The sequence below is a fragment of the Ailuropoda melanoleuca genome, chromosome 14 (assembly GCF_002007445.2).
Source record: "Ailuropoda melanoleuca isolate Jingjing chromosome 14, ASM200744v2, whole genome shotgun sequence".
Classification (NCBI taxonomy): Eukaryota; Metazoa; Chordata; class Mammalia; order Carnivora; family Ursidae; genus Ailuropoda; species Ailuropoda melanoleuca.
This window is the reverse complement of record NC_048231.1, coordinates 86,420,587-86,708,944: the sequence shown is the minus strand read 5'-3', so window position 1 is coordinate 86,708,944 and position 288,358 is coordinate 86,420,587. Positions and strand designations below refer to the sequence as shown.

Here is a 288,358-nt window from a genome sequence, read left to right as displayed (position 1 = left end):
AGACTAACCATCCTGAAAAAACAGCAAGCATTACTAAAAAAAAATAATAATAATACAATTAGGTGTTCAATTATGTGGTACAGATTCTGTGTGTTCTAAGAATTTGGTGCACAGTAATTTCTGAGGTTGGAGAAACAAGTCAAGGCTTCATGAAGAAGTGGTGGTTTCATCTGGGTCTTAGACATGACTTATTAGCATTGTAATTCCAAAATCCATTGGGGCAGTGGCTAATTTTCAGGGCAGGAACTGTGTCTTCCTAATTGTACTTTTCCTCCCTAGAGCTCCTTGTCTACACCATTGGATTTAGTTCCAAATCCAGTCTATCTTGTCCTGCTTACTGTGGGCTCATGCGTGCTAGTCCAACTAAGTTGTAAGTTCTTTGAGAGCCAGTCCTCTATGCTACCTTTCTGTATCCAGATTCATTGACTCAGTGGTTCAACACCGAAGTAAATCATACTCTTTATGTCGCAGTCCTTTTTAAACTCCTCTCATAGAACTGAAATCTATTTAAAGTATGTGATAAGGGCAGGTTTCAAAGGAAAAGAAATTATTGAGGAGAAACCCAAGGAAACTAGAAGGCGAGGGTAGCAATGGTGGATTTTACGTGGCCCACATATACCACCCTTTTGTCGTCATAGGCTGAAAAATATGAACCTCAAGGCTTTTGATTATTTTGTTTTAGCCTGATTGTGTTTAGCTCTACCACCTTCTGCCCTGCTTGCTGTCTTTTAAAATCCTTCTTCCACTCTTCATAATTTGCGTATCCCATGCTGAAGTCATTAGAGAATTATAACCTAGTGATGACTGTGTCTGCATCCCTCCCCCAGCCTCCAGTATGGATCTGGGCATAGAGTGGTGGTTTATAAAATTTCTGTTTCTTCATCTATTTATCCCTTAAATTTAATTTGCCTTAGGTAATCAAAATGTTAGTTGCTTCATTAAATTAGTGTAGTATCAAATTTCAGAGTACAGTTGATTCTGATGCGGCAATTGGCTAAGGCTATAGGCCCATTGAACCTAGACCTGCTTGAATAGTGTAGAGATTTGGGACATGATGGCTCAGGGACTTGGTCCCTGGAGCTTGAGTATGGCTTACGATCAGGTTCTGTGCAGAATATGGGCCAGCAAGCATGTCATAGATGCTGTTAGTGGCCCCAAATATGCTCCATCCCTTTCTGAACTTGTGCCCTTTGCCCAGGTTTTGTAGTTTTAGTAAAGAGGTGAACCCCACATCCCCCTCCTTAAGTTTGGGCTGATTGTGTGATTTGCTTTGGCCAATTGGAGACAGCAGAGGTCATGGTGTACCAGTTCCAAGTCTAGGCCTCAGGAGGCCTGGCGTGTTCCCATTTGCTCTACTCTTTCTCCTCTTGCCTGGGTGAGCCTGCTGAACTCTGAGATACAGGACCAGAGCTGAGTTGCCCTGTCGTCCCAACCAAAGCCAAACTAAACATATGACCCCAAATGCATGTTGTAAACTCAGCCAAGATCAGCCGAGACCAGTCCATGTTGACTGAACCCTGAGAACACATGAGTCCCCAAAATGCTCATTGTTTTATGTCCCTAAGGTTGAGGCTGTATGTTACGCGGCATTATTGTGGTGATAGGTCACAGATACAGAGGGTTCACTGCAGCTGTGGCAAGTGGGACTGGTGTTCAGCTGTAGCTCTTTAGAGTCCCCTCTGATACACCAGTACTGGCCATCAGGCTCGTATCCCTCAGACTTGCTGGTTCTCACTAGGAACCCTCTTGGTTACTGGGAAGCAGAACTGGCCTCTTTTGAACTGAGAAAATGAGAGGTTTTGGGGCAAGTTAAGATGGACAAAAGGTAGAGATTCTGTACTTCCTGCTCAAAAGCCAGGGCTTTTTCTCAGGAGGCGGGGATCAAAAGATCAATTAGAAAAAAACTAGAAGAGGCATGAGTATTTTTTGTAAGTGGACCATACCAACTATACTATACTTTCAGGTAACTTGGGGGAAATAAACCAAAACTAAATCAACTAAATGTAGAACAATTCCTATCTGAGATATGGTGACAGTGGTATCAATCACAATGTCTTGGAGAGATGGACAGATCTATTCATTTATGGGGCAAATACTTACTCAGCAACTCCTATACACCAGACCGTATTGTGGACATTGGAACAACATCTGTGAACAAAACATAAAAACTCCCTCTACTTGAGCTTCTGTCCTAGTGGAAGGGAGGGCGTGATAATCAACAAGCATAATGAGTGAGGAGTATGATGTGCTGAAAGGTGACACACACCATTGAAAAGGGGGAAAAAACAGAGGAAGGAAAGGGGCATTGGAAGTGCCACAGGGACGGTGGGGGGCAATTAGAGTTTAAAGGTGAGACTCCAAGGTGAGAAATAGGTGAGACGGGAGAATATTTAAGGAAGAGCGTCCAAGCAACTGCTACGGCAAAGGCCCTACGTGGGCTCCTGCCACGTGCGTAAAGAGCAGCAAGAGGCCCGTACGACTGAAGAGGGGGCTGGAGGCTGAGGAGCCGTAGGAAGAGGTCAGAGACGTAGAAGACGCAGCACTGTTACACTGTCTGAAGGCCACTGAGAACTTTGCTGTGTCCTTGGGGAACCAATGGTTCCCCACTTGGAGCGTGGTGAGCATGAAGTTACAATCAGACTCAGCCGTCAGCTAGGCGAGGCCAGAGGCTGTAGGGGGCACTGAAGACCAGCTAGCAGCCTACTGAAGGAATCCTAGTGACGGCTGGTGGCCTGGCACAGTGCCGGCAGACAGCGTGGGAAGAAGGGATATATTAAGGGTAGAGCCAGAAGGATTTGTTGGTGGCTGGGATGTAGCACGTGAGAAGAAGAGAAGTCAGGATGACTGCAAGGTTCTGGGCCTGAGAAACTGAAAGGACAGAGTTGCCCTTACTTCAATTGGGAAGACTGGGAGAAGGACAGAGTTTACCAGAAAGACGAGGAGTTAGTTCCATTTTGGAAAGCAGGGGTTGAGCCCTCTGCTAGCCCTTCAAGTAGAGATGTCCTGCTCCAGGTAAAACCAGATCTAGCTTTCTGGATACAGTGAAAAAACTGGATTCTCCTCTCAAACTATTTAAGCAAACCCAGAAACCCGTAGATTTTTGATGTTCTAGAAGGATGTCAATATCTGTTTACTTTTGTTTGTCTTTTAAATGACATCTCCGTTTTATTGACCCAAACTTCCACACACACAGTGTAATTGTCCCTTATCATGAAGGGCTCAGTTATTTATTTCCAAATTATGAATTTTGTTTTGTGACGCTAATGACCCATCAATACAAAATCTTTCAAAGCACCGCCTACATCATCGCAACTGCAAAGTCACAACAGAGTTGAAGAAACAAACTTATTGTCAAATTATACCTTTAGGGTTTTAATTTTAGATATACCTGAATTTATTTTATCTACCCAACAAACATTTACTGAGTAAATACTGTGAGCCTGAGGGTCCAGAGATTTTTTTTTTTTTAATGCCATTTCTTGCTTTTAGGAGCCTGTCTGAGGCAGTGGTGGGGGTGATGGAGGCAGGTAAGGGGTTAGTGAATAGACTCAGATATTGGATATAATATAACCAAATGCTATAAGTAAAAGTCTGGATGAGTTGTGTGGGGAGCGTTGGAGGGAAGACCTATCTCGCCTTTGTTCCATGTGCAAATTCCATCTCCAGTGTTTCAGACAATTCCTGGATTTACTGGGTCTGAGATTCAACACTTCCTCACTTCTAACCCAGCAAGAGGTGCTGGTTGGGCTCAGAAACAATGGGCAGAAATGGGTTAATTAGGGGCGCCTGGGTGGCACAGCGGTTGAGCCTCTGCCTTCCGCTCAGGGCGTGATCCCGGCGTTATGGGATCGAGCCCCACGTCAGGATCTTCCGCTATGAGCCTGCTTCTTCCTCTATGAGCCTGCTTCTTCCTCTCCCACTCCCCTGCTGTGTTCCCTCTCTCGCTGGCTGTCTCTATCTCTGTCGAATGAATAAATAAATAAAATCCTTAAAAAAAAAAAAAAAGAAATGGGTTAATTAAATCAAATATTCACAGCTTCTGGGTTACCCTCCCAGATAACAATGTTTTAGCCTTTAAAAAGTGAATTTGAATTCACTCAAATTTGAATTCCGGCAGTGGATGATTTGTCTGACAAAAGTAGGGAAGGAGTGGGCTTCCTCATTCCAGCACAGGGGACACGCAGCTTGGGGCCCTCTGGCTTTCCTTTTTGAAAGCCGAGCTACTTCAAGTATCATATACATTCAATAAAGAGTGTGAAATTAGCCCCCAAGATGCCATGTTTAATAAAATTAGGTCCAGTCACGATCATCCGCACGTGAGAAACAGAGAGTCACCGCTGTTCACACGTGACCTGGGCTTTGCATTCAAACCTCAGCTCCACAGCTTGAGACCAAGCGCCTTGGGTGAGTCACTTACTCTTATGCACCGATTTCTTAATCTGTAAAAGGAGGATTTGTAATAGTAACGGGGCTGCTGTGAAGATTATAAGAGTTAATCCAGGTAAATCTTTGCACAAAGAAGGTGCTCAATAAACATTAGTCATTTCTGTCTTCTGACTTTGATTCTTGACTCTACAATTCAAATTCTGATAAATCTAGAGTCGAAGCTGATGGTGTCAAGCAAGAGGGCTGTCTAGAATCGCGTCGAAGATCCCCCACAAACCCTACATTTTATGATCTTAAGTACATAGACTGTGTCAGGGAACGGGATGTCTAGAAATTTTATGAAATGTCCACTAGGTGGCAACATGTTGTCATATTTACCATCCTCACTGCATAAATTTGTAACAGGAATCCTGAGAGACCATAGTCACCTTATATATAATTAAGAATTTTGTTACAACAAACAAAAATGGGCTGGCTACAGTCATTATTTGAAGGAAAAAATGCTCCATTAGTGGCTTCTTGTTTTAAAAAGAACATATTTTTAATTCATGTTTGAATTGGTTATCCTTATATCATAAGAGCAATATAATGTTAAATATTACACTCTAGGACTTGCCTATTTCCTATTCTTAGGCTCTTATTTATTTGATTTTTAAGTGCTCTCACCTGTTGGTTGCCTGACAACGGATGAAAAATTTGGATCTTTATCTCCGTGATTCAACAATTTTCATTTGCACACCTTTCCGTTCATGTGCCATGACATTAACAACTCAGGGAGACAAAGGGAAAAAAGTTTCCCTTCTCAGGGATTTTATGTTCTTAGATCAAAGTATTGATGCAGACACAAAAAGTCAGCATTAGCACATGGGATTGACTGGCTGATAAGACAGGCTAGCATTTTTCACAAATATCAATGTAATCTCTCTAAAATGAACCTCCATTTTACTTTCTTTTGCTATTTCTTTGTAGTATAATTAGTTGGAGAAGGCATAGGAAAGGAAGGAGAGAGGAAGACGTTGGTGAATATGACCTCAATGAGGCTTTGGAAGCAGGCATCAATGAGAGAGGGAGGCGTGAACAGAAACAAGAGTTTGTGAATGAGGGAGAAAACGTTCCCAGTGATGGGAATCAGCATTAAAGAAGTCCATCCTGAGGAAGGACTTCGGGCTATATGTGAGACACAATTTAGGAATTCCATCATAAGGACACAATTTAGGAAATCTTTGTATGATGGAATGTTATATTACTTTCAGTAGTTCATATTTGAATATATTACCAGGTCTTTTGAGGGTACCATAAAATATTGGATTGCTTACTTACATTTACTGTAAAGCCTTCAATGGATGGGGAATAGTTGATATTAACCAATAAGATTCCCAAACGTCTGTGGGCATTGTTTCTGAAATCCCACTGCCTGGAATAAAATAATCATATATTCTTGATCCAAACATATGCCAACTCTTCTCTTTTTAATTGAAATAGTCATGAATTATCAGACTATTGCCTCAAGGAAATTAACCGCCAGCCTATTAACAAATGAGCATTCTCAAACTCAGATTTTTAAGCGAACTTTTAAAATTACTTTTGCTGTTGTTCGTGATGCTGCTGTGGTCCATGGTGGAGGTATATTGATTACAATACATACTATTGAGGAAAAGTCTCCACCACAACCCTCCAATTATATTGAAAGTCACTTGTGGTAATATATTAATATTTTCAAATGCTATATAGGAGGGTTTTATCTGTTTGCTTGGCAAAGAATACAGTGTCTGTTCATGAATGGCTTAGAAGTATTTAAGGTTGTAATTGCTGAGAGCTGGAAACTTAGCCTTAGCTAGAACAAAGCATATCATTGTTCATTAAACAAATATGGATTGACTTCCTGGTATAGGCCTTAGGAATTCAGTGGTGATCCAAACAGACATAGTCTCTGACCTCACAATCGCTCATAGATTCTAATAAGAAAACAGACAATGAGTAAACAATTGTAATACATGTAGCAACGATGGGAAAGCAGTCTAGTGGAAATTTGAAATAAAAGAAATTTACCCAGAGTACACATTGGAATTTTAGTCTACTAAATAAAAGACTTATACATATAAAATGAAACAAACAAAACCCACATTGTTTAATAACTAATTAATGACTGACCTTTCAAATAATCAGTAAACATGTACTACCAATTTGTTGATATCCTTGAAGTTAGCACAGAATCTACAAAGAAACTCTTTATCTGATCCCCACCTGAGTGACTCACAGAATTAAACCTTTAGGGTCCATTCCATTTATAAACTCTATGAGTAATGCTCACCGCCTCTGGATACTGGCAGCTGGTGAGGGAACTCTCTAGAACCTCCAGACACTTCCGCTCATGCTAGTGAATTACATGATTATTAAGTATCAATTACATTTATGCCAGTTCTATTCTACACATTGGTTTTGTAATTTATTTTATAAATTTATATTTTATAAACTGATGTAGTGCAAAAAAATGAGTAGTTGTTTTTATGAAAAATAAGCTGAATGCTTTGAAAAGACTCAGGTGAGTTGCTAAATAAAAGTGTAGTTAAGAAAACTTTTCCTCTCAAAAAATGTGTAAGAAAATTAATGCATTAGCAGCAACACTAAAAGTCTAGAAGGGTCCTACACTGAGATTATTTCACAAATGTATTTAAGTCCTTGCTTTTCTTTCAAAGATCTGAATTTGCACATTTTAGACCACGCCCATTTAAGGGTGTTTTTTAGAATTGAGATGCCCCAAATGATTCATCAGAGGTCAGCCCTTAATAAAGACTTGAGCCTTGCCTCAAAATATTGGTGAATAAACGTACACTTAACATTTTAAGTTAAAGTAAAATGCTTAGAAAATCTACATACTATTGTTTTATAATTATGCCACTTTAGCCAACTTGTTGGACCCCACTACAAATTTTTTCACCAAAACAATTTCTTTAAAAAGTAGTCAAACATTTCCTGCTTCCATTTCTTTACCTTCTTACTCCTGACTGCTTTGAGCCAAGACTTCAGTGATCTCTAATGGTTCCCCCAATGGCCAACCCCCACACTAAGTGGCACTCTTGCCTGTCTTCTATTCCCTCCCCAGTCCCTCCCCACTTCCTCCCCATCCCCTTTCCAGTCCAAGTTTAGGACCTTCCATTTTGCAGAAACCTCCCATCTAGCCCACTACCTCTAATCTGCTGGATACATTGATGCCAGATTAATCTTCCTAAAGCACAATCCTATTCAGGTTGTCCAGTTCATACTTGAAAGATCTGTGGGACCTGGCAGGAGTAGCTTTGATAAAGAGGGGTGAGCAAGGGGGAGGGTGATGGGAATGGGGATGCATGGAGAGGTTCCAGAGCCAAATTGAATGAACCCTGTAGACCTAATCAGCTGAGTTCACCCAAAAAATCCACACTGTTGTCAAGGGGGAGCCTGGAAAATTGTACCATATATGAGTGCTGAAGGGTGAGATTGAAGGGGAAAACCACAAAGGGAAATAGGATTAGAAGACAGAAAGATGGACTGCAGTATTGAAAATAGTCTCAGTAACAAGAAGGCTCTAAATGGCAAGAAGGAGTGTGGGGTTGGCTTTCTCCGAGCTGCTTGGCCTGCCATTTGGGATTGGGATTGAGTTGCAGAGCTCGGCACCTTCCCAAGTCTTCTGCCTATCATTGGGCTATGAGTCCCCACATTCTTGACTGGACTGCTGACCAAGAAGCTCTTCCCAACATTGGCCAAATGATGAGCTGCTGATATATAGAGATCATAGAGAGTAATCTCCCTCTTAGAAATTTGAATCTTGAGTGGAGAGAACCAAAACATCCGTAGATGACTTATTGTAACATCAGCGCCTTGGGAAGACTTCCACTGGGTCCTGCTCCTTGATCTCTAGTAGAGCTCTCTGGGCTTCTCTTCTTCCTGAGACCTGGTTGTCGAGCTCTTCCTTTGACTCTATGACCTTTTTCCAATTCATTAATCCCATCAGCTCTGTTTGGGGGCACAGTTCCTGTTTCGTGCTACCTGAGAGTACTGTCTGATTCTCCAGCTTAAAGAATTCTCCTGGCCCGAGACAATGGGGGCCTTGCTGTCCAAACATTCAGTGGTCACTTCTGATCTGGTGAATTAAGTGTATGTTCCTCACTGTGGAGTTTGAGGCCTCCCAAATTATGATAGCAATCTACTTCCCCAGTTTTAATTCTTACTGTTTCCCTACTGACATCCTGCTTTCCAGGCAATAAATTACCACCTGGGGTAAATCATTATAGTAAAAGTTGACAGTGAATCATGACTCTTGGTACCCATGCCTCTGTGGAGTCTCTCCTGAATTGACCCTGGGCTTGGTCTTGTGACTTCCTTTGGTGAAGAGGGCATCAGTAAATATGACAGATGCAGAGGCTTGAAAAGCACTTCTCCATTGGGCCCTGCCCCTCTTAGAACATTGCTGCCACCATGTGACGAAATCTGGTCTCGAATTTTGGAGGGTGAAAGACAACCAGGAGAGAGGCCCAGCTCTCCCAGCCCCCAGCAAGCTTCCAGCTGAAGCCTAATGAGCGACCCAAAGAATCGAATCATGAGAACTGTTATTTTAAGCTACTAAATGTTAGGGTAGTTTGTTGGACAACCGAGACAGAAATTGTTCCCATCTCCTTAATCAGAGCTGTAAGTTCATTAGACACATGTTTTATCCTCCAAGCTGTCTTCCAGGCACCGGTTTGCCCACCTGTTTAACGGCGACAAAACATGGGTCTAGGCAGCATCCTGCCAGCTTCCTACAGCTGTTTCCACACTGCTCTTCCAGACCCGACCAACAGCCTCCTTGCTGCTCCGCTAGCCCCAGCCTGCTGTCTGGGCACAAAGTCAATGCCGCATGTTTTTATTTTTTTGTTATGGCAACACCTGCATAACCAATCTCTGTCTCTTGCAAAATATCACAGTCATGTTTTTTAATGTAATACAACTTTTTTTAAAAGGTGACCCTAAATGACGCCTCCTCCATGAACATTTCTTCCTGTACCAAATGTCATTTCTCCTTTTTTGGAGATTTGCACAGTACTTTGAACCTCTCTCATGGTACTTGAGATTTGCGTCATATTCTTCTCTGCCTTGCCTCATGTGTGGCATTTTGACAGATGTTGGAGCACTCATCTCTGCAATCCCTCTCCTGTCCTCCCCAATATGTGATTTCCAGACCAGAAGCAATGATGTCACCTGGGAATTTGTTAAACATGCCAAACTTCAAGCCCCACCCCCAAAATACTGACTCAGAATCTGCATTTTTCCAGAACCTTCAGATGATTTGAATGCGTGTACAAGTTTGAAAAGCGTTACTTTAATGCAGTCTTATGCAGCTGCACGTTAAAATAATTTGGAGACTTTAAAATCTATATATCCCAATGCTTGGGTAGCACACCAGATGAATTAAATTCATTTACGGTCTAGATTGAGACCCATTGTTCTAATGTAGAATTGGCAGATGTAGCAAACAAAAAGGCAGAACACCCAGTGAAATTAGAATTTCAGATCAATAGGAAAGAATTTTTGTGTGTGTCTCAAATATTGCATGAGACATACTTATACGAAAAAGTTCTTTGCTTTTGATTTGAAATTCTAATTTCACTGTGCATCCTAGATTTTAGCTGGCAGCCCTACTCTAATGTTGGTCCAGAGCAGTGAGTGGGTTTCAAACATTTGACTCACTTGGAGGGATTCATCAACACAAAGTCCTAGGACTCAATGCTCAAAATTTAATTTCTGATTCAGCGGAGCTGGGATGAGGCACAAGAATTTGTATTTCTGTGAAGTTTTCTGGATGAAACTGATGATCTGGGAACCACATTTTGAACCATTGTCTAGCATCAGATTTGTCTGAATGCGTGTCTTAAATGTGCACAAAGAAGTGATTGAAGAAAACTTCTGAGTAGAGACCATGGCTATCTTCATCAGCAAGAGTGAACATGAAAAGAAACCTTATAATGGAGGTGGGGATTATAGGAAGGCCAGGTGCATGGGTAGGAAAATAAGTTCCTCACTGGACATAATGACCTTCATGGATCTACACGACCCCAGTGTGTAGCCCTTCCTCCAGGGGCAATTAGAAGCTTGGTTTATCTCTGTCTAGGAATATGGCTTTAAACCAAAGCTCTCCCAGAGAAACACAATGGGAGCCACAGACATAACTTTGAAAATTTTAGGAGTTATAGAAAATGACTTAAAGAAACAGATGAATTCATTTTAGTAATATACTTAACTCATCATGTCCAAAATCACATCATTTTCATTTATAATCATTACAATGAATCAATGAGATCATTTACATGATTTTTTCATACTAAGTCTTCAAAATCTGATGTATATTTTGTGCCTGTGTTACATTTCAGTTCAGGCTGGCCACATCCCAAATGTTTGGCAGACACATGTGGCTAGTGGCTGCCCTATTGGACAGCAGTGCTTGGAACTATTGCCTGACCCTGAGGTTGAGGACACGGCCCAACCTTAGAGTGATCACCTGGTCCAAACACCTCACTTTTCTCTGACCACAGGCTGGGGCTAGTTCTCAGGCCAATTGTACCCTGTGAGTTTTCCTTTTCCTGAATTCCTAGCCTTGCCCTTCCCCTCCTTACTCCTGAGCCCTTGCTCAAGGGGAAACCACATGAATGGAAATCTCAATGCCAAAAATAACAGCCAGGCTTAAAGAAACCTTGTTGCGCATCCAATGTAATGTTAAGTGGCTGAAATGTTGCACGAGTTCTTTGAACCTTGGCTTTGGACCGGTTTTTCCATCACACAGGGGGCTTAACCAAAGTCTCAGTCCAAGAGGCCCCATTGAGGCCTTGTTTAATCTAGTTTTAAAATCACAGGTGTTGGTGAGACTATTTTTCTAGGATAGCTTGAATCCTATGGCTTTCATTTTCAAGGAAACTGGCTTCGTATAAATAACACAAGTAAAAGTGAAGAAAAATCACCACAAAGCAATAGGCCCAAAGTCTTAAATTCTTGGGTAAAAAATAAACAGGGTATAATTGAAACCATCATTTATATTTTTACACAGGTCAGTGGTATATTTATCCCATATTTGAAACTCTTTGAGCTATAAAGTTGTCAAGGAGTTTAGTAATTTTACATTTAAAAGTCAAAAAGGAATTATTTATCAAACATCTTATTCAATGAGACAGAAGAAATATGTACAGATTGACTGTATATTATTTCTATTTTCATAACCAAGGTTCAGATAAGTCTCCACTGTAGGCCTGAGGCTTTGTGGGATCTGAAACTTGCCTACAAGTTAATAGAGAAACAAAGAGGCACATAGGGGATTCTAAAACCATGATCACTGCTGTGATCTGGAATTATGTTTGAGGTCCTGAGACATGGGTTAAATTTAACTTAGATCATTAACTAGATGAATTTTCGGCTAGGATTTCAGCTGTAAACAATCTGACAGGGTGATTGGCAGCCTCTCATTATAGAGGCGTAGTGATTAATTAACACAGAGCTTAATTAATTTTGTAAGGCAAGAAACAGTGTTTCTTTGCAGTGAAAATCAATATTTGAATATTTGGAGCCCCTTCTCTGAGTTAATTTCACTCAGATATTTAGCTCACTTTAAATTCTCAGTTCTTAGTTAATATTTTATACTCCTAACTATTAATTGGGAATATTTATGATATTCTACCCAAAGTTATTTTTGGAAGAAGGTGAGGTATAAATAAATACATTCTTTTATTCTTGCTTCAATTTCAAAAGTATATTTGTATTATTGTACTCACAAGGATGTTAAACTACATTGTTGAAGGCAAAGCTGAATATAGAGACTGTGGAAAAGTTTCTTTCCTCCTGCCTTGTTTTTAGTAGGAATTACCTGAATGTCATCCTCAATGCCCATTTAAATCATTTCGCCATTGTCAAAGCCTGGAGAAATATTTCCTTAAGTACTGGAGTGAATCATAGGGACTCCACAGAAAGGAGTCATTCCTTCGGTATGTGATTTAGCAGTAATCTCCATTCTGCAAAGAAACCAAGAATGGGGGATTGTCTTCAGCCTGGGAAAGTAATTTACTGGGAGGGTCTGAAAAGAGCTCAGATGTTGGAAACTAGAAGGGCTGGGATTCTCCCTCATGGCTGGGAAAGAGAGATATGCCCACCAAGAAGCTCAAGGTGAAGGCTGAGCTACATGGCAGTCTCGAGGACCATCCAAAGTCTGCGCTCTGAACAACAAATGAAGAGGCTTGCTTTCCTGAGGAGGACCGTGGTGTATGTGGCATTGACAAGCTGTAGAGCGCAAAGACACAGAGAGAGATGAGACAAGGTGGGAGGTGGGCCCCATGTGAAAAGGGACGCTAGGGCATTCCTGGAAAGAGGCCAGAAGCTTGCTACAAGGCCAGAAGCCCAGGGAAGACTCCGTGGTATCTTCTTTCTCCTTCTGCTACATCAAGAGCTGGAGCGAGCTTTGAGGGAACCTAGAAAGGCAGAGTGAAGTGAGCAGCAAGGCAATGACTCTGCTCTGAAAGGGCCAGAGAGGACCATGGGAGAAAATGATGAGCCAGCAGACCCCAGGACTCACAGAGCAACCTGTTATACCTCAAACCCATGATGTTGGAACTTCACATCGATAAGAACTATATTTTACTTCAGGCTGCAGAAAAATTTCTCTCCAAAGTAATTTAGTAGTTACTTGGTTAAGCTAAGTTTTTAAGTAAGTATCACTCCTTTAGAGTCTCTTTAAAGTCTTAGGGGTGCAGTGTCTCCTTAAGAGTCAAGTGTGGGCGTGCCAATGAACCCAAAAGCCAAGGGAGAATCAGAGATGTAGGACAGTAGGAGATGAGGTACCAGAGAGAGAATTTCAGAGTTGGCTGTGGACAGCTGAAGCCCCGACGCCTGCTGAAATGCTACCCCCCAGGCACCTGTGAGCGCTTAATACCATATGCACAAATCATGCGCGCACAGAGGGAGCACTTCTTTGCGAGTAAAGATAAGCTGTGACCTTTGGTCACTCTCTGTTTTTAGGAAAAAGACATGAATTAGATTTTTTTTTTCAGATTTTATCCTGATTCACATGTTTGAACTGTCCTAAAATATTTTTTAATTTTTAATTTTGTTTTATTTCTTATTTCACAGTTCAGTGTCATGAAAACATACCTGAAGCTTTAAATGGTTACGTACCAGTCATAGTGCTTAGTAGGTTAAGTCGACTTTTGATTGAATCCTTCCATTGTCATGGCATCGTGAAATTTACCAAAAAGCCGGCACTTTGAAGCTCTGTAAATCCAGTTCTTCTCCCAGTTGTGCTCTTTTTTTCTCAGTCTTTGCTACAAACTCCTCCTGCTCTGTAATCTCAATATTTCTTCTTTGGACTCTTTCCCTTGATACTTCATTCAGTTCTGTATTTTTCCTTTGCCTTTAATAATTCATATATATTCATTTTTCTGTGTTTATGGAAATATAGTCTTGAATTCTAGACTCATATATTCAACCACCTAATTGTCATCTCCCTCCATTGGGTATCTAACAGGCATGTTAGTTGTAGAAGTTTGAAAACAAAACACTCAGTTCTCTAAAACTCACTCTTTCTTCTTTTAACCCAATTCATAGTTTATTCAGCAAATATTATTGAGTACATCTTATCTGCCAGATATTGCTGAAGATCAATCTATGGACAAAAAAAGAGAGGAGGCAGAAACGAAGCAGCAAATAAAACACCCAAACAAACCCCCTGTGTGTTAGAGGGTAAGAAGTGCTTTGTAAAAATAAAAAAGGGAATTAGTTCAGGGAGCACTGGAAAGAGGCCGGCATCGTTACACCAGGTGGCCAGGGAGATGTCACCAAGAAGGTGGCATTTGAGCAAAGACTCAAAGTTGGTGAGGGCATTCAGCATCTAGAGCCTGTTTTTAAGAAAGAGTAAAAAAAAAAAGAGAAATTGGAGGTAATAACTCTTTTTTAAGTGAAATTATTTTTTTAAGATTTTATTTTTTAATTTGAGAGAGACAACACAGAGGCAGAGTGGGAGGGAGAAGCAGACTCCCCATGGAGCAAAGAGCCCGATGTGGGGCTCGACCCCAGGACTCTGAGACCGTGACCTGAGCCGAGAGCAGGTGCTCAACCTCCTGAGCCACCCAAGCACCTGGTAATAACTCTTTTTAGGAATTTTGTTATATGTTCGTACAAAGGAGTGGAGATATAATTACCAGAGGAAGGGGAATCAAGAGATGTTTTCCTTTGTTCTTATTAAAAGTCTTATTTGATGTACAACAAACATACAGAATGTGCAAAAATTCTAAGCGTAGACTGTGAAATGTTTTCATACCCAAGTCAGAAGATAGAATAGGACCCACACCCCAGAAGTTGCCCCTTGTGCCCCAGCCCTGGCACAAAGCACCCAAGGGGAAACTCTGTATCGACTTCTGATTCCCCAAAGTCATTTTCCGGTTTTTGAACTTTATATAAATGAATCATTTAGTGCATACACTTCTGTGATTGGCTTGTTTCTCTAAATTAAGTTTGTGAGATATATCCACACTGTTGCATGCAGGAGAAGCTCGTTTAGTCTCATTGCTGTACACCATTTACACTGTACAGTATAGCACTCTGTGATTTGCTTCTCACTCTTAATGATGTAATTTGATGAAAAGAATTTATCAATTTTCAGGTAGTTACATTTATTAATCTTGTCCTTCATAATGTGTGATTTGGTGTCCTGTTTAAGGAAGTTTTCTTATGTCAAAGTTATAAAGTCATTTTCTTATGTTGACTTCTAGAAGTCAACGTAGTTCATTTTTGTTCACGTTGTCTTGACTATTTTAGGACCTTGACATTTCCATATAAATTTTATAAATAACTTATCAACTTAGATTTTAAAATATGATTTTGATTGTGATTTCATGAAATTTAGAGAGATCAATATGAGGACAACTAACATCTTTATAGTCCGTCTTCAGCTTTACAAATTAGCCTTCCAACTTCTGAACACAGTAGAGCCCACGCCATCATCTACAAGCCTTCCTTAGTTGGGCTCGTCTGTTTTTTCGTTTTCTGTGTAGACGACTTGCATTTCTTTTGTTTGATTTATTCCTAGCATTTTATGTTCATTGGTGCTATGTACATGACATCTTTCTAAAAGTCGCTTTCTATCATTTGCTTTTTTTTTTTTTTTAAGATTTTATTTATTCACTTGACACAGAGAGAGAGAGACAGCCAGCGAGAGAGGGAACACAAGCAGGGGGAGTGGGAGAGGAAGAAGCAGGCTCCCATAGGAGGAGCCCGATGTGGGGATCGATCCCAGAACGCCAGGATCACGCCCTGAGCGGAAGGCAGATGCTTAACGACTGAGCCACCCAGGCACCCCTCTATCATTTGCTTTTATGTAGAAATAGAACTGATAGATTTTTTTTTTCATGTATTGAGAAACAACCTGGCCATCGCTTCTTGTATTTGACTCTAAAACAGGGGCCTAGATTATCATCTCAGAATATGAAAATATGTCCCAAAGGTTATCTGGCCTTTGCTAGAGACCTGGATGGTTTCCCATCCTTACAATACAGAAGGAAATGCCACTTAGTACTCTAGCTACTGCTAAGGCAGAATAAACCAAGCTCATCACAGAAAGGAAAGACACAACAATCGAAATTGATTGAGTCCAAAGGAATATACTCAACTGTGTGCTTTCAAGGGGAATTTTTAAAAGAAAATGAAAGAACATCTAGTTATACTAAGATAGCAATAATAGTTTTAAATAAAGATCTCCTTCAGCTGGTCACGTTGGTTCATCCATACCAGTTCGTTATGGCGGGCAGCTTTCCTGATTGGTCGGTGCCACGCCTCAATCAGGAGGCACATGTCTTGAACATTACCCTTTGTTATGTTGTGGTTTCTGTGTCCATTATGTGAAAGGAACCTTAGAAAAAGATCCGCCTGTTTAGACAGACTTGTATGTACAAGCAGACACTCATTCATCGTTCATAAATATCTGTGAAGTGTTTTACCAATGAACTCAGAACAACAACCAGGGTTTCATTTCCCATAGTGATTTTTCCTTCTTTTCTTAGAAGAGATGAACAAGAAAAATATATTATTACCTGAACCTTTTGTGTTTTATGCATGATTTGCTCCCACCTCTGCTTTGTTTTCTATGAATTTCTTGTGGTGCAGCTGGACTGGTCTACTTGGTAGCTTACAAACCTGCCTGAACATTGACTTTGTGCCTTTGCCCATGCCTGAGCTCAAAAAGCTCCCATGCTCTCCCATGTAACATGGCACCGGTGTGGGAAACAAAGGCAAAAGAAAAAATATATTTTCTTACTACCTACAGCTCACTGACAAGTCCTTAGAACAGGCAGAGTGACATTCCTCTAGGAACTCTGTTGCCTCCGCTGCCTCGATGTTAGTACTTTGCTAAGGGCAAAAGGCAATCTTAGCCCAACCCCTAGGATCCTGTAAGTCTGCTTTAACATATAAGAATTCCTTTGGAAACTTCCTTTGTCTCTAACCCCCAAGATATATGGTGGCAGTCATCCCCCAAGCATATGACCCACTGATATACATCTGAAGGGTCTCATGACTGAGGTGTTATTAGACAGTAACAAATGACCTTTCCCTAACAATAGCTAGCCCCCTCAAGGTCCTGGAAACCTGGCTTTCAAAATTCCTTAGAGACTCACGCAATTCCTAATCCCCTCCCAGTTTGAAAGTATATAATGGGCCACTCCTCATGACCCCGGTGCAGCTCTTTCTGCCCAGGGGCCTGTCCCCAAGCTTCAGTAAAATCACTTTTTGCACCTCAAGAATTCTTTGTTGGCCTTCGGCCCCGAACTCTAACATCTTTCCTATATCAGTACTTACATGTAAAACCCAGTTCCAATCTACTTCCTCTTGAGGATTTCCCTGGGGCACTGACTAAAGTCAGTACTGTCTCTCTTAGTCATCTAGTACTGGTTAGCTGTCCTACTAGTCAGTGATAGTAGGACTAGCTGTCCTACTAGTCAGTGATAGTTTGTTGTTTGGGAATATTTTAATTTACTACGTAATTGTATTTATTGTTATTTTCCATGTGCATAGATGACTTACCCATTTCAAGTGCAAGTCATTGAAATTTAAAATTATAACAACTGACCCCAATACCCAGCAAGGCAGCTGGCATACAGTAGATAGACTGTGGTCCCCAGCTGGTGAGAGACATTTAGGCGTGGTGCATTTTCTCTGGCTTAGAGTTCAATCTGCAAGACTTCAGGGGCCTATAGTGTTCAATTCTGTTAAGATCAAATGCCTTAACTTCTACAGTTGCATTCTCTTTGCCAATCAAATCCCAGAAAGCCCAGGAAGACTGTAGGTATGGGGAAGGAGAAAAAACTTGAGAAATCTTCCAACATCAGGTACACCTTCGGGTGGAGCTATGGGAATGCCTGGGAAGGGGAGAGAAAAGAGAAAGGAAGGCAGAGGCATCACTAAAAAAGAATGAGAGCATGCCTCCTTCATAATGATGCCAAGCCTTCTTGATTTTGTGGCATAAAAGATGGAATATTTAATAACAAAATTTAACATTTGGATCATAAAGTGATTTAGCAGCACAACTGTGGCAGGCAGAATAATGGCCCCTCAAAGATGTCCAGGTCCTAATCTCGGGGGATGTGTGCATATGTAATCTTCCACAGCACAACAGACTTTGCAGATGGAATTAAGATAAGGATCTTAAAATGGGGGAGATTATCCTGGATTATCCAGTTGAATGCAATGTAATCCCAAGAGTTTTTGCAAGTGAAACAGGGAGATTTGGAGTCGGAGAGTCAGAGAGAGATGTGTTGTTGGTTTTGAAGATAGAGAAAGGGGCCAAGAACCAAGAAATGCAGGCGGCCTCTAGAAAGGATGGAAGAGGCAAGAGAACAGATTCACTGGAACACAGCCTGCTGATGTATTGATTTTAGTTCCCTAAGCACCATATCTGACTTCTAACCCACAGAACTGTAGGATAATAAATATGTATGTTTCTAAGCAACCAAGTGCAAGGTAATTTGTTACAGTAGCTATCGGAAACTAAAGCAATAACAAATGCAATATATTGAGCATTTCATGGGAAGACCTAAGTGGGTTGCTCAAAGTCAGTGTGGGATCTCAAGGGAAAGTTTCCCTGTATATACTGAATAAAGTGAGCAGGAATTTCCAGGCAAAGAGGAGGGGAAAGGACATTCTAGTCTATGGGATGATGGTGCGCTTGTGCGGGGAACTAGGGCAAAAAGGAATATAAAGTGAGAAACAAGAGAGGGTTTGGAACAGTACAAGCCATTTCACCTTACTGGCAAATAAACAATGTGGTGATGTGGCTGGAGAGGAAGGAGGGGCACTTAGGCTTTAAACCCAAGGTCATGATGCGGCAGTGAAGTGTTTTAATAAATGGTGGTGGTGGTGGTGGTGGTGGTGGTGGTGGTGTGTGTGTGTGTGTGTGTGTGTATTGGGGGAGGGGGAGAGCTGAAATGACATGATAGGATTTGCATTTAAAAATATATATTACATACAATTTCCCTTTAGCAAATAACCCCCAAGCAGAAATAAACAACAGTGATTTCAAATATGAGTCCCAGTCTGAATGACACAAGACAGAGGCTCTGAATGTGGGTGCTTGATTTGCAGTCAGATCCACTTTTAACCCAAACAACAATGTGTAGTGTGCTCCAAGAGGCAAAACTGCATCTGTTGCTTTGTTTTTCCCCCCAAATTCTTTCTTTTTAGTGAACCTCTGACACAGGGTCAGAGTATTTATTCAGTGAGGCACTGAAGGTGGTCTGAGGTGCTCTAGTCCCTACAACCCAAGCCATTCCAAAAAATACATAATACTAAAATACCAATACTTTTTTTTAAAAGTGTGGATAACTATAGGTAAAATGTGAAGAAAAGCAGCTTTAGAAAATATGGCTATTTAAAATGATTTATGTATATTCTGACATAAAAATAGCAATCAAATGCTACAGTAGAAGAGAAATCCATAAACATTGATCCCCCTTTCCTCATTTCCCACCCCCTAAGACATACCACTGGAGTTGTAAATTTAGGGATGGTTTATGGATTTTCCTATGTAGGTTGCTAATATTTTATAGTTCCATATTCTCCTTAATCCTGAGTGGTTCCCTGCACTCCTCCCCGGAAAGTTATTAAAATTATTGAGGTAACAGTACATTTGCAGAACTATAAAATACAGTCAGTACTTGATACTGATTAGAATGTTTAGTTTCAGTTAAAGTCCTCTGTCTCCCTCCAGGAAAGTGCATAGAAGTCTCACCTTCACCTCTGATCTTGTCAGTTTCTCCAGGATATGGTGGGACTTAAATACAAAACAGAAAATATTTAGTGCTCCAAAATGGGAAAACACCTAAGTATTATTATTTTTAGTAACTTTGTCAAAAATGCTTAAAAAGTAGAAAATCTTTTCACTCCGTGGTGCTGGATTTACTCACTGGGCTACCCATCCTGTGTTTTACCTGGCAAAACTGGGACTAATGGAGTAGATTTCCTTCTCCGAGAAAGGTTAAGTCCAGAAAGAGAGGTGAGGGTCACAGAGCGCAAGGCAGCATCCCAGATTCCAGCTCAGAAGGAGGAAATGTAGTGTTTACAGGACCAGCTTGCAAATGCAAACAGGAGGAATCCAAAACAACATAACAAAGGATCCTCAACAGCTGGATTTCTTCAATGTTTAATGCAATTATAAACATCCATGGCTAACTTTGGAACATGATTTGTCTATAAATATACATATATCTATTAATAGAACCACAAGGATTAGTTAACCAAAATTTACCTAAAGAAACATCAACTTTCACTTCTCCAGTTGGGTCCCAATCTACAAATCCATCTGTGAGGAAAACAAACAAATAGACAAAACATTTCTTTTGCCTTTTTTTTTTTTTTTTTAACCAGGCTGGAAACCAGTAATCCTAGAATTCCCAGGAAGATTCAGAATAGCCCTCAGATATTAGGGGGCTGGGGTTTCAGTTTTCTGTATCTGTTAAATGTTAAATCTGTTAATTAGTGAGGTTTTTATCCCCAGCCCCTAAATGTTTATGAACTTTCAAAGGGACACAGGAGCCAACCTGAAAGAGCTCCCAAGAGTCAAACCTGGAACAATTTGAACAACATCATACGTAAGGTGGTATTGAATTATAAGTCAAAGTATAAAATGAATATATATGAGTCCATGCTGATATGATAAATGATCCAGTAGATGAATAAATGGGAGAGGAGGAATAAATCCCCCTAACAGACAAATTCCAATGATCTATGTAGATTGCCCCTCCCACGCCCAGGTGGAGTTTCATTCCCCCACTCTCCTCTCTTGATAGGGGTTGAACTTAGTGACTCCCATCCAAAGAAAAGAGAATAGAAAAAGAAAAATAGTAACAGTGCAGTGGAGAAAGCTGGCAGATACTACTTTAACCAAGCGATAAAGGTTAATATCACCAGCAGTGAGTCATGTTGCTATTATCATGTACCCTGATAGGATGCTGTGATGAGAAAGGCACTTTCCCACTGTGGTCTGCCTCCACCAAACCCATAACCACAGTGTGATCCTGAGGAAAGCAACAGACCAAATCAAATGAGTGATATCCACAAGATAGCTTAGCAGAATCCTATAAAACGATCAAGAAAAACAAGACTTAAACTGTTAACAGACCAGGAGAAATTAAGAGACAGGACGCTAAATGCAGTGTGGAACCCTGGATGGGATCCTGGTACAGAAAGATATCAGCGGAAAACTAGTGAAATCTGTATAAAGTTGAGTTTAGTTAATAGTAAGGGACCAATGCTAATTTCTTAGTTTTGACAAATGTACCATGCACACGTGTACGTGCACACAGACAGAAGTAGGATGCGAATATTAGGGCACCGGCTGAAGGGTTTAGGGAGCCCTGTACTAACTTTGCACCTTTTTCTTACATCTAAAATTACTCCAAAATAAAAAGTTTTATTATAAACAACAGAGACAAAAGTTCATGAACCGAGAGTGCGAACAGGACCTTCTTCAAAAACTTCCCCGTTTGTATCACTCCACCGACAGCTCAGTGTTCGGGACTGGGGTGCGTGGAGCAGGGCGTGTGCGTCCGGCGCGGCGGGAGCGCGGGCTCCTCCCCGGAGTCTCCCAGGCGCCGGACTCTGCCCCGGGCGCACCCTACGGGGCGGAGCCCGATCTGACGGCGGCGGAGGCACCCACGCCCCGCGGAGCCGAAGGTGGCGGGAGGCGGGAGCGCAAGGCCAGGACCCCGCACTCGCTCAGCGCGCTTTAAGGTAGGCGAGCCCGGGCGACCCGCGAGCTCAGCCCCTTGGCGCGGTCGCCCCCCACCCCGCCCCAGGGTGCGTGGACGTCCGGGGTCCTTGGGGCGGGTTCCCCCCCCTCCCCCCGCGCAGCTCAGCGCACCGACGGCAAAAACAGCCTCCTGGTGAGGAGCATATTCCTCCCTGTATTCCTGAGTTCTGGGCTAGAAGTTTCCGATTCCCCCGGCGAGAAGTTTCTGCTCCTCTCGGAAGAGAAAGCGTTGCCTCTCCCCGAGAAGGAATAACCTTCCTTTCGTCCGATACACCAGCTCTGGTTATTTATTTAGGTAACTGTTTTGCAGTCCCTTTGCCGGGCGTCTCCGAGTCGGAGAGGACCGGGAGACTTGCTGTCACCTTGTGGCAGCTTTGACAGGTCACTGGGCGCGCATTTTTTAAGAGCACAAATGAATGAATAAAGGTGGTTGTCTTACCCTTCATTTGTTCCCGCCGGCTTCTGTAGCTGCAGGTTCATGTCACAAAAGGAGAACAGCCCATTGGCTGACAGTTTTCTACTGTCCTGGTATTTCAGAGATGGAGGTTAACAGAGCTCTTGGCAGTTGTGCAAAGGAGCGTTATTATCCTACTGAAGAATATAGTACAGGACAGTGCAAGCATAGTTAGATTGAGTGAAGACATGGCTGTAAATTCATCACCCTTCTTCAAAAGGGGGGAAATATAGATATGTAATATATATAAATACATATAAATATATAATATATAAACATATATATGAAATATACAATATTTTATATATTATATATAAATATATACATATATATATAAAATAAGGATCAAAAGAAACAATTAGCCTCAAACATAACTGAGCTGTGTCTGTTTTTATACCATAGTCGTTTTTTTTTTTTTTTTTTTTAGGAATAAAAATTTTCTTTACTATCTTTGTATATATAGACTAGATGAAGCATCAAAGGGAATTATTCTGCGTTTGCAATAAGGAAAAGATAATCTGCCCTTTTGATTTTACCTAGTGCTATTAAATATTCAGTTCTGCAGAAGTCTGGTTTTTCAGAAATATGATCTGAGTCAGAGTCTCAGGTACCCTGGCAGACACAATTGGTGCTTTGTTTCCTGTTACTGGCCTGTCCCCCACCCTCTCCCCCCACACGGAGGGTTTTAGAGTGATGGTCCCTGACACAGGAATTTGCGCCTAAGGCAGGATATACCCTCTTGGCTCCTTCGCTCCTTACAGAAAGAATGAAAACAGCTTACACTTCCTGCAAATTTCTTAAGGTTCCTATCTTTGTGATTTGCTAAATAAATTTGGTAACTAAACCTGCACTGATGAAAAAGAGACTTTTGAAAGAAATACAGACACTATTTCAGTTATATCACCCCCTTCATGATTTTGTGAATTAATAACAGGCACGTTATTTGTTAGCTGATTGATTTACAATGTGCTGGACAGTGGGCTTGAGTTGTCATCCAAATTCTGGCTGAAGCTGAAAAATTAGGCGTTTTTTTATTTTTTGGGTATCTTGACTGAAAAAGGAAAGAACTGAAGGTTTTGAAGGGAATCTAAAAGTCTTTCAAAGTCTTCGTTTTGAATCTTTTGAACTGAGATATTTATATCAAAATTATAGGCCATTTATCAATAGAAAATAAATTCATAATGGCAAAATGTTACTATCAACTTCATAACATGTTTAAGTGAATTTGCATTTTACTAAGCATGAAAACAGCTAGCTACATGGGTTTGGAGAGCAAAAGCAAGAGTGTGTGCACATCAAGTTTTAGAAAATACATGGTGTGTGTGTGGATTTGTGGGCCCATTTATACACTGGTTGAGCATCTGTTAGGCAGGGCACTTGGTTCTGAGTTCGAATTGGAGGGAGGGATGGATACAGCTCTGTGTAAATAAGTCACAGTCCTGTCCTCATGGAACGTGCACAATGCTGGAGTCCTCCGGGACACCTCGAGATCATAGATAGGAACCACATCAGTGATCATCGATCAGTTGACAGTGACTGAAACTCGATTATCTTCAAATCAGTATCCACTTTCACCAATTTAAATAGTCAACTCTAACAATTGTAAAGGAACTTCTGTATTATTCAGGTCAGTGTTTTTATCTTTTGCTTCGATTGGAGAAGAATTTGGGAATTACATGGTCAGGGTTAAATATTACCAAAAATTGAGATGTGAAGCCTGAAATAGCGAAATATCAATTTCATGCAAATTAAATAAAAACTTAATTGGAGTAGTGGATGCCAAGAATTTAGCATATAAATCAATGAATGAAAAACTTCAAATTGAGAAAATTCTATCCATCACATGATTTTTTCCTGTAAATCAGAAAAATATGACTATGGTTATATTTTGCCCCAGAGGGAAAGACTTACTTTGTCCAAGGCATTCTTTCTTTTGTTGTTGTTGTTATTGTCGTTGTTGCTGTTTTTAAAAAGCAGCTTTATTGGAGGTATAATTTACACACCATAAAATATATCCAAGTGTACGATTCAATGATTTTTAGTAAATTTATGGGATTGTCCCATCACCACAGTTCAGTTCTAGAACCTTCTCAGCATCCCTCAAAGACCCCACTTTCCTATTTGTTACCCCAGACAACCACTAATCTACTTTTTCTCCCTTTAGATTTGCCTTTCTGGACATTTCACACAAATGGGATCATACAATAGATGGTCTTTCACATCAGGCTTCCTTCACCTAGAACAATGGTTCTGAGGTTCATTTGGGGTGTAGCTGGTTTCTTTTTATTGCTAACTACTATTCATTCCATTCTATGACTGGTCCACATTTTGTTCACTGGCTGGTGGATATTTCTGCATTCACATTGAAGTGGTAAGACAGATTCTTTGGTCCAACTTCCCCGGTAGCATAATTAGAAAAGAATTGGTAGGACCCAACCTCTTATTTATAGATATGAAAAATATAATCCTGGTATAATTACTGCTCTTCTCTGTGATCTTTCTGTGATACTCCCATGAAAATAGTAAATAGAAAACCCTGTGCAAGTAGCAGAAAGCATCAATCCTTTGGCATTCTAGGTTGGAGCGGAAGATGTTTCGCTCTTGACATTCATATTTGCCAAGGGAAGTCATATCTCCTTTGCTGCGTTTTCTTCACAAACGATGCATTTAGAATTTTGATGATTGTTTGACCTAACAGTGATAACTGAAGTACTCTCAAAAATCCGAGTGCTTCCTAATAACGTATTTAGTGGCATACTTAACCTAAAGCGTGAGTCATCTATAGCCTTAAGCCTTAAAAAGTTGAAGGGAGTACATGTGAATGTATATGCTTTTAGATTTATTAGTCTATGATTTCTAAGACTGTGCTAAAAAATGAACCAGATACAACTGTTTATTTACAAAATCAGGCACTAGTTTGAGCTCTTAGATCAGTGAAAATCTAAAACAGAAAAAAAAATGTCACTTCTTTTTTCTCTGGGACCTTTTTAAGGAGCTAGGGAGGACTTATAAAAACTCCAGGTTCCTATTAAGTAGTGGTGTTTTTCTGTGTGTCGTCCAGAGAACAGACCAAACCACAACTTTCTAGCACTGCAAAAGTATTGACCTTTGAATTACCTTTCTTAGGAATCAGGAACCTTGAACAGCAGTTCGGTTAGAGCTATTCCCTTGCACGCCCCCATTCACCCTGCTTTGTGCCAACTACTATAGCAAATGCATTCCTCGGAGGTTACGCTTGGCAACTGATGCTTAAAGATCCTCTTAGAAGGATTTCTCCAGTTGAGTAGAAACCCTTCTAGAAAAAGTTGGCAAACTCTGTGAAACTAAAGAGAAGACAATATGTCTCTTCATGCCTGCAAGTTACTGCTGAAATTACACTTTCCTACTGGGGAAAAAAGAGCATCAATATAACTTAAAGGTCTATTTTATTGACAACTTAGAATGCAAAGGATTTTATTTTTAAAACGCTAAAATTTGAAAACAAGATAGTCTAGATTAAATAATGTAGTTTTCCAAAGCTGAATGTGCTCATTTGGAACTCAGTTTTTTTCTGCTTGAAATACCAGAACAACTTGCTGAAATCCCTGGGTGGGAGCACTGTGCTTTTGATGCTCTGTGATTGGATGAATTAATCCATTTCTACTGGTAATGTCTTTTTTTTTAATTTTTTTTAATTTGGTAAGGGTTTAAAAATCTCTAGACAGGTGCCTTTTTCTAGACTTCCACTGTCAGTGTCATTCCAAATCTCTTAAGAGTCATATACCATTGACAGGAATCTGTCTCCATCCTTCCCACTTTCATATGCTCCGAAATTGGCAGGGACACGCTTCCCCCACTTGTGTCTGTTCACCTGCAGGAGGAAGGCTTGATCAGCATTGAGCTGTATGATCTGTTATAAGGAACTAGGTTTTACCCCAGAGCCAGAAGCTGCTCTCACCCTGGTATCCTTCTGTGAGCTCCCGGAATTGGGGAGGATGCTTCCCTGTGCACGTGCACATCAGTCTGACGTCATCCTGGTGCAGGATGTGAACCCACTGCTGCTGGTAGTGGCCATCTGGACAGACTTGGGAGTCACTGACCCAATAGTCTACGTGCAAATGGACCACGGCGAAGAGTGGAAACATGTTATATAGCTAGAAAATGACTAAGGAGGGGATGGGTAGATGAGATGAGGAATTCTATGTTCATGAATTAGATTTAAATCTTGTGGCAAATATTCTTATTTACTTCTTGTATACTTTCTATAGATTTCCTCCTACTTTTCCACTTTAGTGAATGCTAAGTATGGTTAACTTTTGTAAGATGTTTAGGATTTCCCTGGGCCTCCTCTGTCACCATATTGAATGTCCGGCTTCCCTGGCTACTCTTGTGGCAACAACGGTTCTACTTGACCTTTTAACAGTCCTGATTCCATCACTGTTTTGTTTTGTTTTGTTTGTCATTTACATTGTTTTGGGGGTCAATAATTTGAACAAAGGGAAACAAATCTAGCTAATTGTGACTTCCAGTTAGTTCTGATAAAATCAGTGAAGGCCCTTGGCTTTTGAAATCTCAGTTGTACTTTGCTTTGTCTAGGCTACTGTTGCATGATTATTATTTTTATTTTATTTTATTATTTTTTAAAGATTTTATTTATTTATTCGACAGAGATAGAGACAGCCAGCGAGAGAGGGAACGCAAGCAGGGGGAGTGGGAGAGGAAGAATCAGGCTCATAGCAGAGGAGCCTGATGTGGGGCTCGATCCCATAATGCTGGGATCACGCCCTGGGCCGAAGGCAGATGCTTAACCGCTGTGCCACCCAGGCGCCCCATGATTATTATTTTTAAAACAAAAGTATATAAGTTCACCTTTTTTAGCCCAGAGTTCTGTAAGTTTTGACAAATGGTTACAGTCATGGAACCACCATTACCATCAAGATATAGAACAGTTATGGGGCACCTGGGTGGCTGAGTCAGTTAAGCATCTGCCTTCAGCTTGGGTCATGATCTCAGGGTCATGATCTCAGGGTCCTGGGATCAAGCCTCACGTCAGGCTCCCTGTTCAATGGGGAGTCTGCTTCTCCCTCTCACTTTTCCCTCCGATCCCCTGCCCCTGCTCATGGGCTCGCTGTCTCTCTCAAATAAATAAACTCTTTAAAAAAAGACAAAGAACAGTTATGTTATCCCCTCCCTAAAAAAATCCCCCTGTGTCCCCTTTGTGGTTGATCCCTCCCCCACTCCCAGTCCCCAGGTAACCACTGATCTGTTTTCTGTGCCCATAATCTCGAATTTTCTAAATCTCATACAAGTAGAACTACAGTTTGTAGCCTTTGGGATTTGGCTGTTTTCGGTCAGGAAAAGCTTTGGAGGTTCACCCACAGTGCGTGGGTCAGTACTCCCTGCTTCTTGTTGCTGAGTAGGATTCACCTGTGGATGAATGTTTTGATTTTTTCCAGTGTTTGGCAATGAGAGACATTTGTGATGTGTGGAACATAGACCTTCATTTCACTTGGGTAAACACCTAGAAGTGGGATTGCTGGGCTGTACAGTGAGTGCTTAACTTTATAGGAAACTGCCTTAGAGTTGTCCAACGGGACTGCCCACTTTGCATTCCCATCAGCAGCAGACCGGAGATCCAGCTTCTCCAAATCCTCATTCACACTTGCTATCGTCTGTCTTTTACCTCCTTTACTGGATGAATTTTTTAAATGAAGTAAATCATGTTGGAGCTAACATATTCCAGGATGAGTTTAGGAAGCTAAAGATATTTTGTAGATTCCTGAACGTTTTATTCTTAAAATATTTTATAGGGGTGCCTGGGTGGCACAGCGGTTAAGCGTCTGCCTTTGGCTCAGGGCGTGATCCCGGCGTTATGGGATCGAGCCCCACATCAGGCTCCTCTGCTATGAGCCTGCTTCTTCCTCTCCCACTCCCCCTGCTTGTGTTCCCTCTCTCGCTGGCTGTCTCTATCTCTGTTGAATAAATAAATAAAATCTTTAAAAAATATATTTTATAAAGTCACAAGAGAAATTTTCCAAAAGGGTACCTTCCTCTTAAATGTTACAGATGACTAAGATATATGTCATTGACATAGGCTTCTTTTCATGTTCTCTTCACTGACAAATCCCAGGTGGTTTTTGAGTTGACTGTTAACTGAGTTCAAAACAGGAGGAATAGTTGACTGATGGGGTAGTGGCTGGGAGTGGGGATGGGGGTGGATAGTGAGGGGACAGCTGGGCTTAGGCTTTGACACTTCCCAATGATGCCCTGTAATCAAATGTTCTCAATGGGCTGTGGATGTCAATATGATTATTTAGAATTCCTTGTGCATGATGGGTCAGACACTTCAAGAAGCACTCCTTATGCACTGTCCCGTTTAATCCTCATGTAACTGTGACAAATTCAGCAGTTGCATATGAAATTTTCAGTTGGGGGAGCTGAAGCCTAGGAAGTTTGGAAACTGTTCCGCGGCCACCCAGCTAGTGGGAAGTAGAACAGTCTTGTGGGCAGTACCGGCCAAGTCCAGAGCCGCCATTTTTTTAAATGTTTTTTATTGTATTATGTTAGTCACCATACAGTACATCCCTGGTTTCTGATGTAAAGTTCGATGATTCATTAGTTGCGTATAACACCCAGTGCACCATGCAATACGTGCCCTCCCCACCATTTTTAAGCCATGAAGCCATACTGCCTCTGTCCGTGGAGTAAATGTATTGGGACGAAAACATCTGCTCATGCTCCTGAGGGACACACGGGGCGCTCGCAGCAGGAGTCACTTGACTGTTACCCAGTGACCTGGCTACAAAACTAGCTCGGGCCCAAGAGAGTAGGCTGAGAAGTCCACTCAGAGTGCAGCAGAAGGCGAGGTAACGAGCTGGAAAGAGCCAGCAGACTCAGGCTTGAGATTCACGGCCATCGTGAGCTAGCTGTTTGCTTCGTCTTGCTCAGCCACATTTCCTCATCTGTAAAGTGGGGATAATAACACCGACCTCAAGGGTGTATGTGAGGATTATTAAAGGAAGCAAACCCTAGACTGTATGCAGTAGGCGCTCAGCAGACTCTGTTCCCTTCTCCCCAGTGTTCCCCCAGATGGGAATGGAGTCATGTGATTTGTTCCTTTTTGCAGTTTAGTTGCTATACTGGGCACTGGGTGAAATCTTCAGCCGTTTTCAAAATTTCAAATTATGCCAATGAACAATGAAGATAGTTTCTTTCATTACAAGACACTTGGATCTAAGGTCAGTCTATCTGGGTTCAGGTGGAGAGGTCAGTTGATGACCTTGAAAAACTTGTATCAATGTTTTATGAGTTGGTTGCACTTTACATACATACATGGATGGATTTACATATAGCTGTAGATATATAGACAGGTATAGTGGTACGGTATGTTAAAATGATTAATTTTGACAATATATGGAAAATGATTTTTTAATAAATGGCACAGTGTTTGTCAATCCCATTTATTTGTATATTGTGTGTGTGCCAATATTTCAATCCTTTTTGCAAAATGAAATAGCTTTTACTTCCTAAGAGCTTTCTATAGCATTGGCTATGATGTAAATATCTGTATATAAATGAGTATTGACAATGAATAAAATTAATTCTACTTAAAAAATCTTAGATTATTACTTGAAAACAATGTCATTATTACTGGAGCTGAGGGTTAACGTGCATGTCTTCTGATACAGTGTGCGTCGTTTTCAGGTGAAATGCACAGTCACCTGAGGTTTAGCCAGCTGACACTGGATGTCACCATTGTGCTGTGTAATGTAGCTGCAGAACAGGTGTGCTATTTAATATTCAAGACACGGTCAGTCTCTTCAAGAGTTTGGAGATATGTTAGCGTTCTTTCCCTCATATAACCTAATTACCAAGTTTCACTTTTCTTGCAACTTACTTTTTCAGCTTCTAATATCTAAGCCTTCTAGAAGAGTGACCAAGAATGGTGATGAAACAGGATTCAATATTGTTAGCTCAGAACTCAGAAACAGTGCTACCACCAGTCAGGGTGCAAACCAGTCAGTTAAGTTCATTGACTCTGGAGAACTTCAGTTGAAAAGGAATTTCCTGGCTTGGAAATGGGAGAATCCAGTGTGCTGGTACCTCAGCAAAGATCAGGCTGTCATAAGAGTAGGAGAGAGTCCTGGCATTGCCACTGGTCACTAGATGCCACCACTGGTGTTCCTGCCATCTGGACACAAGTCACTGCTCTGTGCCAGACTCCTTCCCTTCCCAGAATTATCACCGGGTTTTCACTGCCTCCAGCTTCAGCGAGCCCCAGGGCCAATCCCTTACTGGCATTTCCAGATGGGAGCACCCAGTTGGCGGAGTCTAGGTGTGAGAACTGTGCCCTAGCCCCAGGCAATGAGGAAGAACAAGTAAGGGACTTTCCTGCAAAGACTCATCCTGGTGGGGATTCCTCATATCTGGGAAGGAGCCCACATGCCATGCATCCACCTTAGTGCTTTCTAGTTCACGGCCACAGAAGTGAGTTGAGAATACTGCTGTGCAGTCAGCTGAAATTATTGTCCCTTCTGTGCACTGACCTGGAGTTGCATATTCCTTGTGGCAGCTGACAGCATCCCCACTTTGCTACACCCTGCCTTCCCTTCAGCCTTGAGGGGGCCGTAGCAGCCAAGGCTAGACCTGTTCTAAGTAGACAAGGAGACATCTCCTTAGGCACCGGAAGTCTTAGCAAGTTTCGGTCTATTAAAAAAAAAAAATCCCTGGGACATTAAAAGAGAAAGAAAAAGAAATGGTAGGCTACACTGTGTACCTTATTGTTCTTAGAGCACTAGTCTAAGCAAATTCCACCCTCTTCTCTTGCCGTCCCCTTTGCCTAGAACCCTCTTCTCCCAGGTGGCCACATAGCATCACCTCCTTTCATTCCAGTCTTTTGCTTAAATGCCACCTCTTCAGATTGGCCTTCCCTCATCACCCATCCAGAACAGCACCTCGTTGTATTCTGTTACCCTTTCTACTTTTCTTCCTCATGCTTGTCCCCACCTCTCTTTACGTTCCCTGTGTATTCACTGTTTTGTGGAATGTCTGTCTCCCCTCTGAACTGAAAGTCCCACGAAGGCTGGGTATCTGGCACACCACTGTGGTCACAGCACTTCACACAGCTGTATTCAGTAAATATTTGATCTATGGATGAATCAATCAAAGGTTAAATAAAGGGAGAAAATACCTTCGTTGGAAGCTCTAGAATATAAACAGTGCCTGTATTCATTTCCTAGGATTGCTGAAACAAAGTACCACCGACTAAGTGGCTTAAACATAGTAATTGCTTGTCTTACAGTCTGTAGGCCGGAAGTCCAAGATCAAGGTGTTGGCAGGGTTGGGTTTTTCTGAGGCTGTGAGGAAGGGTCTCTTTCATGCTTCTCCTCCAGCTTCTGGTGGTTTGCTTGCCATTTTGGGTGTTCCTTGGCGGGTACAAATGTCACCTTGATCTCTACCTTCAGCTCTACATGGCATTCTCCTGTGTGCATCTGTGTCTGAATTTTTATAAAAACACCAATCATATTGGATTAGGGGACCAGCCTACTCCAGTGTGACTTCATCTTACCTAATTACATTTGCAATGGTCCTGTTTCCTAAGAAGATCACATTCGGAGATCCTGGGGCGGTTAGAACTTCAGCATATGAATGGGGAGGGAGCAAAATTCAACTCCGTAACAGTGCCTCATATGTGTTCATTGTATAATGGATAAGCCATTCCTATGTCATTAAACAGAGAAGTAGGTTTAGTTACATTATCCTGGGTGCCCAATGATGTGTAGAGTTATTGCACAGACTACAAATAATGTGTATGAATTGCTTTGTAAATTGGAAACTATTCATTAGACGTTAGCATAATCAGTTGAGGATGTTGATGAATTATTGATGTGTTATTGAGAAAGAACCAATACCGTAGATTTGCTAGTCTTAAAATACCAGAAGCAGATTTTCCTTTATAACCTAGCTGGGTCTGCAGACTTTTTAAAATATTACCTGGTTCTTCTCTACTACTCAGACTGCTTATCAGCAATAATTGTGGATAATGGATTCATATTTTATTTACTCATTTGACAAACACATACAAATCACTTATTATATGCTGTGCACTGTTTTAGGTGCTGCGAAAATGTTAACTTGCAAACAACCCCATGTTGTTTATTATTTCTATCATTATGAATTATTAATCTTATCTAAATTTTACTGATAAGGGAACTGAGGCCCAGAGAGGTTAAGAAACTTGCCCAAGGTCACACAGTTCCTGAGTGGCAGAGTCAGGCCATGAAACTAGGCAGTCTGCCTCCAAACCTTTTCACTGTAGAATGTTCTTTCTTCACAGAAAGTTGCATGGAAAAATTCAGTGTGTGACAGAACAAAGCAAAACTGCTTTGGTTTAAGTTAAGATGGCAAAGCCCTGTCTACTTAGCACCTCCCCTTCCCCTTGGGAGCCCTGTATGCAGAGCCCTGATCTAGGAAATAACACCTCTTGGCGTGATGCCACTTATAAGCTGTCTTCAGTCCACTCTAGCGTAAAACAAATACAATTCTTTTCTCACTTTAATTAACTGATTGTGTTTTATTTTGAAAATTTTATCTGCCTAATCTACTTCTGGCAGAAATAAAATGCTAAGATGGATTTTCCCCAGGAAGGTAATGCCATATGGCAATTTGGACTTTGCTGGCTTAAGCTCCCCTTGGGTTTCTTTGTACAAATCAAGGACTGTGATCACAAAAATTTTCTGAATCAAAGAGAAATGGAATTTGATTTCGTTTGAATAGAGTTGGATATAAACTTTGTAACCAGATTGGCATATACCACCCCCTCTGTTATAGGCTGTGTGTCTTCTGTGGTTATTAATAATATTAAATAATAAAAGCGACAATATTAACTGTTACTGTCCATTAAGTGCCTGCTATAACCAACGAACTAAAACCAAGAAACAAAAAACCTTCAATTTTACAACTCTAGGTGTTTTATCCCTATTTTACAGATATGGGTAAGTTGAGGCTAAACTTTTATGTGACTTGTTTAAGATGGCCCAACCAGTGAGAAGAGGTACGATGTTTTGAGAAATATTGGTGATTAAGGAGCAGAATTCCTGATACTAAGAATAAAAGGCTCAGGGGGCGCCTGGGTAGCGCAGTCGTTGGGCGTCTGCCTTCGGCTCAGGGCGTGATCCCGGCGTTTCGGGATCGAGTCCCACGTCAGGCTCCTCCGCTGGGAGCCTGCTTCTTCCTCTCCCACTCCCCTTGCTGAGTTCCCTCTCTCGCTGGCTGTCTCTCTGTCAAATAAATAAATAAAATCTTTAAAAAAAAAAAAAAGAATAAAAGGCTCAGAAGAGAATATGCTTAGGATATATAACGTGGGGCCCTAGGTGATTTTCAAATTATGAAAGACTGTGAGAATGCATTTGGGATCCATTCTGAAGAGTGCTTCATTCCTATGCTGAAACGCCTCTTATCATTTGTTAATGTACACGGTGTGTAACATACTAAAAAGAAAAAAAAAGGTATGCAAATCAATCAAATGAGACTATAGATCTGGGGGGATTGAACTGGAGAACAAAACAGAACTCAGACCATTTTGATTGTTCTCCTCACCTTTTTCCCCCACAGACTTTGCTCCCAACCTCTGCCACACCCTAACCCAGGGGTCAGCAAACGTCTTCTGTAAAGGACCAGATAGTAAATATTTGAGACATTGCTTGAGACATTGCTTGCCACATATTTTCTCTGCCGCAACCACACAACTCTGCTGTTATAAAGCAAAACCAGCATAGACAGTATGTACATGAATGGCTGTGGTTATGGTAGAGTAAACCTTCACATATGAACACTCAATTTGAACTTCATATAATTTTCATGTAGTACTTGTTTTGATTTTTGTTTTGTGTGTGTGTGCGCGCATTCATGTTGGACCATTAAAAAACGTTAGAACCCTTCTTAGTTCGTAGGCTGTGCAAATAGGTGGGAAGCCAGATTGGGCGACCGTGGTTTGCTGACCACCACTCAAGCTTGACCATCCCCTTCTGGTTTTCAAGCACATCGCTTATTGTCTCTACGGGTGTTTCTTTTATTTCATATTGCATTTAAATGCTGTTTTGGACCAGGTACTTCATCCTGGAAGAGACTTCAGAGGACCAAGTACCAGAGGTGATCGCACCCACATTCTGCAAAAGCAGCCTTGCTGACTTGCAGCTGCCAGATGGACTGCAGGAGAAACAAAGAGAAGCCATTGTGGCTGTCTAAGAGGATTTATAATAAAATGGAAAATTCTTGGCATACTCTGTCAATTTCATTGAAGATTAAAGGATAAATGCAGGGCTTAGACTTATCCCAGTAGCTATCTAGTTTTAAAGTGATGCTAGCAAATAATGAAAATTCTTTGTGTGTTTTTCCAGCATAGGTCATTGCTAAATTTTAATTATTTTTGTTGTTTTTATCTCACTAGGGAAGCCAGCCTTAATGTGAGAGAAACACCCTTGAACTTGTCATCCAAAAGACAAAGGCTTGAGGTTCAGCTCTGTTTGTTTTATGGTGACCTTGGGTAAGATCACCTACAGGAGTCTTGGCTTCCTTATCGGTAAGATGAGATGAATAATCCTACCTCACAGGGCTTTTCATTTTATTTATCTGATTTTTTTAGTTCTTTACTATTTATTAGGGAAATTGCAAACAGAAACAAAATAGAAGAGCCTAGTGAACCCCATGTGCCCTTGACCCGCTTCAACGATTTCCTGCATTTTGCCAAAATTCTTTCATTTTACCCCACCCCATTTTTTTTCTCTCTGCTAGAGCATTCTACAGCAATTCCAAAAGTAATATTTCAGTATGTGTGACTAACGGAAAAGATCTTTCTAAAGAATATCATAATTCTAATATCATACCTAGCGAAATTACAATGACTCTTTCATATCATTTGTTAGCCAGACAGACTTAAAGTTTCCCCGGCTGTCTCAACAATGTCTTTATATAACTGGTTTATTTGAATCAAGAGCCAAAGAAGATTCATATATTGCATTTGGTCATGTTTCTTAAGACTCCTCCTTTATGGCAATTTTTCCTTCTCTTCTTCCCGTCTTTCTTCCTGTAATTTGGGGAAGGAACTAGTTATTTGTCCCATAAGATGTCCCACAATTTGGGTCTGGCTGATTGCATCCTTCACCCTTGTAGACTCATTGAACATGTTTCCTCTTGTTCCAATACTTACTGTCCTTGGGTACGGAGGCTTGATGAGATTCAAGTTCACTTCTTTTTTTTTTTTAAAGCATACTCTGTGGGTGATGCTTTCTACTTGTGATTGTACCACATCTAGAGGACAAAATGTTTGGGTGTCTCTTTCCACTAATGTCAAGATTGATTAGTGAGGTTCCCCAGGTTAGTGCATTCTTCATCAACCGCTCACCTAGTGATTTTAGCACTGGTTGGTGTCTGTTGTTCAGATCCATTCTTCATTAAGAGGTTGCAAAATGTAGGTCTTCTAATTCTCTCAATCCACTTGGATTTATTAGCAGGAATTCTTTAGAACAAAAGAATCAACTGTTTGGTTACCATGAAATATAGTTCATACAAGGAAGGCAAGATAAATGCTTGTTGGTGACTCTTCACTCCCCCTTTTGAGCTGATGTTAGTGTAATGGCGGCCTCTCTCCATTGAGTTGGGTGATGATGGTTGCTGGTGGTGGTGGTTTTTCTCCTTCACCATGATTTCAGGAATTTCAGAATCCTTTATATTTTTCAATCCTTCACAGTCATTTCTCTATCAGGTTGGCTTTTGTATCTTATTTGAGTAGTATTTGATCACTTTATGCCTTCTGGTAGAACAAGGTATCTCGAGCTTACCTTGTACATTTTTTGTCCCAGGCTTAAATCACTCAAAAGGTCATGGTTTCTTTTTAGTAGAAAATGGTAATACTGAGACTGCAGTCTGGACACTAGGAGTGTTAATTGCTTATATTTCTAAATTTTTGAGTGGCTAGACCTAGAATATACATTTTTAAAGGAAGATAAATCATTATTTTCCACTCATCATTTCAGTTTGGATTGTAAGGTTTTTACAGAACATTTTTTACTCTAATTGTAGGGGCTCTTTTATGCTCAGAATCTTGGTTCTTAATGAGGTTAAGGCAACGACTTACAGTCGTTTCCACTAACAGTATTATTAGTGAGTATAGTTTAAAATTGTTTTGCAATTCTTTTTGCTCCTAGGGCATCGCACACCTGGGATAAATAGTCCCTGGCATGTGCTTTAAAGTCACTTCAAATAATTCATGTGGATATGTCACCAACTTGATATGCAGATATAGTCATTTTTTTATTTATTTCTTTTCTTGAAGGATTTCATTTTTTTCTTTTTAAGTTAGTTTTATTTTATAATTACACTATTCAGTGTCAAAACTTAGATCTCAGATTTTCTATTCACCTCTCCCATCTTTTAGAAATTATGATGGTATAGATGCTTTATATATCCTTTTCTGCACCATTTTTTTTTAATTGAATAATGCATCCTAGAGAAGTCCCCATAGGAGTAGACGATTCAACCAGTCCTCTTTTTGTGGGTGTTTTGGCTTTTCCCAAGATTTTCCTATTACAAATAATTCTCCAGTAGATGACCTTTATAAGCTATTGAGAGATAAAGTATACATGAATATATGTATAAGTGCATATAAGTGATATATACATATGATTTTGTTATAATATATTGTTTTTGTCCCATAGTCATTTATTAAGCACTTATGATGTGTTAGAATATAAACAGGAATAAGATGTGGTCAGTCTCTGGTCTTTAGGTTTTATAGTCCAATATGACGTGGAGTAAAAAAAAAACAAAACATTTTACATTTTTCCTTCTCAGATAATTTGATTTTTATGCTTCTAATCAATGAATGCTTCAGCTGGTGCTGTTTTTATATTAAATTAATTCCTGGATTTATGGATATATACACATAACAATAATTTATAAAATCTTCTACTGTATTTCATTACCGTGCTAATACAGAACTTCTTTCACTTAGTTTATGAGCGATATTACCATATCGTTAAAGACGTTAGTTTTGTCTAACCAATTTATGTTACCCTAGAGCCAGAATTCACAATGACAACAGTCACAGGGACCACGGACGTCCCCCCAAGGGATAAAAGGGAAGATAATTCTGCCTTGTATGAGTCCACATCAGCTCACGTTGTTGAAGAAACCGAATATGTGAGAAAGGTATGCAGGTGCTGGGAATCATATTAGCATGACATGATTTTTTGAAATGCAACCTAATATGGATTGTTGGGCTTTGTTTCTCCCTCCATAGAACCCGTGAGGACACATATGGCAAAGGACAATCCCAATAGCTGACATTTCAACACGTTTAGTCACCTCTCTTGAGGACATGAACCTCTGTTCCCTCACATGGAGTAAAACTGAATAATGGGCGAGAAGGGTTCAGAACACCTATCAGCACTTAATTTGCCCCACGCTATTCACCACTGCACTTCTTACCATTTTATATCATTTCTCGGTTGTTTCACGAGTGTTGATACTCTGTTCCCGAGTAGATGTTTTACGCGTCTCGCTCGCTGAGTTTCTGTCTTTCCTTATCTGCTTCCTTTTCACAGTTCTGGGTTGCTCTCCCCAGTGACACAGCTTGCATGTTACTTCATTAAAAATGTGAAATCTTATGAGAATCCAGGGATAATGGCTGACAAAAGTATATATTCTTAGGAACTGTTTCTTAGTGCAGATGGAAACATTTGGACAGAGATAGTTGTTAACTTATTCAGATCGATTAATTCATCTTTGAGTGTCTTGCAATTCCTTAGGTCACTAAGACATGGGGCTTATATTTCATGCATAAGTTTTTATGATCTCCTCTTAGTAATTATTCTGTAGTAATTACTAGCTAGTAATTATTCTCTAGTAATTACTAGCTAGTAATTATTCTCTAGTAATTACTAGCTAGTAATTATTTTGTAGTGATTACTAAATAGTAATTGTTTTATAGTAATTACTAAATAGTAAATTAGTACTAAATTACTACGTAGGAAAAATAGAATTAAATAGTACTAAATACTAATTACTAAACAGTAATTATTTTGTAGTATAATATTCATTTAGGTTATATTTTAGGTTTGACTGAGAAAGAATTATAAAGACATAATGTTCATTTTCTGTAATCTAAACAATATTAGCCTAAATGCAAGTCAGGTTGATGGCAGTTATTTAAATCTGAGATCAGTATTTATGTATTACTTTCTAGATAGATCAGGTATACTGTAGCTGTTAGTGGAAATATTGGTGTTGCTACTTGGAAACTAGCTGGTGTAAAGAAAAAAAGTATTTGACATTAAATGCCTTTGAAAAAAAATAAAATATTTTTTTCTTCTAGATCCGAACTACTCTGGAAAAGATCCGAAATCAAATTTTTAAAGATGAAGTAGGACGTAACAGTACAAATCACAAACTAGAAACAAAGGTAATAAATTGATCAAAATGTACCACTTTATTCCTTCAGTAAATAAACATGAAACAGTATAAACCTTATTTAAATAACTTTTTAAGATAATTATTAAATTATCCTTTGAAGCTTTGAATGATGAATGTTAAATATTTTGTCAGTATCTAAAGATGTTAATGGGCATATGTATGAAATATTTAACCACAGATGTTATTAGTAGGCTCAGATTGGAATGACTAGACCTTACTTAAATATTTTAAATGGGGCTTACTTATCTAAAGCATATGGGAAGACATCAGCCCAGCCAGGATATATGGCAGCAGCGTCTCCCAAAGATGGATGGGGGTACAACCTTTTAGGCTCACCAGGGTCACACCAATGGGCACAGAGTTGAAACTGTTAGGCTTTTAGGTCAAGTGATCAGACAATTGATAAAACTTGAATTTCCCTCTCCCCTTTGACTGGCCTTATATTCTTAACTTCAAGCAATCTACACTTAGCCTTGTCTGGATTATACCAGGTTAGAGCTCATTTGAGCCAAGTGGCCCTCATCAGTGTCCATGTTGTCCACTATATACAATGGCCCCAGAGAATGCAGAACATAGGATGTGAGGCATAAACTTTGTTCCCTTTATCATCCTCAGTCTCCCAAACTAAGACAACTAGCTCCAAATATTTTCTTATATTAAGTTCTCAGAAACTAGAAAAAAAGGTTAATGTTTGTGAATGGTGAGAAAGATAAAAAATTCCATTTTGGTTATATTGAGTTGTTTATTGAAGACCTCTAAGTGGAGGTTCCTAATGGGTACTACATGTCTGATTCTGGGGTTGAAGGTAGAGGTCTGGGCTCGAAGGTCCAGGCTACAGGGCAGAGATTTGGGAAATAAGGATAGCATTTAAAGTTCTGAAATTGGATTAGATCACCAAACATGTGAGTATGGATAGAAATGACAGGGGCACCTAGGTGGCTCAGTCAGTTGAGCATCTGACTCTTGGTTTTGGCTCAGGTCATGATCTCATGGGTCCTAAGACTGAGCCCCTCCCCTGGCTCCGCATTCAGAGGGGAGTCAGCTTGAGGATTCTCTCCCTCTGCCCCTCCCCCCAAGCTTGGGAATTCTCTCTCTCTCTCTCTCTCAAAAATAAATAAATCTTAAAAACCAAAAGAAACGACAGAAAATTTGAGCATTGAGTTCTGAGATATCCAACACTTAGGAAGAAGAAGAATCACCACCACAGGCTGGGAAAAGAAGCTAGCGAATTAGAAGGAAAACCAGGAGAGACTGGAGTCACTGAAGACAAGTGGAAAGGGGTTTCAGAAAGGGGGGAGGGGCTACTGTGTGAAATGGCGCCTATGGGCCAAGTAAATTGAGGAGTGAACGTTGACCACTGGCTGTACAATGGGGAGGTTGTTGGTGACCTTGGCAGGACCAGCTTCTTAGGAGTGGAGATGAATCGTGCTGCTAGTGTGTCTGCCTTGGTCATCTCAAACCTCCGATGGTCAGCAGACAGATAACCTCAAAGTCCCTGCCCCTTCCCCACAATATCTGAACAATGTCCATGTAGGAATTTCATCGTCATGATCTTGGGCTTTGCTGCTGTCCAAGTGTGGGCTGCAGTCCCAGCAGCAGCAGCAGGATTGGGGAGCTCTTTGGAAATGAAGTATCCAGGAAAAAATAGCATGAAGCAGATACTGTTTGGAGGGCAGGTGACATTTACTGGAAAAAATTGTATAATCACTTCTAATTCTACTATCTAGAGATAACCATTATTAACATTTGCTATGTACATCCTTCCATTTTTTTCCTATGCATTATTTTGTATGTATGGCTCTTTCTCTTTCCATAAAACGGTGTTACTGTATATACTGTTTTGTATCCTGCATATTTCACGTAGAAGTTATGTTGTTCACATTTTCCCATTTCAATAAATATTCTTCTATGGCTTTAAAAAAAAAAAGAAAGAAAGAAAGAAATGCAACATCTAGAGCCCCACCCCAGACCTCTTGAATCAGAATCTGCATTTTAACCAGATCTGTCATCAAGTGACTCATTAAAGTTCAAGATGCTCTAATCCATGACCTTTGTAGCTATCTTCTGCTACCAGCAACCTGCCTTCTACAAGAGTCTTTCCATCAACTATTTAACAAATTAAAAAACAAAATAATTTCTGTATACAGAGAGTGAAAGTATATAGTAGGGTCTGGAGTAGAATAAATAAAACCCTGACAGAATTATAGTGACTGTATTATTTATATGCACCATATTCTTTTTTGTTTTTGTTTTTTATTTCTGTGAATAAAACCCATATTTTGTACTGAAAAGAATATTGGCTTTGTCAAACAAACTTGGATTCTAATTCAGGTTCTGGTAGTTATTTTAGGTATAACCTCAGGCTTATTAGTGAAACACTCTCATCCTCAATTTTCTCCTCTGTATAATGGGCATAGTGCCTTCTAGTGTTTTAAGTATTCAGACAAAGGGGCATTTATAAAACATCTAAAATATTGCATGGCACATGATAAATGCTTACGAAATAAAAGTTATTATTTTAAAATTGTTTCATTGTAGGATATGTAGAATTTTGTAATTCCTTAGTCTGTCTTGAAATAATCTGGAGGAGCAGAAAGCACAGGATGGATCTCTCTCACTTACTGCCTAAACCTGGGCTCAGTACCTCACTTTTCATATCTGTAAAATTGATGTAGTTGAGTTAGATCATTTCAAATTTCCTTTCCACTTCTGCGTGTCCTTGATTCCAGATGACATTTATCTTACGCTCTAAGTGTATTTTCAGTGGGCTAGAGTTTACATTGTGTCACACTGGCAGTAACATTCAGTTCAGTTATCTCTGGAGATTTAATATGGGGTGATTACAGTGAAGCATCATTGAACACTAGATATTGTGTATTGTAACTATGAGGCCTGATTATATTAGTTTGTAATACAGTGTAACCAAAATGCATTTCTGTCTGCAACTTAAATAAAAAAGGGAAAAAATTGGCCTTGTAGATATATTATTTATCTCCTTAAAAGGACTTAATGGTATATTTTAAACTATAGGAAATAGAAAAAGTATAAAAGATGTACCTCTGCTTTTTTTTTAACATAAGAATCTAATCAAATTTGAGCAAATCCAGAGACCAGCTGCTTCATCGAGAATTCCCCATTGATATTTGAAATTCAAAAGATGTATTTTTTTTGTGCTGACCTGAATCTTTTTTTGGTATATGTAATAGGGAGTGATAATTATTGTTGTCAAAGTTTGTAGAAGAAAGGAATAGTCAGGTTGATGATTTTCATGTTTGTTCATTTCAGCACTGTCGAAACATTCAAAATAGCTCTGATTCTGAAACGGACCCCTCTTGTTGCAGTTTGGATCTACTCATGGAAAGGATGAAAGGAAAAGAACAGCAGCTCTTAGAAATGAACAAAGAAAATGAAGTATTGAAAATCAAGGTATGGCTATCAGGAGAAATTTCTTTTTTTTTTTTTTAAAAAGATTTAATTATCTATTTGTTGGGGGAGGGACAGAGGGAAAGGGAGAGACAGCATCTCAAGCAGACTTCCTGCTGAGCATGGAACCTGACATGTGGCTCAGTCTCATAACCCTGAGATCACGACCTGAGCTGAAACCAGGAGTCAGAGGCTTAACCGACTGAGCCACCCAAGTGCTTTTAGGAGAAATTTCTAATTTTGTATTTTTGAGCCAATAAGATAGTTTCATGGATGTGTAAAAGCAGACAGGCATCCACACGTATGCTCACCTGCATGGAAAAACACTTTTCCGTTTTATAAATTAAATCTCAGTGTTTTATTTTGGAGACTACTTTTACTATTGAAAAGATTTTACGAAAGTTCAACAGGTGTAAAGTTTCAGTTGTGCAAGACGAATCAGTTCTAGAGATCTGGTGTGTTGTGCCTGTAGTTAATACAGTGTCTTACACTTAAAAATGTGTTAAGAGGGTCGGTGTCATGTTAAGTGTTCTTGCTAAATAATTTTTAAAAGTCCGTCATGTTTAACACATATTAATTAGAGCACTCAGGGGTGCGTGGGTGGCTCAGTCAGTTGAGCATCTGCCTTCAGCGCAGATCATGATCCCAGGGTCCTGGGATCGAGCCCCACATCGTGGTCCTTGCTCAACAAGGAGCCTGCTTCTCCCTCTGCCTGCCACTCCCCCTGCTTGTGCTCACGCATGCTCTCTCTCTCTCTGAAAATAAATAAATTAAATTAAATAAAAGTAGGACACCTGGGTGGCTCAGTCAGTTGGGCCTCTGCCTTCAGCTCAGGTCATGATCCCAGGGTCCTAGGACTGAGTCCCACATCGTGCTCCCTGCTCAGTGGGGAGTCTGCTTCTCTTTCTCCCTCTGCCTCTTCCCCCCCAGCTTGTGCGTTTTTTCTCTCTCTCTCAAATAAATAAATAAAATCTTAAAAGAAAATAATTAGAGCACTCAAGGTCAAATGTCTCATTATTTTGTTTAATCTGTTGTTGGATGCTTTATTTATTTATTTATTTATTTTGGTTTATTATATATGCAGTCCTGCGATGATGATCTTCGTAGGTAAATCTTTGTGGCCATTCTTGATTATTTCTTTGGGTTAAATCCCTTGAGAGATTCATGACACTGGCCCTTAATCCTCATATCTTGTCCCACTGCTGCTTTAGGAAAACACATCTTTTAGTCCTGTTGAGGACATCAGTGATAAAAGGCAAATAAATGTGTAAGCTGATGAGGCACCGTGGAGCTCTTCGCAGGGTGCAGTTTATAAATGCAGGGCACTGATTTGGGAGCTTTGGATTGGCCCGGTCGGTGAAAATCCTTCTGCGTGACAGTTTCCCTAAATAGAGTGTTTCTCATTTTACATTTTCCTCTTGCAAGATATAGTGTCTTTTCTCCCATCCTCTGTCTAGGAGGTGGTGCAAATGGTACAGTTCTCAGTCGCCTGTCAAACTGTTCTGCCTTTAACCCTTTCTGCTGTAAATGTCAAAACATGACCTCTTTTCCTAGCTGGAAGCCTCCAGACAGGCAGGAGCGGCGGCTCTGAGAAATGTGGCCCAGAGATTATTTGAAATCTACCAAACACAGTCTGAAGAAGTTAGAAAGAAGCATGAGGATGGTAAACACTTACTCGAGGTACTGAGCTAGCAGCTTGTCTGTCTGTTGGAGAACTGACACTCCAGCGTGTGTGTACGTGTGTTGGTTCACACCTCTCTTTTTAAGATTAGATGTAAAATCAGCAATGGCCCCATGACTTGGGAAAACCTTGGACAGGGCAGGGTGCCCATCTTCTATGCTGATCTCTCCCCACCCCTGCTTAGCCTGGCATCCAGACATTGTCCAGCTGCTGTGTTGCCACTCTCACTCAGAGCCCTGGGGAGCACAGGTGGGAGGGGGCTGTGCCCCCCTGCCTAGAAATCAGGGCTTTCCCGGTGACACAGGCCAGTGACTCCTCTTCTGGTTCTGCTTTTGGCTAACGAGATGGCCTAGGCAGAGTCATTCTCCCTCTCTGGAGTTGGATTTCCTTGTCTCTACAATGAAAGAGTTGGGCTAGAGCAATGGTTTCAAAATGGTTTTGACCCTAGAATACGTTCCTCAAATTAAAAACAAACAAATGTATGTGTACCTTTATATTCTAAAATACATATTTCTTATTTAATGTATAACTATATAAAAGAAAATATTTTAAACACATAAATACATATATGTGTATATAAATGTGTGTATATATATCATAGACATACACACGCAGACACACACAGATACACGCATACTTCTTTTGTTTGTTTTTAAATCTGAAGTATACATTTTAGGACCAATAAACCTTTATCTGGAGAATGTACTAGGACTGGAAAAGGAAAAAAAAATGTGTGTGTGTATGTATGTGTGTGTTCACCAGGACTCAAAACAGGGAAGCTCCCTGATGCTGGGGTGGGGTGCCTAGGCTTCTGCCAGCTCAGGCCTTGCAGAGGTCCCCAGGGGAGCACAGCAGGAAATGCACTGTGCAGGTGACACACCTTCATGCTTCCGGATTGGTGATGATGGTCGGATACTCCCATGCAGGCAGGGTGCAGATAAAGAACCTTAGTGAATGACATGAGCCAACTTGTGTGGACCTGAGCGCTCTATGTGGATGAATGGTTAGCCTGTCAGGAAGGGAATGCACACATGTTCTGCAAAGGGACCTCAGCCCCAGCCTCGAATTGCCTTGCAGGAATGCCCACCTGGGCTTTCCAAGGGAAGGAAGCTAGACACTTTCTTCTACTGTAAAATCTCAAATTTTATGAAATATAAATGCTGATGTGTGTGTGCATGTTGGTTAGAAGTCAGTTGAGACACTCGCAAGTGTGACCTGTGGGCTGCCAGATGAAGACTTTGCTTCTGTGGTCTTTACCACAACTTCTGTGATAGGCCTGGGAAATAACCCCCAACACCGTGGGGATCATTATTGTGCTTTTATGACACTTTCTGATTAAAAATAAAATATTAAAAAAATGAAACTTTTTTACTTGAACATATAAGATTTTATTTTTGTTCTAATTAAGTTTTGTTGAGAAAAAGTCAAAAATGTCTCTATCTTTAATTAGCATGTCTCTTTCTTGTATCAGTAGGGGTAACATGTTTTATGGTAACAAATGTAAACATTCTAGGGATAACACTAATATATTATTAATTCTACATTGCTTTAGCGCTGTTGCAGCCCATCGGGTTTCTTTTGAAGGAAACACTAGATTCAAAATAGTAATTTGAATCAAGTGTGAATTATTAAGTTTTTTTGGCTACTCAGAATTATAGAGGGAGAGCGTGTCTGTATAATTTAATAAAAACAAGAGTTTGACAGTTGTTTTTCTGACAAAGGCTAACAAACTTGAAAAAGAACAGCAATTGAAACAACATGTTGAAAATCTGAATCAAGTTGCTGAAAAGCTTGAAGAAAAACATAATCAAATCACAGAGCTGGAGAACCTTGTACAGAGGATGGAAAAGGTGAGCCCCTGGAGACTTAAAGGGATTTCTTCCTGACAGTTAGGGCAAGAATGAAAGAAAATAACAAGAAAATAAATAAGATATAGATACATACAATTTATATATTTATATAAATGTATTATTCACATGTGTATAAATACAACTTATAAATTTATATAATTATATATGTTTACATAATAATATGTATATATTTTAGAGAGAGAGCATGCATGCTAGTGTGAGCAAGGGGAGGGGAGGAGCAGAGAGAGAGAGGGAGAGCATCTCAAGCAGACTCCCTGATGAGCGTGGAGCCTGACATGGGGCTTGATTTCACGACCCTGAGATCATGACCTGAGCCAAAATCAAGAGTAGGATGCCCAACCAGCTGAACCACCCAGGTGCCCCTGAAATAAATAAGATATTAATTGCAAGTAAGTGCTCTTTGTAACAACTAAGACTTTTGAAAGTACTCAATAATGTTAGTTCCTTCCCTTACACACTTAATATGATCTGTACGGTCGCTGATTGACCTTTCTACAAATATTGCAGTCATATCATTCCCTGTCACTTTCTCTCTCTAGTGTATGTATGGCTTAGAAAGGCAAAGCAGACGAGGCTGTGAGTGGAAACAATGGGAACGATCACCAAGTCCACCTATTAGTAATCACATTGTGGATCCCTGTAATCATAACATTTCCACGAATTAGTCAGTGAAGTATCCATTCTTTGGGTGGGGCCACCCGAGTTCACTTCAGGATTGTGAACACCAATGGCTACATTAGGACAGATATAATTCACATTAAGAAAAGACATCTTCTAGGAATTAGGACTTCTGTAAGAGACCATTTAGGGAAAAGTTGGGAAGGAACAAAAATTCTTAAGAATTTTATGCAGTGTGCCTTTGAGTGGCTGAAACTCCAAATATATGAAAAAGGTGAGCCCATAAATGTAATGATGCATCTCTTAAAATTTAGAATACTGACAAACCAAGGAATACAGGGTTTTTAGTGGCAAAACAGACTAATAGAAAATTGGGCTTTCTGAAGCTGAATTTGGGGTAGATAAGAATACAGGCTTTGGGGGTGCCTGGATGCCTGGCTCACTCAGTAGAGCGTGTGACTGTTGATCTCAGGGTTGTAAGTTCGAGCCTCACATTGGGTGTAGAGATTACTTAAAAATAAAATCTTAAAAAAAAAAAGAATAGTGGCTTTGGTGGCTGGTAAATATTGCCCAATAAATTTTTGTATTTATTATAATAATTCCCTGATCTGCCTCTTCCCTTCTCAGCCTTATTCTGTTGTATGTCTGCTTGAGTTGATGCCATTTTAGAAATGTCACTTCAAAAGCAGCACATTTCAATATTCAGGTTTCTTGCCAAAGGAAATTTGATTAATTTTTTTTACGTATTTCCCAGTGATTGAATTTATAACACTGAGTTTGGTTGAATTTTGTAGTGTCAATGAAGGTCCTATGAGAAAATCACAAAAATTAAATAAGCCCAAATTCAACTGAATCTAGTAATAATAATAATATATAGCTACATCTGTATTGCGCAGTGGGTCACTGAATGTGTACTGTCACCAGAATCATTGGGTTAGAATGTCCTCAAGCAGCTGGTTTGCTGCAGTGTGACAGTTTATAGTTAAGATATTTTGAACAAACTGTAAAATTTGGATAAATACTTTGTAGCATTAGAGCATTTATCCTGTAATAGTTTCGCAAACTAAGCACAAAGAATGTTTGCATTTAGGAAAGGAAGACAATTCTGGGATGCAAATGGGGTGGATTAACCAGCTTTCATTTAAATTTTGACTTGTGATCACCTCAAATCCAAACCCAGTCACCCTGGGTCTGGTTTAGTAGCCAGCTGTGGAATATAATTTCTATTTCCTAGAAATCCTGTGAAATCTGTACTGAATGTGAGTTATCTCAGAATTCTGGGTTACAGTCACTTGACTGTTTGTTCAACAAATACTTGAGCACTTACCTTGTACCAGTCAGAGCTAGAGGTTAGATATCTGTTTGGGAATGAACCAGATATAGTCCCTTTGTGGAGATTTCAATGTAGGATATCTGGGTTCTGTGGAACTCAAGGAACTTCTCTTATCTCTCTTCAATCATTCTCCTTGGGTCCCTAGGGAGGCAAATACCCATATTGAAGGTAGGGGAATGTACCCAAGATTAAAGTTGACTGGCTTAGATACTGGCAGACATTTTTGAGAAATGATACGCTAGCATTTATCTTTTTTGTTTTTGTTGGTTTTGGTTTTTTTGCATTTATCTTGATATTGACCCATAATGGTGGGCTGTCTGTAGGTGATCTGTGACAAAGTAAGTGGACAGGATGCCCATGGTTCATGGCCATCAGGAACCTTCCAGAATATTCTAGAGCAGTTATTACCTAGAGTGGAGCCTATTGGAATCTCAGGGAGGTGGAGGTGGAAGTAGGTGGGGATGGATGGAAGGGCACTGTGGAGGGGTTTTTTAAAAACATATTTCGTTTAAAGGGATGTTATATCTGTAAAATAAACAAGCAAATAAATAAAGCTGTAAGAAACAAAGCTTGACAACATCTTGTTTTAAGGTAAAACCGAGAATACTTTTAAGGCTATGATGAAGGGTTCCTCAGGTGGGGGGGTGCATATCAGAATGAGAAGAGGGGAAACTCTAGATTTTTGTGTTAGTAGGAGAAAAACATGAGTTCAGAAAGGAAATGAAAATTTAAAAAGAACACCCACACAGAGGTTGATAAATAATGCCGTGGTAGTGGGTGGCCCCTAGAGTAGGATTCATTTTCTACTCACTTGAACAAGCCACTGCTCCAGTAAATAGCCATTAGTGGTATGAGGTCTGGTAATGAACACATTACTTAAAACCTTCACCATCTGTCCCACTTTAATCAGGAATGCAGTGAGAATGAATTCCATAAACACAGTGATAAGCCAGCAAAAACGCCCAATAAGAGCATTTTAATATGGCATATGTTCCTTTTGCTAGCAGTGCAATTCCGTTGCATCATATTTGTTTTCCAGTGTCATTGATTTAGCTCTATTAGAATGTTAGAGCTCAAAGGTACTTTTGAGACCACCTAGTTCCTCATCACCATTTTATAAATGAGGACAGTGGGAACAAGGAACGATTCCACTGTCCTCCAGTTACCAGTTCAAAATGCTTTCCATTATGCCCCATTCTTCTCCGGTGTCAGATAAAAATGATATACTTGTTTCCTAAATCATTTAGATGTTAACATATGGCAATTATTTAAATTGGTGTCTACTCCACTTTGATCAGTAGGGCAAGGGAGTTCTTAAGCTCCCCAGAGGTACAGTTTGGGGAAGAGTGCATTGCCCACTGGGTGGTGCTGTGAACTCCTTTCCTTTTCCAGAAGACACTGTCCCTGAGAAAAAGTGCTAGCCAGTACAATGTGATTTTCCAGTGTGATTTTCCGTGTTGTCAGAGAGGAAGCGTCAAGAGCCCAGACTCCATGCTGGAAACTTGGCCAGGGCAGAATGTTTACTTGTCCAATTGTCCGGTCTGCTTGAACCCTGGTTATGAAGATCCATTAATGGAGAGTAAGTCCATGAGGAGGAATGTTAAATACCGTTTTCCTCCCTACAAAGTTAAAATGTATTATCAGTGATGTGTTTCTTTGATGATCCTAGTATCATAATAAGCTTACAAGGCATACCTGTGATCCCTCAAAAATAAGTCGAACACAGCTAGGAAACACAAGGGAAATTCCTATATGTGACAAGAATACTATAGGAAAAAATTGAAAAAGTTAATATAAACTTAAAAAATAATAGCACGTAAGATAGGAAGTGTTTGCCACCTTCAAATTATTATAAATTGAGGTCCTAATATGTACAAGAGAAACATGTGGGCCTTCATATATAATACTCCAACCATCCCAACATTTCAATATAGGTAGTATTATCCCCATTTTAGGGTGTTCGAAAAGTCATGACTTAAAAAACCATGACTCAAACAAATATAGAATGAATACATGTCAGGTGTTTTTCTTAACTCATTCATTAATAAGGGAACCAGTAAGATGGTAAAACTGGCTTAAATAGAAGATTTTGAGAAACTGGATATTTATAGACATTTTGAAAAAAGGAATATAGGATCAGATTACTAGGTTAGATACAAAGCTGGTTAATATTTTTGAAGGCAATCAAATCATAACCTGTGGGATTATCTTTTCTACCAGGCAGAAATCTACACATGAACAGACAACTTCCCAGAGTCAGGGCTCTAATCAAATCATAAACAATAAAGTCAAACACACAGAAATTCTCCATGAATTGGTTATTCAACAATGACCCAATATGACATTAAAATCATACATTGTTTTGATTTCCAAGTTTGGGCTATTTTTTCTCAACAAACATAAGGCCCAGAGAGGTAAAAGCCTTGGCAAAAGTTATTACAGTCACAGTTTCAAAACTAGGTGGGACCATGTCCAAAGAGATTCCCACATTTTTGCTCTACAACACGGCATTTTGTATTTTACCCATATAAATACTGCAGCAGGAATGGTTTTAAACAGCATTGTAAACAGTGTCAAAACATCTCTTACCATCAAATATTAAAAAAAAAAAAAACCCACAATCATCCCAGCTTGGTTTTTCATGGACTTACTATTTTTCTTTTGAATGCAAAGAATTTGGTTTAATAATAACATTCAGTTATTTCTTTACATTTTCTTTGTCCATGTCAAAATTTCTCTTATATTCTAACTAGGAAGTGACTGTATTACCTGTGGCCTTGATCCTTCACTAAAAAGGCATTTACGACTTTTCTACTTTCTGACCGATGCCATGTGAGCTGGTAGAGGTAGAAAGTCAATAGTGTCCTTGGAGACCAGCGACTCAGTCTAATGTAGGAGAAGCAGGTGGAATGGAGGGAGAGCCAATGCCTAGAGAGATGAGAGAGGCGGGAGTTTCAGCAGGGTATACTTCAGTTGTTGGCTGGAGAAGGAGCAAAACCTCTCCAGGCAGGTGAGGGGATTGAAGACAACTAGTCTTGACCTGTCACTGAGCTACTTGGAAACCACACAGGAGGACGCCTGGCCAGGTTTCACTGGGGTGGGTTGTCACAGCACCATCTGAAATGAGCTCTTTAGCTCAAAACATATTTTCTAATATTATAAGAAGCATCTTTTGTGAACAGTTTGCAAGAGTGACTTAGCAAACACACACACACACGCACAGAAATAAATAAAATTGTATTTTATTTTCTTCTAGGAAAAGAAAACTCTGCTAGAAAAGAAACTGTCTTTGGAAAGCAAGCTGCTGCAACTCAAATCCAATGCTACATATGCTAAAAGGTTTGCAAATCCTCCTCCTTACTAAAGCAGTTCCTAATACCTTTCCTCTCTGCTGGTCCACTGGCCAATAGCCAGAAGGCTAACACCCTCCAAGGAGACAGGAAGGCTGAAAGGGCAGGACAAAGGGAAATTTCTTAATATTAACAGCCACCAGGTGCCTCCCCTCCCTCCCACTGGGCAGAGTTCCCTGGAGATACTGGGAAACTGGGGCAGGGTTAATCCTCCCGGAGAATGAAGGAGCCTGTCCCTTCCTGTTGACCCTGGGTCCTAAAGAGGATGCTTCCTTCCCCCTGATGCTTCTGATTTTGTTAAAGGGTCTCCGCTATAACCTGCATCAAATTGGCTAGCCCACAAGTGGAACAGTAAGATCCTTTTATGGTGCTCCCCAACTTTGTAGAGAATGAAATACTCTGAATGCATTCTTAGTTCTTCGGACTTATGAATACTCATAATTCACAAGCTGTGACAGTCCTGAGTACGGGGGTGGCATGGATTACTGTTATCACCCAACTGCTGCATGACTTCGCTGCTGTTAGAAAAATTCTCTGGAACATCATGTAATAACTCTTAACACATAAAATTTCATCACTTTTTCCCCCCTTCCCTTCCCTTCTCTACTCATTCTAAGCCTGCCGCTGTTGTTACATGTTCTGTTACAATGTTCAAAGTCAAGCCTATTTTGAGGTCTTATTTTATCCATCTGGAACTATTGCTTCTTAGGATATCAAGCCCTGTTATGAGCCTCAGAATGTATAAATTCTTATTCTCATGTATTTAATAATATATACTCAAACATCCCTCTCTCTTGGTCTTTGATTTTTTTTTTTTCCTGTTTCTCTTTCCTTTCCAATTATCTGTTTTCTCTTCTCATCTCTCAAAAGCTTCTGCCTTCTGTCTGGCTCATATTCTTGTATTGGACCACATCCGCCAAAGTCTAGACCTGGGCTGATCCTGGCAATTGCACATACGTATTCAGAACACACTGGAATACTACTGATATTAATTTACCCATATTCTTCTTTGTGAACAAGCATATAGCCCCAGTAGGTGGCTTTCTAAGACAGTGCCGTGTAACACTGCACATCTCTGTGGAAAATTAAGGAAGTTCTGTGGAAGACACCCATAGGTCTTCAGAATTACTTGCATATACTCATAACTCTAAGTAAATCTTGGATTATGTTGTTGTTGTTGTTGTTATTGTTTCTTCTGAAAGAGACCCTGTCCCTGAGAACTGCTGGCTGGTATAATATGCTTTCCATCTAAAGTCCAGACAATCTGTGTGTGTTTGTTTGTTTTCTTTAAAAATGGTTTTTATTGATAATAGGGTTTTTTGTCAGCCTTTGAGCCCAAAATGTAACCATTTTCAAAACCGAACTGAACTATTCTTTCTGTTCTATTATATATGAGCAGTTGTTATAGGGAATTCTCAGAAAGCTCTTAGGGAGGATTTAGAAATGTCTTGAGGGAAATGGATGTTTTGTGTTTCTAGAAAGGTGTTTGAACATCCAGGCTTATGTAATTTTCATAGATTGTAGGCATCACAAATATTTATCTTGCTTATTATGTCTGTGTGTAGAGGTATTCACTCTGCTAAGTGACAAGAAAATGAAATCAGTAGGAGTCAGGCTCTTTTGGTTAAAGCAATAGAGACTTGGTTAAGCTACCGCAAATAAGAGGATTTCTGGTAGGTGAAGACTGCATAGATACGGCCATAAAGAAGATGCATCTCGTGGGAAGATGGGAGGACCACCCTTTAGCATCTAATGTGTTTTCAAAAACCAGATTATTTTGTGGCTCCTATTCAGTCATGTGTGTTCGTACAGTTTCACTCTTTCTTGCTCTTTGTTTTTCCTGTGTGATTTATGAACTGTTTTCAGTGGTCTTCTCCAGCTGGCTCAAATTCTTTACTTTCCTGTCAAATTGCAGAGGAAAGAGTCTACGGGCCTAATACTACTTCCTGTATTGCGTAGAACGCTCATGTTTGCCAGACCCCTACATTGTCATCTAACCAATGGCCTTTTGGCAGGCACCAACTCCCTCTCCTACAGGTGGCCTTCCCTTACCCCCAAAATAGCCTAGAACTGCTTTTCTGAGCAGGGGGCTCTGGGTGATCAGATTTCCCTCGGGCAGGATGGTGGGTTTGACAGGTGCCATGACTCCCTGCCATTTTGACGAAAAGATTCAGTATGTACTAACCTGGCATTTCTACTATTAAAAAGCATCTCTAAAGATGATGACTTTTAAGTATTTATAATTCAGGAGAAAATGACAGTTCTTTTGCATGTGGCTATGAATATATCATTATATTATGCTAATCCCCACAATTACTTTTAACGAGAGTTGAGAGATTTGGCAGAAGCATCTCATGAAAAACTCCATATCTCCACTACCATCACTATTAACCAACACATGTATTGTGATTTGCTGTTTGTAGAGTAACCCCAGCTACCTTATTTAATTTAGTCCTTTCATCAGCTTTTCAGGGAGGAAACTGAGCTTCTAATTGGTGAAGTGATTATACAGCCTCTCAGAAGTTGTAAGAGCTGGGAGTTTGGGCTCTAGAATTCTCACAGCAGTCCGTGCTCATTCCGCTATAGAAGAGATTTGACCTTTCATTTCTGGAGACCTCCGAGGCTTTCCCTCAGATTGGTTTCCTAATTCCCCTGTGTGTCTAGGAGCAGAAGGCAGTTTCCCAACGTGTCCCTCTGCCCTGTGACATCACAAACACAAAGGTCCATTTTAGAGTTATCCTTTGGAGAAACACAGATTTTCCCTCAGAAAAATCCCTTTTAAAAAAGGATAGCATGATGCCAGAAAACAATGAAATCAAAGCCATCATAACAGTGAGGAGCAGAGGGCCAATATGGCGTGGTTGAATAATGCCGTCCTCTGATGGTGTAAGTTAACCCAAAGATAGATTTGAAAGTATCCTGATGAATGGGTGGAGAGACAGTCCGCCCTTCATTCAATTTCCTTTGACTAAGTGTGTGGCAGACATTGGTCATCAGAGTGATTGAGGGTATGCTTCTTGCCGAGTACTTACGCTACGATCATCCCATATTACTAAAGTCTAAGCCATTTGTTTTCACATGTCTGCAAGTTAAAGACAGGGTGGACTCTCTCTCTTGAACATGAAGGAATCTAAGAGGAAGAATATCAGAAATGGTGCTCTGTTCACTCTCCCACAGTGCTGAATGGAGAGACGATCCTCAATTCCCTTCCCCAAAAGAATAGGGCCAAGATTTTCCTCTCTTGTTGGTGGGCCTTTCCTTGTTTGCTCTCTTTGGCATTTCCAGTACAGACTTTTTCAACTCCACGTCTGGGATATATGAGGCAAAAGAAAACCCAGGGAACTCACCCTTGTGTTGTGCCTTGGGTTGCCAGGTCCTGAGCGGGTCTGCCTTCTCTCCATCTTTCAGAGCCTTCTTGTGTTTGTTCATATATAATCTCTAGGTTTTTGGTTGTACGCGGTGGGAAGGACAGGAGAAACACATCTACGTCTTCCCAAAGTATAAGATTTGCAATTCTATTTTAATTTCAGCATTTACTTCACATTTATATTGAGGCATTGGGAGGCAGAGCAGGAATCAGACATCTGTTAGAAGGGCTTGGTGGCCTTTTCTAGACTTGGCCTTTGTAATGTTTTCTTCCTGCTGGTTTTGTTTTAGTACCTCTTTATTAAGACTGAGTCGCTTTAACAGAAAGATAAAAAGCAGAGATTAAAGGAAGCTCAGGTGGCAGTTTATTTCACTATAGTCTCACATTTAAAAGACCTTAAATGGGTGATTAATTTCATCTTTCTTGAACAATCCTAAGAGAGAATTTCTGCAACTTCTTTTAGTCCCCGTTCTAGTGTACTAATGCAGATAAGTCTGAAAACCCTGTGTTTTCAAGAGTGCTTCTAGAAATTATTTTCTTCCAGCTTGAGACCTATTTCAGATTTCTGTTTATCTACAGTGACTTCTATGGTAATACCATCACAGAATACGTGGGGAAATTTCCTGAGCTTTGTATTTTGAGGAATGTAACATCTACCCCACCCCATCTTTTTCCCTCTGGTCTGAGTTCTGGATCATCATAGGACACAACAAGACCATTATGAATACTCATCTTTAACATTTTTATGAATTTTTAAAGTAATGTTTAGTTTTCTTATGGGCTCCTGAACAGTTGATGAATATTCAAACCCAGCCTGCCTCTGTAAGCCATCCCAAGTTCTTTCTCCTTATTTCCCAGGGAAGTCCTGAGTCTGACTGCTCCCTCCCTACTTCTCTCCTGTTTCCCTCCTCACTGCAGCAGTCTTGAATCTTAGCATCACCAGCCGTGGGGAGGCTTCTGTTTGCTTTCTCTGCTGTTTTGATCTGTATGTCCTCAACTCATTTTGTGTGTGTGTTGTATCTCTAGTTCCTTTCTAATTTTTCTCCTGGGGTGTCCTATGTATTGGTTGGATGCATCCTTATATATTCTGGGTACAATGCCTTTATTAATCATTTGAGTTCCCTTCGTGATTAAAACTGTTTTGAGTTCTTTTGTAAAAAAATCTTTGTCTATTGCATATTCAAGAAAATGTTCTTCTGTTTTATCTTCTGAAAGTCTTTTGGGTCCCCAGTTTTATTTACAATTTACATGAAGTTTATTTTTCTTATGAGTGAGTTCAGGGTTCATTTTCATTTTCTTTTTTTATATGAATGTAGAATTGTCTCAGTACCATTTGTTGAAAGGATCATCCTTTTTATAACATTCTGCAGAATCATCTTTGATACACATCAACTCTGTTGGTCTGTACCTGTGATACATATGTATATGTACAATCAAAGTGGCACAGATATAGTGTAATTAGTTTAGTTAGTCTTCTATTGATGAACACTCAGAGTGTTCTAATTTTTATGCTATGAACAATAATGATCTACATTTTACCTATATTTTGTGTAATTGTACTGTATTTTTATAGCCCGAATTATCTAATTCCACAAGATAAATAAATAATGGCTATCAATATGCAATATTTGTATTTGTGCAAGATTTTCTATGATTTTGTAGAAATTCATTTTTTTCTACAGTAAAGCAAACTGTTTTTAACACTCTCATGCAAAACCAAAAGAGGGAAAAAATTAAAAGACTGTCTTAAATATTGCAAGTTGCCTGCAAATTACTTGGCTTTGAGAGAGAGTATTACATACATTATTGAGCCAACATCAGTGGTTCAGTGCTGGCTATTCAAAGCATGGGTAAGCGTACTCACTGGCAACAACCTGGAGCCTATTGGAAATGCAGGCTTTCAAGCCCTATCCCAGCCTCCTGGATCCGATGTGCATTTTAACAAGATCCCTCATGATTTCATAAGATCGTCCAATGCATATTAAGTTTGAGAAGCAATGTTTCAGTACATGATGTGAAACACAATGCGACTCTCTTTTTTTTCAATGAGAACACGTTCTATAATGTTATATGAGTGTCCACGACCTTTGTAATATTTGTAGAGGCTATAAAAATCAGAATTGCGATTGCATTGGATGTTGGCTACTAATTCTAAAACCGTAATAGCTAAAGAAATAATAATACACTGCTATGTAAAAAGCTCATTTTCCAAAAGCATATTCCCTTATCTCCTAAAATCCACAGTATATTCTTTAAAGTAATACAAGTAGGAATTACTCTATCTGTTACATGGAGGCTGAGAAAGCTGTGTGAGTCCTCTCACCATGCACCCAAGTTTGGTGACCTCACCGTAATGCATGCTGCCTCAAAACTCCAATAATATTGGCAAGAAGAAAATCGTGGCAAGTTAAAAGCTGTAGAATCAATTCCATTTACCTAAATGGAGTTTTGGGAAAGTATGAATAGTCTAAATTCAAACTTTCATCTATCTTTTTTTCACAGTAGTCGACGTGGACTCAAACTATTAGCTGGAATTTAATTTCCTTTTTTTTTTTAATGCCCTATTTACCGGTGGTAGAATTACCCAATGCAGGAATCCAAAATTATAATAGTAGTAGTACTGATAATAATAATAATGAAAGACAAACACAGGCAATCCACAACATACACTAACTCTGTACCATTGGAAATTGGTTTCCCATTTTATGTAAACCTCCATTCCTGGCCCCCCATGTCCTAGCCCCACTACCCTTATGTAATCATGTGGGCATTCTGATGAGGCTGGGTGTGTGGGTGCTTCTAGGCAAGACTGTTTAGTTATGTGAGTGCTTCGTCGGGCTCAATACAGTTTGACTCAACCCCCTCCTGCAGGGAGGGAAGTCACAGATGTCCAGGAGGGAGCTTTGGACGTGAAAGGATATACTCATTCCAGTTCCTGTCTGAGCTCATCAGAGGCTGCTCTGTGGCTGTGATCTTCCGTGTCTTGTGTGGCCTATGGGGCCCCCAGCATCTTTCCCACACGATGTCCAGTAATAGGGTCCCGTGTGAGGAGAGCCCGGCAGCCTAGCTGTAAAAAATGGCTGCACAATGCTTCAGCACATTTTATGTCTCCTTTTCCTTTTGCATTTGCAGTTGCCACAATCTTCGAATGGAGATTTCCGTTCTCCAGGAGCAGATCTCTCATCTGCAGTTTGTGATTCATTCCCAGCATCAGAACCTGCACAGTGTCATCCAGGAGGTCAGATTAATCAAGTGTGTTTCTCTGGTAGATGGTATGTTTACAGTGAGAAGACTGAATACAGGCAGCTTATCTGGACTTTATAAGCAATAAGATTTTTCTCCCCACTGACATTTCCTTTTTATTCCCACGCAACATGACTCTGTTTTCAATGCCTTTTTCGGTCTGTATGCCCACACCTGTAGTGCTCTCAATGAAGATATTTGGGAAATTGTGTTTAACTGTCTTTAGTTGTTTCAGTGATTTTTTTAAAAGGTGTTCTGAGCCAGGTAACATACGCTGTTCTTTAGAATATTTGGGAGATTTGAAGATTCAACCCTTTCTGCGGAAGCAATGATCTGTTTTTATAACCTCACACACAGTAAATTTACTTAGTAGGTGTGTGGGGACTGGGGTGTCTCCTGGCCATTCTTCTCTGGGAACATCCTGGCAGGTGAAAGAGAGGAGGGCATTGTGGTGGTGGCCAGATGGATGGTGGATTGTGAACTCACGTGATTTACTTCGAGAAATCTATTGATCTGGTTTGGGCCTGTGCTTTAGACCTGAAATCAGACCTTCCCTCATTTTTTACTACCTAATACTTGTTTTCCAAAGGAATTCTTTCAAATAATTCCATTGCCTCCCTGGTACAAATGTAATTTGGCTAGGACCTCACCAAAAGGCCAGAGAATTGAGTCATGGCACTTGGGAGCCAGGAAGGACTTAGGGGGCATCCCACATTCTCATTTGACAGATGAGAAAATGGAGGCTCGAAGTGGTTAAGCGACAGAGCTGGTAGAGGCAGAACCAGCCTTAGAATCCGTGGTTTTTCTCTTCCTACTTTGTTCTGGTCATCACCTCAGCCCCCCAGTTCCACGCTGCTTTTCCACAGATGATTTTCTTCCCAAGCAAAGTGGGCTCACCTCATTATGCTGCTGGTTGACCAGATCTCCGCCTTGGGGAGCTTCCTCATTCCAGGCAGTGGCCTTGTGCAATGGCCACCAGCCCCTGCAGCTGCAGTATGAAAGCACTGTGTGCCAGAAATGCAGAAGGATGGCCAGAGCTGCTTTCCACAGGAGGCATGCCCGCTGGATTTGGTTTAAACAGGTTTTCCAAAGATGACAATGTTTAATAGGACTGCCTGCATGCTCTCATCCCCAGGTGCCAATTTGCCCTGCTATTCTCTGTAACCTGCTGAATCCGCTAAGGCTTTGGGATTTAACTTTTGTATTTGATGAATGTCAGTGGACCACAGAAACCTGTGCAGTTCCTCACTTAAGTAACTTCCCTGTTGTCTGACAAGATTTTTCCAATTGTGTTTCCTAATTCTTAGATGGAAGGATTAAAAAATAATTTAAAAGAACAAGATAAAAGAATTGAAAATCTGAAGGAAAAAGTTAACATACTCGAAGCCCAGGTAAGGAGGGAATCTGTTGTATATTGCAGCACGAATGTGAGTGTATGTGAGTGCGTGTGTGTGTATGTGTGTGCTCAGTGTACCTGTGAATGTGTCTGCTGGTGTGCCAGTGTGACACAGTAAGTTTGTATGTGGGCAGGTGTGTGAGTGTGTCCGTGTGTGATTGTGCCTGAGTATCTATATGTGAGTGTACAGCATGTGCCTGTGTGTGTATATGAATGTATTTTTGTGAATGTGTGTGCATGGGCTGCTTCTATGCACAAGAAATTATAGATTTGTGGGAGAGGTACTCCTAATAATTATTGAAGTATTAAACATTACTTCTTAATACTTTATTTTTTTATTTTTTTTTTAAGATTTTATTTATTTATTTGACAGAGAGAGAGACAGCCAGTGAGAGAGGGAACACAGCAGGAGAGTGGGAGATGAAGATGCAGGCTCCCAGCAGAGGAGCCCGTTGTGGGACTTGATCCCGGAACACTGGGATCACGCCCTAAGCCGAAGGCAGACGCTTAACGACTGCGCTACCCAGGCGCCCCAATACTTTAAATATTATTAAATAACTGTTAAAAGTTCGTCCAGGGGCGCCTGGGTGGCACAGCGGTTAAGCGTCTGCCTTCAGCTCAGGGCGTGATCCCAGCGTTATGGGATCGAGCCCCACATCGGGCTCCTCTGCTGTGAGCCTGCTTCTTCCTCTCCCACTCCTCCTGCTTGTGTTCCCTCTCTCTCTGGCTGTCTCTATCTCTGTCGAATAAATAAATAAAATCTTTAAAAAAAAAAAAAGTTCGTCCAGATTTTCCAGAATGCTTGCTCTCCTGGGGGGTAGATAATAACATCTCTCCATGTGGACTTGAATTAGAAGCTCAGCCAAGACCATCTTGGGTGAATTCAGCTCTGGCCAGACAGCTGGGTTTGCTGTCTTAGGTCTTTGTTTCCTTCCCGCCCTGAGATGTCCTCTTTCCTCCTCTGTTATCACTCACACCCACGTGGCTTGCATGCTTTGCCTCAGGGCTCATCCACCTCAGGAAGCCTCTTGTAACTTTCTTATTTTTCCGTGTTTAGAAACACAATGTAACGCTTTATAACTTACTGTGATAAGATGTGCTTTTCTTCCAGCCCACGCCTTCCCCTCTATGCTAGGGAAGCCCTGTATAGGCTTCCAGCTGCGGGCCGGGGCTCGGCAGCGCCCTGCCTCCCGGGAAGAGCAGTGAGGCCACTGAGGCTGGAGCCCCTGACGAGGCCACTGCTGCCTCCCCCAGGGCTCGAGCTGGGGCTCAGTGCCGCCTTCTCTGCCTCTGTCGGGGGCTCATCTCTGACCGCCTGGACCCAGGTGCCTTTTCTACTTCATTCTGTAGTATTTTGACCTCCTGCTTGTCCCCCTGCCACGCTGTCCCGTCCTGTGGAATCAGAGGTGCTCTGATTGCCACCAGACACCTCATCATCCTTGGGGGCTTTTCCTGTCCCCAGGACAGACGAGAGAGATGGGGCACGACCACGCTGCCAGAACCCTGCCACACCTTTTCTCTCACCATTGTGTTCTCTCGGCTTTCCCCAAACAGAAGAAACAAATCATCATAACATGAAGAGGTTGTAAACAGTTTTCCATCTTAAATTTTGTAACCATGGCCCTAGTGTGCCATTTCTCTCTGCCCAGAGGACCCCTGTTCTCTCCACTCTGGAGGGTGAGCCCTTTGAGCCTCAGGCTTTCCTTTGATTTTCACCTTCTTTAGGTTACAAATGGCTGTTTGAGGAAGACAATGCTTGCAGCTCCTTGCAGCTGAAAAATGCAGGGATGGGGGAATAATTGGCTCAAAACTCCTGTCCACTCAAGTGCCCAGTAATGGCTGGTCAGTTTACATCAAGGGGCTCAGGTGATGGGATTCAGACCACATTAGAGCCTCTTCCTCCCAAGAAATGTCCCTACGGGGATTTCCTCACCGCTTTTTGTACTTAGTGGCTTTTTTGGCAAATGGTACTTGATAAAATATTTTTTCTAATGTTAGTTTTGTGTAACTAATATATATTCATTCATTCCATACAAATCAGGAAATATGGATAAGTACGTATAATAAGAAAATCATGCAAGCTTTCCATCTGTGGGTAATCACTCCTCACAGTTGGGTCCAACTGTATTTCTATGGGACTCCATGCGCCTGTTACATACCTGTGTGTATGTATTAAAGATACAGACTATACATGGCATAATATTATGCCTGTTTCATTGTATTTTTAAGCTTCATTCGTCTGTTCACATCATCAATCTTGTCGTTAATTCTGTAAGTACTTATTGAATGGCTACTGTGATGTAGTTTTGGAATTGGCTAAGTTGGGGAAGTGGCTAAGTTTGGGAAAACAATATTGGACAAATGAAACATGAGCTCCACACACTGGAATGGACTGTCTAGAGAGGGAAATGGACCCATAAATGAACATATAACTAGCAATGTTATGGAAGCATTCTGCAAGGAAAGAATAAGATGTTCTGACAGATAACACCTGGAGAGAGGGCTTAGCTTGGTGGGTGGGAAGAAGCTCTCTAAGAAAATGAATTTTAATCTGAGCCTAGTGAAAAATTGGGTGGTAGGGCTTGTCAGGAAGAGGGACAGGGAGCCATTGGGAGTGCTTCTAATCTAAGAGTTGGATGGAATAGCATGGGATGACATTGGAAAGGTAGGAAGGAACTAGATCATAGATCATGCCAAAGAGTTTTTTCTCTATATAACAATATAACAAGAAGTCTTTGCTTACCAATCAGATTACATTTACATTATCTTTCAAAGTAGCCACTACATTGATATATAATAAATTAATTAACTCATCCTTATTGTTGTACGTTAGATTATTTTTCAGTATTGCTTTTGTAAACAGCACTGAATTCAACATATTTATACAAACATCACTGATCATTTGTATATTTCCTTCCTTAAGATAAATTTTTAGAAGTAGAACTGGTAACTCAAAGCATACCCATTTTTCAGGTTTTTGATAGTGTGTTCCCTGGCTCCCAGGGTTCTCATAGATCAATCATCTCCCTCAGCAGCCACAGCCCCACCTGCAGCTGCCTTGGCTCTTGCAGTCAATTTTTTGCTCGCTTTCAGTCCTTTAGTCCTGATATTTCTGATCTTCTCATAGTCTTATTTTTTCCTCTTCACTACTAAGGGATTTTAATACTTAGGAATTCTTTGTTATTATTTTAATAATGTCTAAGAAGGGAGAAATGATAAATGCACATGGTCAGATTCCCTTTTTGGACTGGGAATCTCATTTAAGTCCAAGTTAACATGTAATTCAGGAAGTTTGGTGTGAGGTAGGGATCTAACTTTGTAGTTGTCTCACTTTATTGAGAAGTCTGGCCTTTCTTCATGAATTTGAAATGCCTATTATCCTAGACTGGGTTTTTATGTTGGAAATCTCTTCCAATGGTGTATCTGCCTCTTGGGGCTCCAATGCCCTACTGCTCTGCATATTGCACATTGGTCACACATTTTAATTGGACAGATTGTTATCTGTTTCTGAGCTCACTTCATAATGTTCTAGCCAGACATAGTGAAGTGCCAGCTGTCATCACAGGATGAAGGTATCAATGGTGCTGCTGCTTTTAATCCAATTTTATGTCCCTTAGTTGTATCTGTTTATTTATATCATCCCCAAAACAAATGTTACTGTCCTAAATAGGCTGGCAACTTAACTCTGATTGGTCAGGTAAAATATATTATCCAATTGGCCTTTTGGTCTAATAGTTAGACCAGAACAATGTATTTGTTTCCATTGTACTCTGTTTCTATATTTCCGAGTGCAGCAAATAATTGCTGATTAGCCACTCAGTGTTATATATGAGAAAGCAACAGATTTGTTCCCTTCATGGGAACTTCTAGGTTGGCTGCAGACACTCTGCCGTGATGTGAAAACACCTCTCAGTACTGTCTCAGATTATCTGTACATAGCTCGATTCAAGCCTCTTTTTTTTTTTAATGCTTTCTTTTATAAAAGAGTCTTCAAACAATAGCAGTATCTGATGAATATCTTTATAGTCCCAGAATTTCTTGTCTTCAGTAGATAAATCTTTTCCTTCACAGCAAGGAGTTTTACAATGACCATTGCAGCTTTAAAAAGTCCAAGCCACATCCATTTAATTGATTCATCAAATAGTTTTCTGTATTTAAGATGCACCAGGAAATATTTCAAGTGCTGGGTATATGGGTAATGCACAGAACAGACTGTCCCCAGTCACATCTCACTTATACTTCAATTGAAGATACAGACAATAAATACATAAAAGAGTAAATCAACAACTTAATTAGGGAGGGACAAGTGCTCTGAAAAGTGTAGAATGTGACAATGTGGTAGTTATAGAGTGACGGGAGTAAGGAAGGGCATCTCTAAACCTGTGATATTTGACCAGGTACTTGAATTCAGTGAGTGTTTGAGCCATGGTTAGCCTATTTCTGGTCCGGTCCTAGTCAGTGCTTTATTATGAAGTTCTTAAACTGGGACGATTTGTGCAGGGGTGTACTATCTTGCACTGCAAATTTAAGACCACTGCCTATTTTGGAATCCATTAAATCACAGGGTGAATTGATTCCATTTATGATAAATGGTCGCCCAAGCTTGAACAGCCCATTTAAACACATCACCTGTGTTTCTAAGCCACACAGACAGCATCTTCCACACCAAAAACATCCATCTCTTTTTATGCATGCTACAAGCTTCATTTTATTTAATCCTCAAAACTACTCTGGGAGAAAGTTATTATTTGTTACATTTTGTAAGTGATTAAACTGAGATCCAGAGAAGTTAAACTCGTTCAGAATCACTCGAGTCTTATTGTCTTGAAATCATATGCTCCCCTCCCCCCATCGCCACCAGAAAGTCTATTTATTGAAGTGATTAAATAAGTGTGTGTTGAGGGGGTAAGTGTGTATGTGCATGTGCATAAGTACAGAAATGAAGAGTTATTAAATTTGCCTGACCAGTTATATTGATTTTAGTCATTGTCACAGTTACTGTATTGCAGTGTTTTCCATTTTCCAGTGTTTTGCGTCATGGTAACAAATACTTTTTTTTGTGGATCTCTTTCTATCCTAGCAGGGTTTTTTCCCCTCTCCACAAGGGAGATATATTCACCCATATAACTCTATCCTTTAAAACAACAACAACAAGAACAGCTTCAAGGTTTTTAAGACTTTAAAAAATGTCACCGGAAAATTTCTGCTTGACTCTACCAAAATTATTTACTTTTCTTTCTACTTTTGCCATATCTTTGTCACCATCATTTTCATCTCTGACATTCCTCTCACATTTCATGCATTTCTGGTTTCCTCACTAATGACCTGATGATATAGAAATGCATCATCAGAAATTTCTCCATTTTCTAAACATTGAAGATTATCTTATTTTATATACTCACCGTGATCCCTAAAATTTAATTTAATTAGAATGTGTTGATAGAGGGGCGCCTGGGTGGCACAGCGGTTAAGCGTCTGCCTTCGGCTCAGGGCGTGATCCCGGCGTTATGGGATCGAGCCCCACATCAGGCTCCTTCTCTATGAGCCTGCTTCTTCCTCTCCCACTCCCCCTGCTTGTGTTCCCTCTCTCGCTGGCTGTCTCTATCTCTGTCTAATAAATAAATAAAATCTTTAAAAAAAAAAAAAAAGAATGTGTTGATAGAAAGGATGCAAAAATTAGGTTCTTTTGGAGAACGATGTCAATAAACTATCCTTGGATAGTCATCATAATGGTAGACATATTCTGGTCAGTGATTTGTAGTTTTGTAAAGTAATGATGCAATAAAACTCCTGGATATGGCTGTTCTAATTAAAGGAAAAACTGTGGAAGTCCATGAATCAAAAATAAATACCTAAATCTAGTAGCTGAAATAAATCAGTATGAAAGTTGAGATAAATGAACATAAAGACAGTCTAACATGTTAACCTCGTGCTTTTGTATTGTTTGAGGCTCAGCAACTTGAGAAACTAGGAGTTTCTTTTGGAAAAACTCCCAATAGCCTTTACGTAATTGTCCAGCCTGGATTATTTTTATTCCCATATTCATTGTCGTCGTGATGTTGTGATTCATATCGCTTCCCAACTTGTAGAGTATTGTATAGAGTGGAGTTTTTCTTAGCAACATACTTGGCCTGTGATATGTGCCTACACTTGTTTGGAGTGCATGTTAGCTTTATCTCCATTATACAAGGAACATGTTTATTATCAATTTATCAGATCTGAAGTACATTTCCTACATGAGACTTAAGTGCTTAACTCTTGAAACATCACAGCGAAATGATCATTGTGCTTGAAGACTTTTGCTCCATTTTTTAGTTATTATGCAGTACAGATGCGGAGGAATAAGAAGGGTCAAAAGCCACATCTTGTCTCTGCTTTCCGTACTCCAGTAGTTCATCTTTGCGGCACATTAAAATCACCTGTGGAGCCTTGAAAACTTTTTTTAAAAGATTCTATTTGTTTATGTTATTCTAGAAGGAGGGTGGGGGAGGGGCAGAGGTCTCAAGCAGATTCTCAGCTGAGCATGGAGCCAGATGCAGGGTTCAAGCCCACAACCCTGAGATTATGATCTGAGCTGAAACCAAGAGTTTAAACCGACTGAGCCACCCAGGTGCCCCCTGAGTCTTGAAAAGTTTTGAACCCAAACTACAACCAAGGTAAATAGAATCTCTGGGGTGAGACTCTAATATAAGCAGATTTTAAATCCCCCCAGATAGGGATGCCTAGGTGGCTCAGTCCTTTAAGTGTCTGCCTTCAGCTTAGGTCATGATCCCAGGGTCCTGGGATCGAGTCGTGCTCCTTGCTCACCAGGGAGCCTGCTCCTCTGTCTCCCTCTGTTGCTTCCCCTGCTTGAGCTCTCTCCTTCTCTCCCTCTTTCTCTCTCCCTCTCTCTCTAATAAATAAATAAAATCTTAAAAAAAGAAGTTTTAAATCTCCCCAGATAATTCCAATATGCAACCAACACAGAAAACCAGTCCAGTGGTTCTCAAACTTGAGCAGATGTTAGAATCAACTAGTGAGCTTCTTAAAACACATCCCTTGGCCACCCTGGGTTTCTCAGTAGGTCTTGCTGGAGACTGAGGATCTGTAGTTCTAGCAGATTCCTAGGTGATGCTGATATTGCTGATATCCCAAGATCACACCTTAAGAACTGTTGCCTTAGTCTTTTTCCCCCTTCTTTTCCACCTAGACCATTTCACTTTGTCTTCAGGGTCCAGGTGAAATCTTGTGTATGAAAATGTTACACGTTATTCTAGTCACACTGATTTCTGTTATACCTTTTATGTAGTAATTAATTACCTACTGCCTATGGCATCTCCTGAACTGCTTTTATTTGTTTTTATTTTTTTAATGTTCCATGTTTGTTTTATCACCTCCACTCTACTGTGCATCCTGTGCACTGGAGGGAAAGATCCAGGCTCTCTTGGGCTTCTTCACATTCACTGTGCTACTGGCTTAGTGCCGGAGACATGGCAGAGATTGACTAACTGGATGGATGGATGGATGGATGGATGGATGGATGGATGGATGGATGCAGTAGATTAATTGTTGGTTAATTTCCTGACAGTTCACTTTTCTCTGTTTCATATTTATCAGATCTGAAATCCCTTTAGAAATCATTGAATCTCTGTGTCCTCCTGGGGCTCACTATTTACTTATTTGTAATATAAGGAGGCTGAGCTAATTCCTCTGGTTATAGAAAAATAACATCTTGCAGGGCAAAGAACATGGGATTTGAAGTCAGGCCTGCATGAAGCCTGCACATTTAGACAGAATGGGTTATCAGAAACAAGTTACCTGAAGAATTTGAGCTTTGCCAGCCTTATTTCTTTAATATGCATAAGAGTAAAAGTGATCAAAGAAGAGATGTATGGAAAGCACCTGGCATTTGCTAGGCACTCATAATTATGAACTCTCTTGCTTCCATCAAAATTCTAACATCTATTTCCCTAAACCATGCATTTTGGTGTTGGTTTACTTCAAACCATCTGGTGGCCTTTTAGGAAATACCTTCAATTATATGACACCTTAACTCCTTAGTTTCCTACGAGGGATCAGAGCTGGAGTGTTACTGTTCTTTTAAAGCCACAGGTCCACCTGTCAGCCTCCCACCCAGCTACCTTTCAGTCCCAGCCCCTGCTATACTGGTGTATCCTTTAAACACCTCTGACCTGCCAGTGCGGCCCACTGACAACTCCACCTTGGGCATGATGCTTTGCTGTTTTAAGTCTCATGTTGCAAATTTGTGAAATGAATGTGCTTGGTGTGGCCGTGCTGTAGAGGAAGGATTGGCTCTGGGCTGGGAGGACCCGACTCTGAACCTGAGTTCTGCCATGAACAAAATGTTGGGCACTTAAGCTCTTTGGATCTCAGTTTTTAGCTATAAAAATGGTACTTGGACTAGAAAACCATAACCAACTGTCTGTAAGTCTTAAAATCTGTGCCGGACACTGAGCTGAGTACATATTAATATCTAATTTCAGAACCTATGAAGAAGAGACTATGATTCTTTCATTCTATCTATCATCTATCAGATGAGGAAATTGGGCTCAAAGAGGTTAGGTAACTAAGGGAGGTCACATAGATACTGAGTGGCTAGGATTTGTACTGAGAACTTAAACTCTTGCCTTCCTTATTATCAGCCATTGCATTATCTCCTAGAATTATGAGAGTGCTTCCAGATTTAAAATCTTATGATCATATGAGATTTGTTTCTTCCAACAACTAATAGACGATAGGCAAGATGTGTATCATTTATCACTAGCATAGAGATCAGGAAACTGAGGCTGCAGTGAGAAAATTGAGGCTAAAAATGCCATGAACTATATAGCAAAGAACAGATGGTACTTATTTTCAAGGAGTTTATAATCAAGAGATTGCACAAGAACGACAAACGTAATCGATATCGTGGGTGTCTTTAACAAGGTTCTTTAACAAAGTTATTTTATGAAGTTCTTTGCATCTGCCTATGAAAAACAAACTGCAAAACTGAACATAGTTCAGCTGTTAAATTTCAGAAGCTAATATAGACTACTCCATTTTAATCCCTTTGAAAATTATGCACTTTTCAAGGTGCGTTTGTAATTTCAGAGGTAGTAAGGACTCTCAACTGGCTACATTCTGTGTTCTAATAGATTGACTGAAACAACAAGCTTACTGCCAAGGAACGCTGTGGGTGGTGGGCCGATCAGAGGCATTGAGCGTGTGGCTAATGTGCTAGCTGTGTGATCTCTGCACATTTTTTTTTCAACTGTAGAATAAAGAACTAAAAACCAAGGTGGCACTTTGGTCTGAAATGCCTAGGACAACTGTATCTAAGGCTGTCTCTACAAGGTAAGGCTTTGACTACCCACCGCCATCTGCCTTCCCAGCTTCTGTTGGACATTCATTCATGAGTGTTGACATTTATCCCACTTGAGAGATGTTCCAGTCTATTAATACTTATGTAATAATGGGTTTACCATGTTTCCTAGTTCTTGAGAATAAGACCTGTGTTACTTGTTCATCATTGAACCCTCAAAGCCTAACATAGAAATACTTACTGAATAAGTGAGTGAATAAAGTCAGGTATCTTTTCTTGCTTTGTGCCATAAAACAAGCCTAGTCTTGGCTTCAACACTTTCTCCAAGCAGCACACATCATTTCTTCTCTATTCTCCTTGTTTCTCCATTAACTCCTGGTTCTGTAGCATTGATGAGCAAATTAATTATAAATCGTTTGTATTTATTTAAATGTCCACATCTGTATCTCAAACCAGGTAGATTGTCAATGTCAAGAAGGCAGGAATAGTTCCTTGTATTTCATTTCACTTCCTGCCTTGCTAAGGGCAAGTGTCTTCAGTAACTACCTAATAATGACTGAATCAAGCAATGATAATGGCCCACGACAGCAATCAAAATGGTGGTTGAAACCATCAAAGTCACTTTCTAATGGTGACAGAATCTGAAATGACAAGTTGTTAAAAAAAAAAAAAAACAACTTCTGGGCTCAACTCTTATTTCCATAATACTCTATGAAATTATCATTTAAAAGAAAACATAGTCTGTAATTACATGAATCATTTAAAAAGTGATTAAAAACTTCCTGTTCTAGCAGCTTTTGAATTTCCCAGTCTAGTCCCTCTAGGGCAAACCTGTTTTCTGAAACTCTCCTGGGCGCAGTGCCTGAGGTAGAAATCAGGCCTGCTTTCATCAGCATCAGTCCAGGAAATCAGGTAGGTCCATCTCCCTCTTCCGAATTCCCTGCAGCCCTGCTTCACTTTGCTAATGATACATGTAATTAGAGATGAGATGGAGCTATTCTCAATCGAGTCTTCTGGAATCGTTGGGCTCCTGGATGCTAAGTTATCAACTTTTTGGCCACTGGCTCTGCAACTTCCAATAAAGAAAAGAAATTAAGCCCCAGAAAGATTAAAGGAGGAAGTGAAATACCCACGTTTCAGAAGCAGTGAGAAAGTAGTCACTTCAGTGGAGGAAGAAATGAAGTGTCCAGAATAGAAGGGCAAGCATGACCTTCCAAGGGAAAGGAAGGTGACTGCTTTTTTATTGCCTCACCAGATACCAGTCCCCTTGGGTGGTGAAGCATGGTGGCCCTCCTCAGCTGTTCTGACCCTGTAGGGAGTGCAGCCAGAGTGGAGTAGAGGACGGACAAACTGGTTGTCTCTATATTGTAACCTCTCCAATATGGAATGTGGATACTCGGTACAGAGGGAAGGTGCTGGAAAGAATGTCTTCTACCGCTAATTCTTTAGCTGTACTAAATTAATTGTTAAAGTGTTTTAGTTTTAAAGGTTTTTTTTACTTCCTATGGCTTGGTAGATCTCATCCCTATAAAATGAAATATGGCCAATTGGCTGCTTTGAGAACGTAAGCGGTAGTATGATTTGGGAAGTCTGGGTTCGCCTATATGCAATGGAATTATAACTCAAGGGAGAGACTGGAGTAGAAAAGTAGCTGTTGGGGGGGGTCATGTAATTTAAAGATTAATCCAGGCAAATCTCTTTTAATCACCCATAAAATATCGTTCTGTCTCTCTCAGTAAGTACATAAAGCAAAGTGTTTCCCTTGAGCATTAGAGATATTTCTTGAACACCAGAAGAAGTGTTTGCTGGAGGTTCGGGGTCATGTCCTTCGACAACAACAACAGAGCACATACAGAAGCGTGTGTGTGTGTACACATATATATACATACACATATATTTTTTAAATACTAGAATCACACAGTGAGGAGAAAGTTCAGACTGAGAAGCCTACAGAACTAAAACGTCCTGGCAGAAGGGTTGATTTGCTTCCTGTCTCCAAGTCACAGCAGTGCAGTCTTCACTGTGGAACGGCAGATACAGGCTCTCATCCTCTCTTCCCTCCCCTCAGTCTTCCTCACTCTTGTCCTACTACAACTAGCTGAACTGACGTAAGTTCGAGGCTTCGGCATGTGATTCTAGTACGTCTCATGGGGAATTAGAATCAGCCAATTAACCATGATATCTCTTAGATTAAAGCAATTAGTTCAGATGTGGTAGTAGAGCGGTGGAGATGGTAATGGTGATGATACAGCAATTATATCACTGAAATTTAATGTGCTTGATTTCGATAACTGTATGGTCTTTTCTACAGTGAATTGAAGACAGTCGACACTACGCCCTATTTGATGTTGATTAGGCTCCGGAAATGAGCTGGCTGGCGAAGATCTGAATGAGAAAGATTGCTACGGGTCTTATTTATTCCTTGAAACACAGCCGAAACTTGCATGTTAAAATGGCTCGATGCCAGTATTCAATGGAACTTACTGTACACCAACAGCTTTGCAGGAAGATGACATTCCAGAAAATCAAACAAATATATATTCAAGGGAAGGAACTCTTTCTTCAAAATGTACTGAATGGGTGAAGAGACCAGGGGCTTTCAATGGAAGATAAATTTTGCTTTAAACTTAAAAAAAGATCTGAATCATTTTTGCAGATTTTTGCTGAAGGGAGGTCCTTAAAGTTGACCTTTTGAGAGTGGTTTTTATGTATATAAATGGAAGAGTGTGTGTGTATGAGTAAATGATATATTTTAAAGTTAACTTTGGATAATAAAAAATATCTTAACATGAATTTATAAATTCATCTCCTGACCCAGGGTTTGTGGGAGAGTTAGTCTCTACTGCATTATGGGCCGGAAAAGGAGTAGGTTCTTTTTAGCTAATTCCCCAACCCACATAACCCTCCAAAGCTGAGCATCATGGTGTCTCACCACACCTTAGCAAGCCATTGTTCTTCAGTTGGAATTGAAAATTGGTTGCTAGAGACAACCCACAAATAAGCACAAAGAAATGGAACTTGCGACTCTGGCTTTGTGACTAATTTTCTTTTCAAGATTCTTATATTATCTAGGAAAATATCTGGAGGGAAGAATAGAAACACAATGCTGTCAGCCCATACCTCCATAAAAATGTGTATATTATGGTTTAGAGGAACAGTGGCTGCTGTCTGCAGTCAGGAAGACTCTGAATTCATGAACTGGAATGAAATATCCAGTGCTTTTGTGAAACCATATTTACATTTTGATACGGGCATTCATCACAGGTGGAGTTTGTGATTGCTATGAGGAAAACCAGACTCTAATTTGTAGAAAGGCAAACAAGCTGACACTCAGAAGAGAACACACTTGAACTAAAGGAATAATGGGCAGCCTTAGCCCCACTGAAGGGTGAATTACTTGAAAGCCTTTTGATCATCCTGTCTGGTCTATGACTGTAAACATTTTCTCAGGGGAGATGCTGGAAGCCTTTTGATGTGGAATGTGAAATATCAGTATTATCTATGAAGTATTTAAAAATACAGATGAGATAATGTATTTATAAATTCACCAAAGTACTGTAATCCTTGAAATGTTGCATAGCTGTATGTGTGCATTTCATGCTTCACATTTTTATTGCTTGCTTATTTTTCAAATGTAGATATCTAATAACATTTATGGCACTGTTCCTATACCAGAAAAAATTCTAAGTACTTTACCTGTATTAATTACTTTAATCTTCCCAACAGGCCTCAAAAGCAAGTCATATTCTTACCCTATCTTCCAGGGGTGGATACTGTGAGGTCCAGGAATTTACCCTGCTGCTAACCATGGAGCAAGGATTTGGACCTCTGACCTGGACATCAATAGTCCTTCTATCTGTTCACTTGGTGGTCTGAGAGATTGCCACACTATAGAAATACCTTTCTTTTTCCTACTTTAACAAGCACACCTTCCTTGTTGGAAGTTATCCTTGTTGGCTTCCTTGTTGCATTATCCCATGAATGACAGTCAGAAACGACCCTGACTCATAAAGTAAATATTTTGCTGCAATTAAGTTGGCCTTTCACCTGTTGGATAACCCTCATGAGAACTTAGTTCAGAAAAACTTCCCTGCTAAAAATCTAATTCTACATTTATGATCATGACTTTATGCCACATGGAAGATTTTTCGGTAGTATATTTTCCGGCACATTTGTAGGGAGATTGGGATCATGAACTCTGTCAAGCGTTTGCAGTGTGGTAGGCGAATTCACCTTTCACCTGGAGATCACTCAGGGTTCCTTTTACACCCAATCACCATACTGGATGGTAATAAATATGAGAGTTTGGAATGGATCCATCTAACTGAGCTAACAACTAGAATGATTCCCATTTAGAATAATGTATCCTAGAGTCAAAAATGGGAAGACACTGTTGGGTTTCATTTAGGTTTAATGCTGCTCATTTTTGTGTTTGTTTTTTTTTAAAGATTTTATTTTATTTTATTTTTAAAGATTTTATTTATTTATTTGACAGAGAGAGAGACAGCCAGCGAGAGAGGGAACACAAGCAGGGGGAGCGGGAGAGGAAGAAGCAGGCTCCCAGTGGAGGAGCCCGATGTGGGGCTCGATCCCAGAATGCCGGGATCACGCCCTGAGCTGAAGGCAGACGCTTATCCGCTGTGCCACCCAGGCGCCCCAATGCTGCTCACTTTTGAACGTGGAAGTATCATTGGACGTTGACACAGATAGGACCTGCTCATATGTTCTCCACATTCACCCTGAAATGGTCTTTGGATTTCCTGAGAATAAGAACAAGCAGTTTCAGAAACTTAAAAAGGTCTGGACTCTTCAAATACAGAAGTATCTTTTAGTAGTATCAGCAATATCATTTATTTGTCATACGTGAATTATGTCCTATATCTTTATTGTTTCAGCTTTTATCATTTGGAATGTTCTTTGAATAAATATTTCTGAGTGATAAAACAAATGATCACAGTGGAGAATAAAAAGCATTAACCTAAAAGTACCACACGAGAAATACAGGAAAAGAAACACCAGTTCAGTTGTAGTCTAAATAATTGTACTTATTATTATTCTAATCAATATATTAAATAAGAAGCTCTGAGGTGGACCTTGAAGTGAATACACGAAGGTGGAAAATAAAAGGAAACTTAGTTTCTCTTTGATTATGTATTGTTACAAATTATCATTAATTAAACAGCAACAAAAAGAAATGTTAAAATGATTGGTATAATACATATATCCTTTGAATAATTGCTTATGGTATGCTTTGCAATAAATTGATATCACATTTTGTTTATTTTTTGTTCTTATTTGTTACATGAAAATTATTATGAATAAGTGAACTAAGTTATTTTTATTTGATTGTTCATGACAATATAACCCATAATAAATGGATTGTTTTTGCCAGTGAACGGATATTTAGATAGCTCCCTAAATTTTTCTGTTAGTTTCCCCAGGATCCAAATTAATGGAAAAAGTTATCTATTAAGTTTTTATTCTGAATTTGAAAAAATAGTAGCATTATTATAAAATTAACAAACACACTTCTCAAACATTTTCATATTTCTTTATTTTGAAAATCTTTGCCTCTCCTCTGAGCTGGGAATAATTACAGAATCTTCATCAAGCCTGAAGTAGGGACCCAATCCATGAAGAACTGAAAATTCCTTCAACTAATGTCATCATTATCATAGCACTTCCTCCCTTCGGTACTTCCTTCCTTCTTTAATTTTTTTAGTGGGAAATATTAACGATGCAATAAAGATTTAAATAATCATTGCTTTGTTATTATTAAAGTATATACTTATAAATGTTAAAAATTGAACTAGAATTACAGAAAATTGGGATTTATCCTACACATGCAAGGTTGGTTTATCATTTGAAAATCAATGTAATTAACCATATATACATCATAAAGAAGAAAAACCATATAATTGTTTTAATAAGTGAAGAAAAGTATTTAACAAAAGTCAGCACTCATTTATAATAAAAACTCAGCAATCTGGGAATAAGAAATTTTATCATTCTGATAAAGAGCTTTACAAAAAAGCCTTCAGTCAATATAACTAATGGTGAAAGACTATTGCTAAAATATTTGCTCTCACTACTTTTCTTAAACATTATATTGTAAGTCCTAGCCATTGAAATATGTCAAGAAAAAGAAAAAGGAAGAAACAGCATACAGATTGGAAAGGAAAACTATTGTTGCTCATATAATTGTTGATTTAGAAAACTTCAGTGAATCTACCAAACAGCTACTGGAGCTAATAAATAAAATCAACAAGGTCACAGATCACAAAGTTAAAATACAAAACCCAACATATTAACAGTTTGGTTTTGGTGAAAACGTAAGACAAATATATAAGTGAATGGAAAGGAGAATCCATAAATAGACCCATCTATGTGATTCATTTTCGACAGAGGCCATCGAAAGGAGGCAGGAAATTCGTCCAAATGGTGCTGAAAATAGTACAAGTTTTGTATGTGAAAAAAAATAGCATTAATTCTTTTCTCACACAATATATAATAATTAACCTGAAATGGACAATATACCTAAATGTAAAGCTAAAACGATAAAATTTCTAGAAGATAGTCAAGATACTTACATAGTCTACAAAGAGCACACCATAAAAGAAAAAAATTTATAATTGAACTTGATTAAAATTCAAATACTTTGCTCTTTGAAAGACACTACTAAACAAATTTTAAAAAGAATGGGTGAAAATATTCACATGTACAGGATTTGTATTCAGAATATATAAAGAAATTTTAAAACATAATAACGAGAAGACAAACCAATAAAAAATATTGGCAAAAATGTTTGGAGAGTCACTCCATAAAACAAGATAGACAAATTACAAATACACACATGAAAGGATGCTTAATTCATTAGTTATCAGGGAATGCAAATGAATACCCCTAAGAAATAAGCATCGAACATACCATTAGAACAGTGAAAATAAAAAGACTGGCCTTATTGAGTGTGTGGAGCAACCAAATTATGTGCTAAAAATGGTACAAGCACTTCAGGAAACAGGTTGTTTCTTTAAAAGTTAACTTTTAAACAGGTGATGACATCACATGTTTCATATAACATCGTTATATGAAAATAACAACGTTGTTGAACAACACCTGCCATATGACCTCCATTCTTCGTTTTTTTTACCCAAGAGAAACAACAGCTTCTGTCCACATTAACAAGGTGTATCTGAATTTTCATGGCACCTTTGTTTGTAATAGCCAAAAACTAAAAACAAAACAGATGTCCATTAACAGGTGAACAGGTAAACAAAATGCAGTACATCCATACTTCGGAATATAACGACAATAAAAAACAAAAAGCACAAACAAATGTATACAACAATGGATAAACTTCACATCATTATACTCAGTGAAAGAATCTAGAGGAATCTGCGGTGTGTTTCCACAGTGATAGAGAACAAATCAGTATTTCCCTGGGGACACGAGGAGAGAGAAAGAGTGCATGGGAGTACAGAGAAACACAGGGACAGAGTAGAAATGTCCGGTGTGTTGATATGGGTGATGTCATGGATGTGTTCCATGACAAAAATCAATACTTTGTACAATTTAAATATTTACTTCAATAAAGTAAAAAAAATTAACACTATGTTATCCTAAGCCACCTAATCAGGTTTTCACACAGGATTCAATCATTTTTTTCTTTCAACAAATATTGATTGAGTGCTATTTGCCAGGCACTGTTCTAGATGCCAGGGCTATGACAGTGGAGAGAGAAGAGGGCATGCGTGTGTCAGGGAAGAAAGAAAAAGGAAGTCTTTACCTTCACATAAATATATTCTAGGGACAAAAAACAGAAAATAAAGTCAGAGATGTCCCATGGACTATGAAGAAAAATAAAGCAGAACACAAGGGTCAGAAGTTACCAGGGCGGAAGGTTTGTGGTTGCAATTTAAAACTGGGTGATAATTTTTTTTTAAAGACTTTATTTATTTATTCGGCAGAGACAGAGACAGCCAGCGAGAGAGGGAACACAAGCAGGGGGAGTGGGAGAGGAAGAAGCAGGCTCATAGCAGAGAAGCCTGATGTGGGACTCGATCCCATAACGCCGGGATCACGCCCTGAGCGTGAAGGCAGACGCTTAACCGCTGTGCCACACAGGAGCCCCTGAAACTGGGTGATAATTTTAAATGTGTTAACTATGGATTGGTAATTTAAATACAATAGTCATTTTATTTTTTTTTTAAAGATTTTATTTATTTGTCAGAGAGAGAGCACAAGCAGGGGGAGCAGCAGGCAGAGGGAGAAGTAGGCTCCCTGCTGAGCAAGGAGCCTGATGGGAGACTCAGTCCCAGGACCCTGGGATCATGACCTGAGCCGAAGGCAGATGCTTAACAGACTGAAGCACCCAGGCGCCCCAGGACAGTTATTTTAAATAAGACCTCTCTCTTTAAAGAAAAATTTAAGCAAAGACAGGAAGAAGGCTAGGAAAGTGACCAAATGAGAATGTTATTTGGAGGAGGGGTGCAGGAAGAGGCAAGCACAAGTGCCCAGGCTCCAGAGGATAGGCAGACCAGGCATGCCCCAGAATAGCCAGGACATCAAGGAAGCTGGACTGGCAAGTGAAGAATAAGTCCCAATATTGTCTAAATCATTTTCCATGCAACATATTCTTTCACGTTTCCTTTGTAAAAAATCATTTCTTTTGTTCGAATAATAAATTATCCTTCTAGTTCTTTGAATTCTGAGCATGCTAAGCTAATCAATCTGTATCTCGGTTCTTGTTTGTCTATGTTTTCCTAACATACTGAGAAAGCCCACGTTTTCTGGAAGGCACAGTGAAGGGAAAACTGCTCTTAAAACGTTCAGCTGAGTGGTCTTATTTTGACCCTACGCTCTTTGCCTGGAGGACTCATGAGGAACTGCTGTTGGAAGTCAAGGGAGAAGAGGGTCCAGGAAGTTAGGTAATGTGTATTCATAATCCAATAATGAACTAGCACGACTCCAAATCACTCTTTCTGCTTCATTTTTTTCATCAGTGAATGAGTCATGATATAAAATTCTCTGGAGAATCAAGCAAACAGATTGAAGTTGCTATTAACCTTGCTGCTGCTTTTTTGTTTTTTTTTAATCTTTTTGGTAAAGAAGTCATTTTCTCAGAGACCTACAAAAATGATTTAAAGCTTTGATAATTTCAACAATCAGATTATTTTCACAAAATATTTCTAATACCTATATTATCACCTTAGTCAAATTATAATTTGTGTATTGGTTTTGTAAAGCATAACGTAAGTCACCTGAATGAGTTTTTAACAGAAAAGCAATGTTTGCATTCTTAGAATTTTATTTTATTTTTCAAGATTTATTTATTTGAGACAGAGAGCACAAGAAGGGGAAGTGGCAGAGGGAGAGGGATAGGGGAAGCAGACTCCCCACTGAGCACAGATCCTGAGCTCCTTCCCAGTACCCTGATCATGACCTGAGCCAAAACCAAGTGTGGGACGCTTAACCGACTGAGACACCCAGGTGCCCCTAGAATTAGAAGTTTATGTTAGAAATGAAAGTGTTCTTGGTATAGAGGGCAGTGAATAATCCAAATACCTTACATACAGTTTTTAAAAGATTTCTCTTTTCCTCATTAATGACAATGAATGTCAAGGTCGACTTTTCCCCCCCCTCAATATGGAGGCTGCTATGACTATTTAAGAATCCTGTAAAACCATTAGGAAAAGCAAGTCCTTAATGACTTGTCATAAATTATTTAAGACGAACCCAGGGAGTAAAAGATTCTGCGTATGTGAAACAGCATTATTGTTACCAGGGAGAAAAGTTGGAAGCATGGTGCCAAGCATTTATTTGCTTACAGTGGGAGAGCTGTTTATCTTTAAATTAAAAACTCATCATTATCTTGGCAAAGACTATCTAAGTAACATATGGAATGAGAGCGACTCTGGGAACACGGCAGCCTTTGCAAATGAACATTTAAAAGGAAGCTGTATGGTTGTGGTCTTGAATTGGCCTTGAACATCCATCCTTTCACCGGTCTGGGACTAAGGAAGTTACCATCCCTGCCTCAGCATTTCATTATGGGGAAGAAAAAGGTTATAATATACTGAGGTGCTTATGTATCATAAAATAGTTTAACACGTTAACTGTTAATTTTATACCTATACCCTTCGAAATTATTAGAACACTTTCCTTGCAAAGCCCAGTCTATAAACAAATAATAAATGAAAAATTTTAGAGAGATGGATACAAATCACTTGGCTAAATCCAAATACCTATTTCCTAGTTCCTCAAGGGTACCACTTTAAATGTAAAACAAGTTCCATGTTGAAACGGATTTAACATTCAACTTCAACACAGAAATAAGTTTGCTTTGAGTCCACAAAATAATTGATAAAAATGCATTTTTTATTGAAAAATGTGCAGAAACAATCACTGAATACAGTTCGCCACCGTAGTATTCAAACCCAGACACCACAAAATCATTAGATGCTATGATTTCTGAAGCCACTGGAACTTTGGTACAACAAAATAATGATCTAACAGTGTTTGTCGGGCACCACAGTATACTCAGGGGCACACAGAATAAAAACTCATGTTTAAGGTTTTAATTTACATTCATAGCACTAGACAAAACAGGTCTGTGGAGATGACAGAACAATCAAAAGTGCTTAGCCTAAAAATGAGCGGAGTATCACTTCAAGGTAGACTGTCGGAATACGGTGAAGCACTTCAGGGTTACGGTAGAACATTGTCTATTTTTAACACATTAAGCAGGATAACTTATTTCTCTTAGATAATTTCAGATGCAGTCAGATCTTTTACAAGGCGATGGACACAAAAGCCCTACTTGTACAAGGAGGATTTGACCAAGTTGTAAAACACTATCTAGAATGCAATTGGACTCCTTGGAAGAAATACCAGATGACATACAAAATGAAATAGAACTCATATTTTTCAATAACTTGAGATATATTAAACATTTTCAATCAAATACAATGACCTCAAGTTGCTAACCATTGATAGTTTCCAATTCCCCCTCCTAAAATTAGTGTTTTGCCCCTGCTATGTAATTTCTCCTCACAAGTGGTTTAAATTACTATAATTTTTTATTATGCTTAGCTTGTGATAATAGTGCCTGTTTATGAAATGGAACATAATTCACAAACCAATTTTTTAGATTCTCCTTTGAGCCTGACATGAACCCTATGGGGCACACAGGGTTTATAAACTCCATATGAGGAGAAGCCACTAAGATATTTAATGACACACTCACGGTCCCCAAATTGTTCTTTCTGGCCACTTTCCTTTCTATAATACTAAGCTTCCCCTCAAAGAGCATTTGGGAGAATAACCTGGAGAATAAAAGAGTAAATATAAGAATATGTTCATAGTTCACTAGGGACAGACACCATTTTGATGTTCCAGCAGACATAAGGACAAGAGCCATTGATTAAATAAGGGATCCATTAAGTTAAAGACAGACATGCCTGCTTCTACAAAATTTGCTAATGATGCTTAAAGACTAAGTCAGCTGAGGGATATTAGCCATGATTTCCACACCTGTTGGAAAGAAAAGGAACCAGGAAACAAATTCAAATGACTCGATCCAAAGATGATTCCTTTGTATATTTTTTTCTCCAAAAGCTGACACCCTTTTAAATAACCCCCCTATTTTGTTGCTAATATTTTTGCTTGTTTTTTGTTCTTTCTCTATATGAAGCTGGAAAATAACCACACGCTGTTGGTAAAAGGTGTGCAAAGAAGCATCTTTGTGATTCTACTCCTTGAAAAAGTAGTCAAAGTGCAATTTATGAGAAAATTAAATTCAGACAGAGCAAACAAAATGTTTCAAAGTTTCCCACATTTTGATGCCACTAATGAAATATTTGGTGTTTAAATATTTTTATTAGCTTAGTTCTATTTATTAGCATAAATTTCCACTTGATAGATAAAAATGATGGACAAATATTTGCCTTGGATCTTGTTACAAACACTCTTCTTGTTGGTAATTCTCTTCTTCATTTTCTACTTAAAAATCAGCCTCAAAGTACATGGTCTTCTCTGTGTTCTGCAATATTGAAGAACACTATTCAGACAATGTTGAACTCTAACCTCTCTTTATGGTTCTTCCTTAACAATGTCATCATGGTTGGGTCTCCACCTAAGAATTCTAAGGCAATAAATTCCTAAAATCCCCTAGATTTCTAACAATGATTTTTATCAGTCCTACTTTATGAGACAAATATCTTCATGGGTTTATAAAGCATTGAGACAACACTCATCTCAGATAACACTCTACTTGCCATGTTTAAGAGTTCAGCACTCTCCCCAGAAATAAATTTATATCATATTGGTCAAAGAGCAAGAAGAAAATAATAGTTTTTGGTGAATTCTCAGACATCTTTTTCAAGTATAGACAGCATCTTATCATCTTTAAAGATCATAAAGCTTTCCCGAAAATATTCACATACACTAGCCTTCTTTTAATGCTTTAAAGCTTGGTGGTACAGAGTGAAAGACAACTTTTCCATCCCTTTGGCTAACATTCGCTCTCAGATCTCTCTTTTAAAGAGTTAAGTATCTTAGGAAACCAGAAACTTCAATTTATCTCTTTACAGTTTGAGATTGTAACTCCAAGATTCCTTATGGATGAGAATTTTCCCTCAATGCTTTAGTATGGTACACATTGAGGGAAGCATATGTACCCTTTTTAAAAGTGAACAGAGATACAGAACAGTGAATAATTTTGTGTCATGGACACAGGTTCTGGGGTTCCACTCTACCTAGTTATTCACTATTACACATACTGTTCTCTTTCTAGTTGATCAGTGTGTACATGAGCTTCATCAAATATGGTGATTTCTAGTTGATTCAGTTTACAGTTTATAGAATATTTTGGCTGTTATTTATTTTTTTAATATAGTCATGTACTTCTCTATAGTCAAGCTTCTGTCTCTTACAAAGGAGAAAAGAAAGGTCTGATTGAAACTCTTGCCTGGTTCATTTAACCTATACAGTTTGGCAGAGAATAGCACACTCTAGAAGCATGACAAAGACACCAACTGATACACAGAATGGCCCACCTGGTGGAAAACAACAGATGAAATATTTACCTTAGAAAATGCTGGTTTTGAATTTTTTTGCAATGTATAGCTGATACTATGGAAATGATAGCAAATCAACTCGAGTGGTGACTTGCAAGAATTCTAACACTTATGTAGGACCCACAAGCTCAATTCCTAGCACTTAGCATTTTCTCTGCCAATTCATGACTTGTGACCCTCGTCATACCAAGACAAACACGCTTTCTCAGCCATTTTTGATACATTTTTCAAAGGATTTTTCTTTTCTTGTATCAAAAGGTAACCTTGTACCTACTCACAGTTAAGTCTCAAGCGATGCCCACCCCCACTCCGTGAGAAGCTTAGGAGACCAGGAGATGGTGGTAATCATTTCCAGATTCCAATAATATCCTGTCCCCTTGCTGAAGATGTCAGAACTCCTTTAGTGTCTCTGTGAGACCTTCCTCAAATATGATATAATAGGAAATGAGCTATGTGGTTGGAGACAAATTTGGTCATAGAGGTATTCGAGGCACTGTGTTAGAGCAATGTAAACATCAAACTAGTGTAAGCACTCCAGAATGATTTCTGTATCAGAAAGGAACTTCATGTACATTTTAAACATTTCCCCAAAATACAGTATGGTTTATCAAAGCATTTGGGAGATAACAAGTAACAGGATACATCTTGGCTAAAAATACATGCTGTTTTGGGTTAAAGGAGGTACGCAATTCTTTAAAGCAGTCTGTGTACTTCATGTTCTCAAATCAATTTGAAATTATAAAATGAATTATACATAATAATTAATTCTCTAATAAGAAGTGAAGTCATTTCCAGTAATGGTGACATAGAATTTGGGATCAGATGTCAAACTCGAGAGAGAAAATATTTTCTTAGGTCAAGTATTTATTTATAAGTAGGATACTATTTTAAATTAATTTTCCTGTCTTCTTTACATTTCATTCCTCTTGAGATTGTTGCCCAGTAATTGTTATTTTTATAGGCAGAGTTCTATAATTATAGGCATCGTCGCCCTCTGCTTCATGCTACAGCTATCAAATAATGATCTTAAAATAGACCCTGAATAAATGCTTGTCAACTGGCAATGACAGAATCTTGGCAAAAGTCAGTCAATCATATAACTGGAAAAAGAGTAGAAAACAAAAAACAAATCCAAAATAGAATACATTTAGGATTTCATAAAGGCTAAACATTCCCTATCACAGGAATGCCAGAGACATCACAATTTGAATCCAAAGGAGAGTTGATAAAATGACCACAGAAGTTTACCAAATTTTGCCACAACAATGATAATATTGTTTCTGCTCACTTTTCTTTCAGTCAAAGCATCTTGGGTGTTAGTGAATAGCTTTCTATCTTCATGGCTCAGGAACTGAGGTCATGAAGTGCATCGTAGAGAAAAACAGCATTGGAGGGAATACCCAAGCATGATGGATCCTAGAAGCTGGCATTATGCTTCCTAAGTCAGAGGAACTGAGCAGTTCACACTGAGAATCTTGCAAGAACGTTTTAGACCATCCCTTGGATCTGTGTTCCTAATAATGGATTCTATACCAGATGTAGACTCTGGAGAGAGGTTCAAGGGTGGGGGATATACTCATGATAAAAAGAGAAAACTTGAAGCATGATGCCTTTGTTACTGATAAAACTGAAATATTTAAATAATAGTTTAACAGGAGTTGCTTATGCTTATCAAAAACAATGATTGAAAAAAACAATGTAATATCAGTTTAGACACAACAATAAGAATAGGCCAACGGAAAATCTTTTTGTAATGATTTTTAAAAAGAAAAGGCAGTTTTATGTAAAAAAATAAAGTGATTAACCAAATTTTTAGAGAGAAAATACACAGCTCCATTCCTGCCCTACCCCCAACTATAGTTCAAATGTGAGTATTTTGCCTTGGGCAAACAAAAACATATGTATTTTTTTTCATACGTTGTAATATGGCATGAGGTATCGTCAATTTTCATGTGATGAATGACATGAAAACTCAAGAGTGACCATAAAATCAATCTATCATCCTGAAGTTGTTGATTTACAAAGGGACACACCTCTATTTTTGCAATTGATTCAAAGTCAGGGGTGGGTGTGGAGGGTAGAAGTGTGATTTAGAGTTTCCAGTGCTTTTGTAAGTTAAAAGAAACCCACAATTATTTGTCACTTTTTGTTTTCATATCACCAACATATTTTGTCTAAAAACAATTAAGGCTAGTTTTTCTTGACTGCATTTTTAAAGACATATTTAATAAATGACAATCTTTAATTTCTCCTTGTGACCATTTACTAAGAAAAATGAAATGTGAAACTGAACACTGAACCAATTTCCAAAATTTTGTTTGGAAAGGGAAACTTCTGGAGATTCTCTTAATCCCAGCTGATAATGTCAACTTCTAATTGGCTTGAGTGAAATTTGGCTAAATGATTCTTCCAGACATCTGTAACAGACACATTTAATATCATTTGTCCAAATGCCATGTTTTTATACTTCCATTTTTCTCCTAAGGCATTTCTCTTGTGCTTTGTCGTTCACAGTCCTGTTCTTATCTATCTGCCATTTATTAAGAATATAAAAATGACATTAATATACAGTCTCCCACATTTTAACAGAAGTCTGATTCACAATCTCATAACCTTACCAGTACTTGAGTCACCCTAGGACAGCTTATTGGGTGTACATAGTAATGTCATTATTAATGATCCATTTAGAATTCTTTATTGTATACCCATTTTTAGCTAATACGTTCCCCCAATGCAAAACTAAAAGTACAAATCAAATTCAATATAAGAAGTAAATCCAATCTTTGAAAAAAAAATCATCTTTCTATATTCTCCCTTTCGTGGCCTATTCCTTTCCCCCATGTGACATGGTCATTTTTGTTCTGATTTAAAACTCACTGATATCATCTTGAATACTTTCTTATATACTCATCTTCTTCATTAAAAAAAAAAATTGAGCATCCATGACCACGAGATCACATTAGGAAATCTCTGATCTTGTTTGGAGAGTGCGTCAGAGACAACTGGTCAATTCTTTTGAACACTGTTGACTATTCTGGTTTCTTAAAATAGATTTTTCTGGCAGAAAAAGAAAGACATGCCATTATGCATGGTCTACTCAACAACAATTTCGTGGTTTGTCGCTGTTTTTTGGAAGTAATATTTGGGTGGGGTTTTTGATGATCAGTTCCTACGTAGGGTCTAGCAGCCACATTTCTTCTCTGCTGGTTTTTCCCCATCTAGCTTTCCAGAGTCTCCATTGACAGTGTCGGGGACTTGTGTCTTCTCTACACACTGTTCCATTCGCTTCATGATTAAGTCCAGAAGGGTTTCCACAGCTTTCTCCACATTCTGGCCCGTCGCGGCACTTGTTTCAAAATATGGTATGCTTGCATCGAGGAGATGACACATATTTTTGAGAGGAAGAAATCAGAAAAGACACAGACATACAAATAAGTAACATAGGCAAAAACATGGCTGGCTGAGAGATGGTGAAATAATCAGGGTTTTGCCCACTGAGATGGAAAGCATCTTGCTTTTTCTCAGTGAGTAAAAATTGATGGGCTGCTTTCTCGTATGGGTATAACCGATTTTATGGACAAGGAAACGGATATGGGAGGTACATAGGAATTTGAAGCTAAGGCATTATCACTGTTTCACAAAAAAATTAAGAGGGTAGAAATACCTGAACTAGGGATAAATCTTACCATTAAAATATCACTTCCCTTCTAATCAATTATCTGGAAATTTGACTTAGAAATTAAGCAGGCACTGAATAAGAGATGCATGTAAAGAAATAGTTTATATGGAATCAAAAGTTACACATTTTTAAAGCTCTCATGGAAAATTCTTCAGTAAAAAATTGGCAGGTATGCTGAAACTGCTTTAAATTTAAAGTCTGTGTTGGAAGTCAACTTATCATTGTAGGGGAGTATTTAATTTTTTTTTTTAATCTGCCACTTAGGCTCAGCTAGGATAAGGATTGCAATATTATGTCCCAGTCAGGTGTTATTTCTTAGGGTTTTACAGCTATTAGTGGAAAGGCAGTAGACTATCATGTTGAAAATCATGAGCTCTGATCTCAGACTGCCTGGGTTGAATTCAAGCTCTGCTACTTACTAGCTACATGGCCTTCCATCAGTTACTTAACCCTCTATGCCTCAATTCTTCACATATAAAATGGGATAACTCTAGATCCCCTATGTATCATCATGAGGGGTTAAAAGAGTTAAAGTCTAGGGACAGTTGTTAGTACATAAGGAGTATTCAGCAAATGTTAGCTGCTATTACTATTAAGGACTTGATTTATTTATTTATTTATTTATTTATTTTTTTTTAAAGATTTTATTTATTTATTCGACAGAGATAGAGACAGCCAGAGAGAGAGGGAACACAAGCAGGGGGAGTGGGAGAGGAAGAAGCAGGCTCATCGCAGAGAAGCCTGATGTGGGGCTCGATCCCACAACGCCGGGATCACGCCCTGAGCCGAAGGCAGACGCTTTAACCGCTGTGCCACCCAGGTGCCCCAGGACTTGATTTAAAAGATCACATACATTCCCCTGAAAGATCCTTTTCATTCATGGGCCATTATTGACTCAAGGGGATTCCTCCCAGTATGAACCTCATGTCCCTGCTCCATCACTAAGCAGTAGTGTGCAAGGTCAGGTGACATCTCCGTGTCAAAGACTTACCCGTATTTGTCAGCCAGGTCCCGGGCTTGCCTTTCATTGACTTCCCTCTGGTCTGGCAGGTCTGCCTTGTTGCCAATTAATACTATATCTGGATTTTCACAATAAGCATTCGCTTGCAGTTGGCCTTAGGAAGAAAGCAGATGGACCCAGCACGTTAGTTATAAACAAGTAATGTCAAATGACTGCTCGTACTTTGAATTCCTTTTCTTTTTTTCATACTTCAAATTCCTAATTTAATTGTTCACTTCACTGCTTGCTAGTTACGTGATATAAACTTATATGATATAGTTACTTAACTTTACTCAACTGCAGCTTCCTCGTCTGAATGAAGATGATGCTTCAAAAATTGCAGATTGTGACTATGAATAATAATTGATATGAAGCACCTGTATGATCACCCATCAGTGCTGTACATCCGGGGAAATGTCCTCCAAGATGGACATACTGCTTCATACTATTTGTTCCTCAAATATAAGGAGAGATAATAGAACAGGAATTTTAAGTGTGTAAGTTTGCTCTTTCCTTTAAGAGGCTGCTACATTTTTTTTAAGTAGGTTCCATGCCCAATATGGAGCCCAATGCGGGGCTTGAACTCATGATCAGCTGAGATCAAGAGTCAGATGCTTAACTGACTGAACCACCCAGGTGCCCCAAGGCAAGTACATTTCTATCTCCTGAAGTCCAAGGTGATGGTCTATTAGAATAGAATGTTTCTGAACCACCACAAATTCATGTAGAAACAATTTTAAGACAGGTGACTTGTTTTTCTTTTTCTCTAGGATACACTGTGCAAAAGAGAGAAGAAAGAGGGAGGGAAGGGGGAAAGGAGGGAAGGAAAGAAGGAAGGAAATGATCAGAAATCTGTCAACCTACGTTTTTGAGTTATGGGGATTACTTTAATTTCTATCTCAAGGCATGCTGTATGCAACTTTGCCGAGGAGGAAGACAAGGCTTACCCTGTAACACTGATTACTTGGGTGTTAAAAAAATTAAAGTGTTAGGAGACATGCCAATTAATTATCTTAAATCCTTATAGTATCCTTCTGGATTTTTCTTTAAGTAAGGAAGAATTTTATCTGCCTTGAGAAAGGATGAACAAATCATTCTTTGAAAGAATCTAATAATCTTATTATCTCTTTATCTCCTCAGAATCTAATAATACCACCAAAATTTAGAGAAAGAAATACAGTAATAGAAGAAAATGGAGACAAATCCTAGGATAAACACTCAGATGGAGAAGTAATGAAGGAAGTCAGAATTTGTCGGGATTTGTCCCCATGGTGTCATCTGTATTATTGAATTCACATTTAAAGCAGTTATATGTATTAATTATAAATAATATATAATAAGAAGAAATACATTTTTTTGAGTATCTATTCTGTGCCAGACACTAATCCCAGCTTTGGGCTATTGTGATGGAACAAAGCCGACAAAGTCTGCACTTTCACAGAGCTCACATTATAGTGGCAGAGAGTCAAAAGGGCAAGTAAACAAAGAAATACATAAGATGATGTCAGGCGGTGGCAGTGACAAAAGAGAATATAAAGTGTACTGAGGAGATACAAAGTAATGAAGATTACTAGTTTATTTATTTTTTAAAGATTTTATTTATTTAAGAGAGAGCAAGAGAGAAAGAGCACGAGCAGGGGGGAGGGGCAGAGAGAGAGAGGGAGAAGCAGACTCCCCAATGAGCCTGATGCAGGACTTGATCCCAGGACCCTGGGATCATGACCTAAGCTGAAGGCCAATGCTTAACCGGCTGAGCCACCCAGGTGACCTGAAACACACTAGTTTAGATGGGTAGTCAGGGAAGGCTTCTTCCAAGAGATAAAGAAAGTTTGAAGAAACCCTTGAAGGAGACACGAGAACTGGCACACTCCATAAATGGGAGAAGAGAAACCAAGGCAGAGAAAATCGGAATGTATAAAAGCCACAACGTAGAGAATGTGCCTTTTGTCCTGGGAACAGCAGCAGAGATGTGTGGCTGGAGGCCAGTGAGCTGGGACAGAATAAGAGTAAATTACACAGGAATCTAAGGCCTGATCGCCAAGGCCTTACAGGTGAGTGAAGGATTCTAGATTTTATTCCAAGTGAATTGGGAGGTCCCAGAGGGACTTTGAGGAGGGGAATAACATGATCCAATGTTGTTTTTTTTTTTTTAAGATTTATTTATTTATTTGAGAAAAAGAGAGAGCAGGAGAGAGAGAGAAAGAATGGGGGTCGGGGCAGAAGGAGAGAGAATTTTAAGCAGATTCCCCACCGAGTGAGGAGGCTGACTCGGGGCCCATCCCAGGACCCTAAGATTATGGCCTGGGCCGAAATGAAGAGTCGGATGTCCAACCGACTGAGCCATCCAGGTGCCCCAATATGACCCGATTTAAAAAAATATATCACTCTGGCCATAGACAGCCCCAACAAATCTAGAAATGACAAGCCTATCACCAGTCCATAGGACTGCTTATATATCCCATCAGGATCAAAATTCTTATTTGTAATAAAAATGCAAATGAAATAGTCCCTTTAGTGCTACATCAATTTTTAGAAAAAGAAAATCAAATGCTACTTTCCTATGCTGACATATATCAATCTGTCTTCAACAACTCACTGGGCTACTTTTAACTTATGTCTAAATTGTATCGATTTTTCATTTTAAGTCTTCCTTACATTTGAACATTTTTTTCCAAAAATCTAAAATTTCAGTGTGAGCTGACTGACACACAGTACCTTATCTTCATGTGGCTGGTCTGCTCTGGGGCAGTTTCTCACCAAATTAACTGATTTGTGAATTCATCTGTTAGTTAACCCGTGCACAAGGGCATACATTTTTAGGTGCCAGTGAACCCTCTCAGAAAACACTGCTGCTTTTCTCTGTCTCTTTTCCAGATTAGATCTGGTAGCTCACACAGTTGTAAGAAGTCCTTTAAGACTTACTGGGTAAGTGGAATTAGTAGCCTTTCAATTGCAATAATAAAGACCTTGAATATTTTATAAATATATATGTGTGTTGTGAGAGCTACACAGCCTTCTTCTAAGAATGTCAAAGGAAGGTACGATTCCAAGCCACCTTCAGTGAGCCACATACAGCCCATCACTTTGAAGGTGACACAGGGAATGGTAAACTCATGGATCTCAAGGTTAATCTGTGGAACCTAATCTGGTTCCATGTTTGGAGGCAAAGAAGCAAATAGAGCTGTTGGGGCCCAAAGTAGCCAATGCAAGTGACTTCATCCCACTTACTCATCCAGTTTCTGACATTTAAGAAGCTCTGTTGACTGGTGAGGTCAAACATTAATAAGAAACCCATGGCATCTCTGAAAAATGCAGTGGTGAGGCTCCGGAATCTGCCAAGAAAGCACAGTGGATAGTTCTGGAAGTTAGCCCACAAACATATTATGATGACAGTACACACAACACTATTTCCCTCTGAAATGTGAAATCCCCATGGCATCCCTTAGGGATTCTCCTGCAGAATGAGAGATTGGGCAGAAAGATTGCTGAAGGATCAGGGAAGGGCATCTGGTTGTAGACATTTCTTAGGACCACATCGTGGCTTTACGGTCTATAGCAATTATGCACACAGAGTTTGTAACATTCAGTCACATGCTGGCTTACACAGCCCCTTGGACTCTTTCTCTTGTTGGCTCACAGATATCTTGTGGTCCACAATTAAACTGGATGCCAGTTTCAAATGGGGACTTTAACTTATACTTTTCAATCTCCCTTGTCTGTGTCTGGAAGAAAGCTTGGCACTCGGTAGCCTAAAAATGAGCCCGTGATTATGTGCAGAAAACCACAACTTCTTAGCAACTGAAACTAAGTTCTTCTGCAGGGAAAAAACAACACTGGTGAGAAGACTGTTTTATAAACACTGTGGGGGTAAAGCTGAATTTTAGTCTGGCATCCATGTTTCATGAGGAAGAGGGAAAAACACTGAAGAAAGAAGGAAGAAGATGATTAGGGGAAGCAAGACAAGGTCAAAGAGACGTACTAGTTGGAGACAGAAAGCAAGAATGCTTATCTCTAATGGAGGATTTTGAAGAATATACTCTGTCGTGTGCTATGTAAAGACTTCCTCTCCTCTGCTCTAACCTCCTCCACCCCAAACTCTTCAGTAGAATTGAAGGTGTGCTGAGATCCACTTCAAAGGCAGGACTGGGCAAACCAGAGACCACACAGAGGAGAAGGTTTGGGTTATACGGACACAGAAGTGAATTCGGAGATGGGTTTTTAGAAAGGCACATAACTTTGAAATACTATCACTTCCTCTCCTAAATGTCCTCCTAGGACATTTTAGCCTATTTGTGGATTCTTTGGTTTCCTTGGAGTTCTATTCTCAACACTTTCCCACTCGACATACATTCACTGAGTAATCTCATCTACTTCCCTGGGCCCAATTGTCAACTACAGGTTGAATCCCAGATGAATAGGTATAGATTTGTCCTGTCCTTCATGCTGTGTGCCCAACTACAGTGTGTTTCCAGCTGGAGGAAACTGGCGCACCTCTAACTTCAGGAGTCTAAACCCAACCTGGCCTCCCCTCCTGATCTCTTCTTCTATCAATGTATCACCATCTTTGGGGTGACCATGGCTTCTTTGTCCTTCACCTGCTGTATACAATCACCAACTATCTCCTGACCGTCTCATTTCTGTCCATCTACTCTAGTTTTGAGTCTATCCTCTTTCATCTGAATAACTTCAACAGTCTTCTTCATAGGCTTCCTGTCTCCAGTTTTGTTCAGGACCTCACCTTTCACGGATCCCTTCCTGCTGATTATATAAATCCTCTGCTAAAAACATCTAAATGATGATGCACTGCTCTTAAGATAATGACTGAACTCTTTAATACAGTCAGGCTCTGCATGAACTGATCCTTGCTCATCTACCTGGCTTCATCTCCTGACTATCCACAGGCATGCTGATCTTCTTTTAGTTCTTAGAAAGTTCACTCTCTCCCCTGGGCTCTCACACATGCTGCTCTTCCTGTGGGTAACCTGGCCCTAGTGCCTCCGTTACCTCCTACCTCTTGAGCCAGTCATACATTGTCTACGAGTATATATATATATATGTAAATATATAAAACAGTCTCAGAGGAGACAGCGCTTTCCCAAGTAGCCTTCCTAACACCCACATTTGGGTTACAGGCTCCTCCTGGTGCACCCGCCCATCATCTTTTGTTTTCCTGACACTGTCCTAAGGCTGTATTGCAATTGTTTGTTATCTGTTCAAATTCCACCCTAGACTTGTGAGCTCCAACAGGAAAGAAGTTATGTTTCTAATTTGTTATCCATTATATTTTCATGGTCCTGAACATAGTATCTGATCACAAAATGTTAAATTAAGAGAAAAAAAAATAAAAGAAAGAGAATAGCAGAGGATATACAATTATTAAAGATTTCAATGACTTCAGTAGAGAGCGATTCTTTTAATATCCAAGCAAAGAGAATAGATATTTTAATGACTATTCCCAAATTTGATTTCTTTGGTAAGACATTAATCATGATAATTATGAAATACCAAAAATTCTACTCAATTTTTTCTTGTGGAATTGTTCCTACCATTTGCTGGAAACTCGCAGAGATTATAAGTGCTTTTATCAAAGTTTTCTTTCTCTTTGGGGAGTAGCTATATTCACAAAATTGTCTCCTACTCAACTACAATAGTGTGGCTAAGACAACTGCTCTCTGTTCTCTCCCAAAAAGAGAGAGAGACAGAAAGAAAGAGAGTGTACGTGTGTCTATGTGTGTTGTGTGTGTGTCTCATTTAAGGACAAGACTGTAGCCATGGCCCCCTCTCATTGCCCATAGCACGTGGCAGAGTTATTTTTTTATGTTAATGGTCTTTTCATTGGGGGGGGGGAAGCTAGCATTTACAACTTGGAATGGATGTAAATTGTAATTTCTCGAACAACAATGCTCACGGTCGTGCTCAAGTCCACGGCCACAGCCTACTCTGGTGGCTCCAACTCATGGCTCAGAAGGTTTTAAAAACAGAGTCCAAAGATGTTCCCTTGGTAAAGGTTTCTTTTTAAAAATTTGTGTTAACGGTGACATCCTGACACCCATGTCACCGCAGTACAATGCACACAATGCTAAACCAACACACGCAGTCTGCCACCAGGACGAGTGTCATCGTCACCATGGGTGGGGGCACACGCAAGGACGAGAGGGCCATCCTGCTAGGTGGGGCTATGTTATTTTTTTTTTAAGACATGCTTGTGTGGATCTCACTGAGATAAACCTTTCTGCATCTCCAGCAACATGGATAGGACATTCTTGTTCTAGAACAGTCTCCTATCCTGGACCATCCTGCCCAGCACCCTTGTGATCCCCATTCTTCCCAAGGTGACTCCAGGGGAAAGGTAACTGATTTCTAGCTTTACTCAGCAATCTCATGCTGTCCAGTGAGTCAGCAGGGTGGGGAAAGCTGGGACCACATTAAAAAAAAAAACCAAAAAAAAAAAAAAAAAAAAAAACCCANCACAGTATTACTTTCCCCTCACTGGGAACTAAGGCTGTGCCCTGTATCCTTGAGGTTTATGTAAGGGGTATGATTTTTAGCTTGTTCCCATGATACCACTTTTATCAATAACCATAATCTTATACGGGTTATACGGCCAGATGTTTTTAAGCACCGGGCTGAGGTATGAGACACTGTTTACCTTGCTGCTGGCTACACCTTATATAAATACAGAACACAAAATTCTCAAGGGATGAATAACTGCCATATTACTACGACTGTCCCTAGTTTTCCCCACTTCCCTCAGAGAGCAGCCGTCTTAGGGGGGCAGAGGAGAGAAGCCTACCATCGTGCTAGGCTGACATATCATGTGTGAGGACATATGGGAACCACATTTTCTCATATTACTTCTTCAAAAATGAATTAAATTGGTCTATAAAACATACATCTTTGTGACAACAAAACTGACATATGAACAGAAATTCTTGTGAGGAATGACTTCAGAAGAACGAGCAGTGTTGAAGAATGTGTGTAAATGGAATTCACAGTCAAAAGAGCTAACAGAGAGGGCCCGGCACCTCTCCTGGCGTTTACACTCACTGAAAGCGAGAACACTTTGGATGCATTTCAAAAACTAAAGTGTTTACAAGCATAAACATTCTAAGACATGTGATGCAGAATTTGGAGGTATGTGCCTTCTAAACATCTCTGACGATCTCCTGCCAATTTTTACTTAATCTGATATTGAAAAGCTCCACTAGTTTGTGGTCTTTAGCGCTTTGAAGCCTTCAATCTCAAAGAAACATATTTTCATCAAATAATGGAACAGCACCTCCAGCTCTAAGCAAACAACACTCCTGTCGACTGACCTTCTCTTGCCTTGGACATTATGCCAGAGAAGATGTTAGAAAATCAAGCATGGCCTCCGCCCCTATAATGTTGACAATTTTGTTGGGGTAAGAAGGCCACAGGTGAATCAAAGGACCGCAGTTAGAGACAGAAAACAAAGATTTGCCTTCTTACAAGGTGGTATATAATCAATCGAGTAACTTAAGGGACGGTGGGAGAGGTGTAGGAGTTCACAGAAAGAGGGAGTTTGTTTCAGATGGGCATTTAGAAAGGCCCCACAGAAGGGGTGGTCCATGACCCAGGCTTGGTAAAAGGAGAGGATCAAGGAAGGTGGAAAGGGAGGAAAACATTCCAGCCAGAGAGCAATGGTATGCCCCAAATCTTAGAAAACTAAGCCTGTCAAGAGGCATAGGACAGACAGTGTGTGCAGAAGAATGGAAAGAAATGGGAAAGGTCTTACTACCCTTTCTTCAATTCCCTCTCCAGGTTGCACTTGTAATCATGTTAATTTCCTGCTTGAATTAAATTCTAGAGGTTTTTTTTTTTTCTTATTAGAAAGTACAAAGACGACATCAAAAACTAAGGATGTATGGTATGGTGACTAACATAACATAATGAAAAATTATTTAAAAAAAAAGAAAGGAAAAGAAAGTACAAAGACAACAGAGAACAAGGGTTTCCAGAGATCACTAAAGATCTGATTTTTGAAATCCGTACCAAATCCACAATGGTAGTTATGGTTCATTAACTATAAATAATTTATTTTTATTTCTTGATATAAATGTCTATTTTGGAACCAGGAAGAGAGTTGTACAACAGTTGCTTTTCAAGTCTACGTACAGCATTCACTTTAAAAGAAATTTTTCTCAGCTGTTTGTAGCTAGAAACAAAGTAATTTACTATTACCGCTCTTGGCCGGCGGTGTCCCAAAGCTGAAGATGCACTTTAAATGCTTTCCCTGATGATCCATTTGGTCCCTGGGTATTATAAACCTAAAAGATACAATTTTCATCAGTTGATATTACTTTGGATTTTGTCGACATTCAAATTCTCTGGGTTCCCTCAGCATGTTTTTTCTCAATTACTATAATCAAAGTTCATAGTGCAGAATAAATATTTGCTCTGTTTTTTCCAGAAGTATCACATATACTCTCACTTTTAAATGTCAAGTACAAGTATGATTTTCAACACAATTTAGGCATACTGCAAACTTAAATTAGACACCTTCTGTCATTTCCTCACGGAGACAGCAAACATTAGATTAGGACCCAAGTTCTAGGTTCAAGTATCAACCCTTCATTTCACTTCTTTGAATCTTATTTTCTTACAGCAAACTGAGACCCACGATCTCTTCTTACTTTACAGAATTACTGCAAACTTAAACGACATAACAGATGTGAACGCACTTTTAAAATGCTAAAATGCTTTCCTAATACCTGAATATCTTTTACTGCACCTTGGACTTCCAAAGTGACCTACCCACGAAATACGCACAGAATTTCTCAGTAAGTTTATACAAGATATTTCAAGACTTCCTTTACTTGCCATTTTTTCCAAAGGCTCTTTTTCTTAATGTTCAAATTTTCAAAACTATGGCTTTTCGGCTTCTTATTTAAGCAAAGCCTAACAACTTTAATACTTCATCGGCTCCCCTAAGTCTGGTTTAGTAGAGATGTTTAAAGTATGGTTTAGCATAAGTATGGTTTAGTAAAAATGTTTCAAGGGACAACTTCACAAGGACTTACCTACCTAAGTCACTGGAGGCATTTGGGAGGGGTGAAGTCACAGGAAAACCCTGGAGAGGTTGGAAGCCAGGTTGCTAAGACTACGCTAAAATGTTTTGACCTTCAGATAAGGTACAGGATGTATACGGAACCAGGATTGAACTTCTCAATCGCTATTTCCTTTTCTCCCCCCCCCCCAACAAGTCTTGAGCAAAGAGTAGATTTGTGACATCAACTGGAAGCCACAGCCATGTTGGCAATCAAGAATACCTTGGGTGGCAGGAAATCTGGCTCAGCTTATGTGTCTATGCTCCACGTCTCACATGTCACAATATCCTTATTCCTGTCATTAGCGTCTAGCATAGGAGAAGAAAGCAGTTGTAATTCTCACTTAAACTCCCTTATCTTGGAAAATAGCATGGACTGGTCTCACATTCTGTTCATAATAAGCTAGTGATTGATAGCTGAGTCTACACATAAATAAAAATGCAGCAAGCTCTTACAAAGCTCATGTTCCAGCTATTTGCCAATCATTCTTTTAACTTCTCTCTGAGGGGGTGAGAAATGAACACTAGTCCTTATTGAGAAACTTAACTCAGATCAAGAGTTAAGGGTTTTGCAACCCGGATCACTCAAGTTTTGAAAGATTCCTAGAGAATTCATAGAAAACACGCTATATAAACCTGTAAATTATTTCTTTGTCTAATATGCTTTTGGAGACAGTTGATAGTGCCTCTCGACGTTTTTCTTAGCAAAATATTATTTATAGTTGACAACGTTAAGAGTATTCTAAATTGAATTAAAGTGACAGGTTATGAATTTCCTATGATAAAAGACACCTTGCAATGCAATAGACATAGCTTCTTAATTCTATTTTATTTTGGGAGGGAAGGAGAAATCAGCAACAAGGTTAACATAACAGTATAGTTAAAAACTCACCACACGTTTTTCCCGAAAGTCTATTCCTACTGTTGTAATAAACTTGGGATTGAACTTATTGTCTGTGTATCGGTAAAGAAACGTCGTCTTCCCCACCCCCGAATCTCCAAGGGCCAGGAGTTTGATCAGATAATCATAGTCCCCATCGGTCATAGTGATGGTCTTGGTGGGCCTGTGTAGGAGAGGAAGATAGTAGGTTATGATAAAAATCGGTTTCCCTTTCCCTTCCTTCAAAACACAACATAAATTTACTTTTCAAGGTTAAAATAGTTGAATACTTCTATTCTGTCAAATTCTGAATTAACATGTTCAGGGCAGCTGCAAGAGTAAGGGCACCTCTATTATTTCACTCAGTACAAACCTTTTTACATCATGTCAGTTAATAGGGAAAAAAAGCTATCTGGTACCCACCACAGCCATCCTTAGCAGAACTTAAAGAACCACAGCCTTTGGTTTTAAAGCCAGTGCCCTTTGGGGACAGCAGTATGGTGCCAGGAAGAGAAGGAGGTCACAGAAAACAGAAAATCCTGCCCCAAAAGATGCAGGGAAGCTAGGGAGAGATTGCAATTACTTATGAGTAGTGGAAGAGAAAAGCCTAGGGAAACATTTTGCATCTAATCATGCACAGTGAGCTTTCTATTATGTGCATGCAAAATATTCCTTTTTAATTTAAAAAATTTAACAACTGAGATGACAACCTTTAAAAACATTGATTTGAAATCATTTCAAAAGCAGTGTCTAAAAATCTTCTGTTTTGAAATACCAAAGCCTCTGTTCTCCAATGGCAAATCTGTTGTATTTGGCAAACCTGCTGAATATTTTCCAGACCTTGAAAAAGGAGAAAAAGCTAGTAAGAGGCATGACTATGGTAATTCTGCTAGTATTTCTCCTGCCTGAAAGAATGCCATTTGCCATTTTTCCCATTGTCTGGACCTCCTTTGCCTCAGTCTTAATTTCTTCTGTTGTTACAATGACTATGTGTGATGCCATGGGCTAATGCCAAGAACACCAGCACTGGCGATACCTTTGAATTACACTATCACCTACTGAATACTTAATAAGGTTTCCACTCCTGAAGTCAGCAAAATGATTTGCCATTTGATAAAACTTTCTGATTCATGAGTTGTAGAAACAGGTTTACGATAGCCCCACGTAGAGGAAGGCCCATAAAGAAGTTCCTAGAAAAGTATCTCTCTTATTATATGAAAGGGCAGACTATCTTTCCACCTTTATAAATCCAGAAAACATCGTACTTCTCATTCTGGGGCGATTAAAATTAAATTTCAACAAGTCATCCCGTAGACATATCTAAAAATTGCTACACAATTCCAATCATGTTCTCCCTGTATGAAAATGATGCACATGTTCATCACTGCAAACAAAACTTTATTTTTTACATAGTCACTTTAGTTAGTGATCAAAACTAAATGCTTTCATGTCTTTAGATAAATAATGATGAAGATGATAATTGGGTACTTAGCAAATCAGTATCATTACATCATTTGGAAGATTGGCAAATTTTTTAATTAGAATTTTCTAAAATTTGAACCATCCTGCTGCTAAATCCAGTTAAGTACATTATGGATGTATGTTTCTTTAATTAATGAAGTGTTTTGAGTTAAAGTGTTTTGAGAGCTGCCAATACATACTTCTAGGCTAAAGCTCTCCTCCCCTGTAATAGGCTTTCTTCACTGAGTAGGACTCTCATGGTGAATGTTTGCAGACAATGTTCTCTCTTTTATTGCTGTTCCTTTTGTTTAGTAGCTATACATTGGTCAGGAAGAAGTGCTGAGCTTCCATCAACAACCAGACTTCCTCAATAAAAAGATGCAGATATTTCAAGCATTGACCTGAAATTCTTCTTGGAAAATGTCTTCAATGACCGACTACCTAGCAGTGACTAGTTCCAAGTTCAGAGGTTTTAAATATCTTACCAGGACATTATAGTTAAGATGTTGCTGTTCCTAGTCTTTGAGCCAAATGGATTGCTAGAGGAGATTGCTATCAAAGTAGTATCATTTCCCCCAACTTGGGTCTATCTGGGTTACCATCGCTCGACTTTCTTTTCTCTTTGTCTCCCAAACTTGCTCATGTGCAATTCCTCTGAAGGGTGATAAAGTCTATCATTTCACTAGTAGAATTGGATGAAACTGCTAAGTCTCTTGGGAAAGAAGGATTAAATTTATTCTGAGGTATAAGTGACCAAAGCTAAATCCTTCCCTGAGCACAAATCTTGATTGGGGGAGGAACTTAAAGGTACTAGCTGCCTAAATACAAGATAAAGTTGGAGGATAGTATGGCCCCCTAGACTAGAAAAATGAAAATACTAGAGTCAAGAGGATATATCAGCATACTTTAAATTTTTGCTTAAAGTTAACTATGTTTTTTTGCAATATTTTTTTGTGATGGAGTTAAGAAAAGCTAAGTCTTGAGCAAATCTACTTAAATATCTTCAATATATAGTATCAGGTCCAAAAATGAAAATTTTTAAAATGTAATTTATAATCTATTTTCTGATAAGGAATGCATACAGTTAAAACTTAAAGATGCAAAACAACAACAACATAGTTTTATAAGAGAGGGGAGCATGATTGACAGATGAGTCAAATAGTTGTGCTTTTAGTTCCAACAAAACAGTAATCTTCACAGGCTGCAGTGGTCTGAGAAGATTTTGTAGAGGAAGACGAATTTGTATTTAATCTTATAACAAAGGGAGGAATTACCTATGTGTAAAGAAGATACAGACCACTGCATGGGATATGACTTTGCACTTATAGAATGAGACTATCACCACTTGCCAGCCACATGACCTACCAGGTATTCCCGATCTGCAATTTGTTCTCTGTTGTTGGTACATAAACTTGCCTGGGGCAATACTGACTTGCCTCCCAGTCAGGCTCTAATCCAGAGTGAATAACTGGCTAGCCATGGATCAATTTCACTGTGGCCCACACTGGCTCTTTTCTATAAGTGAAGGGCTGTGGATACTTTGTGGCATTGAAATTCCACCCAAAATGAATGCAAAGCTTGGCACTATAGAAAACCTTTATTTAGTGTCTCCAGTAGACTAGTTAAAGAAATTGACAAAGTAAACTTGGCATGAGATCATTTGCCTTTAAAGTTTCTTTTGAAAATGAATTTTCTCATTTTTATATCACTACTCATATATAGTTACTTAGTTTGGTTCCGCTTTTATTACCACGTGATTTTCTGAGTCCTAAAATCATATGACCTTGATATTCTATCCTTGGCCCAGCAAATATGACACCACAAAGAAAAATAAAAGCCTTGGTTAAGTTTCCTTTTCCAAGAACTGAGCTAAAAAAAAATGATCTGGGAAGGATCAAAAAGCTGACAAGTTTAGCAGTATTTATTCCTGCACAATGATTGATGGCCTTGTCAGTTCTTCCTTCTATGGATCTAAAAGTAAAGAAAAAGCCAGAAGATTGCTGTACTTCAGGAAATATGTCTGACTCTCCCCCATTATCACTGTGTCACAAGCTAAACCACAAGAGCCAGGAGGTCTTTCAGATACCGAAACTGAGGCATTGTCCTCCGAACCCTTCATGGGAAGGTAAGGGACTGGGAAGAGTAGGAAAAAGAATTCAAAACACTTGTAGGCTCTGCTTAATGAACAGTCTCAAAGGTAGAAGGAAATCTAAATAACCCTGTGGTCTAGTCCTCAGTTTACAGATGAGAAGTCACATGCACAGAAGGTATGTGATTTGTGGGAATGACAGTTTCTAACAATGACAACAAAAAATCCAAGACTGTTGTTTGTTATAATTTGAAATGAAAAGTGGGCTAGATAGGTAGAAAGTAGAAATATTTTCATTCTATGGGAGAAGGGAATTTTCTCTGGTTATTGACAGGAATACGATTTTCATAGTTAGACTATCTCAAATGAGGCTGCCCATAGTTTCTTTCTCTCCCCCACTGCTATGCCTCATTCTTGTTCAACATAAATTCCATTTGCTCAGAAACTTAATATCCTTTGTCCAGTTCTGGACCCACAGAGTCCAGTACAGTGGTAGGCATGTGTTAGGGAATCAGTACGTATGTGTCAAGCATCAGAGCCATGCAAATGTCATAATTAATGAAATTAATCTTTGAGCAGCTAGTGGAAGTGGTGTCCCTCCAAGTTCAGGACTTATATTTGTCTTCCTTCCTCAATTGTGAAGTGAATATTTAGATTAAATGATCACTGAGGGACCTTTCGGCTCTGGCTTCCTGAGCTTCTTTTTCTATTTCTATAAAAACCTCAAAATAGACTATTTATATCTTCAGAGAAGCAGTTTTAAAGAACCTAGGAAAAGAGAAAGCACAGAGGGATTGTAATTTTTGGAAGTGAGATCTGTATTGGCAAAAAGCACATAAACTTGTCAGTTGAATAGATGAGGGCTCAGAGCTGGGCTTCTCCATGAAAGCACCCATTCACCCATCTAACACATACTCACTGGCACCTCATAAGCTGCATGATATGCTGTATGACTCTAAGGATACACTCTGTTTTCTTTAGAGGGGAGCTTAACAAATGCTACAGATATGTATGGATGAATACTATACAGGTGGACTTACCCATGTGAACTTAAGATGGTCTTTGCTAGTTCTCTAAGTAATAATCTTAAAAATGCCATGACAAGCTAGGACCCTGTGACTTGAACTTATTAAATTAATAAAAACAAAGTTAATATTATTTTTTAAAAAGATTTTATTTATTTATTTATTTAGTTCAGAGGGACAGCGAGATGGAGAGAAAGAGCATGAGTGGGGGAGGGACAGAGGGACAAGCAGACTCCCTGCTGAGCATGAAGCCAGACACAGGGCTTGATGCCAGGTCCCTGAGATCATGACCTGAGCCGAAGTCAGACGCTTAACCAACGGAGCCACCCAAAGGCCTCAAAACCAACTTAATATTCTTAAGGCACTTCGGAAAGCTTAAAATAGTAGACAAAGTATCAGTGATATTACTTTGTAGGTACTTTAAATAAAATAAAGTTGTCAAGCATAAAATGGACAGATGCTTAATATTTCTTCATTTATCCTTATTTGACTGGTGTGTATTGGGCCAGACATTGGGTACATCTTGAGATCTGGAGTTCTCACAGCAAACTGGCATTGAGTGATCGTTTGAGGGTGGTTCTCATGGACTGACCTGGGAATTCTGCTTCCCATAACCACATTCATGTCCTACAGGAAGCAGGGCACATGGGTGGCGTAGTTGGTTACGTGTCCGACTCTTGATTTTGGCTCAGGTCATGATCTCAGGGTTGTGAGACTGGGTCCTGCATCAGACTTCACACTCAACAGGGAGTCTGCTTGAGATTCTCTCTCTCTCCCTCCCGCTCTGCCCCTACCCCCCACTCTCTCTCTCTAAAAATAAATAAATCTTCTAAAAAATAAATAAATTATGGATGGTACTCCAGGGATTCTCTGTTAGGGAGGGAAGGTGGGAGGTAATTTTTTTTTAAAACTTTGTATTCGATAGCAGTTTGTTCTGTTAGGAAGGTTTTAATTTTCATTTTGATTCTTCTTAAAGGCTATTTATAATTAATGGATGTGAACCTATATGGAAAATTTAAACCCAATTATAAGTATAAATCACTATCAACTCAAACAACATTTACTTAAGCTGACAATGGTCAATGTGTCTCTTGCAACAATCAAATCTATTTTAAAAGATAAAAGTATCCATTTTGTTTCATTCTATGATCAAGGGATCTAATGGAATAGAGATAAACAAAGAAGTTATTGAACTCTGAAGTTCAGTTTACTTGCCCTGAAAATAAGGGGTAAAAACTCTAACACAAGCCATATTTAAACTGGTTTATCTCCATAGATATATTATTCTCACACATTTTTTTATTATTCTCACATATCAAATTCCTAAGCCAATGAATAATTTTGTCTAAATATTTTTTTCTCAAAAGTAACATTTTTTTCCATTGGCTTAATTTCTGGCAACTTTTGAAACAATGTGAGGGGTGTTTTTCCCCCTTTTTTTTTTCTTTATTACAAGACATTTCAAACATATACACAGTTTGAGGGAATAGTAGTACACGCCCATATATCAATCAGCCAGCTTCTAAATGAGCAACACTCCTAGGTCTATACCCAAAAGAAATGCAAACATATATCCACACAAAAACTTGTGCACAGATGCTCCTAACAGTCCCCAAAAAGGAAATAATGCAAATATCCATTAATGGATGAATGGGTAAGCGAAATGTGACACGGCCGTGCAATGGAATATTATTCAGCCATAAAAAGGATAAGGTAGGGTCATATGCTACAACATGGATGAACCTTGATGACAGGCTAAGTGGAAGAAGCCAGATGTAACAGGCCACAGATTTTATGATTCCATATACATGTAATGCCCACAATAGGCAAACTCATGGAGACAGACTATAAGTTAGCATTTGCCAGGGGAAGCAGAGAGGAGGAATGGGGAGTGACTGCTAATGGGGAAGACGCTTTTTGGGAGGGATGATGAAACTATCCTGGATTTAGATAATACTGGGGGCACATTTTTTGTGAATGTACTATAAACCACTGAACTGTATACTTTCAAAGGGTCGATTTTATGATAATATGAATTATGCTCAGTGGAGTTATTTTAAAAGTCCAAGCAAGTAAGAATAACATATTCTATTTTTAAAATATTTTTAAAAATATTTTTGAAAATTACCCAGCTCCACTAGCTGGGTATTAATTAATACTTTTTTACAATGAAGTCAATTACTAGTAGGAATCATGTGTGTTTGGATAATAATACCCTCCGGAACCCCCCTGGAAAGGACCTGTAGGATATATTCTATGAGCCTTATTCTCACATTTATAGTAATTTCTTTTTTATAAAAATATTTCATATGGGGTGCCTGGGTGGCTCAGTCAAAGCATCTGACTCTTGATTTTGGCTCAAGTCATGGAGATGGAGCCCCACGTCAGGCTCTGTGCTCAGCACGTGGAGTCTGCTTGAGATTCTCTCTCCCTCTCCCTCTGGTGTGCAACTCCCCCCCCCAAAATAAATAAATAAATAATCTTTTTAAAAAATTCCTTATTTGACAGGGTCCTGATCATTCTACTAAGCAAAAGTGCTCCCAAATCAGGAATAATTGAAAATCACTGAGAAACAGCAGGGCCAACTGGTCGCCAGGAGCCTGTGTAACAGCACTGGAACAGAACTGGGGCGTGCGTATCATCCAGTGGGTCCCAACACTGGCTGATCATCAGTATTCCCTGGGAAGTTTACAAGTATAAACTCTAAGACGTCTCCAGAAGGGCTGCATCGGGATCTCTGCAGGCAGGTCCTGGAACTTAGAGTTTATGATTCCGCTAAATTACGACAGTAGAGCCCCCAGATTTGGGAACTGCTTTTCCCCCTCCTTTTATCACCTTGAGGCATGTCTACAGGAAGCTCTTCCAGAAGGTTGAGACTCTTTCACCCCCTTCAGCAACTCGTTCTAGAGTAGAAAAAACCCACTGGTCAAGAAAAGAGTCAGTTTATCTGATTTGATCTTGTTACAGTTGAGAGCAATTTCCTCTTGCTGATTGCCATCAGCCAAGCTTGGCACACAGCTACCGGATTCCTTCTGCTGCTGACACGCGCTATTACAAGGCCCTTAACGTGCTTTCCCAGCTACGGATCGTTTTGTTCCCTCACATATTCTAAACTTTGTTTCTCTGAAAATTAAGAGTAGTCCTCAAAACATTAGTTACTCACTCGAAACACACATACCACGTGCACCAAAGACATCGCATAAATGTTTGCATTAAAGTAAGAGTTAAGAATTTTTTGAAAGATTTAGTATTTGACTTGGAAAGGTTTTGTGCTTGTCTTCATAAATGAGCCACATGATTTACTTTTCATTAGAGAGCCTACTTTAAAAAAAAAATGGTTTTGTAGGTCCTTCCACCCAGGACTTTAACTAGGGAGCAAGAAAAATAGGTGTAAATTCCTTGCAGCTCAGCAAAGCCTTATACGGAAAGACCTCTATCTTTTCCAGAACTGAAAACGCCTTTGAGGAGATACAACACATTAGAAAGTGTACACGCAGATGAGGACACCCTCCCTGAAGCCAGTCAGCAAGACCAGAAAATGGGTTTTCCTCACTTAGTGATTCTCAAACTTGGCTGTTTTTAAAACTCCCTAATGCCCAGGCCACACCCTAAATCACGTGAATCTGACTCCTGACAGCGAGACAAAAGCATTGAATATTCCAACCTACAGTCAAGTTTGAGAACAACCACGTTGATCTTTAAAGCTTTTATTCACTTGAGAGAGAGAGAGAGAGAAAGTGTGTGCACATGGGTGCCTATGAGTGGGGGATGGGGGAGGGGGAATGAAGGGGAGGGGCAGAGGGAGAGAGAAAAATCTTAAGCAGACTCCCTGTTGAGCGCCTGCCTGACTCCATCTCACAACCCTGAGATCACAGTCTGAGCCGAAACCAAGAGTCAGAAGCTTAATGGATGGTGCCACCCAGGCACCCCAAGAACCACCACACTACCTTTTAGCACAGACTCCTCACTGCTAGTGAACAGTTTCTAATTTCAACAGCAAAAGTAACTCCTAGCTTCATACCATAGCTAACAGGAGAGCAGAGTGGACCACATTCATGAAGACATATCGTTTCCTAAGACAGCGGCTGGCTGGGAAGATGGCTCATTTCCCCAGGTGCCTGCCCCAGTGGGCCCACCAGCATCAGCCACGGGAGTGCTTTCCCTCATCATGACAAGGGCATGTGTCCTCTATAATGCCAATCTAAATCTTTTTTTCTGTAGAGTTTTGTGACATATGGAAAACATTGAGTGTATATATGTAAATTGAAGCTTCAACTCTTAATGATTCCACATACAAGAATGATATGAGTTTAAGCTAAAGAGATGAGCATTTAATAAGACGTTTTCCTAAGTTTTCAGACATTGGCCTAATAATCTTGCAAAATCGTGATCATTTTCCAGCTGGCTGCTGCTTTGAGGAAGTCTTGCCAAACTTCTACTCTTTGCTTCGTTATCTGAGAAAGGGCATACTAATCAAAATATCTGCGCATAAATTCTGCATCTCTCAAATGTGAGGAAGCCAAGTTAGATAGCATCTATGGGTTCACATATCTATGGGGGGGAAATGAGTTCCATATTGTTACAATTTTCTCACTTAAACCTAATTCTAGGTAACTCATAGAGCCATATAATCCCCAAAATAAAAAAGATTAAAAAATCCATGACCTCTTTAGGAAAAAAATGTTGGCTGGTTGTTGTTTTAGCTGATATTTAATAGGAAGCATTTTATGAGCTTAATAACTGCTGAAAAAGAGAGATTATAACTACAAAGAATGGAATCAGTCCAAAGAATGTGCTTATTTATCTTAAAGCTTCTTTCTATATTATGTAGACACTTTTGTTAATTGATATTTCTAGATTAAAATTTTATTTCTGCAATATGTATAAGGCTGAGTAGAAAACACAGAATGCTATTCAAGTGGTTCTTAACCCTTAGGTGATTGGAGAGAAAATAAATAAATGTTGTTTCTTCATCTGATAAGTTATTTGAAATGAGCTCTATACCAGAAAATCTACGGCTCTAAATCTAAAAGGTATTCAGAGGAGAGTGAAAAACTCATAAAGCCCCAAAACATTTTCCAAAGAAGGCGTACAGACGGCTAACAGACACCTGAAAAGATGCTCAGCGTCACTCATCATCAGGGAAACACAAATCAAAACTACAATGAGATATCACCTCACACCTGTCAGAATGGCTAAAATCAACTACACAGGAAACAACAAGTGTTGGTGAGTATACGGAAAAAGGGGAGCCCTTACACTGTTGGTGGGAATGCAAACTGGTGCAGTCACTCAAGAAAACAATATGCAGTTTCCTCAAAAAGTTAAAAATAAAACTACCCTACGATCCAGTAATTGCACTACTAGGTATTTACCCAAAGTATACAAAAATACAGATTCGAAGGGATACATGCACCTCCATGTTTATAGCAGCATTATCAACAACATATATTATATATATATAATGAAATATTATATATATATTATATTCCATATATATATTCCATAAAAAAGAATGAAATCTTGCCATTTGCAACAAAGTGGATGGAGCTAGAGAGTATAATGCTAAGCAAAATAAGTGAGTCAAAGACAAATACCATATGATTTCACTCATATGTGGACTGTAAGAAACAAAACAAGGGAACATGGGGGTGGGGGGGAAGGAGAGGCAAACCAAGAAACAGACTCTTAACTCTAGAGAACAAACTGATGGTTACTGGAAGAGAGGTGGGCAGGGGAATGGATGAAATAGGTGATGGGGATTAAGGAGGGCACTTGTGATGAGCACTGGGTGTTATAGGTAAGTGATGAATCACTGAATTCTACACCTGAAAGTAACATTACACTGTCCAGCAACTAACCAGAATTTAAATAAAAATTTGGAGGGAAAAAAAAAGAAAAACTCAAAGTGATGCAGGAGTGGAGACAGAAATAATCAGGAGGGCTTTATGGAGGAGGTGAGATGAGAGCTAGAGTTTGATGTAGGAAGAGCAAAGGACTGGGGTGGGCAGAGCGCTCATGTTCTGGAAGCAGCAGATATACCCCGCGTTATCGACTACAGCAAATATGGCTTAGGTGGAAACAGAAGAAGGATGCCGGGGGGCCTCAGTTGATGAAGTTAGATCTGCAGGATCAAGTGTTGACTGTGGTGTGACAGAAGAGGCAGCTGTTGGAGTCCACAGCCCTGGGTTTAGAAGTTTAGTTTCAGCCATTTAGCTACTATGTGACCATGGGCAAATTATGTAACCCTTGATTCTTATGGTCTTTACCTGCAGTTGTAAGTATGTAAAGTACCTGGTTCAATGCATTCAATCATCATGTATTCCCTGTCCACTCTTAACTCGCCAAGAAATAGGGAACCACAAAACAAAAACACAAAACAAACAAACAAAAAACATTTTGATCAATGACAAAACAAAACCACAAAACAATTAATCAATTCCTACAGGTTACTTTGTAACTTAAAACAAAGTCACCAAACTTCTCAGAGCAAGGGTGGTATAGAAATCCCAAGGAAAAGGCATAGCTACATTTTAAAAAGCTGGTTTTACTTCCACTTGACAAAATACTAGATTATTTTAGCTACTTTATCCCCTGCTGGAGCCCTGATTAAAAATACAGAATGTCCACGATGCCTAATTATAGCTTTAATAAGCCTATTGTTTATTTCTTGGCAGGAACCTAATCGATTGACCATGTCTTAAACTCACCTAGCATTTTCCAATCTAAAACATTTATAATTTTGTCTGTGATGACTTTTACCCCCAGCTGTTACTGGTGAGAAAAGAAAAGTCCTCATTAGCACAAAGATATTTACAGCTATGCACTCCCGTCCCTGCTGTTTGGTGCATGTTCAAATCTAATCAGAGCAGAAGGTAGCTGGGTGCCTTGCTCAGAGCCCTCCCTGGCCAGGGTAGTGCTCCATTCTATAGTATTCATTAACTTTGGAGTTGGTGAACATTTTTTGGTTAATAACAATTTTGGGCAGAGAAAAGTCATGAAATATTCAAAAATGCAAGTGGTTTACTAAAATTACACTTCATAAAAAGGTTTCTACTCAGAATTTTGCATTATGCTTTTGTCCAATTTTTTTTAACTGAGAAAGAGAAATTAATGTGGGAACCTCCTCTGTTGACTGTTCATATCCATAGCGACTGTTCTCACTGATAAAGAATCATGACCTCAGCAAAGAAATGCCAAAGAGTTGGAGTTTTTCTACACTAAGATTTGTTATAAGACAGTTCTTATAAAATTAGCTTTGCTTCTATTTGCCAGATGGGTTCTCAGATATGAGGAAACTCTGTGGCATGGTGCAGGAACACAGATTGGGTCACGTTCTATCTCATCTCTGCAAAATCACCACCCTGAAGTCCCTTCCTGCCCAAGGAAAAACACGATCACATTTTCCATGAAAGATTTACTCTTACTTTCTGGTATTTTTTTTTAAATAAAAGGACAAGTATCATAATTTACTACATTAAATCAAAATATTGAAAGGGAAAGGTTAACATTTTAGTGGGAAAAATAATCACAGTAAGCTATCTGTCACAAAGAATATATTTGTTATATCTGACACTTTCCAGTTTATGGTGAGTCTGCGTCTCAAAGAAAGTTTGGGGAATCAATCTATTTCTCCAACATCAAAGAATGCTCTTCTTATATCATTTCTACTACTTTTTAAATTTTTTTCTTTTTTTAAAAGATTTTATTTATTTATTTGAGAGAGAGTGAGAGAGCACAAGTAGGGGGAGCCGCAGAGGGAGAGAGAGAAGCAGGCACTCTGCTGAGCAGGGAGCCCAATTCAGGGCTCGATTCCAGGACCCTGAGACCATGACCTGAGCTGAAGACAGACGCTTAATGGACTGTTAATGGCGCAGCCAGGTGCCCCTCCATTGCTTTTTTAAAAAGGAAAATCCAAATATCTTCCCTTACTGCTTTGCTTCCTAAGGTTCCAGTAATAAGCAAAGGGTTTCTTTTTAGCAAGCTGTATTATTATTATTGCTGAAGTAAAGGTTTTCCTGCTGAAATCGGAGCGCATTTGGATAGGTATCATGACAATAAGAGGAAAAACTATGAAAGCTAAATGCTTGTATATTAAATTTCGGAAGTAAAACTTCTAGTTACATTTAATAACAAAATAGAGAAGTTTCACATTTGTTCTATCTATATATTTCTGTTGAATACAGTAAGGTGAATATACCATTGTATGTGACTGTGAGGGGGGTTATATTTCAGAATAAAGCTAGCTCTGCTCTTCCCTGATAATGTGACGCAGCAACTAATCTTCTCACTCATATTTACACAATGACAATTGCAGACTCATGACCCCCCCCACCCCACCCCCATTGTCTTTCCCCTCATTAAGCTAAGGGTGGGACTATAATATTATTCACCTTAAAATCCTTCACAGCCTGTGAAAGAATAGACTAGGATCTAAAACAGAAACTAACTTTATAAACCCAGCTATAGGTGAGGTTTGCTTATTGAATAATCACAAATATTAGCAAATGATATACTATATCTCGTGGCAGATAGGTTTTCATCGTCTTAAGCAAAACAAGTAAGTAGGATAAAATATGGGGAAGGAGTATGAGAATGCAAGCTGGAAAATTTTTCTCCAGCCCAGCATCGACTGGGTTCCAGCAGCTGTGGATTCTAAGGGATCAGCAGGGTCATAATGAGCACATGAGTGCAGGCACACATGCACACACTTGTACACACACAGGCACACAGGCTCATCAAGCATGAAAAGATCACGAGGCCTGTGCACACCACTCCCTAAAAACCAGTCTTCTATTGAACCTGATTTTGCCAGAATGTTTTGCTTTGAATGTTTATAGAGTAAGCCAGAAATATGCACAATTTACAACACAAATTATATAAAATATACAAATTTGAACTCTCTTCTAGACCTACAGTTCAAAGTAGGAGTGTGAGATCATGTTTTTTTGTTGAGAATTTGGTGCCATCTATCCAACAGGCAGAAGCTAGTCTGCCTAGAAAGAGCATGCTGGGTCCTTTCGAAATGATTCCAAAGTCTCCTCACCTGGAAGTAAGGTGGTACGAATTTTCTGGATGAGCAGAGGACAGAGGAGGGAGTTCTTTGTCTAAGGGGCGAGTGGAACATTAAGGCACACCTATCATCAGCTTTGTTTCATCAACCCTGACAGATTGCCCAGGTGGAGGCCTCAGGGCACTTCAAAAGAAAGATCAAAAAGTTGCCTGGGGACCTGACACTGTCAATGGCCCGTCCCATTACTGCCTTTGATGAAAACTGGTACAGCAAACACATTTACAGAATCTCTGTCTGTAGAACAGCAACCCCAGGAAAGAGGAGGAAATGGAGGAGGAAAATGGAAATACATGCGAGATGATCTAGAAACACTTAGAAAGCAACAAGAAGGAGGCATTCGGTAAGAACCTGAGGAAAGAGGATGGGTTTTATAGTCAAAATTAGGCTTCACAATATACTTGTAGCACAGCTCCATTTATAAAGGATACTAATCTCCCCAAGATTCCCTCATTCGCTCACCCAACAAACATTTATTGGGCACCTATCATGTGCTGGACACACAGAGTTTATTGCAGGGATTAAATGAAACAGCAGAAAGACTCCACTACGTTACCAAGACAACTGTGATGGTCAAGCGACTGCGTGTTCCCATCACAGACCCAGTTGCCACTCCTACTCAGGTTAACAGTGGCCCCTTTCACTCTCAGAAGGGTCTCGTTTGAGCAAGGGGCACGGTCACTGCAGCTAGTAAGAGTCTCCTAACTTGTCTTCAAGTCTCTGGCTTTGCCTTTTCCCCCATCCTCCCCCACAGAACAAGCAGATTTTCCCCTCGAAATTTTAGTCAGGTAACATCACTGTCCTGCTTCACATTTTCTAGTGGCATTCATCAAACTGAAAATAAAACCCGGAGTCCTTTTTCCTGCCTTGCAAAATGCTGTATGACCTGGCTGACTGCTCTCTATTAATTCTCCATTCCTTCAAGGAGCCAGGTTTCATCCTGTGTTAGAATCTTTGCATGGGCTGTTCCCTCTGCCTATACCCTTCCCCTCCTGTCTCACAAACAGCCTTCTTACTATCATTCACTTCTCAATTTAAATGTTTCTTCATCAGAGGTCTTGTAGGGCCTCCAAATCTAACGAAGGCTCCCATTCACTTTCTATGGCATTAGTCTAGTTTCTGTGCGGCCCTTCTTCCCAGCTGGTATCTGCCTTCCTGCTTATTATCACTTGCTTTCCCATCTAGATTGCAAGCTCTAAGTGGGTTGAATCCTCACATGCTTTGTTCACTTCAGAGCCTAGCTAAAAATAGGTGTTCAACAAATATTTGGCAGAGACACTAATATATGCTCTGTTAGATCGAATTTGTGTGGTTCTGTAATGCAGACAGCTGGTCTCGGAGAATTCCAGGCTGTGCACTATAACCCCCGAACACTCTGCATAAGAAACAGTGTCTTCACCACCAAAGTTACCTTATATGTTGAATCGAAGAAGAAACTAACCTGAAACTCACAAGTTCACTATAAAGCTATAAAATTAAAGAACCCTGGTGGTTGAGTGTACAGTTTCCAACTCCATTCATAGCTGTTTTTAAGACAGTCAAGACCTTAATACCCGCCTCTGCTTCTTTGGTGTTCAGAACCATGTCCAGTTAAAATACAGAAGATTTTGATGAGATGCTAGAAAGGGTTTTATTTAAGTGCTTCAGGGTAAGATGACTGAAGAGGAAACCTCCTTTGGTTCCTGGACCATTCCCAATGTGGCTTGCGTGTGTGTGTGTGTGTGTGTGTGTGCGTGCAGGCTTCCCCACACCAACAAGCAATTCTCTGATAGGGTGTTTGAGAATTCAGCTCAATGCTGACATTACCCCCGGATTCCATGGGTAAAGAGCTCAGTCCCACAAGATGGCCCTCCACGTCAGACCTCAAATGAAAGCCCAGGTTGTTATCTGTGCTTCTAACTGACCAGCTACAAACGGGAGACTCCAACGACCCCCTCCAGTACAAATGCCAATTGTAAGTCAGAAGTTACCTGTACTTCTGACCAATTGGCTGTAAACTAGAGGTTCCCACGACCCCCTTCTTAAGTTCTATTAATTTGCTCACAGAACTCAGGAAATCTGTCTACTCCCTAGAGTATGGATATCCTACAAACATTATTAAAGGTTACAAATCAACAGTCAGATGAAGAGATACAGAGGGCAAGGCAGAAAACAAAGGAGCTTCTGTCCTCATGGCATTTGGGGCCTAGCATGGGAGCATGTGGAAATGTTCTGGTTTCCCAACCTGGAAACTCTCTGAACCCCCTCCTTTTTGGGGTTTTTATGGAGGCTTCATTACTTAGGCATATTGATCTACTCATTGGCCACTGGTGACTGATTCAACCTCCATCTCCTCTCCCCTCCCCTGAAATCAGCAGGTGGGACTAAAAGCTCCAACCCTCTCTCTTCCTGGTTGGTTCCCTCATCCCTTGGCCTTTTTCCAAAAATCATTTCATTTACACAAACCTGGTTGTAATGGAAAGGGATTTGTTATAAGTACAAGACACCCACGTCACCTTTATGGCTCTGAAGCTATGTCAGGAACTAAGAAGGGGAGACCAACTATTATGACAAAAGATGCTACACTGCTCCTATCAATCAGGAAATTCCAAGGGTTTCCTGACTGCAGATAAAGACCAAATATATTTGAGAAATACGTTTTGGTCACCTGAATGATCAAATCCATGTATTTCTTATCAATCACAAAATCACAGAATCTAATGCAAGAAAATGATGGGCTCAAATCCTCATTTCTACAATCTCCTAGTAAAGTTCTTAATGAAGCAACACATTATCTTAGATCTCAAACTTTGAGGATACAAAATAAAAATAATCTGTACTTCAAGAAAAAGCAAGAATCCTGTTTTAAATGTATAAAAATGCTAGTGTTGCAAGAAAATCAAAGAAAACATTATCACTATAGAATGCAAATAACTCACATTATATGTAACCTCAAGGAAGAAGTTTGCTACTGTTTGCATCTGTTATTACTCTGGACTGGATCCTTGCACCCCAGCATCTGCCCAGCCACCATGCCTACAGCCCTCATGAAATCCTTATGAAACAGATACCCCTAAGGATCTAGTGGGAGGATATGAACTGTATTAGGACTAGCGGTCACCAAGGAGGTGACATATGAACTAGTTCACTCATTACTGTTGATTAGGTTGACTCATTAAACTCACTACCTCCCATAGTCACCCAAACTATGTCTTCCAAGGCAAATTTTGATTAGCAGAGTACCTGGTAAAAAGACACACAACATATTTTGTTGAATGAATAATAAAAATGAGGCAAAGGTAGACTAAGGCATATTTGTATCAATAAAATCCCTAAATGGGAAAATGGGTGAGAAATTTAGTAAAATAAAGTCAATGGGCTGATGGAGGGACACAAAGAAGGTGGTGAGGGGGCATATAGAATCAAGCCCCTCTCTCCCCTCCCTCACAATTTTGTTCCTAGCTGGCCCTAAAAATGCCAAACCCATTCTAAATATCTGTATTATAACTGGTTGAGCTCCTCAGATTCTAAAAGCTATTGTAAATAATTAACTTAAGAAAACCACTCTGCCCTTTACCAGTGGCATTTAATTGAATCTATAATAATCTGTACTTTTGCTAATACCTTCGGTCTGCAGCTGTGTGTTGAAAAAAGACCCAATAAAATGATGAGGAGGAAAGGGGAAATTCCAAATTGTTGAGCCATAATTTATAAAGACATATCTGTATTACTGGATTTCGGATATGAAAGAAGCCACAGGCAAAAGGGTACCAAAAAATTCAAATGAGTGGTCTGAAGAACAAAGACAAAGGGAGGTGAAAACTTTAGAAGTAGGATAATAAAAAACCTGGGCTGGACAAAAGGAAATTTTAGAAACTCCCACTCAACAAGTGCTATACAACATTCTGAGCTTATAAAGGCTAGTCCTTCCACCTAGAGAAGGGGCCCCCACAGTAATGCACAAGGGACCCACTATGTGGCAAGGCACATGTGATCGCCATACTTCTAAATAGGACAAAATCAAGAAACTTCAGAGCAATTCACAAAATTAATAAAACACTAAGAGAATTAATAAGATACTAAGAAGCTGACCTGGTTTCCCTTTTTCTCTCCTTCTTTCATAGTCCTCAGAGAAAACTTTACTTACAATTTCTTGGTTGCTGTCACAGCATTATTCCTTAGATGCTGGGCCAAAACCCAATTCCAAACTACTGGAATCACTCAAATGGTGGTTTCATGGGTATCTTCTTTCTTTTTTTTTTTTAGCATCCAAATTTGCTCTAGACTGTTAGGCATCACGCGCTCTCTGAAATTCACTGGACCTTAAGGAATTCTTTGCTGAATGTTAAAAGATTTCAAGGTTGCTTGACCTTCTAAAGATGCTTCTAGGTGAGTTGAAATGATCAAAAGTCAGAGAACTTAAGACCCTGGTGCAATTCTGCAGTTTCTGAGTCTGTAACAGTGCTTGAGTTCAGCCCCAATCATATCCCCGGCATTGCCAAACCACCCAGAACACAGTCTCTTCTCAGTTTTAAGAGAGAATGTCCAGACAGCTCAGCAAATGTTTGTTGAACCTCAACTATATGCAAGAGGCTTTCATAGGTGCTGTAAATACAGAGACAGATGAAAGGAGTGAAGCCGGGAATAGGATTCAGTTTCACATCTCTCCTCCCTGAATCTGTGCCTCAAATTCACCAGAAGATACCATTATTAGGAAATGACCTTGAAACAGATACTCATAGTGTGTCCTCTGCTACAAAAACCAGAATGGGTTTGCGGTCTGTCTCCACATCACGCATCTCGTAAAACACGTCCACAAAGGATGAGAAAGATAATATTTGGCATGCGCAGGAATAAGATATCCACCCCCCGTTTTAACTCATTCCTTCACTTAGTTACACATCCAGACATGCGTGTGATATACACACAATCACAGCAGAATGATCAAGTTCCTGACCAAAAAACACTGCTTCCTTTCCCCCAAAGTCGCAGCTCATCATTATGTCCATTTGACTCTTTTTTCATAAGCCCTTCATGCTCAGGTGATTCAAGGCAAGTGAACCAACAAACACAAAATCCGGAACTACCTTGCAAAGGATTTACAGAGATAAAAGAAACTTGAACTCCAAGAAATTTTACCTGTTCGGTTTCTCTCGGCTGGTTCTCTCTAGAAGGCATTTTAACTGAGCTCGTCGTCCACTGAGAACCAGGAACAGCTGTTCTGAATTGTTTTCCAAATTAAAAATAGGAGTTTCTGAATAGCGTTAAGAAAGGCGGAATCTCAGAATTAGGTCAGATCCGGATGTGACCCCAACAAGACTTTGGGGCCAGACATGGCTCTAATTCCTGTTCTCTAATTACTAGCTGTGTGGCATGGACAATTAGTTAACCTGGCCCTTAGCTCCCTCCTGTGTAAATGGGGTCAAACAGTGTTTGTAAAGCACCTGGTTTGCCACGTAGCCAATGGGGAGACCCTGAGTAGGTGAAAATGATCTTGGTATCAAGCACTACTGGCAACAATTTCTTTGTAATCTTTGTAATCTTTGCATTTCTTTGTAATCTTTGCATTTCTTTGTAATTAGTTCACAATTGCAATTGTGAACATTTACGAGTAGCATTTCTCATTTTGTGACTGCAGTAAAGGACTCCTGCTCAGTGAAAGACCATCACTGGGGGGAAAAAAAGTACTGTTGCCCACTTACAACCCGGAATGATTCTGCTGGAACTGGTCTGGAGTGTGTGATTTGGGGATAGGCAAGTCTGAAACCAGCTCAGATGATTCTAATGTGAAAAAAAAAAAAAAATCAAAAGCAGACAAATAAGATGCTAGGCAGCATGACTAGTAATTTAGGGATGCCAGAGTTAGCAAATAAAATTCAGGACACTCAGTTAAATTGCAAGTTTGGATAAAAAAACCAATTAATTTTTTTAGTGTAAGCGTGTCACAAATACTGTGCATTTAACTGGATGTCATGTGTTTCATTTGGCAACCCTAGCCAGTATGATAACTTTTGGGCAAAAAAAAAAAAAAAGGGAGAAAGAAGAGTATGTGTATCCAACTGTTTAATTACATGTTGTATAAAATGGATTTTGAAGATTTGCTTCTGGGAGGTGAACCAGATAGGAGGCAAGGAAGGGAAAGGTACTTTTCACTCTACACTTCTGGTGCCCTTTAAATTTTGAACCACATGAAAGTATTCCATAATTTTTAAACAAACAGCCTTACAAAAATTAAAAATAAATAATTTGTAATGGGGGGAAGAATCGATATAGAGAGGACATAACTGATACATACGATACACTTAGAAAACAAAACTAATAGGAATCTGTCAAAATACCTCCCTCTATTACCCTCCGGTTTTTCAGTGCAGACATAAATAGAATTAATATTACCAATCACTTGTTGAGCTGCCAGATTATAATTGGAATTAATATTAGCAGTCTCCTGTTGAGTTGCTATTACGCTAAGCACTTTACATACTTTCGTTAATTTAATCCTCACAATAACCCTTGGGGGTTTTGCAAACGAAAAGGCTGAAACTCAGAAAGGTTAATTAATTTGCCCAAATCACACAACTAATGATTGGCAGGCCTGGGGTTTAAATCTAGGTCAGTCAGCATCCACGGCTTGCTGCTTTTAAACATAAGACAATACTGTCCTGTCTTCCAGCATGTTGATGCCCAAAGTCAGGAAATTTGTATTTGGGCATAAAAATCAATGCAAAAAGGAAGAACAAAGAATGCACACTTTCATTTTATGCCAGCATCAGTCACCGAGCTATGAAACATGACACCCCCCGCATTTTCTTGTTAAGTAAATATACAGGCACACCTCGCTTTATGCAATGCCTACGATCGAAGACAGTTGTTTATAAATGACATTTATGCAAATGTAATCATATTTAGAATAAAACCGGGAGCTTTTAAACAAAGTGTGTTAAATTTGGAAGATAAATAAGACTGGCTCAATTCCATTATTTTGGGGCAGGGCACAAAATGAGATCATCTGGGAATTTGCTAATCGTCCTTCAGAGTTGGGGGTCTTGATATAAAACATGCTGATAGTTTATGTGTGGAGAGGATATTTTGCTAAATTACGAAGGATTTAATCAGTTAAATTAAATTTCCAACTTGAGCCTACTTTTAGCTAATTTACTCTTTAAAAAGCATGAGTAAATATTTGTTACAGAGGAGAAGAATGTCACTTAACTTATCAAACCAGTACTATTTTCATAGCTTATCAGGGACAGGAATATCTTAGAGGACTATTCAGTTTTCTATTGTGAATGGTTTTTAAGAGATTTCTCCACAATCTCTTTTGGGCTACACACCTTACACATCCCCCAGTGAGCTGCCTTCTTTAGATGGCAATATGAGGGAATGGGAGGAAGGGGTTTATCTGTTGGAATTGATGATCAAAGGCTAATAACATTTCAAGAGTCTTTTAAATTAGTAATTTTATAAACAGCGACCAAAAGCTATCACCCCATTTAGAAGAGAGCCACAGACTCCCTGCATAGTTCTAGGATTTCTGTAGAGGTTGGGATAGGAGTGGTTGAAGACAGGTTAAGTGTCCCCTCCAGCCCAAGGGCAACGAGAACAGCACACTGAGGTTAAGGCAAGACTTGACTTCCCCATGTTCCAACTTTGTGCTTTCTACACTACATCAACTCTTCTGAGAGGCCAGTATTACCATTCCGAATTCAGGAAAAATCAACTCAGAAACAATCACTTAAAACTATGCCCAGAGATGCTGTTGGCCAGACAATGGCTCCATTTGTCAAAGGCGGTTGCCATCTTGGCAGAGCAGTATTTGTAACATCATCTAAATATTCTATTTATTTTCCTCTTTATTCCTTATAAAAGGGAGCATTTTCTTTGAAAGTAATATTAAAGAATATGTATAAAATGCTAGTCAACGCTATCAGAGATTTTATCTAAATAGCCAAGAGTAATTGAGGATTTTATGATACTTTCAGCTCCCTGGAAACAGACAAATCTCTATCTCCCCACCCTTTACACCTAAACCATAACATGAAATGTATTTATTTTTTATATTTACACATATTTGATTCAGTAGGTATTTTCCAGAATGCATTAAAGTCTGTCAAAGTACTGCCAGTAGTAAATCTGCATGAAACTCATATTATTTCCAATAAATCAAATTGTATCTCCATTTAATTGCATTTATTATATGTAATTGAATCAAGTTTTTTTGTTTACTCTTCTTCATTTTAAAAACAGGGAAATTGAATTGTTTTTATCATTTATAAACTATGATGTTTAAAAAAATGTTTTCCTTCAGTTTTCTGAAGCTCTTGTTCCCCCCCCCCCACCCAGGTCAACAGCCTATTGTTACTTAAATGTCTTCTTATCTAGAGTCTGGGGAAATATATGTACATTTATCTTAACATTTCTTTACTCACTATTTGAGCCTATACTTTATGACTCCAAATTTTACCAGAAAATTCTTAGCACCAGTGGTAAAATGAATTCATAAATAAAAATGAGCACAGATATTTAAAAGAGATAGGTTTGGTGGAGTCAGTTTCGGGAGTATCTCACCTCATAATCAACATGCTATTTCTAATTAACATAGTTTCTTAACTGGAGTAGTCTGGTGTGGGTTGGAGGCCATAGCTTTCCTCATTTTTCTGGGATGCTCCATGTTGACTCTCCAATCCACAGGCAAATTCACATGTCCTCTTTCTATGGTGATTTTGGAAGCACCAAAACAGTAGCCTGCTCAAATATATCCCCCTCTCCGATATTCCAGAAAACTGGATAATTCCACCGTTATAATAATTTCATCTGAAGCTCTTTAAAAATGTAAACGTCAGCATAACATGTGTGATAGTACCACGTTTCACTTCAGCATCCCGGAAACATACAGAAAACTTTAGATCCCCATGGAAATCCTTCAAAGAATAATGAGATAGGATTTGTGTCTTAAGCTTTTTTATTGTCAATATAAAAGCAATCATATAGGGGCGCCTGGGTGGCACAGCGGTTAAGCGTCTGCCTTCGGCTCAGGGCGTGATCCCGGCGTTATGGGATCGAGCCCCACATCAGGCTCCTCTGCTGGGAGCCTGCTTCTTCCTCTCCCACTCCCCCTGCTGTGTTCCCTCTCTTGCTGGCTGTCTCTATCTCTGTTGAATAAATAAATAAAATCTTAAAAAAAAAATAAAAAAAAAATAAAAGCAATCATATAAAGTCCATTTCTACATTATTTATAAAACTACAATTAAAAACATTATCTATAATGGGCTTTGTGCCATAAAGTAACTATTAGAACGTAACGATAGAAAAAGAAATGTGTCTCTCCCAATAAACTGATATACTTTCTTTAATCCGATAAGAAAATCTATGGTCCTCATTATTTTTGTTTGTTTCTGTTGCCTGGAAGATCAGAATTCAGTTTTTTTCCTTAACATTTTAGTGATTAAAGGTTCCCTGGCTAAACTACTTTACCTCTTTCTATTTCTGGACTGCATAACTCTGTCTTTGCTTGTTTTTTCTTGTACCTTTAGCTACTTGACTGCATTTTTATCTCTAAACCATCACGAACACTTTGGCAGGAGGAAGTAAACACAGTTGATTCTTGTTAATCACGGTAGTTTCGTTCTATAAAGTCACTGCAAATTCTGAATTAGCAAATACTGAGCCATTGTTCCTAGGAGAAATACTGGATAAAGTTCCCATGAGCCTCTGGTCATCAACTGATCAATATAAACCTCATTTTGTGTGTATTTCTGTTAAGGACACCTTATTTAATATTATCGTTGATTCGTAAACATTGAACTCATGGCCAATAGCAACATAACTCGTGCCTCAGTGAAGCTTATCTGACACATGTATTTTCTTCATTAGGCAGATCACAGCATTCTTGGACTTAAAAACACTAATCACTTCAGCAAGATACTTGGGGGGCATTTTAAACAGGAAAAACTACCACCAAAAAGCACAAAAATGGGAAACAGGTGGCATTAAATAAACCATGCAAAGGACACTTGTTTACAGCATGAGAAACTGAGAGGTAAGAAACTAAAACAAGACAGCATCACCTTGTGTGCCCTCAGCTGGGAACATGCACTTCCGGGAGACTCAAAGTCTTCCCCACGTCTATGCATGTTAGTGAATGACCACAAAGATACCAGCAGTATTGATCTTGGAGTTACAAATGAAGTGTAGCTAGTAGGCAAATGCATAAATCTACAATTGGCAAATGATGCGGATTGGTTGTATGACTTCCCAAAACTAACACTACTATATTTTGGCCAATTAGCACATTAGCCACAATTAGAATATCAGACTATGGAGTGGAAAGGAGGGGCCTGAGGGAATGGGGCCAGCGACAGGTACACACTGATTTTCTTATGGAAATGAAAGAAAGGTTAGAGCAAAAGCAATAGGAGCAGATCCCAGGGGAGCAGCCAGGGAGTCTGACAAGGGACTCTGGTCCCTGGGACAAGGATAGGGGAAGCAAGGTGAGCCTAAAATGGACACAGCATTAACCGATTTCACAACTGTACTTTTTCCTATTGCAGTGACCCTATTATTAGACCCATTATTGCTTCACTAGTGGAATTCAGGAGAACTGTTTTCTTCCCCAATAGATTCCTACCCTAAACTTAGAAAAATATGTCAGGCTCTATGACCAGGTATTGTAATGCCAGTATGTCTCAGGGAAAAGAAACCTGATACATAATGTGTTGATTTTGGCCAAATTGTTAGTAAAAGTTGTAACTCCTGGTTCTCAGGGGAGACTCTTCTTTCTCGTTAATGATGAAAAATGTTATGAAACCTGGAACTGGAGCAGCCACTCCCATCTCCCCCACACCGCTATTTCCACAGTGACACCAACATAGACACACGCTAGGCCAAAATTGGTAGAAAGGCAGGTTGGGAAAGACACATGTGAATTTTGTAGGACTAAGAGCAAAGCAGATTAGTCTGTTCAGTTAGGATGCTGCACATAGTAGGTCCTCCAGGGATCAACAATGTTAGCAGCAGCTCTATATTAAAACTGATTAGCTCATGAAGTGAAAATTCAGTCCCTTTTTCCTCTCTATTTGGCTTATCACATTCAGCAAAAATTACTGGGAATATTAGCCACCGCGACCTCTGTAGATAGCTCAGCTCAGGGCTATCTGTCATGGTTCATGGCTAATTCAATGTCTTTTTCCACAAGGTTATTTCTCGTGGGAGATACTGACATATAGAAAAACCATAATTGTACCTGTGTTTTATGCATGAACTTGGCTTGGTTCTTAAAGTCACACCCTTGTTATTTCAGGCCCCACCCTGATTACTATGACACTGAAGCCATCTCATGGTTGTGGAATGACTTTCCTTCTAGTTCTGTGGTACTTGCACTTCTTGTCCTTCATTGGGACTGTGATACTAAACCTATTTTGAAGGAGCAATTGACATACAGATTCTAGCATATGAGGGATGGTTGCTCTAATAGTCATGGTTTTAAACATTATTTTAATCTTGATTATCTGAAATGGAAGAAAAATGTATAGCTCCCGTTTGGTCAAAGTTTAGAAAATTTGAAGACATTTTTCAAGGGAGGCTTCATCGTTGACATTTATATTTAGAAGAATAGAAATAATCCCCCTGTTACCATATGACATTTGAACATGCTGGAATCAAGGAGACTGAGCTGAAGGTTAGGATAGGTCTGATTTCCAAATAAGCCAGTTGGCTCTGCTTTATTGTGTAATAGTGTAACACTGGTCCCCTGGCCCTGCTGATGTCAGCAGACACACACCAATGTGGCTTACATCTTCCTTTCTTCTTAGTGGTCAGCAGGTGCCATGTTAGTTATTCAACATCTTCAATAGTAGCCCTAGTCCCTGGGAACTGGGAGAGGAAAGAGGAGAGACGAGTTCAAATATATCCCTGATGCTGTTTTTATTTTTTTTTTAATTTTTATTTATTTTTTTTAAAGATTTTATTTATTTATTTGACAGAGAGAGAGACAGCCAGCGAGAGAGGGAACACAGGCAGGGGGAGTGGGAAAGGAAGAAGCAGGCTCCCAGTGAAGGAGCCTGATGTGGGGCTCGATCCCAGGACTCTGGGATCACGCCCTGAGCCGAAGGCAGACGATTAACAACTGAGCCACCCAGGTCCTGATGCTATTTTTAAAACCACTTCAAGTGCAAGTTCTCCTATGAGAAGCACCTTCTTAATATACGGTAGATTAACACTACTAAAATTAAAAAAAATAAATTTTATTAAAAATCTAAAATTATAGGTACACTCTACCACAAAGCTCTAATACCTATGAACTATAAAATATTTAAGTATATCAAATAGAAGTATTAAATAAATATATTATATACTAAATAGGAAAATTAAATATTAAAATATAAAATAATAAATATTTAAATATTGCATATGGTGCTAATTTATTTTAATGTCTTTCTGAACCTCAATCATCGGAAAAAGTTGTAGCACAAACCCCAGTCAGATTATGCTACTCGCTGACACAATACCCAGTGACAAACGGGTAAATTTGAAGGACAGTGATTGACTTTATAGAGTTTTACAGTCTCTGTTCATTAAAAAAACAGTACAAATGCAAAAAAATTAAAAAGGCATGAATTAAAGATATTCACAACACATATTTTTGTCTGAAGCTAGCAAATCTAAGGTAAAATGGTTGCAGCAATCCCCCAGGCTAAGAATATTTTTTAAATAGGCATTTTTTCTCTTAAAAGTAAAAGATAAAACCTAACAGCAATGAATATCTTAAACTATATTGTAATCAATGTTTTGATTTCTTCTTTGACCCATACCATAGTAAAAAGGATTTCTACCTATCCTCTTTATATGCTCCTAATGGTTACTTTCTTTGTCTTTCTTGATATTATCATTTCAGCTTTGGTGGACTTCAGACTGTTTGGATAAATCACATTATGCTTAAAAATTAGTTGAAAATATCTGTCTAAATTTCTATTCAAACATAAAGCTTTATAGAAATCTTTTCCTGAAAAATAGTTCAAAACCTGATGTCTTTGAAAAGAGACTGGAAATGAATTCAGTGCATTTGATTAAATGTTCTAGTAGTTCAGCAAAATAAATAAATAAATAAATAAAATTAAAAATCCCATAAGACCCTTCTAAAAATTCCTGTAGTTATCTGACCTAGGTTTTTCTTACAGTGGAATAAATAGAAGCTTGCTTACATAACCCTTCTTACAAACAAGTGGGTCAACTACTTCCATGTCAGTTTTCTAAACTTCACTGATTTGAAATTATTCTTTGGAGATAAGCCAAGTACAGATAGAAAACCAGGTCCAGGGGCACCTGGGTGGCACAGCGGTTAAGCGTCTGCCTTCGGCTCAGGGCGTGATCCCACAAGCCCCACATTAGGCTCCTCCGCTGTGAGCCTACTTTTTCCTCTCCCATTCCCCCTGCTTGTGTTCCCTCTCTCGCTGGCTGTCTCTGTCTCTGTCAAATAAATAAATAAAATCTTAAAAAAAAAAAGAAAACCAGGTCCAAATTTTCCCATGATGAACTAATTAGTTTACTTTGGGCTATTTCTTACATAGTAGCCTTCTGCTATCAGACACTTGACCTACCTTGTTGCTTGACAACACTTCCGAATATGTTAATGTGGCCAACGTGGGACTCTGTTTTACTTACTATAATCAAATAGGGTATATTTTTATCTCTAAAGAAAGTCAAACTGTTATCTTTGTGATTCCTGTGAATCATTTAAGTCCTCAATTCAGAACCATTTTATTTTATGTAATAAGTCAGTTTTTCTAGACTGACAGGTTAGAAATTGGACTGAATAGCATACTGGTGTCTATTTCGGAAGGTAACAACTCAGAGGACAGGAAAGGTTTTAAAGATTACTCTAAAATTACCCAGATGCAATCAACCAAGAGATCTTTGGTGTCGTGGATCTAAAAGGTTGGCCATTTAGTTTGCAATTGTGGGCCTGGACCTGGCTAGAGATTATGCAGCCGTTTATAAGCCCATCTCTTATGCTAGCAGCTGGCTGAGGTTGGCTCAGAAAAATGCTACCATTCCTGATGGAAAAAATGCTTAGGCTGGTTAATCAATTACAATTACCTCAGTCTGCAGACTAACCACAGTGTCTGCCAGCTTACCACCTGAGTCTACTTACATATATTTGTAATGTTTATCCATGAGACAGGAAACGGAGAACTTACTGGCAAGAATATACAGTCAAGTGTTATGGACAGTAATGGTGAGCAAGCCTCAAACTCTATCACAGGTCCAACTCCCTTCCTGAGGATTGACTTAAGAGACTCTACAGAAGGACACCAATGACCCTTTCTACAAAGGGATGTGACTGTATTTTCAGAACTAGGGATTTGAAACTTGTCTAACCCAGCATCTGCTCTTAATAATGGAAGATTTTATATGGTAACTGCTCCAGAATTTTCAGGCCATAGAATCACCAACCACATGGACCACATTAGCTTCTATTTATAAAGTTCTTTTTTTGCCCCACATTGTTCCCCTACAATTCTATTCGTATGCCTGCAACTTCTAAGGTTATGCATGCCTTTGGATTTTTGCTACATAAAGTAAATATGCTCACTGGGAAGAGTAATTCATTAGCTGTTTGCAGTCATAGCTACTTTAGTGGAATTTACCTCATCAGAAAGACTGGTCAACAAGCCACTAATTCCCCATCTTAGAAGCAACAAAATATCAAAAGAGAAAAATGGGCTCTGAGACAAAGTTCTGAAAAAGAACAATTTTCCTTGACAAGTATGAAAAAGGAAGTTCTTTGCTCCACTTTCAATGAATGTCAAAGAAAAAAAGACTCAAGGAAACAATTTTACCTCCGTGACAATATAGAGTATGTAATAAAATTTTTTGTCCAGGCAAGAGTTTAGGGGCATAGGGAACGCTTGGCCTAATAAGAAGCTAACTTATTTTCAATTATGTAGGAGAAGGTGAGGATATATCATTTATCTAAAATGTCTGCAAAAAAGAATCTTTTATTTCTTTCTTAATAAAGCTTCGGGACAAAAGCAACTACTCTTAAGAATGTAATGGATTTACTCATAGACACCATTGCTAGAGTGTAAAAGTGCTTCTGGAAACTCAACACTGGAATGATTATCATAAAAATATTTATTCTCTTTAGTTTTAGTCTCAATTCTTTTCAGATCCAGTTAAGTGGGGTAATTTCAAAGTAATTGTAATAAAGTGATATTTGCTGATTAAAAAACAAAAAGATATGGAAGAAACCCAGTGTTCATTGTAGATGAATGGATAAAGAAGGTGCAGTATGTGTACACACACACACACACACACACACACACACACACACGGAATATTACTCAGCCATTAAAAAGAATGAAATCTTGCCATTTGAGACAACATGGATGGACCTAGAGGGTATAGCGCTAAGTGAAATAAGTCAGTCAGAGAAAGATAAATACCATATGATTTAACTCAAATGTGGAAGTTAAGGGAAAAAAAACAAATGAACAAAGAAATAAAGAGACAAAAAAACAGATTCTGAAATACAGAGACCAAACTGATGGCTGTCAGTGGGGGGATGCATGAAATAAAGGGGATTAAGAGTACACTTATCTTGATGAGCACTGAGAAATGTGTAGAATTGTTGAATCATTATATTGTACACTTGAAACTAGTGTAACACTGTATATTAAATATACTTGAATAAAAATAAAATTAAAAATTAAAAAAAGATATTATTTAAGATCCTGTCTACTCCTTAGACTTTTCCTAATTAGTGCCAGATATACGTTCTTAGTACTGGGAGTGCTAGAGAGCATATCAGGCCAAGAGAAAAACCTTAAATAGATAAAAACTTTTACTTCTGCCCTTACTTGCCCTTTCCCTCAAGACCCCATGGTTTGGAGAAGACCTCACTCTCACCCACCCACAACATTCAGTTCAATTTTGCCTTTAAGTCATTCCTCGGGCCAATTCTGGCAATTGTGTTAAAAGAAACTAGACTCATAAAGATCATGGCTGCAAGACATGGGGACATGTTTGTTTACTTTAACCTTCTTTCATCTTTTTCGTATCTTGGCAAATACACTGCACATGTCTGAAACCTCAACAAAATATATGTAAAAAAAAAAATATCCCAAACAGAAAGCGGTAGTAAGAAAAAGTAGAATTTGCAAAACTGCACCCATTAAAATGAAAATGACCAAACTTCTGATGTTCTTACACAGTGACCGAGATTTGAAAACTGGTGCATTAAATGAATGCATTCTTTTGGTGGTAATAATTCAAAGCTGAAAATGGTGGTGGGTATTGTCAGTCTTTAATCAAGGACTCGTTATCAATGCAAATTTCATCCTTGACAACGATAGCAAAGAGTTATAACTGATAGGGATCTACAAAGATTCATCATAAGTTACAGCTTTTATGAAAAACACATTTGTGCAGAACGAGATGTCGGAAATGATATTTCCATAACAAAGAATGCTTTACACACCTGGAATCCAGAAGGGAAAGAGAGAACACCTCAACTGGACAAGCGGGCATGCAGAGTGTTCTCATACTAGTTACTTAATAATCAGAGAGACTTGAAATGGAGAATGAGAGGCAGTCATATGGTTGTATAAAGAATGTTTTTAAATGTAATAAACTATTCCCAGGATTTTTTCAAACAGTGAACTAGAAAGCGTGCTATCATGGGGATAGAGAGGGTATGGGAGAAAGGGGGTAGGAAAGAGAGAATAAGTCTCCCTAAACTTGGTCAACCATTTGACATATATTTACATTTGATAACATTTTACATATTGTTGGAAGTTACAAAAGTAATTACTAGAGAATGATTCTTTAACTTTTAGAACTTCAAGATTTTTTAAATTATTTTTTAAAGATTTTATTTGTCAGAGAGAGAGAGAGACAGAAAGAGAGCACAAGCAGGAGGAGGGACAGAGGAAGAGGGAGAAGCAGGCTCCCTGCCGAGCAAGAACCCCGAGATCATGACCTGAGAACCGACTGAGCCACCCAGGTGTCCCTCTTTAAGATATTTTTTTATATTTTGGTGAGTAGATCTTGAGATTAAAATTGTCATAAAGTCAGTCATAGCAGAGCTAGAACAAAGCTCCTGAATAAAATGAAGAAAATGGGAGGTAACTGGTTTTTCAGTTGAGACTGGCTAGGTATCAGTTATTACAGCATGATATTAATAAGACCAAATTAATAGATTCAGTCACTCTGGGAATCTGCTAGGTTTTTCCATTCCATGGCACTAGAACACATTCTTAACTGAGACGCCTGTCATTTTCACAAGGGGCTGCTGAGAATACAGAGCAGAATTCTAGAGAAAGGAAGTGTTACTTGAAGTGACTGCCCCACAGAAAGGGATAAATGATGTCATATTCATAAACTAAGAGCTAAAGGCATTTTAATATAGTCTTCCAATTTAACAATAATGATAACAATAATGACGATAAATATATATGATTAGATAGAACCTTACATTTCCCTTGTTCTCAGAACTTAAATTTCTTTATTAGCCAAAGCGATCCGTGCTTACAGAAAAAGAAGAAAATCATGAGTCTGATGTTACAGCTACTGCTTCTCCTTGAGAGATGGCACTTGGTCTTAGGGATTTAGCCAGCATATCTCAGTTGCTGTCACCTGACCTCTTCTAGGAGGTCCCGATCCCAGAAGCCATTTCCCTGAACATATCCAATTGAATGAGCACAGGTACCCCACATGCACTATATCTTTCTCCCCCAACTTGCTTTGCCTTTTTAATACCTAATTTCAATTTGGGGGACCACGTTTCATTCATCTATTGACTCCTTAAAAAGCAGCGAAACTTTATAAAAATTTCTTCTTTCTCCCAATACCTGGTCAATGCCATTCTTGTTCATTATTTCTCTAATCTGACTTCTCTCTCCAACGTTACAATCACTGAGCTAACTTCAGATGTTATTTCCCACTCCTAACTCATCTCTCTATAATTTTAACCCCCTTACATTTATCTTCCTGTTTATTATCAAAATACTGCATTGAAACCACTAACTTAAACCCTACTTGGTGATGTTAAAATTATCTGTTCACAGATCTCTCTAACATACCAGATTCTAAGTTCTTCAAGAGCAGGAATTGTCTTATTCACCCTTATACAACCAAAATACCAAGTATGCTGCTGACACACCAGAGGCACTTTGTGACTTTTTTCAATAAAAAATTCAGATATACAAAAATTATGCCAGAGGTTAAATTGCTATTATCAGTTTTAATATGAGGAGCAGATCTTTCATTGCAATAAATACTCTTGTCAACTTTGACATAACTAATGCCATTTTCTCTAAAGTTTATACTTTCCAGTTAGAATCTGTGTTCTTCAAAGGGTGTCAATAATTCTTTGAGTTCTTATTTTCATCTTTTGGATCAAATTATCACACACAATAACATGTTTATCGCAAAAAAGACTAATTCAAAAACAGTTTTGAACTATTTCTTTAATCTTATTCCAATTTCTACACACTTTTAAAAAGTTTCTGAAAAATAAGACAAAGAAAACAGTTTCTACTGGTTATAAAATATGATGCAAACACGGCATCTTTCTTTAAATACATAGTCAACATTTATGAATTTGAATTGTTTCTTTTCTCTTGAAATAGTTCTCTGTTCTCAAGCTGCCAAGACTCTCCTTGCATGTGGATTTTACTATATTGATTTTAAGAGTCAACGTTACTACTTTAGACCGATTGCACCAGACTTCAAGACTTAATTCACGAAAATCACCCTAATTCAACACTTTCCAGGAACTGATAGGAAACTAACTTCTGGTTTCCTGGCCCTCACGCGTGGGTTTATTTTAAATGTCAAAGCGTACTTTGAGAGAGTGAAAAACCGTAAGGAGTCAGAACCATGAAGACCACACTTGATTAGAAACACTGCTAGGAATGAGAAAGAAGAACATTTGTGATTCAAGGGAAATCCATCTTTGCAAGAATTGAGTTATTATCATACAGTCGTTTTACAGAGAAAACCACACCACAGAATTCAAAGACTTCCTCCCAGTTGGTACCGGAAACAGATGCACACTAGGCCTTCTCCAAGTGCGCAAAGGAGACCTAGTACAGGGCTTGATGCAGCTTTCCCCATCAGAGGACAACACACATCGGTCCTTACTCTCCACTTTTCATCTCGCCCTCACATTTATCTAGAGATGCCCTTTTCTCCAGATACAAGGGATTAGATCAAGGGTAGGATATCAGGAATAATAAAGGTCATTTGATGCAACCTCCCAGCACGGGCCATCTCTACCACAAAGAATTCTTAGAGTGGCGCATTCCTTGGTCTTCTTTGGTTTTTATCCAGTCCCTTCAGTGACTTCCTGAGTAGTCTTTCCAGCCTCATCTGGTGCCCCTCTCTCCACCCTCTATTTTCCACTTAAACCCTCTATCAGCTCACTGAATGCACCAAGCTTTTTCCCAGGTCGAGACCTCAGCAGGTGCTTTGGCTCTGTCTGGACTGTTCTGTCCTAACTGCCCACCTGACTGGCACCCAGACTGGCACCCAGACATCCTTCAGTCTCAATTGAAACACCAGTTTCCTCAGACAGGTCTTCTTGACCAATCGCAGCCTTGTTTTTTCCCATTTTAAGAAGTTACTTGCGGTCACAATAACTTCTCAAATTTCTTTGACTTAAATTTTCTTTTAGTGTTTTCAATTCCTTCCCATTCTGGAAAACTATTTTCTTTTTTGTAGAAAGAAGAGGGAAGCACAATAGAAACTAATTCTACTTTCACTCACATCCATAAATTCCTTATTCACCGCTTTGCTTTAAACAATGCTAGAAGAATCTTTGGCTCTCCTTAGCATTTTTTCCAGGGTTCAGCCCACTCTGGGTTTTACTCTTCTTCATACTATCTTGACAGCTCACAACACCTTTGTAAGTATTTCTAATTATGTGTCCCTTTGTTCGTCTGTTCTACAAGCCAATTTTTAAAATGGATTTTACTAGAGCCTCTGTGTAGCCTCATGAATTTTTCTAGTGGTCTCTCTTTGGGGATTATGCAAAATGCTCTTTTCAGCCTTTGTTAGTTTATCTGAATTCGGTATTTTTAAGAACACAGTCTTCTGTCAAAGTGGCCAATGATTCCAAGTTGCCACAGGCAATTATCACTCCCTGGTCCTCATCTCACTCTGCATCTTTGCAACATCTCACCCAAGTGATCATTCCCTTTTTTTGGAAACACTTCCTGGCTTGGGTTCCATGACCACATTGTTTTGGGGGGAAAGGGTGAGTTTTTTACTGGCTCCCCTGCAAGATCCCTCGATGTCAGAATAAGCCAGTGAGTGGTCTTTTGGTGATCTCCTCAAGACCTGGGCTCTAAATAGCGTCCATAGACTCTTTATTCCCAAATTTCTATGTGCAGCTATGACTTCTTCAAGCCCCCCAAATTCTATATCTAAAAGCCCAATGTGACATTTCCACATGGATACCTAAACATACTTCAAAAGGCTGAAAATGAATTCTGCATTTCCCTTCCAATTTTGTTTTTTCTCTTAGCTTTATCCACCTTAGGAAACAGCTTCACCAATTGTCTTGTATCTCTGTACGAAACCTGGTGATCATTTCGGTTCTTCCTTTTCTTCAGCCCACCCCCTTAATCTGCTTTGTCAGCAAGTCCTGTCAGCTCTCCTTCAAACAGGTCCTGAATCTATTTCTTTCTCTCCAGGGCCACTGTTCCAACCCCAATCTATGCCACTGCCATCTGCTGGCATAACCCCCTACCTGGTCTCTGCTCGTCCTAGGCTACATTCTCTTCAAGGAGGCCAGGGTGATCTTTTAGAAAGATGGCCTTCTCTGCAGCTTTTCCTCGGAATCATAGAGCATTCTCCTACCCCTCCCAGGTCACTCTCATTATTTCACATTACCTTTTTTTTTAAATAGCGCTGAAACTTGTATAATTGCAATTTGTATATTGACTTAGGTGTCCATCTCTCTAAGCTAGAATGTAATTTCCATGATATTAACCTCTATTATCCACTGGCTTAGAAGAATACCAAGGCTCAGAGTATGCTTAGTCTCTGTTGAATGAATTTTCAAGAGACAATATCTAAATCACAGTGTCTTCTCACTTCATTCAGAATAAAAATCAAAAGTCAACATGTTTTTCAGGACTTTCAAAGCCCTCTGTGATATGGCCCCATTATCGTCCGTCCCCTGTTTCTTGCCACCCCAGCCCCCCTTCAGGTGCGTAGGCTGCTTTGATTCCTGGAAGATGCCAGGCAAACCCCAGCTTGTTATCCTTTCGGTCTGGAAAACTCTTCCTCCTCACAACCACATGGCTCGCTCTCTGACTTCCTTCAGATCAATATTCAAAGATCATCTTCTCAGTAAGGCTTTCCCTGGGCATCTGATCTAAAATTTCAGCACCCGCTGGGCCACGCCACTGACACTTTCTGCATGCCTCTGCTGCTTTATATCCTCTCCCAGCACTTATCTCTAAACGTAGCATAGATTCAGCTTGTGTGTATCTTGTTTATTTTCTATCTCCCCAGTAAAAGGCAAGTTGTATGGGGCCAGGGATGTTTGTCTGTTGTCTGTTTTCTGTTTTCACTTCCGTCCACACAGAGCCCAGAACAGTGTTTGGCACTAAAAAATATTTGTTCAATAAATGAACAAGAAACTTAAATTATTGTTCTTTTTTTTTTTTTAGAGGTTTTTTTGTTTGTTTGTTTGTTTGTTTGTTTTTTGACAGAGATAGAGACAGCCAGCGAGAGAGGGAACACAAGCAGGGGGAGTGGGAGAGGAAGACGCTGGCTCCCAGCGGAGGAGCCTGATGAGGGGCTCGATCCCAGAACACCGGGATCACACCCTGAGCCAAAGGCAGACACTTAACGACTGAACCACCCAGGTGCCCCTTAAATTATTTTTCTTAATACATGGAGCAGTTGTTTACTTAAAAAGACACCTTATTAAAGACTTTTTTGATTATGTGTTAAGCAGAGTTTTAGTCTTATTATTAGTAATCTAGACAAGTTTCCTTCATTTAAGGAGGACCTATGAGAGAAGGTTAATATTGGGAGGACATGAATAATGATTGTGTGAAACAAATTAAGTAATACTCTCAACTCCATTTATGGGGTTTACAATAGGCTTTTATTATGCTTAGTGATGTTGCTACGTCCTATTACTATATCATAAACTTCAGCTCTAGGTACACCTAATAATGAGTAAAAAAATCATTGTCCTTTAGACACCAACTCTAGAAAGTGACATACTCTTTATGGGAAACACCTGGTTTGTCCTGTCTATTTTTACTGTAATTGTTTTCCTGCATCTCGACATTACAATTACTTGCTTAAGAGCTGACCTATTGGTTAAGCTACCTTGATGAATCAACTCAAGAAACTAGATTAATTGTGAGCTGAGCTTTATGTGAATAGTTGGTCTATGTTTCATGCTCTACTGATCTGAAAGACCAAAAACCTAACCTGAAACTTTTCAGTGAGGGTGGGAAAAGAGCAGATTTCTGTTCTGAACCACCTGGAGTTTTGGCTGACTTCCACTTTTCCTGAAAAAAAACACAGTTAACTAAATGAAAAGCAACTCAGAAACCGGTAGATAATTTTAGAATAAGCTGGTGTGCCAAGGAGCAGAGAAGACCAATGTATTAGGGTTACCTTCACTATCAGGCCAAATATTCCTGTTCCAGAAATGGCCTGTGAGAGTTGTCATTTGCTTATATTTGATAGATTCCCTTTATTCCTTCTTGGCAACTATGAGAACAGGCTCATCCAGTTTCATCCGAAATGTTTTGTTTTTCTTTCGAAAGTAATGCTGGTAACATTTTATGAGAGGCCCATAATCCTTAAGCAGAAAAGCCTCATTAATTAACTACCCGTCAAGATTACCCTTTTTCGGTCATCCATAAGAATCCCCTCTTGCTTTAAGAAGGGTTGATCCCATCTGGGTAGAGAATCATGCTAAGAAACTACAAAAAGTAACTGTCTAGGGGGAACGGCACAAAGCAAGTATGGCTCTTAATACTACAATGTGGATTTTATAATAATTTGAAAATTCAACAAACTTAAATGCCTAAGGCTATAATGCCAAAGTCCATCTTTTCTGTTAAACCTTCTCAAATTTAGAACTATACAACCATGCATATAAGTATATATATTTATTTATAACATCACTGAATATGTGTGACCTTAACAAAATATTAAGAATAGCACACATTTTAAAAAATAGTACCAAATCAAAATTCAAAGCTACTGTTAACGTTAAATAATAATTTTGTTGTTAATAACCCTGGAACTCATTTATTAATTTGGGCTTAATTAAATAATGTACCATTTAATCAACCGGAACCTTATATCCTTAATTTTAGATCTTGAAATGAAAAGCCAGTAGACATGTTCCAGGGGTGATGATTTTAACCAAACACAGCTTTTCCCTAGTAATACAGCCTCCAGCTTTCGCTAGTCACCTGCTTCGGCATTTTTCAAATAATTAAATTATGTTGTATGGGGGTGGGAAACTCTTGGAAGCTAAGGTACTGTGGCCACTTGAACAAGCACACAGGCACACACCCTAGTAGCTGCCATGCGTGGATTAGAATTTGGAAATAACTGAGCAAAAAACCTGGAAGACGGCAATTACTTTTGATTTCTCTGTGGCTACACCTGAGGCAGTGCAAAGAAATGTCCTATCACTTCGCTGGCTTGGCTCACTAAAATACGTCCCCTTCAGTGAAACTCTAAATACATTATTATTTATTATTATTATTATTATTATTATTATTGTTATCATCATCATCATGATTATTTTTAATGATTTTGGCTATTTGGGGATACAGATGGAAGGAAATTGGCATTGCTGTAAATGGTTTTTTTTTTGGGGGGGGGATGGTGTGTGTTTGTTTAATCCTAACCAGCCGTTTGCTACGGAAATACCCAGAGACAGCCGGCTCGGGTTTCCCGGGACTCCGGGGACGGCCTCCCGGGGCCCCGGGATGGCTGCGGACCCGCGCGCTCGCGCCCCGCACCGGCTCGCGCAAGGCACACGCTCGGCTCGGCTCGCCCCTCTCCCGGCCTGCCGCTCCCCCATCCACGTCTCACTTCCTTCTCGCAGGCCAGCCGCGGAGAACACCCGGAGTGGGTGGGAACGTATTCCAGCAATAACAACCCGGCTTCCCCAACTCACCAGCCTGCGAAGTTTCCTCGGCGAGAGGGCTGGGTGTCAGGTTTCAGAGGTCTCCGTCCCCTCTCCCAAGCCCTTGAACTCCGGGGCTCCCACGCCAACGACCACACGGGATCTGCTCTACAGGGCGACCCTCATAGGGAGAGCTCCTTAGTTTCCGACCCGCGCTCGGGATCGGTCCCCTGCCCCTGCCCGTCGGGACTGCCAGTGGCAGGACTTGTAGCACCACCCCTGAGTCTGCCCAGCCGCCGGGATCTGGAAGGTTTGTGTAAGAAGAAGGCGTGTCTCCCCGTCCTAACGCGGACGTGCAGAGCTCACCTCGGGCAAATCTTGCTGGTGACTCAAAGGCGCAGGGCTTCTGGTTAATTCTCCACACTGCGGAGCTGTAAGCCCTAGCAGCGAGTTCATTTTTATTCCTCTATTTTACCGTGTCTTCTTTGATATCTCTTATTCAAAGAGCCCAGGGCACTATGCAAACTGCTTCCAAGGCAGTGCATTCTCTCCTCCCAGGGGACGTCTCATTAACAAGGGAGAGAGCGAGGAATTGCCGGTGGAGAACACAGAAGGGCCCCGGGAAATAAAAGGGGACCTAATAAAATTAGTGCTTTAGAAGGTGGGACCTGTTAATGTGAATACATTAATCAGTATACACCATCCTAATTTTTTGCCTCCTAATGTCACTTCAGAGATCCGTAGGGTAGTAAATAGAAGTCATGTGTATGACATCAAAGGAAATAAAGAGCATCACATTCACTGAACAAATAATTATGAAATACCTACTATGTGGCCGACCCTGCTCTAGACACATTGGCTCCTTCTGTCCACAACAGAGATCCTGGCTGGCTCTCTTGAGTCACAGCATAGACTCTGGAATCCCTAGTTCATGGACCGATGAAAAAGGGGAGAATCCAAGGTTGCATACATATAATAACAATTGAATTAGTCCTCCACGAAGAAAATTTCAGTGTTCCAAACCATTGTTGGGAAACAATGAGATGCTATTTAAATTTAAATTGTTTGACCCAGTTCTGACAGGGGGCTTTAGGGACAATCTGGGAGTCACTAGGGACCATCTCCCTGCGAAGTGCTGTGGGGGGAGGAGGGGAAGGAAGATCCCCAAACCAAAACCCAATGTAAACACCCAGTAGCAAAATAGTGAAGGAGAGGACAATGGGAGAAAGTATTTGGTCCCGCAAGACTCTATTCTATTAGAAAATATGGAAGTTCTATTTCCTCTGCCTCAGCGTTCTTGTCCTGAAAATGGGGATGATAAAATGCCTTTGTAGGGTTATTGTGAGCAAATGAGTTCAGCAAAGTGCATAGAATAGTGTCTGGCACAGTAAATTCTATATATGTACGTATTGTCTATACATGTTATTTCGGTAGCTCTTATCTACTTCATTATCCTAAAGTAAGGTCCAATTAATAAAAATTATTCTGAACTACTAGGACAAAATACAGGAGGATTGGGTTGTAGACTTTCAAAACATATCTATATACTGCAAATCTATATTTATGGTAACTCTGTTTTGCATCCATCAGCAATATCTGATTATATAACAAGCACGTGTCCGTGGGCCGAGAGAGAGAGAAAAGAAAGAACTCTGAATTTATTCTATTGTATGCAGCACATTAATTTAAAATGATTCTCAAAAAATTTTTTAAAAAATGATTCTCTGTGGTAATCAGTGATAATCTGTATTCTTCACCTAGTTTATGTGTCCACTTACATTAATCTAAATAGCTATTTTATTTCCCATATGGAGTTTTGAAGCCCTTGCTCATAGATCATCTCATTTGACTTTCACCATGCTGCTTTGAAATAGGTAAAGCATCTATTATTTTTATCGTCCCTGCTTTAAGAAAGAAGAAATGGAGGCTGAGAAACTCCCAGCAAGGTACCCAGAATCATGAAGATCATAAAGGTAGATAGAACTCAGGTTTGCTGATCCCAAAGGCAGGGCTCAGGGTGGTCATTACACTGTGCTGCCTCCCTTTTTCTAGAAAAAGGTCCTGCCATGAGAAAGTCTCACACAGACATTTCTCATCTGCTCTCCTGGTCACCCTTCCCCAGATAAGCGGGCCAGCTGCCTTGTAGGGTCCACTTTTGCAGGGACAGCCCTCCTGGTGTCACCTGCCACTTAAGTCCCCTCTTTGGGTTCTGAGGCTCAGAGTCACATAGTGATGTTATTCAGCTACTGGAAAGTGGCGAAACTTTTCCTTCCCAGAGGCCGAGCAGAATAAAAGACCCTGCAAAACCAGTGAAAACAGGGGGGCAGCATCAGGCATCACCATAAAAAATAAATGCCTTCCTGTACCTGGAGTTTTTATGGCACAAATTAAATAGACATAATTTGTCAACGGGTTTATCGACCAATAAATACAGCACCGAAGTAAACAGATTCATGTATGTACATGGGAGACTTCTAGTTAAAAATGACAAATTGATCACATGTGTTTTGTCCTCCCCTTCCCCAAACTCCTCCAACGTGAGAATGAGTGGATTTTTTAAGTGTTATTAAATAATAGAGACAAATAGAAAGGAGAAGAGACCTCAAAAGACAAAATAAACAGCAAGAGATGGCTGGAAGAATGGAAATCAGATGGAGGCTTGTAACTGACTTGGAAGAGAAGAGTTTACACTCTCCAGGCCTGTAGGAGGGGTTATGGATAAGAAGCAAGATGATTCTCTGTGCATTAGCCTGGGAGGCTTGGGCCTAGGAGGCAGAAATACCACCCTAGAAGGAGGCCAGGTGGTAGGGTGAACATAGGGGCTTGGTTAGACGTCTGTATACAGAATGCCTGGACCCAAAGCTTCCATCCCCACTGCCGTGCAATCAACCAACCATAAGTTCCTCCATCTGCTCAACTCAGCCTCCAGGAGACTGGAAGTTTATTTTCTGGAGAAAGTTAACTAGAGTAATTTGTGGTTTAACAAGATAAACACATATATTTACTCTGCTCCTATAGAAAATGAATTAAAAAGAAACATATGCAAGACAGGAAATAAAAACTCTCGAAATTGAAAATTGACTCAAAAATTTTAAAATTTGACAGATGGGTTGTTAAGATTATGTTGAAAAAATCTTCAGGAAAATAGTACAAAAAGCTAAGTAAATACAAAAAAATAGAAAAAGGGGAAAATTTTCGGACTAATGGGAATCCCAGAGAGTTCCAGAAAAGAGTTCTTTCTACCCAGAAAGGGATGAAAAAATTAATTAAAGAAATAGTGCAAAAACGATTCCAGAAATGAAGACTATGAATCTTTGGGATCAAAATTTCCACTAATAGTCCAAGAGAAGAATTTTTAAAAATCAATTAATTAAATACACCAAAATGCATCATTCTGAACTATTATAAGCCCAGAAATAAAAAGAAGAACATAAAACATCTTTCAGAAACATAAAGCAGATCACATAAAAGGAAAAGAATAAAAATTGCATTGGATTTCTCAAGAACAATAATGGATCCAGAAGATTCTTTAAATGCCTTCACATTTAAAAATGAAATTACTTTTTTTTTTTTTAAAGATTTTTTATTTATTTATTTGACAGAGATAGAGACAGCCAGCGAGAGAGGGAACACAAGCAGGGGGAGTGGGAGAGGAAGAAGCAGGCTCACAGCAGAGGAGCCCGACGTGGGGCTCGATCCCATAACGCCGGGATCACGCCCTGAGCCGAAGGCAGACGCTTAACCGCTGTGCCACCCAGGCGCCCCAAAAAAATGAAATTACTTTTAACCTAGAATTGTATACCCCAACAAAATGTCAGTGAAGTGTGATTAAAGATATTTTCAGATCTGCCAGGATTCAAAAATGAACTTCTTGAATTGTTTTTAAAGAAGGATCTCCAATACGAGGTTACAAGTCAAGAAAGAGAAAGAGATGGGAACCAAGAAATGCAGGTCCAACATAGGCGACATAAAAGTGAACTCTCCAGAACAATTGTGAAGCAGCCCTGGAGAGAAAGCAGAAGGATGAATCATAGTAGGAAAGTCTCCAAGAAAAGAAAAGAAAAGAAAGAAGGAAAGAAGGAGGAAGGAAAGAAAAGAAAGAAAATTAGAATTATTTGATGTACATATACATTTGAAAAATTATTGATAAATGTGTGTGTGGTGAGACTGGAAATGCTCATCTGAGTCCATGGCCTCCTTTTCCTGAGCACCTCACTAGATTTCATTTCTTAGCCCTGTGCGGGTAGAGAGACATGTAATTGAGTTCTAGCCAATGGTATGTGGGCAGCTGTGATATACACTACTTCCAGGCCATTCCCATAAAGTAACTTAATGAGATCCTCCATGCTTTCCCTTTTCCTTATTAGTATCCAGACATGATGCTCAGAGGTAAAGAGTTCTGAGGCTTTAGAAGGCATGAAAGCCCCAAGATGAAAGAAATGTGTGGTTCTAAATGATCATGTGGCATAGAAGGCCCAGCTGCCACACATTTGACCATGATATGAGCAAGAAATAAACATATACCATATAAAGCCACTGAGGTTTGGGGGGCTTATTTGTTATAGCAGTTAGACTATTCTGTTACTGTTTGAAAGATCACTTGGGGGCATTTGTAAATTTGTAAATTTGTACAAAGTTTACTAAACAAATTTGAAAAAGGATATGACTAACTCCAGGGGGAGAAAAGGCTATGAGAGAAAAGAAACATAATGATAATATACCACTCTGTTCAGATGTGGATATAATCAGAATAATGGGAACACTGACAAGAGAGTAACCATAAACTATGATGTGAGCAATAATTAAATAATTATTAACAATTAAATCTTTCTTGATTTCCTTTGCCTTTACCTTTATCAGGTAATTTTCCAAGCATCCAAACTAACATTGATTGATATAATTTCAGGAAAATATGTCTTTCCTCCTAAAATATATGTAGAAGGTGGAGATAAGGAAAGACGGTCTATGTACATGTATAAGACAACTAAATCTTCAACCGTCATAACACACAGGCAATAAACAATGTGTAAAATTGCTAAAGAAATAGCAGAATAAGCAAATCATTTAGAAATATGCAAGTACAATGGAAAACATAACTCACATGTTTTACTGTGGGGATTGAGACTGGGGCTTAGGAGGAGATCTGTGCTGGTTTATAAGGAGTTACCACTTTTAAAAAACTATGAGATATATTACCTCAATCAAAATAAAATTAATATTGAAGTAGTCTTAAACAGAGGGAAACAAAATATTTTAATAAAGAGAACATTACAATGTATTAAAGTATGTGTATATATTTTTGCATAATGACCTGTTAGCAGTGGAGAAAGTGAATTTGGGGTGCAGCCTGACGATAGAGTTGGGAGGGTTGCACTGTCATTTATTCACTCAGCAAACATTTATTAAGTAAGGTGTGCCTGATACTCTGCTAGGGATGGGGGATGTAGTGAAGAACACGAAAGAAAAATAAAAGGTGCTCTAAGAGAAAATGAAGATTTTAAAGCTTTAAACAACAAATATATATATATTTTTTTTTTAAAAGATTTTATTTATTTATTCGACAGAGATAGAGACAGCCAGTGAGAGAGGGAACACAAGCAGGGGGAGTGGGAGAGGAAGAAGCAGGCTCATAGCGGAGAAGCCTGATGTGGGGCTCGATCCCATAACGCCGGGATCACGCCCTGAGCCGAAGGCAGACGCTTAACCGCTGTGCCACCCAGGCGCCCCTAAACAACAAATATATTTGGTTTCTTCTCTCTTGTCCTCAGTGACATGAGCCACTGATTTAACTTTTTGGGCAAGATACTGCCTTTCATTCCTTCCCAATACTCTTAAAAATGGCCATCTTGTCTACCCACTCAAACCTCACACTGATGAGATCAGAGGTTAACTAACTCACCCTTCTCCGGGGGTGGGAGGGAAGGCTTTGCCAAGTAGTCATGCGCAGCTTTGCCGGCACCCTCTGCTGATTTTCAGTTCATATAAAGTCCGTCTAATCACAAATAAAAATCAACCCCTCCCCAGTTTGAGGAAATCCCGCAGCATGACTAAAAGTCGCAAGACTGGACACCCAGGTCGTGCTAGTTTTGCTAAGTACTTGTAAAGATACAAGTTCAAGAAATATATATGCTTAAGTGAATTTCTACTAGCAAATTACTCTAAATACATAATTTTAGGCATCATAGTAGACTTGTTCACATATTTATAGGTAAGGCATCTACCCTCTATGGCGTGTTCTTAACCTCCCACTTCTAACTTCATTTTGCCTCAGTTTCTTAGGATGTGAAATGAACATACACTGGGACCTTATGCGGAAATTACTATAACTCAGTCTAATTTCTTTCTTTCTATGTTAAAGGAATATTGAATGTGAGAGGGCCAAATGGTTTCGTGAGTAATGTTTTCATAGAGGCTTTATGCAAGCCTTGACTTGCAAAGAAGCCACAGTAGAGTGGGCAAGCCATATTTCTGTATATCAATAGTATTCGATCCCTTTATTAACAAAAATATGTTGTAATTATAATTATGAACATAACTATGATTACAAAATTATTTAATTCATGTATCAAATTAAGGACAAATAAATCCATTTTAATAAAACTAAGCAGATAGGAAAGAATGTAACAATATATACACATAAATATAGTCATATATCGACATATGTAATTATATATGTAAACGTAAGTATAGTCTTATACATGCATATGTATAGACATATATTTGCTTAATGCTAGCTTTATGGTGAGCTACAAAATAAAAAGTTTTATGTGCCTACCATGTAAATATAAGCAAATATATGGTGATTTCTTCATTTTCCCCAAACACGTGACCAAAAAACAATGTTCTTGTTCACAACTTTTGATATTTTTTTACCTGCAAACAGTTCAAACTATGATGTCATACACTCAGGAATAACTGAATCTTTCTTAAATTTTTTTGCCAGCCTTTTAACCAATTATCAGGTAATTTTTCCAAGCATCCAGACTAACATTGATTGATGTAATTTCAGACAAAAATATTCTTCCCCCCAAAATGATTTTTTGATCAAATTAATATACTTTCATGAATGTTCCATTATAAGAGATTTATAATGACACCAGTATAAGGTAAACATCTCTTTTTTAAGGTATAATTTGGGAAATGATGTTGCCTTATGCTTGATCATATATGATATTAAAAGAATTTGCAAAAATAACAACTAGTACATGAAGATTTGGTCATAGCAAAGAATCCCATTACTTTTTAAAACTATATTTCAAGAAATAGTAAGACTGTCTTAAATAATTTTATATTATACCTAAAGAAATATGATCTATTTTTATCATCAGTATGGTAAAACTTTCTAAGACCATGATACATTTTTATTATATTTTTAATATATATTTAAATGTTCTATTTCCAAAATGACTTGAAAATTCTAAGTACCATAGCCATCTAATACCTCCTGAAATATGGATTGCCACCGTAACCACTAAGTTGTTCCTGTTCTGTGAAATTTTTAGTTACAGATTTCATTGCAACTGCAGATTGAGAGAATGGGAGAAAATCCCTGCATACCTCATATAAAATATAGGCTTTTGTTAAAACTACTCCGCCTATCTTAAATAAATTAGACACAATTTATTTTCATAGTCATATATTTGGTGAGAGTCTTGAGAGAGAAGACATTTTAAAGGAACTGATAAAAGCACACATGATCAGAATGAAGATACAAAGTTAATAAGAATTTCTCATTTGCTTTCATTTCTCCACCTACAAAATATGGTAAATATTAATCATCTTCTTGGTATAAGGCATTCAATCTAATGTATGTCTTGGTGGGAGTCCTATAAAAGTCTCCTATAAAAGGGGTCAGATACTCATGACGACAGTGGCAGCCTATAGGGTCTGGATGTAGTAGCATTGAGTGGTTCCACGGGTAGCGTTCTAATCATAACGGAAGGCTTGTAACTCTGGCCCTAAGCCAGCTTGCCCTAAAGTGAGGGGCAACACAGAATCAAACCTGGGAGAAGCAATCTTACAACTTAAAGAAATATGGAACTTGCTAAATTATATAAGTGAAAGAGAGAAACATGTATGGGAATGGATTCTAAGGAAGAAGGAGCACAATTTTAGACTAGGATGAATTGATTAATATAGATGCCCAGTAATTTGATTGAGAATGCTAAAAATTCAAACACAGAGTAAGTCCTATCTTAATTCAAGGAACCACCCTTGCTCTCTAGGAAGGATACTGCAACATTACAAATACATGGAGAATGTTTTCTTTCTACATTTTCCCAAAAGATCATGCAATTATTTTCCAAGATAATTGGCACTGGGGAACAGGAATCTTTCCAGAATAGAACACTGACTCAAAGGTGTCACTAATGATTGAAAAACAAGAAAGTCACTGTAATTCAAAGATTAGAGTCAGAACTTAGGGCTTAATCAAATTCTACCTCACGGGAGACTCAACAGGAAGTCTCAAATCCATCCACGTTTGCCATTTTTTCCTGAACCTAGAGGTTAAGGGTCAATGTGATCCAAAGGTTAATTTCTGAGTCTGTGATACTGAAACTATGCAACACAAACCTAGAGAATATATCCAAAGGTACACTTATTCCTGGAACTAATTGCAGATATTAGTGTCATTTCGCTGTTAAGAACTTGAATGATGTAAAGAAAGTAATTCCTATCACATTTCCACCTGTTTTTCTACATTGACCTGTGTAGAAGGTGAATAGGTCTCCAAGAATGACAATGAATATCTAAAAGCCTAATTAGATGATGAATTCAACTGCCACTAATGCAACTAATCAAATGGATACAGATTCTAATATCCTTGGTAAACTTGGAAGGTGGCTGTAAGTCACCTGCAAGGCTCTCCATTTGATCCAGGTTTTATTTATTTATTTATTATTTTTTTAAAAGATTTTATTTATTTATGTGACAGAGAGACAGCCAGCGAGAGAGGGAACACAGCAGGGGAGTGGGAGAGGAAGAAGCAGGCTCCCAGCAGAGGAGCCCGATGTGGGACTGGATCCCGGAATACCGGGATCACACTCTGAGCCAAAGGCAGACGCTTACCGACTGCGCCACCCAGGCGCCCCTGATCCAGGTCTTAGACAAAGCACTTCTGCGTCTTGTACTCTATGCCCAGGGGATTTAAGATTTATCTGTAGTAGAATAGGGTGCTATGTAGAGACTTTGGCATTTCAAGGAGCAGGATCATTTTGGAAGCCTCTATGTATAAAATTATAGAAGTAAGGGTTTTCCCAAGTTCTGGGTAGAGGAAGACGAGCAAGAATTCCAAATCAAAAGCCTTAGGTTTTACTTCAAGTTCTGCCAAAAGCTATTTGTAATGACTTCATCTTTGATCTAACATGTTAAATGCACAGTGTTTTAAAATAGTTTGCTTATAAAAATTTCACGTGTCTGACATCACTACAGGTGTCCAAAGAATGAATGTTTGCTGAATGAGTCAATAAATAAAGCAATCTGTTCACCATCTTGACATCCTTCGCAAGGAAGTTTTCAAGGAAACAGACAGGAGTCTCTTGTCCATTCTACGTTTTATATTTCAGCAAATCATTTGTTTTCATAATTGAAATATTAAAAGTTGGAAAAAATATTTGTGAAAATGATTCAAAGCAGGAAATACTGCACTCTTAAAGTAAATGTGATTTACAATAGAATTGTCAGTAGCAAATTAAGGAAACTCCTTGAGGCATAATGGTACAAATGTGTGTTTTTTTCTCAATGAGAAACTTTGACTCCCTCACCATAGTTACTATAATCTTATGTCACAATTAAAGGTAAACATATTGGCAACTTTCTCTCCTACTAGTTAAGAAGATAAATAAGTCACAGAAATGCTTGGTCTACTGTTGGGCACCTTCAGCCTTGCCTCAACTCATTAGTGGCAAAACCGGATTTGTAACCACCAGAAAATACATGGCCCAAACTTGCACTTAAGGATCTAAGATCCTTTAACAAGAAGCAGATGGAATATAGACAGGAGTAAAGAAAACCCTTTCAAAGACATTCTCATCACAGCAACAGGCAAGGACCACAGAGCCCTAGAGGAAGCCATAACTGACAGCAACATGAGGACAAGGTATTAGCATTTTCTAAGCCATGACATCTGGTTACTTCTCTGAATCATGCCAATTAAGGCCAGAATTGCAGAGAATGACAGAAGACCCAGGTTTCTTTATTCATTCTATTCCCCATGCTGAGACTTGGAATTCTCATTTGCATCAAGAAGATGGTATGTCATAAGTGATTAGTTTTATTTGCCATTATTCCATACGTGTTTATTGCATGTGTGTGTGTATATATATATATATACACACACACACACGTGTATGTATATTTTGTATGGATGTATATACACATATATGTATATGTACTTTTTTCCTTACACCAAAGGTTAAATTCTCCTTCATTTTATCTTTAAACCACTAGAAATAAGGAAGTTAATAACAAAAGTAATTCCTAAAATGTATTTGTTACTTAGTTTGGAATCACAGAAACTCAAATTTTAAACGCAATCATTTAGGTCTAATTCTCTTCTAAGGAACACTACATCTAGAGATATTAATAATCGTGTGTGCATAAGAAGGGTTCCGTAGTCAGACTGATTAAATACTGCTTCTGCTACCACTTTTTAAACTTCACAATGAGAAGGGTGCCTGGCTGGCTCAGTCGGTAGAGCATGTGACTCTTGATTTCAGGGTCAAGAGTTCAAGCCCCATGTTGGGTGTGGAGCCGACTTAAAAAAATTCACGGGGCGCACAGGTGGCTCAGTCAGTTGGGTGTTTAGTGAGCACATACACAGTTTATGAGGTCCTATGTTTCAAATTCAGAACCAATTCCATCACCTGTCCAATCCCTTATTTCCTCTTTTGTATAAAAAGACTAATAATATCGATCATCACTTCATAGAGTTGCACACCTGAAAAACACTTTGATAGCTATTTCTGATACGTATATACATAAGAAAGCACTGTATTCCCTAGAATTAAGTGTTGTTCAACCAAATTTATTGGGAGCCCGCTAAGTGAGAGAACTGACAATTCACAATGGAACCTGAAAGTTTCATTTTACCAAAAGAGAATGGGGTATGTGGAAGGGATTACAAATGAACAGGAGGAACCCTTAGAGATGACAGATGTCCTCATTGTCTTGACTATGGGGATGGTTTCATTGGTATATCCACATTTCAAATTTATATCATATTGTGCACTATAATTATGTGCAGTTTATTTTATGTCAATTAAAGTTCAATAAAACCATATAAAAAAGGAACATAAACATAACACTAGGCTTATTTTTCAACCATTTAAAGAGATGCAGTCATTGCCTTATTTACTTCCTCCCCCTTCAACTCAAACCCTTCAATGTGGGGTATGCTGTGAGCACCTCATCTTCTATTGTATATTTTGAAGATGTTTACTTGTTTTCAACAATATTTTCAGATCAATATTCTCAATACTTCAACTTATACAAATGCTGAAAAACTGGAGTTAGAAGAATAAACTTATGATTATTTAGATTCTTTTTTTTTTAAAGATTTTATTTATTTATTTAACAGAGAGAGAGAGAGAGAGACAGCCAGCGAGAGAGGGAACACAAGCAGGGGGAGTGGGAGAGGAAGAAACAGGCTCCCAGCAGAAGAGCCTGACGTGGGGCTCGATCCCAGAACTCCGGGATCACGCGCTGAGCCGAAGGTAGACGCTTAACGACTGAGCCACTCAGGTGCCCCTATGATTATTTAGATTCTTAACTAACAGTAAAACCTAGGGCACCTGGGTGGTTCAGTTGGTTGGGAGACTGACTTTTGATTGAGGCTCGGGTCATGATCTCAGGGTCCTGAGATTAAGCCCTGTGTCACGGCTCCACACTGGGCATGGAGCCTGCTTGGGATTCTTTTTCTCCCTCTCCCCCGTCCCTCCCCTTCTTTCTTTCTCTCTAAAAAAAAAAAAAAAAGAAGAAGAAGGAAAAGAAAAAAGAAAGAAGAAAAAGAAAAAAGAAAAAAATTAAAACCTAACTTTTTAAGCTTTTTAAAAATCAGTGAAATTGGTGATGGGCCGTAAGGAGGGCACCTGTCATGATGAGCACGGGGTGATGTATGGAAGTGCTGAGTCACTGCTGTGCACCTGGAAGTAATATTGCACTGTACGTTAACTAACTGCAATTTCAAAAAAGAAACTTTTTAAAAATCAGTATAACACAAAATTATTATCTGCACATGAATGGGCATGAATGTACTTCACAAAGCATTAAAGAAAAATAGCCCAATTTTTAAAGAAATTAATGTAAGACCTGTTGAATAACGTTCATACTTAATTTTTGCATCGTGAATAGTATCTTACATGGCATGTAGGTAGATGGTCAATAGACGTATTGAGGTGAATAATTATTTTATAATCAACTATTATCTACTTAACTAAAGCATGTTTAGCATGTTTGCTCCCAACTGGTTTTGACTCCTGTACTAGTTAAGGTTTCAGGCAATAATGTACTATAATAAATCACTCCAAACTTCAGTGGCTTCAACCAATGTTATTTTCTAATTGGGAAAGCTTCACTCAAAAGATTTGATCACATGCTAATTGCTCTAGTAACTATCTTTCCTTAGGAAAAGTTCCCAGGGGACCCTGCGTTGCATCTTTTCAGTGGGGCCTCATGTCAACATCATCACTTTTCTTTCGCTTTCTCTTTTTTTTTTTTTTTAAGATTTTATTTATTTATGTGACAGAGAGACAGCCAGGGAGAGAGGGAACACAGCAGGGCAGTGGGAGAGGAAGAAGCAGGCTCCCAGCGGAGGAGCCCGATGTGGGACTCGATCCCGGAACCGGGCTCACGCCCTGAGCCGAAGGCAGATGCTTAATGACTGTGCTACCCAGGCGCCCCTCTCTTTTTTTTATTTTTTTTTATTATATTATGTTAGTCACCATACAGTACATCCCTGGTTTCTGATGTAAAGTTCAATGATTCATTAGTTGCGTATAACACCCAGTGCACCATGCAATATGCGCCCTCCTTACTACCCATCACCAGTCTATCCCATTCCCCCACCCCCCTCCCCTCTGAAGACCTCAGTTTGTTTCCCAGAGTCCATAGTCTCTCATGCTTCATTCCCCCTTCTGATTACCCCCCTTTCTTTATCCCTTTCTTCCCCTACTGATCTTCCAAGTTCTTATGTTCCATAGATGACAGAAATCATATGATAATTGTCTTTCTCTGCTTGACTTATTTCACTTAGCATTATCTCCTCCAGTGCCGTCCATGTTGCAGCAAATGTTGAGAATTCGTTCTTTCTGATAGCTGAGTAAATATTCCATTGTATATATGGACCACAACTTCTTAATCCAGTCATCTGTTGAAGAGCATCTCGGCTCCTTCCACGATTTAGCTATTGTGGACAATGCTGCTATGTGTTCTCTTAGCAGTTTTTCAGAGTTCCTTGTCCAGTAAAGACTTCTCATTTTTGAGTACAGCTAGATAGCTAATGACTACTTTTTTTTTTGCTATTCTAATTATTATATCACCTTAATTCTGTTATTTTAGTAAGGTGGGGTATTTAGCTCTGTATTCCTGTTAAAAATTGGAAGCTTTTCAAGGCATGTATATGTGTTTGTATGTGCATACACGATAATTGTTTTACATTTTTGACTACAGATTGGAAAGAATAAGTTGACTCAGTGTGGGAAGTCAAGAACTACATGATTGATCATAAATCAATATATTGAAAAAACATAACCCACTAGTATATTGACTTTGTTTCAACAGGGTGACATGTTACATTATATGTGGATAATCGGTGGAGATTTCTAATGTTCCTGAGTTTCCAGTTCTTCTCTACTTCTGTGTCAATGAAGGTTTGCACCTTCTTGTCCTCTGAAGTTGGCTTTGGTTATATGACTGGTTTTGGCAAATGCAATATGAACAGAAGTGATATGTATCACTTCCAGAAGGAAAAATTTTCTTTTTTATTTATTTCAATTTGATTAGCCAACATATAGTACAGCATTAGTTTCAGATAGAGTATTCAATACTTTGTCAATTTGCATATAACACCCAGGGCTAATTGGGCGGGAGGAAACATTTCTGAGCTGGTGGATGCTCCCCTCAGGGATCACGGAATCATGGGTCAACATGCAGATGTCTGAGAACTTCAGGAGCCTAGAACGCTGGGCCACTGTGCAGACAAAAACTGCTCTGACCAGTTGCCTAGACAACATGTGACCAAGACGCAAGCTACTCGGGTATGGCTGCTGGTTACCACAGCTCATCCAGATGAGTACAGAAGATGAACAGTATCTTACGTAAACAATGAACAAAATATAAATATTTATAATGGCAGAATATGTAACCGATTTTGTCTGTTCTTACAGAATACTATTTTAATTATGATGGAAACTCCTCTGGCTTCTGGCTAGTTTTTTTTGTTTTGTTTTGTTTTGTTTTGTTTTAAATGATTTTTTATTATATTATGTTAGTCACCATACAGTACATCCCCGGATTCCGATGTAAAGTTCGATGCTCCATTAGTTGCGTCTAACACCCAGAGCACCATGCAGTACGTGCCCTCCTTACTACCCATCACCAGTCTATCCCATTCCCCCACCCCCCTCCCCTCTGAAGTCCTCAGTTTGTTTTAAATCAATGCTTAGCATGTAACTAGTGCAAAATTAACTCTATTTTGAAAGATACAAACAGACTGGGATCAAGAAATAGATATGAAAGACCAAGACTGAGTACCATGTATTCCGGTATTCAGAGATAGGTGATATCCCCTCAGGTGAGAAAGCAGCAAGGCAAATTTAAAGGTCTCATTTATTTTCTGAACGTTTTTCCCCCTCCGTGAGACATGGGTGGTTTTTCACAGCGTATCCTTTGCCAGCATGGAGGTGTGTCCCATTTTCAGAACTTACCTGTGAGTATAGGTATATGCGCTTGCTCAGTTCTCCACTGAGTATTTAAGAACAAAATTATTAAAACATCACTAACAACCATTGCGAGTAGTACTTAAACCCCACAAAGGTATCATAACTGATACACACTCACCATTAACAAGACAGGCTTGTTTCCATAGTGCTGTCAAACAATATATGTATTGCTAGAAGTAGCTTATCTTGTCAAAGATGGGGGGCTTGGTGGGGTGAGTCAAGTTGTTGCAGTCACCCCTAAAGCTCCAAGTTCCTGATGAGGTTATATTTTTTGGGCGAAAGTGCCAACTTATACAAAACCTGGCCAACAAACCTGCCTCTTGCCAACCCCTACAAGAAAACTCTAACCCTCTAAACCCTTACTGAACCCTCAAATTCAGTACCCATCAATATATTCAGAGACTTTTTTCTGCAGCACATGATGGGTGATATCCCAAAGCAGGAAAAGAAAAGCTAAATTAAAACTAAATGCCAGTTAATTTTACTAAACCTCATAACCCTCATTTTAGAATGAGCTCAATATCTTCTAATCAATCCAATTGGCTCAAACCTACTCATGTTTGCTTTTAAGAGATTTAGAATACTTCTGATATTGAGCGTGTTGGCATTGATGTAATTCTCTTCTTTTTTAAATGTTATTTTTGCTAGTTGTTAACAGTTTAATCATGGTGTTAATGACTCATGTTTCCTATCTACCTAACCATCCCTGCTTGATAGTAACTAACAAAACATCCTGAAAGCTAATCTAACTAGGCCATTATACTTCTCAAAGATGTTGTAAAATTTACACATATAGATCCTCAAACGTGTATTTATATTCCATGTATTATCTCCTTTGATAGGTCAGAAAATTTCAAAGTTTTTGGGGTGCCTGGGTGGCGCAGTCGTTAAGCGTCTGCCTTCGGCTCAGGGCGTGATCCCAGCGTTATGGGATCGAGCCCCACATCGGGCTCCTCTTATGAGCCTGCTTCTTCCTCTCCCACTTCCCCCTGCTTGTGTTCCCTCTCTCGCTGGCTGTCTCTATCTCTGCCAAATAAATAAATAAAATCTTTAAAAAAAAAAAGAAAATTTCAAAGTTTTTGATTAATATATTGGATCAATAATTTTTAACAATTTTTCCTTCTATTTGTTCCTGTCAACATTCATCCCATTTTTAACCCATACTTGTCCTTAAATAAGATTTTTTCTACATTTTAAGAGCATAATGTAGAGACAGCAAAATTCATATTTTTAGTGTGTGATTCTGCTAGTTTGGTAAATGTTTAAAGTCATTTAGTCCACATGACAATCAAGACAGAGAATAGTTCTATCACTTCAAAAAATTCCTCCATGCCCAACTCCCCAGCAATTACTGATCGGTTTTCTCTCCCTCTAGTCTTGCCTTTTCAAGAATGTCAAATAAATGGAATCATACAGTATATAACCTTCTCAGTATCATTTCTTTCAGTTACTTTAATATAGAAGTGGGGTTTTTTAACATGTCGTGCTATTTCTCAAAATTTGGTTTATTAATTCCTATAGCATTAAATATGCATTTCTGCTTCACATCCATAATCTGATGTTTCATATTTAGTAATTTCTAATGTAAGTTCTTCTCACCAATCAGATCAATTTCCTCCAAGTATGTTAGAGCAAATTCCTTTCCACTTCAATATCTTTGTTCAGGTTGCTTTCCCCTCCTGGAGTACTGAACCCATCACCTTGACTAATTTAAATTCTTCACATATTCCTATGACCTCAAATCAAGTCCTGCCTTTTCAAATACTCTTCTCTGGAAGAAAAAAAATAGCTAATAACATACCTGCTATTGAATTGATCTCACTGAATCAATTGATCATATAACATCTGAATTGTTTCAGATTTATTTGTGTTTTCTCACCTACCAGATATAAGGATCCTGAGAGCAAGATAAGGTCCTAGCATGATAAGGGTTACATATAGCTGCTCAGAGGAAACGTCAGAATTCCTACAAAGAGGTGTTGAGAGGAGAGTAGGGGGTTTGTAGGCCTTTGTAAACTTGGTTACTGGTGTGCAGGTAGAGAGAGATATTAAATCAACTACTTGATGAGTTGTAAAATAAGGATGCTAGGAGGTTTTATTGGTTTTTTTTTTTTCAATAGATGGTATGTTTAATTGGCATGGCTTTGGGGAACTGATAGAGATTGGTATTACCAGTGCTCGTGGATTCACAGATTGCATGAACAATTTTGGTGACTTCTTGTTTTCCCTAGATTTAGCAACTTGGCGGTGAATGCCAAGTTCCTAACTGAGGAGCAGGTGACCACAAAAAAGTTGTTAAACGAATACTATTTCTTGATGTAAAGACTGCAGAATGGAACTTGGAATTTCCTTTGGGATTCATGAGATGCCAGAGCCTGCTTTAGCTAACCCAGGAAAAAGTCACAGCTTGGTATTGGTTGGCAATGGCTCCCTCAGATTCCAGGGAAATTCATATTTGCTTCATGGTGGCTAAGCGCCAAGGGTATCCAAAATGAAGTACATTGGCATGACTATGTGAGAGTCACACATTTCTTATTTTAAGAATTTTCAATCCTCAGATACTTTGCATTAGTATTAGCAGTCATATTAATCCATCATTAAAGAACCACCAGTCTTAAATATTTTCATGCCTTTATTTCAGTTGAAAATTGTAACAGCCAGTGGTTCTTTATACTATTTTATTAAATAAGCAGCTTTAGAAACATTTAGGTTGAACAGACTGAATATTTTTCAAAATACATTGAGTGAGCAGAGACTGTCAGGGAGTAATAAAGGTATACCCCATCAGGCACTGCTTTGGTCCCTCATAACGTCTCCCACTTGATAGAAGTCTTAGCAACGTGTTTGTTTTTCTTCAGGTCCCTGCAGGTAAATGCATCCTAGTCCCTAGCATACTCTCTGTGCCTAGGTCATGTTGGAAGTGAGAAACATTTCAAGTGACTGAGGAAAGAAAGTCTGCTTTCTTAACACCTGAGTTACTTAAACCTAACACAAAAGAAAGCGTTTAAAGTATTATTATTATGATAATTTTTATCATGATAATTCCTGCAATAATAACTTCTGAATTAGGCATACATTTAAGCTCTTAAAAATATGCATGGGGAAATAAAACAGTATCTGAGAGTGTTGGGAAGGCTGTATTTTTTTCATTTTTTCCTTTGGATACTTATGCTTGTTATATACTTGATATCAAAGTGAGTAGCAAAGCAAGGAGATAAAAAGAGATACTGGTCCTCTCATCAAAGGTATGCCCCCCAGTGAGGTAACACACAATAGCTCCATGCTACACCCAGCTTCATCTCCCTGAGAGGTGGGTTCTGAGTGAAGCAGATGATTCAGAGACCGGTACATTTTCCAGTCCTTGACCTAAGGCTCAGCACATTGCTTATCTGTGAGGGCTGTCAACATATTTCAAAAACGGACTCTCCACAGAGCACAGAATGTGGGCGTCAGAAACAAAAAAGGAAGCAACAGCAAAGTGTCTCATATATCTCAAGGAAATCCCATAGCTTGGAAACAAACCAAGTGGACTCAATACATGATTCGCTTTCATCACAATGGGTCAGGATTAAGCAGCTAAATCAGATGGTCTACAATAGAACAATTTTGGGAAAATGAGCACATGATTTCCTATGAAATGAGTTTGTCCCAACTTATGAGTAATAAATGCATGATTTTGATGGAGCTGCATTTACTTATTCAATCTGTGCATCTGGGGACCTAATTATATTTTCCAATGGAGAAAAAAATAAACACTTTTCTGAAGCATTCTTACTACGGGACATGAAATCCAAGCTCTTGAAACTTGATCTTTCATTTAGGAACTTAGGTTTCAAACAACAGTTAAAGATACCTCCTTGGTGAATGTTGAGTTAACCTTGAGATTCATTCAACTCTATTAATATTTTCTAAGAATTATCTGCCCTTCATTTTCAAGGCATGATAGCACTTCATCTCTAAACTTATAAATTACCCATGCTAGGATCCTCAAGTCAACACTACTGGATTACGGTTTTCAGTGAGGGAAGTCTTCAACCACATTGGGGATAAAGACAAACATGCTCATGGATTCTCCAATGTGTAGAGCAAATCATTACCATTTATGGTTGTGAAAACTATATTTGTGCTTCGGAGACAGAACTAGCATAGTCCCCTGACAATTTTAAATAAGAAGACATAATTTTCTACAAGTACGGGAGGAGACAAGTATCAAGTTTTTAACATTATACAATCATCGATGGAAAAAATCAACCAGAAGGAAAAGGGAACCAGAGTTACAAATGTTTCTATGGTGTTTTCTTACAGCCTTTTCAGGACTGAATGCCATGGTGATCTCCAGGTTTACCCAAGTTTTTCTCTTGGTACCTTTCAGAGACTTGATGAGACTTCCCCTTCTCAGCCTGTACTTTAATTTACTCAGAGTAAGATGTGTGAAAGGCCTGCAGAGCACCTTGTGAGCCTGGTAAGGCTCCACCACCCACTAGCTGAGATTTGAAGGAAGGCATTGTTGGATTGGGGTGAGGTTGCCAGAAACCACCCCTCCCACCACCACCACCAAGCTCCATCATATTCTACTCAACACTGCAGCAAATGGTCCATACCAGTCAAAATTACAAACAAAACAGAACAAAAACAAAAAAACAAAACCTTCAAACATACATAAAAAAAGGTAGCCACCTTTTAAAGCAAGAAACGCCTATATACCATACCGTTCACCCAAAAGTCCCATTCAAACTGGGTCAGCTATCTCAAGAATATCTCTTAAAACAGAAGAATCCAATTCCAATCCAGGATCATGTGTTTCACTTAATTATCACATCTGTTTATTTTTCTTTAAGCTAGAACAACTCCAGCTCTTTGACCTTCATGACCTTGATTTTTTGAGGATTACAGACAAGTTGTTTTGTAGAATGTCTCTCAGTTTGGATTTGTTTGATGTTTTCTAATAATTAGATTCAGTTACTTCTCCCTAACATATGTGAATGTGCATAGGAATCTCATGGAGACCTTGTTAAAATGCAGATTCTGATTAATAGGACTGTAGTGCCATCATGTACATTTCCTACAAGGCTGAGGCCATTGATGGTACTGACCACACTTTGATTTAGAAAGACACCAGTCAAGAAGAGGAAGATATAATTAGCTCTACCGCAGGACTAATGCCTCCATCCTTCATGGCTGTTTAACACAGTCCCATCCAGAAGTCTAACAAAATTCTTGATTTCACCACAAGAAATCCCAAACTTTTGGAACTATTGATTTCTCCCATTCCTAAATGAACCCCAAACTTCACCGCCATCTTAGTAAATAGCTCTATCAGCCACACAGTTGAACTCCAAAACCCAGGAGACACCCTTGATTCTTCTCTCTTGCTCAGCCTCCATAGCCATCCTGGCAACACAGTCTAATTCCATTATGTCCCAAATCTATTCACTTCTACTTGTCTCTTCTCCTCCATGCATCAACTCTTCGTTGCACCACTAAAGTTGTTTCCTAACTGGTCTCACTGCGTCCATTCTTCTCCCCCTACACACAGCCACCAGGGACATCTTTTCAAAATAATGAAAGCAGTTTCCTCAGCTTGAAAACCTCTAATGGCTACTTATTACAGTAGGGGAATAAAATCCAAACTCCTTTCTATGTTTGCAAGGACTTGTGTGACTTCTCACATCCCACTCTTGCTTGTAACCTTGTTTTTTCCTCAGCAGCCAAGCTCCATGGTCCTTCTCTCTGGATATGCTTCTTCCTGAACTTTGCATAGCTTGCTACTTCATATCATTTAGACCTCTGCTCAAAAGCCTCCTGAGGACTTCCAATTACCCTATCTGAAATAACCCCCTTCCCCAGTTTTTGTACTTCTCTAACCCCTTTCTTTATTTTTCACGATAAGCATCATAACTATGTAAAATTGTTATTTAATTATTTTCTTGCTTGCTTTGTGTTTCTTTCCCCTTCTAGATATAAGTTCATAGAAGAAGGAACATTGTATTTTTTTATTGATGTATTTCAGCTACAGTGTCAGGCATAACATAAACACTCCAAAAATATGAACTGAATAACTAAATGAAAAAGGTGAATAAATGAGTCCTACCCTACCTAAATCAAAATGTTTACATAAGCAAAGAACTGCCAAGAAAGAATTATTAAAGTTATCACTTCTCACATGATTGCTCACCACCAACATCGCCTTTCCAAATCTACAAATGCTCAATCAACATAGACTTTAGACTGGAATGACACTGAATAATGTGTAGCCCTTGCATTATTTCTCTTGCTAAGTCTAGGATCTTAATAAAAGTTCGGTAGAATGATACCAGTCCAACTAGACTTTATAATCTTCAGAAAAACATCCCAATGTCCCCCATTCCAGTCAGGGAATTTCTCCTGGAAAATTGAGCCTAACATTGAAATTTCCTTTGCCCCATATTCTATTGAAATAACTAAAGGATTTAAAAATAAGAAAATATCTGTAGCCATTTAGAAAAATAGAAAAGGGTAAAATCGCTCAGCAAGAAACTTGAAAAATGTCAAGAGGATATTAAAATAATGGAGGTGGCCCAAAAGAATATCTGATCCATGCCGACCAGTTTATATACATCCAGTCAAGAAAAGAAAGGACACACCTTGAACATACATGAAGAGGTTTCCTTTGGGTCGACTCTTGAATCACCACACACCAGATGCAAGAGAGGGTACTGAGACCATGGAGGAAGGCCAAAAGAAAGACTAAAGGAACAAAGTCAGTGCCCCCAGGACTAGCTCACTTCAGTCTGCCAAAGAAAAGAAACAAAGGGAGAAACTCAGCTCAGCCCAGGAGTCAAACCTTAGTGTTCTCTCTCTCTGGGAATTTCTTCCCTACCTCCTACTGGTAAGTATTGCTGAAGGGAAGGCACAATCTCCAGGAACAGTGCTGGAAAATGCTGGAGCAAAGGTAAAGCTGCTGTGAACCAGGGTAGGACCTGGCTTCCCTGTACCTTCCATAACCGACTCCTGGCTTTACTTCTTCCTGTCATCCCACTGACAGAAATGGCGGCTTTGCTGTTTGGGAAATCCATAGTCAGTATCTTACTCAATGGGAAGGGAAAGGGGTCAGGACACCCAGTTGTGGACTGCTCTTGGCCTCTGTATTCTGAAGGACAGTCCACCACGTTCCATCTCTTTGAACTCACAGGTCCCAGATTCAAGCTTACTCTCCATTCTCTGCAGTCATCCTCCACATTCAGCAAATGGGGGGACAGTTTCAACAGGGAATGGCACAAAATGACCTGCACATTTGCTGACTGAGCCCATATCTTCTACACATTTTAAACAATCTAGATCTCTAAACTCAGACAGTGGTTCTCACAGAGGGGCTATGTTTGATCTTTCCTTATACAAGTGATCCTGGAGTGATGGAATAAAACTGAAAAACTGCAATCTGATCTTTGCCTTCATCTCCACACCTCTTGATAAGGGTAATTTTATTTTTAATTTACAAGACTTGGAGATACATTACATTAATATCGAATACCATGAGTGAAAACAATAGTCATAAATAATATTATCTAGTATTCAAACAACTAGTAACTCTTGGATATTAAGTTTGGATCATGAAATACAATCTAACATATAACTGAATGTTAGGAACTTAGAAATTTCAAAACTTACAAGGCCTAACCTTTTCCAATTAAGTAGTACTTTGAAATGTTGCCACTCCTGGCAACATTTTTCCTATTTTCTTTGAAGGCCTAACACAGAGAGAAACTTCACACAAACTTCACAGTTGTAGGTTGACTTAGAATGTGACTTTCCTCTGCCTTGATGCTTATCTGGAAGGACTCATTACTCTCCTGTACCAGGGATGGCATCAGGATGGAGCAGAGACAGAGTGAGCCTACGTACCCCATGACATCTGGTTCTCATCTGGGCTCTGCTATCACCAGTTCTTTGATTCCTACATCTTCATATTTCTGTTTCATCATCTGCAAAATGGAGCAATTCTGTAACACAGTGGCTAAGGTCCCTTCAGACCCTAACCTTCCATGATTCTATGAGCAGATCCAGGAATATGCTTTAATTCTGGATTCCTGAGGGTTTTGTCTCAGCATCTCTCAGCCTTTGAGAAGGGGTGTCCATAGGTTCAACCTGCTCAGAGGGAGATAGTTAGGCTTCCCAGGTGACAAATTGCTAAACAATAGGGAGGGGAAATGAGCTCTTGGTGTGAAACATTAAAGGGAAAAAGAAGTCATTTAGGTTACAGAACAGACCAGGGATTTTCACATTAGAGTCACCTACAGAGTTCTGAACAAAATACTCAACTTCATTACAATCAATTAAATCAGAATCTTTCGGGGTAGGGCTGACACTGGATGTTTAAACAAGAACTAAAATAATAAAACTCCTCATACTTCTCTTGCACAGTCAGAATTGCACAGAGAATCACAAGACGAGATGATGGTGAGAGTATCATTTGAGAAAGAGAGGGAATAAATCAGAAATATCCTTATGCAAATGGAAATTATTTTTTTAAATCTACAAACCTAAAAATGTTAACTGTTCTTGGTTTATAAAGATACCACAAATCACTCCTTTTCATGAGTCTGTTGGGCAGCCAGAGTGGAGAGCCTCCAGAGCATATTTTAATATTAGCTCCTTATTAGATCATTGGAAAGTTAGTTAGGTCATTGGGAAATAGAGATGGAGAGTTGTTATTTAATCTGTCACCATAAATGAGAAAGGCTATAATTTAGGCTCAACTATTCTAAATAAAGAAGGAATGAATGAACAGTTTTACATTTTTAAAAAGGAAAAGAAAAGTCATAGGGATTATAACTAATTACAAATTCTTAAAGGCCTGCACACTTGCTCACTTAAATGCCTGCTTGCCTTTCTGTATACATAACTCATCACACATACTTGGATAAGGTTGGAAATAATATTTTCCTGATGTCAACAGAGTTAGAAATCAGCCACATCAGAAATGAGCAGGAGAGGTAAAACTCTCCCTATTTCTGACACGGAACAAAGACTGCAATGATTCCTCTTCAACTCTGATGTTTTAGAAAAGTATCTATCTCTCTGTCTGCTCAGAACTAACCACCTTGTGACACAGCTCTTAGTACAACTATTCCACGGCCAACTCTGTCTTTCAGATCTACTAGAATGAGTGGTTCCTTCCTGAGTACAGTTTGTCTAAACTGTAGGTCTAAACCGGAAGAGTTGATGAAGAGAACATATTCTCACAGAGCTCTAATCTCCGATTATTTAAAACAGCCGGGAAAAAAGATTAGACCTCAAATTTACTACATTTCATCCATCAATTGATCAGTCAATTTCCATATGTTCCCCTTCGAAGTTGGGATGGCCAGATTTGGATGATGACAATGATATAAACAGTAATAAAGACAACAATTTAATTAATAATTTTGAACTTAGGATCAGATTTTGAAGCATTAGTGTCAGAGCTAGGGATCTTGAAGCTGGACTTCAGTGTCACTGACTCAGGCATGTAACAAGCACATGACAGCGTGGCAACACCACACATTCTATAGCATTAACCTGAAGTGGAAAATCAATTTTTTTTTAAATCACTCTGAAGCTTAAACTTCCATTCTGATGTAAGGATGAGAAATTTGGGAAGCTGGTGACGCCCTCAGCCTGCCAAGCTGCCATTAGGAACCAAGGGCCTCATTTTGGCCTATAGTCTCTACAGTAGATAGAACAGCCAAAAAAGCAACAAACGTATACACTAACCGGCCATGTCATTCAGAGGAAATCCCCATTTGTGTATCACGTAACAGGATGCTCTCACTTGTTTTTATTTGCATTGTTCATGATTTCCTACTAAAAGAAGGAGCCACGAACACAAACATATTTGAGGGGACACTAGTCCAAACACTAGATGTACAGAGATAGGAACGCTAAGGACTGTGGCATTTTGGTCACCACCCTCCACTCTCAAGGGGGGTACCTCTGTTCTACACCAGCTGATCACTGTACATAGGACATATTGCCAGGTCTTCCCTTTTTTCAAAAGTGGGAACTTAAGATATTTATGTGAACTTCCATTTAAAAAATGGTAACTGTTATTCCAGTAATTATTCAACATTGTATGCATCAGTTGGTTTGTGACTTCTGTCATAAAACTATTTTAATATCCCCAACCTGGAAATTATCCTACATGTAAGGCTCAAATCTCATTTTTTGGGAAAACGTGAAGATTTTTTTTACTCATTCAGAGCTCATGCCAGACTTGGACAGCATTTCACTAGTCCTGCTTAACTAAGTGCAAAAGGCATGCCTCTTGAGATAGTGGAGCGCATTTTGATTATTTTCAACTCTTTATTTAATGAAATTCAATCTTACGTAAATGTCAGTGAAAAAAGCACTCAAAAAATACGTCTAGAGTATGCAGTGATGAACACATATGTTTTCTGGGTCCCAGGTTCTATGTAGTATAGATGATAGATAGATAGATAGATATGCAAATTAATTTTATTCTCACACCAACCACCTGATATAGGTAGCACTTGGTTTTCCCAAGTTCTCAACGAAGGGGAGTTTGGACCAGATGACCTCTATGATCTGTCCCTTCTAATTTTCATTCCTTAGCATATTATGAGATATTTGAAATAACAAGTGAGCAAATTAAACAGAAAACCAAGTAAAAATTAGGCATTTCTCATTCCATTGACCACCAAAACTGAATCAGGATACGTGGGAATTCTCTTCCTTCATCACTAATCTATGTTCTTTTCTCTCTTTCTACTGCAAACCACAGGAAAGAGGACCCCCTTTCCTGAGAGGAGAATTCTCAGGGGATAAAATGAGGAGAAGTCAGATCAAATGACTTTTGCCAAAGTATGTTAAGTAGTGAAGTTGAATATTTTAAATCCAAAGGATTTTCCTTCTGTTTTAATTCTGAGTTTTTATTCAAAGACCCAGGATATTTCAACTGTCCATTAATTTACCAAACACACCTACTGCATTTACATCAGGAACTGTGATAGTCTCGATTTTCACATAACAATATCAGAAGTTGGCTGTTATGTTGCTGTCAATAAAAAAGACAACCACTGTACTATTGACCCTGGTGATGGTTTTACGAACCCCTTATGTCAAAATATTTTCCCTTTAATGACTACTGCTTTAGAATACCTCCTGTTTATTAGAAATTTGTAAAGCAAGTGTTCTCCTAGCAATAATCTAGTGGAGGACTTCACGAGTTCCTTATTACAGGGAATGTGTTATGTATTGGAGCGCTAAAGAAAAATTATTTTTTGCTTTGAATATAAATGAATATAGTAGTATTAATTAGAGTAATACAGAAACAAATGAAAGGGTTATTTAGAAAACCAGGATCTATCCCATTTATCCATTGTCTTATGGGTGTAAATATATTTATTTTTGCTCATTAACACGTGTTCTTCTAACGTCCTACCTCTTATCCTTAGTCATCTGTGTAATGCAATAAAGGGGTTTAATCTGTTATTTTTTTGGCCTTACTTTTGCATCTGTGATGACATAAATAGCCATGTAGAGAAACCAATTCGTAGGGAGCATGACAAAAACTAGTTTGTGAGTCTGATGTTCTTGGTCCATATAGAGTTAAGGTTTCCTTTTTTTGTTTTGTTTTGATGATTTATATCTCCCTTTATTATGTTGTAAGGCTATAAAGTAATGAAAGGAATTTAAACACTCACATCAAATTCTAACATCTAAATGACAAATGATTAGTCACCTAAGGCCACATTCTTATGGCAATGTTCCTGTTCAAGATGTTTCTCAAAATTCCACTTGTAAAATTGCTTTAAGTGTCTTTTGAAATACATCTTAGCAGTAAAAAAAATCTTGGTACTTTGGTGCTGAATTTGATATTTGCAAAGAGCCAAAACTCATTCTTTTTTTTTTTTCCCCAAAACTCACTCTGAATCAGGTGTGGTAACAGAGGAGCTGGAGTTGAGCCATGCCATTCTCTGGGTGTGGGGTCAACAGCGGGTCAACAGTAAGCCTTGAAAATATTCTCTAAGTGTTAGAATGTTTTACAGAAATCTGGCATTATAAAAAGGGGCATAACTTTCCAGGACAACTCTTTAGGGACAACATTTTTATGCCTCCTTGAAAAATAATTTTAAAAAATTACTACAAATAGCTATTCTGCATTAATAAATGTTACAGTCATCTCTAAATAGTGTTTCAAGACTCCAGGCACATTACACAAAACATCTCCAAGAAAAGTTGAATTTTTTTGTTTGTTGAAAAATACACCTATAAGAATATATGCTAATTACCTGACTCTGCAATAATCTAGCTGTTCAGTGAATTTTTCATTTTTCCCCTCTATATGTTAACATGAAAGACAATCTTAATGTGTTTGTCTTCTAGCATCCTGCAAGATTAAATCACTGATGGTCTTTATGTAATCAATAACCAAAATAAATTCAGGTATGGTAATGGCAGTGGCCAATGAAGATCATTTAGAGTAATTGGGAAGGAATAATTTGTCACAAATGTACTCACTTTTTTTGAAAAGTGTTCCACATGTTTTCTGGAGACTGTCTTTCAACACTGTAGCTAAGTTTCACTCTGGTTTACATACCTACCTGTCTTTTCATTTTTTTTTCTTTGAAATAAGCCATACTTCATACTTAGTTCAATACAGTTCATCAATGGAGATCAGCTTTCATAATATCAATAAATAGTGTGTGTAGTTCTTTAATAAAGTGATGATATCCTTAAATACTATCTTTCCTTTCCTGACAAACAAGTGACCAGATGTCAATGGTTCATTTATCTACTTCATTAATTGTCCTTCAATAAGAAGTTGACTTCGTGGTAAGCTATGTCTAAAAAGAGCTATGAAATCATCACTTTGAATGAATTGATGGGTCAAATAAAACAACTAGACAATTTAGTCAAAAAAAATAATTTACAGCAATAGATCTCAAATTTTATCAAAATAGTCCACGGCTCGAATGTAAAAGCAAATCTTAGTAAATGTAGGCTAGACTTGGACAGGATTGGAATGTCAACATGAAAAAAATTCCAGCAACAGATTGTTTCCTTGTATTTAATTTCAATTCTGCTAATGAAATAGGAAGCAAGCAGAAGGTAATTTGAATTTAAACATGGCCAGTCCTCCTGATATGCTAATTACATCACAGAAACTATTGGATCTAAAAATCCATGCGAAAGATATGAGAAACCACTTGTAGTGTGTTTTTTTCTAACAGAAGACATTTGCAGCATCATATTAAGTTCAAATGTAAAACTTTACTGTAGCATCCTACTAAGTTAAAATCTAAAACATAATTCCCCAGTGGAAAATAGAAAAAGGAGTTTTGAGATAGGATATCTGAAAACATTGTATCTGGGCAATAATATAATCAGAGGAATATGCATATATAGCACAATGGAATTTTTATGACTTTTCAAATACCCATCATTTATAAATTATTGGGGCAATAATATGTAAACAGCTTTCTGCATTTTACTGACTTATAATTTAAAAAGAAATAATTGTTATTTAAACAGTATTTATATACCAATTTAGAAAAATATTGATCAGTTTGACTGAAAGCATACCATAAAATGCCCAAATTAATGATATTGATATGTTAACACAACATAAAGTCATTGATATGAATATAAACATAAAATGTTTCATACTTGATGTGCTTTTAGTCCATAATAGTATTTGAAAGATGCTATGGATATCCCCATAAACAGGAATTGAACATTTTCTTATGGTTCTAGTCCAGATGGTCTACATTTCTTCAACCTCAAAGTTGGAATTAAAATGAACCTTTTTTTGCTAAGTGGCTAAAATCTCTCTATTGGCAAGATTATCAGGCCCAATATCTAGAATAAAAATTGTTAGGAAAAATGTCCCAATTACTTAGAACCATGAATTAAACAGCAGTTGTAGATTTCATAGTCCGCAATTTCAGTGACTTCTGGTATGTACTGTGAAAGACCAGCACACACTCTTCAGGGGACCTTTCCTGTACTACTAAGTTCCTTGGGATGTAAGCCTCCAGCAAAGGGGCAAGATGCTGACCAACTCTATGTTTTATTCTCTGATACATAGTTAGGGGATAAAACAGAGGTCCCTACTGAAAAATGACTCCTTTCCAGATGATACCTTTGGAAGATACCACTGAGTTACTGAACTCTTAATTGCAAATTCCCTTGTGAAGTTTATTCCTTTTGCTTAGTTCCCATTTGCTGTTAAGGCTAAGGGGGGAAAATACTAGTTGGGATAGGATTTTGGTTTGGATAATGAGGATACTAAAGGTCAGAGCTGGTAAAAGAAGAAAAAAATATGCTGTGTTTTCTTTTGTGGTTTTTTTTTTTTTCTTCCTAATTTTGTTTTAAGGTTGAGAAAGCCTGAGGTAAAATTATCAGATTTCAAAGGGTCATGGCTGTAATGTCGGCACTCTTAAAAATCAGCTGAACCACCACATTTTAGCACCATGAGCAATCAGCAGGGATGCATGCAAATATTGAAATATTTGGAGAGTTTAGGAGTCTCTCTAAATCTGCATTTCTTCCAATTAACCCAGGAAGAGATATACTGAACAAACAGATGTGCACAACTAAGACGGGACACTCAGAGTTGGTCTCTTCATGAATTCCAGCATAGTGACTTCTGGGTGATAATTGGGGACCATCCAGATTTAGATCGTTTTGGTTCAACATTGCTTTGAATGGAATCTTTCGCTGGAACTTTAAACCAATTAAACTGATTTTTTAAACCAATTAAATTGATTTTTGAAGAACCAGTGTGAGTCGATTATACGGCACAAGTTAAGAAGACTTAACTGAGGTAAAGTTATAGGGGTAAAGCCATTCTTTAGCTATGAACCTGGTATTCATCAACTCATGAGGGAGTGGTAAGTTTTTAGCAGTTGTTAGCCAGTTAATATTTTCTTCTGGAATCTTACACTGATCCTTATCGATTTCCTCTACATTTTACTGTATTTCCTGAAGTTTGACTCAGCTACTACTATTCTTATATTTTATCTTCTTTGTATCTTATCTCTGCCTTGGGGTGTGTGTGCATGTGCGTGTGTGTGTGTGTGTGTGTGTGTGTGTGTGCTGAGAAGTCAACATATTCTGTCTGCTAAGCAAGAGCTAATGCTTTCTCTCTGAGCAGGAGGCAATGTGATCCCCTCCATCTCTTCCCACCAAAGAGTTGCTTAGAAGCCCCCATATGGTAATAAGGTGGATGTTGTTGTTGTTTACTCAGAGCTCCCTCCCCTTTTGAAAATAATAACACTGCAGTTATACTTGGAGAATCACTCATAGACCCCCTACTTCTTGTGGGAAGAGAACCTTCCCCAGAATCAGGAATGGGCATATGACCCAGCGCCAAAGGCTCAAAGGTAATGAGACACAATTCCAGAATAATTTTCTGTGAGTAGGTGATACACCTGGAACAGCTGGCAACCACCTTGCCCCCATAAGCCAGGAAACGGCCCCAAAACAGAGCAAACTAAAGCAACCGAGTCATAATATAGCGAGAGATTGAGTAGGCCCTAATGACAATTTCTGATGGTGATTCCATCCCTCTTCGCAACTCACTCTGCTCCTCAAACTTTCAGGGCTCTAGCTTTTGTGAGAAATGCTAGACTATTAAGATAATATTCTGATGTTATCTAATGAAGGCAACTCTTGTTTTCACTTTCAGAATTTAAAATCTAACACGGGACTACAGAAAAAAACTTTGAACTCTTTTCTGCCCACTTTTCTATTAAGTATTTATTTTACATCCCTCCTACATCATCTTCAATATTGGGACCAAGTTCTTGAACTTCATTCCTCAACATATTCACTGTATCTTGAAGTATTAAATTGCCTTGGACATGATAAATTAAGCAAAATCAATAAACTTGAATCAATTTCTAATTAATCAAGGCATATGAGCACAACAGAATTTTATTAATTTCTGTTGATGCAGAGAAATGTGTTTAAATGTTGTTATTCAGCATACAAACACCTTGCAATAAATCATACCACTTTGTCATGGCTGAATAACCTTATTTAATTTAATTTACTTATGAACACACATCCTCCAGCTGTAGTTGTCAAACTTCAAATACTTCACTTCTAGTTGAATATATTTCAGGAATGTTAAAAAGTTTAATTGAAAAATTCAGTTTCATAATGACTTTGAATCTCTCCAACTTTAACTACATTAACATTTCAAATGGCATTGGTCTATAGAATAATTTAAAGACTATTGTCACACACTTTCATTGCATATGTTACAGATGTACTATGTGTGTCTAGATGTGTATCTAGATGTTTTTTAATCAAGTATTGAAAGATATTATCTAATATAACCTGTATTTCAATGGTGTTTCAGATGAGACATTCTTCAGACAGGGGTATCTTTGAATTGGGGGCGCCTAGGTGGTTCAGATGGTTAAGTGTCTGCCTTCGGCTCAGGTCATGATCCCAGGGTCCTGGGATCAAGCTCCACGTCTGGCTCTTGGCTCAGTGGGGAATCTGCTTCTCCCTCTCCCTTTGCTCCTCCCCCTGCTCATGCATACTCTATCTCTCTGTCTCAAATGAATAAACAAAATCTTAAAAAAAAAAAAAAAGGAACTTTGAATTGGTTAGAGTAATCCTGAAAAGACTCAAGGAGAGGAATTTTGTCTTTTTTGTAAAGTTGAGAGAAAAGATCATGTTGTCCAAGGAAGGAGGAACTATTTTGCAGAAGACAAAAATGATGAAAAAGTGAAGGAAGAAGAGAGGTAGAAAGTTTTTATTTTTTATTGTTTTTTTAAGATTTTATTTATTTATTTGACAGGGACCACAGCCAGCGAGAGAAAGAACACAAGCAAGGGGAGTGGGAGAGGAAGAAGCAGGCTCATAGCAGAGGAGCCTGATGTGGGGCTCGATCCCATAACGCCGGGATCACGCCCTGAGGCGAAGGCAGATGTTTAATGACGAAGTAGAAAGTTTTTAAAGAGAGAAGAGAAAGTAGAAAAAGAAGAGAAGGAAGTGGCAGATGAGCTACAGAAAAAAATGTGGGAAGAGAATGCGTTTTTGGAAAATGTCAGTCCAACTGGCATAGGTTAACACCCCTTATGGATAACTGATGCACTAGCCTGCTTTCTGGGAACTGGTCCCCCACTCCTTTCTTTCTCCTATTTTCATGGCCAAGCGTATTTGGATAATGTGACTCTGCCTCTGGTCACAACTGATTGGTTCAGGGCCAGACACAAGATCAAGCTGGACCAACAGGCTTCTCCCCAAGGGTATGAGTAATTCGGAGAGTTTAAACAGAGTCTTTTGAGGAGTGGAGGTGTAAGCTTGGAATGTGGTGTTGGCAGCCATTTTCCACCGTGGAGACTGGAGTGGAAGAATTTGGTTTCAAGAAAAAAGGAAGAAGAAAGCCCAAACCCAGAAGGAAGCAAGGATATGAGAGACAGAAGGAGCGGTCATACTTGCTTCCAGATATTTCTGTGGTCCAGCTTCCCTGGTTTCCATGAGCCACCCTTCAATCCTCACAATAAATCGCCTTTCACTTACTGCGAGCTAGAGTTAGTTACAACTACATGTAATCAAAAATTTTTAATCTAGGAACGTGGTGTAACAACTAGAGATTGAAAAGTACAATAATCACTGTGTGTATATGCATATATAAATATGTAAATATATATTTATATATCTCCACAGGCTCCACAATTAACATTTTAAAGCTGAAAGCAAAATATTTACTAATTCAGCCACTACATTCGAAATACTTTTTAAAAACGGCTAGCAGAGTTGCAAAATCACAGTAGGGGAGGTGATAAAACACATTCTTCAAACTCTGAAAGAATTGTAATAATGATAATCATCAGCTTGGTGTGTTCGCAAAAGCAGTGTAAAAATGTTATCATAAGAATCTTGTTGAGGTGACCCTATGAAATCCATAATGACCCTGTCATTATGTCAGCTGCACACTTAGTTCTGGTTTTCATACAGGATTCTGATAATTTATCTCATCAATGGAACCACATGATGTACTGCATGGCAAATTTCCAGTTTTAAAAAATATGAGGCCCTAGCTGTTATTTACTGATTTGTTTCTATGGTTTTCTGAAGCAGCACAAGAGTCAACATCACTACTGCTCAGCAAAGGGGGCGTGTAGGACCCGTCTGTGCTTCCCAATCAAATTTAAAGAATATTAAAGATTTAATAATAATTTTTGAAAATTACTGTAGAGGTTTCCTTGGAATTGATATGACCGTCAATGACAAATATAGGTCAGAATAGCCATAAAGTTATGCCATAGAGTTGTTTTATACAAGAGAAATAGGAAGGAATAAGGATATTAAGAGAAGTTTATGAGAGTATTTAAAACACACGAAATTGTTGTTGCAAAAAGCATCTTCTATCTCTTCACATGCAGGACGAAGAGAGGCTGGCGAACGAGTGAAAACAATGTTACTATACAAGGGGATTTTTTTATTTCTTTCTTTTGAGTTAGTGCATATCAGGGCTGAAAACTTCCATCTCTGTTCATTACAGCAAAGATTTTTTTTTTTAATGTCTACATTCCTTAAAAAGATGTTGAAGAAAGATGTTGAAAGATGTTGAAAGACTTTCAAGAAATAAGAGAAATGCAGTGAGCGTTCAGTTGTGATGTAGCAGGAAATGGAAAAACTCCAGATCTTGAGCAAGGGCCACTGGGGTTCAGGCTAAGTAGCCATTTTGGGGAAAGGTGATGAATATGGCTTCGAAAATGTTCGGTGACAGGTGGTGGCAGGACGCCCAAGCGCAAACTCGAGAAGCACCTAGAGAAAGCAATGGGAGTAATGGCATGGTGAGGGATTTAGCAAGAGAGCCTATGACTGATTAGCCAGAGGGAACCTGCCAGGCCTTTCAACATTGCACAGAAAGTTTCTGAAAGCAAATCTACATATAAGCTTATGATACTGAAAAGTTGTAAATTGTTACAGCAAATGAGTAGGGGAGGGACTTTTTCACTTGTGCATTGACTTCTGTCATAACTTGACTTCTTAAAAGCTTTCCTTGTCTGACACGGTCTTGTTATTTTATATTTTTAGCAGACTCGATAAGCGAAAGTGAGAGCTAGTCTGGGAGCAAAAGAGAAAGGGGAGGCGAGGGAGTAGGAGGGAACAAATGTCCCTCTGTTATATCCAAAGAAGTACTTAAAAACCAAATAGTCGATGCTTAATTGAATTTGTGAGGACTCTTGTTTTTTTTATTATATCATGAAGGAAATCAGGAAATATGGTTTACAATTTAAGTCTATCTTTAAGGAGGTAAAAGGGAAAATTAAGACAACTAGCAAATAAACTAAAGGTAATACTTCATGTTAAATATAGTCACCCTGAAGAACTATAGCTAAGAGCACAAAGAATATACTTGAGTATAAAAACTACATCCATATTTCTTTTCTCTCATTACTGAAACAAAAGGTAAGTTGTCTCCATGCTGCTTACAACATTTCTCCTACATCCTTCCAACGTTTGTTTGAGGACTTTCCACTGAAGTGAAGTGCAGCTGTGCAGGCATGCTGGGCTGCAGAAATACTGCCCTCGTTTCTAACTTTGTAGAAATCGGTCTTCACATCAATGCATTTCTAGAACATTCACTGCCAGCTCCCAGCCCCATACCCAATTGATCTGTGAGTATTCTGAACGTGATCTCTGTTCTTTCTCTTGATTCACCATCTACCATTCTTGACTCCTTTACCTTTGCTGGCCCAAGCTCAAATTCTTCCATGTTGTAACAATACTTCGCCATATCAAAGTTATTGCAAATTGTAGTATTTCTCTCACTTCTCCAAAAATGTATGAGTAAAGACCTCCCCAAAACACTTCTCCCCACAAAATGAATAAGGAAAGCTTCTAAGCACCCTACTTTTAGATATAAATCTATGTTATTGTGATCAGTTGCATTCATTCACCAGACGGTCCGTGTGTAACTGATCGGGAGCTGGAGTTATTCTAGGCACTGTGGACACAAAGATGAATAGGACTCCAGAGGCTTTTACGGTCCAAAAGACAGCACATAAACCAACCACTGCAGCCCAACGTTGCAGAGGCCTCCATAGAAATCAGCTCAGAGCGTCATGGCAACGCCTACAGAATCTATCCTCCAGGATGGTAAGGAAGTCATCCGTTTTGCTCTCTCCCTGTCTTACAATCTCCAAAAGGAATGATGACACCTCTCTTCTGGGTTGTCCTTGCTGTGATTCATTCAACCACAGGAGATGGAGGCTTCAGGAAACAAAGGGACAGAGAGCAGCCATTTGGGCTTTACCAAGCCCTACTGCCTAAAAATTACAGGGCCCAATAATATTCATAGAGGACCCCAGCTACTCCTGCTCTCTGAAGGTGGGGGGTCTGATTTTATGAATGGTCAAGGCCAAAAAGAAGGCCAGTTCACTTGTTCTTTGGGGTGAAATACAAGGTATGTGGGGAATAGAGGGTGAGGGGCTCTGCCTGTAGCTAGGCTTGGCCTGTCTGAGCAGGAAACTATTCCAAGATGGAAAGGTGTCCTAACCCCCTTCTTCCCTTGTAGCTGAGATTATGAGCAACTTTGTTTCCTCACTGGAAACACTGAAGGGCCAGTTTCTGTCTGTTTTCTCAAAATACTGCTGTCAGGTAATCTCAATTTGCAAACAAACAGGATTTATACCAAGAGGTTTGCAAATACTACATATCTGTCTTCATGTCACATACAGCTTATTTTCTGATTAAGCAACACATAAATCTTGGAGCAACTTGCTTAAGGGCTATGATCACAGTATATTAACTCCAGTATTATTTCCACGAGGAATCCTTTGGGGCAATGCCAGAGGGTCGTGCCATTTTCCGACAGTTACCTTATAGCATCACCGCACTCCACGGTACCTGGCACTCTTCAGGTGTGTGATGGTGAGTCCAGCACTGCTCATACCAGGGACGGGGCATCGGGGAGGAAGCTGGGAACACTAGGAACTGGCTGGGTCACTAAGAGGAGGGGCACTATGGACATTCAGGAAGAGGAAGCAGCGTGAGCAAACATGGAGAAGAGGCAGCATGGCAGACATGAAGCAGCTTCCTCAGGAGGTAGGAGGAGATGAAGCTGAAGAAATAGCCAAGGGCTAGAATTCAGGGGACACTGTGTCCGATTCAATTCACTGGAACAATTACTCCGGGGTCAGATGCCACGTGCTCCACATATATTAGTGGCATCCCGAAGGCCAGGATGCAAAAGTTGGCAGTTGAAAGAGATGGGAGGAGTTTCTGGATGCTGAAAGGACCACATCATTGCCTGGGGCAGCAGGCTGTTGGAGACAAATCCCTAGACACTTTTTCCTTGACGATATGATGCCAGGACGACAAACATGAGGCCAAGAAATGTAGCCTGTTCTCTGGAAGAGTTATGGGTGGAATATTGTTAATTTGGCATCAATTCCAGACTCAAGGAAAAGGTCTAAAGTGCATCTGCTATGTTCCATCATTTAGCTAATGGGAGCTTGAGGATTTGCCAGACATCATTTCTGGACTTGACATGATTTCAGAGCTGCTTTTTGTTGACACTGTGGTCACTGCCTCCTCTGGGTCAGGGCCATATAGATGGGGAATGGTAGACACACTCCCAAGTTAAGGCTGGGTGAAAAGATGAACTCCCTGCTCCAAGGTCAGGCCCTGGGAAGAAGCAGTGGGAAGGACTGAGACCAAGTTCCCTCCAGGAAGAAAGAACAGCGACTGACAGCCCCAAAAGCACACAGGCCCCTTTTGCATTTATTCCTTCAACCACTCAGCAGATACTGGTCATGTGCCTAGTGTCTCTAAGGCATGACTCTAGGCTCTGGGGATGCAGCAGTGAACAAAACATAAGGAGCCGCTGATGGAGGGAGGGGAGACTGACAATATACAAATCAATATGAAACTGTCAGGTGGAAGTAGGTTCAATTAAGAATAGTAAAGTAGGATGGGGGATAAAGAATGATAGGAAAAGATGCTGATTTCAGGTCTTGAACAATTATCGAACAGGTAAATTAGAATTGAATAATTTCAGCCTCTCCAAGTTGTAACAAGAATGAAATGCAATGTAGTTCTGAAAGATTTTGTCATCTCTCTGGAATATAGCAAGGAGTCAGCAATCCGTAGCTTATATTATGAATAAGGGTAAGACATTATAATAATTAAGTTCTCTTAGAACTTAGAATGCCATCAACCTCCCTATGTTCAATTTTCATTTCATTCTCAAAATCCATATAGGCTTTGCCAGTTACTTTATCTCTCTAGGTCTCTGTTTTCTTATCTGTAAAATGGGATAATAGTACCTTCTTGTTAAGTTGTTGGAAGGATTAATGAGATAATACATACCAAGTGCTTAGCTCTGAGCCAGTCACATAAAATAGACGTTCAATATAAGTTATCTATTACTATGGTAACCTCTTCAGGAAAGTTTTTTCCAGCATGAAAAACAGCCTTCCAAGGTTACAATTATTTCTGAATGGTAATACATGATTGTTTTTTCTTGTAGCATTCACTTTTTTGGGGTGGGGTGGGGTGCAGAAGTAAAATGTTGGTTGAGAGCACAAATAGGTGGAAAAACCAAATATGTTTTAGCTATTCACAAACAGTTTCTTACAGACATTTCTGGTTAGCGTTTGTAGGCAATGATATGTTAGAAAAAAATAGAAGCTATATTTCCTACTATTCAAAAGTTAAATTAATTGCTACTTTCTGGCCTTAGGAAGTGGCATCTATCCTGCTTCATGCGTCTGCATCCCCTGCTAGAATGTATATTCTCATGTAACAAAATCGTCCTTATTGATTCTTCCTTATTCACCTAAGTCAGTGCTTGGCAGTTAAGTGCTTGGAAGATAAGGTTAAATTGACCTGAGCAGCACAATGTTAAGGAATACATAAACAATAGTCACAGTGATAGAGCACAGGCCATCAAACTAGGCCACAATTGTATGGAATGGAGCTGGGGCGCTCTGTCACGGCAGTACTCCCTTTGCTTTCTTCTACAGAGCTTCCGTGGTCTGTTTCCTTTGGGGAAAATCAGGCCAAAGTCATCTCCACCCTGTGTGTGCTCACTCCTCTGCCTCTTCAGCCACTGCCCCCGGGCAGCATGCCATGGGAGCTGAGCTTCAATTTAGAAGGTCCATCCAGAAGTATCGAAGCGGGTGGACATTGCTACATTGACTCATGGCCTTAGGAACAGGAAAGTATTGATCCCTCTGTTTGCTTGACTCATAAAAACATTCATTTTCTTTTGTGGTTTAGAGAATGAAATTTCAAAGCCAATGTCTACTCAGTCCAATTAAATTCAGGACAAAATATGACATGATCTTTGCCAAATGAACCAAATATGATTGGTGAAGATAAAGAAGGAAATACTGGCATGACTATCGGTCTATGGCTTTTTTTTTAATTCTGAAAATACATTGGATTTGTACTTGCACATAAAAAAGTAATCAAGTACAAAATGCATGAAAAGAGCATGGAATTAAATTACGACAAAAACTAGTATTATTCTGCCAGACAGCAAAGGAAAAGTTGAATGAAGAAATGAGCAAACGAACGAAAGCAGTAAGAAGCAAATATAAGAAAGCATATACAGTGGGACAGCGTCTGGCCTGGTGATTGTATATAGTATACCTTTAATACGAGTTTGTTTAATAGGTTACTGAGTAAGAAGCATGACTCATTAAATATGCAACAAATTGATTATAAAATATATCATGAGTATTACTTTGCAATAATTAATAAAGGGACTGGGTTTCAAGTAAGAATTTTAACTGTCCTAATTCAGTGTAATTAGCTCAATGCAAAACATCTCCTATTCTCATACTGAAGGTCTATTTGAAATTTGGATGCATACAACTTTTAAAATGAAAGATCTCACATTTTGATTCAAATGCGGGCATAGAAATGTGGGAACAATCAATATGGATAAGCCTAGAGGCCAATGCAGAATTAAGGATGAGCCACCAAAACATTCTCTTTTCTCCAGCAGAGGAAGGAGAGCTCAGATTCCCAGGCTTCATTTGCACATGCTGTTACTCACAGATGAATAAAGCATGCCACTTTGTTAGTCACCCCCTGGGTCCAGAGCACGTAAGCAGAGAGAGGAAATAGTCCAAGAACCATTGGCATCCAACCCATGATACATTATGCTACTAAATATCTGGCATGGCAATTGGCTAAACCTCATCAGCCAGCTGCCAAATGTCATTTAACAAAGCAGTCCCCATCCAGGACCTCTATGTGACTATACTGATAATATTATCATTGGAGGTAAAGAGCCACATTCCCTAAAGAAACTCATCATTAGAAATAAACATGGTAGCTGATCAAAAGCAAAAGCAACATGAAGAAATTGAAGAGGAGCTTTTACATAAACCCGTGTGTTTGTGTGGGTTTCCATGTGTGTTAAGTGAACCAGTACAAATGTGGGCCTTTATTCCACCAAGTAATACAGATGATATATTTTTCTCTTCATTGCCGAAATTCACGACTAGACTTCCCCAACACCATAAATAAAACAAATATTTGTTCCTGCCAGCAGTCTTCAGATCACAGTGTCCAAGACTGCTTGGGTTTTCGTGCTTCCTTCTAATTATTTTGGGAAAACCGAGTGAAGATTTCTTCTCAGTCTGGCTTCTTTGCAAGTAGAAATATCCTTCGTAACTTTGCCAAGCATGAAGTCAAATGTGATGTTTCAAATTGAGAGTGGAAGAGCTCCTTTAACAAACTTTTATCTTCTTACTTTACATGGTCTTTTGGTGCAATATCACCTCTAAACACATTCACATACAAGCACACACACGCACACACACGTGCGCGCGCACACACGCACACACACTCAACTATCAGCTATGATACTCCTCTTCTGCTTTTAACCTAGATCTCTCACTTCAGTTCCAAATTCATATCTATTATTAGGCACTTCAAAATGAAATGTGTCCAAGATTGAGCTCATCGTCTCTCTACTCTAAGAAACGTCTCCCTGACTCTGACTTCTCTTTATGAATGGCGCACGCATGAATCCAGTCACAGTCCAGTCAAGAGCCTGAGCCCTTAAATACTCCTATGCCTCCTTCAACTTCTGAATCAGTCCCATTAAAAATTAGTGTTGAGTTTTACCTGCAGAATACCTTTCTTCAGGACCCTCTTGACCCACCTTTCACTGCCTTAGCCTGGACTCAGCATTTTCCGGATGGTGGCAACCACCACCCATTGGTCTCCCTATCCAGTCTTAGTGCTGTCTGATCTGTCCTCCATTCTGCACTGAACCTTTAAACTAGCTACCTGATCATGCCCAGCCACAGCTGAAGATCCTTCCGTTTAACAGAAAGGAAACAGAATCTAAATGAGGAAAACCATATTGTCTTTGCTCCCAAAATTAATATATAAATTATATGCAACTCTAATTAGAACCCCAATAAGATTTTGATCAAATCATGCTAATATTTATTTGGAATAGTAAGTGCTTGGGAAAACGTTGGGAAAGAGTGTTAAGGGAAGGATAAGCCTCACCAAATATTAGAAAGTCCTAGGTGGCTACTATGAAAACACATGGTATTGGTACAGGGATAGAAAAACAGATCAAGGAAACAGAATTGAAAACCCAGAAATAGATCCCAGAATATAGAAGAACTTTGTGTATGATAAAGGTATTGTATTTCAATGCAGTGAGAGAAAAGGTAATTTATTTAATACACAGTGTTGGCCCAATGGGCTATTAAACTGAGAGGAAATGAAATTGGGCCACTGACATACGTTGTATCCAGAAATAAATACCACATGGGTTAGAGACTTAACTGTAATATGTAAAACCACAAAACTGTCAAAGAATATCCCAGTAAATGCATGTGCATTGTTGGAGAAAGGAAGATCCTCTTAACCACAACTAGGAATCCAATGCTATAAACTAAAAGATACCATACAAAATGTGTGTGGCAAAATACACTACTCACAAAGTCACTACCCAAACAATAGATTTTAAATAGACAGTTACTATTGCAGAGGATAGAGAAAGGGTTCTCAAAAATTAACAGAAGAAAAATTAGAAAAAGAACAGAAAGAAGGTAAGTTCAAAAAAGCAAATCCAAATGGTAAAGAAATATAAGAAAAGGTGCTCTCATGTAATAAGGTGATGGAGGTTGATATACAACGAACTGTCAAAGCAAAACAGAACTCTATCACCCAGTGCTGGAAAAGTTGTGAAATAAAGTGCTCTCACACGCTGCTGGCAGAAACATGTATTGTTACAGTCTTTGGGGAATGTAATCTGGTAATTTATTAAAATTAGGTCATTATCCTAGAAAAATAAACACCCGTTTGTAAGGATATATATGTGTGTGTATGGGAGTGTATATATATACACTTTGTTTCTTTGGAAACAAAGAAAAACAAATAGATGAATAGGGGAATTATTACATAACATGAAGACTTAAAATTGGAATTTATTTGAAGGCATTTCAAAGAAGCATTAAGTAAGAAAGACAAGATGCAGAAAAATGTATACAATATGAGCAAACTTTAAAAAAAAAAAGGCAGCCCCTCTATGTATGTCCGTGTGTTTTTACATATTTGTATATGATTATGTGAACCATGAGAAAAACCACGAAGGTTAGATTAGATTGTTGACACTGATTGCCCCAAGTGGGCAGTTTGGTGATGAAACTATAGGAGAAAAAGGGCAAAATCAAATATAGAAAGACTGTACGTGTTCACTTTTAGTATATATGAAAATTATGTATATTTTGAGTATAGGAAAGAGAATTTAAAAGTTCTCAGTGGCTCTTTATTGGCTTCAGGCAATTTTTTTTAATTTATTTTTTTTCCTTAAAGATTTTATTTATTTATTTGAGAAAGAGAAAGAGAAAGAGAGAGAGCACAGGAAGGAGAGGGAGACTGAAGCAGACTGTGCTGAGTACAGAGTCCAATGCAGGGTTCGATCCCACGACCAGAAGATCATGACCTGAGCTGAAACCAAGAGTCAGACGCCTAATCGACTAAGCCACCTGGGCACCCTTTTTAAAAAACATTTAAAAATTTTTTGCTATTCAAACCTCTTCACTATTTCACCATTGCCTATTATTCCAGCCTCACATCTCTACATTTTCACAAACACCTTCATGCTTTCTCCACAGGGGAAGATTTTTCCATTCCCATACATGCTCCATTCTCCAATTTTATTGGTTTTTTTGTTTTGGATTTGCTGTTAAAGCATTTCCTCTTTAATTCCCCAGTGAATTTCTACTTTCAATATGAGCTCATTTCACCTCCTCTAGGGTGTCCATCTACTCCCTCTACACCGTCGTTGTCTTTACTCTGCCACGGCTCCTACTCGGTAGTACCGTGATTACTATTTACCTGTCTTCTCCGCATGTCTATCAGCCTGGGGACTCTCAGATGAAAGGATATCTCTTATTCATCATTACATCCTAATCATCATTTAATCTCCCCACTAGGTCCTTCAACACAGGCATTCCCTGAAATGATTCTAGGTTGCTTTTACACAGCAAAATATTTCTTTACAATCTGATTACTTTATTGGAGATAAAGCTGAGCTTGCGGTGCCCACACAATAGGTGAAGCTCAATCATACAACAACAACATTCCACATGCAGAGGGTAGTACTTGTGGTTATTTTGCGTGATCTTCTGTGAATTGTGGGAAACAGGCAAAAGAACCAAGCAAGGTCTGACATCAGTTGGTTGAGGACTGGCCACATGAAATGAAATGAATGTTTATTAAATAAAATAAAAATGGAAGATAAACAATATTCATGGACTTTGTCATATTTGGGGTCATTGTCTAAAATACACAAGCAAAGTGGGGCGCCTGGGTGGCACAGCGGTTAAGCGTCTGCCTTCGGCTCAGGGCATAATCCTGGTGTTATGGGATTGAGCCCCACATCAGGCTCCTCCACTATGAGCCTGCTTCTTCCTCTCCCACTCCCCCTGCTTGTGTTCCCTCTCTCGCTGGCTGTCTCTATCTCTGTCAAATAAATAAATAAAATCTTAAATAAAATAAAATAAAATACACAAGCAAAGTGACTGCCTGACTGTGTTTGTGAACTCCTTGATACAAACAGTTCCTATATATATTATTTTTATTTTTTTATTTTTTTATTTTTATTTTTTTTTAAAGATTTTTTTATTTATTCGACAGAGATAGAGACAGCCAGCGAGAGAGGGAACACAAGCAGGGGGAGTGGGAGAGGAAGAAGCAGGCTCACAGCAGAGGAGCCTGATGTGGGGCTCGATCCCAGAACGCTGGGATCACGTCCTGAGCGTGAAGGCAGACGCTTAACCGCTGTGCCCCCCAGGCGCCCCCATCTTGCTTTCAAGAAAGACCATTAATCAGTCACCATCTTCTAGTTGTTCTTTCAGAAATACAGGGAGCCAAATAACTCTCGCAATTAAATGCTCTAAGGCCATTATCTTTCCAGGGCACCATACTATGAATTCTAACTATTTAGCTGTTAGAACAGCTGGGCAACTCCTGAAAAATCAATAGTGCGTACCGCACATCAGCATGAGCCACTGAGTAAACCCTGGTTATATGTGGAGTTATTTACCCTTCCAGGCTATTTACCCATGTGAAAACCTGCTTGGGGAGTATTGGAGCAAACAGTTCTGAGAGAAAATGGAGAAAGTAGTTCAGTGTTTCATTTCCTTTAAGCAATATGTCGAAAGCACAGAGTAAAAGAAAAGAAAATCTTTGGTTTCCAGGGTGGGGGAAATCCTAGACTAAAGTTTTCCCACCTTCTCTGAGTCTAGAGTCCAACTTTGTAATCATTCACCAATTAAGTGAGTTGGATGTATGCCAGCTGTGGCCAAATGCCTACATTCTTGTCATTTGGCACAAGTAAAGGAAGAGCCAAAAATGAACCACTAACAACCTTCTAAAGCCATTAGAAAAGTCACATTACGATGCATTAGTGATGATTTAGCTCCGTGATTTACACTGAAAATTCCCCAGGTGGTCATAGCTTCTTCACTTCGGAATGCATAACTGAAATGACATTTCAAGACTAACAAACTGAGTATTTTATCTCTGAGAAACCAGCACACAAACCAACAGACAGGATGTGAAACATAAGTCAGTCACCTGCGCATGTCTGACATAGATTTCTAATATTTCATCACTACGTATACACCGTTAGGTGCACCTTATGGATTTCTATGTACAGGGAAGACACAACTGAAATATAAAGAACTTGCATTACACAAACCTGGACGTTTTGGCATGGGAGGTATTTTAGCACTTACTTAACCTAACCTTCTCACTTCATAAATGGAACCAAAAAAATGGGACCTGAACAGATTAAATGACCTGCACAAATCAAAAGGCAGTTGAGCGCAAAGCCAGAAATGGAACCCAAGTGTCCTAAATCCTAATCTGGTGCTCTCTGCATATTCCTATGTGCTTCTACTCGTCCCACTAAACAACCTCTCTAAGCTAAACATACAGGGTCATCACTACCCTTTTACTCGTCAGTAATGACCCCATTTATAATGTTCCATGCCTGCTTTGCTTTAGATTTGTTTAGTTATTTGCTGCTTTTGATAATCCCTGCAAGGCATACCACGTAGACGATCAGATGGTGCAATGGAAGGAAGCCATGTGTTACTTCGTGCTGCTCTTACAAACCAAGAACTGAACTCCAGTCATTCTTAGGTGTACTAAGATCTAAAACTGGCAATTCCAGAGGTATGATTATTGAGCACTAATTCTACAAATGTGCCCCCAACAAAAACATTGGAGTTGTATAGTAAAGTCAGTCAGAGAAAGGCAATTAAGATTGGGCCGGTAGGACAGAGGCAGAATTGAAAAATCTTTATTCTGATGAGAATTCAAGAGACTTCCTGGAGTTCAGGTCTTTTCTTATTCATCCTTAGCATCTCACATACAACCTGGACATTTAAAGTTGTTGGGGGGGGATAAGATGTTGGTTAATTAAAAGAACAGATGAATGTGCATGAATGAAAGAAGTAGAATAGCGAACAGCTGAAGGATCTCTCGGAAAGTAAGATGATGTGAGCAGTTGTTTTGAAAATAAATCTGGTTGGCGATTTGGTGTGAAGCGATACCACAAACAGTCGGTATCAGTCAGAGGACAAAGGTAGGAGTTTAGGACAAACTTCTACCCTGGAATGGACAGATTTGAAATGCATTTGGAAGGAAGAATCAATAAGCCCGAAGAGCAACTAAATAAAGAAAACAAAGAACAAGGACAGCAGAAAATAGCAAGCAACTTGAAACCTAAGAGATGCACAGTGTCATTAATAGACAAAGGAAGATTCCAAAGAAGAATAGCCTTTGTAGAAGAATTAAGGGTTGAGGCATGATGACACAAGTCCAGCAGGAGATGTCCCATCACCAGGACAGTGACATAGGGGAGCAAAACTGCCTGCAATACACTCACCCATGTTAGCTCATTTTCCAGGGAGATATGGATATGATGATTATCACCCCTATTCTGCAGATGAGAAAAGTGAGTAGCAGAAATACCAGATTTTGCTCTAAATACACAGTCTCAGCAGGGAGCATAGCCAAGACTTTAATCTCCATCTCCTGATTTTATATTCAATGTTCTTTTATAATATTACATTTCAGGAGACATAGGATTGAAAGAAAATACCCCGAGATAAAGATTTGAAATTTACTCTCATAGATAACGAAAGTCAGAGTGACGAAAGAGCATTTATTCTTTGAGAACTGATTTCAGTTTAATGAACTTTTACTGGGGGCCTGGTATGTGCCCGGCTCTGTGACCTCAATGAGAGAATGGAAAGACGATAAGCACAGCATCAAGAACTTCCATCTAGGGAAGGCTAAGAGGAAGAGAGGAATCAATATACAAGCCAAATTAAGTAAAAGCTGTTACCTACTGTTTCATGAGTACCTACTATATCCAAGACAGGGCATGGTTACTGCAGAAGAACATGCAGATGAAAAAGAGCAGTGTTCCAGAAGTCAGCCCTGGCAAAGAGGATGGTTTAATTAGAGATGACAAATGCCACGACCAGGAAGTGAGAACTTAGAAAATGTTCCCTTCTCAATACTTTTTCCCTTCAGACAAACCAAGAATGGAAAACAGGCTCAATTAATACCCCTTATTCATCCAACTTCCCAGTTTCTACTAGGACCAGACTCTCCCTGGAGTCCGGGATTGAGTATCGGGCTTTAGTACTTAAAATGAATGGGTCAAGGGAGAAGAACCAAATGGCGCATAGGGATTTAAGGGCAAAAGACTGAGTCCTAAAGTTTTTCAAATATATTTGAATGGCAGCCTCCTCCTATCCCTGTTTCTCTTTCTCCCAAACACAATTATAGGAATCAAATAAAAATAGTACGATGTGCAAGATATTCCAGTCTATCGCCTGCCTCCCCAGCATTCTCTCCCACTAAAGCCAGATGGACACACTGCACGTTTGCCAGATCAGTGTATTATTACACAGTGCATTACAGCATTATTTGCTCTCTTTGCAGTACATTCTGATAATCTCCATCAACCAAAATCATGCGTACTACCCTCATAGCTTTGTTCAAATATTACCTTTGCCAGGACACCTTCCCTGAACACCTTTACCTGCAATGATCTCTGCCTTTCTGGACTCTTTAGCACTTTCTGTTTGGAAAAAATCTGACACTTGCTGGTATGTATTGTGACTTTCCCAAAAACATCATCTATAAAAATATGAATTAAACATTTTAAATGCCCCAAATAACAGCAGACACAAAGTCTGAATCACGGCACTTTCACTTCAGAGCCTTTCTTTTACCCTCACTTATCTATCTGTATCTGTATAAAATATAAATTATATTATTTTACCCTTTTAAGTTCTCGGATGGCAAGGACCAAGTTTGACGAATCATAATATTCATCAAAGCATTAAGCTTAGAGGCTCAATAAATATTTGATGGATTGATTAATTAATTAATTAATTAGAAAAATAAATGTGAAGTAAAATAATCTTTAGGTTAAGCATTCATTTGTTTATGCCTGGGCATGCTGTGACACACTATCACAGGTGTTGGGGACACGGGCGTGAGAGAAACAGTAAAAACCCCCACCCACACAGCCTACAGAGTAAAGGAGGAGCCATACAATATGCAAATAAAGTAGTAAAACATTTGCCAAAGAGCGATAAGTGCCGGAAGAATAATAAAGCAAGGAAGAAGGATAAGCAGTGGACAAGGGGAGGAGGAAGATGTGCAATTTTAACTTTCTCTTAACATGTTCCTTCTGCTCTAGGTCTTTATGTTTTTTAATTTTAATTCCAGTGGTGTTCACATACAATGTTATATTAGTTTCAGGTATACAATATAGTGATTCAATGATTCCATGCATTACTCAGTGCTCATCATAAGTGAACTCTTAATCCCCATCACCTATTTCACTCATCCCCCCACCGACCTCCCCTCTGGTAACCATCTATTTGTTCTCCATAGTTAAGAGTCTATTTTCTGGATTGTCTCTTTTTTTTTCTCTTTGTTTTGTTTCTTAAATTCCACATATGTGTGAAATCATATGGTATTTGTCTTTCTCTGACTTATTCACTTAGCAATATACTTTTTTGATCTATCCATGTTGCAAATGTTCCATTCTTTTTTATGGCTGAGTAATATTTCATTATATATATATGTGTGTGTGTGTGTATATATATATATATATATATATAATGTATATTTTTATATATACCACTTCTTTCTCCATTCATCTATTAATGGACACTTGGCCTGTTACCATAGTTTGGCTATTGTAAATAATGCTGCAATAAACATAGGGGTGTATATCTTTTCAAATAAGTGTTTTCATATTCCTTGAGTAAATACCCTGTAATGGAATTACTGGATCATATGGTAATTCTATTTTTAATTTTTTTGAGAAACCTGGATACTGTTTTCCAGAGTGGCTGCACCAGTTTGCATTCCCACCAACAGTGGACAAGTGTTCCTCTTTCTCCACATCCTCGACAACATTTGTTATTCATTGTGTTTTTTATTTTAGCCATTCTGACAGGTAGGAAGGGATAGCTCATTGTGGTTTTGATTTCCATTTCCTTGTTGATGAATGATGCTGAGCATCTTTTCATGTGTCTGTTGACCATCTGTATGTCTTCTTTGGAGAAATGTCTGTTCATGTCTTCTGTTCATTTTTAATTGGATCATTTGGACACCAAAAAATGTGTTCCGTTGTATAAGTTCTTTATATATTTTGGATACCAATCCTTTATTGGATGGATATGTCATTTGCAAATATCTTCTCCCATTCAGTACTTTGTCTTATAGTTTTGTTGATAGTTTCCTTTGCTGTGCAGAAGCTTTTTATTTTGATGTAGTCCCAATAGTTTATTTTTGCTTTTGTTTCCCTTGTCTGAGGAGACATATCTAGAAAAGTGTTGCTACAGCTGATATCAGAGAGATTACTGCTTATGTTCTCTTCTAGGATTTTTATGGTTTCAGGTCTCACATGTTCTTGGGAGATGAATAATTTTAATAAGACAATCAAGGAAGACCTCAAGGATAAAGTAATCTTTGACTGAAGCACTTAAGGAAATGACTGGACAAGCCATGCCCACATCTGAGGGAAGACTATTCCCAAGAAAGAGAATAGCAAGCGTAAAGGCTCAAGGCAGAACTGTATTTTGGTTGTTAAAGGATGAGCAAAGAAGCCAATGTGGCTGAAGCACAGTGAGCAAGAGAAAAGTAGAAGGAAATAAGGTCAGACTGTTAGGGAGTGTATTAGTTTCCTGGGGCAGCCATAATCAATTATCACAAACTGGGTGGCTTAAAACAACAGAGATTTATCAGAAGTCTAAAATCAAGGTGTTGCCATCCTGTTACTCTCTCCTAGCTTCTAGTGATTGGTGGCAATCCCTGGCACTCCTTAGCTTGTAGATACATGGCTCCAAAGCTAACCCCATCTTCATATTTCCTTCTTCTCTGTGTTTCTGTGTCTTCTCTTTTTCCTTCTTCTCTTTCGCTCATTGATTTAGGACCCACCCTAATCCAGTAGATTCTCATTTCAATCCTCACCTTAATTAATTTTGTGAAGACTTTAGTCCAAATAAGGTCACATTCTGAGGTTCCGGGTGGGCATAAATTTGGGGGAGACAATAATTAAACCCATTGCAGGGAGCAAGGGAGAAGCAGCAAGTGCAGTTGGGAGGCCATTCAGATGTCAATAATCCATTTGTGGGTCATGTGGCTTGAGTTGGTAACATGGAGGTGGTGAGAAGTGGTCCTATGAGATATATTTTTAATAATATGGGATTTGTTGACATGTAGGATTATTGATTTATTGGGTTTTTCTTTTTCACAGATATATAAACAAGAGAAGCATTGATATTTGGAATAGAAAGTTATGTGGCAGTTCAGTAGTTGTTATTGCCTAAATAGAGGCATAAACCCAAATTATGATTTACAAACAACTGTATCCAGGCTGAGGAAGTAGGAGCCCTTTTCCAGTTTTTAATATTTGGTGTTTCTTATTTGATGTTTTTTATTAAGTATGTTTGTGACAATATATTTTGTTTCAATTCAACAAAGCAAAATTCTAAAGATAAACACAGTTGACTCTTGAACAACACAGGGGTTTGGGGCACCAACCCATTCAGCCGAAAATCCAGGTATAACTTCTGACTCCTCCAAAACTTAATTATTAATAGCCTACTGTTGACCAGAAGCCTTAGCAATAACATGAAATTGACTAACATGTATTTTATATGTTAGATGTTTTATATACTGTATTCTTACATAAAGCAAGCTAGAGGGGGAAAAAATGTCCTTAAGAAAATCATAAGGAAGAGATAATGCATCCAAATTATCATAATGTATTTATCGAAAAAAGACCCGTGTACAAGTGGACCATGTAGTTCAAACCCATGTTGTTTGAACTGACAAAGGTCAACAGTAAATTGTTCTGAGAACAGGAAATATAGTTACATGACAGGGATGGATAAATGTATTCCATTTCTTATGCAAACCCTAGAACCAAAACAACTCTGTATTCTGATTCACTGCATCTATTTGCATGGAAATATTTCTCTTTAGGGAAGAAAACTGATCTCACCCCTCTAAGAAGAAAGCAGACTTAACAACTTAAAGAGCCTTAGGAGTTGGGCTTAGCTGGAAAAATAATAATGAGAATCAGTATGAACTTCTAAGTTCTTTGGTAAGAGTTTCAGCTGAAATCTTGATTTTCTTCCCAAGCTATAACCTCAGGGAGACAGGACAGGCAGGGAAAGTGAAGGAAATGAAATGCTATAAATTATTCCCATTGCAGTATCAGATCTTCAAGTAAATTTCTCATATTCAGTACAAAATCAAGACCAAGTAAGCCGCTTATTTAACAATTGCCTCTCTACGGACATTTCCTATTGATTGGACAATGGTCTCTTATTACTTATTACCTAAAGAATATTCTTCCATATTCTGAGATTGGCCTCCAAAGACCTCTCATCTAACTCTCAAACTTTGTCCTCCTTTCATAAGAGAACTCAGGGCTCCAGTTAAAGACATTCAACATCCCTCCAAACATGGCATCCTCCTAATTCTTCACTACAGGCATTATAGTATGGATATTACTTCCTTTCACTGAAAAAAACACTGATCTGACATCAGCTTGTGAGTAGATAATTAGAAATATCTTTATTATAAGTCTTTTTTTAAATTGAAGTATAATTGACATAAGATATTAATTTCAGGCATATAACGTAATGATTCAATATTTGCACACACTGTGAAGCAATCACCATAATAAAGTCTAGTTACCATCCATTACCATACATACAAACTTTTTTTTTCTTGAGATGAGAACTTTTAAGATGTACTCTCTTGGCAACTTTCAAATATGCACTACAATATTATTAACTGTTGTCACCATGCTGTACAATATACATCCACATGACTTACTAATTTTGAAGTTTTATAACTCTTGACCCCATTCACCCATTTTTCTCAGCCCCCCCTCCCCCATCCACTCTGGCAACCACCATTTTGTTCTCTGTATCTATGAGTTTTGTTTTGTTTCTTCATCCGTTTCAGTTTTTTTTTTATTTTTTTAAAAGATTTTATTTATTTATTTATTTATTTGACAGAGATAGAGACAGCCAGCGAGAGAGGGAACACAAGCAGGGGGAGTGGGAGAGGAAGAAGCAGGCTCATAGCAGAGGAGCCTGATGTGGGGCTCGATCCCATAACGCCGGGATCACGCCCTGAGCTGAAGGCAGACGCTTAACCGCTGTGCCACCCAGGCGCCCCCGTTTCGTTTTTTAGATTTCACATATAAGTGAAATCATATGGTATTTGTCTTCTCTGTATGATTTATTTCACTTAGCATAAAATCCTCAGGGTCCATCCATATAAATGGCAAGATTTTGGTATTTTTTAATGGCTGAGTAGTATTCCTGTGTGTGTGTGAGAGCGAGAGAGAGAGACAGAGAGAGAGAAAGAGAGAGAGAGAGTCACATCTTCTTTCTCCATTCAATCTTCAATGTGCTCAGATTGTTTCCATATCTTGGCTATTGTAAATAATGCTGCAATGAACATCAGGGTACATACATCTTTTTGAATTAGTGTTTTCATTTTTCTTCAGATGAACAGAATTTCTGGATCATATAGGTAGCTCTTTTTTTAATTTTGTGGGACACCTCCATGTTGTTTTCCACAGCGGCTGCACCAATTTACATTCCCACCAACAGTACACAAGGTTTCCTTCTCTCTGTAGCCTTGCCAATGCTTACTGTTTCTTGTCTTTTAATAATAGCCATTCTAACAGGCATGAGGTGATACCTCGTTGTGGTTTTTCATTTGCATTTCCCTGATGATGGTGATGTTGAACATCTTTTCCTGTGCTCACTGGCCATCTGTATGTCCTTCTTGGAAAGATGTCTATTCAGATCCTCTGTCCATTAAATCAGATTGGCTTTATTTTATTTATTTATTTATTTTTGCTCCTGAATTGTATGAATTCTTCATATATTTTGGATATTAAGCCCTTATCAGATATATGATTTGCAAGTATTTTCTCCCATGCAATACATTATGTTTCCATTTCATTGATGGTTTTCTTTATTCTGCAGAAGCTTTTTAACTTGATGTACTTCTACTTGTTTACTTTTGTTTTTGTTGTCTTTGATTTTAGAGTCAGATCCAAAAATTTATCACCAATACCAATCAATGTCAAAGGGCTCACTTTCTATGTTTTCTTCCAGGATTTTTATGCTTCAGATCTTACATTCAAGTCGTTAATCCATTTTGAGTTTATTTTTGTGGCTGGTGTAAGAAAGTAGTCCAGTTTCATTCTTTTGCATATGGCTGTCCCATTTTCCCAACAGCATTTATTCAAGAGACTGTCTTTTCCCCATTGCACATTCTTGCCTCCTTTGTCATAAATTAATTGGCCTAACATGCATGGCTTTATTTCAGGGCTCTCTGTTCTGTTCTATTGATCTACATGTCTGTTTAATGCCAATACCATACTGTTTTGATTACTTAACCTTGCAGTATAGTTTGAAATCAGGGATCATGATGCCTTTAGATTTGTTGTTCTTTCTCAAGGTTGCTTTGGCTATTTGGAGTCTTTTGTGGCTTTATACAAATTTTAAGATTGTTTGTTCTATTCCTGAGAAAGATGCCACTGGAATTTTTATAGGGATTGCATTGACTCTGTAAATTGCTTTGAGTAATATGGACATTTTAACAATATGAATTCTTCCAATCCATGAACATTAAATATCGTTCCATTTTTGTGTGTTTCTTCAATTTCTTTCATCAATTTCATAGTTTTTAGTGTACAGGTTTTTCACCTCCTCAGTTAACTTTATTCCTAGGTATTACTTTTATGCAACTAGAAGTGGGATAATTTTTCTTAAATTCTCTGACACTTCATTGTTAGTGTACAGAAGCACAACAGATTTTTGTATATTGATTTTATACCCTATAGCTTAGTAAATTTATTAGTTTTAACAGTTTTTTGGTAGTGTCTTTAGAGTTTTCTATATATAAAATCATGTTGTCTGCAAATAGTGACAGTTATACTTCTTTTCCAATTTGGATGCCTGTTATTTATTTTCTTGCCTAATTCCTCTGGCTAGGACTTTTAATACTATATTGAATAAAAGTGGCAAGAGTGGGCTTCCTTGTCTTGTTCCTGATCTTAAAGGAAAAGCTTTCAGCTTTTCACTGTTGAGTATGATGTTGCTGTTGACCTGTCATATCTGGCTTTTATTATGTTGAGTTACATTCCATCTATACCCACTTTGTTGGGTTTTTGTCATGAATGGATGTTGAAACTTGTCAAATCCTTTTTCTACATCTATGGAGATGACCATATGAAATTCATCCTTTGTTTCGCTAATGTACTGTATCACGTTGAACCATCCTTCTAACCCTAGAATAAATCCCAGTTGATCATGGTGTATGATCCCTTTAATGTATTGTTGAATTCAGTTAGCTAAAATTTTGTTGAGGATTTTTACTATCTATCTTCATCAGGGATATTGGCCCATAATTTTCTTTTGTGGTGTTCTTGTCTGGTTTGGTATCAGTGTATGCTGACTTTGTGAAATCACTTTAGAAGTGTAATCTTTGAATGTTTGGCAGAATTGATCTGTAAAGCCATCTGGTCCTAGACTTCTGTTTTGTTGGGAGGTTTTTGATTGTGATTTAATTCCTTATTAGTAATCAGTCTTTTTTTTAATGGTTTTTCTTTAAAGATTTTATTTACTTATTTGAGAGAGAGAGCAAGAGTGTACACGAGCAGGCAGACAGAGAGAGAGAAGCAGACTCCCTTGCTGAGCAGGGAGCCTGACATGGGACTCAATCCCATGTGGACTCAATCATGACCTGAGCTGAAGGCAGACATTTAACCAACTGAGCCACCCAGGCACCCCTATTAATCATTCGAACAGGATTTTCTATTTGTTTATAATTCAGCCTTAGAGTATTGTATGTTTCTAGGAATTTATCCATTTCTTCTAGGTTGTCCAATTTATTGGTGTATATTTATTTACAGTAGTCTTTTTATGATCCTTTCTATTTATGTGATATTAATTGTAACTTCTCTTTTAACTACAATTTTACTTATCTGAGCCCTCTCTTTTTTTATTTCCTGATAAATCTAGCTAAAGCTTGGTCAATTTGGTCTATCTTTTCAAAGAACCAACTCTTAGTTTTATTGGTCTTTTTTGTTGTTTGTTTAGTCTCTATTTCATTGATTTCCACTCTGATCTTTGTTATTTCCTTTCTTCTACTATGAACTTCACTTGTTATTCTTTTTCTAGTTCCTTTAGGTTAAAGTTAGATTATTTATTTCAGATTTTTCTTATTTTTTTGTGTAGGGCTGTATCTTCCCTATTAGAACTGCTTTTGCTGCATCCAACAGAATATGATATGTTATATTTCCATTTTAATTTGTCTCAAGGTGTTTTTATTTCTTCTTTGGTGTTGTTGTTGTTGTTGACCCTTGTTCAATAGCATATTGTTTCATCTCCACATACTTGTCCCTCGAGGGCACCTCCAGACCAGGAGGTAAACCTACAGTTCAGCAACATCAGCTGGGTTTACAAGTATAGTCCCACAGGACTGTACATATTTGCACACTTTAAAAGTTGTTATCTGAGGATCTGGCTTCCAATCACCCTAAAACTAGGTGCTAAATGAGATCCCTCCTTTAGAACACTGACAGGTCTTGGCACACCCTCAATAACTGTAATCTATCAAGAATCAATCAGGCCACTTTGATAATCACAAAGGGAGAGATGACCAAGAACTAGGGCAAGGCTGAACTGTAAGTTTCATCTCTTACACAAGGCCACTCCTTCAAGACTGAGAGAGGTAGCTCTTTTGCCTAATACACACAAATAAACACAGAGAGTCAAGCAAAATGAGGAAACAGAGGAATATGTTTCAAATGAAAGCCAAAGATACAGACCTTAGGAAAAAACCTCAAAAATAAGTAATTTATCTGATAAAGAGCTTATTGACCAACTGCTGTGTGCAAAGGTCAGTGCTACTCACTGACAGAATACACAATAAAAAAAAAAATGAAAAGGAAATGTTTGCTTGCCTCTGGTCAGAATACGATAATAGAAACTGGTCCTGGGTTTGTATTTAATTATACAAGTCCAGAGCTATAGAGAAAATTTTGAAGTCTTCTGATCCCCCACAAGCTCACTTCAAAATGAGGCATCAAGGGCTGAGCAGGTTAAGTGACACAAAGCTAATGAGTGACCCCTCACTAACGCCTGTTTGCTGCTTTGATATTTGTCCCTACTTCAGCACACTACAGAGCACATTAGAACCATCAGTCCAATATCTTCATTTTAGGGACAAGATAAATGAGAGTAATTTGTTTGTCCAGAGTGACATAGAGTAAACTTAGGGGAAAAATCAGTATTAGAATTTAACAGCTTTCCTTAGCTATATTGTCTTTCTCTGTTTTTTTATTTGTTTTGGGTCATTTGCAAGCTCAAGAGAGGTTCCTTAGTCTACTAACCTCCCAACCTTTCAGGCCCATCTCAGATGATCCTTCATTCATGAAGCTTTCCTGATTCTTCCCCAACTTGACATATATTTCCCTCTTTATTTGTTTATAACACATTTCAGTTATTTCTCTTGCTGAATTTTGTACTATATTTATTTGGATGCTTATTTAATTTCTTTTACTGAGTTGTCAGTTCCTCAAAGGGAAAACCTTTATCTGTTTTATTTTCATATTCTCCACAGTTATTAACATAATACCATACATATAATATTTTCATTAGTATTTGGTAAATTGAATGGAATTCTTTAGAAATTATCCACATATGTACCTGTTCTATAAATTACAGTGAAGGCAGTTTCTGAATCAAATGACCAGGGAATTGACAACAATTTTAATTGTCATGCCTCCAATTAGAAATTGGATTGAAGAATACTTGGTTATTATCTAATAGAGGGCAAAGAATTGCCTGGAAAACACAAGAAAAAAACTTGGGTTACAAGACATCCATTAATGTTACACCTAACCTTCACCAGATTCCTCAAAAATAGTTCTTTGTTCTAAAAATCCTTCCTCCTTCCCCAGAGAAAGGGAAGATTCCACACTCACTGAGTCACAACTGGTTTCACAAAAGGATTTTTCCTTGTTTCAAAGGAATGACAAGATTAGTGACAGAAAAGTGCAATTCTTTAGTTGCGTATAATGCAACTAATGAATCATCGAACTTTACATCAGAAACCAGGGATGTACTGTATGGTGACTAACATAATATAAAAAAACATTAAAAAAAAAAAAAGGAAGTGCAATTCTTGATTTGTGTTGGGTTTCCTACAGCATGCCATCCTTTCTGAAGAAGGTGGCATTGCTATTTCTTTGAAGGGGATAGAGGAGGGCAGAGGAAAATTTGATAAATAATCAAATGAACACTTTGAGGAGAGCATCAAGAAAGCCAATTTGACGAGTTAGGGAAAGACATAAATCAAAAGTATAAAGGAAATTTTGGAAGGATCATCTATGTTCAACTAAAATACCAGAGCTTTTAGGTACTAAATTTTATTTTGGATCAAATCATTCAAACAGGTGAAATACACGTAGAAGTTCAGAGCCTTTGCACTAACTGGTGGGACAATCTGAGTTAACACAAAATTTAAAGGGATTTTTGGCAAGTACGATAATCTGATTTAAATGTCCAACAGCTTTTAATCTAAGGAACGTTATGGGGAAAAAAACCATTTCTTGGTTCAGATGTACTTTATGTTTTATTCTTGGCTCAGGTGTACATTGTAGATGATATTAATAACCACCTTTATAGATTTTACATAACTTGAAGCAATCCTGTTCAGTTGGAAAATATGGAAAAAAGAGCAAGGCCAGAACTTGAGATCTTAGTGATAGGAGTCAACTTTATGTACACAAGCTTTGGGCAAATTGAGATTCAAAAAGTCAGATTACTAAACAATGACACACAGGCTGCACTTAAAAATAGATAATAAGGGGCACCTGGGTGGCACAGCAGTTAAGCGTCTGCCTTTGGCTCAGGGCGTGATCCCGGCATTATGGGATTGAGCCCCACATCAGGCTCCTCCACTATGAGCCTGCTTCTTCCTCTCCCACTCGCCCTGCTTGTGTTCCCTCTCTCGCTGGCTGTCTCTATCTCTGTCAAATAAATAAATAAAATCTTTTTTAAAAAATAGATAATAGTACCTAAAAAAAGTATTGATTCAATAAAAAATTAGCCAATGTTTATTGAGATTCTGCTCTGTTTAAGGTATAATCTGGATAGCTATTTGCCAGGAATAGAGCCCATGGAATAATCATACATTCTTTCTGATTCATAGTCCAAATTAGAGTGGACATTCCTAGGTATAATATGGTGAGCATGCATGGCAAGGTTTAGAGAAATACCAAATCTGGGGTTTAGCGACATCAAATTATGGTTGGCGGTATTTCTTCATATCTCAAAGCAGGTCACATTACTGGTATTTTAAACCAGTCCTGTGCCACTCTGTATATATGAGTCTGAGGTATATATAGCTTTTATTTCATTGTTCTTCAAGTATCTATTTTTCTTCCCTACCTTTTATATCAATGTATTTACAAACATTAATGCAGATGTAATTGCTTAAAAAAAAAAAAAACTTTACAGGATCATGTCCTTCTCAACTGGAAATTATGATTTTTTTGTGTATTACCTAGTGTCATCCAGATAATAATGGGGTCATATCTCATACTTTCATATGCAGACAAATTGCATATGTGATATGTTAAGGGTCATTCATAAGATTTGCCACAAACCCAATGGAGCATAAATTTCAGGCCCCCTTACTTGCCTGGAGTAATCAAAACATCATATTTCTTTTACTAAATGTACAAAAATATGACATTTTCACTGCCACTGGTTAAAAATACAGTCAACTTCCATTATGACTTTTCCTCTGTCACGTTTCCTCTCATATCAGACATATATGCGTGGCCATGAGTATTTAGGGCACATGACAAGGGAATGTGGAGTTGAAAATGGCCATTTTAACCACAGTTTACATGGTTTGAGTATTTACAAAGTCCTGATTTCATATACATGAAAAGCAGTTTCTTTAATCTCCTTCACAGCAATTATTAAAGATCGGAGAGAATAGTCACATAAAAAACTAACTGAAAATTAAACAATAGTGATAATGACCATGATGAAATCAATCAAGTATCAAGAAGAGGGCTGTAACAAAACATCAGATTAAAGAAATTATCTGACAAAAGCAGTAATTTATTGAAAGGGAATACCTTTTAGAGAGATGTAATGAATCAACGCTCTTCATAGTTGGATAACTTAATCAATGAAGAGGTACAAATCCATGAACACTAGAAAATGATTTAAATTTCTTTTTCAGATTTCACACAAAATAAGGATGGCAACAAGTAGAAGACAAAACTCAGAATATGTCATTACAACAAGGACATCAACGACAAACTGGTAAATGAATATCATCTTTTTTGTTTAATTTTATTTATTTTTTTGACAGAGAGAGAGAGAACACAAGCAGGGGGAGCAGAGGCAGAGGGAGAAACAGAGAGCTAATACAGAGAGCCTGATGTGGGGCTCGATCCCAGGACCCTGGGATCATGACCTAGGCCAGAGGCAGACGCTTAACCGACTGAGCCACCCAGGTGTCCCAAATATCATCAATTTAAACAGTACTTAGGATTAGATACTGCATAAGAAAACCTAAAATACCTTAAAAACTATAGCTTATAAATGAGGAAACCTAGTAGAGGTTACCAAATTTGTTTACAATTCTATAAATTTGTATCACACTACCAAAAAAAAGGTGTGAAGCTGAAAAAAATCTTTCCTACATAACCTATCAGTTTCATGCATGTGTATATATCCCAGCCTGTGCACACACAGATTCTGATCAATTATGCTAATAGAGACCTAATTATCTATTTTTTGCACAAAAAAAAGATCTTACAAATCTTTATCATATAAAGAACATAAAGCCAAAGTAACAGAAAAACAAGGCATTATAAGTGTCAATTTATTAATAAAAATATTTCTAGATTTTCTGTTTGTTCTTGTATTTTTCAGATTTTAGAAGATAAAATTTCTTCTGATTTTTTTGTCATTTCAGATAATTATTTGCTTCCATATTAATTTTGTATTCATAATTAATTAATTTATAATCAAATCAAAGAGGCTTCCCCCAGAATTATAAGCTTCAGGCCCCATAAAACCCATTATTTTCCTTTATTACAGGGATGATTTCAACTAGCACTATCTTGTTCTTAAATATTTGCAAAGAAAAAAAAAATACATAACCCTTTTCAGTCTACGCCATCAAAACACTCTTCCTCAGAAATAGATTACATTTTCCCTGCTACATTTATACAATGTGTTCATATTCCGTTTTTAGTGGACATACACGAAAAAAGAACTGATAAAATTATATAACTCTCAGCTTTCTCAGGAGAGTGGATTGAATTTCATACTATCATTTTTATTATTATACTATCCATCATTCTCTTTCAAATTAAGATGAAAAAGCTTAGGGTCAAAAGGTATGACTAACTGCAAATGTTATAAGGAAATAGTCCTTTAATTAATAACCAAGAGACAAGTTGTAGCGATTAGAACCCACTCAGATGCTGCAGAGCAATACCTCCTCTCCTGTCCCCACAAAATTCTGATTTTATCTGCAAATTTTGGTATTGACTTACCCTGATATTAGCTCGGGAATCCATGGGATTCCAGGATCTCTATTTTGTTCTGACTCTGGTGTTCTTTACATACTTGTGACAGACCTGCTTTCCTACTCTACTCACGCTTCATGCGTTGATTTTTGTGTATAGCTCTTAATTGAGAGTGTGCCTGCTCCTGCCCTGAGACCAGGGCTGCTGGGTTACCGGCTTGCTCTAAACTAGCCTAGGAGTCTCATGGCCCTCTGCCCATTTGATTCCTGGCTCTATTCTGACCCCTAGCGCCCACTGCAGAAACCACGCTATTTGAAGCCCTTACCGCTGTCGGGCCCTATTGGATAGCTCTAATTGAACTGTCTCAATGAGGACCACGCTAGTAATTTTTTCCTTATACAAAGTATGAAGCATTAGTTAGAAATAAAGAAATTTCTGAAAACTAAGGTGATAGAGACAGGAAATTCATCCTCCTTTAAGCAAAATGAAGTTTCTCACTGACCTTGGTTATTTATTCCCCTATCTTTCACCTTCCTTCTTCATCCGTTCATTTAACATGAGTATCTGGCAAAGTGCTACGGTCAACTGGACACATTCACATCACAGTGTGGCCTGCAGCTCGCCATTGTGCACACTCACAAATACATTCAGCCCAGAATGCCAGAGTAGGTGTCTGTCCAGCAACACCAGTCTGGAGTGAAGAGCCATTGAACAGGTAGTTCTGAATAACAGAGTGGTTGATTCCCACACTAAAAAAAAACCCCAACATTTTAGGGTCTGGAAAAACTGAACCAGCATTTGGTGTTCTGAATGACTATATGATGTGGAGTCGCTTGAAATAAGCTGGGAGACCTAATCGGTTAGGTGCAACGTGGAACAGAAAGAGAAAACTTTCAGCTGAAAGAGGACCAGAGAGTAGACACAAAGAAAAGGCAGAAACGGTGTCAGCGATCTCAAGGAAATATAAAATGGTGCTTTCGTGTTGTACTTCTGTTACTTTAAAAAAATATATCACAGGAGGTTGGTAACTTCTTGATCATTCTTGTTGAATTTTGCAGGGTAGAGGTCATGTTAATTACTTAGCCAACAGACCAATTACCATCTCACACTTTTTTCAGTAGATTGATAACACTACTCAGTTATCATCCTTACTACACTCAGTGAGAGATGTTCTCACTTTCATATAGAAACAAATAAACTGCCAATAGGCAATACTACCAAATCTGTCTTGAAATGGCCAATGAAAACAAAGTCACTATGGACTGAGGTCTCCGTGAGTTCATTGTTTTTGATTTCATTGCAGGACTCTGGACAAAGAACAGATTGTGGTGACACTGTTATTTGCTTTCCACGTAATATTCAGTGTCCTCTTGTATAATATTTTTCCCTGACCATTACCCATTGACATCTAGATTACTTGTTTACAGACTCATTTGGCTTACGGAACTCTCACGGCGATGCTGGAATGGGGGCATTCGCTATTATTGGCTTTCCCTACCAGGAACTCGCACTGAATGTTCATAAAGATGGGGATGTGGGGTCAGACCAGGCATCTGCACAATGAAACTACTGCTCAGTGACGATCCCATGCAGTCCATACTGCTGGCCTGTCCTACTGGGGCCCTCCTTAGCTCCAAAGAATGTTAATGCCAAAGTGCTTAGAAGGACGAAGATACCTGTGAAAACCTACAGAAATGTTTTTGTTTTAGAGAAAAACCTAGGGGAGGATATGATAAGTAAATAAACAATAAACTATTTTACACATAATGTATAGAACTGAAGTGTGGCTTTACCCATTTTTTCTGGATCTGACAATCTGTCTAGTACTGTGCTAAGCAATTCAGATATATTACGTCCTTCAACATTCACAACCAACTTGGGTACAGACGAAGAAACAGTTGCCAGACGGATTAAAATGCCCAAAGCCAAATGGATATTAAGTAGCCAAGCCTGTAAGTCAGAGTAAGAGTCTTGGAATGTGCTGCCTGGAGATATGCAGAGAGAACGGCGAGGCAGTAGATAGTTTCGAAAACAGGAGCAGAGCACAAAAATGTCAAGATACGTGATTATAAATATACATCTGGCATAGTTAGTTTGTCCGTGTGGGCGGGGTGAGTAAAATGTCTGCTACAGGAGGCCTCTCTCCTCTGCTCTGACAGGGGAGAGAGACATCTGGCTGCTCGAAGGAGCACAGAAATGTCTCGACTTTTATGCCTGAGTCAGTTCCCCACCCTAGCACAGGTACCTTTTAAGGTTAAAAACAACAAACAGACAAACAAAACAAAAATCTATTTCATGCGGCTTTCCTAGGACTTTGCTAGTTCATTCCTCAACAGCCGCTTACAATGTGATTATACATTCATATAAATGATTTATTTGCACATATACAGTGGGTTTCTTCCCCACTACTCCGATTTGGCAAAGCAGGTGTCCCCTGACTGGCCAGCAGTGCTTCTCAATGTTGCCTGCACATGAGAATCACCGGGGGGATTTTTAAAACATATGGATGCCTGGGTGTAACCCACCACAATTAAACCACCATCTCTGAGGAAGAGGGTCAGTGCATCTTGCTTCATGAAAGCTCCCCAGATGATTCCAGTGGGCAGCCAGGGCTGAGAGTTGCCATGAAGCCTGACTGAAGACAGGTTCGGGGCTCAGGTTTACAGAATTATTCAGAAGTGGACCAACCACTCCCTAGGCTCCCCTGCCTCAACTTACACATGAACAGAGCACAGACAAATTTACAATGGTGTGTTAGGAAGTGCCAAGTGAATGGTTGCAAGCAATAATAATGACTAGAAGAACCATGTCCCATCCTCACCTCACAATTTAGGTCCTAGAATGTGAGCCAGATGGGGCCACTGAGAACAACTAAAAACCCCCGACTAGTATGAACTCTTACTTCGAAGTCCCAGAAATGTTAACTTCAGGAAGGACCTTCCCAGCTCAGCATTTTCTCTAATTACTGTGACTCCTCCCCAGGTGTTTTCTCACAAACCCGACAGACGTGATGCTCAAATTTTGGGGATCTTCTTTATTCTGTGCTTTGTTCATTTCCTTTCACCTTTTACATCTTCCCTTCAGCATTTGGGGAGACTTAACCACCTCGTTGATCATATATTGTGAGACCAGAGAGAAATACAATCCACACATTTGCTGCTGGTTTCAAAATACGTGTCTCATTCAATCTCACTTGGGAATTTTTAGACTTGCGTTGCCACACTCTAATGGATCCCTGAATTCGTTGTGCCCAAAATTGAACTCAGATTTTTTTTCAACTGCCCCTAGAGTCTTGTGAGCCACAAACCTATATCCCTTGGCTAGATTCCTTTCACATTCAAATATCTCATCACCTGTGGTCGCTCCTCCGGTGTGATCCAGGCACCTCAAAAGCAAGATGTCCAAAACCAAATTGCATTATGCAAAGGGCATAATTAATAAATATTAATTGGTAATAAAAATAGAGCTAACATTGTAATAGCTTGCCAGAAAAAAACAACAACAACAACCACCCTCTAATATTGTTTGTGGTGTTGCTGGGGAATGCTACGAATACTTAGAAAAAATCTTGTTCTTTTCTTCCTTCCCTGTCATCTCGCTTCACGTCCAGATCAGTCACTCATAATTTTAGCTTTTTTGGACTCTCTTATCTCACCCATTTAGTGTTTTTTTTTCATATTAATATGTTCTTTTTAGAAGTGAAAAAAATTGTTTTTCAGTTTTTTTGTGCTATTGTTTGTAGGTAGACACGGACTATAATTCACAGAAGCCCTTTACAATCTCTGTCAGTGCATTTGAGGAGGAGGGCGACTCATACCAGGAATTGGCACTATCAGCACCTGTCATAGGAAGTTAGGGTCTGTGAGCCAAAACTCTGGGGACTGAGAACATACCAGCAAGTGTTAGACTGGGAGCTAGGACAAGGCATTCAGGCTGGAAGGAAGGCATGTGGTCTATTTGACACTGGCTGCCCTTGTCCAGCCACTGTTTGTGAAAATGTGATCTCTACCCACCCGTGTCAGAGTCACCTGGGTTGCTCGTTAAAGATGCAAATTTGTGCCTCAACCCAGAACTATGACACCAGATTCCTTGGAAGTAGGGCCCAGGAATCTGAATTTGACGAGTTTCCCCAGAAGATTCAGCAGCATGCTAGAGTTTGGGAACATCCGTTTTAAACCATATACAAAATGTGTGTACCTACAGCCCCTTTCCCTTCCACTCAAAAGAATCACATTATTTTAGGAAGAGCCTTGAATCTGCTTACATGAGGCAATGTGTTTGAAATTACTTGTCACATTCTGCATAGTGAATTCCAAAGTTTGTTAAGGCACAGATGCGAGAACTGCCATGAAGATCTGGGAGAATCCAGCTCATGGAATTCCCACGACAGTTATTCTGACTTTTCTACAGAGCACTCAAAAGACTCACCCTTTAGAACCACCCTCACAGAAAATATGTTAATCCTTATGAGGACCAAGATGATTTTGTGGATGTAATATGTTGTAACTTTAAATAGGATAGGGTCAACCACTGAGAAAGTCTTAATAAAGGGAATATAAAATACTCGAGCTGGAAATTCTAATTTCACAATCTAATAACTAACATTGGCTATGAAATCCATGCATATTTTGGAATGTTGTAATTATTTGGTAGGCAGGGTATGGGAAGCAAAAAGAATTTAAATGAACTCATGCACGGGTATGTGCGCACACACACACACACACACACACACACACACACAAACGTACACACACCGAAACACCAAGAACTATCATTCAGTTTTGTTTAAAAATCCTCCCACGTTCTTTAGACAGAATCATCCACTGTAGCCGTCTGTAAAACACCATAAGCTATCATTTGCAATTCATAATTCACATTCGTGGCAAAACGGCATTGGTCTTACCCCTTTTGATAAGGTTTTTACTTTTTTTTTACTCTACATTTAAAACTAAAACTGACATCTATGGATTCAAAGGCTTTTGCTGCTTTCAACCATATCACCTCGGAGAAGGAAGCCATGATTATTAACAACCCCTGTTATATTAATTTGTATTTGTTTATAAGGTAATATGAAGACCATGAGACATTGGGCTAGCAAACCTTGGTCACTGGTATTGGAAAGAAAAACAAATCTACGGTATGCAGTCTCTCTTTTAGAAGTAAAACTAGAAGGCAACTCAGCAGTAGCTTGAGGCTATAGAGGATTTGAGATGGTGGGGAGAGGGTCTATGAAATTGAAAGTTGGCTGGGAAAGCCAAACCCAAAAATGGAAATTTTGTCTTGGCTAGTATGATGGAATGTTACAGGGGAATATGAAGCAGATGCAATTTCTCAGCTTCATGGCGATTTGGCAAGTGGAGAGCTCAAGGAGAGACTGATTTTATTTTACTTACAGGTAAACACTAAACCTCTGTACTGTTTCTCTCTTTATTAGGAAGCCATTTGCCTCCTGTCCTCCAAGCCAGGATTCTTAGACAAAGGTTGGTTTATGTTATAATATGGAGAATAAGTTACTTGGAGCAAAACCATCACAGAAATACAGGCATAAAAAGTGAATTGGGGATTGAACATAATAGTAACTGTTATGCAGTAAGCATTGACTATATGTCACCCATTTTGCTAGGTGTTTTACATATACTAATTTCTCTTTCATTGTATCCCTGGGATGAAGTTACTGCTATTCCCTCAGTTGTTCAGATGCCAAAACAAAAGCTAATTCATGTAGCAAGGATAGCAGGTAGGCGATAGAGCAAAAGTTTACATTCCAGTCTGATTTCTCCAGTCCCTCTGTCTTCATTGCAAGCTAGAATGCCTCCAAAAACTAAGAGTGTTAACCACATAAAGAGCATTAAGTGTAAGATTTCTCTATCTACAAGCTCCTCTGATCTACATTAAATAAGGTCAAATTTATTTTTAAGCCTTGCAAAGTTTCAGGAACGTTTTCATAGATTAAGGTATGACCCACATGGAAATACTTCAAAACGGGTCTTTAAAAATTCCATAGAGCCTCCCAATAGTAGCCGCTGTATCGAAAGCATTCTTGCCATCCAGACCCCAAAGCCAACTTCCTGGTTTTCACCTCATCCAGTTGGCAATTAAGATTCTTACCTAATACCTGGGACCTCACTAAAGGTTATTCTTGCCATCTAATAACCATGCTATAATCTTTCTTCAAGTTCTCCCCCAGGGGGGGACTATTTCTTTTTTTAGAAGGACCCCTACTAATTCTACTCTTTTCAAAGACCAAAACTAGTCAACGGACTTCCTTGTCCGCCTAACAATCTCCTTCTAGCTTCATTTCATATATCAACACCTTCTGAACCTCTCCCACACACAGCGAGATGCCTCCCCTCTCCACGCTTCCCCACCATTCTGCACATTCACACTAGACATGCTTCTGCATATCGTTCTTTGTATCTGTCTTCACCAGCATGGTGGGCAAATCACTGCCGTATCTCGAGAAACACTTGTAAACTGACTGACTGAATGAACAGTTCCAATGACTCCTTTTGAAGTATTATTCTGTATCAGATGACATTGGTCCTGACCTTCTATACATCCTTCAGTAAAAGGAGACAAGGAACAAATCTAGATTGTGGATGATGAGAAACAGGGTCACCTATGATCTGTGCCTCACGATTCTAGTATTATCGGTAAAGTCCAAATCATAAAGGAAAAATGGTTTTTATGTTCTCTTAAAAGATTTCTTTATCACATTTTGAAATAAAAATAACTCAAAACTTTGTCCTGAAATGAGGCAGGAAAAGGAAAAGGAATATTAAAGATCCCTATCTGTTGATCTTCCCGTCTGGGTCCAATATGAGCTACCAAAAAGACATACATTTAGCCAAGGCTCAAAAACGTTCAAATGAACGAAATCAATCTATTTAATAAACATGACACTCATTCCCTGTTTTAGGAGAGGCAATACAAATGGTCAAGAGCCCAGACGCAGACACATTGCCTGGCACAAATTCTCTCAAGAGATGTCTGTCGTATCAATTTTGTCAGAATTACTCCTCCAGCTACTGGTTTTAATCACTACTATCTCTTGCCCGGACTATTTTGACAGCCTTGGAATTGGTCTCTCTGCTTCTATTCTTGCTCCCTTGCCCTCACTACCTCTGCTAATGGCTTCCCATCTCCCTGGACATCCAGGTCACAGTTCCACAAGATTATTCATGCCATCCACTCTGACTCTCTCTTGTGTATCTGCTCTCACCTCCTATTATCCTCCTCTTTCTTTTTTCTAGCTGTATTTACCTCCTTGCTCTTCTTGAAGATGGCAAACCCAGTCTCATGCGAGGCCCAGGGCACTTACCATTTACCAGTTACCATTCTTCTGCCTGCTGGGCTCTTTTCTGCATTTGTTATCTGTGTGCCTCATTCATTCATTGTACTCAAGTCTCTGCCTAAGGAGCACATGGTCAGAGCTTCCTTTCCTCACAATTCAATCTAAATCAGCCCAGGCTTTCTCAAAGCCCTTGCTCTCCTTTAGTTATCCTCATCTAACACACCCTAGATGCATTCGTGTATTTTGGGTGTTCTATCTGGAACTCCAGGATAGCAGGGATCCTATCACCAGTCCCTAACAGAGGATCTGGTCCCTAGTAGGCACTCAGTCAATATCTACTGAGTAAATAATGGGAATGCATCTGCTAAAAAAGTGTACAATTCAGTTTATACATTTATACATTTTAGGATATAAAATGTTGAAAACAGATAAAAGCTAAGTAGCACGATACTTGAATGATAAGCCACAGGGTAGTAGTATAGAATGAAGGGTCAGATGAGCCATTAATTGGTATCAAAAATGAGTTTGAAGTCTTCGCATGCTTAAAATTACGTCATATAGGACCAGCAGGGAAAATTATTCTGTTTCCGTCTAGACTGCTGAGAATCCCTTCCCATACTGAGGTTAGCCAGTTCTCAGAGGCTTCCAAAAGGAGTACAGGGTTGGAACATCCTATCAAAACTTGTCCCCACAATTTATGTTGACGTGGATGCAAAACTTATAGGACTGTCTTGCACGCTTTTGAGGAGCTGAGACCTACCATCGATGTCCTGGGATAGGGGCACCATCTGCAGAGGAAACTAGAAAGTTATACAACCGGAGCCTTTGGCCTTGAGATTCAAGTCATCAGTCTCTTCCTTTGGCTTAACACCAGGGATTAGCTGTGCTCTCTGACAGTCTAGAAACACAGAAAATGGGGAAGCCAGATTGGCTTCCACCTACCACTCAGCTGTCCACAGGGCACCTGTTTTTATAATTACTTGCTTTGTACTCAGAAAATGCAAATAAACTTGATTATTAACAGAAGCAAAACACAGAAACGAAGGCAAATCTATTGCAGAAATAGCAGATGAATTCTTAGTAAATAAATTAGGAATGGGTTAAGTGACCTTATCCTTTTTAATATTTGTATCTTTGACCCTAACTTCTTCCTGCCTTCCAGTATTATAAATTCAGATACTTCTATACATGTTCTTGGAGGTTTTTAAAAACAAGCTAGGATGCTTATAAACTCAGAAAGATGAAACTATCTCTAGAAATTTTAGCTACAAAATAAACTGCATTCATGACAGTGACTCCAACACTGGTCCACCCACCATTCTGACTCAGAGAAGGGCCTCTCATGTACTTCCTTGGGAGTTAGTGTTCCAAGAAGTTTATACTTTCCTCCAGGGTGACCATTAAGTCACCTTTACAAGCAATTGCCTTGGAAAGGTTTCTTCCCAGGTCATTTGCCCTACTCAGAAAAATAAGACTGCTTTCGATTCCTTCGGCCTTTCAAGCTTTACAGGTGGAAAACATTCACTCTTCAATGAAAAGCTGCATTAACGTTTATACCGAAACACCTTCATTGGTATCACAAGTCTTCAGGCTAAAATCAATCCCTCAAGACAGATTTTGCCAGAAGGAAGAATGTCAGAATTCCCAGAGCTTATTTTCATGAGTAGTTAAACTCCAGAAATGTCTTCAAAATTTATAGAGGCCTTGAGTTCTTATCAACTGCCACCTTCTGCCTCTAGGCAAGAGGAGAACTAGTCAGCAAGGCTGAGAGGTGGGTCACTTTTTATTTAGCAAAAGGGCTTACTTCAGCATATCGAATAAGGCTGGAACGCTGCCTAGAAGCCCAGCATGGTCACTCTACAGAGGTGAAACGCCACTTCATAAGGTTTTCCATACTTATATATTTTTTTCATCAGCTAGATGTACAACAGTGCATGTAGTATACAAATTTTTGTGTAACAAAAAGGGAGGAAAGACTTGAAATTCGTATGTGTCTGTATTGGCATTGAGAAATACTGAGTAGGTAATAGAACCAATTAGCTTTAGAAAGCAGAGGTATGGGGAACTTGACATGTGAGGAGAGCAAAGCAGGTGAGTCTTCTTGGTGTAGCCTTATTGTTTGAGTTTTCAACCATGAAAATTTATTCCTTATTCAAAATTTCACAAGGTCCCATAGGGAGATCCAGCCTCCCTTAATACTATTTAATTTGGTTTTGTCTTTGAAAATAATTGTGATACTACTTGGCTCTTTGGTTTTGTATGCCAAGGATACTATTCAATATTCATCACTTCCAAGGACATGCTTCTTAATGATGAGGGAGCATCAGGCTAGCTGAAGACAATGCACAAGCTGACACTCTGCAACTTTCCTGCTCAGGGGGATTTGTGTGTCAGTCTTCCAGGGAGCTCCCAACTGTCTTAATGTTAATGCCTTGCTAGAGGGAAAAACCACCTTAACTTGACAATGGCAAGGTCCCCAGTATCTTGTAGGTCCTCGTTAGCATATGAAAGTTCTTTTGAAAACCTCCCTATTTCCTTACTTCCCCCAAGCGCATAGTTTATAATCAATTGCTCCTCACAACCCCAGTGGAGCTCTTACTGCCCAGGGACCCTGCTTTAATAAAACCACCTTTTTGCACCAAAGATGCCCCAAGAATTCTTTCTTGGCCGTTGGCACTGACCTCACCCCACCAGACCTCACCTACATTCAAAAACTACATCATTAAGAAAGTAGACCACAATTAGATTATTATCTTGACCAAAAACCTAGGTGGGATTTATGGAAAATAAAGTCCCAAGTTTTTAATCTTGTCAGCTTTTTTCCTGGTGAATTTCTCAGCTTTCTTCTATTAATAAAAATGCACCAGAAATATTTCTCTCTCTGCATGTCACCATTTCTATCACTAATCACTTTTTTTAAATTACCATTTAGTGAGAGGCTACTAAGTTCTGGTGTATATATACTAATCTTTACATATTACAGACGAGGTAAACTGTGTCCCGGGACATTTAAGTGACTAAGCCAACACATGCCTACCTCAGCCTGATTAGAAAGCTCTCACTCTGTCCATATGATCATGTTAGCCCCTCCCGAGGCACAGAATCTACTTGAACATAAGTGATACATTGACTGGAGATGTTTCACTGCTAGGCTGAGGAAATTCAGGCAGGCATCTTATAAATGAAAAAGTCGAAGTTCCTTTTTCCTTTCCTGTTCTAATATCCAGATGAGTTATGCTAGATTGCAACCTATAATGAGAATAGGTTCTGGAAATGAGCATTAGAAAAATGATTTGACTGCTAAATGTTTATACAATGGATGGAAAGAATGTCCTTCCTAACCCTGAGGCTCTATAGCTCTTTCTATTTAGACATCCAAGGACTTAGGAGGACAATGTCTATGAATCATTTCATTATCCAAGGGACTAGTTAATAAAAAGCGTAAGATAAAATCACTCTTATAAAGATCCTCGGTATTACTGCCTTATGTAGAATCAATCCAGTAATGGAACTTTATTAATATTAGCCATGGGATGAATTCTCCCTCTAGTCATGAACCTGTTACCAGACCATGCACAAACCATAGAAGACCAAAAAAAAAAAAAAAAAGTGTTGGAGAAGGTCATCAAGAGGATGTGACTACCAGCTGACCCAAGAGCTGAACCCAGGCAACTAGAGGCTCCTCGCCCGCTCCCCTGTCCTGGAAATATACGTTCTGCCCACACTCCCACACTAGAAGCCGGTTCCGAGGATGCAGCCTTCAGAGAGCAATGTGTTGTTGAGACTGTCTGGACAGTGACTGACCACAGTTAAGGCCTCTATGTAAACTTTTACTATTCTGCTGGTGGGGGAGCAGATCTATTTACTTTGCAGCCCCCCCCAGGACAGGCCTGGTATGTAAATTCCCTTGCCTGGTGAAACTGACATCTACCAAACTGGAGGGGTCTGCCTGTGGTCTCACCTTGCCCTCTGCGCATAGGAGCCAGTTTCACATTTCACCCGGGAACTCTCAAGGTACAAACTAACAAAAGGTAAATAGGACTATATCAAAATTAAAACCTATTGCTCTCAGTAACTTCTAAAAATGAAAAAGAAAACAGAAAAAGAAATTAAACGTACTCTCTCCATACAATTCAGCAATCATATTCCTTGGTCTTCATGCATGTGAACTGAAATTTTATGTTCACACCAAACCTGCTCAGGGATGTTTATAGCCACTTTATTCATAATGGCTAAAACGTGGAAGCAACCAAGATGTCCTTCAAGCAGATGAATGGGTAAATACACTGCTATACATCCAGGAAATGGAATATTATTCAGCACTAAAAAAAAAAAAAAAAGCTATCAAGCCATGCAAAGACATGGAGGAACCTTAAATGCATATGACTAAGTGAAAGAAGCCAATCTGAAGTCTACAGACTGATTCCAACTACATGACATTCTGGAAAAGACAAAACTGTGCAGAAACTAAAAAGATCAGTGGTTCACAGAGGTTGAGGTGAGGAGGGAGGTATGAATACATAAAGCACAGGGAATCTTCAGGCAGTGAAAATACTCTATATCATACCATAATGGTGGATACATGTCATTATACATTTGTGCAAACCCACAGAATGTATACACCGAGAGTGAAACTTAAGGCAAACTATGGACTTTGGGTGATTATGATGTGTCAATGTAGGTTCATTGATTGTACCAAATGTACTACTTTGTAGGGGGATGATAGTAATGGGGAAGGTTGGGGGCGCCTGGGTGACTCAGTTGAGTGTCCGACTCTTGGTTTTGGCTCAGGTCCTGAACTCATGGGTCATGGGATTGAGCCCTTGGTCAGGCTCTCTGCTCAGCAGGAAGTCTGCTCGTGGATTCTCTCCCTCTGCCCCTCTCCCCATTCTCTCTCTCTCTTTCTCTCTCTCAAATAAATAAATCTTTTTAAAAAATAATGGGGGAGGTTGTGCATGTGTCAGAGCACGGGCTATCTGGGAAATCTCTGTACCTTCCTCTCAATTTTAAACTGCTCTAAAAAATAAAGTCTTCCAAAAAAAAAAAAAAAAGACAAGTCAACAAATGAGAGAACATATTTGCAATACAAATATCTTACCAAGGATTTGTATCCAGAATGCATACAGAACTCTCACAACTCAATGACAAGTAACTTAACACAAAAGGGGGCAAAAGATTTGAAAAGACAACCTCCCCAAAGGTAAACAAATATGTAATAAGCCCACACAAAGATGATCAACAGCATTAGTTTACTGGAGAAATGAAAATTAAAATTATAATGAGATCCCCCACACCCCCCCACAGAAAGGACTAAACTTAAAAACGTTAACAATATCAGGTGTACGTGAGAATGTGGAGAAATTAGAGCTCTCATACATCTCTTCTGGGCAAAGTGTAATGCAGCAAATACTTTGGAAAACTATTCACCAGCTTCTTTCAAAGTTAAATGTATACTTACAGAGCTCAGCAATTCCACTCTGAGCTGCTCACCAAGAGAAATAAAAACCTACCTCTACACAAAGACTTGAAAATCAAGGTTCAGAGTGGGGCACCTGGGTGGCTCAGTCAGTTAAGCATCTGCCTTCAGCTCAGGTCATGATCCTGGGGTTCTGGGATCAAGCCCTGCATCAGGCTCCCTGCTCAGTGGGGAGTCTGCTTCTCCCTCTGCCATTCAACCCACTTGTGCTCTCTCTCTCTCTCTCTCTCTCTCTCAGATAAATAAATAAAATCTTTAAAAGGAAGGGAAAAAAAAGAAAATCAAGGTTCATAGCAATTTTATCCCTAGTAGCCAAAAAAAAAAAAAAAAAAGGAAAACTACCTGAATGTCCATCAAAAGGAGAATGGATAAATAAAATTACAGTATATCCATGAGATGGAATACTACTCAGAATTTTTTTAAAAAAAATCTTGAACTACTCATACATGCAGGGACACAGGTGAATCTCAGGAACGTTACACTGAGTGAAAGGAGTCAGACACAAAATAGTACATACTGTATGACTCCATTTCCATGTAATGCCAGACAAGGCAAAGGAATTTATAGTGACAAATAGCATATTGGAGGCAGCCTAAGGCCAGGGTTCACTGCAAAAGGGCATCAGGAGACTTTTTGGAGGTGATAATAATCTCCATCTTGGTCGTACCCATGATTATAGGGGAGTATACAGTTTATCGTGTGCAGAATATATAACACAGCAAAGTTGTTTTATGAAAAAATATTCTCATCCAGATCAAGTTCTGTTCCACAAATAGCATAAGATGCAGATTAGATTTTTAAAAATCTTGTGAATGCGTTTATGTTCTATAAAACCATTTAAGGTACAAATACATTATGTAAAATCTGTTCTCAGTGTCTGGGATATGGTAGGTGATCAACACATATTAATTTCATTCTTTTCTTTCCGGTTGTTCTTATGTGGAAAATATAAGTCATATCCTCAAAGGCAGTCAGCTATAAACTACTGGAAATATACACAGAAGGACAAAATTATAAGTCAATGTTTAGTCATCTAAGAACAATTAGAGGGGTCTGGTATTACATGGAAATCTTCCCTCATTTGTGGCCTATAATATTACCAGGATTTTGGAATATACTTGTGGTTTACTTTTCAAACTCTGGTATTTGTCACTTTTTATTGTATTCATTTGGTATTTAGTACATACTTCCTACATTAGTAATTGCATTTTTAAGCATACATTCTTGTTTTTCAAACTTTATCTCAAATTCCTAGAAGGCAAGAACTGTTACCTCCTTTCTCTTTTAGAATGGCTGATTTGTATAGAGGAGGCATTCAATAAAAGTTGAACATCTTGTTGATAACATAGATGTTCTTACCTTTGAAAATTTCTTTCCTCATCAATATTAGTCAAATAACTTAGATATTATCAAGTTACTTCCATATAAAATGAAAAAAAGAATTATTTAAGAGATTCGGCCAGGTCATTGAAGGTCGTTTTCTTTCTCTTGATACATTCCTAAACCTAGGATCATTCATTTATCCATTTACTTAGTCTCTCAATGAACATTTATGGAACATCTCTCCTTGCCAAGGTTATGTTAAGTGCTGGAAATACAGAGGTTATTATGGGCTCACATTCTAGAAAGGATGTCAAATATAGCAAAACAAATGTATCACGATAGGACAAATACACCATGAGAGGTTTGTAGAAAGGAAAAAAGAGGATGCCAAGGTGATATACCATATAATATTCAAATGTAAGATTTTGGGGGTGCCTGGGTAGCTGTTGGTTGAGTGATCAACTCTTGATTTTGGCTCAGGTCATGATCTCAGAGTTGCGAGATTGAGTCCACTGTAGGGCTCTGTGCTGAGTGGGGAGTCTGCTTGAGATTCTCTCTCCTTTTTCCTCTGCCCTCCCCGCCCCTGATCTTAACACACGTACTTTCTAAATAAGTAAATGAATCTTTTAAAGAAGAAGAAGCAGCAGCAGCCGACCTCTTTCATTTCGGACCTTAGTGGAAGTCAAGGTGACTAAATGAGCAACTTTCTTCCACAGAGGAAAACACGTTTGGCAATTTTGAATGAGGAGTGGGGCACTAGGATTATGTCTACTTACATAATTCCTTGATTGTAGTTTGATAGATGAAAGTAATCCCTGCCCTCTTTCTTTTTTGCCACAAAAAGGAAATACTAGCAATAAAACACAATTCTTTCAAGTCTAAGCTTTATGTGTCAAAAACTCAAACATTCCTGCTGCCTCCTTTGTCAAGACCTCCTACATGAGGTTTCCTTTCTGAAGTTTTCCACCCCACTCCCTTCACAACCCTCCCTTACCTAGAAAATCCCTATGTATCTTCTAGGTCCTTGTTTAAATGCAGATTTCTTGGACATGACCTTCTGGACTCTATCCCACCACAAACACACCCAGCCTATATCCGAACAGACTAGGAAAGGATTCCCGTCATAAGTACTTTTCCTTAAAATTACAACACTTGTCATTCATTAGTTATATGTTTATTTTCTGTCTTCCTTATCAGTCTGCACCCTCTGTATGGGCAGACACTGTGTCTCACCTGCGTCCACAATAGGCACTTCATGGATCTATTTATTTAATAAATGATGAAATTTACAAACTAATGAAATTCAGGGAAATAATCCTTTCATTTTCTGCATGAGAAATCCAAGGTAAAGTAGTTCTCTACTACAAAATTATTTCTCACAATTTTAAATAGCATCCTATTTGATACACGTTCTATTTCCCTACTGCACCGTTGAGTGTTATTATAAAACATAGGTTCTGCTTAATAAGGAAGTTACTTTAACAGCAATATGTGTAATTCCATTTTATCATAATTGAGCATGGAAAAATAAATTTCTATGTGGAGCAAAAGGTCACACAAATTTCCTTAGATACCGTGGTTGCCCTGACTCACATCTTTTGTTTTGACTCCGTTCTGTTTTACCAGAACCATTCACTGTATCCCAAGTTTGATAGTTTTTTTTAAGACAGTTGATTGAGTTATCTTGAGTAAACTAAATGATACATAATGTATTTTGGTAGCACTATACTTTAAAAAAATTATTTGCTCTAAAGCCTTTTTAAAAATAATAATAAAAATAATAATACCAAAATATATCATGCATCATTTGGTTTACTCATATCATTTTCCATTTGGGCATGGTCATGATACACATAAAGTCTACTCAAATCATAGGCATTTACTATCTAATTTTAACTTCAGATGATTATAAATTCTCTCACAATTAAAACTGTAAGAAAAATTTTCTGATCCTTGGAAGTAAGGCAAAAATGTGGGTAACACACCTTTAATATCCTACAGGATCAATGCCCAGCTGAGGATTGTGTAGGTAGGCTGTCTAGAAGAACTTTCTATGAAAATGGAAATGTTGCCCAATATGGTAGCCACAAGGCAAGCCACTGAGCACATAGAAACTGGATAGTGTGACTAAGAGACTAAAGTTTTTTTGTTATATTTAATTTTAATTAATTTAAGTTGAAGTTTAAATAGCCACATTTAAAAAACTAGTGGCTACCTCAACAGACAGCACAGGTCCAGAAGAATATGCTATTTAGTTTGTCTCACTTTTTGTTATTTATTAAAAATCCCAGACTTAGTAAAATTACTTACTAATTTGTTGAATTTTTCTATTAAATATGCAAATACTTTTTGCCCAGTGGGATAAATAATTCAAATAGTTATGGTCTGTTGGATATTAGCAAGTTTTAAAATCTGATTCAGCAGTTTTATCCTAACATATCTTTGTTTAATTGCCTGTATGCATATATTTCTCATATTTTCTCTGCAGCAGTCATAACATCTAGTTCCCTTATTCATTAATAAGTTTTGCGAAATTGTTCACATATGTGCATTTTATATTTGCAAGACTCATGATTTGCAAATTAGGCTTCAGCAGTTTTGGAGGTGACCCCCCAATAGCCCTTAAAATTAACTCATAAATTTATTTTTGAGATTTTTCAGAAATCTCAGAAATCACAAAGATTTGTTATTTTACTTTATAAAAGTAAAAAAAGAGAGAGAGAAAAGATGCAAAAAACAATCAGGTTTGTTTGGCGACTCCACAGTTACTCATTAGCTCAATATTATTGGAAGAGCTACCAGGGAAGAATTATAAAGTCAGGAGGCAGGCTCAGACTTCCTTAGGCTAATCTGCATAAGTAAAAGATAATTAATATAAATATTTCAGAAATTAGATGCTTTTTGGGGAAGGCCCTGGAGATTCTTCAGTGCCATCCATAATATGTTCTTACCCTTAAGGAAAAACATTGGTCAAACCATTATGAGAACCTATTAGATAACTTTACTCCCCTCAATTCTGACATCATTGGTTATTGTTATAAATTAACCACAGTCAGTTTCATCAACAAACAGCTTTCTGTTTGTTGATGCTGCCTCAGAGCTCTGCTATAAACTGTAGGCTAAAATTGGTGTTTTCAACAAAGAAGTACAGTCCCAGAGCCTTGCAAAAAAGACAGCACCAAGTACTCTTCAAGGAGTAGACTCCCGGGGATAGCTTCTAAACTAACATGGCTTGGACAGCGTTCAGGCTACGCCAGTGGAATAAGTTAGGATTTGCTGGATTCTTTCCAGTCCAGAAGCAGACATATTACACAAAAGCAGACTGCTGGTCCAGGGCAACAAGGGTTACCACCAGGATTAATGAGCTTGTGAGGATTATTTAATTGTGATGATTTGTCTGGAATATGGTTGGCATTATTTAAACTTTCTATTTTTTTTATAACTGTGTAAGGAAACCCTTTCTCTTTTTTCAGCTATCTCTAACCCTAATCTTAGAAGATTATTAAATTGATGTTCTAAATGATAACTGAGTCTCACTGACCCAGTAGGAATTCAGAAGCAAATATTTTTACTGCATCTCTTTACTTTCCATGGTAATAGGTTATTTGCATAGGATCAATGTCAATGTGTCCCCATTTTTACCAGGATGTAACTGCACAAATGAATGTTGCAACAAAGTCTACGCTTGGAGGTCACATCTGAGAAGGATTCTTATTTAATCAAGTATGGCAACTCATCATTAAGGAACATCTATGGACCGGATGCCCATGAAACCCTTTTAGGAACCTGGTCTAGTACCGAAGTCCCTGCCTTTCAGGCAATAAAAAGGCTACTTCCAAAAGGCTAAGGACCACAGCAAATTTGAGGATGCTCTAGAAGGGAAGAGTTCATGTAAATGTATAGGAACAGTGGGTGAAAGCTAGTGGAGACAGTGTTTGGGGGTCGGTTTCCCAGACTTAGGAGAGAAGAGGTACTAACACAGAATTTAAAAGTCTGACTCAGGACAATGAGTTTTCGACAGGTGTTAATTTTGTGGTCTGAGTGATTAATAATACTGTAAACCCTAGATTCACAGAGCAAACTCCAGGAAGTTTATTTGGTTAATTAACACTCTTGACGCACCCGCGGAAAGAATCAGGTCAAAGCTGTGCTCTGGTGAGACTTCACTTACAGAACAGGTGATGGGCTGGATTTGGCACACAGGCTTAGCTGGTCAGTCCCTGATCTAGAATGCAGAAACAAGGCACAAAGAGGGGCAGAAAGTACTTTCAATAACATATGGGGGAAAAGACCACCCAAGGATTGTCTAAGAGAAGATACTTAGTTCATCTCATTGCTTATTATTGATTAAAAGTCCCAGATTTAGTGAAGTGACTTGTTAACTTGTAGGCTTTTGTCCTGTAGAAATGCAAATAATTTTTCCCTGATGGACCAGATAATCCCAAAGATGAAGCTTTAAAAAAAAAGTTCCACAATCTTATCCTAACACTTCTCTTTGCCCACAATTATATACATACAAACATATAGTTTCTCAAGTGCTTTTCAAACTGCTCATTACATCTGACTGATACCCTTCATTAATTAACGAATTAAAGAAAATTTTTTACATGTTCATTTTCTATTTGCCTAAGAGTTATGATTTTACATTTTGAAAATGCCCTTTAACAAACTACAAGCGGATATAATAAAGCCAGGGCAAAAATCATAAGACAAGATTCCTCTTTCATATCTGGCGCAACATGACCTGACCACTGGGAACTTCAGAATCTTCATCTCTACAAGGGAGAGGGGTGGACTAAGACTTCCAAAGTCCCTTCCAAACTTCACTTTAAATATTCTAAAACTGAAAGTTTTAATACATTAGTGGAGGCAGAATATTATTGAGAGAAAGAAATTTTAACATCCTGAAAAGAACTCAAACAGACTTGGAATACACTAAGGCTTTTTACTGCAGTAACAACTAAAGGGATTCATTCAAAATGAAAAAGCACCATTCAAGTGATCACTTTGCCAGGAGCAATTGCTCTTTAATTGAGCCATTTTTTTTTTTTTTTTAAAGATTTTATTTATTTATTTGACAGAGATAGAGACAGCCAGCGAGAGAGGGAACACAAGCAGGGGGAGCAGGAGAGGAAGAAGCAGGCTCACAGCAGAGGAGCCTGACGTGGGGCTCGATCCCATAACACCGGGATCACGCCCTGAGCCGAAGGCAGACGCTTAACCGCTGTGCCACCCAGGCGCCCCTTTAATTGAGCCATTTATTCATAAGATAGACAACTTTTGACATACACATAGAATGATACAAGATTTATATCTTTCCTAGAGTTTTTTCTTGTCAAGGCATGAAATAGGGTCATTCTTCTTCAGAGAGCATATGCAATACCCTTTTCATACTGAGTGCAAAGTTGCTATAGATTTCAAAAGAAATTTTGATCCAGTTTGAGTTTAGACAAATAGAAACTCGTAGATAACTAAAATTTTTCCAAAAGGGTATTGGAATGGTCTGCTAAGGGTTATTAAAAATTTCTACATTTAAGGCTTTTAAAAAATAGTTTATAAAACAAGTGAAAGGCAAGATAATAATTAAAACAATATAGATTTAAGTATAACACCTACAATATTTACAACCCAGATGAATCATTTTGGGATTTCATCAATAATGGATTTGGTTGGTATTTGTTTACAGTGATTGGAATATTTTCTGTATTAAGAAAATATAGGATATTGAAATATAGACCATCTAAAATCCAGTTATGAGTTCATTCTAACCTTGAAAATGAGGATTTACCTGCAGGACATGATAGTTACCAGAGTAGGGCCAGTAGAAATTAGGTCTTAGAATCAGAATCATGCAGATGTGGTTGAATGGGAAAATTTCAAGTGTGTTCAGTTCAGAACACTTTTATCTAAACCCTTACACAGTACCCTGCGTTAAAAGCTGACAAATGTGCCTGGTTAGAAATAATCTCAATGAGATGCTTGGATAAAAGTGAATTTTTTTTAATGGGGTTAAATGCAATTTAATAGCTCTTTTTAGGTATAGACATTATTTTCTACATTTTCAAGTCTGGATTATATTACCTTTTATATTGCATATGGTTAAATTGAAGTGTGTAAGTTTCTGATACAAAAACATTTGTTAAATTGTGATCAAATGACATTAACTGTATGATACTGATCTTTGTCATTTGTTGAGACTTGCTCTGTATTTTGTTAGATTTTTATGCATAAAAAGACTTTATGTGTGCTTAAAAAGAATAACTTTATGGTTACAGTTTTCATATATGTCTGTTAGATTGAAATTATAAACTGTATTGCTCAAATTCTCTATCCTTATTAATTTTTGCCCAGTTTCTGAGTGAATTTTAATACAATCTCACTATGATTGTGGATTCATTGATTTCACCTTGCTTTATATATTTTGTTTATATTATTTTAGGTTATGTTATTAGATGCTTACAGCCTCAGGATAGATCTATCTTACTGGTGAATTGTACATTTAATCATTATTTAACAACTGTTCTAAATCTTAATTATGCCTTTTTTTTTTTTTAGTGTTAGAGATGGGGAAGGGGACAGGGAGAGGGGAAGGAAGAATCCTAAGCAGGCTCCACGCCCAGCACGAAGCCCAGTGTGGGGCTCAGTCTCACAACCCTGAGATCATGACCTGAGCAGAAATCAAGAGTTGGACGTTTTAACCATCTGAGCCACCCAGGTGCCCCTTATGCTTTCTGCTTTAAAATGTAATTTAGTAATTATCTGCCTGTTAGATATTTATGTATTACCTTCTTTGCATTTAGTGATATTAATTTACTACTAAAATTCAATAGATTGCCATAAAGAAACTAAGACCTAAATAAAGTTACGTTTTCAAGGACACACAAATGAAGCATGACAGAATTACAGATAGATTTAAATGTGAGCAGCTCAAGATCTTGTGAACTTGAATTTTACTTCCTGTCCTGACCCTCTGGACTTCTTTTTCACCCTCAGAAAGCACCTTGGCTTTTTTCTGGTCCTGCCAGTCTGTCTGCGGCTGCCAGATCCAATTTTGACATGTCAGGGACCTTCTTCCCTTAACCATGCTTCTTTTCAATGTGAGCCTCTTTCAGGCTTCTATTTTAGTTTAGTTTTCTATTTTGGATTCTGTCTGATAAAGCAGCTTCACCTACATCTAGCTGTTAACACCCAGGATTAATGTTTTTCTTTGAAAGGACTACGTGAAAATATTGTTAAACAACTGTGCCACTATACCTAGTTGTATTATCAATAGCAACAGGGGGGAAATACTTAAAAATCATCACATAGCAATTTTCCACACAATATACATATTGTGGTATATAATATTATCTATCCAAATGTATATGTACGTATATTTAGAATACATGTGGTCGTTTGTATGCAAGTATATATTTTCTAGCTGTGCACTGATGAGATGACAAAACTCCAGACTGTTCAGACGCAAATCACTCCAAGTATTAAGGCACTACCTTCTTCATCAGTGAACTCACTTCTTGAACTTAAGCCTGCACCCTGTGCTGTGCACTTTAAAGTGCCTTGTTCATCTCACTTAACTTCTCAGGAACTTGTGTTTGAAGGCCAAGCCCAGTAAGCACAGTCCTACCGGGGGACCCATGCCAACCTCCGTGGAGGGCGTCCTTTCCCTCCAGCACTTCCTGGGAGGAACAGCACCTTCATTAATCCCCATCCACCACCGTGTTGATGGTTTCTGAGGAGACAATCACAAATGTAACACAACCCCAGCTAACAAAGCTCCTACTTGAGAGTCTTTAGAAGACTCAGGAATAGTGCTCTCTCTTTCTGCTGTCTGTGGGAGTGACCGTCTTTCCTCCCCCACACTGTGTGGTATGGAATCATCACAACACTTTGAGGAAAGGGACACAGGGGTGAGCAAACAGTCCAATACTCGATTATCTGACGAGGTATTCCAAAGAGTGAATTCATAAAGTTGTAACAACACTTTATAAGTCATACTGGAAATTCAATTTGCCCCAGATATTGTTATGGACTCTTAACGTAGGTTATCTTATTTTTCTTAAAACTCTGTAAAGTTTTATCAAGGGGGTAAAATGCTCAAGATTTCAAGACTTAAGAATGACCTAGAATGGATTTAAATTGCGGCACAAACTCCGCACTCTTTCTGTTATGACACATTGCTGCTCATTACTTGGGTGTCTCTTACACTCAGATCCCTGATGATCTACCACTTTTTTGGGGAGTTTTCCAGACAACACGTCTAAAAAAAAAAAAAAAAACCACCAAGTCATTCTTTATCATAGTACTCTCGTCTAATTTTCAAGTTAGCACCTATTAGATATATGTTACTTTGTAACAAGTTATAATAAATTTAAGAGAATTTTAATAATAATATATATGGTTTATAATATTTGGTTTTAGTGGCTATTTCCCTCCATAAGATGATGAAGCCCATGAACGGTGGGACGTATCTTATTTACTGGTCTGACCTTCATACCCAGCATATAGTGAGGAATTGACAAATATCTAATAAACAAATATAATCCAAAAAAAATTAAATGCTGTGTCCATAAAATCTTATATCGATTCTAAAATGTAAACTATAATTATTACACTATATTTGGGGGAAGGGCAAAGCGCATTTGCTACTTAAACATCTATGGAGTCATGATTAGTATTTATCAACAGTTTCCTTAAGAAGAAGGTTTAACTTCTTCCCTATTAAATAAAAGACGTAAGTGGAAGGAAGCAAGAGTGTATAAGTGATGTCCTTTGTCCACATCAGTTATAACTGCATGAACCAGGAGGGATAATTGAAACAATGTTTTGGATAAAACTGCTTATCAGCAATCCACGGTACACCTTTCATTTTGCTAATTGGTTCTTTTACACCTAAAGGCTGAATCTCATTTATTTAAAAGCTTTCTGCTGTACCTACAAACTTAGCTCTTTGTAAGTAAAATCAATATTGGAAACAAAACCTTTGCTTTTGAGAAAAGCTTATTCCCAAAACTATATGGATAGTAACTTCTCCCTCTTGCCAAACTCCCACAAAATGTGTCTCATCCCTCCTGGTTCACACAAGCGTATATGAGGTGGACCTGGCATGCTACTAATGTGCTCTCGTTCCATTTCCTTGAACTCTTTCATTTAACAAGAAAAAAATTACAATTAGAAACACAATTAGAGAATGTCAAGGAAATTCTCAAGTTATATATAATTCCTAGTCACTGTGACTTTTATCTGTGGCTGAAAGTTTTGTAACCACTCATATTAACATTGTAATCACCTTTCAGGGCAAATCAAGGACTATTTGTCATTTCTTTCCATTTGTTTCTTTATCCCTTCAACAAACACTCCGGGCTTCCTGCAGGGTTGACTGTTAGAAGTCAGCCCCCAGCCAATTTTTTGCATTTTTGGTGGCTTTTACTAGGAGGCATCTTTCCTTACCCCACACAGAAAACTAAAATAAATGTAAATTGAAATGACACAAGTTTCACTGATGTTCATCTTCTCTTATTACATTAGCTCCTTCTGGGTGGTTTAATAATATAAAAGCTAATTGTTTTCATCTCTTTCTTAAATGTCTTACTAAGGACCCTCCTCACGTGAGAATCCCTGTTTCAGAATCTATCCTTTAAGGAAAAAAGCACTGCTGAGGGTAAAATCAGTGTATACAGATTTGCTACTTTCTTAAAAGTAATCTTTTAGAAATATCTACCTTACTACTATCTAGTAAATCTAGATTATGTTGATATTCCCCTGGATCTCCTGGGAACCCAGACTTTTCAAGGCTTAAAGAGATTATCCTCGGGGATAAAAATCACCAGATAATCACTACTTTCACACTTTAACAAATGAGTTTTAGCTTTTGCATTTGATTCTGCACCTTAAGCCCCACTTGTTCGCCAGCAAGTCTGGACTCCCGCTGAGTATTGTGTCCTTGTCTTCAGTCAGGTCTGGCCAGTGGACTTAATTTCAGGACTTAAATTCAGAAACAAAGTTCATGTTCTGCAAAGAGTATCAAATTCTGAATAAGAGCTTTCTTCTCTGGTCTCCCCCACCCACCCGATTATCACTGAATTCAATGAATCTTTAGACCCAACATATAATTAAATTATTTTTAGATTATTTATGGTAAGGCATGTATAATGAGTATGACATAAAACTAAAGTTTAAGGCTGCAAATCACATGTTGGGCAAGAATTTTGAAAACTAAGTTTTAATTTGAAAGAACTCAGTCATCTTCCCAGGCTGAGGCTATAGAAACATTCTTTTTTTAAAGAGAAAAAGGAGAAATTTTATTAACATGAAGTTCGTGGAGTTATGTAGTATTTCATTATACCAGCTAAACATAAAGGTAAAAAATTAATTTTCCTTCATAAAATGCTGGAAGTCTACTTCTACCCCCAATCTGATTTCCCTAACTTTTTCTAGAAGTAAGGCACTTTTCTCAAAAAAGATTTTCCCTGTTAAGAAATTTATAGAGCATTATTAACGTGTTATTTTTATATGATTATATTCATTTGCATTTCAGTATATTGCAAATTAATTGCTACAACCACTTGTAATTTCTGTTACATTAAAAAATACAGGTAGCATATTTATTTAGTAAACATTCAATCAGGACGTTCAAATAGAAGTATAGAACAATAAAATATGACTCAATCCCTCCCTCATATCCTCTGTGCTTTTTTTGTACCAAATAAAGAGTTTCAGGAGAATTGTAGGTTTATTTTCAGAAGCTTAATACTTCAATCACTTAAATCTCATTTATGGTATTTCAATGTATCAAATATAAGTCCTTAAAGGATACAATTTTTGAACTATTAAATGTATTTCAAACTCATAAAAATGCTTTTCATTAAAGTCACCTGTTCAATGTTGATGCTTTGCTATGAGTCTGTTTGATATTTTCTTTCCTGAAATAAATTTAATGCCACTATTTATCTTAAAATTTCCCATGAATTAACCATTAATATGACTCAACATTTTATTCATTTATAAATACATTTATCTATTTCATTTTGGTATAAGACACCTAAATTTGATCTAATTTCTAAAGTAATAATCTAACTTAACAATTTGACAAGGCTTTAAAGTTTTCAAAGAGCTTTTAATGCATGAAATTGGCATCAAGGCCCTGCAGAAGCATCTTCAACTGTTTGCAAGATACTTAAAGACAATGTCCAATTTTCTCTATAAAGCGATCTTCATGTGGGTTTCCTAGTAGCAAACTACTCCCTTATCACACATAACCAGATGTATTGTTGAACAGGAGAGGGAATCTTAGATAATTAATTTTTTAAATGTTTCTGTGTGTAATCTACTAATCGTAGTATTGAGTGGAGTGTGGTGCAAGAGAAAGCAAACTCAATTTCTCCTCAATGGCTTTACACTGAGAGGTACAGAATGGTGTAACAGCTTTCTGGCAGCCCACATCTATGAGGAGTATTTGGAATGCAGAAATAAAGAAAGCATAAAAAGACTCCTACACTGCACCACGGCAATGATTAGAAAGGACAATCTCTGAGGGTTGAAAACGGAAAGCAGAAAGCCAGCAAGCAGTCTGCTGCCCTGAGCAAAATCTCTTTCCATCAAAACTCTGTTGCAAATCCAGCTTCTCCTCTTGCAAACCCACAGGCTGGGAGGGGGAACCACAGCCACTCCAAAGTGGAGCTGCAGGGCCATCATTAGTGGTTTCTGTCACCGTCTTGGTGCTTTTCCTTCATGAATGAAATATGCAGGTGGCATTCTACATTGGCTCTTTCAGTGAGGAAGAAGGAGAAGGTCAAGAGGTACAACTAACACAGCCAGCCCGTTAGAGATCCGTGACCAATGTACTTACACCTTCAAATGTCTCCAGATTTCAGCCTCTGGAAATATCTAGCCCATTTCTTTATGGCACTGTTGCTTCCATCAGCTGTGGAAATTAACATAAAATAATATAGTAACCCAACGAGTGCTGGACAGCCTTCCAGAGCATCAGACTAGGTGAACACTAAAGGCACACGGACGGTCTACAAAATCTGAATGATAAATAGCAAGTAAATACCTTCCAACAGGCCAGAAGGGGGAAGGACGCTGAGCTGCTAGGCTGCTGTCGGCTCTCTTGTGTAACAGCAAAGGCGGCTCAGTCCCGCTGACACGCTGGGAAGCGCGGCTGCCTATCGGCGTCGGGGCGGTCCTAGTGCCTGCGCCAGGTTACACACGCGGTAACCCTGGGGAGCTTCCCTGCGTCTCGTGATCCCTCCAGAGGCTCTCGCCAAGGGCTATCAGGGGCGTCGGCTTGTTGAGCATCAGGTCAGTGGGCTTGGGCTTTGGGAAAAGTGATTAATAGTAAACAAGATCTGCTCACAATTCCAGACCCTGCAGCTGAACCCAAAAAGGATTACGGATAATCTTGTCTGTTAAAGGAAGGGTGCTCTTGAAAACGTTAAAGCCAGACGGCTTTTTAAAAGAAACCTAATTTGCACCTCTGCTATACTGACTGTATCTATTTATTTTGCTTTTCTGACCCCGCACTTACAATGTAAAGGAAACAAGAAGAAAGAAGTAGGGGATTTTTTTAAAGTTTGGTATCTTTTCTGACCATTTGCAGAAAGTGTTTGTGAAAGGCCTAAAAACTCCATGTTTAACAGCACATTCAGTTCAAAAACCTAAACTAAAATAAATGCAAAAATAAAGACTTCCAGAAGCTTATACTCAGAGAGGCGAAGTGTGTAAGTGCCACTCCATGTAAATACCACCCTCCCCCTCTATGTGCCCCATCTCTTTCTCTTTGTAGCATCTCTCCCCCCGCAAAATTAATGCTTTTTTATTAGGTTGCTATCTGACTGCCCTCTGCAATATAATATCTACGAGGGAATCTGTTCTCTCTACTTTGATAAAGTAGCCTGGAAGATCACTCAGCACATAGTAGGTCCTCAGTAAATATTTGTGGAAACAATAAACTGGACAGTAAGCTGAGAAATGATACTACAGAAAGCAAGTACAGAAGTGAACCCCTTAACTAATTACATTCAACTAGCACATCTCCCAGAGCAGCTATTTTATTTAAGGTCTGTGTTAAGTCTATGTTTACCTTTAAGAAGCTTGTAACTTAAAGGTAGAGAAAATATACTAATACATGTGTACAGTCAAGCAGTTATGTGTACATATACTATTTGTCATAAGAGAATGAATAATATTAAGTCGGAATGTGCTATATCTGATAAGAGTTTCTGTGTTTTGATATTATGTATATGGTGTTGAGCCAGGAAATTTGGTCTGAGAAATCAACACTGATTTCTCCCTCCGTCTCCCCAAGTATATGGTTACAGTTTGGTTGGTTTTGGGCAGGTTGGTTCAGAATGGACCAGAATCTGGAAAGTTAAGTCAGATTATCATTTAAAAATAATTAGAGATATATAATCTTTAAAATACTATATAAGAGGCTATGAAAGCATGCTTAAATTTATAGTCTCAATTCTTATATCAGCAAATAAAAAGACAGAAAACTAAGGTAAGAAATAATAAATACTAGAGAATATATCAATGAGACAGAAAACAAATCTATACTGGAGAGAAATATAAAACATCAAGAATCAACAAAGCCAAAAGGATAATTTTGAAAAAGTTAATGAAATAGATAAATATTTGGCTAAAGATAAAAGAGGGAAGGCATAAAACTCATTTAGAAACACTTTTAAAAAACAGTGTTTGAGTTTCTGAAAAAGTTAAACATATGCCTATCATATAACCCAGTCATTTCACTCCAAGGTATTTGTCCAAAAAAGATGACAACTGTACGAAGGCTTATAAGACTTGTATGAATTTTCATAGAGCTTTAGTTGTACTAACGGAAAATAGGAAACAACTCAATGTCTGTCAAGAGATGAATGCTTAAATTGTGGTCTATCTGTACAGCAAGGTCTCACCCCACAATAATAAGGAATTAACTATGGCTACACGCAACAATATATATGAATCTCAAAATAATTATGCTGAATTTGTCAAAAGCCAGACAAGGGTACATATTATGACTTCATTTATATGAGCTACTGGAAGATGCAAATTAGTCTCTGGTTTCTGAAATCAGATCAGTGGCTGTGTGGAGACCGGGTAGAAGGAAGGATGGGTGATGGCTCGTGGGTATGTATGTTCATTATCTTGCCCGTGGTGATGGTTTCACAGTGATGACTAGGTCAAAATCACTGTGTTAGGCCCGGTCCTCAAGAAGCAGATACCATGACAGGATCAGACTGCAAGAGTTCTACCGAGGAGAAAACCTATGAGGGAAATGGGGGAAGGAGTCAGAGGAGGCTGGGAGACCCATCAGACCCTGGGGCAGGACTGACCAGGTATGGGAGACATAAGGGTAAGGAAAGCAGGATGGAAAACAGGAAGGTCTTGGACTAAAGTGTCATTCTAAGAAATTTAGCAAGGCTGACACAGTGCTCTGGGTCCATGAGTGGAGTCCTGCATCTCAAAGGAATGAACCTCCCTTATTTTCTTGCCCTATGTGGTCACTAGATAGGAATGGCCTGTGGGAAGCGTGGCCTGGACCCAAAACGGTGGATGGATTTCAGAGCACATTAGTCAGGACTGTTAGTCGATTACTCTCCTAGCACTAGAAGATCTGAGAAGTACATTGCCGTGGCTGTCCCCTCACCAAATTAGACACCTCAATTATGTACAGTCAATTATATGTCAGTTATGCCTCAATAAAATGGTAAAAACAAGAAAGACACAATGAGAGATACAGCAGAGGTTAAACATAACAGAAGAACATTATGGACAACGTTACACCAGTAGATTTAGAAACTCGGAAATGGACAAATTCCTAGAAAAATTTAATCTATTGAAACTGATTCAAAAGAAACTGAATGTCTGATTAATCCTAGTATTATGAAAGAAATTAAAAGAACAAGCACCCTACAATCAAGTAATCCTCTTCATGGGACAATACCCAAGAGACATATATAAGAATGTTGATGGCAGCAATGTTTGTGTAATAAAAACTTGAAACATTTCAATAGTCATGAAAAGGAGACTAGATAAACCAGCTATGCTCTATTTACACAACAAATACTATACAGCAGTAAAAATGTATAATCTTAAACCACACACAACCAAATTTTAGAACATAGTACTAACTAAAAGGGTAAATCCCAAAAAACTAAACATGATATGTAGTTTTTATAAAGATAAAAATATAGCAGAATTAAAGTATATTGTTGAATCATACAGGCAAATGTGACAAAACAATATATTTTAAATAATAAGAAACTCATAATAAGGCTAGTGATCGTTTCTAAGGTAGGGGGTTGAAACATGATATGCATTCTATTGGTAATGACCTAATTCTTATGTTTATGGGCATTCATTATATTATTATGCTTTTCACCTTAACCTATATCCTCTATTAATCGTTTATATGTAGCAAATAATACATATCTTCTTTTTTTTAAGATTTTATTTATTTGACAAAGAGAGAGAGAGAGCACAATCAGGGAGAAGGGCAAGCAGAAGGAGAGGGAGAAGCAAGCTCCCCACTGAGCAGGGAGCCCGACGCGGGACATTGTCCCAGGAGCCCAGGATCATGACCTGCAGGTGCTTAACTGACTGAGCCACCCAGGCACCCCAATAATACACATTTCCTTAAAAGAGAAATAAAAGTAAGAAAAAAATCCTATTCCACACGGAGGAAACAATCCTTGTAGAGATATCAGGGCAACAAGTTGGGAAAATAACATGGAATGAACGAGAATAGGACAGCACAGAGACTAAGGCCAGATGAGTTTGGTAGCTGGGGAGAAGCGTGGTTCATGGGCATCTACGTAGTACCAGGATCAGTCCTGTCACAGCCAACATCTTCTCACCTTGTTAAGAAGATGGTCTTTGCAAACAGACTTTGCTTCTCTTAGCAAGTGCTGATTAGTCATTTATGACTGCAGACTTCCAAACAGGCATAACTTACAAGGAAAGCCTTTTAGATTATGCACAATTAACTCAGCAGTCATGTATCAGTGGAATTTTCCAATTCCTCATGAAGACCTGCCACATTTTTAGCTTGGAAACATGACTTAGTAGACCATGTCAATTTCTTATTTTATCTCACTTCTCTCACTACAAAATTTAATATAAAAATACCCTTTCCCCCTGGTTACAGAAAGAAGTAATATATAATTGTTGTAGAAAATGTGGAAATACATATAAGCACTAAATAGATAATAAAATTCACGGGGATGCCAGGACTCAAGATAATGCCCTGTTTAGAGACTGGTGTACATACACATACACAAACATTATATTTCACAAAATTGGAAATGTTGTAGATATCATTTTAAAGCCTGCCATTTCCATATTGCCAATTACTTTTGTTAATAATGTCACATTGTCTCTAATTCATTACATAATATTCAACTATAGGGGTAGGCAAACTATGAACCATACACCAAATCCAGCCTGCCACCTGTTTTTGTAAATAAAGTTTTATTGGAACACAGTCATGCTCATTGGTTTACCTATTGTTTGTGGCTATAACAGCAGAATTGAGTAGTTGTAACAGAGACTGTCTGTACCATAAAACTATTTGGACCTTTACAGAAAATGTGCCAACTCTTGTTAAAAGACACACCTTTAATGGCCATATGGTGTTCCATTCTATAGATGTATCATAAGTTTAACTAATTTCTCATTAGTACACATTTTCACTATTTTCAATATTTTTCCTATACTGGTTACCCTGGCTTACAAATCTTTTCAGGCATCCTAAAAATTAAATCACTGGATAAAAGGGCATGTCCTATATAAGGCTTTTGAAGATATGGCCAGATTTTCTTCCAGAGGATTACACCAATCACTACTACCCACAAAGAAATTTCTGGAAAGAATATTTACCCCCACTGCATATGCATTCTCACTGCCCACTTCTGATCATTTACTCTTGGTGACTATTAAGGATCTCTTGGTCACAATATTAGTGCCTTATTTTCAGTCTCTCTTCCTTGACCTCCCTCAGGCTCTATTTTCTCTCAGCATTTATGTTCAATCTCTTCTCTCACCCCAGGCTTTGTAATATCCAGCCATCAGTGAGCACCTTCATTTTGGAATATTTTACTTCTATCCTGGAATGCTGAAGCAGTCTTTTTTACTAGTCCACTCCTTATAGTTACAGCTTCCTTTATTTTTTTTAATATATAGTCCTTCTAGATTAAGTTTCCTTTTTAAAGTTTTAATTATATTAATTTTCTGCTCAAAAATCTGCAATGAATTTATTGCTTACAGAATAAAGTTAAAATTCCTTTCATTAGTAATGAATACTCTTCAAATTGGCCCCAACTTGCCTTTCAGACCTTAACTCCTTAATTAGTTTGTCAACTGTGAGCTTAAAACAATTCAACAATTCCCTATTCTCTTAATCATGGATTTTTAAACCCTTTTTCACCCTTTTTGGTGAATTCTACGTATGTAATATGTGTGTGTTTACCATTGACCCTAATGCCCTCTACCCAACTCATCAAATCATACCCATTCTTCAAAGCTCAGGTTTAACATAGTTTCTCTTATGAAGTTTTTGCTTCATTCCATCAGCCAAAAAATATATCCTCCTCCTGTGAACTCTCCATGGTAGTTATATTTTTATCTGTACCTGTCATATAATATTTACTTTATACACAATGATCTCTGAAAGTATTTTATTTTGCTATTTGTTTTAGACTAAATTGCTGCATGCTTGTGCCTTTTTCCCTTTCAATCTTCATTGTGCTGTGGCTTCCACAAGATAGAGAAGTTATCATTGAGTCAGTGACTAAATTGAATGGATTGATCATTTATTTAATGGAGGATAGAACTGAAGTAGTCCAATACTTCGTGAGTCATCCTGCACTGGGATAAAAATCAGAACGTTATGGATTCAGCCCTTCTGATAGTATTACATAATCTGTTACAACAACACTACTGCTATTTACTCACCTAAAAAGTGGGACTTGTTAGACGTAATACATATCCCTCCTAACGCATCACGATAGAATACTAATACATCAAGCCAACCAGCGATGAATCTGGTTTTTTCTAATTAGATTCAGGAGGGTAGTTACTGCCGATCCGTTTCATGGAACGGGTGGTGCACAGTGTGGTTCTTATCCAACTTGAGAAGCGGAGGAGAAACAGCACTTACACTTGAGGACTTTGCCCAAATTGAGAAGCAGTGAGGACTTACTCTATTCTGGTTCATTACGTAAGATGCCAACTAGATGGTGGGTTTTGTTTCGTCATCTCTCTTTGGCGTTGAAGATTTGTTGACTCCTAAAATTCCAGATGACAGACGCACAAGAAAAGTATACCACTCATAATTACTATGACCTATAGAATGTCAGTACATCAGATGTCAGTACATCAGATGTCTAAGAGGCATTTGTTATTAGCATGTGGTCCTTCACTGTCCAGAAGTATATAACCTTGGGAAAATTATTTCAGTTCTCTAGGCTTCTTTTTCCTGCCAGTCAAGGAGCTCAACTAGGTGATATCAAAGCCCATCTCCACCTCTGAGCATTTGGATTCTGTCACCAGGCACAGAGAGCGTGGGCAGCCACTCAGATAGACAAACTGGACCCACCAGGGAAAAGCCCACTTTGTTGTGTGACCGCCGCTAGGACTGTCTGTGTTACAAGACCTCCCTGGACATCTCCCTCCTTACCCAAAACTGAATCACACTGCATAAAAAAAATATGCATTTGCTGTTTAGAATTGGCTAGGCACCCTGGTCTTCCACAGTGAAGTAGATGGAATGTCCTTGTCCAGGGCACGAATTCATGAATTTACGAAGCTCTCTTTGTTTCGATGACTCTGTCCACAACAGTCAGGCGTTTTGTAGGAGTGTTTGCTTGATCTTTCTTTTTCACATTTATGTTGACAATAGTGCAATTTCAGCATCATTTATGAGAATCTGATTGAGTCATCTCCTCTTTAGTAGTTAGCAGATGAGGACAGCACTTTTTACAAATATCTGTTCTCTCTAGTTTGCTTTAGCTTATTTTCCTTATACTTCCAAAAATCCCAACTGTGCTACCAAGGTCAGCGTTCTATCAATCCTTCCTTGCTCAAAAATTTTAGTGATTAAATTATAATAATGGCATACCAGAACTTAAAAGAATCATAGAAATAATTTAGTTCAATCTCCTCATTTTACAGTTATTAAAATTGAAGAGCATGAAGAGATGTAATAGTGCAAGGTCCCTGGATTAGCCTGGTTTCCTAGAAAACAGAGCTGAAGGCAAGGCTTAAATAGTTATGCTTTCTTGGGAGGGAAAACCCAGGTTGCTAAGAGTAAGGGAAGGAGAGATAAGGGAGGGAAGGGTGGAAAGCAAACGTCAATGATGTATAGTTCTGCTGATCACGGATTCATTCCAAGCTCAAAGAGACAAAGCTGGTTTCTCTGCAGATACCAGTCTAGCAAGAAAGCTCCAGAAATTTGTAGCATGCCTCAACATAGTCTGTCAGAGAGAGAATGAAGAGAGAATTTACCTGCTAGACCCAAGAACGAGAAGTTCTTCTATCACTCTTGAGAGCTTACCCGACGGGACGTTAACTCATTCCCCCTCACTCCTGGGTTTTGCTACCTGGCCTCTTTGGCATCTCCTAGGAAGTCGAATCCCATGGCCCGTAGCATGTTGCCTGAAGCGTCCGTAAGAGTCAGAGACTCTGGGCAAGGTGCCCTTAGGCTTCAGGGGGCAGAAACGAATCCAAATGGAGGTGGTTGCTGCTGCAGTTATCAAAGCAGAACAAGGGGCTCAGTATTCTGGAGACAAGTAAGCCTGAGAGAAAACTGAAAGTGGGTCCAATACTGTCACATAGCTTCATCGTAGCAAAATCATGATGGCAAGCCGATATCCTTAAACTAAATTTAACACTCACAGTCAAATTTCTTTGTCCTCCAAGATTCTCCGTAATCTAAATTGACCTTATTTATTCAGCTTATTGCCAACTCAAATGCTTTAAGAGAATTAACATCATCTGCATCTAAACAACTCAATGACTGGGATTGAGAAGGGAAAACACGACTTGACTGTGTTTTCCTGGAAATTCTTGACCAGATAGATAAGAATGTAAACCAATTTAAAAAAAAAAAAAAGTGTTTGCTTTAGAAAATTCTTGCAAACCCATTTTCCAGGAAAAGAGTTTGCTCATCTGGTCAAACATCTTGCTTATCGACATTATCTTCAAGATCTTTCAAGATTGCGCCCATCAATCTTACGCTATCATTTCACAGACTTTGCCCAATTCCAATCATTTACTTTGAAGGACCTACCTTAACTTCATGAGCTTAGGTCTTGATCTTTTGAAATAAGTATTTGATTGACTCTGTTACCCACCCCCCCAACCCCATAGGAGATAGGCAATTAATTTACTTCATTGAGGTTTAGGTAAAAATGACCAATTAACTCACACGGATAGGTAATCATTGTCTGACTCCCCAAAATAGAATCAGAAAAGACTCCATACAGAAAGAATGAGGTCAGTTATCTACTTAATTCAAAATATTCAAAATTCCACCATAAAAATTTTTTAAAATGTCTATTTAAAATTATGTGACTATCACCAATTTCATTGTGCATAGTCCCCATGTTATCATATAAATTCATATTTTTTACACTACATTCCCATTTGTAAAATGGTGTAAAATTTTTCCTCAAAAGTGGATTGAATTTGAATGCCAACTAATTCGATGGGAGTGTCAGGCTTGGAATTATCCTATCACAGCTGCAGGTTAATTTAGCACCAACCCTGCCATGGCCAATTTAATAATCACAGAAGTTTTGGAAGCATCTTCTCTGACAGATCCTCAGTCATGCCTCCTAAAGAAGCAGACTGCATTATTAAAAAATATCTTTTCTCCAGCAGCACTCCTTTAGCCACTGAGAGCCACACATATTAATATGACACCAAAACAGCCTTGAAGAGCATGCTTTTAAAATAGCTACCTAAGGTGGGAATAATGACGGGTGAGCTAGGGGATACAGTATGCTAAGTGCACGAGGAAGCACTACATTCCTTCTTTAGATCCCTCTTTTTCAGGTTCCATTCACTGTTATTCTGAGAGAAGTTTAGAATAATTTTGCAACAATAATAACAAAAGATTTACTACAGCTGTTTCTTCCTTAGTTTCTTCCTTATTTATATTTTTTTAAATCATGCAACTTAGTAACATGCTAAATATAAAACCAATGGATCTGGTGTAAATGCAGCATTGATTCCGATAGTCCTGGTAGAGAAGGACAGGCTGGTCTAAGACAGATGGATGGGAGAAAGGGAGAAGTGGAGCTCAGGTGGAACTTGGCTTGAACGATGTCCACAGTCAGGTAAGTGGTAAGTGCGGGAGGCCCTGAAGTCCAAGTCACATGGAATGGCTAAGTAAAGGGAGGAATGAGGGCTTTCTATGCATTCAGAAGCTACCTAAGTAAGACTATAAACCTATAACCAATGAAATAAAAATATTAGTGAAGATGGAGGAAGGTGGTCAAAAGGTACAAACTTCCAGTTATAAGATAAGTAAGTGCTAGGGCTGGGGCGCCTGGGTGCCTCAAATGGTTAAGCGTCTGCCTTTGGCTCAGGTCATGATCTCTGGGTCCTGGGATCGAGCCCTGCATTGGGCTCGCGGCTCAATAGAGAGTCTGCTTCTCCCCCTCCCTCTCCCTTCCACTTGTGCTCTCCTTCAAATAAATAAATAAAATCTTAAAAAAAAAATAAGTGCTAGGGCTATGATGTACATGACGGCTATAGCTAACACTGCTGTATAATATACAGGAAGGCTGTTAAGAGAATAAATCCTAAAAGCTCTCATCATAAGGAGAGATTTTTTTCCCTTTATTCTTCTCTTTTCTTTTTATTGTACCTATATAAGAAGATGGATGTTAGCTGAACCTATTATGGTAATCATTTCACAATATATGTAAATCAAACAATCATGCTGTATGCCTTAAATTTATACAGTGATGTATGTCAATTATTTCTCAATAAAACTGGAAAAAAAATATTCAGCCATATGGACAAATCCCTGGAAGGGATTACAATGTTATGGAAATACTTGGCTTGTTAAGGTGGTGAAATTGTGAATTACAAAATGTTTTTTTCCTAATATTACCATTATTTGATAATTAAAGAAGATAATTTGAAAAACAAAAAAGGCTATCATAACAGCAACAATACTATATAAAACACCAACATATAAATCCAACTAGAAATGAACAAAAACTATAGAACTGCATGAATAAAACTATAGATCTTTACTAAAGAACATAAAGGAAGACTTGATTAAGACAGAGAGAGAGAGAGAGCCTAAGTTCCTGTATTGAAAGAATTCAATATTGTAGGGAAGAAGTCTCACTAAATTCATCTATAAATGTAATACTAATGAATATCAACCAAAGAATTTTTTTTAAGAATTAACAACCTGATTTGGAAAAGAATAATTAGCTTTCTCTGCCCTGTTAGCTATCAAAGCACACCATAAAGCTAGATTAACTTTGAAAATTGTGGCATTGGCGCAGAAATCTACACATTTCATAGTGAACAATTAAGCATGAAACAAAGCCATGACTATATGAAAATGTAGTTTATGAGAAAGGTAAAGTTCAGAATTAGTAGGGAAAGGATAGACTACTCCACAAATGGTATTGACACAATTAGCTATCCATTTGGGGAAAAGATGTCAAATACTTTCATCATTCCATACACAAAAATAAATTCAAGTGGATTAAGTAATTATAATTCTTAAGATGAATTAAAAAAGAAACTATAATGGAATATTTTTAAATTCTAAAGAGTTTATCTAAGCAACACACCAAACCTAGAAGTCATTAAGTGATACATAAAGTTGTTTAAATATATAAAAATTTAAATATAAACTAAATATCAGAATAAAGATTAACATCTATAATTAATAGAGAACAATATCAAATTAAAGAAAGTAAAAATAAGCCACCTAAGAGAAAAAGATACAGATAAAAGCAAAGATTGTCAACCTCATTACAAATCCAGGATATTTTAACTGAAATGAATGCTGTCCATCCCATTGTCTAAAGTTAAAAAGACTGATCCCATACATAAGTGACAAAAGGGTAGGGAAATTCACTCACTGCCATACTTTATTTGTGGCGTTATACACTGCTAAATCAATTAAAGAGCAAGTTGATGTTATTGATTAAAGAACAACGCATAAAATAAAATTTAATTACATTTTCAGACTATTACTTGTATGAATATATGTGTGTAAATGCCATGGTTAGGGATGGAAAGATGCCTAACCATTTATGTGATTACTTCTGGACAGAGAAAAACATTGGAAGATGGGAGAGGAGAGGGGAAACGAACTGCCTTATTTTGTTTCTCTATTTTGTGAAACTTTTACTGGAATCTGTTAGTCACATGCTACTTCTCTAAGGTATTTTTAACTTTTTACTGAACATCATGTGTGCGTGCGCGCACACACACACACACACAGGTGTAGAGAGAAGTACGCCTAAGTGTATATAGCTTGCTGAATTTCCACAGGCTCAGGTAGTAGCTGTCCGATCATGAAACAGAATGCTCCCCACCCCCTTCAAAAGTTTACCTGTGGTTTCCTTCCAAATAAGAAACACCGTCTCCCCTCAGAAGGTAATCATTCTAACATCTGATGACTAATAGAATGCTTACCTGTTTTGTTTTATATTAAAGAAATCACATGCTCAGTCATTTTTTTTAAAGTGGCTCCTTTGCTCAACATGATGATTTAGGGTCATCTTTATTAGAGCTTCAGATTTTTCATTCCCAATACTCTCCACTGAGGTAACATTCCAGAATTTACTCATCCAATCTACCATTGATGGTATTCGGATAGTGACTCAGTTTAGGAGCGGTATAAACAGTGCGTCACTGAACATTCTTCCACATGGCTTTTGCTGACTGAGCACACGTACATATGTCTGCGAGGTATATACCCAGAAACAAAACTGCTGGCTAGAGGCTTTGCATGTGTTATTCCTGAGAAGATGGTGCCAAGCAGCTTTCAAAAGCGGTTTTATCGATTTCCACTACCAACCACCAATGCTGTATGAAGTTCAAGTTACTCTCCATCCTCGCCAAAACTTGGTATTATCAGTTTTTTTCACTTGATCATTTTGGTGGTGTTTTAGTGGTATCTAGTTATGGTTTAATTTGTACTTTATCAAAAATCACTAATAAAGTTGAGCACCTTTGCAGAGATTTAATCGCCATTTAGATACCCTTTTGTGAAGGGTATTTGTTTGCCTGTTTTTCTACTGAGTTATTGATTTATTTATATTTGTGCAAATACATATATTGTAAATATCTTTTCTCATTCTGTGGGTTGCTTTTCAACTTTTTAAAGATACCTTTTGAAGAATATTTTTTATTTCAATATAATCCAATTTCTCATCTTTATCTTTTATGGTTGTTTCAGTGTCCTAATATTTTTTTTAATTTTTTTTAAGATTTTATTTATTTATTTGATAGAGAGACAGCCAGTGAGAGAGGGAACACAAGCAGGAGGAGTGGGAGAGAAAGAAGCAGGCTCCCAGGGGAAGAGCCTGACGTGGGGCTCAATCCCAGAACTCCAGGATCACACTCTGAGCCACCCAGGCACCCCTCAGTGTCCTAATTAAGAATCTCCCCACTTCAGAGTGACAAAGATATTTTGTGATGTTTTATCTTACTTGTCTGATTTTGAAAAGCAGTAAAAATGTAAAAGATTAGTAAAATCTGTTTTACTAATAACACCTAAAATTAGAGTACTAACCATCAATAGAATTTCTTGGTGAAAGTCAGTATTTTCATTGCAATGGTCTTGCTGGGAGGGGATCAATCAGTCCCGCTTGGCATTATAAAGTTTACTTTCATGTCAGCATTTGTAAACGAAATGCATTGCCACTTGACTATAAAACTGTTGACTGTAGTGAATAGCTATATGTAGAAGGCCTAGGTGAATTCACTGAAAAAATAACACCTTAGGGTATCTTCAGATTGATATTCATTATCCTGACAACCAGGGAGACAGGCTCTTCACCGTGCAGCTTACAAAAAAGGAGTCAAAAATGCATTGTGACTTCAGTGTTAAGTTGAAAATGGTCATTGGACTTAGCCAGCATAAACTTATTCTCTATCTTATTTTAAGCACTCCTTCTTTATATCTTCTTATAAATTTCCTCTTTCTCATTTTCTTGGATTAATAAAAGGAATGTGATTAAAGATGAACTTTACGGACAAAAATTGAGGTTTTCTTTTGTTCTTCTGTTTCTTTTCTTTCTAATTGCTGATATTTTTGTTTAGAGTCTCACAGATTTATAGAGCTCAAAGAGATTTTAAAGTCTTAGCCTATTCCTCCTCTAAAAACACCCAAGCCATATGAGAACCAGTCCAGATCATGCGACAATTTGCCAAAACTTCAGTTATAGGGAACATAATCCTCTGGTTCTGTTTTTGACTTTGACTAAATAAAATATGAAGACTATTAACAATACATAAAACTCATCGAGATAAACTAGAAAAATTGTTTTATTCAATGTTGGGTGATGTTTTTTTTTTTTTAAATAATTCCTTTTACAACTCCAAGTTATTAAATGATGATTATAAAGTGTTACAGGATTAAATATGTTTAGCATCTTAATGAAGAAGATGGGTTCCATTACCCTCCTAAGGGCTTAGAAAGAAATGATATTGATTTGCTTGAGTTCTCATGTATGTTATCACTTATAGGTATCCTCCTTTAAAAAAAAAAATTCACTTTCACCATTTAAATCTGAAATCACCACTTGTCTATTTGTCATTGAAATAGCTCCCAACTGTTAGTCACCTATATTTTCAATCTACTCCTTTTCAACTTTATCTTCTCAATTTACCCATTTTTTTTCAGTTGCTTCCCTTTGCTCATTGCCTTTCAGTGACTCCCCATTATTGAAGGAATAAAACTCAAAAGGTTTAAATCAAGCAACAAAGTTCTTGTAAAAACTGGCCTGAACCTACCTTCCCAACCAGTATTCACAACATTCCCTTATACAAACCCTGATGGCTACATCTCTGGTCTTCAAATGTCACAAACACATGTACATATCCCCACTTTGCAGCTATAATCAAATAATTTTCTCTCTTTTCTGGAATGTTCTTCTATCTTTTTTCCCTGTCTACCTCTTTCAAAGTTAACACCAAGTCCTCCACTTTCTGTGACATTTTACTAATCACTTTTCTCCATGAATAAGAACTTTTGTGGAATATGTTGGTTTTGTCATGCATTAAGCACTACCAAATACTGTGTGTCCATCCATCCATCCTTCTATCCATTCATGCAGCCATTTATATAATGAACATGTGTTAAGAATCTATTATTACTAAACATTAATCCAGGTAATAAATAAGCAAATTCCCTGCTTTTATGAAGTTTATTTCTATGCTGGAGAGACAGAAAGTTAACAAATGTGTGTGTGTGTGTGTGTGTGTGTGTGTATTTCAGATGATAATAAGCACTATGAAAAATAAAGCAGAGAAAGAGCATAAGTAAAAGGGATAATGTAGGTATCTAAGCTATTTTACAAATGGTGATTAGGAAAGACTCCTTCATTGAGGCAATATTTGATAATGAATGTATTCTAGGCAAAGTAGCTTTGACCTACAGTAAAAAGTATCTGCCTATTTCCCCTGAGAGAGAATATCATATGCAAATCTCCAGCAAGATATTCTGTTGACTAGGAATTCTACAGAATTATTTCACTAAAATATGTATCTATCAGATTTCTATAAGGGAAACTTGTTCCTATTTCTCCAAATAAAGTAACAGGTCTAGTGGAATTTCACCTGAGTGGGGGTCACAGACCTGGGATGCTAGAACACTGGATCAGAGGGTCTCCTGGGATTGCTGTAAAGGTAGTCTTAACCTATAGGGATTTAGTTTTGGGCAAATGGGCAAGTTCTTGGTCTTCCTCTGAATACCGTGTATGAGAAATCTATGTCAGTTTAAGAGCCCAAGATGATCCAAATGCATGAAGTTTCCTACCTTCAGGTAAAGGCCAGGTAACAATACCTAAATACCCTTTGGCTATTGTTCTTAAATGAGAATAAGGGAAGGGTGACACGTTTTGAACGTTATTTGTCTGAAATTTCCTTCTCATTGTGATGAAAAGAAATCAAGGTGCTCTCTGGCCGGCAGGTGGAAGAATCCTAATTTTAGCAGATCCTAAAATCCCAATACATTAATATGTAACCGTTGAGTGAATAAATGAGACATTCCATCACCTTCCTAGTGCTTTAACATCAGAAAGGAATTAAGATATGCAAAGATGTTCAGCCCAATGTATGATTAAGAAAATAAGCATGAAAACTAAGGCATGGAGCTAATCAATGCCACGGTTTCAAGCTACTCTTGTAGCTTGTATTGGTTCTAAATTCAGTACTTTTTATTTGGCCATAGTACAAAGGTGCTAAAATGAGAAATACTTACTTTTATATTTAAAATCAGTCTTTTATTTTTCTAGTATAAATTTTTTTGCAAGTCTTTATTGGAAGTAAATCTAAAATAACTTAATTTAACCTTCAGAAGTAATTCTCTGTATAATACTTCATGAAACTTGAGACCACTTCCTATTGGATCAAGATGTTTAAAAACTAAGTTTCCAAAATCACATCATTAGAAGTCATTGAAATGAGAGTCTGAAGCAATTTGAGAGAATTTCTTGAAATCAGAGGCATTTTTTTGGTATCTCTTATATTTTTTCTGGTTTCTTTCATTTTAATATTGAGTCACCAGCCTTGCTCACATCCGGAATTAATTTCTTTTCATCTCTCTTGCCTGTTGAAGTTATCTGTATAATTGTTAGTACGTCATTACTCCATCTTCATTTCTCAGATGACTAAACTGAGGGTGAATGACTCGGTTTGGGACCAAGTTGTTAGCCTGGGTATACTTTGAGCTCTCAGTTGGAAAAGCACTACCGAGATGTAAGACATTGTAATTACAATTTATAGCCCCTGGTTCTGTAGCATGTTGCTTAGCTACTAATTCACCTTCCTTGTACTCTGATCTATACTTTCCCTCTTAAGCTATTTCTCTTCTTACAAAAGCTATGAATACACCTCACTGTTACTCTTGTCTTCCCTATGTATGAAAATGAATAATGTTGATCCCAACTTTCTTTCCTAAGAAGGTGAAGATTCCATGGAGAAAAGTGTCAAGTCATTGTTGGAACCCTTTATTTTCAGAACTACATGTCTGCTGCATCTTTAATATTTGTGCAGTGCTATGAAATGTTCCCCATAAAATGATGCATGTACAGGCTTGGGCTCATTCTAGTGAGGAAAGCTCTAAATTAAATGATTCTAAGTGCTTTTAGAACATGCCCATAACACATTGACCATCTGTCTTCTAGATTGCATTTTCTAGTAACTGACTCATAAGAAGAAATTCATCTCAAATTCAGCAATATGTGTAAATAACATTTGATAATATTTTTATTTCTGAAAAGTGTTAAATATAAAATATGTTATGGCCTTTTCTATTTTCCCTTATAGTCTAAATGATTAATATCAAAAATTAGAAAATTTTATGTAATCGACTTTGTGTTGAATAGGAAACACACTAGCCCTGTCATTTGAAAAAAAAAACTATAATCTAAATGGGGAAATAAGATTTAAAGATATTTTATAAAAATGTATGCCACAATACTATTAAGTCAATAATAGAATGAATCAGATCCTCAGTGGTGTGGAGCAATCAAGATTAGGAATGGGTTCTATGAGGTCAGGCTAATCTGGTAAGGCTTCAGAAAGTAGGGAAATATGGGGCACCTGGGTGGCACAGCAGTTAAGCGTCTGCCTTCGGCTCAGGGCGTGATCCGGCGTTATGGGATCGAGCCCCACATCAGGCTCCTCCGCTATGAGCCTGCTTCTTCCTCTCCCACTCCCCCTGCTTGTGTTCCCTCTCTCGCTAGCTGTCTCTATCTCTGTCAAATAAATAAATAAAATCTTTAAAATAAAAAAAAATTAAAAAAAGAAAGTAGGGAAATATAATAGTTGATGTGAAGGAGACATAATATAAGGAATGGCAGAAAGTAATGACAGTAGAAAGCTGATTTTTACGCAGCAGAACAATACAGAAATAAATCAAGAATGGTAAAGGGATAAGCTATGTCACTTGAAGGTCCTATACCAGGATGATAAATGAGATGAGGTCAACAAATGGAGAAGATTAGCTATCAGGAAGATCAAAGAATTTGGATTTAATTAATTAAAAAGGTAAAGGTCAAAGCAAACTAATAGGAAAATGTAGGCATTATGACATTGCAAAAGTGGATGTTAATTTTGCATGGGCATTTTAAGTGGCATCTAGTATGGGGTAATGGAAAATGTTTTCTATTCATTTTAGTGATCTGTAGATATGGAGGGTTTCTAGGATACGATGAGCATAAAATACAGACTTCGGCATTTTATAAGGCAGTAATACAAATAAACACAGAAGTACTACCAAATAATTTAAGAAAAGACAATGAATTGAATTCTATCTTACACCTTAATTAAATTTGCTATATTTGGTCTATATTCATTAGTTTTACAGTAATACTTGGGGGGAGAGTTTTCTGCAGTTAAGTGCATCCAGTAGTACCATAAACAATAAACAAATAGAAATACAAAACTTGAAATTTTTTGTTGATAGTCATAAAGATAAATTACTGGCCACTATTTAGTTTACTACTATGGCATAGGACATTGCTTTTTACCATTGACCACATCTACTGCCCTATGTTCCCCAACTTCCCACGTAATTAGGTTAGGGTTACATGACTAGTTCTAGCCAATGGGTTGTAAAAAAGGGATGGATCGTCTGTGCCCCTCGTAGGTCAAGATAGTTAAGAGTATGTGTGCTCTTTGTATTCTTCCTTACCCCTCACTATGGCAACCTTAGCAGTCACATGCTGAGATGGGACATAACAAGAAGAAGAAAGAGTGCATCTCCAAATTACTAGCTGGAAGAAAGCCCCCCAAACTTCATAAGAGGTAAGCTCTTCTGCTAAACCAAGAGTTGCACTCTATGACCCATTGGTGAAATCTGGGCTGCAGCTTCCTTTTACATATCTTGCAAGCTAAGAATGTTTTTGCTTTTGTTTTTTTACATTTTGAAATTGTTGGGTAAAAAAAAGCAAAAGAAGAATAATATATTGTAATCCATGCAATTCAGCTTCAATGTCCATAATGTTTTATTGGCACACAGATGCTCTCATTTGTTTATAAATGGGCTATGGCTGCTTTTGTGCTACACCAAGAGTTGAGCATTTGTGACAAAGACCATCTGGCCTACAAACTCCAAGATGTTTACTATCTGGCCCTTTATCGACACCTTTTGGTGTCAATGCTCCGCACATCCTAGGCACCCATGAGATGAATCCCTAACATCATGTTTTTTCTAGCTGATTCCTGGCTTTCCCCCCAACTATAGCTGATTACATGAAAGTTAAAAAAACGACCCAAACTGAATAAAATGATCTCTTCCAGGATATTGGAGTAAAATTTAGAATTAAGGAGATTAGGAAAGATAGATGCCAGGTATTTCTAATTGCTGGAAGTGAGCACAAGGGAACCTGAGAGCTAAGTTCACCTGTTGTCTAACATGTGTTTGGAGATGCAGGGATGAGAGGCAGGGGATCCCAAGAAGGAGAAGGACAGAGAAGTACCCTTGGCCCCTTACTAGCTCTCCTGTTCCAAGGGTTCCATTCTTCCTTTTCTCATGTTCCATGAACTATCCCTTTGTCTTTATTTTTTAAAACTCTTTAATTTATTAAATATTTATCTGTTTGGGCTAGTATGAGTGAATTTTTTTTCTTGAGAATGGAAAAAACATTCATTCAGGCACTGACCTCAAGAAACCTTTAATTAAAATTTCCAGAAAGACTTCATCAATATTTAACAGGGAAAGCTCTAGCGAAAGAGGCAATCTGTCATAGAGACAGCAATAACATCCTAGAGATATCCTAGAGCCCTTCTGTAAAGTTTCTAATATGTTCCTATAAGGTTTAATATAATTCTTATAAGTAAGTTTTTTCCTCTTATAGTTTGGTTAACTACAGGTATTTCTTATATGAAATGAACTAGGTGTTTGATCCCAAATGCGTTACTGTTGTATGACTTTAGAGTAAACATGTAAACTTTTACAAGTCAGTTTCATTCTTAATTAAATGAGGAGCAATGCTCCATAAGTCTCCATTTCTTATTTGAAGTCAATAGATGAAACTCAAAGGCCTAAAATCCCCTGAAAATTATAAGCAAAATGATATCTATATACATAAACATATATATTTATATACACGTGTGTATAAAAATATATATAATAGATTCACAGTTTCCTTTTTTTTCTATAGGAGGTCAACACCTTTCATCAGATCTGGAAAGGAGACCATGATGCAAAACAAAGGAACATTAACTTAAAGAATTATTATCAAGATCAATGAAAAATATATGAAGTTATTAACATACATAGAACATAGTACACACATAATACATAGAACATACGTAGTAGATAAATGTTTGTTTACTTCTCTTTCTTCTTTCTCATTTATTCAAACCTGTCACCTATTTGGGCCTTATTCCCCCAATTATGTTACAATTGTCTGGAGGACAGACTACCTTTTAATTCCTTATATGGCTTCCACTGAATTAAGTATGGTAGGAAACTGCTCCAGATTGAATATTTGTATCTCCCCCATACTCATATGTTGAAACTTAATCCCCAATATGGTGGTATTTAGGGGCGGGGGGCTTGGGAGGTGTTTAGGTCATGAGGATGGAACCCTCCTGAATGGAATTCATACCCTGTCAAAGAGGCACCAGGGAGCATCCTCGCCCTTCTGATATGGGAGGATGTATGGAAAAGACAGAAATCTAGGAACCAGGAAGTGGCCCTGACCAGACACCAAAATCTGCCAGCATCTTAATCTTGGGCATCTTTTGTTAGTTTGCTTTTTAAGTTTTATTATGCATTCTTAAATAAGTAGCACATTCACGTGGAACAAAATTCAAGAGGTGCACTGTATTCTATCATTGAAATTTGCTAAGATAATAGAACTTAAATTCTCTCCCCCTACAAAAAAGAAAAAACAAAGGATAAATATGTAAAGTGATGGATGTGTTAATTACCTAGATCTTGGACTTGCCAGCCTCTAGACCTGCGAGAAATTTTTGTCATATACAAGCCACCCAGTTTATGGTATTTGTGATAGCAGCCTGAATGGACTTTTATTTATTGAATAGACTGTCAAAAACATGATGGATGTGTGTGAAAGAGTGTGTGTGTGTGTGTGTGTGTGTGTAAAGGATTATTTTCAGTATCACATGGTTCTCTTCCTTTATATAATTTTTTCTCTTGCAGCTTTTAAAACGTGGAATACAATGCTCACTTAAGATTGGAACCAAAATCCCTTACTGGGTCCTTCTGTTCTTCATTTGCCTTATAATATTTCAAAAACACTTGCATTTTAGGAGTAATAAGAATCTCCTTACCCAAATAATCCCATAACCCACTTTTCCCCTAAACTATAAAACTTCTCTGGAAATGTAGAAATAAAAGTTTCAGCAGCTAGATCACTTTCAATTTGAAATCTGTGATTGTATTCCCCTTTAAAACTCCAGGGACCTTCCTATGGAGTTATTTCCCTCAGAAATGCTGATGCTACCCTGTGGTTGCAAAACTCCCGTGCCCCTCCACTGTCACTGAGCTGCTTCCTTCCCAGCTCGCTTAGACTTTTCCAGCTACCACATCCCTATTCGTTGCTATGCAACCAGTCCTGGGAGACAGTCCTTCTGTGCTTTCTCTCAGATGAATGATCAGTCCACCATTCCAACTATGTTCCCAACAATTCCAACTATGGCTCTAATCTGGGGTTTTGACAAACTATAACAGTACACAAGACTTAAGATCTTTTACTTTTTATTTATATCTGATTTCTTCTCTAAAAAGCCTTCTTTTTTGATGTCTCTCATGATTTTCCTTCTTTCTCATTAAACGTTGACATAAGTGTCACTGCCAACAGTCAAGACTTCTCAAATTTACACTCTATCACTGTGGAATGTCCATTTTTTTACTTGGTTATTGAACTCTAAATTATATGATAAACATTAAAACAGTTACATGGAAGAATCACACATAACTTATTAACTTTTAGATTTTACATCATATTCCAGAATTTTTCTAGGCTTAGAATCAAAATGTCAATGACAAAGTTTCATTTGTGAGTTAAGTCTTTATCCTCTAAAGATTTATAAAACTAGCTACAAAACACGTATGGTCACTTGAGAGACTATTAAACAATTGAATATATTAAAGGTAAGATTATTTTAGTCCCCTCCAAATTAATTAACATTAAAACCTAATTAAGGTAATAAAATTATTTATTTTAAAATCTGGTACTTTTCTGAATATGTGAAAATAAATCCCATATTATTAAAAAGAAATCTGAAAAAGTTTAAAGGAGAAATTTTTGATTGTCTTAAATTATATTTTAGATTATTGTATGCTAACCCTAAATCAAATAACAAAGGGATATTACTTCTAGCCTACCAAATTGCCAAATCTTTCTGCAAGGGAAATAACTAATGTTGATAGGAGACAGTGAGGTGGTTGTTTTGTATATTTTGAAGCTTGTAAATTGGTAGAGCCTTTCAGGGGACAATTATTAAAATGACATGAGTTTGAAATTATATCTTCATTTTACTTTCCAACTTCTTGACCCAACAGATTCATTTCTACATATCCAACCTAGGAAATACTTGACACTGAGGCAAGGAATTAAGTTCAAGGGTGTTCATTACAAAGTTAAGAAAATAAAGGTTGTAACTATGAAATATATCTCCCCAGCAAGTTTCCCTCTCTTCATGCCTCTGCTCCCACCATTCCTCAGGGGTGCACATGATCCATGCCTTCTGGAAGGTTTTTTTTTTTTTGCAGATTATTTGAATTTTGAGGGAAAAAAAAGTATAGCACACAGTGATGAATGATAATTGGAGAGAGTCTTGTGATGGCCACTGAGCTCTTTCTACTGTGATTCCTTCAGCTGCCCTGGTTCCTGTCTTTCCCTAGACTTGAACACTTAGTTCTTTGTTCTTTTTGCAATTTTCCTGGTGAGCTACTTACTAGTCTTCCTCTTACTTATTTATTGTGGTATGAATTCAATAGACTCAATTTCTTTGGCTTAAAAAAGAATCTTAATTGATACAGATATCAGGACTGTAGTATGTACTATAAGTACATTTGCTTGAGGGATTACGGCATATTTGGGATGGGCTAGAGAATCAAAATGGGGCTAATGACAGAAAAAGTTTGGCTATACTCCAGGAAAGGAAAATGGCACCCTTAAGTGAGCAGTGGATAAATAACACATCATGTGATCTTTAAGACCATTTATCAGCCCAGCAGGGAGCTCTGGGAAGGTCAACCATTATTAAAGTGATGAGGAATGTCAAAACTGGGGTGGGGAAGGGGGAATAAGACAAAACAAGGAAGTCTAATCTCAAAATTCAAAATTCTTCAATGTGCCAGACAATAAAACTCAGAAATACTGTGTGCCCTGGTGTGAGAACTTTGTTTGTCACTGCTTTGGCCATGACATTGAAAGTAGGTTTAGATTTTATTTTAGGGAATGATCTCTAATTCAGAGGCTACCAAAAGGACAGCCTTGCAGATCTCTCACCTCAAGATTAGGGGATGATCCAGCAACTAAAATGAAGATAGCTGGGAGTCTCTAAAGACTTGGGAAATGCTGAGTTTCCAGATTCTGAAATACTGCCCAGGGCTCTTTTTAAAATTGAGATACAATTCACATATAAAACTCACCACTTACAATTCAGTGGGTTTTAGCATATTCACAAGGCTGTTCAACCATGGCCACTATTAAATTCCAGAATATTTTCATCCCCTCAGAGAAACTCCAAATTCATTAGCAGTCACTCCCCATTACCTTCTCCCCCAAGCCCTGGGAACCATTAATCTACTTTCTTCCTTTATGGATTTGCCTATTCTGGAGATTTTCTATACATCAAATCATACAGTACGTGTTCTTTTCCTTCTGGATTCCTTCCCCTCGCGTAACATTTTCAAAGTTCATCCATGTTGTGGCATATATTACTACTCAATTCCTTTTTACAGCTGAATGACATTCCATTATAAGTCTATACCACTTCTGTTTATCCATCATCAGTTGCTGGACATTTCGGTGGTCTCCACTTTTTGGCTCCTATGAATAATGCTGCTATGAAAATTCTTGTACACGTTTTTGCCTATGTGTGTTTTTTTTTTTTTTTTTTTTTTTAAGATTTTTATTTATTTATTCGACAGAGATAGAGACAGCCAGCGAGAGAGGGAACACAAGCAGGGGGAGTGGAAGAGGAAGAAGCAGGCTCACAGCAGAAGAGCCTGATGTGGGGCTCGATCCCATAACGCTGGGATCACGCCCTGAGCCGAAGGCAGATGCTCAACCGCTGTGCCACCCAGGCGCCCCTGCCTATGTGTGTTTTTTAATTCTTTTGTGTATATACCTGAGAGTAGAATTCCTGGGCCATGTGGTAATTCTATGTTTAACTTTTTGAGAAAGTGACAAACTATTTTCCACAGCAATTGTACCGTTTTATGAACCTACCAGCAAAGTATAGGAGTTCCGATTTTTCCACTTCCCTGCCTACAGTTTTTATTTTATGGTTTTAAAAATTGCTGTTATAATCATCCTAGGGAGTACAGAGAGACATCTTACTATGGTTTCAAGTCTCATTTCTCTAATGGCCTTTGAACCATGTCCAGGGATCAAACTGAATGTGCTCTCAATGGGGAAATACAAACTGGCATAGAATAGAAAGGAAGAAAGCAAGCAAGAAACAGAAAAATCCTCAGAAAGACATTACAGGAATTTGCAACAGTCATTGTCAAACATATGGGGAAATGATGTGATAATTGGTGAGCCTGTGTGGTAGGTATATGAGGGTTCACAATCTGTTGCTTTTTGAATGTATTTGAATTTTTTTATAATAAAATGTTAAAAACATTTATTTGTTATTATTTTAATTTTTTCAAGCTAAGTAAATCTATGGGAATAGAATTGGTTGTGTCTAAGGAAAATTCTTCCTTAAAGGATAGAGACTTGCTTCTCTTCAAGGACTCGGCTCTTAAAATTAAGGCAAGAGGCTGAGAATCTCCAGTATAGCAGTTCTAGTCGAGCTAGGATTCAGCAAACCTCAATTTTTTTGGCTATAAAATTCAGATTGTACCCTCTGTCATTGTTTCTAAATCAGGGCACTACTGACATTTTGGGCAAGCCAAATGAGTATGGGACAGAGCCGCCATTCCTGCCATCATGGCCGCTTTATTCATGATTCCAGTCAGCAAGCCCTGAAGTGGCAAAGGAAGGATGCTCATTATCTACAAAGTGGATCCTTCTTCCTGCCCGATTTTTAAAATCCTTTGTTGCACTAGAAACCTTTTAGGAGTATTCTCAGGGGACACAACTATTCTCAGGCTCTGAGCCCATTCTGAGAGTTCCAGCTACATCCCTATTCTTCAAATTTCCCATGTCACCTCTGGATTTGGTATCCAGACATGACTTTGAAGAAGAGGTGAGTGTGTTTCAGGTTTTATGTGGCATGGTACTATTATCTTAGGCTGTGGTAGTTCTGGTGAGCAGGGAGGAAGTGTTGCGTAAAACTGGAGGATGAAAAGACAAACTATAAAGTGGAAGACAACATTTGCAAACCACAAATCCAACTAAGGACTGGTATCTGAAATATAAGAAATCTCAAAACTCACAGTAAAACAAAAAACAAAACAAAATCCAATTAGAAAATGGACAAAAGACACAAACAGGTATTTTGTCAAGGAAGCTGTGTAGGTAGCATATGAAAAGATGTTCAACTATCACTAGCTGTTAGGGAAATGGAATTAAAACTATAATGTGATACTAGTATATATCTACCAGAATAACTGAAGTAAAAAAAAAATAATACCAAATGCTGGCAAAGATGCAGAGAAACTAGATCTCTCGTATACTGTAGGTAGGAACTAAAAATGGTACACTCTTGAAAACAGTTTAGAAAGTATCATAAAGCTGAACATACCATATGACCAAGAAATTGCACTCCTGAGCATTAATCCCAGAGAAATGAAAATTTATGTTCACACAAAAACCTGTATGTGAATTTTGTGGCAGCTTTATTTGTAATAATGAAATACCAGAATCTGACCAAATGTTCTTTAATGAGTGAGTGGTGAGACCAACTGTGGTACGTACATATCTCAGAAAGCAACTCGACAAAACAAACAAACAAACAAACAAAAAAAACTGTTTTATACACTGAGCAATTTATATGAACATCCAGGGATTTATGTAGGAAAAAATGCCAATCCCTACAGGTTACATACTGTATGATCCCATTTATATAACATCTGAGAAATGAAAAACTGTAGAAATGCAGGATAGGCTTGACACCCTGAGGGGGCTGCTGAGAAAGGAGCTAGAGGGAGGGGGGTATAATTATAAAGGGAAATACAAGGGATCCTGTAACTTTGACTCGGTTCAGTATCTCAAGAGTGGCAGTAGACATACAAATTCACGCATGTGGTAAAACTATGTTGAACTGAACACACACACAAATAGACACAAAATGGGAAATCTGAACAAGGTTGGTGGATTGTATCAATATCAATATCTTGCTTGTAATTATTATTTTGCAAAATGGTCTATTGGAGAAAACGTGCAAAGTATACGTATATCTCTCTTATTTCTTACACTTGCATGTGAATCTATAATCCTCCCAATAAAAATTCTAATTTAAAAACTTGATTAAAAAATTCACACAGAAAAGACATTATGGAAATTCTTATTAAAAAGAGTTTTACCCTCATAAGAGGACTGTCACAGGAATCCTTCAACTAAACATGTATTTTTCCTATAGTAAATTCACAAGAAGAAAAAAATGGATTCTATATCCAATAGCAGGCAGGAGAATGTTTGCAAGGTAAATCAGATGAGAAGCATGAGCTCACAGTGGCCCTTGGAATCTCTCCAGGTTGTTATCTGTCCTGTCAGTGGGCTCCTTTCATAATGTCCCATATCCTTCCAGAGTGTCACTTCCTCTGCTACTCAAGGACTGGAATCGCTGAGTAGGAAATGATATCTTTTTTTCTCCAGTCAAACATCTTTCCCCTGGATACATACTTCTGAAAATACAAATGTGATCATTTTGCAAAAATTTGTTCAACATTTCATAACTGCTCATCTTTGTAAGTAAAACATGCTGTTTTTGGTTTGTTTTTAAGATGAGATCAGAAGTGCAGATGTTAATGGAGAAGCTTATATTTAGATGGTATAGAAAACTTATTGTTGGAGACTTTGGGTATATTTCTAGGGCGCTTTGGGCCCTCCCCCACCTGCCCAAAATAAAAGGTGCAAATCTTCTTATCAGTGCATTTCTGAACCCACAGACATCTGTGCTAAGCACCCAAGAACATGACCGAACTAAAGCGCCACAGAGACATCTACTGGTTGGCTTCTTTCCTACTGGTCTGGCTTTTAAAAGATGATGTGTCACAAGCAATTGTCAGTCACCAGCACCACTCCGCATTGCATAGAGGCACTGTATGTACGGCTGTGCTGAAAATTATATTGCCTCATATCCTGGGACAATTAATTGGAAGTCTGGAGAGAACGATGGGCTCCGAGTCCAATCTTCTCATCTCATGCGCTCCACTGGCTTTTACAGGGCCTCTGACGGCCAAGATGGCAAGGAGCCAACCCAGTTAAATCCAGCGAGCGAGGCAGAGGGTGGGCACCAACAGGGCACTCCACAAATGTGACCCAGCTGGAAAAATAAGTACATGCCACTCTCACCTGCTCACAGATGACTTCCTAGGCAGTGATTAGGAAACTAGATAAGGATTAGAAATACTTGTTTGAGACATTTTCTCACAATGACATCGGAAGCTCAGAACCTGAGGTCTATTTTTAAGAGGAAAGACCAGTAAACATGTCAGTGGGTCTATCAAGCTGTGTGCCCTGGAAGGCCCTGACCACTTGGACAAGAAAGGACAGAGGCTCCGATGTCTCTGCTTGTGATACGCTAACATTTTGTAAACCTACTTTTCCTTTTCTAGAATTTTTCCACTGTTGTTCTGGACCTCTATTTTTTATGGTCATCTTTGGAGGCCTGGTTGTTTTTGGTCCTACTATTGAGAATATTTTACCTCAAATACAATTGTGGGGAACAATGTCACAAGCTGAGCTATACAATATTTGATTGAATTTTGATTATAGAATGAACTTGGCACATATGAGGTGACCCAGGGGTCTTAAGTCACAACAGACCTAGATGTCTGACACAAAGAGTTATGATTAATCTCCGTGGCTGTCCTCCCTTGCTTTCCTGCATGAGGAAAAAGCACAAGTTTATGCTAGAAACAAAGACAAAAAGATTACCTGTCTAGCAGATTTCATATAAAATGTATCTCCATTAGTATCTAGGAGAACTATATTGATATCGATTTGCAGAAGAGAAATAAAGAGGCACATTTCCTTTGGTTTATTAAAATCGATTTGGGGATTGATCATAGTGTCATAAGCATTAGCTATGAGAGAGGATCCCTATTGTTTTTACTGATTATGAAAGCAGTGCATGCTCATTGTAAAAACTCAAACCCCTCATTATCCCTTCATGTTCCACAAAAAACCCAAGAGCTCGCTGTCTATTCTTTTGGTGTCTATATGCATATACAAATATGCCCATATACACACAAGAGTAAATATGAAAACATACCATAGTATTCTGTATCACCTATTTGCTACTTCCTTTTTTAAATTGATTGTTTCATATATTTTCCCTCATAATACAAATATATCTACTTCGTCCCTTTAAAATGCATTTCTATATTTATCCAGATATTAGGGCTTCCCTAATATCCCCTTTGAGAGGACAGTATTCTTTGACCCATGGTGGTAATCAGAGGGCTTGATTTTCCTGTTGAGTGTCTTTCCCCACTTCTCCTAGCTCAGCTCTTGTTATTTGTTTTCTCTTATAAATTTTCCTCTTATCCAGCAAGTCAACGGCCAATCCTCTTCTCATAATGCCATAAACCGTTCTCCCCCTTGTCTTACAGAGTCACTCAGCAAATAGCAAATAAAGCACGTCCTATATTTCAAGCATTATATAGACATGAGTCAGCAAAATAAACATGAGCTCTGCCCTCTGGAAGCTTATAATGGTACATATATATTTCTTGATTAAAAGAGTGTATGAAGAAATCAGGAAACAATGAAACCTCGAAGGAATAAGGCACTTGCTCAGAATAACTCAGCTAGTAAGGGGCAGAGCTGTCATTGGAACCACTCTCATAATCCACTGATTTAAAACTCATCCCCTTTGGAAAAAAACTCAAAGGGAGAGTTGTTTCTTTCTGATTTTCCTGAATACCTCAAATCTGAATTTTCTTTCCACAACCCCATGGGCTTTGCCCATATGTTCAGTAAGGCCATTCAAGTCTCCCAGAAGAGCTGGAAAGAAGAGAAATACAGTGGGAAAGGGGAAGGTCTATGTCTTTATGTCCAACGTGCAAGGATAGTAGTAGAGTCATCTGATGTTTTATTTTTAATATAAAAATTTTCTTTTATATATATGTGTGTTCTTTAAAAATGCAAGCTCCTTTTCATAGTGGGCTACTTATACCAAACACATGTAACTCTTTTATTTAAAAAAAAAACACATTAATTTGAGAAATAATTGCCTAAACCTATTTTTAAAATCTCACTTTTCTTGTAGTTTCTATGTATTTAATTATTAGTGAAGTCAAGCGCCTTCCCCCCTGCTTATAGGCATTACCTGTAGCTTACTTCTATGACAAGCACATTCATGGCCTTCGTCCATCTCTCTTTTTGTGAATCTAGAAGTACATTACTAATTTGTAAGTACGCGGTAAATGTAAAGAATATTTTTTTAAAGATTTATTTATTTATTTGAGAGAGAGAACGAGAATGAGCAGGGGGAGGGGCAGAGGCAGAGGGAGAGAGAGAATCTCAAGCAGACTCCCCGCTAAGCATGGAGCCCAACTCAGGGCTCCACCCCACGACCCTGAGATCATGACCGAGCTGAAAGCAAGAGTCAGGCACCTAACCGACTGAACCACCCAGATGCCCTTATAAACAATATTTTAAAAATTGCCCTATATGTTGAAAAAAACTTTTTTTCCTGTTTGTTGTTGACTTTCATTTATTGTGCCTTTTCTGTGTAGAAATTTAAGGACTGTCATGCAGTGCTATTTGCCAATATTTATCTTGATAGCTTCTGAGTTTTGATATGGGATATACAGTATGTCTATATAAATATAAATTTAATTTTGTCTCTAATTTTTAGTGAAGAAAGATGACATAACAGCGTATTTTTACACCATAGTGATTACAGTCCTTTGAAACTGCTCAGCAAATTTCACTTTAATTCTTTCCTTAAATTCATACAGAGCTGAATTTGGGGCACAGCCTTATATCTAAAGAATATAAAAAGAACTTTTTAGAGGTCTAGTACACAGTATGATGACTATAATTAATAACACTGAATTGTATACTTGAAATTCGTTAAGAGATTGGATCTTAAGTGCTCTCAACACACACACACAATATAGTAACAATGGGAAATGATGGATATATTAATTAGCTTGATTGTGATCATAATTTCACAGTGTATGCGTATACCGAATCATCACGCTGTACACCTTAAATATTTACAACTTTTATTTGTCAATTATACCCCAATAAAGCTGGGGGCATAATCCTATGTCCAAAGAGAAAATCAGCAAAAGCTAAAAGAAAACAAGGTAATTGTAGAAATAAACAGAAAACGCAAGAGATGCTATTCTCTCCTACTTTCCCGGACGGCCTTTAGCCATTTTAATGGCTGATTTAGTACACGACTGATTGGATTAAGCATGCAGTCATCCAAATTAGACTTCCAGTAATCTGACTGACCATGTGAGAGCCTGTGTGACAGAGGTCCCTCAGGCTGATGCGAAGGACGCAGAAAGGAGAAGAGAGGCTGTGCACCAGCAACAGTCTTTCCTGGGACAAAACAAGCCAACAAATATGGACGGTCCCCTCAGGATGGACAGGGTCATGGAACAAGGATTTTGCTCAAAGCCCAATTCCACCCCTTGCTATCCAGGTGACTACAGACAAGTTCTTTAAATCCTTAAGCCTTAGCACCCTCCTCAGATGTAATGGGCAAATGAATCTCTCTTTTTCAGGGTTGTTTTGATCAAATTCAGTAATAATGTCTATAATACCTAGATTATAACCAAATGTGTAGCAAACCCTTGCAAGCCTCCTACATGACCTTCTCTTTCTTCTTTTCATGTTTCATAATCTCGAGGCCTCATGGTTTTCCTATCCATTCAAAAATTGTTTTTGAGTGCTTATTTCTGCACAACACACCATGCTACAGGCTATCAAACTAGTACACTATTGAATAAAACATGAGTTGTGCTCTTTAAAAAGCTTATAGATTAATTAGAGAGATAATGATACTCAAAGGCAATATTCATCAAGAAATCATTCTAGGCTAGATGCTTCATTACATAATTCTCACAGCTACCCTACAAGCTGTGTGCTCTCCGTATCCCCGTTTTACAGATTCATAAACAGAGTTAGGAAACATCCAAAATCACACTGCCTGTAAGTGTTTGAACAAAGATTCAAGCCCAGTTGTCTATGAACTTAGAGCCCACGTTTTTAACCAGGCTTAAGCACTACGTTATATGAAAAGTAATAATATAACTACAACGTGATAAGTGACATGAGGAATACAGATATATTTGCAGGGAAATTTACAGGAAGGGGTGGCCACATTTGACTGAAGCATCAGGGAAGACCCTTTACAGAAGATATTGGAGATATAACTTCAAAAGTCATAATGTATTAGTCTGTGCTGCACCAAGGTAATATTTTTCCTTTCTGCAGAAATGATTTCAAGTGATAGTGGGGTCCTCGCCAATGACAAACCGACATAAGTAAAACACAGCCTTCAAAGTTAAGTACCCACTGCTGTGAAATAAATATTCCTGTCTGAGGCCTCCAAATGGCAAGCCTGGGAAGTGGAAACTTCCCACAGAAGAGCAAACACTATTTCATCCTTGACTAACCATTGGTGGGTTATGTGATCTGTGATCTCACTCAATGTGTCACGGGCTGTGCCTGTGCTGGGGGTGATGTGACAGCCCAGCAGCTGTGAGCAAATACAAGTGCTTCTCCTGGAACCATACAAATAATCTCTTTAAAACCAGGATTCCTTACCAAGCATGGAATTATAGGATCCATTCCAGTGGAAGGAGAAGAACAAAGATTTCTCTAATCAGTCACAGGCTAACACTTTTTGTGAAAAATATGTGTCACAAGATTTTTTTTTTTATCAGCACCATTAAAAACAAAACACTGTCAGGGCGCTTGGGTGGCTCAGTTGGTTAAGCGTCCAACTCTTGATTTCAGCTCAAGTCACGATCTCAGGGTTATGAGATGGAGCTCTGAGTCGGGCTCTGAGCTCAGAGCAGAGTCTGCTTGAGATTCTCTCTCTCCCTCTCCCTCTGCCCCTTCCCCCGGCTCGTGCGCTCTCTCTCGTTAAAAAATAAAATAAGGAGGGCACGTGATGTGATGAGCTCTCAGTGTTACACGCAACTGATGAATTATTGAACACTACATCTGAAACTAATGATATACTATATGTTGGCTAACTGAATTTAAAGAAAAACAATAAAAAATAAAAATAAAAACATGGTGCATTGTGGGTTGTTGTTTTTTTTTAAATTAATACATTTCAAAGAGTAGGTCCTATCAAGCAACTGATAATCAGTCCTATTTCTGCCAATTTCAGTCCTATTCCTGCCCCTCTGTGGGCTGTAAATTTTTAGTATCAGCCAGGGACCATGCCAGGATATCCCTGGCCTCTGATTTTTCTTTTTCTACTCCTGGTCATGTCCTGTGGACATCTCAGTTAGATTTGCTAAAGATGGACGCTTAAAAGGGTCCAAGGTGAAAAATAGATAAAATTCTCAAATTGCCTGCCCTCCCATTCCTGAGGCCCTTAACCTTGCTGATTTGAAGCAGACATTTGTTGCCCTAACATCTGACCTCCTTGAAGGCCACACATCCATGCCTTGCTCAGCCCTGCATCATTTTCTTCTTTTATTTTTTGACTCTTTTATGTGGCTCTGGATTCCCATGCTACTACTGCACTTTTTCTTAGAGCCCAGATTTCACACCCCTGCTTCTGTTTGTCCCCTCAGCTAGCCCTAGTAGGACAGCCATGAATGGAGAAGCCAGCTCATCTGTGTTGAAATCAAAGTTGACTTCAGTGCAAATAATATTATTTTCAACTTACATGTTTATAACTTCTGTGTTTGGCATATAGTACATATATAATGGGCATCGTTTTGCAAATACAGACACAGTTGAGTAAGAAATATCTTATTATCTTATTTAATTTGCATAGAATTTAATCACATCACCCATGGTCTTCCTTGCCTTTTTGCCTCCTTCTGCAGCCAAAATCTGAAGAAAATTAGTGAGAAAGCTCTTATTTGTGGTTTAAACAAAATAATTTAACTGAGCATGAGAAGGTATATCGTAATATATGGAAGAAAAAATTTCCAAGACCAGCTTCTTAGCCAGGTTGATAACCATGGACACTAAGGCCCATTTCGGGGGTAGATCACAGAGCAGACGTTAAGAGGGTCCTATATGTCAAGGGCAGATACCCAAACAGCATCCTGGAGGTCTTGCAAGGTAGACCTGGGGTATTTTTGGAGAAGCAGATTACTGAGACCAACATCCAGAGATTCTGATTCTGTAGGTCTGAGGCTTCATCCAAGAATCAGCATTATTAACGTGCATTTTAGGTGATTTGTCCGTGGGCTGTGGAATGAGAAAAGCAGTTTTAGAGCTAGGGACTAATCTAAGAAAGCTGTGTCATAGAAGATCAATCACAAAGTGTGTTGCAAGAAGAGTCGGAGCTAGACACAGAAGAAGACAATTAAATACAATAAAAAGAATTTAGACTACACGTGATGGGGGTCTGGATGAGGCTAGCAGCAGAAGTGTGTTTAAAACTTTGTTTTCGACTAACAAGATCTAGATCTTTCTAGCCGTCACTGTTCTGTTGTTGCTGTATTGCCAAATACAGGGTAAGCCATTCAGTGTTTATGGGCAGGCTAGCTTCACAGTGTCTCTACCACAATTTAATGTGTAAAACTGAGGGTTGCTGGAGGGGAGGTGGGTGGGGATGGTCTAGGTGGGTGATAGGGTTTAAGGAGGGCATGTGCTGTGATGAGCACTGGGTGTTGTATAGAAGTGATGAATCACTAAATTCTACTCCTGAAATCAATATTATACTATATGTTAAACTAGAATTTAAATAAAAATTTGAAACCAAAAAGTAAAATTTTATATGTAAAAATCTCCTTTTATATAATTTTATTCCAAGTCATCATTGTTATTCAGCATGTTTCTTTAAAGAGAAAAGTAAAACATTATTTTTCTTCTCCTAAACTTTAAGCATTTTCTTCTTTTTTGTACATAAAAATGATTTTTGATTCAGAACTAATTTTAGACTTAATGAAAAGTTGTAAAAAATAACACAGAGAAATTCCAAATATCCCTCACCCAGCTTGAAACAGAAAAAGGACATCAGCAGAAAAACTGGTGAAGTTCAAATAAGGTCTTCAGTTAAGAATATTGTGTTCATGTTAAATCGTGGCTTGTCACTTAGACATTTTTTTTTTCATTTGCATTTGCATGATAAATGTTTTTCCCTCTCTTCATTTTTAGTCTCTGGGTGTCTTTAAGGCTGAAATGCGTCTCTTGTAGGCAGTTTATCTTCTGTTAACTAATGTAAACAAAAGCTACTGAGAGGCTGTAGGGTAACTTGTGAACCTTGCCTCTTCCTTAACAGAAGCAAATGTCATTTCTGTGCATTAAGTTTATGCCTTAAGTATATGCATCCATTTTATCTTCCTGCCAGGTGTTGATGGAAAATTACAAGAAGTGTGACTCCTCAAATTACTTAGTTGTAAGATTATTAAAATAATCTCTATGATTCTTGCCATTTAAAAATTGGGGGAAGGGGCGCCTGCGTGGCTCAGTTGCTTCAGTGTCTGATTCTCGATTTTGGCTCAGGTCATGATCTTAGGGTCACGAGATTGAGCCTTGCTTCAGGCTCCGCATGCATGGAATCTGCTTGTCCCTCTCCCTCTGCTCCTCCCCTCACCTGTACACACTCTCTCTCTCAAATAAATAAATAAATAAAATCTCTTTTAAAAATTGGGGGAAAAGAGGCACAGAAAAGTTAAGTAACTTGCCTAAGATCACACATGGAGCAGAGAGTCATTCAAACTTGCTGTCTGGCCCCCGAGCCTCCAGTCTGCGCTCCAGGACCATCGTTTTATACTGCCTCTATATAAAAATCCATAAGATGCAGTAATGCCAATTGTAGAATTCTTTTAAGTCAAAAAAAAAAAAAAAAAAAAGAACTCTACTAAGTCCACACTCTAATACCCCAGGGAGAAAAAGGACCTGGGTCTTTCATTTGTATAACCGTGAGTCTCGCCCTCCACAATAGATTGAAAACACCAATAAACACTCTGTAAGTGAAGGAAAATTACAATATTTCTCTGGAGATGTATTGAAAAATTATAATATAGTTATGATAAAATCTCTAGTCTGAAATGTCAGGTCAGCAAATTTCTCATGAAAGTTCTATTACACTGAAATTCATAATCAAATACACTCCTATGCTTTAACATGTTTTATCGGAGACAGCACCAAAGTAATCTCTTCAACACTGACAAGCATCAGTAGCTGTAGATATCACTGTATTGGTGTTACAAGTGGAGTGTCAGTCAAGGTTCTCAGCTTCAAGGAACAAAACTGACTCTGATGACCTTATGCAGAAACAAGATTCATTGGAAGCATAATAGCAATTCCCAGAATTAATGAGTGCCTGCCAAACCAGGCTGGTAAAATATAAGAGGCCAAGGAGCAGAAAGGACATCAACTTTTGGTAGGACCAGGCTGCACAGGCCCTCTTCTCTGGCAAATGTCTCCAGGTATCACTACCATTATGAATGGTGGTTGTCCCTTCTTCCTTCTATCATTTTTCCATGACTTAGAGTCCCAGGGGAAAGTATCTGATTGATAAAGCATTGGTCTTTTGCCAGGGTCAGTTTGGGTGATAGGAGCCTCGACCTACACGAAGAGTGTTCCGATTCAGAAAGGGGTTTAGTTTCTTGGAAACCCAGATGATGACAAAGTCAGTGTCAATTGTCAATGCCAATTGTTAATGACCAAGCAAATTCTTATGCAGAAGGGGAATCTTACATTCATTTCTTAGAGATGAAAAGTATGCAAGGTCATAGTATTTCTTTTGTCTATGAGAAAAAATTCTTTTATGGAAACATGAAATGTTATAATTTCAAAGGTATTCTGAGGCTTTCTAATTGAACCACACACATAACAGCAGAAATTCATTTATAATGAAATGAGATGAATAAATGACATCAAAACTCATTTATAATTGTTGCAATTAGCAACAGAGCAAAATTAAGAGCAAAACCAGACAGACTTGGGTTCAAATCCTTCCAATGCCCCTAACTAGCTGTGCGACTTCTGACAGGTTGCTTAGCCATACTGTACCTTTTTTCTACTGTCATTACTTTCTGCCATTCCTTATCCTATGTCTCCTTCACATCAACTTTTATATTTCCCTACTTTATAAAGCCTTACCAGACTAGCCTGACCTAACAGAACCCTCTCTAAAATAAATAAACCTTTAAAAAAAAAAAAGATATTGTTTAATGGCAGAATATCCTCTGGAATTTTGTTTCTAAGACTAACAAAAAGCAAAATTTTACAGAATTAACACTATGAATGTTATGCTAAAATGTGCTGGGTTATTTCCCTAAAATAGTTATTTGTAGTAAATCATAGGCTCTCCAAACTAAGTAATTTTGTAAGAAATTATGTTCTTGTTATTAACACTCCTACACTTAACGGCAATATCAAATCACTTCTTCTGAATAGCGTAATTTAAATTTTTTCATTAATGAGAAATACGTGTTGTGGAATTTTAAATTAGTCTCGAGAACTTTAATTTTTTTTTCAATGAAAGAAAGTGATTATAAGCTATTTGGGCAATCTCTAATGCATTTCTTAGCTAATCAAAAAACTAGTTATTTAATGCAATAATAAATAATTTTAGGATTTATTGGCTCTATTACATCCTAATTTATAAAACTTGAGATTCAAATAATATACATTCAGTAACATTATTTAAAAAATAATAAAATGCAACAATCCTTTATGTTAAACAAGATGTTTAGAGTTTTTGTTTTACAACAAACTGCCCGCTAGATGGCACTAAACAACTGCTAAAATTTTTTTAACACTGCCAGTCAACCTGGTCAAGAAAACAAACCAAGAATCCTATTAATTGATGGGGCAGTTGTTTCAGACAGACAGACCTAGTCTCAAATTCAATGAATTACATGTAAGATGATATTTTAAGTACAACTGGGAGATACTTACTCAAGAAATATTACTGCTGACAGTCATTTGCTAGAAACAGAGCAAGTAGCTAGAACCAGAGCAAACGGCTAAGAATTCAACACAAATGCTAAAATAGAAATGATTTTTAGGGAAATCGGTCTGTAATTCTCCTTTTTGATGGGGTCTTTGCCTGGTTTGGGGATCAAGGTAATATTGGCCTCATAGAATGAGTTTGGTAGCTTTCCTTCTGTTTCTATTTTTTGAAATAGCTTTAGGAGAATAGATATCATTTCTTCTTTGAATGTTTGGTAGAATCCCCAGGAAAACCATCCAGGCCTGGAGTTTTGTTATTTGGAAGGTTGTTTATCACTGACTCAATCTCTTCATAATTAATTGGCCTGTTTAAGAAATCAATTTCTTCCTGTTTCAGTCTTGGTAGTTTATAGGTTTCCAGGAAGGCCTCCATATCTTCCAGATTGCTTAATTTATAAGCATATAGCTGTTGATAAAAGTTTCTAATAATCCTTCCAATTTCATTGGTGTTGGTCGTGACCTCTCCTTTTTCATTCATAATTTTATTAATTTTGGTCCTTTCTCTTTTCTTTTGGATAAGCCTTCCAGTGGTCTCTCAATTTTATTGATTCTCTCAAAGAACCAGCTTCTAGTTCTGCTGATCTGCTCTACTGTACTTCTGGTCTCTAATTCATTGATTTCTGCTCTAATCTTGGTCAACTCCTTCCTTGTCAGTGGGTTAGGCCTGTCCCTCTGTTGCTGTTCCAGTTTCTTGAGGTGAGAATATAGAAACTGCATTTTAGATTTTTCTATTCTTTTGAGTGAGGCTTGGATGGCTATGTATTTCCCCCTTAGGACTGCCTTTGCAGTATCCCATAGGTTTTGGACCGTTGTGTATTCATTCTCGTTGGTCTCCATAAATTGTTTAATTTGTTTTTTGATTTCCTGGTTTATCGAGTCATTCTTGAGCAGGATGGTTCTTAGCCTCCAAGTGTTTGAGTTTCTTCCAGGTTTTTCCTTGTGGTTGAGTTCCAATTTCAGAGCGTTGTGGTCTGAGAATATGCAGGGGATAATTTCAATCTTTTGGTATTGGCTGAGACCTGTTTTGTGTCCCAGAGCATGATCTATTCTTGAGAATGTTCCATGGGCATTTGAATAGAATGAGTATTCTTTGGTTCTGGGGTGTAGTGTTCTATATATATCTATGAGGTCCAACTCGTCGAGTATGGCATTCAAAGCCTTTGATTCTTTGCTTAGTTTTTGCCAGGGTGTTCTGTCTATTTCTGATAGTGGGGTGTTGAGGTCCCCTACTATTACTGTGTTCTTATCTATATGTCTCTTTATTTTGGTTAAGAGTTGGCTTGTGTATCTTGCTGCTCCCCTGTTGGGGGCATATATATTAATAATTGTCATATCCACTTGTTGAATACTTCCTTTAAGAATAATATAGTGCCCTTCTGTATCTCTCTCTATGGCCTCTAGTTTAAAATCCAGTCTATCTGATATGAGAATTGCTACTCCAGCTTTCTTTTGAGGTCCATTTGCGTGGAAGATGGTACTCCATCCCCTTACTCTAAGTCTGAATGCATCTTTGGGTTCAAAATGAGTCTCTTGTAGACAGCAAATGGATGGGTCATGTCTTTTTATCCAATCTGCAACCCTGTGGCGTTTTATGGGAGAGTTTAAGCCATTTAGATTGATAGAGATTATTGACAGATATGATTTTAATGATGCCATTTCTCTTTAAAGTCTTTGTATCGGTTGTGACTTGCTGCTCTGTATCACTCTTGGGGCCTTTTTACCTTTATAGAGCCCCCCTTAATATCTCCTGTAGGGCTGGTTTCGTGGTTACGAAATTGGTTAATGATTGGCGATTTTGGAACGTCTTTATTTCTCCATCAATTCTGAATGACAGCTTTGCTGGATAAAGGATCCTTGGCTGCATGTTTTTCTCTGAAAGAGCTTTAAAAATGCCCCCCCAAGCCTTTCTCTCATTCCAGGTCTCTNGGTGATGGGTAGTAAGGAGGGCACGTTATTGCATGGTGCACTGGGTGTTATACGCAACTAATGAAGCATCGAACTTTACATCGGAAACCGGGGATGTACTGTATGCTGACTAACATAATATAATAAAAAAACATTTAAAAAAAATAAATAAATAAAAGAAAAAAAAGAAATTATTTTTACAATAAATTGCACTAATTTGAGTTCCACCAAAGACGATTATTTCACTAATGAAGGCTTGGATTTTCTGTATTTATAAAGAAATAGACCTTATTAAACAACAGTAACAAAGGAATAATGGAAAGGAATTCCAGGAGCAACAGCTTATATATAATTTGAACTGATAATTATAATTACTCTTGACCAAGGGCTGGTAGTAAGAGGTGAACATCAAAACATTTTCACTTTTTGATATCCTGTCATTTAGACTGATCTTTGTCCAAGGTACTGAGGTAATAATTCATAAAATTAGAAATATTATATCTTTTTTTAATGTTGTTTTATTATATTATGTTAGTCACCATACAGTACCTCCCTGGCTGTTGATGTAAAGATCGATGATTCATTAGTTGCGTATAACACCCAGTGCACCATGCAATACGTGCCCTCCTTACTGCCCATCACCAGTCTATCCCATTCCCCCACCCAGAAATATTATATCTTATCCATATAAAACTAAGACTTCAGAGGAAAGCTCAAAGTTTCAGATAATGACTGGGATGTTTGCCGGCGTGGAGCTATGCGTCATCTTGTAGAAACAGTCCACTCTCATTTGGAGGCTGGTCAAAACTATGTCACAAAAATGCTTCGTCAAACACTAGCTAGCTTTGAAGGCAGGACTCTTGCCTGCCTTGCCCCCATTTTGTTGTCTACAGATGGGATGAAGTTAATGGTAATAACTTTGACATCACTTCATTTTGCCCCCCCCCCGTTATTCTTGTAGGGCCCTAGCTCCCTGAAATGTGTACCCTCCTAAAGGATTTATGAAGATCCCAAAGGTCTGTTGCCTGTTCAGCAATCATAGTGCTCTCTACATTTTTATTTCTTCTCTAAGTCAGCGCTGTCTCTGCTGGGCGCCTGGAGGGTCCCCCAGGCGCTTCCGCTACTTCCCCCGAGCGCCATCTTGCATACTAGGCACTGCGGTTCACCATGACAGCCGAGCAGCTGAAGCAGCAGAGATACGAAGGCCACATGGTTTCCTGGCAGGTCCTTTGCACCAGGCCCTGGGTTAACTGCTGGAGGACACAATGGTGAACCGGATAGGCAAGGATCTTTTCTCGGAGAGCACACCCACAGTCCTCATTTCTTTCTCTGCCTCTCTCTCACTATTTGCTTTACCAATTGTGAACATAATTCCTAAGAGCGCAATAACTCCCATTAAATTCTCTCACTTGTGTTGCAAACAGAAACACAATTAAGGGGTAAATGGTGTGTTTTAGATCTAGATTTAAGTTATGACAATTTATATAATTTTTACTGTATTTTTTCTAATTAATATATAAAAGCATTATATCTATTCACAGTAGAAATTTGGGGAAATCACTTCAAAACACAAAGAGAACATTAACTGGTAATTCTACCTCCCAGTGACAATTGTTATTAGTATTTGATAAACAGCCTTAAGTTCTATGCATATATTTGCATGTATTACTGATTCATAATTGTATATTTCCACCCCAGATCAGTCTGAATTTGTGGGGGTACAATCATTAAGTGGTTTCTTTTTCTTCCATTTTCAAGCATTTCAAAGACACTCGCAAATCTCTTCCTTCACTCCTTAACACATAAAAGATTCTATCCTGTGCTGACTTATATCCTGTCCCCTAGAGCTCACCTGCCTGCCACTTAAAATTGTGTAACCTCAGGAAAGTTGATTAAGTGCTGACTTACATCCTGACCCCCAGAGCTCACCTGCCTGCCACTTAAAATTGTGTAACCTCAGGAAGTTCATTAAATCACTCTGTTTCTCAGTTCCCTTAGTGTAAAATCACGATAGAAATAGTAGTTACTTTATAGGTTGTTGTGAGTTGAATGAATTAATATGGGTAAAGTAATTCAGATAGCACCTGCTGCGAAACCAGCATATCTCGTTTGAGTCATTTTAGGAATTGTTTTCCCCTCAAGCTCAGAGCTTAAGTTTTCCCTTCTCCCCAGCTCCAGTGTGAACCTGGAGTGGTGGGGAGGCTCCCATCTGCTCATCATTCCTCCCTCTTCCTCGTCAGGTCCTTCTACAGCTCTTGATCCATAGGGACAGAGAAGGGGGTGATATTTGGGGGGAAAGGACCCAAGGATCTTGCTTAGCAAGGTCAGAGGCTGCAAAATCATCTGTGGGATGTTGCAGTTTCTCTGGGTGACACCTCCTGGTGGCAGGTGCCACCCTAAAGAGCAGCTCTGTAATCATGAGCAGTCACTGCTCTTTCTCCCATCCCCAGCTCTCCCACCCTAAGGAACAAGTAATCTATTTTCTGTCTTTATAGAATTGCCTGTTCTAAGGATGTAGGGCCATACCAAACAGCTCTTTTTGCATTATTCTAAAAAGAGAGAGAGAGGAACTACAGGCCCAGTTCCAATTAATGGGAAAAAGAGCTTATGAATGGCAATTAGAGCGAGTGGCACAGAGTGCGATCTGCTTTTACACATCACTGAGTATTTTGTATTTTTACAGCACTGACAACTTTAGATCTTGCATCTTTTACTCACTAATATAGGTATTATTCACAGTCCTTCCTGAAGTTGTAACACTCTGTTGAACAGACTCAGGCAAAAATCACAAAACTCTACCAACGTAGATGAAAGTTAGCGAGGCTTGCTGAGTGTCTTCGGCTTGTGAAGGGTGCTAGTTATGGAATAAGGAAATGGGTTCATTTGGTCCCACCTAAGACTGCTCTTACCTTCTGCCATGAAAACCTGTTGGATATGGTATTTGACGTTCCTGCTGGAGGCTTCCAGAGCCTCAGCTGTGAAACGGAGGAAATAATCTCACTAAAGGAGGGGAAGAACAGGGAGGCTTTTAAGAGCTCACGTTCTAAACAAAGCAGGGCTTAGTCTACTCAGTTCATTTCCAGCTCCTTTTCCATTATTTCTCTGCTCCAATTTTAGGATATGACTCTATGGCAGGTTTAGATAAAATGTAATGTTAGGGATTCTTTTCCCATAAGGTTTTACATTTTTTTAAAAAACATGTAGAAGAGTGCAGAAAATATAAATGTACAGTTCAATGAATTATCACAAAACAAACACACTGTAATCTCCTAGGCCAAGAAGTAGAATATTAGCAGCCTCTCTGCAGTTCCATCTTTTTCCAAATCACTATCCCCGCTCTTCTCCCAAAGATAACTACTTATCTTAGCTCAATTCCCTAGAAAATAGAATAAGAGGCAAAGATGAAGTGTTAATGCCTTATTTGGCAGTTCAATCTCAAGGCAACGGAGGGAAAAGGAACAGAGGGATGGAAGGAAGGGGAGTAAATGCAAGGTAGTGCATTCCCAAGCTTGCCCTAGTTTGCCTCCATCATGACACACCCGGTTGCTCAAACACATGGAATAGTTCCATGCATTTTGTGTGATGAGGACGCCTGAGCTTCTCAGCGGATACCACAGAGGACAGCCAGGCATGAATCCGTCATCTGTGCCCCACCCAAGATGTCCTGCTTCTAGATAAAGGGACTCCAGCAGCGTCAGGCCAGCACAGATGAAACACTAATGGTGAAACAGATTGAGTTGCAACCAGAATTCCCACGCCAAGTGTTTGCCAAATATTTCCAGGCACGTGGCAAGACTCACTTCTTGTCCTCTTCATGGTGGGGTGAGGGAATGAATAAGTCTTATTCAGACCTGAGAGTTGTGAGCAGAAGTTACATCTCTCACTTCTGTTCTAAAAGATTCATTATAGGGGTCCTACCCACCAGAACTCTGTGCAATGGAGATCGTGTTTGAGATACCATCAGTGAGGGTCAGTGAGCACATTCGGAGTAGAAGCCCTACCTTCTGTGCAAGATACGTGTGCTAGATATACGCCATGAGAAAAAAAAATTAAACCGCTAATTTTATAGGCTTGTTTGTGCTGCAGCAGAAGCCAGCCTGTCCCAGCTGCTCCAACACGGAATATTGTGACGTTCCCTGAAATCCTAACTGCGGCCCATTAGGGAGCCAATGTTTGGACACTTGCCAAAGAGTGGATATGAATTAATGCTAACTCGACAAGGATAATCACAGACTATGCCATTGCAGACCCAGGGAAATAAAGAAATAAATATTTGTTGTGCCCACCACCTAACCACCATGTTCCCTCTGGCATCTGGAAAATCTAGAAAGAGAAGAAGGAGGGAAGGTAACACAGAAAGACAGACTGTAGTTTCCTCTCCCTTTCACTTTACTAGAGGCATGGATCAAATCTGAGCTGAAAAAAAAGATAAAATCAGGGTTCTTAACTGAATTATTCTATTTCAGAGAGTAATCAAAATGCCACAGATCACCTGAGGCATCTTTAAATCAATAGCAGAAAGAGATTCCAACAGAGCTTTGCTGTAGACAGTCATTTTTACTCCTAATATCTATGTTTGGTAAATGAGTCACATTAGCAAAGGCTAACATTATCCAAGGATATTCTGGAACTCAGAGCCTATAAGAGGAGTGATTTCAAACTTACTCATTGCTGAGGAGGAAGTGTTCCCCAGGCCACTTATACTATGACTTGTCCATGCCTCATTCACATTATGACTGACACAGATATACAACCATGACATTTGTGCTTTGTCTATCTTCAAATGCTACTTGGTTAAATATGATGAATAGAAATCTTTCTAAAATGCTTTTCCAAAAGTATTAATAATTATGGAATGATTTTTGCATTGTTCCTGTGGCTTTATGACGATAAAACCACCACCTTCTCCTTCCACAGAAGGATTATATTTATATTATAGTATACATAAAATATTATGCTATATATTATAATGTAATATATTAATGCATTATAGAAATACATTAGTTACATATAAAACATTTCTGAGATAATAATTCACACATCACTCCATTTAAAATGATCCATTTAAAATGTACACATCAATGAACAAATGTATTCACAATGTTGTGCAACCTTTTCCAGAATCTATTTCTGAACATTTCCACACCCTAGTAAGAAGCCCTGTACTCGTTAGCAGTCCGTACCCCTTATGCCCCAACGTTCCCATTCCCAGCCCTAAGGAGAATTTTTTAATCTGCTTTCTCTCTTTATAGAATGGCCTACTCTGGACATTTAGAAGTGGAATCATAAAATATTCTTTGGTAAGCAGCTTCTTTCACTTAGCTTAACGTTTTCAAGGTGCATCAGAATGTCTCATGAATTAGTACTACACTGATTTTTATTGCCAAATAACATTCCACTGTGTGGCTATTTCAAATTTTATGTCTTCTTTCGCCAGCTGATGGACAGTGGCGGTGTCTCCATTTGGGGCTATTCTGAATAATGCTGCTTTGAATGATACGGACAAGTTTTTGTATGGGCACATGTTTCCATTTCTCTTGGGTATATACCTAAGAGTGGGATTTCAGGTCATGCAGTAACTCCCTGTTCTCCCTTTTTAGGAACTTCCAAGCTGTTTTCCAAGCATCTGCATCATTTTACATTCTCACCAGGAGTGTGGGAAGGTTCCAATTTCAACACGGTCTTTTAATGAAGGGGGGGGGGACGGAGATGCTGCAGGTGTATTTATTAACTCCTGTAAATGAGGCAAGCTTTTTCTACTTGCAGTGAGGGAAGATACTGGAATTCTCTCAGTTCATCAAGAAAACGATGGCACCATCCTAAAGTACCTAGATTGCTATCAGGGAGCAGTTTAGATCCTAAAACAATCAGGCTCAGATGCAGGAAAAAACTAATGCTTTCACCTGTTTTCATTTGTGATTTAATTTTAACTTCTATTCAGCAGCTTTGGTTAAATAAGAACATGAGAACTATTTTTATGTGGATAACAATTATCATCTGAGTTTGCATAATGGTAAAAATGTCAAGCTACTCATCAGAAGATGTGGTTTCCCCTTGAAGTTAAAAATGGGAAAAAGAATATTTCAGTCTTCATGCATAAAGTATCACTATCTGTAGTATCCAATTCCTAGTGGGTCCTGTGGCAGTTTGCAAAGGAGCTCAATCAAGTGTCAGTAATGATTTTTACATCCTTTAAAAGGGGGAATCAAATATAGCATCCTAAGTGCCAAGACATTAGAAATCAATATAAAAGATATCTGGGTATTGTATAAATGGTTATGAAAATTACAAGTGCATTTATCAAAAAAGATTACCTGTTCACGAGTCCTAATGAGAGATCCCATTTGGTGAGCATTTGGCTAATAACTCAGCAGCTGTGGAGCATTATAACTTAATCTAATTATTTCCAAAGAGATGTGATCTATGTGCTACAAACAAAAACACACGCAGAGAGCAGAAATAGGTCTCTATGTTTCTAACTATTCCAAATGAACCACAGAATGCAGAAAAACAATATTTACCTATGCACCACCTGTATTCCCAGTGTCATGTTAAGTCCACATCATCAGTGACAAAGCATCCTGGAGAACAGAAGCAATTATACAGATAATTAAAGGAAAGCAATCACTCATGCCCCCCCCCACTTTTCCTCTTTATTCCCCCAATTAGCAGAGAATTAACATGAAGTATTTTTTCTTTTAAAAAGTGAACTATATGAGTTATTGTTTTAATATCCTGCTTGATTTTTCTAGAAAGTCCTATCAAGTGAGAATTCAATTTTGAGGATTTATTTACTACCCAAAATGGTTAATTTAAGGATTGATGAAACGCCATCCTGTCAGACGTAGAAAATGATATCAAGAGTCTCTCCCTTCATGGGACTCATCTGAGCTGGGAGATATGACCCTGCTAACAACTGAATGCTTGTTTATTGATTATGCCCTCGATCAAAAATAAAAGATATGAAAACCAGTTGGGGGAAACTGGAACAATTTGAAGATGGATTGTATAGGAGATGATATGACGGCAGTATCTTTCAATATTCTTGAATAAAGTCATGATATTGTGATTATCTCTCTGGAGAGGTGTGCTGAACTATCACCAGCGTAAAGTGTCAGGATACCTACAACTTATTTTCAAATGGTTCAGCCAAAAGCAGTCTGAATATAAAGCAAATGCAATAAAATAATGATGATGGGGAAATCTAGGTGGAGAAAAATAGGTGTTGCTTCTTTCCATACTTTGCAGGTCTATAATTTTTCAAAATAAATATAATTTGGGGAAGAGATAGAAGGAAGACACACTTGCTGCCTGAAAAAATCTAAATCTTATAATTCCTGACTTAAATGCTACTGCGTGAGTGTTTGTGTGTTATCTTATTATCTGCCCCGCTGTGAACTGTCCCTCTCTGAGTTACTGTAACACTTTCTGGCGATCCACGGAATTAGCAATTAGTCATGTTCTGTTCTCAATAAACATCTGTTAATTCAATTGATTGATGTAGGTTTGAAGCTCCAGCAATCAGTCTCTAACAGATTTTGTAAGAGCTGATAATAACAACAATATGACAATGACAGCTGCTACTTATCACATGTTCATTGTACGCCTGGCATAGGGCTAAATATTTCACATGAAGCACATCACATTATCTCACTTCGTTTTGATGCAGAATCCTGGATTGCCTGACAATGCAGGCAACAAAACCCTGATTTACTGTAGTCAAGCGGTTCTCAGCATGCCCCGATATTAAAAAAGAATGAAAACCAGGATGTTTTCTTTCCTGTGGTCTCACCCAACCGGGAGATGTTTAATGGAGTTTGTACAGCTTTAAAACTCAAGGAAGAAGCCATTGCCAGAGCAAAATTACTGAGAAACAATTTGCAGAGGCCAAGGTCAGGGCTCTCTTTGTGGATGGTGATGTCACTTTCCGCGCCAGCAGAGGTGGAAGAGCCCTGAGGCAGGCAACACGGGGATCCATCAGGGTGCTGGGCCGGCAGCTTTGTAGGTCCTGAATTTGCCCAGGAACCCGCTGATGCTTTTTCAAAATGTCCCTGTCGACGGGTAAGATTAATTACCAGAAAGAAGCCCCGGGTCTGTTTCCAAGATGGAAGGTTGTCTTTTCCATCTACATAGAGCTGCTTAAACGATATCCCATGGCTTTTGTATTAGGTGTCCTTGACTCATGACATTGAGTGAAGAATCCTTTAGGGGCCACTTGGTGCATAAAACTGTGGGAAGTCTGTGGAGACCATTACACATGCAGCCACTGGCAAGACAATTTGTCACAGCAGCACTGAGGCTAACCTAAGGTGGGACACGGTTGTTAAGAAAATCATTGGAATGAATGCTACAGAGATGGGAAGTCACTGGCACATTAAAAAAAAAAAAAGGATAAATGCTCAGTATCTTTTATGTATGATGTTATCTTTGGGTAATTAAATAAGAGTAACAGTAATTAAAACAAGTGATAATTTTCTATCAGTAAATTATAATGATGTATTGTTGAATGATCTAACTCCTGGAAGGGACAATGTGTTTATTCGTATTTCTGAATGATTATTTGGTGAAGTTTATGTAAATGACTATGCATAAAAAAAGACTAAAAGGTATTTTCATGGAGAACTTTTTTGTTTTATAAAATTCATGTGGTAACCCAGATGGCCCTTAATTTAAAAGAAAAAAAATGGAATCAAATACATTGGGCCACTTTGGCCTTTGGCCCTGTGTTTTCCTCCCACGATGACATCTGTCTACATAGGACAAACTAAATTGGGTAAAGCAAACAGAATATGTGGGCATCCTCGTCTTTAGTTAGTCCAACAGTAGATTTATGAGTGGGGAGCCAGAATGTTGGCAATTCACCTGGCTGGAAACTGCTCTGGGGTTTAGCTTTGCTCAGCTAACATCATCTTTCATTCCATGTGCCCCATTGGCCTTTTTTAGCGTCTCAAACTTGGCCAAGTTATTTCTCACGCTACCACCTCTGCTGGCAACTCCTTCTGCCTCGAATGATTCTGACTCCAGTCTTCAGTCTTCACATGGGTCCTTCTCATCCTTTGGATCTTGGCTTCAATATCGCCTTCTCAGGGAGGTCTTTCCTAAACCTTCATCCATCTAAAATCCTCCGCAGGTGGGGCGCCTGGGTGGCTCAGTCAGTTAAGTATCTGCCTTCGACTCAGGTCATGACCTTGGGGTCCTGGGATAGAGCCCGCATTGGGCTCTCTGCTCAGCAGGGAGTCTGCTTCTCCTTCTCCCTCTATGCTCTCTCTCTTCGCTCTCTTTCAAATAAATAAATAAAAATCTTTAAAAATAAAATAAAATCCTCCTCAGCCATGCATGCCTTTTATTTTCTATCCTCGAATGCTCTTTGTTTCCTTCATAGCACTTACCACAAGTTAAAAATACATTTTGTGTTTCACTTATTTGTCGATCCCCTGTCTTTTCCACTGTTCCGTATGGCCCGTGAATGCGGGACCCGTGCCTTCTTTGTTTACCGTTGTATCTTTAGCATACAGCAGAGAATGTGGCAGCTGGTGAGTAGTCAATGGTTTCTGGCTAAATATATGAATGGATGGATTCCTAGACATTCATCTCTAACTTGGACTGAATGAGGGAGGACTAAATCATGTAGACTTGGTCAAATTCCTCTTTGACCAGTATATGAGGGTTGGCTAGGCTACAGTACAAGATAGATACAAACCTATTTTGGCTTAACACAAGTCTATTTCTCAGTAATAAAACAGCAGGAGATGGTTGGTTCTAAGTGAACGGACGTGGGTGCAGAAGGACTGAGCAGGCCGACAGCAGATCTGCGGTCACAGAGCTTCCAAGCTCACAGTGGGGGTGGACAGCCCAATCAGCCAGAAGGGAAAAGAGCACCAGGGAGTGCACATGGAGGCTTTCAGGGGCTCAGCCTGTCAATGGTACACATTATTTCCGCCGGCTAAGACACAGTCACGTGTCTACCTCAGCTGCAAAGAATGCTGGGAAATACAATCTCATTGTTTCTTCTTGAAGACTTTGGATCTGTGTAAGGAAAACGTTTTCTTCTTTTTTTCATGCATCCAACAACTGCCTTTTAGAAGTCTGTGTTTACAAACATGAACTGACCCCTTACAGACTAGCAGGAAATTATATATGTAAATAACTAACAGCCATACACTAGGAGCCATTCTGTAATAGTTATCTATGAGTGCCATGTAAGAGCACAAGAGGAATAAGGGAACTTCAAAGGGGTGTTGAAATTTGAAACATGAACATAGTTTTCCAGGTGGACTAGGATTTAATGATGAGAACAATGTTAAATGCACAGTATAGACTTTCAAACTGCAATGTTATTGGAGTGAATTTTCTCATTACATTTCAAATAAATATAATCAGTACAAAGTAAACATTAGAACTTTGGCTATTTACCACAATAAAGATATTTCTCCATGAATATATTTAATATGCTATGTTGTCCATTACAGAGTATGAAATCTAAAAGGCATTAAACAGTGTTGTGGAAAAATGGAATCCCCTGGGCAAGGCCAAAACCTACTAAAATTTTAATAGTAAAAATTCAAATTATTATATTTGATAAAAATCAGATTTTTGCTTTTATCCCAGAAGTTCGTTCTGTTAAGAGTAATATTTGGGGGCACCTGGGTGGCACAGCGGTTAAGCGTCTGCCTTTGGCTCAGGGAGTGATCCCGGCGTTATGGGATCGAGCCCCACGTCAGGCTCCTCTGCTATGAGCCTGCTTCTTCCTCTCCTACTCCCCCTGCTTGTGTTCCCTCTCTCACTGGCTGTCTCTATCTCTGTCAAATAAACAAATAAAATCTTTAAAAAAAAAAAGTAATATTTGGCTTTGGCTTCAACATTAGCTAAATGTGAATTTTAACACATGATCAGCAATTACTCACATAACATATCCTTTTTATATAAATGATTTACTACTATAATACATTCAAAAAACAGCTTAATGGTAATATAGATCTATCCCATTCTTTGTGACATTGGGTTTCATGATATTGACATCGTCTAGTTTATTTACCCTCCTAGTAATGGAAATCTAAGTTGTCTCTAGGTTTTTATTTTTTCCAAATAATGCTTAATAAACATGGTTTTCACTTATCTTTGTGTACTTTTGCCAGTGTATGAGTGACATAATGTCCTAGAGATGGAATTCCTTTTTCTCTGTGTGCACTTTAAACTGTATTGATAGAAAATGCCAACAACAATACAAAAAATAGATTGAGGAACCTTAGCTCATAGTAGTTTTTGTTTTTTAAAAAAAATGTATTAATACCTGCATCAGGGCTAAAAATATTAAAAAGTTTAGAGGAACTAGCTAAAGAAAAAATGTGTGTGTGTATCTTTTTAAATTCAATCACATTTAAAATAATTTTAATTGTTAATGAAGGCAAATCAGTCAACATTAATATCTTTAATATCCTTTCCCTCTGTCATTTTATTTGTTACTGTCTTACGAAGACACATGGAAAAAGCAGAACAAAACAAAATGCCTCACTAAGGCCTGGTATCCAGTGACTCTTATGCATTCTTTCTAACTGGCATCCACCAGATGTCTCCCCTCTTCCACTAAGGTGTGCTCTGCAGGAAGCTATTGCTTTTGGAAGCAAGTATTAGTAGAGTAAAACTGAAAATATTTCTTCATAGGATTTGCTTTTTTTTTTTAAGGGTACAACTCATCTCTTTAAAAATAAACATGAAAATACTTCTAGTATTTTAGTATTCTAAAGAACTAGTACCTAACATGAGTCAAAATGGCTTGAGACTAACAGCACTTGCTCCATTTGGAGGGGGGGTGGGAAGACAGGACTGTATCCATAATGGAAAAATACTTCCCCCCCCCCCAAGGAAAGCATCATTATATATGGGGGAGTATGTACCTTAATAACATAAAACTGATTTACTTAAGAGAATCTACCAACTAAACTAAATTGTTCTGGTGTATTAAGGATACATACCCCCGATCATTGAAATGCCTTTAATCCTACTTAGATTTTTATGACAGCCCTTTTTAATACTTTCAAAGTTTCTCAAAAGTGAGCTTTTCCCAGTATAGCTAAATTATACAAATATTAAATGTTCATTCATAATAAAATCCTAACAAACTGAATTCAACAATACATTTAAAAAAAATCATTCATCACGATCAAGTGGGATTTCTTCCATGGATGCAACGATGGTTCAGTATTTGCAAATCAATCAATGTGATACATCACATCAATAAGAGAAAGGATGAGAACCATACGATCATTTCAATAGATGCAGAAAAAGCATTTGACAAAGTACAACATCCATTCATGATTAAAAAAAAAAAACAACAACAAAACCTCAACAAAATAGGTTTAGAAGTAACATACTCTAACATAATAAAGGCCATATATGAAAAACCCACAGCTAACATCATCCTCAATGGGAAAAAATCGAGAGCTTTCGCCCTGAGGTCAAGAACAAGACAAGAATGTCCTCTCTAACCACTGTTATTCAACACATTGGAAGTCCTAGCCACAGAAATAAAAAAAGAAAGAAAGAAAGAAAGAAAGAAAGAAAGAAAGAAAGAAAGAAAGAAAGAAAGAAAGAAAAGGGATCCAACCAAATGGGAAAGGAAGAAGTACAACTTTCACTATCAAAAAACTGCTAGAACTGATAAATTCAGTAAAGTCGCAGGATACAAAAATCAATGTACAGAAATCTGTTGCATGTCTATACACCAAGAATGAAGCAGCAGCAGGGGCAATTAAGAAAACAATTCTATGTACGATGGCACCAAAAATAATAAGATATCTAGGAATAAATCTAACCAAAGAGGTAAAAGACCTGTACTCTGAAAACTATAAAACACTGATGAAGGAAATTGAAGATGACGCAGAGAAATGGTACTCCAATTTTTCAAAGTATTATTTCCTTTCATCTTCGTGGCAACTCTGCAAGCTTATTTGAAACTTAGATGCAGGTTAAGAAACTTGCCTGCCACATACATTCAAGCAAACCTGCCATGAGACGAGAACGCAGAGCTCAGACCTTCCCCCCACATTTGGCCATCTTTTCCAGGTGTACCAAATCTACCTTTTAGTATTTCCAAGTTCCTAAACTTCTAACCCTTCAAAAATAAAGGTAACTGAACATTATCCTATAAAATCCATCAAAATAAATCCTAATGGAATAAAGATTATAGTAAAAAAAAATCCATATTAAAAAAGAAACTGCATTTGAATATTCATATAATCTTTAGCATTGGAGAAAGAAACTTTAGAGGCATAGCGCTAACAGAAAAATAAAGATAGGATGATCTTCAGATAAGAACAATTTTATACTTGGGAATTTAAATCACCATAACTAAATCAAAATACAAAATTACAATGTGAGGAGATATTTGCAACATATATGGCAAAGAATTTACCTTTTTAATGTGTAAAAATCACTTATAAATCAATAAGGTAAAGATCCCATTAAAATGGGCAGAAGACATGAATAGGCCAGTTCCATTAAAAATACATGTAATGAGAAAACACAAAATAGCACAAACTGAAAGATGTCCAATCTCACTAGTAATGAAATTAATTGATGTTTAACTGACCTATCAGTTTGGTCAAGATTGAAAACAATACCCTTCCATTTGGCAATGGTGTGAAGAAACTACACTCTCATACTTCTGGTGGGAAAGAATTTGTAAACCTTTCCTGAAGAACAATTAGGTAAAATGTTTTAAGAGTCTTAAAAAAATGTATATACACTTTGGTTCAGAAATTGTAGATACAGAGATTCATCTTACTCTAAAAATTACTCATGTGTTTAAAGATGTTTATTGCAGCACATATATTTTTAAATATCATAAAAATAGAAATCAATCTAAATAACCAGCTTTAGGGAACTGGTTAAACTATAATGAATTCATACAGTAAAATACTTTAAAGCCATTTAAAAATATTATGTTGCAGGACAATACTGTTTTTTTACCTGGGTAGAGTTTAGGATACATGGCTAATTGGGTAAAAAGAATCATTCTCAATAAGGGAGGTACTTTATTATATATTTTGGAGGGAAATCATGATACCTCTACACACACGCAAAAAGTCTAAAGAACTATACACCCAAACTGTTTCTAGTGCATTCCACTGTATAGTGATAATGCGAATACAGCGTTTACCTCTTCCTATTCTCCAAATAGTCTGTTTTGAGCAAATTTCATATTTCTAATTTTAAAAATACTATTAAAATATAGAAGTACTACACATAACATACACTTGAACTGATTTATGTTAAAGTCAACTAACTTCAGCCTGAGGCTGATCAGGACTGCTTCCAAGCTTACAGAAGTATTTAGATGAGTTAAGATTTCCTCTTCTTTCCAATGGGGCAGAATAGTATCTCCGGGGGAAGGACTCTGCTCTCTCTTTACTTTCTTTATCCCGTTTAGAGAAGTGTCTTTCACAGGGTAATGAGTATGGCTTGTGTTTCTACAAATAGAGGGCTGGGCTGGAATGTCTAATAATCCCACTTGTCAGCGGCTCTTAGAGAGCAGTTCTTTTGATCTTCACATCAAAATGTCTCCATGAAAGGCTGAGGTAGGGTTACTAATGAGCCAGCACATTCAAGTTGGAAGCTACTGCTTTCCATGGCTAGGTTTTCATCTCATCACCTCTGTGGTAATTCAGGACTATTAAATAAATCAATTGAGACATGAAGGTATTACACAATTTAGTAAGAGCTGTTTTCTGTTTCCCAGGACCCCTGAGGGTCTCTGGTAGCTTGAGGGGTGGAGGACAGCTGGGGCCGGCAGGAGATGGAGAGTCCTGACGGGAGGCTTAGTCCCCTGGGAACTGCTGAGATACCTCCAAGGGAAGCACCACAAGGCAGAAGCCAGCTTGGAGGTCCTCTGTCTTTCAGACTCCATCTCAGAACCAGAATGGCTGCCTCTTGCCTTCCCTGGTTTCTTCCAGCAGATACGGCACAGTCTTCACTGGTTGATTTCAAGCTGTCATAAGTTTCAGTGATTTCGGGCGCCAAGCTCTTAATTGTAGTAAAGTGGTTAATGTTGGAAGACCTCATAAAGCAGCCACTTAACTTTTTTTGTCAGTTCTATTCAGAGTGGGGAAAGAAAAGAATGACCATGACCTCATGCCCAGACCAAAATCAGAGAGTGCAAATTGAGATTTTTTCAGACGCAGATATGCATGTTCTTTTTTTGCCAACAGGCTGTGTAAAGTTCTATTGTGGTAACAGTCTTTAAGAAACAAATTATACTTTGAGAAGAAGCCAATGATCATGGATAATATAAAGCTGGGGAGAAAAAGAAGAAAGGAAAAAAATGAAGTTGCAGCCTCCTCCTAACTAGAGCTCACTCTCAACAGGGAAGAAAGTCAAGTCCAGGAAAAGCCAGTAAGTACTCCAAATTCTCTAGCTTTTGGTTTTGTTGTTAAAGGTTTCTTATTTCTCAGAAAATCTAAACAAATTTATAGCAACTTGGCCAAATCTTTTTAGTGACACCCTTGATGAATGTTTAGCAACCACATTTCATTACCAAATTTGGAATTTCTGCCGGCCACTTTGGTTAGCATTGGTTTCTATGTTTAGGAAGGCTCTGGCACTCTTTACAATTCTGTGATTTGGTTACCTGTGCTGCTCAGCAGGATTATTTTTTCTTCAGGTGCTTTTTCACAAACAGATGTTATTACTAAACCAAAGACTCTTTGGGAGAGACTCCTGGATTTTGGATGAATTACTAGCTCTGAAGTGACTGGAGCAGTGTGACAGGTGTTCACAGAGACAGGAAGCCGGTGCATCTGAAGAGGGCATTTCACTTTAATACGATCTTCAAAGCTTTCAACTGTCAACTTAGTTCTGACGATGTTTTACATTTTCCCAACATTCTGTCCCCAAAATTGATCAATAGTTTCCATCTTCTTTCTTTGGATGATCGTATCTCATCCAAAGAGAGAAGCTGTTCATAGCACACAGATGGTTCCAGCACTACTCTTAAAACTTCCAAGCCAAGCTAAAAACTATTTGTTTAGTGACATTCATTTCAAATTTCAGTTCAGTGTTGTGCTCACGGTGAACACTCGGGAAATGTTTCCCATCATCTGTTTAAAACGACACAACCACAAGATTCATAAAAACAGCCTATCCCTCCATATTGTCTTCTCAAAAAAGCTTTCTTTCATCAGACTTCCTACCACCTTCCTTTTTAACTAGGAAGAGTTGCAAAGGAGAAACTTTATCAGTGATTTAGATTTTATTTTTGTTGGTATCACCGACAGATTGTGGTCATTATAGTACCTGTGTTGGGTAACTTCTGAAAGTTTGGGATTGACACCATAGCGATGGCACAGGTTCCATTACTTTTATTTGTACTGGAAATCCAAGAAATTAATTTAACTCATTTAATTGCAGTATCCACTTTACTGTTGTGGCCTGAAGCCAAATCTGTAATATCTCCAAGGTACGCCTGTATTCTACCAAAGAATATTAGTCTATTTAATCTTACAAAATCTATAGATTACACACAACAATTATTTCCAACTTACAGATGAGGAAACCAAGATTTGGATAAGTTAAGGGCCTTCGTGAGGTCACAATTTACACTTGGGATTAAAACCCAAGACTCTCTCCTCAAAAAGCCCCTATTGCTAACCACAGTGATGCAGAGTCTCATTCTTCTAGAATAATAACACCATCCTTCACCTAACATTGAAAAAGCAAGTCGTTCTTCTTCTCTAAAAGGAGAAATAACAACACCAGTCTTCATTGTTATGATCTTCCATAGCTGCAAAGTACTTTCAGGCTCATGATGTCAGACTATCTTAAAAACAATTTTAGAAATATGTCTGAATATCCCCATTTCATAGATGAAGAAGCTGATTTCCAATAACTTGAAAAGATTCTCTCAAGGGTACACAAATGGGTAAATGGCAGAAGCACGCTCTCCATCCAGTCTCAGTGGTTCCATGTGTGGGTTCCTCCACCTGCGGATGCTATTCTAGGCAGAAAATGGTGACGGGCCATGTTTTCTGTGAAATGCTGCCATTTTCTCGAAAGCAGTTCTGGTGTGATAGCAACACTTTCCCAGAGGAAAGAGAGACCTGCAAAGTATTTGAATTTGCCTTCCTACCCTGAGTCAACTCCAGGACCGGACTAATTTAGCCCATTTGTCAAGAGCAATTGGTTTCGATGTATATACGTTACTAAGATATCCTTGAGGAAAGAGACCATGAGACTCTGAAGTACCATATAAACTAAAATATACAAAAACGTATTTCATTCACTGAAACGGTTTTTAAATATTTAAGTCTTAATTTTCTGTACTACAGTGGTCCTCCCTGGTTCCCAATAATAAAAAAAAATTACTAAATTTAGTTTAAGACTACTTTTCACTTTGAGAAGATGTGTGTGGTGTAATTCTCCTAATCTGGCTTAGCCAGCTAATAGTGCATTCACTCTGTTCCTCCTGCAGGAGGAAATGTGAATCAATCCTTTCATCTCCCACTCAAGCTTCACCTCCAATCATTGCAGCATCTTTCCACGCGCACTTTTTAATCCACAACCCCTAACCTTTAATCAGCTTTGTGGTACCCACATGAAAATACCGTCTGAGAAGCTTCAACTCTCTCGTGATATTTTTCATAGTTGAATGTCAATATTAGCTGTAACTTTCTGAATACTTATAAATTATTAAAGGAAGAGACTTGGCCCCAAATATGCTAGGTAGCCAGGGAAGAGCAACCTTGACTTAAGAATTCACCGTCATCCTCAGATAACGTTTACTGAACATTTGCCAGGGGCCAGGCTAAGTGATTTATATATATTAATCTATCCACTCTTCACAATAGCTATATGAAGTGGGGTTTTAAATTTCCACTTCTTAGATGAGAAAACTAGGGCACAGAAAGGTCAGGTAATTTGGCAAAGTTCACCTAGAAAGTGAGAGAACTAGGTTTCAAGTCCTGGCTACGTGGTCTTAGAGTCTGTACTTCACTCTACATACTAGATTGAGAGGCAAACATTAGACCCTTCAAGACCTAAAAAAGAAAACCTGTTTCTCAGAGAAAAGGAAAAGTAAAATTGGAAATGGAGACAATATAAAAGGAACAGAATTTTCTTTCTGCCAACTGAAAATAAAATACATTAAAATGAGGTAGCTATTAATCAAAGGTGAGTTGAACACAATCCATGCAGGAGAAGTGTCAGAATATAAGCCAGAAGATGTAAAGTGCAAAAGGTTGTAGGATAGCGCAGAGCCCAAGATCTGAGTTCATGTACACTCAGCTTTACCACCAATGCGCTGTCAGGCAAGGTCACGGGGTTAGCGTCCTTGACCCTGTGCCTGTGCAGAGCCAGCGCTTTGAGCTTTATTCCAGCTTCAGGTCCTACATTCAGAAGTGCCATTTGGGCTGGATAATCTCCACAATCTCTTCTTGCTTGACACTTCTGGGAGGCGGCCCATGCCTTAATGCATCAAGGGCTTGCTTTGTAGTTTCTCTAAGCCGGGCACAGGGCTGGGTTTTACGGGGATACACAAAAGCACAAGGCATGATCCCAGTCCTCCCGGGAGGGGCGTTGGTGCTCACTAGTGACAGGGGAAGCTCCTGCAGACCTGAATCCTCAGCCGGTTTGGCTGGCACCTGCCTCCAGCTCCCTCGACGGCACATCTGACTCACGATTACTAGACACTGTTAGAATTTGCTACTGTCAGAATGTTTATGGAAGAGTTTTAAAGAGTACTGGGGGCTCATAAAAGGATTAGGAATTTGGGATAAAATGCTTACTTCTTTCTCTAAAATATTTTGGAATTGTGAAGCCAGAGACTCTGAGCTGTCCCACAGTATCTATTCTCTTTGTTTTCCTGATAAATAGAACCATTAATTTTAACTGGTCAAACAGCCGGAATAATAAGACATTCCCCGGCCTTCCTTACAGGTAGGTGCGGCTGTATGACTAAACTTGGTAATGGGATATAATATAATTGTTGCATGCAACTTCTGAGAAATATTCTTGGAAGTATCAGTCCTTTCATGCCTCTTCCTTTCTGCTGGTTGGAATAGAGACACAATGACTGGGGCTTAAGCAGTCATTTTGAACCATGAAATAGAAGCCAGGTGCTGATTACATGCAGCAATGAGATAAAGGAGTCTAGGTCTCTGAGGACCATGAAATTACTTTTTCCAACTCTGTACCAGCTATCTTCAGTATTTTGTCTGTGAACAAGAAACTTTCTATGTTTCTATGGTTTCTAGGATTTTAGCATTTTTAGGTCCCACACACAAATCATATCATACAGTATTTCGCTCTCTCTGGCTTTTTCACTTAGCATAATGCCCTCAGCTTTCATTCATGTTGTCACAAATGTTAAGATTTCCTTTTTCTGTTGGCTGAATTTTTTTTCACATCTTCTTTATCCATTCATCTGTTGACACTCATGTTGTTTCCATATCTTGACTATTGTGAATAATGCTGCAATGAACATGGGAGTACAGATATCTCTTCCAGATCCTGTTTTCATTTGCTTCGAAAGTATAACCAGAAGTGCAATTGCTAGATCACGATAGTTCTATTTTCAATTTCTTGAGGAACCTCCATACTGTTTTCCATAGTAGCTGCACCAATTTACATCCCAAACAGTGCGTGTGTTCCCTTTTTGCACATCTTTGCCAACACTTGTCCTCTCGTCTTCTTGATGACAGCCATTCTAACAGGTGTGAGCTGATAGCTCATTGTGGTTTTCATCTGCCTATTCCTGGTTAGGGATTTTGAGCACCTTTCATGTAGCTTCTGGCCAATTTTATATCTTCTTTGGGAAAAACATTTATTCTATTCTTCTACCCATTTTTTTAATTGGATTGTTTTTTCCTATCAGGTTGTGAGTTCTTTATAGATTTTGGATATTAACCCTTTATCAGATTATATTATTTGCAAAGATTTTCTCCCATTCTACTGGTTGCATTTTGCTGATGGTTTTCCTTTGCTGTGCAGAAGCTTTTTAGTTTGATCATGGGATTTTATTCTTTTAATATGTGATTCAATTTGGTTTGCTAATATTTTGTTGAGACTTTTTGCACCTATACTCATTAGGGATATAAGGCCTATAGTTCTGTTTTCTTGAAGTGTCTTTATCTGGCTTCGGTATAAGGGTAATGCTAGACTTCTAAAAGGAGTTGGGCATATTCCCTCCTCATCAATTTTTTGGAACACTTTAAAAAGGGTTGGCATTAATTCTTCTTTAAATGTTTGGTAGAATTCACCAGTGAAACTATCTGGTCCTGAGCTTTTCTAAAAGATTAGAAAGTTTTTGATTACGGATTCACTCACCTCATTCATATTGATCTGTTTGATTTTCTGTTTATTCATGACTCAGTCTTGGCAGATTGTAGGTTTCTAGGAAGTTTTGCATTTCTTCTAGGTTATCCAACTTGTTGGCATAGAATTGTTCACAGTAACCTCTCCTGATCTTTCTAGATCTGTGCTTTCAGTTGTAATGTCTCCATTTCCATTTCTAATGTTATTTGACTCTTTTTTCTAAAAAGGTTTGTCAATTTTATTTCATTTTTTTCAAATAACCAGCTCTAAGTTTCATTCATCTTTTCTATTATTTTATTGGTCTCTTTTTTTGAAGTAGGTTTACTGAGGTATAATTGACATGCAACAAATTGCACGTATTTGAATCATACAATTTCATAAGTTTTAACCCATGAAAACATCACCACAGTCAAGATAATGAATATAGCCATCACCCTCAAAGTTTTCCTTATACCCCTTTGTAATTTCTTTGCCCCATATGTCCCCACTCCAATTCTTGTCCTTAGGCAATGAATGGTCTGTTTTCTATCACTATCAGTTAAATTTTCCAGAATTTCCTATTAATGGAATCATATAGTATGTACTCTTTCAATTGCCTACTTTCAGCATAATTACTTTGAGATTTATCATGTGGTATGTATCAAAGGTTGATTCATTTTCATTGTTGGGGGACATTTCTGCTCTGATTTTTGTTATTTACTTCCTTCTGTTAACCTTTGGCTTAGTTTGTTCTTTTTGTATTTCCTTGAGGTATAAAGTTAGGTTGTTTGAGATCTTTGTTTTCTAACTGTGAGTTTATTGCTATAAATTTTCCCTCTTAGAAAGTCTGCAGAATCCCGTAGGTTTTTGTATGTTGTGTTTCTATTTTAAGATCCTTTTTTTATTTCCTTTTTGATTTCTTCTTTGACCCATTGTTTGCTCAGAAGTGTGCTGTTTCGTTTCCCCATACGCGTAAATTTTCCAGATTTCCTCCAGTTATTGATTTCTAGTTTCATATCATTGTGGTAAGAAAAGACACTTTTTAATACCCCCAGGGCCTGTATTTGTTTTTCCCACCATTTTCGCCTTTAAGAAAGCCTCTTGTTGGTTAGCACCTCAATCCCATTGGCTTCCCTTCTTAACCAAGACATATAAAGGTTTTAATATCTGTGCTAGCTGGGGACTAAAAGACCTCCAGTAACCCAATAAACCAACAAAAGCTTGTAATTCTTTTCCCGTTGTAGGGATTGAGAAGGCTTGTATTTTATCAGTAATGCCTCTGACATTACTTCTGTACTTTGTCTTGCCCAGGCGATTGGTTACTGATTGACCCTGCCCTTGGATCAATGGGCAATTACCTTCCATCCTGCTGACTTTAAGTATGGTTGTAATGATGTGACTGCTTGAAACAGGGAGGGTAAGTCATCACAAGTTAACATAACATCTATATAATGATAAAGCACCATCTGCTGTAAAAACATCCATTTTTCCAAATCTCTGGCTACCATCCTATGACAAACTGTGGGACTGTGGAGATACCCTTGGGAAAATGTCTGGAAGGTTCATGGCCTCCCACTCCACATGAAAGCATATTGGTTTTGGGATTCAAGTTCTAACAGAATGCTATAAAGGACATTAGATAGGTCCAGTACATATGAAGTATCTTAATAGATGTTGTGATTTTTTTCTAACAAAAAGGCTGTATCAGTCACCATAGCACGCCAGGTCCCATTAGATTTCTTTATAGGCCCAACCAGACTGTTGAATGGGCTTTGAGCAGACCTACCCCAACCTGTTCTAACTCTCTAATGGTGGCAGTAATCTCATTATGCAGTTCAAGTATCTTGTATTGTTTTATGTTAATTACTTTCCAGGGAATGATAGCTATATAGGTTCCCATTTTGCATGATTCATGATGATGGCTTTCACTGTTCAGGTATACAACCTGAATTCATCTGTCCTTGTAGTTAGATCCAGATCCTATAAACCTCTCCACCCAAAATATACTCAGGAATGAGGGAAATATGCACTAGAAAACAGCAGGGAGGAAACCTGCCCATCTGTAGGTAAAGACTAATTTGTCTGACCTTGATAACCTCTCCCCCATAACTATTAACAGCTTCATTTTCTCCCCAAAATTTTGAGGGTTTTCCATAGATAAGTGTGTATCCAACTCCAGCATCTATCAGAGCCAGTACAGTCTGCTTGCCCATGGGAGACCAATAAATGGTCAATTCAACATGGGTCCCCCCCACACACACACTAGAGGGCAACGTTGGCCTAACCCCTAGTCTCTTGGGGTAAGGGGTAAACATCCCGGAAATTCCTCCATTAGTGAAGAGGCACTTGGCAATGCACCTGGCTTTTCTGAGCCTTCCTTCAGGCGAGTGAACTGCTTTGCCAGATGTAGGGCTTTCCATAGGTTTAGCAAGACCAAGTTGCGTTGTCTATATTCTCTCTGGGTCCCAATAATACTAGATCTTGCCATAATTGTTGACGAGAGACTTTGATGGGCCCCCTTTCTGCCATTTTATTGTTGGCAGGATCCTTTGTTTCTCCCTATTTTTTAACCTTTCTGTTTCCCTCATGATGGATTCTTTCAATTTCACATAAGTCAGCCACATGGCAGCTACTGTAGCAATGGGCCGATTATCCATAGGGGCAAGGACAGATTCTAAAATCCCTTCCCATACCCCAGGCTGACCGTAAGATACGGTCTTTCCTACAGAGGAAAATAATTCTTCACCTGGGCCTCCAAAATGCTGGGCATAAAGGGCATGTTTTACTCCCAGTTCACACAGCATTTCTTGTAGTTCTCCCACAAAGGTCCAGTGTAACAGGTGGGGGAACATCCCATTCATTAGGCCAGGTGAGATTAATGGTAGCAGTTATCCAATCAATCAAATTCGCTAAGCACCTCGATTCTCACCCATGCCTGCAGCATCTAATCCTTGTCACAAGGCAGGTTGAGCAGTGACCGAGGCCATTTTTGACATCTCAAATCCATTTAACATAATATCATTTCCCTAGGAGCCCACAGTTGTAACACCCAAGCAGCTACCCTCTTGCCCTTTTGCTTAAAGCTGCTGGCTAGCCCCACTAACTCAGGAGCGGAATATTCCCTCATAGTCGTTTTCTCACTAGTGGGAACGTCTCCATTATCTCCAGGCTCACAAGTGGCCTGGGTCTTTGAATCAAAGGGTACACCCCATACATCATTTTCCTCCTCTATGATAATGTTATCCTATGAGTCATTATCCCAGGGATCGTGTGCTTTGGGTCTCAATTCTCTTGAGCTAGAACACTTATTTCAGTGTGTGAAAGTCTGTGCCCACACATCTTTGCCATCTTACACACCATAATTCCCAACCGTTCCTCTCGCTGTTGTATTCTTTTGGACATAATGTCCACGTTAGAAACACATGGGCTCCTATATCCTTTTCTAAAGCCATGCTTCTAAAGACAACCTTCCCTGGTTTTTTCCAATTCTCCTTACTAGTAACTACATTTCCGTGGTGGCTCATACGCACAGATCAACAGCCAAGCTACCACCACAATAGCTTGGTCAGTTTCCTTCTCCATTTCCTTTCCCTGCTGTTTCGGATGCGCTATCTAACAATCCCGTGGGCTTTTTTTTTTTTTTTTTGGCTGGGCGGGGGGGGGGCATCTCTGTATTCATGCACTGGTCTGAAACGCTCCAAGAACTTGACAAGTCCCTCCACATGGAGGTTGCTGGCCAAGCTGGGATTTCTCCCACAAATAAAGGGCTTTCCCCTTCGCCCATGCTTGTTTTGTTTTCAGTCTCCTGGCTGACTCGCCAATTGTTAGAAGGTGGAGGAGAGTCAGTAAAGCAAAGAGAAGGCACTTAGAGACTGAAAAACGAAGCAAGCGTCTCTATACCGTTTACACAGGGTTTTAGTCAGGGTAACTTACTGACAGCGGGGATCCCACAGAGAATGATCCACAGCAGACGCAGAGATATTCCCCACCCAGTCCGGACCTTAATCCCCAGCTTTTATAGAGCAAGGGGTATGGTGGTGCAGCCACAGGGTAGTTACCTGAAGTGGCACCATCTGTATGCACCAGAGGATATCGACTAGTTAGTTATCTAAAGTGGAGCCTTCTGTGTGCTCAGGATCAGACCTCGCCTTCCCACATTCAGGTCAGGGTATACCTTAACCTCCTCCCGGCATGGAACAACACGTGCGGGGGTCACTGCGCTGGCGTGAATAAGACGGAGGTCCAAAGATGGAGTCAGCGTTCTCGGCTTGAAGCTGCGCATGATCAGAGTGAGCGGCCTATCGTCGTGGAGCTTGGCTACCTGGTACAGCAGATTTTCAGTATAGATAAATGAGCTGGAGGAGGAACAAAACGCCCAATACGACATTTTCCAATAAAGCCTCTAAAGAAATTAATTACACTCTTATTTGGTGAAGTGTATTTGAAAACTTAACATTCAATCCTACATAAAGTTACTTTGCGTTTAAGAATAAATGATAGACTCGCAAATGGCTATGTAGCAGATGTTTTAAATAGAGAAACTTCCTGACTAAAATATATTACTATCAATCAAGTACGGAGAATAAATTTTTGAAACAATAAATATTAGTGCTTATGTATGGTTTTAGTATTTGCTGAATAAATCATTAAAAGTGGGTGATTACTTATTATCGACTATGCACACTTCACTTAGTATTTTCACAGTACTTTGTAAAATTTTTGTTCAAGTGACGTATTTTAACTTGCGAAGATATTTTCCAAAACTCTGTTTACTATTTTAATATTTTATTAAGCCATAAAAGTCTAAAACAAAACAGTGAATCCAAGAGCTCATTTACATCTCTATTTTACAAAGCACAGAAACCCAATGATCTCAGATAACTCAATTACAATATCCTCCAACCCAATATTTAATGTAGGAAATTCACTGCTAAGATCCTCCCTAAACATAAAGCAGTATTACCATACTACATTCCCGTCTTACCAAACCACACTCTGAGTATCTATAAAAGTAAAGGAAGTAAACAACAGCTCTTATTACATCTAGTTACTTAGCATGGCTTCTAGAATACAGAACTTTTTCTCTTTTAATTTTAATTAGCAGTAAGTTTGTTTTTGGTCTTTTTAAAAAAGTTTTTTTTTTTAAAGATTTTTATTTTATTTATTCGACAGGGATAGAGACAGCCAGCGAGAGAGGGAACACAAGCAGGGGGAGTGGGAGAGGAAGAAGCAGGCTCATAGCAGAAGAGCCTGATGTGGGGCTCGATCCCATAACGCCGGGATCACGCCCTGAGCCGAAGGCACACGCTTAACCGCTGTGCCACCCAGGCGCCCCTAAAAAAGCTTTTTTTACTTTTATACCACAAAGCAAAGTTTAAATTATATTAAGAAGTACATTTGAACCTAGTGTATTTAGTCTTTCTTCTTCACAAGCATTTAAATAAAAACTACAATAGAAACGAATTGGTTAAAGATCATACAAGGGAAAATGCATGCATATTTACTCCCTTGTGTTTATTAATCTTATCTAGAACTTCATGACATTTCTTTTCTAAAATGTATGTAACAACTTTCATCTTTCTTAAGTTGTATTATCAAATGATATTTGTGGTATAAAAATTATTCTTTAAAGACTTAAATTGGTATATCTCTTGGTGTCTGAGAAATAATGCTAGCTGCCCATATATAACAATTTTGTAAGGAATGGCCATATTTCTGATCTTTCTTTTGTGGAGTCTAAGAATTCAGTAAAGTCTCAAAGTCTATTCTAATTTACATGGCCTATTATTGACTGCAGCAAATCAACCTGGAATTATATAGAACACAAAGCCTTTTGTTTTAGGAAAACAAAAAACAAAACAAAACAAGCTTCCAGAACCTCTAATGGTGTGCAAAAGACAATCCAAAATTGGAGGCTGGATACCAAGGCTTTAGTGTCCACTCATAGGGCTGAGTCATTGGGTAGGAAGCCTCCTTGTCTGAGATAGTCTTCCATTTTTGTAGAGTTTGGAGGTTGGGGATGGAATGGGCAAGGTTCATTTAACTCTAAGTATGTATGCTTTTAGTGAATATTAAACACTCAATATAAATATTAAACAAGTCTTGTGTTTCATAGCAAATTACAAACAATGTGCCCTCAAAATTATAGTACAAAATACAAAACAATTTTAGAGTTCAAATTTTATAAGTGGTAGTTTTTATGGTATTTTGGATATTAAGCAAAATATTAAATGTAGAAAATAATGTTGACAATATCAGTGAAAAAATGCAGATATATAAAATACATCATTTGTTACATTTCAAGTGCTTCTAAGTGTGCTTTTGATTTTAAATCTATTAAACCCCCTTCACCCTCTCATTTTCTATTTTAATTACCTCTCCCCAAGTCTAACTTTTCACCCTTTTTCAACCCTTAGTTTTTCTCCAAAATCTTCCTCGATTATTTCTAACCTTACTAATCTCTTTTCTGAATTTCCCAATAAGAGAAATGTGTCTATAATAACCAACAGTATTTAAAAACTCTTGCTCATTAACTACTTTAACTGAACATTTCCTTCTCCCTACTGGAATACAAATGCTGAAAATAGTGAAGTATATGAGATTGTAAAAGAAGCAATAATTAGATGGTAAATACTGGCTTAAGAACCAACAGGCAGGGGGTGAAGTACAGCGGGATCCACCTGGCAGCCTCTTCCTCAGCTGAAACCCCCGTTTATGAAGAATGAAGTTGGTTGTATAGGAGGGATGAAAAGGAAGCTCTGGGCCCCAGCCTGAATGAATCAATCAAGCTCAGTTGAAAAAAAAATTTTTTTCCCAATCATTTGAATATTGGAGGGCCCAAGACTGAGTCATTACCATATGGGAATACAGCAAATGACTGGGGCAAGAAGGGCAAGCTCTCATGAAGCCAAATGCTTTGCAACCTCTTGGCAGGGAGGAGAAGACACCTGGACACGCCTTCTCCAGGGTGAAGGTGTTGATCTGGCTGGAGGAGAGCTAAGGGCTCAAAACTGTCATTTTTTATCTTCGATGATAACTTCATGCTCCAATGTTGTTGTTTTAGTTGTCTCCACGGAGGATGGAGACACGTTGGCAGAGGAGCTTTGGTTGAGGGCAGCGGAGCTTTGGTTGAGCACAGAGGTAGGAGATCCAGGTGGGGCTGATGAGGCAGGAGATGGGGTAGAACCAGGGTTGCAGGTGACGTGATTCGACTTTCCATCTGCGTGAATGATGATAGTGGTACTGTTGGTGGCCTTGCCAAAGTGGACAAAATATAAGACCAGAGCAACAAGCGTTGTGGCAATTAGACAGGCCAAAAGACACACCAGAAATGTTTTCCAGAGGGACCACGGTTTTGCTGTAACCTGCAATGAATTACGAAAGGTGAATATTTCAGCCAATGACACAGTAGTGACTTTGGTAACTGATTTCAATTAGAATAAAGTTATCATTTTTCATTACTCCAAATGCTATAATTTAAAGTACAGTATATGAGCTATCTCTTTCTTTCTCTCTCTCTCTCACACACACATACACACACACACACACACACACCTTGTCCACAATCCATGAGGACAAAATGTTCCCTCTGAGTTACCCCTTTGTACTGAAGCAATAAGGCATCATTTCAAATGCAAACAGATTGCCTCTGGAATATATTACTGTTAAGTTATTATCAGCTACTAACATCGCAATATAAATTAAATTATCTAGTTAATCCTCAAGACTAGGAAAATTATGAAAACGCATATCAAAACATTTAGATTGGTTATCTCTGAGTGATGGAAAATTGCAGGTGTTCTTTTGTTCATTGTTATCTCCTATTTTCATATTATATATTGAAATTTATAATTAGAAAAATATTTTTTAAATACATTTTCCTCTCTTAAACATACATAAGAGGACTTTCATTGAGCTCGGAAAGACCTCAAAATACAAAACGTATTAGCTCTGGTATGAGGTAGGGTCTTCAAGGAATAGAATGAAGCTCTGAAAAACTGTTGGGGGCCATGGGTCCCAGGTGTCACCAGGAACTTGTGGACTGGCAGCATAGGAGAAGGGCAGAGTAGCCAAAGGACATGGGGTCAGTGAAGGGTTAAAGGACATGAGACACCTGCACAGACACAAGCAGGCAGGGCCTGCTTATCCCATTTCACCAGTGTTCCACCCGACTGGTAAAGACTCCCCACCTCCCCCCAGACCCCAAATCTTACCCACGGCGGCTGGAGGGTCACAGTGGGCAATCTACAACCACAGTGGGTTCCTTCATTCGAACAGTATGGATTTCTGGGCAACTGCAGAGAAAGAATTTTTAAATAAATAAATAAATAAGTCCTATTGTTAAAGGTGAAGAGAGTTTTAACTGGAAACATAAACAAATGAAGCACATATAAATGATGTGAATCCAACATATATGAAATGATGAACCAACCAAGTTCTAGGAGAATCTGAAACTCTAATAAATGGTATAATGATATGAATTGTACAAATACATTATTCACATCAAAAGATCCATGAAGAAAAATAAAATGATTGATTCAATAGATGCCCAAGGACCATTTTATCAAATTTCAGCATTCAGTCTTGACAAAAGCAGACAAGCAATACAAATCTCAAAGAACTACAAATAAAATAGTAATTCCCAAGCTTGACAAGGAATGTTTACCTCAAAACAATGACTAACATCCTATTTAACAGTAAAACATCAGGCACATTCCTTTAAAGTCAGAAGTGAAGAACATCCCCTCACACCAATATTAGGTAGTGTTTTTCTAGAAGTTCTCATCAGGATGTGCGAACAATGGAAATGTGAAGATAAAGTTAACATTTTTTTCTACATCATACGACTGTTTACAAACAGGACCCCAAAGAATCAACCATACAATCTCTCAAAAGGAATAAGAACTCATTAAATTGGCTGATTATAATATTATGAAAAATATACGTAACAGCACTTGTGTGTGCGTGTGTGTGCATGTATCAGCAAATGCTATTCATAGTAATAAAGCAAAATAAAATAGCTAAGCATATCAAATGCTATAGGACTTACATAAAGAAACCCACAAAACCTTACTGAGGAACAAAAAGACAACTTGGATAGATGTCCTCTTATGAAAAACTTCAGCAGGATAAGCTCTTAATTCTCTGAATTTTAATTAATATCTTTATGGGATTTTTGGAGGAAAAACTTAGGTAAATTGACAAGAAATTTCACTTGGCAAAATAAAGCAATTACTAGAATAAAATTAGATTGGATGGGAGAGGGGACAGGAAGCAAAATATTACCAGTGATTTTTTTCTGGGAGGGATCATGAGTGATTTTTTTTTCTTTGTTATTGTCTATATTTTCCAATGCTCTAAAATGAACAAATAAACTCCCGGTAATTGTAAAAAAAAAAAAAAAAATTCTACCTGTTGTTTTGGGGATCTAAGAAGTTATAGACTTTCAGATTACCAAAAAAAAAAAAAGGTGGGGGGGGAGTCCAAACATTCCTTTTCATTGTTTCAGAAGTCAGTTTCACTATTTGGGTTTTTTGTTTTTTGGGTTTTTTGTTTGTTCGGTTTTTTGGGGTTTTTTGTTTGTTTGCTTGGGTTTTTTAGCTACATTATCTAATCATTTGACTTAATGGAATAAATTGCATAGATTTTGGCATGTGGGGAAATAACACAACTCTAATTTATAATGAAAAGGAGAAGGAAATAAAATGATGTATATATGATATTAAACCAATGACATTTTGTAACTTCCCTGAAATATGAGTCATCCTATAAATTAAGTTTATGATGGTCTAGTTGTTCAATCCCAAAACTGATCATAAATCTAACCTTCAAGTGGCAAAACAATTCTTTTATCAAATCCTATCTTCCTATTTATTTCTTCTGATTCGTCTCTTGGTTCTACAACCTCAGGTTGATTTAAAATTTATTTTACCCTATTATGAACATAGTAGTAAAGGTTTCTGAAAAGTAGTTTCTTATAATGAGATTATAGGGGTGCCTGAGTGGCTCAGTCCGTTAAGCTTTTGCCTTTAGCTCAGATCATGATCCCAGAATCCTGGGATTGAGCCCCACATCCTGCTCCCTGCTTAGTGGGGGGTCTGCTTCTCCCTCTCCTGCTCGTGATCTCTCTCTCTCTCTCTCTTTCTCTTTCACACTTGCTCACTCCCTGAAATAAATAAATAAAATCTTCAACAAAAAATGAGATTATATGAGAAATCTGAGTTCTATTTCTGACTCTGCCA

At 38.5% G+C, this 288,358-nt stretch overlaps 3 protein-coding genes and 1 long non-coding RNA gene across 9 annotated transcripts in view; 2 read left to right on the top strand and 2 right to left on the bottom strand.

Moving 5' to 3' along the window:
* The first annotated feature begins 21,560 nt into the window (after positions 1-21,560).
* On the top strand, positions 21,561-70,789 carry CCDC68 (coiled-coil domain containing 68). Of its 4 annotated transcripts, none has more exons than XM_034642377.1 (12): positions 21,561-21,648; positions 34,549-34,644; positions 37,177-37,307; positions 38,473-38,559; positions 41,856-41,996; positions 43,548-43,673; positions 45,396-45,524; positions 50,753-50,835; positions 57,346-57,451; positions 58,764-58,847; positions 68,109-68,185; positions 70,465-70,789. In XM_034642377.1, exons 2-12 carry the CDS (start codon positions 34,632-34,634, stop codon positions 70,520-70,522), a joined length of 1,035 nt encoding a protein of 344 aa, XP_034498268.1. In that variant the 5' UTR covers positions 21,561-21,648; positions 34,549-34,631; the 3' UTR covers positions 70,523-70,789. The 4 variants fall into 4 exon arrangements, with proteins under 4 accessions (XP_034498268.1, XP_034498267.1, XP_034498269.1 ...); XM_034642376.1 differs by having other exon boundaries at positions 34,549-34,680; XM_034642378.1 differs by lacking the exon at positions 21,561-21,648 and adding an exon at positions 34,174-34,250.
* A 7,720-nt stretch (positions 70,790-78,509) lies between these two features.
* Positions 78,510-219,430, bottom strand: RAB27B (RAB27B, member RAS oncogene family). Of its 2 annotated transcripts, XM_034642379.1 has the most exons (7): positions 219,326-219,430; positions 219,119-219,193; positions 95,868-96,039; positions 94,111-94,196; positions 89,137-89,240; positions 85,900-86,023; positions 78,510-84,596 (listed from the first exon to the last, which is right to left on the bottom strand). In XM_034642379.1, exons 3-7 carry the CDS (start codon positions 96,018-96,020, stop codon positions 84,410-84,412), a joined length of 654 nt encoding a protein of 217 aa, XP_034498270.1. In that variant the 5' UTR covers positions 96,021-96,039; positions 219,119-219,193; positions 219,326-219,430; the 3' UTR covers positions 78,510-84,409. The 2 variants fall into 2 exon arrangements, with proteins under 2 accessions (XP_034498270.1, XP_002914720.1); XM_002914674.4 differs by lacking the exons at positions 219,119-219,193; positions 219,326-219,430 and adding an exon at positions 133,649-133,915.
* Positions 219,431-272,992: 53,562 nt separating this feature from the next.
* LOC109488914 lies at positions 272,993-282,510 on the top strand. The gene is made up of 3 exons (XR_002141794.2): positions 272,993-273,224; positions 279,429-279,534; positions 282,280-282,510. It is a non-coding gene; the product is annotated as an uncharacterized LOC109488914 (long non-coding RNA).
* Positions 282,511-283,419: 909 nt separating this feature from the next.
* Positions 283,420-288,358, bottom strand: part of LOC105235550 (dynactin-associated protein-like) — a 5,884-nt gene continuing 945 nt past the window's right edge. The window contains exons 2-4 of one of the 2 annotated variants that reach the window (XM_019794607.2): positions 286,331-286,411; positions 285,443-285,481; positions 283,420-285,336 (exon numbers count right to left, since the gene is read on the bottom strand). In XM_019794607.2, the coding sequence (XP_019650166.1) occupies positions 284,935-285,336; positions 285,443-285,481; positions 286,331-286,411 (522 nt within the window). In that variant the 3' untranslated portion in view covers positions 283,420-284,934. Of the gene's footprint in view, positions 285,482-286,330; positions 286,412-288,358 lie in introns of both variants that reach the window. The other variant, XM_011219001.3, reaches the window with a different exon arrangement.

Coding starts and splice junctions, on each gene's coding strand:
- RAB27B (XM_034642379.1), bottom strand. CDS start 96,020: ATGACCGATGGGGACTATGATTATCTGATCAAACTCCTGGCCCTTGGA. Junction 94,197..95,867: donor ACTTTCGGGAAAAACGTGTG/GTGAGTTTTTAA, acceptor TGTATCTTTTAG/GTTTATAATACCCAGGGACC. Junction 86,024..89,136: donor AAATGTCAGAAACTGGATGA/GTAAGTGGGATG, acceptor TTTCTTCCTAAG/GCCAACTGCAAGCGAATGCT.
- CCDC68 (XM_034642376.1), top strand. CDS start 34,632: ATGGTGACCTTGGGTAAGATCACCTACAGGAGTCTTGGCTTCCTTATC. Junction 37,308..38,472: donor AAACCGAATATGTGAGAAAG/GTATGCAGGTGC, acceptor TTTTTCTTCTAG/ATCCGAACTACTCTGGAAAA. Junction 45,525..50,752: donor TTGTACAGAGGATGGAAAAG/GTGAGCCCCTGG, acceptor ATTTTCTTCTAG/GAAAAGAAAACTCTGCTAGA.